The sequence below is a fragment of the Diorhabda sublineata genome, chromosome 5 (assembly GCF_026230105.1).
Source record: "Diorhabda sublineata isolate icDioSubl1.1 chromosome 5, icDioSubl1.1, whole genome shotgun sequence".
In the NCBI taxonomy this organism is placed as follows: Eukaryota; Metazoa; Arthropoda; class Insecta; order Coleoptera; family Chrysomelidae; genus Diorhabda; species Diorhabda sublineata.
Genome location: NC_079478.1, coordinates 14,901,275 through 15,119,339, shown reverse-complemented (window position 1 = coordinate 15,119,339; position 218,065 = coordinate 14,901,275). Strand labels below are relative to the sequence as shown.

Sequence of the window (218,065 nt, the reverse complement as noted above, 5' to 3'; positions counted from 1 at the left end):
TGTACCGTCAGTATCCCGATTAGTATGAACTACCTCAAGGTTGAATCTAGAATTTTTCGGTGTTTCCACTTCTTCCCTCACATTTTGGCCTCTGATCATAGTGATCATGACTTATTCATTGCTGATAATTCTGCAAGAAAATTATTTTTGCATTTTTTATATTGCTTTAAAAGAATTTACAATTTTTCATCTTCAATTCGGCAGAGACCACTAACCTAACCTCAACGATTTTCTTAATAATCATAAGTTGATCTTGCAGCACGAGATCATGGAGATGTAATGATTGCAAGTCCTCCTGCATGTTGTCTACCACATTTGCAGACGCCACACCACCTTCTCACTATGTCATTATATACTCTTGTTTCTACATCGCTATCCGGTTTTGTCCTTTGTCCTTTCTTTCTCTCTCGCTTCCTCCATTTGTGATCTCTTGGCAGACCTGTTTACATTCATTCTGTAAACATGACACAACTACTTGACTCTTTTAGCTCTGACTACTTGTGTTATATATTTTTTTTCCAGCTCACCCATACAGTACAGTCTGAGTAATCATTGTTTTGTACAATCTTATCTTTCTTGTTTACGAGATTGCTTTTGCTTTAAGAATATTATTCAAGAAACCCTTTATTCTACTAGTCTTTGGTATCTGATTTTCTATCTCTTCATTATTATTTTCTTATTCTTTCTTTGCCGTTGTATTTCCATGTATTTAGTCTTTTCGACATTCACCCGAAATCGTTTAGAAATCTTGTTGATTCCGTTTCCGATGTATATAAGTCCATAGCAAAAATTAAACTAGTATAGAATTAAATATTATTATTAGGGTATAAGTCGTTTACTGAGTAGAAGGCACTTTCCTGTAAATATGCCCTCAAATTATCGCGGAATGCGGGAAAAGATTATATCAATTTGATTTCAATTGGCAAGTGATTGTACATTTTTTTGCTTTGTAAAATATTGAGCCCTTAACTAATTCTGAACGTGACATAGGTAAGTAAAGTTCATGCTCCGCGTTTTTGGAATTGCACAAGCATGCTTACGAAATAGGCAAACGGATTCAAATATGAATAAGGAAGGAAGGAAGAGGCAGAATTGTCAATCACCTAAAGAAGTCTTGCTGTTTAGTCCGAGTAAGTATCTAACAGCTCTCTTTTGTAGTTTGAGAATTCGCACCACACGTACCTCAAAAGGGAAGGGCATATCGGAGACGCGACTCAATAAGGGCATAATAGACTGTTAAGGAGATGGATAAGTTCAGTTCTTTGGAACTGATCTCAGCGCAAAACAGGAGGAACTTAATTTTTTAGATAAGGCGGCATTTCTAGGAATAGTCCACAACAAGCCCTAAGAATTTTACAGATTCAACGACGTCAGTGGTGGTGTTTTTAATAAAAAAGGCTGCAATGGTCTTTTTATATGATAAAACTTTGGTTTTAGAGAAGATTAGAATCGCACCATGATTTAAGGATGATTAGGTCACTAGATATGGTCCTATGAAGTGCTATGAGATCCGGGTTGCTCCAAGAGAAACACGTGCCGTCTGCAGTGATGTATAGATAGGCGACAATCCTCTTTTTCTTTGAGAACTTTTGGAGGGTTAATTAGTTAATACTTTGTCTAATTTCCATTTAAAGCTAGATTCACCATATTTATTAGTTTCCTGAAGATATCTAAGAACTATGTTGGAATCTTACAAAAATTTAAATTTTCAAGGTTTTACAGAGATTCCTCATTCCTTTCGCAATTAATTTCTCCAGCATAAAGTGACTGAATCATTCTCCACAAAACCAATATGTTGCAATTATAAAGAAAAACTTTTATAGTTTTATATTTTGCAATCATGATTGGTGATGCAAATATTTTATTCACATCTAAATTCTATGCCATGTATTTTTCAAGTTAGAATGATATCTGAAGGCAAACTCTTTTCTTAGTATTTGCCATATTAATTGGATTAATGATGTCACAAATGGCAACAGGAACAATACAATTAATAATAATATTAATAATCATTTGAAATACAGCAACGATTTGTAGGAAAAACGAGTAATTATTCCATATTTTAGGAGTGATTCGGAGAACTTTGGAAAATTTGTTTTCTCTTTGCATGAAAAAGATTTTATCAATTATAATGTCACAGAAAAATATAATCAACATTAGGATTATGTTTTGAATAGTGTGCCAAACATATATTGCGCCCGTCTATATGTTTGCAATAAACTCAAAATTACTTAACGGATTTTCGTGCAGTTTTTTTCAACAATAGATAGGTTAACTAATCAGAAATGTTTTAATATATTATTTATAGAGTTTCATTGTTTTTCAAGGAATTTGACAGAAGAGAATGCTTAAACAACTGTTAATATTTTGTGAGTCGCTCATTTTACACGTATCATAGCAGTACATATTCTTGGCATGGTTCCAACCAAAAAATTCCGTGCGATTTCTGCTTTCAAAGATGTGGAAGAAGGTTTCTAAGCTAATGCATGGTTTCTAGTCATGAGATTTGATTGTAAATAGTTTCTGTAACTGATTTCAAGAAATTCGGATCGGGCAACTTGGGTGGAAGTTGCATATGAAGAAAACCTTGATCTTCTATTCCTTCCGAAATAACAGTATTGAAAATGAACTAGAGGCCTATAGACCATCTAATCCGATATACGTATCCTCTCATGTTTCTACACAATACAATTAACTACGGCTATATAAAGAAACAGCTCGATAAGGGCGAATTTTTTGGATAGGGCGTTTATGCAAGGGCGTCAATGGATTCATCCATATTTATTCTTGTTCATGGTCAATGCTACTCACTTTTAACTCTCGTTAATCTTAGATCATTATTACTCATTTTTGAGGTCGATACAGAAACACCTTTAGCATTGAAAAGTCTTTTTTCCAGGATTTTGCAGATATGACAAGAAATAAGTTGAGTCAAGATGGTTGCAAATGAAAAGTTATCATTGATAAATTCTTATGTATATTTATTTGAAATTTGTTTGTGGAATTCTTTTTAAATGAATACATTGCATTTACATAATATCGGACTCGATTCTTTGGGTTTTACAAATATTCTGGTTGACCTTAACACTAATATTTCGATTCCTGAAATTTTGTTAATAAAAGATCGAATCATCTCATTAAATATATTGATCAATAATTAATTTACATTTGTCTACATTTCTGATATATATTGTTTCAAATGAATTTTATTGGTTTCTACAAATAATAAAATTTGGAGAATATTAAAGGAGAGAAAGAAGGAATTTCTCATTAGACTTCATATCTTTCATCGAACAAAGTTTCATATTTCCTAGCGATTTCAATCAATGTGACAGATTATTCTTAATTTTAATACTTGATATTACATCTTCGTTACCTGCATTAGGTTTATATTGGTTATTGAAAATAGCAAGAAGTCTCATATTTGTACCTTTGTTGTTACTTTCTTGTCTTCCTAATATGAAGCAAATAAAATATAGTTTTATCTCAGAACACGCACGTGTTTATTTAACACAGCAAATTTTAACACACTTGGTGCAGACAAGATTTATGGCAATCCAAAACTTGCGATTAAAAAACGTGGCATGGAGTGTAGTGATGAAAATGAAGGCGCCTCTTTCTTCACACAACAATTCAATATCTTCTTGCGAACCATTGAGATAATATGCTTTTTAGAGCAAGGTGAGTTATTGATTTTCATTTGAATTTTTGTCTTAAGGTTACCAAGATTTCCATTTCCATTCAAATCTTATAGGCAAAGTATAAAATGCCGGCGTTCTATAGAATATTTAGGCATTTTATATAATGATGGACATTTTTAGGCAAGGTATGAAATATGAGAAGTATTACATCATTGTATAAAGAATAGCATAATAGAACAGTGACAATGTTAAAACCATTTGAGGCAATTTTGCACGCCATCTGGTAACTTTTACGCTCGTTCTTCATAAAAATGACCCGTAGGTTAGTGCCATCTGAAATAAACAGCACTATTTCAACAACTAAATATTTTTGGAAATATTCCAACTAAATGTGAAGTTTTCTTTTTCTTCGAAATTCGAACCGACAATACATTGTTGCCGATTTTACTTTTTATTACGAAAGTAACAAAAAATTACCTATTCGATAGGAATCTTTACAATAGATAGATAGGGCGTATTTTGAGATGTCATGTTTCTAATAATGTTATAGCATGTATTCATCTCGAACCGAAAATAAACTTAATCTCAGTACTAATTATTTGTCACCAATTTCAATGTATAAAAAAAAGATTTTTGTAATGAGTTCGTGTAGTACTAGCAAATGAAACAAATAATTTTTCATTAATCTGTTAATCACTTAAATTTGGGATAGAAAGAAGGTATATAAAATATATATACTTTCCTTTGGTGACAACTAATATGAATTTGTGATTTCAGAACCTCGGTCATGAATGTATTTTTGAAACATTCACATTTTGATGATATTTTGAAGAGGCGAAAAAATAAGTCCTGGCTATTTTGTATGTTTTTTTTAACTTTCAGATGATTTATGTGATTTATCCATTTCCCCCTTTCTTCCTGGGAAAAATATTTTTGATTTTGTTCCGCTTTCGTACTGTATTAATATATTTGATAAAATCAAAAACAATAACTTGTAAAAAGTTCTAACTATACTAATATTTTAAACGTAACGAGATGAAATATACTAAATGTATCATAATACAATATCGTACCAATAATTCAATTAATGACATTGTAGAATTCTTCCATTGTGCAATATGTCCTTTCTTGAAGAAATGCCGTCGTCGATATTCGGAACTCTTTAAGTCTATTTGTTATATCTTATAATTCTGAGGATACCTAGATGATAATTTTTTAGCATGAAGGTTCTAACAGGTCAGAGGTCGGTTGGGCAATAAACATCTTACGGCGTTACCTAATGCTTGGATTTCAGTTAAATTGTAAACAGATGGATTTCAATATAGAGTAGGATGAGTTAAAATTTTGTATCTTCAATACAATGTGAAGTTATCGAGTACATTACATACACAGATTTTTGCTCTGAGGTAATTGCATCCTTCATATCAGATAACTAAATAAAACACTCAACAAAATGAATTTATTAGAAAATATCGAACAGAAATATTAAATAAAGTAACAATAATAACTACACTTTTTATGAAATTGTTGATATAAAATTATAATAATTATAGACTGAGCGTTTGAAAAAAACTAGTAGTAGTAGTACGGTCCTGTATATATTCCTTGTGCATTTTACAGCTACAACATTGTTAGCGGGAAATTTGAATGGCCAACAAATTGAGTAAATTTATTGTAATTTTAAAACCTTTTCAGATTCTTAAAATGTTTGTTAAAAAGTATGATAGTGTTGCTTCTGAACATTGTTCACATTTTAATATTTTTGTTTTCTGGAAATTATTTTTTATTATATATTATTATAACCAGTATCCGGCCCATTTGGACTGTGTGCTATCAAGAAAATATATACAAAGTAGCTCTTAATTTTGACCACAGAAATAAATGGGCAAAATCCACAAAACAACCTGAATCTCCGTTAAGAAGACTGTAAATCCCCAAAAATGTAGTACATGTAGAATCTACTCTCGATGACCTCTAGATATTCTTGTGTCAAGTAATCACATTTACTATTGAAACACCTACTATAAATAAAAATGTTGATTATTATTGGTTATTAATTACTCTTTTTGTTGTTGGAAATCAAACCACAATCCACACAAATATTTCAATATTCATATTTTATCGAAAATATAATCTACTGTGAATGGACCTTGAAAAATATACGATAATTTATTGCATCAGTTTTAAACCATCTTATTATATATAATAATATATATTATTGATGTTCTAGTTTTCGAATTTTTTCATTAATGTCAGCTAGGGACCATCAATTTTATAAAACATTATTATTCATAACGGTGCTGTATCAACGCTACCGAAACGTTGACATAAAAAAGATTGTGTATTGATTTACCAAAAAAAAAAAACAGAAAGAATATACCATAAGAAACATACAAAATATATTGGTTGTTCAGTTATGCTTAGTTATTGATAATTTATCATTTTTTTTAGTTTGTCTAGTTTTTAATGAACTTAAAAACGTTTTACAATATTTGAAAATGACTACAACAGACTGCATTTGTTACATACCACTCGGGAAGAATTTTTCCTATTTTTCCAACAATTTTCTTTTTCAAATTTAATATTATTTTATTATCTGAAATTTTCCCTATATTTTTGTCGGAGTTATTAAGTACTATCATGGTGAAATTTTCCAATAATGTTGTTGGAGTTTTCAATGCACACTTATCATTTAAATAATAATTCTTATAGAATATAAGAAGCTCTTGTCCACTGTTTATGTCATCAGAAGCTTCTAAACTAACTCTACAGTCTTTGCAATTGAAGCGATCTAAACATTTTTTAATCAAATAAGCAAAAAAATATACTTCAGATCAATTTTCTAACGTCGCAATATCATTTGAATATACCTCGGAAGAAATTGAATTGGTGGATGAATCCGTTTGTTCGAATGATGATTTTTCTTCAAGATTTAATGAAGCAGTATATTATCATCGTCATCCAGTTGATTGCCTGCATTAGCACTTCTAGGTGGCCTCTTTAAATTGGCGACAATATTTATTTTAAATGCCGCTCAAAATGCTTTCACTGTTGGGTTTTTGTTATACCCTCCTCTTTGACGATAAACAGAAAATTGATTTTCAAGTGGATCTTGAATTAGTCTGCCTGTGAATAAATAATTGAAACCTTCATTTTTTATCACTTGCAAATTTTTTAACGGAGTTAATGGCGAGAAGAAAACCATCAAAGCTATCAGGTCTAGTCAAATTTCCCTTTTTTCCAACTTTGTATAGATTTTCCAATAAATCATATCCTGAGCTTAGAGCCGCTAGCACTTCTGAATTCGTATCGCTCAGAACAGGGTTTTGTTGAATGTAAACTTGTACTATTCAGGACATCAAATACATTGTTCATTGTTAGAACAAAGTTAGTCGTGTTTTTAGCTGTACTTGAAATAAGTTCACCGGTTTCCAAAGATGTCATTATGGCAGAATAAACACCATGACTTAACAATTGGACAGCTAATTTAACCTTCATTGTTTCGAAAGAATTCAGATTGATGTGACTATCAGTCAGTTTCAATAAAGCCTTTCCTGTTTTGCTCCTTTTATCAAGGTAATAAACTTTTCGAATGTCAAAACATATGAACCGCCCTTTAAATATGAAACTATTGTTCAAAAAATTGTTTCCAACGCATTTCAACAGATGGGGAGCATCAATAAAAGCATAATATTTGTTCTCATTATGAAAAAAATTAGGTTGGTTTTTGTTAATCCTCAAATGCTTTATGAGTTTCTGATTGGTAGTTGATAAATCACATACATAGTAATTATACACCATAAAGAAGCTTATGACACCCCACCATTCGATACAAAGTAGGCAACAGTAATTCTCCAGTTGCTATAGATTCCTCTGATCATGAGAACTAGAGCTTCACTGGCAGGGCAAGGCTTTCTTCCAAACTCGCCCAGATCTTCGAAACCCTCAATTAAATTTGTTTTCATGTTGTACTCAAGATTCCTCTTAATAGAAATTTCGTCGAACATCAGAATACATTTCTTCTCCTTTAAAGTAAGGTGCATAATTTTTTTGTATGGATTGAATTGAATGGTTTGCACGGAAATTGGCAACCCATGATTTCACTATTGATATTGCTGACAAAATAAACCCTTTTTGTCGCAAATATCTGTATGTCTTAGGTCCTTTATAAAATAATGACAGGGCAGTTTTCTTTTTAGATAGTAACCATGGGGATTTCATCTTAAGTCGTAATTGCATATTCACAAGAGATTTTGAAAAATTCGTGAGAGTTCCTTCTCCATGGAAAACGTTCGCAGAGAGTTGCGTTTTCATAATCCTTTTTTTTGTAGCTCTCAATTGAGTATTCAGGTTATCGACTTTTTTCCTAGCATTGGTTAGTTCCTTTCTCAACCGTTCATTTTCTTCTGCTTCCTACCTCCAATTCCCATAGAACAAGATGGAAGGTTCTGTAACTCTTTCAACCTCTCTTCATCTTCATGGTTACTGATAGAACTATCTGTCATGTCAATGTTTCTGGAATGAATCAAGGCAATAAAATCACTATTTGAATATGTTTGTGGATGTGAGGAAACATTCAATTGGATTATTTGTTCATCCAAATTTTCCCTATCCGATTCACTTTCTAAACCTTCATCATTTTTGTAGCGGAATGGTACAGCAGTAGTAGGCAATCTTTTAGATTGACTAATATTTTCACTGAAATGTTTGCTGCAGATCAGCTTATTTCTTAGTGATTTCTGGCTTAGGTTGGCCAAAACTGCATTACCTGAAATAAGGAACATCAATGTTAACATACATATTTATTGTAATGGTTATGGTAGTAGTATTTTTTTATGTTCAAAAACTTGAATTTATTTCATTTCAATAACGGCCATAAATGGAATAACGACTAGTAGTACCCTTATTTGGAATTTCCCTAATTGTATCCTATATCATCGTCGGAATGACAGAATTTTTCCGAATTGTGTTAAGATAATTCCATATCTGTGTATCATTCTCAAAAACAACTACACATCATTGAAATTTCTTGGTATGCTCACACATTCTGAAACTTATCTTATACATAATAAGGGTTTTTAATATCAAACAAAAAAGACCATTCAAAAGAATTGTAACAAAACCAGAAATAATATATATACAAATAAGAATATACGTACCAAAGATATTTAAATAATCATTTAAATTTTAATATAGATAAATATTATATTCATTGGCTTTGTATTGAAAGTTACGGATCAATGCGAAAATTTGGATAAGACCAATAAATAAAAAACTATTTCTAATAAAGAAAAAAAATTGTCCTATCAACTACTTCTAAAATACCTACTTATAATCGTTTTGTCAGTTTTATCATTAGGTAAAGATATTTATACAATGGCCTCATCCTTACCGATAAGTGTACCAACTAACCCAGGACCGGTCTTGGTTTCACATTGGAGAGCCAAAAGTTATAATAATCGAAAATAATATTTGTCATATTATCTATTTATACTTTATGGATTGACCACAAAATAATATAGAAATGTTACTGAGCTCATTGTTGAGTTAAATATATTTATATTACTACTGGTACTAATTTAACAAACTGATTTTATTCACTAATCTGTTATGGGTAAATCAAGCATGAGTCAGTCATATACTTTTGAAATTATAACCTATTAAAGTGCAATACAAAAAATATATACCATTAAAAAATATATCCAAGGCATCATATTTAATATAGTTATAACGTTACAAAAAAGACACCAACTACTTCAGTTGAAAATATAAATTGCTCTTCTCCAGGATTTTTTATATGTAACATTTTTTAAAAATAATTAATTTGTTCTATAGTTTTAAATAGGCTGTTTCTATTATCACTCTAGGAAGTTATGGATAGGTAAATCGTGAAATAAATAACTAACATCAATATTTGTTGAGATGATAAATTCATTCATAATGTGCGACTGGAAAAATGTACATGAGGAGCTTGTTGCTACCTTCAACTTTCAGAAATTATATTTTACAATGAGATCATAAATGCTTAAAAAACCATCTGTTTGTTTAATGGCATAATAAAAGCAGGCAAAAGGCCTACTTATCTCAACCAAGTATGTATGGTCATAAAAGCGGGTACTTACTAGCAAATAAAATTCTCTTGTTAAATGTGTTTTTTGCAATATATATAATGAAATTGAAACTAAAAATCATTTTTATTGAAAGTATTCAACAATCATAAGATGGTATATGGCATTACTATATTGTTACCCTTAATAGATAAGAGGACAAAAATGAACAATAGAAAAAAATGGTGATTATATTATGGAGGGACATTACATTGGTTAAAAAGTTCTTTTTTATATCTAAAACACCAGGTAATGTTTAAAGTAAAGCTCTCAGTACATTTTTTGACAAAATCAAAACGAGTATCTACGACAGAAACGTATTTAAGAATAATCATTAGTGATGTTAGTTATTCGAGATAAAAGTGTGCTATATCGCTTAAATTGACTAATAATTATAATAAATAAGCATATCCTTATTAAAAACCTATATGCTTGCCTCGTGAAGGTACGAAACGTCGTATCGAAGATTTGTTGGTACATGTCTATAATAAATTTGTATTCAAATAAAACTAGTATTTGATATTATTTCGTTCAAACATTCTATGCTGGATAAAACAAATGCATAATTTTAATGTATATGCTGAGAATGGAGGAAATCATAATTTTCTCCCTAATTGTTACTATTTTGTCAATCTGTTATGGTATAGAATATAATATTATAACTATATTATAATATGTGATAAGAAAACAGTCTATATTCATTTGAACAGGTGAAGTTTATTGCCTCATTGACAGGATAATTTCCAAATATAAACAAACAGACACACTACCTTATTTTTATGTGCTTAGTTCATATATATAAAAAAATAACAAAAAATACTATTTCAATTTTTGTGAAATATTAAAGTTCAGTTCTTTGTATTCGGTTAGTTGTGTTTATGTATAAGTTTGAAATATTTTCAAAAATGTTTAATTCTATTCTGTTTGTCTTTACTATAAAGGTGGCTTCTATTTTTAAATTTAGGTATGATTCAAGTACTTTTGATAAGTTTATAAGATTGAATGGATTTGGAATTTGTAGTAAATAATTGTACTTATATAATATGCAATGCGACCATAATACAAATGAACTCATTATCAGAAAAAACTATTGGACGAATTATCTTTTATTTGACGATAATTAAATACCTAATTATGTTTAGTATTGAATATTTGTAAACAGTCATTTATTCACATTCACTATTTTTTATTCCTTCATGAAAAATAATTGTCTTAAGAATAACTCACCCGAGGGTATGATCCATTTTTTACATCTGGTAGGGTCATTCACAGGAAATTTTAAATTTTAATTTTAATTGCAGGATCTGATCTCTTACTTAGTCCACACTTGAAATAAATACACTTATTTCCAGCCATTTCTAAAAAATTGAAAAGAAGAAGAGATTATTTGTTATATGAATACATTTTAGTAAGTAGTTCGCTAAATATACAGTTTTTTTTCGAAATTGTAAGCTGTAGCATTTATACATCTAGCGCCTCATATAATTTGTATATATTAACTAAGAGAGTAGTGATGTATATTAATTGTAATAATATCCACAAAATAAGAAACTTTACAACACAGCTTAAGGGTTGAATATAATATTTTAAATAATTTTTGCGCCATCTGTAATTGGGGTAATTCGGCAACCAAAACTAAGAAAACACGTAATTCAAGCTACGACGTACAGTAAGAAAAGACGTGCTGTGGACGCCAACATCTATTGGTGGCGTCCACCTCGTCAAATGATATTCTCCTAAGGTTAACCTACTATCCTATTCTTTATACAATGGTTACGTACTTTATCTAGACATTGTAAATAATACCTAGGCATTCTATAGAATGACAAATGTTATTTAGGCAGAGTATGAAAAAAACGTCCTGATGAGCTTTTTATTTTAATGATGTACAGTAGGGGGAAAACATAATCCGAGATATTTCATCAGCAGATTGTCGTAGAGAAATGCACCAAGTCTTCTTTATAGTTATACATCAAAAAACTGCTTAAGGGTTTGTCTTTACATCAAAATTTATACTATCTCAAAATTTTCCAAAACCAACGCCCAATTTTTATCCTATAAACCAATTTTTCAGACAATTTTAGACCTAGATTCTAAATTTAAAGTTATTCGGTAAGTGAGTTTAGGAATTACACAACTCAGCTTGTAATGCTAGAATTTTCAAAAATTGCAAAAATGCCTCAATTTGAAATTATACTAAATCGATTTATGTTAAAATTTTTTTAGGTTGTAATTTGTTGAATCATAATTTCTATATTTCGCATACAATTTAGTCAAAACAATTTAAATAGTGACCTACAAAAATCTCATAAATCCCATAAATAAAATACATATGAATACGAAATGTGGCAAAACTTTTTTTGCTGTTACCTTTTATTTCAAAGGAAATATGGTGTATTCTCGCGAAAAACTTTTCAAACTAGAGTTCAAGAAATTAACGCGCTCGGTTTATTCAAAATATGTTGATATCTTTATTCTCCTAACTTATTGGAAATAAGTTGATTAGAGTAAATTAAAAGAACAAATTTGATTTGTTAATAGTATATGAAGAAATTTTAAATTATATTATGGTTATTTAGACACATTTAACATGTTGATAGATAATATTTGACCTCACTTATATAACTTCGAAAATTAATGAATTTAAGAATTTCTGAAAGTTTATACATCATATTGTAAACAAAATACGCAATCAGTAAATCAATATAAGCATATATATTCAATCAATAAGCATAAAAATAGGAATTATTAACAACAAATTTAAGAAAAAATAGTCTTTCAACTAGTACTTAACGAGAAAGTGTGTTAAAGACCAATAAGTAGTTCTAGAAAAATAGATATGACTTATAAAAATGAATCAATTCATGTTTCGTGACATTTTATAATGAATTAACGAAAATGTGAAAGCAACGAAAATCAGAGGACCTTTGAGCACACAATTACTAAATTACTATGTCACTTCAATAATCAATTCTTTGGAAAACATATTTTATTCTTCCGATTAAGTCGAAAAATTCGAGAATATATTTATTTGCTTTCTTTTTATTTCTCAGACAGAATATGTGGAATTTCTTCTCGCCTTCTACTTTAAGTAACAATTCAAAAACATTCATCTTCTCGTACGATCTCTTATCGTGATCATGAAATATATGTTGTCTGGTCGAAAATGGAAACAAATTTCTAGCCCCGAGACTTGTAAAAGGTCGTGGTGATCAATATACCCCTTAAATTTGACGCATATTCGAACATTACGAAAGATAATGGCTTTTTTATTTACGATTTCTTCCTTAGTCATAGCGAGAAGGTAATAGAGAAATACCTTTCCAAACGAGAAGAAATGTTGTTATATAATTTCGTAGAAAGCTCAATTAATATAATTTGGTTAGGTACACGTTTTACTTGATATTGATTGATCGTTCTGTCTCCTATAGTTACTGTTTGAACTATTTGTTGTACGGGGCATCACAATTTTTGTATTGAAATCGAAGGAATCCTTTTATCTTTGGTGGAAATTTTTTAATAAATTGTAGAGAACTAGAAATTTCGATATGCGTTTAGTTACAATGGAATGTATTTAGGTTATTATTTAAGTTCTCCTTTACCATTAAGTATATGATTATTCAGGAGAGATAACTCTACTTTTTGCTTTTTTATTATAATTTTATTATACGAGGTCAATGAATTTTTATATTACGTTGTTTCTATTTGAACTAATATCTCTCATACTCCCATGTGTTAAGATAACCAGTGACAACTTTTAAAACCTTTCGGCTTGTTTATGTAGTCCGGTCAAAAGAGATTTCGAATGAATAAAGCCCCGACAGAGTTAAATTTTCGTAGACGCTTTGGGTATACCAGTAGAAATAAAGTTTATATTCAAAGTGAAAGCAAAAATTTTCGAATTTTTCTCGAAAACTTTTGTTTTATCGAAAGTATAGCACAGAACAAAATTGTAGATACATTATTCAAAAAACTGTCACGTGCTTCTTCTTGTGGTTCACAAGATACCGACGTTCTAAAAGTATTAAAATTCTACATGATATGCACAAACTGGATTTTCTGGAAGACCTATTCCACGATCTGTTGTAACGAAGATTCTAAGAAAGATATTGTTTTAGATGCATAATGTTAGTGATATTGATAGGTGATTATTTTGAATTTTAGTTCTAATATCTAATAACTTCTCCTCTTTTTTGATGAAAGTCCTTAAATTGTTCAACTTAAGATGAATCTTCTTCATATATAGTATACTTGAACTTATTTCTTCTTCCACGGATTTTCCACAAAAGTTAAATACCATTACTTGTCTTTTCATTCAATTTTATTTGGAGCTCTATAAAGAGCTAGGAGGAAGCGAATTTTCTTATTATTGTTTGGAGAGAGGAATCAATTTACGAGTATTGAAATATTTTAGAGCTATCAATTGAATCCTTTTTTGTTTCAAATAATTTCACTAATTCTTCATCCCTTCTGAATGTCCCTTATATAGTCCCTTATGTAGTAGCCGGTTATCACATATAAAAATAAAAAGGGCTGGGTATTTCGGATAGATAATCTTTTTGAAGAGTATATCTCTGTTTGTTGTTGAGACCAAGCATTACAAAGGCAATAAATTTATCATTTGGAATCCGTGCAGTAAGAGGTTCTAATAATTGTATTGTTTGAATGTAGAAGAAATATTCGTAGGCATTTTTACTTTTATTGAGTGCCTCGCTTACTGGAAATGTATGCGTATCATGTAGAATGCAATCTCCCCAACTTTTCTGGCATGGCGATTATTAGGGAAAAAATTAAGGTAATATTTTTGTAAGTTATATTCCATTTTTGGTCTGGGTTAGGAGAAATAGAGATTAATTTCTTAGAATCCATGCGATCGTTGAAGAATTTTGGGACTTAATTTCTTTTGTGTTGCCTCTATGATAATTAAGGTCTGTCAGAATTGTATGAAATTATATTATTTCAAGTCAAGTTTAAGAATTGTCTACAAATAGTATGAGCGATTTGAAAGTGAAAATGAGTCAATGATAAAGAGTAACGATCGTGTTCCAATTAGAGTGGATTTGAAAGTTTTCATTCATATCAGGATCTCATTGCCAAAAAAGTTACCGGAGATAAAAGTATGGCTACGACCCTACGACAACATTTCGAGCTCTCAATGCGACCACTTTGCCCTAAAAAGATCAGTAGAAGTAGTAAAAGAGTGAGTATCTTTCTATACGTAAAGAGGTTGGTCTATGACTTGTTTGATTTGATCAGAGGATCTCCAAGACGATCACCTCTAATTTTTTTTCCTTGTACTTCTCCACTCCACTATAAGCTTATCTCTATTGTCCTTCTTCTTATGTACCCAAAATATTGCAAATACTTTCTTCCAGCATAATGATAGTCAGGTAGGTTCAAACTCTTCCAGTATTAATTGATTAATTTACCTCAAAGTCCAAGGAGTTCTAAGAAATCTTCTGTAGCACCACATTTCAAATGAATCTATATAATGAGTGATTTTTTTGCTGGTATCTTTTTGACAACACTGTTTTTGACAAATCACGCGTGAATCGTGTCTTGTATCATTTTCAAACTTGTTCACTTTGGTCAATAATTTATTCATGAATAGACTTACGAATTTTACTATCAAAATGCAAGCTCGGTTAAGAATCGCGCACTTCTTCCAATTTATGGGCAGTTTGGTCGGCCTACTGAGGAAACTATTCGGAAGCTTGTGACTAAATGTCGAACCCAGTTTACACTATTAGACATTAAACCACTAACACGCAAACGTACAGTGAGGACCGAAGAAAATATTGCGGCTGTATCCGCCAGTGTTACTGAAAGACGATTCGCCACCGTTCGCAGCAATTGGGCCTCTGTTACTCCACTACGTGGAAAATTTTGCGAAAGGATTTGGGTATAAACTTTATAAGATAAGGCTGGTGCAAAATTGAAGCTACACGATCTCCCACAACGTCTAACATTTGGCGAATTGGCGTTGGCATTGGATGGAAATCCACTTTTTTATCGAAAAATTGTGTTCAGCGGCGAAACTCATTTCTGGTTGAAATGAGCTATCTAAAGTGGAGCCGCTGTGAACATTTGCATGAAATCATCTTCAAACATTAAATTATACTGATCGTTCTATCGATTCCAATAAAGATTTCATTAATTTTTTCAAAATCAAATCCTATACCTCTGATTATGATTCGGACCAGACTCATTTTAGTATTTTTGGTTATGTTTATTAGAACAAACTTTTCACTCTCCTGCTCTATTCTATTTAGGAGTGTTTGGGAGAACTGCCATTTTCTCCTCTGTTGCAGCCTATATGGTACCGTCATCAACATAGTTGGTTATTCGATATCCTTTGACAATAATTCATTCATTCAACATTCATTTGGAGAGTTCCTCATGATATCTAGATAAAATACACCCTCGTCTCACACATCTTTATGGGTGGAAGTCTCGACTCATCATATTTTCTATTTTGCTAATGATACTTTCCAAGTAAATTGGTTAAGTTGAATAAGTGATTGAGTTGATTAAGTGATCTGAGTACTTCCTTTGTCTAGCTGATAAACTTGAAAGCCTTGTTGTTGACAATATGATTTCGGGTGCCTCTACTTTTCATAGAATCTCTTGCAAATTCGTTGTACACGTAGTGCCTAAGTTGATTATTTATGATATTTATCTAGCGCACTTTGTTTGTATGTGATAGCAGCGAGAATGTGCGACAATTATGACATTTTCGAGTAAAGCCTCTCTTGTGTGGTGGAATCATAATGAATGTTGTCTAGTCTTTGAGCCAAAATCCGGTCTTCCATATTAGATTACATATTGTACGTATGATATTAATTTCCTACTCGCCTAATTTTTTACGAATACGGTTACTAGTTACTGATATTAATTCTGATACCCGCACTGTTTAATTTTTGTTAAAAGCGAATGAGTTAGGCAACATTTTCTCAAATGTAACGATTTATGATAATATCCAATAAATTCAAAAATATTACGACAAAAATGTGGATAAATCTTATTCTCATTTGATGAATGTTATATCAATAATTACGTATATTTGAATATATCTATAACCCAAGTTGTGGAATGTCACAATCGATAAAAAAGTTTGGTGGAATGGAGGTGGGTGTCAATTATGTTACAATATTTGTTATGAACATAACAAGAATTTCGGATCTGATAAGTGATTAAGATATGTATTGGAAAAGTCATTGTGAATGTACACCAACACCACAACGATTATATTCATTGTGTTTTTTTTGTTCAGAAACCTTAAACCGATTTGACGACGCATAGTGGTGCCAAGGGGGGGGGGGAATTCGATTTTTGAAAGCCCCGATTTCAATTATCTACTTTTATCTCACACTATATAAGCTACAGGATCTAGGAACAGTCCACTTTCAGTATAATAAAAGTTTGATCAAATTACACACTATTCTAAATGAGTGATATATAATTGTGAAAGAGGGAGAAAAAAATTATCAAATTTTTTCACTACTCTACAATGGTTAACTAAGCCACACATCGGTCCCGCTGGTCAACAAACAAGTTAAAGCGCTTTAAAACGTTATAAGTTAAGAATTTTAAATAAGCATTGAGAACAACTATGATTACAAAAAAATCTCCAGCTTTCTCCGAAATGTGGAAGGTCACTTTTCAAACTAGACGTATTAAATTAAAAATTAGAATTAAGATCATCAGCTTTTATCTGCCTATCCTACCATAACATCGCATAGAAAGGAAAGGATTAGAGTACGCTTTTGTTCGTCGCACTACCTTTTTCACCTTATTGGATTAGTACATTTCTACCATACTGGAATAGCAATGAAATAATCGACTTAAAAAAATTCCATCTTTTCTTAAAATAAACAACATAGGTGGCTATTGATAAATATTCATGCTACTACATGCCATTCACGGTGCATAAAATCTCTCTCCCAATCGGATTAATTTCTTATGTATCTACCAACGAAGACGTGTTCCACAAGCTACTGGAGACTTCAGATACTTTAATTAAGAATATGAGACCCGAACCAAAGATAAAGAACTTGGAAATCAGTGATGCAGCTAAGGAATTGTTAATCTAATCTCTTTAAATTTCAAATTTTTAAAATTCTACAACTTTCGACTGTGAATATCTTATTTTATTATTAACAAAATTCTCCAATTCTATATTCTCCCTCCTAAATAATATCTACTCTAGCCTAAACAACCATCACTCCACTGCAAGAACTTTTTGTGATTTTTCTAAAGCGATTGTGTTAATCAGGCTTTTCCAATTTCAGAAAGGACGTTGCCTTAGAAATGCGACGCATGAACTTTACTTACCTACTACACGTTCAGAATTAGTTAAATGCTTAATAGTTTACAACGCAAAAAAATGTACAATTACTTGCTAATTGAAATCAAATCTGGAAAGTGTCTTCTACTCTACTATTAGTAAACGTAATAATATTCAATTCCGGGCATGTTGCATACTGGTTTAATTTTCGCTTACTTACTGACTTATATACAAATTATTACCTATCACCATTACCTATAAATTTGTTATTAATTGTGGTTTAATTCTATATATTGAAATTTTATTTTATTTGTATCTTTATTTACTTATTTTTATATTTGTTTTTTATTTTTTACAAGCTTTTGTCCACAAAATGTAGCAATTTTTTGACAATAAACAGTTCTCTCTCTATATGTATAGTGTTAACCACGAGTGAATAACGAGCTTTATATTTTTATTATTTTCTTTGATTGACGAAATGTTTTTTAAATAAAACCATAACTTCTGTTATCTGCGGAGTAACTAGGTGATATTTTCAAGCATCATTTGACCTATTACTTAAATACGATATTTACTTATGTCCTCTGTATATAAAAATTCATTTTCATCAGAATGTGTGTGAATTATTGTTATTTCAAAAAGGAAACGATTCGTATGGAAAATTTGTGTAGCATTAATATCAAATTTCGCATCTATTCACCTCAATACATTAATTATTATAAGAAGATCGAAAAAAAATCAAGTGTCTAAATCGAAACAGTTTATTCTTCTTTTCGAGATTTGGAATTTTAACCTTTAACTCTTATTAAGTATTACGTAATATTTCTATCTTCTGCTTGGCTTGCAAAATATTCTTAATTTACTTTCTAATTGTCACTTGTTGGTCGCTTGTTAGTTCAGGGACCATTCTAACCAAGTTTTATTTTATATAAAAAAACTATGATATTCTTCTTGCAGTTATTGTTCGCTTATAACAGTGATTCCCAATGTGGTCTAGGTGCACCTCCAGGTGTCCACAGGAAGCGCTATAACAGGAGTGTACTTTCCATAGTTAGATCTGATTTTTTGACGAGTTGGTAATATGTGTAAATGTACCAACTAAAACTAAAACTAAAAGAGTTTTGAAACTGGTTTACGAGGGAAAAAAATTTGGGAACTTCTTATAGAAATGATTAAACAGCTTCTTAAGATACTCAAGCAATAATGAAATCATATAAATAAAATGACAATAGACATAAATATCCAAATGTTTATGACTATTATCATTTTGAATTTTCTTTTTTGAAGCAAATGAATTTAATATTCTATGAAAAATTTATTATACCGCAATTTTTGATCAATTAATATTTGATGATGAACACATAGGACTTTCCCAACAGCTATCGACATATTTAGATGGATATGAAATTAGTACCTATTATTCATAAAGGACATAATAATCTATCGAAATATTCCACTAAACTAAAAACACCTGAAAATAAAAGAAGTTATGTATCAAGGGTTTCAAGGTTGAAAGTTTGACAGTCATCTCATCATATTCCCGAAAGATCTTAGATAGTTATATCAAATTCGGAAGGGACACTGAAATAACAGTTTCCTTATTTTAATCAGCTATAGCTGCAAAAAGTGTTCCTCTCTACAATTTCTAAGAATACATTTAGTTGTCTAGTCTTTTAGTTTTGGTGTAATGACTATTAATCCTATTATTGTGAACGAATTCCAGCAGCTAAAGAAGACCGTAGGCATAATGTAAAAGCTGTACAAAGAGATTGCTCTTTTCAATTAGTTTAGCACGCCTGTACAGCGTTTTCAGAAATCGAATGAATGCGATATCTTCTAAAATATAGAAATGTACACGTAGATGAGTGAATAGTTAGAAATTAACTTCCGGCTGTTGGACCACTAGACACAAGGCCTGCATGTATTGCTGTGAAACAGAAATTTGTGTCTGTAGCCTGGTTGGTAGCTTTGAGGAACATAACAACTTTCTTGATCTCAGTGGGGCAGTTGAGTATTTCTTTAAGTTTAGATTTCAAATATAATTGCTGTTTTGTGGTAAAATATAGATTGTAATTGGTGAGAATGTACTTGACGGACACAGGGACGTGATACGTTAACACGGAGTGTTCTTCTCCAGTGATAACAGTGTGTGCTAGAGGTCATTTCAGAGAGACTGTGATACCATGAGTAATGAGAGGTTGGTAGATATCATGTATTTTCTTGACTATTGGGTAGTCAGTGAAAATGGTTTTAATTCACGAAAGAGATTCAAGTCATATGACGATATGTTTGTGGGGGTGAGATATATATTTGGACGTCCGAACAGATTAAGTCAAGTATTTTTCAGAATTTCTAGATACACTTTCTTAACAAGTAGGCTAAGAGAGGTTAGTATTTTTCAGTTAAGGTGCGACTAAGTTAGGAATAGAATTCAGAGTTAGTAGCGATGAAAGTGGTAAGAGCCGACTAAAGAGATAACTAGAATTTGAATATGATCAACTGACCTATAAACTTCAAATTCGGCTATCCAATCAAGACAAATATAACAACATACTCATAAGAATAGCTCTTGTTTGTTTTTTCTATCGCTGTCGATTTGAATTGCGTACCATTGTTGTAACATAAAAAACTATCGATGACGAAATTATAGATAAATTATGAAACAAACATTATCTTAATTTGGAATTTCCATTCGCTTATTACAAACAGCATAGTAAGGAACAAACTCGTATATCCTGTTTCCTATATTTCTTCTAAATATCTTCTTTAGGAAATGTTTGAGTCATTTAATAATTTTTTCAACTACTGAAATAGCCATTAGATTTCTTTACGCATAAATGTTTTTATTCTCAACAATTTGAATAAATTATTATTAGTAGTATGTCAATTTTTTATTGAAATGTTCAACTCATTATTCGTTTTCTTTGAAAAGAAACATCCTTGTGGTATTAATAAAAATATGAATATAATTCTAATTATTATAAAAATATATTCTGAAATAATTTTTGTATCCTGTTAGAACAATTTGTAATGATACATAGAATATCAGTTTGTTAGGCTTAAATTGTACTGACTATAATTTAAGGGTACATTGTAACCTGATTATTGATAAAGTATAACAGAAACTTTGATAACACAGGTTAATATTTGTTCTTCCAATAGGTATATTCCATAATTACATATCAACCGTATTCTTTTGATTGCCAGCTCGAGTTCCCGTTTCAGCGATATCTCTTGATTAATTAGCAGTACTAAACGTGCATGGAAACAACAGTTTCCTTCTTCTTTTAGCGGCATATTTTAAATTCAAATTTCAAATCTATCGTCCAGTTATTTTTCCAAGCAATTCAATGAAGTTGCATCAACCATAATGATCGTGATTGTTGGCATCCGTCATAGATCAACTACGCATTCACTATCTTATATCAAATCTCGATGCTTTTCTGTGATTGGCTGAACAACATAGCCCCTAGTATTACCTACTAATGAACCAACAGAGTGCGTTTCATTTCACCAGCGAGTTATACCCTGTCCATAAATATTCTAACGTTTCATTCAAGACCCGTGGGGGTAGTGAGCGAATGATCGACGTCATAGATGAAAACACCGCCTAACTCGTCCATTAAATATTCATGGATCATGGTGTTGATCGCATTGTGTTTATTTTTTATAAAAATGTTGCGGTAATTCAAACTATAGAGACTGAAAAAGAATCCGCTGTGGAAATCTGGTTAGTTCTGACAATAACTCAATCATACATCCACGGGATCCCATGCTGGATGAATTTCTAGCACAGTGCATATGAAATATTCATTAATAACTGCACGTTTTCACCACATCGCTATATTGTACATAGGTCTACGACGTTTAAGTTGTACGTTCCACTTATAACTTTCGTTTACAACGCCCACAGCATTTTTTTTACTTTAGATCAATGGTCTTGGTATTGGGAGATGTGGGTTTCAAGTGGAATGTACCAAAGTAAAAGTTTCGTAGCATAAATAGGCGCACAACGTCAGGCTTTTCAATTATTTAAGGCTACGCACACAAGGTACATGTTTTTTTTTTATAGTTTTCTGTTTCATTTGAATTCACATAGTCCATTTGAAATTTATTGCTACGCTTATTCTAATGTCTATCTAAATTTATATGGAGTCTTTTGGTTGAGATTTTCCTCAATAATACAGACGTAAACCTCAACTTCTAATCGTTAGCTAAAGCGATTAAAGTCTAACTAAGCATTTGCAAACAACTAATTCCAATTAGAAGTTTCCAAATTCTTATTGTCCAAAAGTAAATAAGCAGTCGATATAAAACGAAATTGAAAAACAAAAAGCATCTGCAAGGTTATAGCTGGCAAATGTTTGATTCACACATATTGACAAAGCTCTTCTAAAAATTGAGTCACTCGCACTATCCTCATATATATAACGTTATGTTACCCAACAACTGATTACGGAGAACCTTTAAATTAAATTAAAAAAGTATCTTGTAGGTGTTAATTTAGAATATTTATGTTTTTGATTGCATACAATCGTTTATGAAATGTTACGAAAAAAATTGAAGTTTATTAATTGATTCTGTGATAGAAAGACTAGCGGTATCGCCGTGTATACCCGGTACGTTATACCTCTCAGGAGATTCCAGCTTACATGTGCTGAAAGGAGGTGGTATCTACCCATGACTCAATCCGTACACACACTTAAAATATTAAAAGATGACCGACTATAAAGAAGATGGCAAATTTGCCAGCTTACCAGTTTAACAGCTAGGTGCATACAATCAAAATCGAAATTAACAGTGCACTTAAAAAATAAAAGTAAGTAAATTTGGGAATTAAGTGTCTCGCGTTTTTTATAATTTTACTGATTTTTTTTCAAATTTCGCGCCAAATAATTCAGATGTTGTGAGTTGTGATTGGTGGTGCTACATTATACAAAGGATTATTTTTTGCGTCCATGGATTTTGAGTTTGGTTTGTGATATTTGAAAGTGACAGATAATTGAGTAAGATTTTAATATAATTTTGAAAAGAACCGGCAGATTTTCCATAGAAATAAATCTGACTAAACGATTTCTTGAATTTTGGAAACTTTATAAATTAGAATCAATAACTGAGAAAACATCATGTATGAATATTTTAATCGTTAGATTTTATATGCTATTTTTGCTAAATCGTTTGGACTTTGTAGAATTTTTGACAAATCGTTGTTTTTAAAATATAATATTATTGATAATACTTGTGACTGAGCAATTTTGAAAATAATTTTTACCCAAATTTTGTCGAATTTAAACCATAGTTTTAAATAATATTAATTAAAATATTTCGGATAATGCTTCTAGTAAGGTGCAACGCGATAAGGACTTGCAAAATAAAATATAATTTAAATGAAAATATCTACCTAAGAGTTCAAGAAATTTCAATCAATATAAATATCGGCAATATTACGTGTTTTCATATTTATAACAAATTAAAATTTTTTTTACTTCACAAATTCGCTACATTACACCCAATACTGTACTGAAATGAGTTGAAAAAAATACAGGAAAGAATTGCTTATACTCGTTTAAAAATAGCCTTAGCAAATTGTTGGTTGATAGTATGACAAAAGTGATCAGTGTAATTGCTATTGTTGTTTGAATTTAGTGAACTAAACGTAATAATATCAGAAAAATGGTTCATTAAACAGAAATCCACAAAATAATCATTTTACAAATGATTGGTTATGGAGATTGCTCGCCCATTTCATGGACAATTTTCAAATGTACTCTCTATATTCTAAGGAACAATTCGCGGACTTGATCATATAAGACGGATAAAACAAGTAGCTGCCAATGCAGTTGGATATTATGCTCAAGAGTCTCAAGAAAACCCACATAATTCTGGTTAAAAAACATCAGGCCCCTGTTCAACTTCAGTCACACAATGATACCAATTCAGGAGCTCATAGAAGGCGATTTTGATACGAAAATTTATATTTGTGAGCAAATGAGGACAATAAGAGAACATTTACTCTACGCGGTCATATTATTCGCCAAGATTGCCGCTTGGTCTAACATACTCAATATCCTGAAAAAGTTGATGTTTGAACAGGAATTATTGGAAATCATATCGTTTTTTATTAATGGCAATTTAAGTGGAGATAAATATTGAGAACTCTTTCAAAATAATATCTTGACAGCTTTGAGTAACTTTTATCCAGATTCAGCAAACTCACAGATTCCTGCGAATATAATATTGTTTCAGCAAGGTGAAGCACCGCTCCATTATCTCCCAAATTCTCCCAAATCAGTAGAAACAGGAGATCGATAGAAGTACTGTCTCCTGATCTGTCAGTATTGTATACACAACTAAGATCCTCACATTGGATGACTTAAAAAAACAAAAGACGCTTACTATTAGATCATTTACGCCTGAGATGATGAATAATACTAGAAGACATTTCTACAGCAGAATAGCATGTTACTTAGACGTTCGCGGCGAACATTATGAACATATCCTACATGGAAATGTTTTTTTTTACATTATTAAGAAATAATTATCAGGTTTTTAGTGATATAGCGAATAATTATCTTTTTCTAATTGCTGAAAACACTCTATATTTCCGAAACAGTTGAAGAAGAATTTTTTGAAGAGTTCAAAAACTAATAATATACAGTGGGTGCATTTAAACTAATATAGCTTGTATTGGTCACTGTCATATGACACACCCTGTATAATTTGCCCATTTGAATATTTAAATCGACATATCCATTGGACAACAATTCAGGAATAAATTGACATTCAAATATCGAGGCTGAAGATTCACAAACAAATGCTAATATTATATTATTAATAAAGTTATTTGTTATTTGATAAACTGTCCATGTCCATTTAAAATAGTACTTAATTCATAAAAATGTTTTTTCCAAAAAAACTTGTTTACTATCAAAATTTAAGGTAGCCAAAGTTATAACTACAGTGGCAAACCATGTAATATGAAATAAGTCGAATAGTAAAATTTTACTTCAGTATTTTGAAGCATAATCCCATTAAACTATTGATATGTCCAAACAAATAAATTACGCAAGTATTTGAATATGTTATGTTAAGGATGATTTTAAGGAGTTACACTATGCGATAACTTGTGTGAAAAAATGATCAAACGTGATATTACTAATCTATTACTAATTTCCATCCTCATATAGCTCCCAGTAAAGCAAACCTGTCGGTGTTTCAGCAACTATGGTAAAACTATGTGGTTGCTATCCTCATAAGTCGTTTTGTGGATGTCGCCCAATTTTATCAACGAGGGCCGTTCATTTTCTACTGTTTTCAGTTATTTCTGTACCCTCTTCCCATGTTAACTTTATCTTTTGCAGCTCTTTCTCGATACTTCTCCTCCATATTCGAACAGCTCTACTTATTTTCTTTCTCCTGTTGTATTATAATTTCATATGCTTGTTTGTTTATATTTGCTGCTGGGTGATCTCCTCTTCTTCAATTATGTCTTTAAAAATATTTTACATAAGTCATAGTCCATATGTTAATGAACGATTAGAATTTCTAAAAATGGATATTAGAGCGTCAATCAATTCATAGAAAACATTTGATTTTTTCAAAAATCCTCTTAAAAGTGCTTTTTGTGTATGAAATCATTCTTATTGAATTATTTTTATTACAGTGTAAGCACCATTCAAAAATTTTAGCATGAAAAACACTATTTTTTAAATTATTAAGGGCTGAAACATCACGATTAAGTAAATTTTAACTTAGAATATAGAAGTATTTCTATTCCACATTTTAAAATATTATTTGGATTAATATGACGAATTTTTTATCGTAAGAGGTAAAATTAAAGTCATACCTCATGTAAATATAAACTTTAATGTACAAGAAAGAAACGGAATAAAAGAATTCAGATGTCATACTAATTTTTTTCTCTCCATACACTGTCCATCAAACGATTATAACAATAAGGTGTGAAAAGATAGCGCTTCTTGTTGAATTTATCAGCTTTTATGAAAGATCCGGGGCTGTTTACTCATTTTAGCTTTTGCTTTGATTGCTTAAGTTAGTTATTTCTTCATTTAATTTTGAGTTGTGATATCATCTGTTTATAAGACCACATTCTGACACTATATGTGACATTATACTACGTTAGACTTTTATAGTTGTTACTAATCTCAAATTTTTTCAATAACCAGTTTTAGTTGAAAAACAATAAAATTATAATTATTTCAGTCGATTACACAACAAGTTGAAGAAATATTGTAGAATTAATACTTTTATAAATATTTAATGTAGCTATTAAATATTCACAAAGTTACATAAAACTTATGGCAGTATTAAAATAAAGCCGTGAATAAACGTCCCATAATTCACACGAATCGTCTTGATTGAAACACACAAAAGTAAAAGTAGCAGAAGATAAAAATTTTAATAGTCCTAATGACTGCATTGAAATATTAAAAATGAGGATTTAGATTTTAATACATAACGTTGAATGAACTATTCAAGATATTCCTAATTCAATTCTTTGATCAATAACAAACAGAAGCGTGTTCAGAATATTCTCATTTTATTTTTCGAATCGAATTTTCAAGAGTAAATACCACATAAATGGGAGGTTATATTTATAGAGGCATTTGGATAATACTAATGTTTAGGAAAATGGTGCTAACGAAGTTATTGAAAATATAATATTTAATATAAATATTCGGAGCCATTATTAATATATAGACAAAATCATGTAGAGCACATCACAGGTGGAGATGAAAACTCATGATGTTTCTGCAGTAATAGGAACTGGAGAGGTTTAGATAATGTATGCTTAAGTGTTCAAATTTTTTCCCAGCATTGGTTATTTATAATCTTCTGATGCAAATTTGAGGGCATACTACTTACTTTCCAATTCACTTTCTGTAATATCCACTTTCTGCAGAATTAGAATGAGATTGATGATTAAATAATACTGTAGAATGCTTTGTAAATATTTTCTACTCTAATAAAGCTAGTATCAGAGGAAGGTATACATACTGAATGTACTATTTACGGCAACTGCCTTACACAAGATTTTATTGCCAAGTTGTCATGCCAAAAGGAAAACTTGATTTTATCAAAACTCGCATCAGACGATGGATTTTCTCTGGGAGTAATAAATAAATAAAAGTTTAAAAACTTGATACTCGATAAGGCTGAAAGCCACTTTTGAAACTGACCCTCACTACTTCATAGAACATTTGAAAAATGTACTAGATGAGGAGCAAGGTGAATGTTTGCAGCATAACATTGAAGTGATAGGAAAATCTTACCTGGGACACCAACATGATGGTGGACTACAGTTGGTCATTTAACCAAGAAGTTAAGCGAACAACTCGTTAAAGACAAGTTACACAAGGAGATTCAAAGGAAAAAAGAAAGATAAAAGTACCTACACATTTTATTGATTATACCTGTTGTTCAGCTCACAAAAATCTATATTGGCTAGTGAAGTGGAAAAAGTTTTCAAATACAATTTTTTTTGTTGGCCTCTGTTCTATAAAACGCATTAAGTTATGGAGGAGACTAATAACTTAAAATTATTCATATATTAGGGGAATTTTATAGATCAAAATATGAATTTTATGAATAATATATAAAATATGTATTTGTGTTTGAGAAATTTTCATATTTATGTGTGCATTTTGTTATCCAAATATATTACTGTTTATGAAATAAATATTTCCATTTCAAAATTTCAACAAAAAACTTGTTGAATTAGACAATTTTCTCTTACTAAGCAATTACATTTCTTTTTAAAATTTGTATTTTGTTTATATTTGTTGCAAAATGTTGATTTCTGCCTGTGTACTCACCAGATTCAGCATCATGCGACTTCTGGCATTTCTCGCAAATAAAAAAATATGTTTTTTTTGGAAAGTTTTGACACCATTACGAAAGAAACTGATCCAGCTGTGGATAAAACGCTCAGATATTATGCATTTTCTCATCTCATCATTTATAATGATGAATTAAAAGGCAATTATTTGTCAAATAAAAAAATGTATATATTTATGTGTAACTGTTTAGCACGTTTTCTGTAATTGTTTTAAAATTTCAATGCTCTACAACTTTCCCAAAATTCAGGAATATTCAACGTTTTAATCTGTAATTTCTAACAGAATCAACGACTCTTTATTACCAAATACGCTACCTCTTAGTAACTGATAGCGGATCAAATTGAGATTCCATATTATTTCTTATACTACTGAATTGGTTTCTAATAGTTTTCTGGCATTCTGTTCAATTTTCACCCTATAATCCAACAGCAATCGTTAACAATCTACGCTTTGCCTTATTTCATGGTAAACAACATCCAAGAAGCAAGTTGTGATTTATTCAAATCATTTAGAGCTTCGAAATTCATATCTTATATTCACAAAATACACCTTTCAATAAAAATATGTCATTACTTTTGAATTATTAGAGCCTTAATCCTGGCATATATTTCATTGTGTATTCTGATATTTGGACAAAATGATGATAACAAAAGAAATTAATAATCAACATAAGTATGATAATATTGAAACCTACTTGGACCGACTCTGTACCAACTGAGCTATTCAATGAATAATCCAAACGTGTCTAACAAACGAAACATGGAATATAAGAAGTTGTTACTCAATTGTTTCTTATAATTCTATTCCCAATTTATTATTATGAGATGAATAATTATCACACAATCCGAATGCAAGCTCATTAATATATTTTTTTGTTGAAATCAACATTCATCATTCAGTTTTATCTGGCAACCTGAATTTTTATCTTTACATATCTCATAATTGGTCTAAAAATTTGATTACTACACTTGAGGGAATCAAAATAATTAACAATAACCTTACAATTAGTGTCTATGCCAATACTACAAATTTCCTCACTCCTCTACCAATAATTTTGACAGCGAGAAAAAAAATCAACACTATGAATGAAATACGATGTCGATACTACGCTCTATTAGTACGAGTTATATCTTTTAGCATAGACTCAATATCTACTGTTCTTGGTATTTACAAAATGGTTCTGTCTTTCGGGGTAGATTATGCATTCCTTAGTACTGTTTCTTACGTATGCCGTTCCATTCGGTTCGTTTTCGATAGAAACCGTACCCTTAAATATCTTCTTTCAAGCTATGAACAAATTGATTAGGAAAAGGTGATAGGCTCCATAACTCTGTCATTAATACGTTCAAGGTGTATATGTGTATTAGTCGATGTGTTGCCTGAAGATTCAGGTTCCTGTTTGGATTCATTCACATGAAGTGATAACGATCCCCCAACAATATAAACAGTAAAAAATAGGTGAAAATGTTGAGAAGTTGTGTTTTTGGCCAAATTACCCGATTTTCATGTTTCTCGGACCTTTTTCTATGAAGATTTTAAAAGTTTTCAGTTATTTTCAAAAAACAATATGACAACAATACGAAGTTGTTAATTTTGTATCATATATCACAGATGTTGTATTATGGTACAACCGCGGAAAATTGGTTCAAATTAAAGTTTCGTCAACGTCAAGGCATTTTGAAAGATAAATTGAACATTAGCTACAACGTGACAGTTGTAGACAGACTTCAACAGTTCGTCTATCCAATTATTTTAACTGACTTTCTTAGAGAAGTTGACATCCAACTTCAATTTCAAAACGATGCGATGGTGAACTTCGTCAAAATGTGGCGGGAGTCACAAACTAGCTGTAGAATTAAAAATATAAAGAAAACTTGAAATGCGAAATATATACCTCATTCTTCAATTTAAGAAATGACATTCGTTCACTATGGGACTGAAAAAGTTTTTATTTTATCTACTTGTACATCCTGTATTCACGTCGATAATACAGATGTACGTGTAAATAATTATCATTAAGTTGGAAATTGTTGAATATTCAATACACGCATTTCTAGTAGTTTTCTGTGGAATTTCTAATGATATATAGTCGTTTTCTTTTGATAATAATTATTATTCACGTATATAAAAGAAGTATTTTAAGATATTTGAATGTATTGAAGTTGAATCATTTTTTAAAAACTTCCCTTAACGACAAAAGGCACATTAATGATGAGAGGTATCACAACCTGAGGCTAGACATTTAGTGACACTAGCTTTGTTTATTTCATTGTAGTTGTATAGTGATGAATTGAATCAGTGAAAATTAGACTTTAATAATGATTTTAATTAAAGAGCTTAGAGGTATACTTATGATAGTTGCTCACTTGAACACATTCCATTTTAAAACAAGAAGTTAAAGGCGGTTTTAGTGGTGTGAATATTCGGTTGAAAATACTGAAAAACAAAAAGTTTGGTTTCGGTGACCGAGCTGGCCATTCTCTTGAACTTCGTTGTCTAATATATATTATAAACAATATTCCTCAGTATCGTGTTACAATTTATCCAATTCATTTGTTTAATCATCAGAAATACCAAGGGTTGAGAGGTCTATTGCATTTTGCGCACCTCAAGATGCTTGCTACAAGCTAAATGGGTATTTACAAAAACCAAATCAACGATTTGTTTTCCCTCGGGTTACTAGCTCAAACCTTTGTGATCCCTGTGTATTTTTATACGTATCTTCCGTATTTTAATCACTGCAATACATCACATTTAGAGTAATTGCATTTCCATTGGGGTAGAACGTGCCTTCGTCAGTAAAAGAAAGTTTGATAGTCTGGATATTGGTATAAATCATCTTTCAAGACTTCGCAACCGTTTTCAATTCACATTCCTTCTTAAAATACCTAAAAGTGTGATTAACAGAATGTTCCATGGGTAAAAGTAGACAAATTTCATTTCATATTTTATGTTTGGTTAAAATGAACATAACAAACCGAATAAAGTAAATAGAAAAAAAGTGATCAGTTGATCACTGGAAATAATTATATTTTCTGCTGTCTTGTATTTGAAGCCTGATGGACAGATTGGTTCTTAAGTTAAAAGTAACTAGGTTAAATCCTAGAATTACAGATTGCACGCAATAAAAATGTCACCAAACCGATAATGTTGTATTTGCGAAGTCTTGCATGAAACAACTAGCTGAACTTTATCTGTGCATGCTTTTGATCAAGAAATATTTCGTTTTGCATTATATTATCGGTTGTCTTACATCATGTCAAACGCCTTAACGAAGAAATCTTGCCTATAGTTATTCCCATTTCTTGTATTTAATATAATTAATTTGGTGATACCAATGGGCGATTAGAACAGAAAACCGTATTAAAGCTTTTCTACTCAGTGTGGTCAGATTTGTGGTGTTTCTGGTGTACGTATATAGATTTATTGCCTAGTGCCATAGTGCTTCAGTTAACCTTTTCACTGCGACGCCCTCTTATAGTTCAGCCAGTTAGGCTTTCTCAACGAGCTACTCCCCATTTTAGTAGATCTAGACGAATGTTCCGTGATGCGGACTATGTCTAAAGTTAAGCACAAGATATTCAAAGTTCAAATGCTGCTACCGACGAAAATAGACCCTTAAAATTTCTCAAGTCAGCCCTTTAATAATTATAGAAATCCTCAGTAAAAGTCACAATTGGTTATATTACTTTTCTTTCATGAAATTTTCGAACTTTTATAATTGATTTGTTTCATAATATTTTTCAATCAAATTAACGCTAAATTAAATTATTCCCAATAAATGTGAAATATCAATAGAAACAATGATTGTTTGAATGGAAACCTAAACCTAGCAGATGTAGAAATACTCAGTACAAGAAGTTTAGGTGGCAGATGTAAACATATAGGTCACAATAGGCTCCACCTCATGAAGTAGTGAAAGGTTAACAATAAAGATGAGTAGGTATAACAGTAGATTGAAAAATAGTAGAAAAAAAAAATACAATACATGTTCTTCTATAAAATATATGTGGTTATTTTATCATACCTTAGCATTGTTGGTCATATTTTTTGCACTTCTATGAAACTTTTCTTCTCAAACATGAAAAATTAATACGATCATGATATTAGCCTCTCTAATTTCATTTTTAAATTATTTGCTATTTTTCTGAGCAAAAGCAGACTCACAAGTCAGATTTAAGTTGAATAATAAAGAACCTATAATAGAATTCTCAAGAATACGAGATGAAACTTTCACTTTCTTTAGATTCACTATATGACCTTGACCAAAAAATCACAGTTTTTTATCGCTCCAGTAGCAAGTATTTTGCTTACTAGCATGCCAATTAAGAAAAAAATGTTAACTTATAAGTAAAGAAAATATTGTAGCTTTAATTTATAGATACAATTCTTTTGTACAGCTCGTTATAGCAAAAAATTTGATTATTTGTATTCTATATAGGTAAAATTAATTTGACTGTAGTATTTTCCTTACTATTCCGTGAGATATTCGACAGGGGGTTCACCAGCAAGCAACGGAATTGGTTTTACTAAACTAAGCCACAATTCCAGAACATGTGATTTTAATAACCATATTATAATGATTAGGCATATTTGATTCGTTTTATTTCATTCAAATAATATTATACCCAAAAATTGTTTATAGTTTGTTCAAATTTCTATCGAACTGTTAAAAACTCAAGTATGCAGTATTTTTGGGAAATTATCTGTCACCTACTTTTTTATTTCATATTTTAGAGGTTATGGAGGATTTTTGTAAAACCAGCCTCCAAAGTCAAAAATATATTTGACCTGGCTTCGCATATTTCTAAATGTGGAATATTAAGGTGGAACATTTTTGAATTGACACTTGTATTGAACAAATTAGAAACACTCTCATGAAAACAGGTTGTTTGGTATGCACACTTATTCATATGATGATATCATCTCACAAATATTTTTATCTTAATATGGGAATAGCTTATTAATTACTTAATTTTTGATCTGCGGAAATAAGAAGGCATTATGGGGCTCCAAACAAAGATTGTACAGCGATTGACCCTTCATCTCCATGTTCTGACTGTTCTAAAATGTTTTTATTTGAACTGATCTGTGAGATCTCACATTGTTATGGTTGAAAATGATTCGTCTTCTGCGAATGATTTTTCTGATTTTTTTAAACATTTCTGGAAAACAAATGCTGGTGTACCATTCATAATTGATCATTCTACGTTGTTGTAATGGAACTAGTAGTGATTTGTTTAGTTATTCTCCAAAAACAGGCGACCATTAGCTTCGAAGTGCTTCGTGTGCGAACAACTTTTATTGGATTTGGCTCATCTTGAAAGATTCATACATTCGATTGTTGTTTAGTTTCGGGTTCAAATGCATATATCCATAATTTGGCGTCTGCTAAGATCTTATAGACGTCTCTTGAAGCACATCGAACTTTTTTTAGCATGTTTTTGCACCAATCGACATGATCATTTTTTGAGCGGTTTTCAAATTTTACGGCGTCCAACGCGAACAAATCTTTTAAACAGCCAAATGTTCATGCAATATTGAATATATGTAAGAGGAAATAATGCCCAAGTATGCCTCAATTCCATGGTATGTCACATGACTATATTGCAATATCGGTTTACTCATAGCATCGATGTTTTCTGGCACAACAGCCGATTTTGAACGACCTTCACAAAATCCATTAAGTATATTGAGTTCATGCTTCCTATCCAAAAGTCAAAGAGAGTTAATAGATACCATGCGGTTGGTTTAATCCACAACGAAAGTAATAGAGAACCCTTTTTTCCATTTTTCGATGAAGATGAATGTTTCAAGTATCTGTAAACACTCTCAAATGGTACTCGTATGACAACACATAAAAAATATCAAACTTTATGTAGTTAATTTCAGATTTGACATATTCACGTCAGTGTTGCCATATCTCAAAACTTAAGTAGCAGCCCTCGTATCATGTTATGGAACGTAACAAAATATTTTTGATTAAAATAAAATGAATAAATATGTTTCTCTTTCTTATTTAAAAAAACGTAAGGCGCTAAAATCTAGTATATTTCATTATGGTTAATACGGTCAATGTCATCTGCCCACATTCCTCAGCATCAGTATCATTTCTCTGAATACGAATCGTTGCTAAACTGGGGAACTCAATATGGAGATTATATGATAATAGAAAATTTTCTATGGATTTTATGGTACTCAATGGTAGTAAATAGATGCCTTATCAGAATATTATATAAGCAAATGTATGATTTAATATTCGAGACGAGAGAGATATTTGACAGGTTTTGAGTGACGTGGTTTATATCGGGTTTTCAGTGTTTTCTTGTGACCCTGATATAGGATCTACCGGGATATTCCGACCAGCACTAGATTTTAAATTCTCACTTTTATTACAAGAAGTACTTGAAAAACATTAATATATAGACGAAACAGTAATAATTATTAAAAACAAATTTGAAGAAACGAAGTTCATGTAAATGTGAAGTTATCATCAATCAACTTATTATGATCACATATTCATTTATTGGATAATTTTCAACAAAAGAAATATCTAAACATTATATACAGGTATTAAATACTAACAAATACAAAGATGAAAACCATTGAAAATGCAGTACTTGAATGAAATGAATATTGATCAACAGATAGATGGTTAGAGATATAACTCGAACTTTGTCTTGTGACATAATTATTGTTGTTACTTATAATTTTTTAATAAAGGTATTGTAAGTACATTATTTAAATACACACTCATGAAATAAGTGATTGGCTGAACTGCACCTGGCCGCTATATGCGTCATATAGTGCTTAATGGTAGAATTTGTTTTTAATCACCTTTTTAATCACCACCACGTACAGCTGATACGGTGCCGTGTGATTCCTACCTTCGAGAATTTTTAAAGGTTTTAGTGTATGTGCGTACCCTATCAACTGACTTTTCCCGAAATAAGTAATTAATGCTATAACTAATAGAGAGAGACTTATTAACATTTAGGAAGAGCTCTTGGATTTGTTTTTTCATTTGAAGTTTCTTCTTCTTCTCATGTCGTCTTCTCATTAAAGGTTGGCGACCACGTTTTTAAATGCGTCTCTGTCCCACGCAACAATTTTTCGACGCTGAGATTTGTCCATTCTCTCATGTTACGGAGCCAGGATTTCTTTATCCTGCCGATACCTTTCTTTTCCTCTACTCTGCCCTGTATTATGTTCTGTAGCAGTAGGTATTTGTCGTTGCGTAAGATGTTTTTCTTATCTTGCGTCTTAAATGTGTCTTAGTACTTTGTCGTTGGTGATTCTGTCAGTACAAGGTATCTTCAGGATGCGTTTATAGAGCCAAATGCCTCAAGTTTTTTGATCATTTGAGCTTTCAAGATCCAGGTTTCCACTCCGTAAACAGCAGTACTGGAGTATCATTTATCTATTATTTAGTTTATTTATCTATTATTTAGTTTATTGTAATAAATATTATCGTGGAAGCCCCGATCTTTTTGCACCCACAATTGCCTGGTACTTTAAAGAATGCAGGAGTGTTTGAAACCTATTTTAAGTGAAAGAAGCAAATACCAGGTTTACACATTTCAATTTAGAAAATATTAGGTATGATAATATGAACAAGTATGACGTAACAAAAATATTTGACTATATACCTTGATCAATTCATTTGATTAGATGTAAACAGCATCGTCATACCAATCCTATATAAACATTGTTCTTGCCATTACTGTACTAGGAACTAAATACTCTTGAGCTACCGCACTGAACGAGCCTGACTTGGATGCTGAGAATACCCGGCTGTTATTAAATAATTTAACAATGCTATCTCGGTACTTCTGTAGGTATTGTCTGTTCACAAAAAGCACAGCCCTTATACCATGAAATGAATACAAATCTAGAGCATATACCATACGAAATTATTCAATGTTAAGCGTAAAATTTCATTTGCATATTTTTGAAATGAATGCTAGATTTTGGGAAACAGTTAAATTAGTTAAATTCTTTGAAATGTATGTATAAAAAAAATCGAACTTTCACTTTTGATTTAGTATCGTAAAGAATGCTTACGTAAAAGTAGCATCTCCCACACATTTACTCATCACCAAAGATTGCAAAAACAGGAAAATTATGAATTGACATAATATGAAATGAGTATTCTCACCAATGTAACGACATAACAAACATCAACCAAATTTTTTTAAGAAATAGAAACATTTTGAAACAATAATTGCTAATTATATTTGAATAAAAACCTTCAGATTTACTTCTACGAATGTTTTGTTATCAAAAAATTAGAACAATAATTATATATAGATACAATTCACTTAGCTATCTTCAATATTATCTCGTTAGTTTTGTTGCTTGAGCAAAAACGCGTTGATAAATTTAAAGAGCGTTCACTCGTTTCTTCTCACCTCTAGATTAATTACTTATTTCTAATCTTCTCATCTTTCCAATTCCTATTGATTCTGTGACAATATCAATCTTGTTTCTTCCATAATTCTCACATATATCTATCTACTTAAAAATAAAAACTCTGTTGGAAATAATACAGTTTCTTCATTTTGTTGATAGAATAACCGTCATATTCAGTATCTTTGCTTGCATTATGATAAAATCAACTTAAATTTGGGTCATATAGAGCTCTTAACCAGCAAATTGTTTCCATAAAAACTATACTAGACTTGTATAATTTCCATAACCCAATAAATATTCTTAGCATTCGAGGTTATTTAAATCGGATAATAAGTTTAGTTTCATTATAGCCCTCCCACTAATAATCATGTTATTCTTCTTAATACCTACGCTGATTCTGAGAAGTTACCGAAAAAAATATATTTATCAGCTCTACAACTCTATATTCTGATAGTCATTTACGTTTGTAAACTATCTTGTAGAATTCCGAATATTTCATCAAAATTCTACCAGACTGAAACATCTTGTTTTTTAATTATCCTCATTCTATCAATTATGATTTTATGACGTATTTTTTGAATTCTACAACTTTTTTACGAATAGATTAAATGGGTATAGCCAAGAGGAGGTCGTCGTATTGTGCTGCATAATTTACACGATGACATAATTTAATGTTTGTATCGTTTTATGGTCGTTGTTTGAATAGTTTTTTTAGGTCCGGGTACAATATGTTAATATATTGCTAAAAATAAAATAATTAAGTATTAGATGATATGATATGAAAACACAAACCGATAAGTTAGTTTAAAAATTGAACAGAAGTTTAAAATGACAATAATATGAATACCAAATTAAATAGTACAGTACATTTTTCATTGCAACGTTGCGAAAATTGGGATATGCGTTTTTATTTATATGCTGCGAATAGGAAAAGCGAAAGAATGAATTTGATGGAAATTATTTCGATATTCCCGATTCTAATAAATAGTTGTGAGTTTCAAGCAAAGCACAGCAGTGGTATGGTACTTATGGGCGCTAGTCTTAGTATCGAGGATAGTGGAGAGGTAGCACAATAAACATATTTTGATAACTTACTATAATATATCAACAAAACTACATACTCAAAAATACATACATGGAAAAATTAAACGAGATGAGTCTCTGGAAACGGCGCAGCTTCACTGAAATCTCGGCTTTTGGATCTGATTTCGAGACAGGATGAATTTCTCCACGATTCCCAACGCCTCGCCTGGGCTCGTGTAAGTATGAAACAAAGCGCAGCTAGAAGGTTTTGGTTTGGAGGATTAATTTAATTATATGCTGTCTGCTCAATGAGAAGGTTACTTGGAATATCCTGGGTTAGGTATAGGTCAGTCAGGTGTGGATGGATTGTCGTTTTTATGAGGGAATTTGGATAATATCTACCTGTATTAAGTATTCTTAAATGCCACATACTTAAGTGAAAGCACTATGTAACAACACATCTCAAAGAATATACAGTAGTTTTACAAAAAAAAAAAGAAAAAGCTATGATTTGGGAAAGTTGCTAACTAAACATAAACGTATAATATCAAAAAAGGATTAAATCTAAAATTAATTTCCATCGAATCAATATGTAGTTGAATCTTGATAAAAGTTATATATTTCAATAAATATCTATTATTGGGCAATGCCCACGATTGTGTGAAAAATAAAACATTCCACCATTTATCTTCGTAATTTGCATCTCCCGTTTTATCTTTGCTCAACTATTAGTTTTATAGAAGATTCTGGCAGATCTTTTTCGAGGGAATAGCGCTAGGGGTTATACTCCCTTTTCCTTCCCAGTGGTTCTGTTGTCGAAGCAAGTGTATATTTTCGCTGTCTCTTCTCGTCTTCTTCTCTTTTTCTCTCCTCACTGAATAACTATTCACTTACCTATAGCGAAAGTGTGGAGTTACCGTCTTATAAGTTTTCTATTCTGATTTTCTTTTCATTCGTTGTTTTTCTATTCTTCTATCTATTTTCGTGCTCCTCCCTACTCCTTGTATTCGTATTTTTAGAGATTAGTCAGTTTTTTTATTTCTGTATTTTCAGTTGAATAAATTGTTAAACTCATTATCTCCAGTAGTTTTTCTATTCCTAGTTGATATCATTGTCTTCACATGTTGTATTTCATGGATATCATAGTTTCTTTCTGTTTGCATTCCCATGCTATCGAGACAAATATTATGATTTCCCATCGTGTCTTTATTCCATTCATTTCGTACATTGTTGGTGTTTATTTAGAGTAATGATTGGTTTTTTTACGGGTATATTTTTGTATCATCTTTCTTAAGACCTCAAAACGAAAATTGGTTAATTGATTGGTCACTCAGCATAAAAATCATATTTTTCATTAGATAAATTAAGTTAGGTCATATATTCAAAAGGTGAGATGATAATGTGAAATAGTTGGATGTGATGAATATATTAGCACTAAAATTGTGAAATTAATTATCTACTGTCCTTGACAAGTAAGATTTTATGATTATAGAGACACTGAACACAACTATGTTCAGCAAAAATAGATATTCATTAACGTTTATAAAGATATTTAGAATTGTAGTCATTAAATGTTGACATTTTCTTTTGACACCATTCAGATAATTCTAAATTTACTTTGTGCCTGTTTTTTCGAATAATTATTTGAATTTGAGAACATCCTGTTTTATACTCGTATATTTTCTTTTAATTCTAAATATTTTAATTCGAGCAGTGTGACTAGTTTTCATCAAGAACTTTTAGCTAAGAAATGAAGCTCAATACAGGCTAGAACTGTTCATTGTAGTTAACGACGATTGTTACTACTCAAGTTTTGAGATATGGCAAGTAAAAGTACTCGGAATGTATTGTCATACGAGTGCTATTTAAGTTGTTTACACATACCTGGAATATTCATCTTGGTCAAAAAATGGAATTAATCCGCAAAATTTTTCATGCGATGATTTTTATGACTTTCGATGTAGATTCAACCAACAGCACTGTGCCGATCAATTCACTTAAACTTTTGGTGAAGAAGCTCCATCTCGAACCACCGTGCTTTGCTGGTTTTCCGAATTCAATCGGGCTCGTACATCGACGCTGTTTGTAAACTGATATTTCAAGACCATCAAGTGACATACCGTGAGATTGAGGCATACTTGGGCATTAGTTTCATTCGCATACATTCAACATTGCATGAATATTTGGCTTTTAAAAAGATTTGTTCGCGTTGATGCGACGAAATGCTTAATAATTCTATCGCGGTGCTTCAAAAGACATCTATAAGATCGTGACAGGCGAAAAATCATGGTTCTATGCATATGAGTACAAAGCTGAACAGCAATCGAGTGTATGGGTCTTTCAAGGCGAGTCAAATCCAACAAAAGTTGGTCGTGCTCGAAGCACTTCGAAGCAAATGGTCGCCTGTTTTTTTGGAATAACTGGACATATCACCACCATTCTATTAGAACAACGTAGAACGATTAACTCTGAATTGTATAGCAGCATTTGTTTGCCAGAAGTGTCCGAAAAAATCAGAGAAATCAATCGCAGACGACGAATCATTCTCCGCCACGACAATGTGAGCTCTTTCACATTAGTTTAAACAAAAACGTTTTTGAACAATCAAAAAGTTTGACAATTGGTTCAAACGCATACAAAAGTGTATTGATCTTAAAGGAGGACATTTTGAAAAACAAGAAAGCCGTATTCAATTATAAATATCTGTTTTTAGTTGTCCATCTCAAAACGTAAGTAGTAACCCTCGTATATTTTAATTTTTTAAATGAATAGTCATGTTTTCGATGCTCAAATTTCCTGTATAATAAAGATAAATTAGCAGTTTATCGATAAGACTTCTCAATTTGTTAACTAATCCTTTTATTCGTTTGACGCGAAATTTATTGTTGTTCATAATAGAAAAATTATTAACAATACAATTACGAAATATAAGGTTATCAAATTGTGAATCTGTTAATTTTCTCACTCCTCTCTCTTATTTTGTACGTGTGAGAATTGATATTTGTGACATTTAAATAACAAATTAATCTCATCATTCAAGGATGTATCCTTATAAACACCGTTCTTGAGGCCACGTCTTAATTTATTGACTTACTATTTCACAGAACGTGGTGTTTATTGACGAAATCCTGCAGTAGTAATTAGTAAAAAATAAATATTGAGATTAGTTCAATGGCAATATAGATAATTGTAAGTAAATCCAGATGTCATCATGTAAAATAAATTATGTGCATCCGTGTATATAATTAATATTTTTATCTTGTTTCTTGAACGAACGAATCAACGAACCTTTGAAACTGTGTTCCAACCGGGCGGTTACCATTGTACGAACGATTTTGTTTTGCATTCCAACCGACCTAGGTATCGTTTGTGAACCGTTTCAGGGTCGATCTTTCCGATTCTTGGTTGACAGCAAATACTGTTATAAGAACCGTGCAGAGCCGGATATTGCGCAGAAAAATCTATAAACGCTTTCAATAACCGTCCCAAGAATGGTCCAGACTAGCAGATTGGAGCAAACCTAGTAAGTACTGTTACAAGAGCCATGCAGATCCGGATATTGTGCAGAAAATATCTATAAACGCTTCCAATAACCGTTCCAAGAACCGTCCAGACTAGCATGTTGGAACAAACCTGTTATTATATCGATGTTAATATACATAAATTTTTCTCTCGATGTGTAATAGAGTACGAAGTTGAAATGCAAAGAAATTAATAGATTAGCTATAAGCTATAGTTAGATTGCCTCGGGAATTTTTACAATATTAATAACAAGAAATGGTTACATCTGGTATAGTCAGAGCACATCTGAAAATTCTCAAGATCATTGATAAGACTAGGATAGTTGAATTATATGTGATTATCACAGATATGATAACCGCAACTGATTAGAAAAATGATTTTTGAATTTTGAAATGAGAAAAACTAAAATCCTAGGATTCTTTACTAAAAAAATGAACGTTTATTGATGTGTCATGTGCCCAAGTTTTTCCATTTTTGGTAATCTAGAAAATTACTTTTATTGCAGCTTTCTTCTTCTGCGATATCTACTTGGTAATAATTAGAGCTAATTCTGTATTTAGTCGCTGATCTTGATCAACTAATTCAAAATCACAGCTACATTCAAAGATTACATTTAGTTACTTTGTTTACGTAATAGTATCTCTTGTGTCATTACCTACAAAATCGACGTTTATACCTGAACAGGTGCATCATTCAAATCATCTAAATTTTCATAGTATCTATCATCTGACATTATCTTCTACAAGCATTGTTAATATTCGAAACACGAATTATTGAATGAATAAGAATACCAAAGTGGTTTTAACTAACAGATATAATAACAGCAAAATTATGAATAAATAATGCCGTCTCTAAGTGAAGACACGATATTTCGCAATAATGAATACGTGATTCAGTCCCTCCAGTATACCACGAAAGTGAAAATATTACGTAAATTATGTTGATACAATGTGTGATAAATCAGTTTCTGAGGCGGATATAAACCGTTATATACGAAAATGTTGGGTGGTCAGCAGAAAAATACGTTTCTGAATATGTGTAAATACGTAGTATACTAATTAAAATTAATATCAGATGTATTGAGAAAATAAGGTGAATAATTGAATCAAAAATTAAAATTGGTATTAATCTCCGTCATAGTACTGTCCTTGGCCAGCAATGCACTTATACCAATATTGAATCTATGACTGGAAGCATTTGTGAAAGACTTCTGTTTAAATTTTATTTATTTATATTATTTAATGTTATACTTTCGCGGTCCCCTCGTTTTTTAGCTCTAGAGAATCGAAAAATCATCCGATTCCCATAAATTTTTTCCAACAAAATATTCGTTTTTGCGGCGCTTTTATGGAAACAAAATATGGGAAATATCTGACCTGAAGATTTAATATAGTTATATGACTTTAAATGTGATCATAAACACACTTCTTCGCATATAATCATTTATATTTTAAAAAGCATCAAACGCAGTTAATATATATTTTGGTTAATCTACACAAAAAACCAATATTTGGGAGAAAAAAAATTGAAGAAAAATGTTTGTCTATTCATTTTTTACCTCTAACAGTCAAACCTTAGTAAGATACCATTTTTTTAATAGTAAAAATTTTCAATGTTTCAAAGTTAACTTGTAATTTTAATTAATTACAATAAGTGATTTTAAGAAAGTTTTTGTTCATATAAATTTAATGATTATTTAATAAAAAAAGTAGAAACGATTAAATGTGAGAAAAAGTCAATTTTACGAGAAATTATTAAATTATTTTTAATTATAAAAACATGATAAATTAACATTTTTGTATAAATTTGTTCCTTTTTTGTGTAGATTGTGAAAAAAATATATAACAACATCATTTGATTATTTGGAAAAAAGTTAACAACAATTAAACGGGAATTAGTGCATTTTCATGAATATCTGAAGCCCTAAAAACCAATATAAGTTTTGTTTCGGATGATTTTTCGATTTTCTAGAGCCAAAAAATGAGGGGACCGCGAAATATATCTAAAATTACCAAATGTCACTTTGTTATTGCGTTATCAATGTAAAAAGTGGCATCAAAACGTTTCGCCGTTAACCGTCAAGAAGACATTTAACGACCACAAACTTGCAATAGCGATTTCATTTTCTTGAAAAATCAAGCGCTGGTTACATAAGCAAGATTTTTCACTATTTTCACATTTTCATTGACTCCTTCTTCCTTAAGACATTTCCACTTTTAAACGCTGATACTATTTGTAAACAGGTTTAATAGTCCCTTTATCTATACCATTCATTGATATTAAATTTTGTGGGCTTCTTTTTGGCTCTTTTTGCAACTTAATGTTACACCACAGATTCTGCTAACATGATCTCACTAAGGCAACTATAGTGACAGCCTTACAAGTCAGGACAGGTTCAAATTTGCCAATTTTGTCCTTAACTGATAAAGGTATAAATTATATTAGTTAAAAAAGATGTAGCTCAGGTAATCTATGTTTTAAAAATTTATTCATCTTGTTTTTAGTATGTACCTAGAGGTGACGTTAAATACGAAAATGGCACCGTTGATGTTTGTATAAATAAATGTAATCACTTTAGCAGCCTCGTTGCATCTACTTGCGCTAAATGAATAATTCAATTTTGACATTGAATAATATTAATCCATAGAATTATTAATGTTATTCAATTCCAACAGTGAGAACTGTCATTTCTTGTCAATATTCTCTTAGTAATCCACACGTTATACGGTAGTTTAAGATAAAATATTCTATTACAATTTCTTTTGACGTCTAGTTACTTTATTTCTGTAATATGCTTTGTAAGACCTTGCGTCGTCTTGGTGGAGATCACTTACGAACAGTAACAATGAAATTCATTCACTTAAAATGACTTTTTACACAAATTCAAATAAAATCGGATTGGGTGAACCACTACCAATCATAACTTGCGTCTATAAAACATTATGAATCTCGCTTTCACGATTTTGTTTTTACAGATCACTAAAAATATGTCTCCACTACTTTTAGTGGGGATACTTATCTCCACTGCACTAGCTGATGTGATACACGTCAAAGGAAATGGAGGAGTAGCTATACCCAATCCCAGTGAAATTAATTCTCTAGTCAATAATAGGAAATCGAATCAACAGGAATATTGGTGGATGGGACCAGACAGTCCGATGAAAGCCGCCTACGATTATTATAAGAAATGTTCAAAAACCGGTAAGTTTAGTAGAATTACATCATATTGATACATACAATTAAAACTACGAATTGACTAGCTAACCTCCGGAATAATTAAAATCAATTTTTTTTTAAAATTCATACTATTTTGACTATTGTTATACAAAAATTCATAGTTTTTCTTAATATCATTGATTAACCTAATTAAGTGATTTCAAAATATAGAGAATTTTGCATCCTTTGAAATTACATATAATATTGCAAGGAGCAATTTGAAGTGATCATAAATTGTGTTTATTTTTTTAATTCAAATGTACTAGAGAAGAGAATCATAAATATTAATATTAGATCAATAACTAACTCTTTTTATTCTAAATCAAATAATTTCTGATGATATTCCCATCAAGTCTTCAAGAACATTCTTCTGGCTTCTTTATCGAATCATGCAGATTCAGATTTCAATTTCAAGTTTGTTTTGATTATGATCTTAAGACTAACAGAGAGTCTAATGGAAAACCAGTGCCTTACGTCGCTCTAATAGGTCTATAATTTAAAATAGAATATTAGGGTCGTTATCATTGTGTTCTCGATATTAGACAGCAAAGTGCGATGAAAATGTATCGTGAAATCCGATTTTATAAGGGAATACTGACCTGATAAATGGACCAATGGGTTTCTCCTTGATCATGGCAAGTTGCTTATATATCACGAGCTTATTGACGCTAAAAGTCTTCTTGTATATCCATATCCGCCTTAGTATTCAGATTTAGCATCATTAAATTTTGACTATACTACACAAAAACTTTGTTAAAAGAAAAACGTTTTGATACCAATCATGACATACAGTGCATTATGTCAACATAAAAAAAGTATTTTCTTCCAAAATATTGATCTAGGCAAACGATTCAGTTATCCTAACGTTAAATTTGTGGCAAATAATAAAACTGAAAGAATTATTTCGCCACAATAGATCATAATGAGCCCAATGCGAAATAATTCTTTCGGTTTTATTATTTGCCACAAATTCAACGTTAGGATAACTGAATTGTTTGCCTAGATCAATATTTTAGAAGAAAATACTTTTTTTATGTTGACATACATGCACTGTATTCGGTGTCACACCTATTATATCTTGAAAATATTGGCATCACTTCAGCCAAAAGGTATAATTAAAACAGAAATAATTTCTTCAAAATTAACACTTGACAATATATTTGGAGTCTAGAATTTCTACTAAACACTAAAGTCACTAATGTATTTGTATTTTTTTCATTGATTGTAGGTTCATTTGAATAAATTTCTATTTTAGTAAGTGATAAAAATATTCGCCGGAAGCGTAGCGTTGGTCTGATGCTAAAAAACGTGTGCGATAGACAAATATGCATGTATTTTCATTTCAACATTCTTCGATTATTACTAATAAATTAGAATTTTTAACTTGAAATGTTAAGGTGTGGCAAAAAATAAAAATATCCATATGTCCACTTCAGCATAGATATTGACAAGTACCTTAATGAAATATTTCTCACTAATGACTAATCTAAAAGCTTATGGCATACCTGAAGAAGACATTACAACTACACACAACTATATTATTACTGAGGAACGTAGCTTGAAATTTTCTCAATGTAAAAAAACACAATTAATATAGAAGATAGAAAGAGAGAGAGAGAGAGAGCTAAATGTGACCGAACTGCTGATAGAGAAAGAAAGGACATTGGTATACCACTCTCTACACTATCATGGATCGCTGGATCACTATGTCGATGGTTTAAGTTGTAGAAACGGCAAAGGAGGAGAATAACAAGTTTTGATTTTGATAGCGTGAAGAGAGAGTTACAGATACTATTTCAATAGTATCTGTATCTGTCGCTCTCTCTATTTTTAATAGTAATTATATAAAAAAAAAACAATTTTGTTTCTATTTTGGTAGCTATGACATGAATGTAGATATCCATTGAGGTTTTCCAATATAATTTATTTTCACACTTTTCTTCAACTTGGATTTGTTACAAAATAATGTCATTATAGTTGGATCCTGATTTGTGTTTTGATTTAATTGAGTCCAATAATAAGAATTGATCTATTCGCCAAGCTATTCCACTACAGTCTTTTCTATTGTTATAGGAAACTGTCTACCTCCTGTGAACCTTCTTAATGCTGGCGACTTCAATTTAGAATCAGTCGACCTTAAGAAAAATCCATTTTTGAATGGCGTATACGAAGCTGGAAGTTCAGCTGATTTCTCCACTTCTTCGTCTGAGACGAAGTCCACCGGAGTATCCGCTGATTCACACATTGAAATAAACAATAATCCTTTCTTAAAACGAGCTGCTTCAACTGGTAAGTTAAATAGAGTATCTATCATTATCTTTATTCCAGGCTTGTAGTGTACCTACCCGTCCTATATGTCCACATCACCACAACACCATAACTATTTTTTTAAATGGATCCTATATTTCAAATAACTTCTTTCGTAAGTATCGGTTTAGGGAAATTTGTGCTTTTGAAAGTAGCTATCTGAACACAGATGATGCTGAACTTTCCGGACGGTCTTTTACTAGAATTATTCCAGAAATAATTAATGAAATTCGTTCTCTCACACTTAGGGATCGTCGAGTATAAGCACCTGAGGTATTTGTTGAAGTAATTGAATAGTTATATGCAAGGTGGGTGACGCGATTGCTTAATACTGATCGAAAGCCAACTCGCATTAAGAATGGAGACAAATCTTAAAACGTTATCCAAATGAATTTTCCATCAATATGTCTTAGTAGATAAAGCTTTGGCATATCATTACATCGCAGAAACAAAACGTAAACCGAAACTTCATTTGGAGTTTATAATTAAAGGTGTAGTCTTAATTTATTGTTCAGAAGAAACTAGAGCAATAACTGATCAAGGTTAATCTCATCTGCCGGCATTCTTTGATGCCGAATTTAAGAGAAAAAGGCTGCATTTGTGGAGGAAAAAGCTTTGTACTGTTACGACAATGTTTCTGTTCATTCGTTCTCTATGATTGCGATAGAATTATCCAAAATTTGTTTTTTTTTTCACCATTTTTGATCTCTTCTGGCTACTAAAACTCATACACTCCTGGGCAAATTTACTTGTTATAAACATAACTATAACAGGAGTCCTATCGGGACCTCAAAAACACCTGTAGACGCTAGACAGATAATGCAGGGTATGGATTTTGTTGCACATTCTCTCGAAATACTAAGGAGCTATCCCAAAATCCATACATACATACTAGTTATGAAAACAGGCATTTTAATAAGTAAGTAAATTAATGCTTTTTTGAAAAAGTTTGAGCAGAAAGGTTTCTCCTTTTATTTCGATATTCTTGAAGACGTGACTTGTCCAAAAAAAGATTCAATAACGAAGAAAATATAAAATTATGTAATTTTTAATCCATGTACTGATTTCTCTGGAAAATAAATTGCATTTTCCAGGAAACGGTGACAAAATTACAGACTCAAACGGTTTTCTAGGAGTTCAACCTAAAAAGCCCGGATTCTCCACAACACATCCACTGGATAATAAGAAACCATTCGCTACTACTCACCCAGGTGAACCAAAACCATTCAATATTAATGTTATTGATGATGACAATGAAGTTTCACTTACAATACCATGTGAAGGACAAGGAAAAGTTTGCGTTCCAAAAGATGCTTGCGTTAATGGTTTTGTTAGCAAATATAGAGAAAATGTGTTACAGATCAAACAGAATGTAAGTAATCTATATATTTTTTCTTTAACCTAGTTCTAACTGGTATCTAATGTGGACAGGTTCTTGGAAATATTAAGAAAAACAAAGAACTGTCAAAATATTTCATCTTTTTCATCATTTTCATTGAATTATATATCACTTGGGGAGTATTTGCCTTGACATCAGAAATGCATTACTAACATGTAATTTTAGGATGTCTTCCCTGACATAAATATTGGTTCTCCACTCAGGATTATTGTATTATAATCATAATTATGTCAATGTATTTCATTACTAATTTGAACTACTACTCTATACAGACTGTTCCGGGACCTGATGCAAAATATCGGAAGTTAATAGATGACATAAAAATAATGCTGTGTCATAAATAAATTTCTCATACGACCCCTCTCATCTCAGTTATAGTCGTTTGAAGTTGCGAGACCAGAACTTATATTTGAATATATTCTCTAAATTATACATTCGAACATTATGAATTTTTAATGGATGACCATTCGCCATAAGGAGACGTTCTGATGAAAATTTATTTCATTATTTATGGAAAATCATTACAGGAGGTATTGTAACACATAAACATCCATCAAAAATCATAATGCTAGAATGTATAATTTAGAAAACATACTTAAATATAAGTTCTGATTTCGCAACTTTAAATGCTTATAACTCAGAAACGAGGGATCGTATGAGAGAAGTTTGTTAATTTCACAGAACGCTCTGTATATTGATCATATTTACTTGAATGATTGATCTTGATTTTAGATCTATTTTATTAAATAGATGTTTCTTATATGTCAGCAGATTTATAATTATTACAAAAAACCTCGTATATAATATTTTGTTATTGTTTCAAATTATTGACGACTATAATATTCTAATGATAATATTTCATGAGTCTAATTCTAATTTCATATTAATTGAATAAATTTGGAAACTATATAAAAAGGTTTTTAAATATATGGTAAAAAAGTATCCCTCATATTTTGATGATTAAGATCTGCCCAATTTTTAATAGATAATATTATTTTTTTATAAATAACAAAATAAATCAACAAAATCTTTCTGTAGTCTAAAATCTAATACACCACTTCCTTGTTGTAATTATGAGTCTGTTTACATAGGACAAATCTCCCAGTACTTCACAAAAAGATTGAGATCTCATATTTACGATGAACAACTAAAACTGTCTTAAAAGAGTATCAAATTGACCGTTGCTTCTTTTTCTTACATTAAAACTTGAATTTTGAATATCAATAAGAATAATTTCGTATGACTGAAACAAATAGTATTTTGACATTTATATGGTCTAATAATTCAGATAATAATCAGAGTTCTGTGTTCTAAGATTATATTTTGAAAGACCGGCATTAAGTCAAACATCAAAAATCTCTTCTTTAGAGTAATATATTATTTATTAAAATATACTAAATATCACAATTATCGATTATATAATTAATTATATATAATAAATCTAAATAATTTCAGCTTCAGAGTGTGAAAAGTTTACCAATTGAGAACTTTGTAGGCTTAAGTAGAATATGTTCCATATAAACAGGATCTTATATAACAGTACACACATTAGTTTTAAGATTTTTAACTACTTTTATTTAATAATTATGATATTGTAATTTAAATGAGAGTAACTTTTAAGAATGCGTGACAATTATTAGAAATTTATTTTAGTTAGGAAACTCGTCATATGAAATTAGTTTAGAAATCATTATGAACAACTTTACATAAGAAGTTTTATATTGGAGACGACAACATTAATAGTTTGTTCGTCAAGGTTTGTCCAAATATTTTGGATATTTCTCACATATTTCATAATATTACTTCTCATTGAAATCGATAAATGACATCACAATCAAACTTCAATGAAACCTTGAAACGAGAGAAATAATTTTTAATATTACCAGTGGGCGTATTTTTATAGGTATTTTAAAGATTAACATCATGACTTTGAAGAGTAACATCAATAAAATACAAGAGATAATTTTGTCTATTTCATATTTTAACTAAATCATGTAATTCAGCGATAGATTATCTGTGGTAAAATGAATTTCTGGAAGTATTTATGGTTAATGTCAATTGGAAATACACAAAAAACAGTAATACTTTTCCAGTTTTGTATGCATTGATTGTTATATCACAGAGGTAAAATTATATATTGTGAAAAACTCAATCCATTATGAGGAGTTAACTTTATGATGGAAACGTCATTTGATAATAATCCAAAAGTTTTTGAAAAATGATAACTTTTTTCATTTTAATTTCGTACTTAAACTCAAGAATTTTGCAGTTTTGGATATATTTTCTTTTCTTTTCTTATATCTTAGACAAAATATTTTGCACAAAAAATTAGGAAAAATATTCGGGATTGTTAAATATTTTTCTACTACCCTACATAATAATTTATATATCCAGTATATTGATATAAAAATAATAACTAAAATGAAAATTGATAATATCAAAACGTCGAGAAGAAAGTGCAAACTAAGTTTTGTTGAATATATCACCATGGACCTTTTAAAAAAAGGCTTTCTTGTAACTTGGAAATAGCATAAGAAAATAATTATAAAACAATACAATACAATTTTTTAACTAATACAGATGATTTTTGAATACAATTTGATGTTTGGGTAATAGAACCGTTTTGTGGTTGTTCCTGATGAAAGAATTGATAATAATGTCTAAAGTGTTGAGACTGTACAAAAAATATCAAGTTATTGAAAACCACGATATTGAGGTAACTATTGGTAATTTCAAGCAATTATTTGATCTTTTTATGGGTTATTCATGTCTGTTTGTAAAAGATGGGCCTTATTTATAGTGAAAAACGTGTACATATTAGAGCATTTCTGTATAAGAAATTTCTTTCCAAAACCTTCTAATTCCATGAACTCGTTTATCATACTACAATTCACTCCATTAATTTTCACCTATGAATAATCTGATATTATTAAATTGTACACAATCCTTTAACATCTTCGTTGTCCCACTTAACACTCGTCACCTTGTTTATCTTTAAAAATTCTATTACATAATATAATTTAAACAACTCGATTATTTTTATCTTGCGCCGTTTTAGTTGGTGATAATTGTAGAAACAAATTAACCTCTATTTTCAATTTAATCGATGAAACTTCTGTTTAAATTGCACAACCTTCTAGCGCATCTCCATCTCGCTCGTTAATGGGATACAGACAAATATGAGAATACTGCAAATTTCTCTTTGGAATTGAAAATTTGCGAATAATAACTTCACTTTAAATTGTTGAGCATTTCTTAATACTAAGAGATCATTCGATAATTTTTTTGCATTACAAATATTTTAGAAACTGAACTGACTCTTTAGTTATCTAATGTTTTCTCAAACATAATAGAAAGGTTATCAAAGAAATTGAGAACAAAAAAATAGAAATGGCAACTGAAAGTAAATAAATAATAAAATAATAAGAAAAGCTCATTAATTTCAAGGAATACAAAATTTTATACGTTTCGGAAAAATGGTCAGAAATAGAAAAAAAAAAAGATTAGCAAATAAAGAAACACGTCATGCCAATAAAGAGATGTTAAAAACATAACACTATCTTAAAAGACCAAAATCAATATTCACACTAATGTTTAACGTGGTAACAATGACAATCACGAAAACAGAAGAAGAGGGATTAAGAAAAGCAAAAAGAAATATAATCAAAGCAATATTAGATGAAAGTTAATGGAAATGAAACAGTGATTTAATTTTAAAACAAAAGAGGAATTTGAAGGAGAGGATATAGCTGGAAGAATATAAACCAGGCCTAGATCAAAACGGTTGCAAGAAGTAGACAGGAAATGGAGTAGAATGGGAAGCAAGTGATGGAAAAAGACCAAAAACAGGACCGTCTTAAGATCAATGAGTAATCTGCTACTCGATCTAATTAAAAGGATTTGCTTAGCATGAGGCCAACCCGAGTTTAAACTCTTGGTAACTTAATTGCATTAGCTGCTTTCTAATTTTATTTTGTCTAAATTACATAAACCAAATGAAAGGCATGGACGACCGTAGATAAAGTTTGCTAATGTCCGACCAATTAAATTCGATTCTACCATCATTAACTAGTTACCTAGAGACCACTTTCAACGAGTTTGCTGCTGGGATGGAAACATAAAAAGATGAAACACACATCTGCGCACTGCAAGTCTTATTTACCAATTTTGAGGTTATGAATAAGTTTTAAAGAAAACACATTGCATAGAAGTATTGCTTCTATTTTGTAAAGAACCTAAATGGTCTAGTCCTGCACAACCAAAAACGCGAACAAAAAACCTCTTCCAGCTTAATTTCACCTTGATGAACTTCTAAATAAATGTGATTAATTGGGTATGGACTCGGTTTACACTCTAGGTTTAGAATAAACACAAGTTCGTTCATCATGACTAGGGATAGAGTAGAATAAAATGTTAATGGGGATTGGTCCACCCCATAAAGAGTATCTAGCAAACTATTTGAGGTTATAAATAGCTTCATTATCTAGCTACTGAAAACAGTTTTTTAATACTGAGATATTCGCAAAGATTCATTCTTTCATCTAACGTAACTTGTAATAATGTGGATTCTTTTGTGTGAAGGTTGTTGTACTTTAATACTCTTAAAATCTATAATCTATGACAATCATCATAGAGATGGAAATTTGACAATGATTTTTAGTAATGTAACAAGACAGGTCGAACAGATATCTTCAGAGCTTCTCGAAATGTAACAGAAAGAGAGGATAGTGGAACGAAAAACAATTATAACAATTTAGTGCCAAGAAAAGTTTACAATAATGGATACAGGCATCGAAAAATGGATAATGAAAAGAGTAGAAATGCATGTACAATAAAAAAGCCTCAGCCATGTTTGTGGAACAGATAAGCGCAAAATCTTTCGTTGAATGCTGCACTCAGAATTAGAAGAAGAAAGATACCCAATTCTAAGTGGTTGGAAGAAGTATAGATGATTTAAAAATGATAAGATTCTTTAGATAGAAAGAAAAAACTAAAAACAGTAGCCGACTGAGTTTAAATCTTTTTAACATCCTCTCTAAATATCTGGATCATTTTTTTTATTTTGTCACCCTTACTCTACAAAATGTCAATTTCATATCACTTTGTTATCAATAGAGGCTGTAGACCTTGTTCCTATCACTTAAATAGGTTCTTTTCATACTCGATAGAATCCCAATTCAGCACATTTATATTTTATATATTATTATTGGAAACAAACAGTGAAACTTAATGCAAATCCATTTTAATCACCATGTATACTGAATTAATTCTATATGATAAAAAAAATTATGCCATGGCTTCAGTAAGTGGCATCGTGTATCTGACAATAGACAGTGCGTCCTTTGACTCTAGCCGTAGCAAATCTATTACGTAAAAAGTTGTATTAAAAGGTCAAAAACTTATTGCCAGTCATCACCATTTAACTTTCTTCAGATGCGCAAATTTAATTTAAAATTAAATACCGTTAGGTATTTTTTAATGTATGATTATTGTTGTTTGTAGATATTAATCATGAAAATAATGATAAATCAATGTTCAAACAGACCTATCAACATTATGTATAGTATTTTAGTATTGAATAATTACATTAAAATTCTGCACATGGTATATTAATGTTTCAACACGAAATATTCATAGAAATAAAATTGAGAGGAACACTTAAAACATTTATATATAAAGAATTAATTTAAAGCTAAATAATATGTAATGCTGTAATGGAGTAGTGTTTTAAGTAACGTGGAAGGGTGTGGTAGGGTCAAATATCCAAATTTATTTTTGTATAAAGCTCTAAAACGTTACTTAAGCCTAAGCATGAAAATATTGTTGATTCTTATTTGCAACCAATGAATATTGAAGTAACTATAACAATAATTGTTCCTTATGACTTACGACAAGACGACGTAAAAAAATAATAATGAAAAAATGAACATAAGATTTGGAAAAAATTATTGACCATTATTTAACAAGGTTATATATAACAATATCAGAAATTATTTAATACCAAAAGTGTGTTTTTCTTCTTTGAATAAACATTTTTCTCGGATTGAAATTCGCAACATAATGATTATACAAACAATACGAAGGCTGTCTGAATAGTTTTCCACCTTAAAATGAAGATGTCAGCACTTATTATAGGCTAGGAAATATATTTGCACGAGTGTTGAGAGCTTCTTAATCAAACTTCAGTTTGGACACTTAACTTCTGTTTGACAAGATTTTTCCGAAAATGGAGATCTTATTAATTATGTGCTTTTTAAATGGAAAAAGAGCTAGACACTGTGTAAGGAGATTGTACTATCATTTACGAGCATAAAATGTTTGCGCAACCGAATTCAAACGTAGCCGCTTCAGCTTGGCCGACGACCAACATTCGGGACGGTCAAAAACCGCGACAATCGTTCACCAATTGGTACTGGACTATCGTCGGATTTAAGGTTACAGAGATAAACATATTAAGGGAATGCATTTCCAATAAACTAACAGAAGACTTATGCACGTGTAAGCTATCCTCGTGTTTGATGTCGTTCACTTTAGAGCAAAAGCGCATTTGAATGTACATTTCCCAGTCCTTATCAATACGGTTTCATCTGCCGAAAAAGTGATGACAAAAATATGAAAACAGAAATAGGAGAGTATTGCGTGTCATTGCTTGATCAAATCAAGGTAGAAACTGCAAAAAGCTAATGCATTAAAAAAAGTGCTTTTCCATCAGGAACACGCATCTTATCCCATTTGTTGGTGGTGAACGTCATGGCTAAAATTCTTGAACTTCGAATTGGTTGACCACTTTTCTATTTCTTAACTTCAAAGTTTTACTTGCAGGAGATAGATTTTCACCAGACGAGGAGATTATCGCATATGTAAACTCCTATTTTGAGTAGATAGACTGCAACTATTATCGGGAATGGTTTAAAAGCTTAGAACATCGCTGGACTATGTATTCAGGCCCATAGCATGAAAGTGATTCCTTTCCACTCTTTCCTATTTTTTTTTCGTTTCCCAGTCCTGAATTCCTCTCTCTTTCTTAGGTCCTCCATCGCCTCTGCGTACCATATTTTCCTTTTTTTCTTGTTTTTCCTTGTTCTATGTCCACCTTTCGTCTCCGTAGCTCAATGTTGGTGTTATTATTGTTTTATATAGATGTAGCTTCGCCTTTCTGGAGATTTTTTGAGATCTTATTATCGCGTTCAGCGCTACCAATTGTTTACTTCCCTTCGTCATCCACGCTTCCAGATTATCTCCCTCGTCACCTTCGTCTTTGATAACCACCCCAAAATATACAGAACTTTGAACTTGTTCATGGCCTTTTCTTCGTTCAGTTTTATTGACAATTTTCTGAGTCTTTTATCTATGTCCTTAGTCAAAATTTTGTAGGTTATATCTATACCTATAGCTTCTGTATTCATTTCTTCTTCCTTTCTTGTGTATTGTTACCATTATTTCCATTTTCCACATTTCTGGTATGTATTATGTTTTGTACCCATATACTGGATATGGAACGATATATTCTCGTCTTCAGTGCAGTTCCCCATTTTGAGTAGATAGACTGCAACTATTATCGGGAACGGTTAAATATCTCTGGTCTATGTATATAGATGTAAAAAGAGATTATGCTGAAATATAAAAATGAGTACGGAAAAAATGCCGTGTTTCTTTGTTAGGTCGGAAACTTTTCAGATAAACCTCGTATATGGATCAATATGTATAAATAATTAGTAGGATAAAATTATTTTATTATCCAGTTACTTATCGTCCATTAACATATCGTTATGAATTAAGCATTCAATGATCAAATTGCATGATGATCTTCAAGGATATTTTCGATCATATTAACAGCACTTATCTTTCTTGAGACACATATTGATCAATCTGCACTTGTCAATATTTATTCCAGTAACTGAAACCTTGACATATTCGTATTTTTTTATTTATCCAAAGCAAACAAATAAAGCAGGAATCTACCTCATTAACTAAAATTTCGCTAATTATCAAACTATGTCAATATATAGGGTGTCCAAATGTCCAAATAATAAAAAAATGAAATTTAAAAATTCAAATTGTTATAATAAATGTTCAATCTATTATCGTTCGTATCAAGATTTTCGTCTTGGCTCCAATAAACATCAGATATTTATCTTTGATATACCCTGAGAAGGTATTTCTTTGTACGCAACGAAATAACAATTGACGACTCTAGGTAAAACTAAACCGAGAGGATGTAATAGATCGGAAGCAGTGAGGTATTTTTTCTTTTGCCTACTCGTTGTTAAGTTTTGTTTCCAAACGCATATTTTCCATGCATACGAGAGCCAATCAATATTTGTGATAAGTTTTCTAAATTGAACTCAATAATTTACGTTTTTCTATTTTATGATCAAGTGAACAAACACATCGATTCTCTTCAAAAAGATATTGTGGAATTTCACACCTCTTCATATAATCCAGAAACTGTATTACTAAATCCCTTGCAGATTTACCATGAAATTCTTCTGCTTTATTAGTATTTGTAACTTTTATACTGAACACACTGTTTACACTACCACTACACCCACACTCACAATTACACTATCTGACGCGCTTAAACAGTTTACCTTCAGTCTCTGAAGACGATAACTTGGTTATCGAAACATGCGTCAGACAGTGTAATTGTGAGTATTGGTTGTGGTAGTGGTGTAAACAGTGTGTTCACCATGAATATCACCAACCGTTCCAAAAATTCCAATTTATTTATTTGTAGCTTTTACTACAAAAATATTTTCTTTGCTTCATATTTCTTCCCAACAATCACGAAATGGATAGAATAGATAGAATAACATATAAAACTGAATATGTAGTGTTACTAAAATGAGCAATTAAAATCAAAATAGAATATTAGGAAGAGAGAATACATTAATTTTAAATAAATATTTCATGTTCTGAAAGGATTTAATCACCTCCAAATTCAAATCATAATTTTATTGCGATATTGTGGATTTAATCAGATACAAACAGCGAAGCAAAGTGATTCAATGAATGTAACGTGACGAGTTTTTTAATTCAGGACATCGATTCCTGTAGTCTTTCCAAGAACATATATTCATCACACCTAGTTTGAACCAATCGCAGATTTACCATAAATCATAAAATTGTTTTGGTTTAAAGTTTTCCAATCAATTATTATGCAACAAAGTTCAATTGTTGTTACTCTGCCAGATTCTCAGATTTCAGTAATTTTTGATATTTTGTAAGAACTATATATTTTACATTGAATGAAGAATACAAAAGTTTTTATTTGCTCCCGGGGCTCAAAAGTTATTCCATATTAGTTACCTCACCTTGTTTTTTGAAGTAGCCAGGAAAAACTGTACATCGTGATAGAGTTATGTCTTTGGAGGAAACGAGGGACTATAAATAGATTCTAATATTTCTCAATATCAACATGTTAGCAAATCTTTTTATTTCTGGTTTTCACAATAGACGAAAATTCATTTCAAATTGATTCACAATTATCGAATTTAATAGTTTTGGTAAAGTGATACAAGTTAAGATTTGATTAATTTCAAATCAAAATATTCATTATTCGATCTTTTTTCCGTCACTATGTTCTTAGTAATCTTTGTAAAAGCTGAATAAATAATTCTCAAATAAAGCCCGGAAAATATATAAGTTAGTCCACTTTGGTGTTTCATTGCCACGTTCCCAATAAGAAACCGCTCATAATATAGCTGGCAAAGAGTTCTTTAGAAATCACATACAAATTTGGGAAACTTCCACTACTTTTATTTGTATTAATAAAAAAGGATTCCTTTTGTTTGTTTTATTCAAGAGTTTAGGTCTTTTATTTATCGATTGAGCTAGTATGGGGTTTGCCGGGTCAGCTAGTATTCAATAAATAATCATATATTTTCACCATTCTCACTTTTTATTGGTCTACATATCTTGCATATTTAATACTATCGCAAAGACAAGGACAGCGAGAAATCCACCTCAAAAGAAAAACACGTCAATTCCAGCTGTGCTGGAGGCAAATATTCCTATACCAGGACCATTATCCTATAGTTTTGATCCCTTATGTTCAAAAAAAACTTAAAGCAACACAACAATATTCTCGAATGGAAAAATATGATTGTTCGATACAAGGAAAGTCAACGATCTTATCACCAACGTTGGTGTATAAATAATATTCATATTTTTATAGTAAAAAAAATTGGGATTCTTCAATTTCTTTCGGTGTTTTCTTAATAAAAGTTACATGATTCGCACAAAACCATCAAACTTCACAAAAATATAATTTACTAAGTATTCGTGTTGAGTTTCATCTTGCCCTGTAAATATATTTTATTATAGAAAGCTACAATACTTTTTACTTATTGTTTGAGTTCAGTTACCGTTTTCACTTGAAGAATTTTTAAAGGCTTGGCATTCTGTAGCATACCTACACCCCATAATATCAGAAATACATATTTCATAAAGGAACAATTAAAGCATCTGTTATCTCAGCACCTGTCACATAGATTTTGAATTATATTTATATTTTTCCATGAGGAGGTTCTTAGAAATGAAAGAAATACTTTTCACAATAAAATGAAATGATTCGATATTAGATTGTTTTATTAGCAATTTAGTTATTTTCTCGGACAACTCATGACTAATTACTACAAAATTAACCCCAAATCTCTCTGATTGAACTTGAGACTTTATATTTGAGATAACAACCGACAGACTCTGCTCATTATTTTTATTCCCAAGTTTTAATTCCTTAGGATTTGAAATCTTGTATTCCATTTGTGAAATCCATAGAAATAAATTAAACTCTTATTGCACCATGTACCATATAAATAATTTTTTTCAAGATGTAAGATTCTTAAATATAGAAGGTCCGGTTGTAAAAATGACTAACTGGTATAGCATATTCATTAAACGCCCTTCTTATAAATAGAACTCATATGTCGAATAGAAACAAACAAGTTGAGTTGCATAATACTCTTTATATTTATACAAGACATATAATAGTGAACAGAACTGTACTGGTAATTTTTTTTTATATAAAGACAACATCTATTTAAAATTTCAAATAGAATGTACACTAAAAAGTTTATTCAGAAACATTTTTCAACCACGACAACTAACGAATTTGTCATATTTCTGTTTTATTATACAGGGTTTCCAACAAACTCTTCAATTGTTCACTATCGTAGTCTTGAAACAAATAAATGAAAATATATATATATATATATATATATATATATATATATATATATATATATATATATGATTTTATAGATTTTAAATCAAAATGGATGGATAAGCTTATCAAAGAAAATTATGTACAGTTTCCAAATGACACAATATTGTAGAATTTCTTTTAGTGGTATTCAAATTATTGCTATCTCTTTGACATCTCTAAGTACATACAAAGTACTTTTTATCAAATTATCTTTCCCACTAGAAAGTCTTGAATTATGTTTTAGGATAGATTATCATAAATACTAACGCATAGAATTCTAACAATGCAATCCCTTGAAGAAATTATACATTCAATGATGCTACGAAAAACTCCTCGATTCATACGTAGAATCTACAAAAGCATCTTGTTTTCCTTTCTCCTCACAACACAATTGACATCAAACCCTTCACGAAATTCCACACAATACCCCTTAACATCTACCTTAGGTTTTAAGCTTTCTCAGTAAGGTTCCACTACCCCTTAATTCCAAGATGAGTGACAAATTTTAAAGACATTAAATGTTGGAGTTGTATGAACAAAGTATTATGAAACTTTGTTCAATGCTAATTCTTAAAACATCGATCTCTCAATTAAATACAATTTCCTTTTCACTTTCAGTTTTAAAATTTATAAATTTTTTTATTGGATACAAATTTCTTTCATGTTTGCTTCTATTTCTTATGAACAAGTTTATGGTAGAATGTCTTTTCACCGTTGGGATATTATGAAAATAATCGGTGAATGATTTCAATAAAAACAAAGCTGAATAAATCTTCTTCACAATTCTATTCTCAGCAATTCATTTATAACCACGGTCAATCCATGACTACAAGTAATTCTGAAAGGCTTATTACGAAACGGTCTCTATTTTTTCTGTTACGGCCCTAGCATAATCAGGAACAATGTTGAAATGTTTTCCACAATACTCGAGAAGAGCCAAAAGTCACATGGTGCTAAATTTGGTATTGCGGAGAAAAAAAAAACTTTAAGCGGCCCAAAATTCGCGAATGAAATGCGACTCATGATCAAAAAGATAGCCATTTGTATGAATCGGTATGAATTATGCTCTCCATTGAACTCTCGATTAGTTAACCTCTTAATAGAAAGAACAAGGTTATCTACTTTTTGCACATTTTCAATCGTTCTTGAGATCGAAGGACTCGCCGGTTATTTTTCGTCCTACGAGACTCATTTCTACACCATATATTTTCACATATCATGATTGTCTTTGACTTTTCTCTTGAATTTGGATGAAAAATATTTGTTAATACGTATTAAGTCTGTGGTTTTACTTCAGATACTGCAAATATGATCTCCTTGAAGTCAGAAGCATTGTGACAGTTATTGAACCAGAACTTAAAAAAACGTTAAAAAATAGTTAATTGTTAGCAAGAATAAATCAAAAACGTGTAATTCGAGTCGATTGACAAACTCTTACCTCTAGATACACGAAGCAACAATATAACAAACCTTGTATCTATAACGTTCACATTCTCATAACAGAATATTTTGTATAATTATTTTATTCAACATAATGAACAGGGGAGACAGTTGTATCGTTGTCAATCATACATAATACGGTCACCGACAAGTTGTCGGAGGTCAGTACCAACATATTAGATATTGTTCGTTGTTATTCAATGTGTAAGTTAAAAATATACAAGTGATTCTATTAATTTCCCACTGAGTTGTGGCCCCCCACCTTCAATCAAGACAGCGTTTCACACTTATCTCAACACATGAAAGTATGAAAGCTAATAGTTGAGAACAAATTACTACAAAAAATATTTATTGAATGGATTTTTTTCTTTCTTTCTCATTCAGTTAACTGAATATTTTCATAGCAGTCTTTCTATTTGTTCCTTATTCAATTGATTTATTAAGTATAAAAAAACTCAAGCCGTCTCTGAACAATTATTATTGTCGTCGATCGTATCAAGTTGGATAAGGTCGTGTCTTCGTATCTAGTAAAGAATAAACTAAATATTTATTTTTAAACATACTTTTAGTGTGGGTAGTATACAATGCTATGAACAAAACAATTACTAGAAATATTATATGGATATACAAAAAACTGTGTGGAATGTAAAGTTTAAGATGATATGAACTGTTTTCAAAATTTTCACTAATTTTCGATGCATCTGTTTTCGGATTTCTTGTTTATTCAAGCTAATTCTTTCCTGGTTTTCCTTTTCTCTATCACTGTATCAAAATATTTTTTGCGTTCTTCATACATTGCATAGTTGAATATGCCTAGTACTTTTAGTATAAATTATTCTTCTTCCATTTATGCGCTCTACCATGTATTTTTTATTACTCTTTTTGCTTGTTCCTAATTCATTTAAAGTTGTTGCAGGCTTTCCTTAATTCCCTAGCCGATTTGCATTTTATTCATTGTTTTATTATCTTTTCAGATTTCTCACTATTTTTACTCACTATTTGTGATTTCCCTGAATGAAACATTAGCAATCGATTCCTTTCAATCATGTTGCTCCTAATACTTTTGGTATACATTTTTACTCAAATTTTGATATTATATTACTTTCCTCTTATTCAACATGTTTCATAAAAAAATATTCTCAACAATCTTTAGAAAGTAAAACAGGATAATGTTTTCATTATAAGGTAGACTTCCAATCTTTTTACACAAATTTCGTGCCTCGCCAGACGTCGCGAGAACCTTTACAGTTTAATTAGGTAATGGTTCGAGTTACGAATATTATATAATCACTTTCTCCGAAGATGTGCAAAGTTGGATTCCCACACACACGTATTAGGATAAAGATTAAAAAAAAACATATTTATCATATTTATTGATAGAATTTATTGTCAATGAGATATAAATTATTTCTGAGACTTATGTTATTTATATAGTAGGAGAGCTCATCAAAAAGTGAGAAAATTTTGAGATTTAAGAAACTACAAAGCAAAAATGTATCAACTACATATAAAAAAGTGAATTAAATTCTACCTTTGTATAAAGTAACCAGCATATTAAGGCACTTATCGTGGCGCTGGACAAGCTCCAAATTGTTTCAGCATTAATTTATACCGCCTGCGATATCAGCCACGAAGTGAGGTATGTATGTACATACAAATTTGGGGTCTCGTATACACTGCGACGCAAATGATCTGATGTGTGCCCCTATCATGCTGCGGTACTATAGAGCCCAGTGTTTATAGCCGATTCATTAATCCCACTGCTTTTAAAAAGTCTAGAATGTGGGATGGCTTTAATTGCCAGAGATCTTCGTCTTATATTTCAAGCGCTCCCAGGTGTAGTGATCTGGAGTTCCTCAGTGTTTCACAATTCCAAAGAATGTGAATAGAGATTTCGTCCTCTATGCAACAAAATTTACACGCCGTAATATCGGCTAGGTCTAGCATACAGAGTTAGGCATACCCGCAGCTCTTCTTTGCCGTCAAAGCGCTGTATTGCTAGCCAATTCTTCATCCTTGGACACAAGAAATAAATTGCTAGCTACAAGTTCTGAACTATAGGGCAGATGGGTGAAAACCTCTTATTTGAATGAATAAAGATGTTATCGATTGCAACTTGTCAGGCTTAACAGTGCCCTTCTAGAATTGATCTGAGATTATTCAAATGTTACCGTTTCGTCACGTTTAAGGGAATTATAATCATCTTTGATGATAAGGTTTTTGAATATTTTTACATCGCATTTGACGGGACTTAGTCGGTTCTCGATACCAGGTATCCACTCAACATTACGGTGATCTGTGAGCTATTTTAGCACTCACCTTGCACATAATTTGTGGTAGACCAGCTTCTATTAGTCAATTTCAATAAATAAACTGGACAGCGTAGAAATGGATACCGGTTGTGGCGCTGAACACGCAGACAGATATACGCTTTCGTATTTTTTTAAGAAGAATTTTCTTTAAATTTCAAATTAGTTTTATTTTTTTGGGCACTTATAATAAATATCACAGATGAATTTTGCTATCACTTTTCAAGAAAAACCGCAAAGTATTTTGTGTATCGATGAAGAAGTACTCTCTTATTTAGCCAAATTCATTCCAGACTAGTGATAATATAATACTGAAATATAACTTTTTCCCAAATATCAACTATCACTTAGTGGTTTGTACAAATTCTTAGTTTCTAAGTATCAATTAACCTCATAATCTACTTGACAGAATCACATGTGGGCTTTAACACCAACAAGAAGATTGAAAATACTAATGTAAATCTGAAATAAAATCGTTGCAATTTTTTATATACATTACAATTCCATCATTTGACAGAATAATATATTAAAAAAATTTTTCAGATTAATAACTGTAACAAAAATACGGAAGCTTGTTGCAATTTATCTGGTGGTACCTCATTCCCAACTAGCATTAACGATTTGCTCGACAATCCGGCTAAAAACTACAAATTCAATAGCAACGCAAATCCTTCATCGGGGATAAAAATCATTAACGATTATTCAGGAGACTCAAAGTTTCAAGTTTCTCATAACAGTCAAAGTGGTTCAACAAATAAAGCGAATCCAGCGAAACCAGAAAGAGATATAAGTACCAGCGCCAATTCTGTCTTTTCATCCACACCTGACTATAGTGATGTACAGTTTGACAGTGACGTCAGATTTTCTAATCTTCTTCATGGACCGGCTTATCTTCCACCTGGTAAGTGAATTACCAATTGAACATTTTGAATAATTCATTTTGAAACTTGCTGTGAAACTTTCTTGATATAAAATGATAGACATAAAACCTATTTCTGAACTTTTTTCCAGAACCACCTAAACCACAACAATGTCCAGCTGGTACGTACTTGAATGTTGAAGGTAATTGTGAACCTGCAAGAAAACCCTGCCCCATAGGTACAGAAAGACAAAAAGATGGAAGATGTGTACCAGTAGAATCACCATCATGTCCCTTTGGAACATATATACAACCAGATGGAAGCTGTAAACGAACACCTTCACCAGCATCATGCCCTTTTGGTACTATTCAACAACCCGACGGAAGCTGTAGACGATTGGAACCACCAACACCAGTACCATGTCCATTTGGCACCAACAGACAACCTGATGGTAGTTGTAGGCGACCGGAGCCGCCTACACCAGCACCATGTCCATATGGTACGAATAGACAACCTGATGGAAGCTGTAAGCGACCTGAACCACCTACTCCAGCACCATGTCCATTTGGCACTAACAGACAACCTGATGGTAGTTGTAGGCGACCGGAGCCGCCAACGCCGGTACCATGTCCCTACGGAACAAATAGACAACCTGATGGAAGCTGTAAGCGACCAGAACCACCTACTCCAACACCATGTCCATTTGGCACGAACAGGCAACCTGATGGTAGTTGTAGGCGACCGGAGCCGCCTACGCCAGCACCATGTCCTTCTGGTACTATTCAACAGCCCGATGGAAGCTGTAGACGATTAGAACCCTCAACACCAGCACCATGCCCATTTGGCACAAACAGACAACCTGATGGTAGTTGTAGGCGACCGGAGCCGCCTACGCCGGTACCATGTCCCTACGGAACAAATAGACAACCTGATGGAAGCTGTAAGCGACCAGAACCACCTACTCCAGTACCATGTCCATTTGGCACGAACAGGCAACCTGATGGTAGTTGTAGGCGATCAGAACCGCCTACACCAGCACCATGTCCCTTTGGAACAAATAGACAACCTGATGGAAGCTGTAAGCGACCAGAGCCACCTACTCCAGCACCATGTCCATTTGGCACGAACAGACAACCTGATGGTAGTTGCAAACGACCGGAGCCGCCAACACCAGCACCATGTCCCTTCGGAACAAATAGACAACCTGATGGAAGCTGTAAGCGACCAGAGCCACCTACACCAGCACCATGTCCATTTGGCACAAACAGACAACCTGATGGTAGTTGTAGGCGACCAGAACCGCCTACACCAGCACCATGTCCCTACGGAACGAAAAAACAACCTGATGGAAGTTGTAAGCGACCTGAACCACCTACTCCAGCACCATGTCCATTTGGCACAAACAGACAGCCAGATGGTAGTTGTAGACGACCAGAGCCGCCAACACCAGCACCATGTCCCTACGGAACGAAAAGACAACCGGATGGAAGCTGTAAGCGACCAGAAGCATCTACGCCTGCACCATGTCCATTTGGCACAAACAGACAACCTGATGGTAGTTGCAAACGACCGGAGCCGCCAGCACCAGCACCATGTCCCTTCGGAACAAATAGACAACCTGATGGAAGCTGTAAGCGACCAGAGCCACCTACTCCAGCACCATGTCCATTTGGCACAAACAGACAACCTGATGGTAGTTGTAGGCGACCAGAACCGCCTACACCAGCACCATGTCCCTACGGAACGAAAAAACAACCTGATGGAAGTTGTAAGCGACCTGAACCACCTACTCCAGCACCATGTCCATTTGGCACAAACAGACAGCCAGATGGTAGTTGTAGACGACCAGAGCCGCCAACACCAGCACCATGTCCCTACGGAACGAAAAGACAACCGGATGGAAGCTGTAAGCGACCAGAGCCATCTACGCCTGCACCATGTCCATTTGGCACAAACAGACAGCCTGATGGTAGTTGTAGGCGACCGGAGCCGTCTACGCCGGTTCCATGTCCTTCTGGTACTATTCAACAGCCTGATGGAAGCTGTAGACGATTAGAACCATCAACGCCAGCACCATGTCCATTTGGTACGAACAGACAACCTGATGGTAGTTGTAGGCGTCCAGAACCGTCTACGCCTGCATCATGTCCACTTGGCACAAACAGACAACCTGATGGTAGTTGTAGACGACCGGAGCCGCCTACACCAGCACCATGTCCCTACGGAACGAAAAGACAACCGGATGGAAGCTGTAAGCGACCAGAACCATCTACGCCTGCACCATGTCCATTTGGCACGAACAGACAACCTGATGGTAGTTGTAGGCGACCGGAACCGCCTACACCAGCACCATGTCCCTTCGGAACAAATAGACAACCTGATGGAAGCTGTAAGCGACCAGAACCATCTACGCCTGCACCATGTCCATTTGGCATGAACAGGCAACCTGATGGTAGTTGTAGGCGACCGGAACCGCCTACACCAGCACCATGTCCCTTCGGAACAAATAGACAACCTGATGGAAGCTGTAAGCGACCAGAACCATCTACGCCTGCACCATGTCCATTTGGCACGAACAGGCAACCTGATGGTAGTTGTAGGCGACCAGAACCGCCCACACCAGCACCATGTCCCTTCGGAACAAATAGACAACCTGATGGAAACTGTAAGCGACCAGAACCATCTACGCCTGCACCATGTCCATTTGGCACGAACAGACAACCTGATGGTAGTTGTAGGCGACCGGAACCGCCTACACCAGTACCATGTCCCTTCGGAACAAATAGACAACCTGATGGAAGCTGTAAGCGACCAGTACCACCTACTCCAACACCATGTCCATTTGGCACGAACAGGCAACCTGATGGTAGTTGTAGGCGATCAGAACCGCCTACACCAGCACCATGCCCCTACGGAACAAATAGACAACCTGATGGAAGTTGTAAGCGATCAGAGCCATCTACGCCTGCACCATGTCCATTTGGCACGAACAGGCAACCTGATGGTAGTTGTAGGCGACCGGAGCCGCCTACGCCAGTACCATGTCCATTCGGCACAAACAGACAACCTGATGGTAGTTGTACGGGACCAGAAACACCGACATCATGTCCTAATGATTCTGTTAGACAGCCTGATGGATCTTGCCTGAAACCAACTGTTGAGCCATATTGTCCTTCTGGAACTGAAAGACAGCCTGATGGCTCATGTAAACGACCAAGGCCATTACCTTTACCTTGTCCATTTGGAACAGTAAGACAACCGGACGGAAGTTGTACACCAACAGAACCACCTACTCCAGTTCCATGTCAGCCAGGATCTATTAGAGAACGTGATGGAAGCTGTAGTCGGCCAGAGCTACCTACACCAATATCTTGTCCTTTTGGTACTATAAGATTACCTGATGGAAACTGTGAACGTCCAATTACCCCAGAACCATCATGTCCATTTGGAGTTAAAACAAAACCAGGCCAACCTTGTCAATGTCCTGCTGGAGAGACTAGACAACCTGATGGATCTTGTATAAAAACGATACTGTCACCGTATTGTCCTTCTGGAACAGAAAAACAGCCTGATGGCTCATGCAAACGACCAGAACCATTGCCTCTGCCATGTAAATTTGGAGAAATGAGACAATCTGATGGAAGTTGTAGGAGACCAGAGCCATCTACACCATTACCATGTCCTCCTGGATCAGTTAAATTACCTGATGGGAGTTGTGAGGGACCAGAGCCATCTACTCCAGTATCATGTCCTTTTGGAACTATTAGACAAGCCGATGGAACTTGCCTGAAGCCAAGTCAGCAGCCTTGCCCTTCAGGTTCATATAAACAGCCCGATGGTTCTTGTCTCCGCCCAACCCCAGTACCACAGCCACGCCCTTGCCCTTTTGGAACTGAGAGACAACCTGACGGAAGTTGTCAGAAATCTAAGCCAAAAACATGTCCTGAAGGTTACCATCTTACAACATCTGGCGAATGTATACCTGATATTAGCTATCTACCACCAACTACGCAGTATGTACCAACTGTCACTCAAATACCATATCAACCATTAGTAACAACACCTGGCAAACCATTCCAATATTCGGCCACGACACAAAAACCATCAGTCACACCTAATCCATATACAACTCCACTTACATCTAGCATAAGAACATATCAACCATCCATAACAACACAAAGGCCTTATCAATTTACTACTAAAAGTCCTTGTTCTCCAGGACAAATCTTGTCTGCTGTTGGTTCCTGTACTTATCCTCAACAACCTCGCCCTCAATGTGTACTTGGACAAGTACTGTCACCAAACGGCAGATGCGAATATCCGAAAACCCCTATCACAAAGTCTCCTCCCATTTCCACGAATAAACCGATATTGTGTCAACGTGGACAAATATTATCTTCGGATGGAATATGCATTTCTCCTCAAAAAACAACTACTAAGTCTTCTTGTAGCCCAGGTCAAGTATTAAATTCTTTGGGTGCTTGTGTTTACCCGGGCCAAACCTCTCCAAGACCATCTCTTGCCTGTATACCAGGACAAATATTGTCTTCATCGGGTAAATGCGTGTCACCACCACAACGGACAATATTTCCTAGCCGTAAGCCACAAATATCTTGTAAATTAGGTCAAAGTGTATCTCCATCCGGAACTTGTGAATATCCATCCTGTAGACGTGGCCAAATTCGAACGTCATTGGGTACCTGTGAATATCCAATGAAAAATTCTGTTGGCAATTTAACTGTTACTTCACCTCTACCAACTACAAAACGTCCTGAAAATTGCCCATCTGATACAAAATTATCACTAAAAAGTGGAAAATGTATACCAAAACAACAGTTTACTGGATATGCATATCCAAAACCAACAATTCCTTTTCCTACAGCTCAAACATGTCAACCTGGCCAAATTTTGTCCGAATCAGGAGTTTGCAAATACCCCTCAACACCAAGCAAATCAATTGAACCAAAATGCCCTCCAGGCCAAGTTCCCTCAACATCAGGTTCAGAATGTGAATTTCCAAAAACACCAAAGCCCATATTCCCTTCAATTACCACACAGCGACCGATTAGATGTTCCAATGGTACTCAATTATCCTTAGAATCAGGAAAATGTGAGCCTAAAGAACAGACTGTAGGATATATGTTTCCCAAACCAACTCCTACTTATCCAATTGTTAAACAACGACCAATTTGTCAATCCGGACAAAGTCTATCACCAATGGGAACTTGTGAGTATCCCAAGAAACCTATAAGTCGTTGTAGACCGGGTCAAGTATTGTCGCCAAGCGGAGTGTGTGAATATCCATCGTCGACTACTGCTAAGCCAACAGTCACTTGTCGACCAGGACAAATACTAACAAACATTGGAACTTGTGACTATCCTAAAAATATATCAACAACATGCAGACCTGGACAAATTCCTTCCTCATCAGGTTCAGGATGTGAGTATCCAAAAACAATAAAGCCCAGCCTCCCGTCTGTGACAACACAACGACCAAAAAGTTGTCCTACTGGTACCCAATTATCACTAGCAACAGGGCAATGTGAACCTAGCAAACAAACAACGGGATACGTGTATACAAAATCAACAACTGCTTCTCCAAAAACCGTAGGACCTTCTTGCAGACCTGGTCAAATTCTATCAGAAACTGGTATCTGTATATACTCACCAGCTCCCAAGCTAACGTGCCCTCCAGGCCAAGTTCCCTCGTCATCAGGTTCAGAATGTGAATTTCCTAAAACACCTAAACCCATATTCCCTTCGGTAACCACACAGCAACCAAAAAGTTGTCCTGCTGGTACTCAATTATCTTTGACAACAGCGAAATGCGAACCTAGTAAACAAACAACAGGATACGTATATCCCAAACCAAGCACTACTTTTCCAACTGTTGAGCCACGGCCAGTTTGTCAACCTGGACAAAGTCTATCACCAATGGGAACTTGTGAGTATCCCAAGAAACCTATAAGTCGTTGTAGACCGGGTCAAGTATTGTCGCCAAGCGGAGTGTGTGGATATCCATCGTCGACTACTGCTAAGCCAACAGTCACTTGTCGACCAGGACAAATACTAACAAACATTGGAACTTGTGACTATCCTAAAAATATATCAACAACATGCAGACCTGGACAAATTCCTTCCTCATCAGGTTCAGGATGTGAGTATCCAAAAACAATAAAGCCCAGCCTCCCGTCTGTGACAACACAACGACCAAAAAGTTGTCCTACTGGTACCCAATTATCACTAGCAACAGGTCAATGTGAACCTAGCAAACAAACAACGGGATACGTGTATACAAAACCAACAACTGCTTATCCAAATACCGTGAGACCTTCTTGCAGACCTGGTCAAATTTTATCTGCAGCTGGTACTTGTATATATACCCCAGCTTCCAAACCAACATGCCCTCCAGGCCAAGTTCCCTCATCATCAGGTTCAGAATGTGAATTTCCTAAAACATCTAAACCCATATTCCCTTCGGTAACCACACAGCGACCAAAAAGTTGTCCTGCTGGTACTCAATTATCTTTGACAACAGCGAAATGCGAACCTAGTAAACAAACAACAGGATACGTATATCCCAAACCAAGCACTACTTTTCCAACTGTTGAGCCACGGCCAGTTTGTCAACCTGGACAAAGTCTATCACCAATGGGAACTTGTGAGTATCCCAAGAAACCTATAAGTCGTTGTAGACCGGGTCAAGTATTGTCGCCAAGCGGAGTGTGTGGATATCCATCGTCGACTACTGCTAAGCCAACAGTCACTTGTCGACCAGGACAAATACTAACAAACATTGGAACTTGTGACTATCCTAAAAATATATCAACAACATGCAGACCTGGACAAATTCCTTCCTCATCAGGTTCAGGATGTGAGTATCCAAAAACAATAAAGCCCAGCCTCCCGTCTGTGACAACACAACGACCAAAAAGTTGTCCTACTGGTACCCAATTATCACTAGCAACAGGGCAATGTGAAACTAGCAAACAAACAACGGGATACGTGTATACAAAACCAACAACTGCTTATCCAAATACCGTGAGACCTTCTTGCAGACCTGGTCAAATTTTATCTGCAGCTGGTACTTGTATATATACCCCAGCTTCCAAACCAACATGCCCTCCAGGCCAAGTTCCCTCGTCATCAGGTTCAGAATGTGAATTTCCTAAAACACCTAAACCCATATTCCCTTCAGTAACCACACAGCAACCAAAAAGTTGTCCTGCTGGTACTCAATTGTCTTTGACAACAGCGAAATGCGAACCTAGTAAACAAACAACAGGATACGTATATCCCAAGCCAAGCACTACTTTTCCAACTGTTGAGCCACGGCCAGTTTGTCAACCTGGACAAAGTCTATCACCAATGGGAACTTGTGAGTATCCCAAGAAACCTATAAGTCGTTGTAGACCGGGTCAAGTATTGTCGCCAAGCGGAGTGTGTGGATATCCATCGTCGACTACTGCTAAGCCAACAGTCACTTGTCGACCAGGACAAATACTAACAAACATTGGAACTTGTGACTATCCTAAAAATATATCAACAACATGCAGACCTGGACAAATTCCTTCCTCATCAGGTTCAGGATGTGAGTATCCAAAAACAATAAAGCCCAGCCTCCCGTCTGTGACAACACAACGACCAAAGAGTTGTCCTACTGGTACCCAATTATCACTAGCAACAGGGCAATGTGAACCTAGCAAACAAACAACGGGATACGTGTATACAAAACCAACAACTGCTTATCCAAATACCGTGAGACCTTCTTGCAGACCTGGTCAAATTTTATCTGCAGCTGGTACTTGTATATATACCCCAGCTTCCAAACCAACATGCCCTCCAGGCCAAGTTCCCTCATCATCAGGTTCAGAATGTGAATTTCCTAAAACATCTAAACCCATATTCCCTTCGGTATCCACACAGCGACCAAAAAGTTGTCCTGCTGGTACTCAATTATCTTTGACAACAGCGAAATGCGAACCTACTAAACAAACAACAGGATACGTATATCCCAAACCAAGCACTACTTTTCCAACTGTTGAGCCACGGCCAGTTTGTCAACCTGGACAAAGTCTATCACCAATGGGAACTTGTGAGTATCCCAAGAAACCTATAAGTCGTTGTAGACCGGGTCAAGTATTGTCGCCAAGCGGAGTGTGTGGATATCCATCGTCGACTACTGCTAAGCCAACAGTCACTTGTCGACCAGGACAAATACTAACAAACATTGGAACTTGTGACTATCCTAAAAATATATCAACAACATGCAGACCTGGACAAATTCCTTCCTCATCAGGTTCAGGATGTGAGTATCCAAAAACAATAAAGCCTAGCCTCCCGTCTGTGACAACACAACGACCAAAAAGTTGTCCTACTGGTACCCAATTATCACTAGCAACAGGGCAATGTGAACCTAGCAAACAAACAACGGGATACGTGTATACAAAACCAACAACTGCTTATCCAAATACCGTGAGACCTTCTTGCAGACCTGGTCAAATTTTATCTGCAGCTGGTACTTGTATATATACCCCAGCTTCCAAACCAACATGCCCTCCAGGCCAAGTTCCCTCGTCATCAGGTTCAGAATGTGAATTTCCTAAAACACCTAAACCCATATTCCCTTCAGTAACCACACAGCAACCAAAAAGTTGTCCTGCTGGTACTCAATTATCTTTGACAACAGCGAAATGCGAACCTAGTAAACAAATAACAGGATACGTATATCCCAAGCCAAGCACTACTTTTCCAACTGTTGAGCCACGGCCAGTTTGTCAACCTGGACAAAGTCTATCACCAATGGGAACTTGTGAGTATCCCAAGAAACCTATAAGTCGTTGTAGACCGGGTCAAGTATTGTCGCCAAGCGGAGTGTGTGGATATCCACCGACGACTACTGCTAAGCCAACAGTCACTTGTCGACCAGGACAAATACTAACAAACATTGGAACTTGTGACTATCCTAAAAATATATCAACAATATGCAGACTTGGACAAATTCCTTCCTTATCAGGTTCAGGATGTGAGTATCCAAAAACAATAAAGCCCAGCCTCCCTTCTGTGACAACACAACGACCAAAAAGTTGTCCTACTGGTACCCAATTATCACTAGCAACAGGGCAATGTGAACCTAGCAAACAAACAACGGGATACGTGTATCCAAAATCAACAACTGCTTCTCCAAAAACCGTAGGACCTTCTTGCAGACCTGGTCAAATTCTCTCAGAAACTGGTATCTGTATATACTCGCCAGCTCCCACGCTAACGTGCCCTCCAGGCCAAGTTCCCTCAACATCAGGTTCAGAATGTGAATTTCCAAAAACACCTAAACCCATATTCCCTTCAGTAACACAGCGACCAAAAAGTTGCCCTATTGGTACCCAATTATCACTAGCAACAGGACAATGTGAACCTAGCAAACAAACAACGAGATACGTTTATGCAAAACCAACAACTGCTTATCCAAATACCGTAAGACCTTCTTGCAGACCTGGTCAAATTTTATCAGAAACTGGTAACTGCATATACTCACCAGCTTCCAAGCTAACGTGCCCTCCAGGCCAAGTTCCTTCCTCATCAGATTCAGGATGTGAGTATCCAAAAACAATAAAGCCCAGCCTCCCGTCTGTGACAACACAACGACCAAAAAGTTGTCCTACTGGTACCCAATTATCACTAGCAACAGGGCAATGTGAACCTAGCAAACAAACAACGGGATACGTGTATCCAAAACCAACAACTGCTTCTCCAAAAACCGTAGGACCCTCTTGCAGACCTGATCAAATTTTATCAGAAACTGGTACCTGTATATACTCACTAGCTCCAAAGCTAACGTGCCCTCCAGGCCAAGTTCCCTCGACATCAGGTTCAGAATGTGAATTTCCAAAAACACCCAAGCCCATATTCCCTTCAGTAACCACACAGAAACCAAAAAGTTGTCCTGCTGGTACTCGATTATCTTTGACAACAGCGAAATGCGAACCTAGTAAACAAACAACAGGATACGTATATCCCAAACCAAGCACTGCTTTTCCAACTGTTGAGCCACGGCCAGTTTGTCAACCTGGACAAAGTCTATCACCAATGGGAACTTGTGAGTATCCCAAGAAACCTATAAGTCGTTGTAGACCGGGTCAAGTATTGTCGCCAAGCGGAGTGTGTGGATATCCATCGACGACTACTTCTAAGCCAACAGTCACTTGTCGACCAGGACAAATATTAACAAACATTGGAACTTGTGACTATCCTAAAAATATATCAACAATATGCAGACCTGGACAAATTCCTTCCTCATCAGGTTCAGGATGTGAGTATCCAAAAACAATAAAGCCCAGCCTACCTTCTGTAACCACACAGCGACCAAAAAGTTGTCCTACTGGTACCCAATTATCACTAGCAACAGGGCAATGTGAACCTAGCAAACAAACAACGGGATACGTGTATCCAAAACCAACGACTGCTTATTCAAATACCGTGAGACCTTCTTGCAGACCTGGTCAAATTTTATCTGCAGCTGGTACTTGTATATATACCCCAGTTTCCAAACAAACATGCCCTCCAGGACAAGTTCCCTCGTCATCAGGTTCAGAATGTGAATATACAAAAACACCGATGCCTAAATTTCCATCTGTAACCCCTAAAGCTCCCACCACTGTGGGTGGTTATGTTTATCCCAAGCCTACAATTCCATTCGAACCCAGACCACAGTGCCCACTAGGTACACGTCTCACATCTTCTGGTCTTTGTCAGAAGGTATCTATAAATCAAAAAGAATGTCCTCAGGGCTATATCAAAAGCGTTGTGGGGGATTGCATACCTTCTTCTAGTTCCGAAAACAATCGTTGTCCTCTTGGCACATCCCCATCGTCATTTGGTGATTGTAGATCCCAACAATGTCCACCTGGTAGTTCTTTATCACCAAATGGTGAATGCACATTTCCCAAATCTTCAGGCCTACCTACAGACACAAACACCCATATTACTCCATCTTATCCCTCTGAAAAACCTTACAGGCCTTCCACCAGCGACGGTTACCATTATGAGAAACCTACCCCAGCATTTGAACTTCCCACCAGAAGTACCGGCTCTTCGGGAATTAATGGACCTACAACAGAACACGAAGGTAAGCAATGTTACATAGTAAACTAGGGTAAGTGGAGCAGTTCATTTACAAAAATTTGAAGGTATTTCAACTTACTCTAATCATTAAATGTAGGACAGAGTACTTAAGGAGCTTCATGCTTCGGCATTAGATTACACTTCAGTAGCAGAAATCTCAGCAAAAGTTATTTCTACAATTTGTAATTTCATTCAGTGTATTTGGTCACTTATTTATTTTTAACTATCAGTAAATAGCCCAATGTCCAATATCACTAAACTGGACTAAATATTACAGAACGTCATTCGATATTCGTCAAGAAAGAATTGGAACTATGGCAAACATGCGATTGTCTTTAATATGATGAGTACTTGTATATCTACAATTGTGCTACGGTTTCTGAAGACCTTAGATATTGAAACGCACATCAGACAGTGTCAGTATAAGTGTAGTGTTAGTAGTATGTTCACTATAAGTTTATGTTAAAAAGTAAAAAACAAGGAATTTAAAATTTTACTACATTTACAGGAATGGGATCTAATATAAACAGCGAGGTTCGGCAACCCGACAACAAAGGTGAATCAGCAAACAGTAATAACGTATTCGTTTCAACGAAAAGTCCCACAAAAGGTCCTGTTAGAACACCGCCACCATATAATCCTGACGAAGTTCAAGCTCCTGCAGGATGTGCTGCTGCTTTGAAATGCGTTCAAGAAATTTACTGCACAGTGGAAGGAGTTGTATCGCCAGTACCTGTAGTACTCACCAAAGAACAGGAATTGCTGAGAGTACCAACAACAGTAAGCGGTTTTTGATTTAAGGCTTTTGTTTATAAAATAATATAACATGCAGAAAAATTAATGTTAAAATGGGCGATAAAAGATTAATTCCATTACTTGGGTCATAAAGATACAACTATAAAGCATTTTGATAGTTATCATTTAAGAACAAAGACCTTTTAACAAGTGTTTCTTAACCGCGTAGACAAAAACGGAAGTCCAAGCACCACAAAATTTCAAGGCTATACCGAATATTAATTTCTATAGGACGATTTGACGAATAAATAAATACAAAAATGAACTTGAATGAAACAGAACAATCAGATTTTAATAAGATGCTGGATAGATAAAATATCCAAGCAGACGTAAATACAATAAGAGACGCGGTATATATTATAAGACGAGGAAACTTTTGGTCCTCAATCTATATTTCAAAATTCAAATGAACAAAGAGTCATGATCATTTTTAGCAATATCAACTAGAGACAGAAAATGACGTCTTGTAGAATGGTTGGAGATGTATGCGGCAAGATGTACTACAAATTTTGACATGTAATTGATTATAATTTGACGTATTGACTTATTAGACACTAAATAATTAATGTCTGAGGCTAGGTTAGCTTTTAATTAATGAAAATTGATAGACTGTATATTTGTTAGACATTTGGTTTTGTTTTTATATTGCAAAACTCACAAAGCTTTCACATGGAAATATGTTTTTGTTTCGAATTTTAGATTCTTCTTAGTATATGAAAAACATTTTTATAGAATTTTGGCATAATGAGTTGTTGAAAAAACTTCTTGTAGAAATATATAACTTTCCGTTTTTGAATTTTTTAAATGACAAAAGCAATAAAAAGGCTGGCAGTATAGTAATGAACGAACACCTAAATTAAATATATGAACAAAAGAAAAAGTTCATCGGCGTATTTATCATCAAGAACATATTTATAATATATTTTTACTACATTCAATATGCAATTCTATCCTCCCACATTATGCTTAATTGCATTATGTCATAATTAGATGAGCTAATGCTACTTCTCAATGCGAGTATACTTTTAACAAATTTCGACTCGAGGCTCTGGGAATAATTATAATTCTCTTAAAATTTCTTAACGTTTTATTATCTCAAAAACGTGAAAATGAATTCAGTCAATTAATTTCACCAAAACCTGATGGAGATATAACATAGATCAAGGAATAGTATCTATTCTTATCAACTTAATATCAATAAAAATCAAATCTCTTCTATGACTCCTAACCCTTCAATTTTTATCAAAGATGCCTGTATTTATCCGCAATATAGCTAAAATGCGACAAGCTAATGCACACATAATAAACCTGTCTGTCTTACCATTTATTTTCTTGACTTTCTCTATTAATCAAAAAAGAGTATCGGCTTTCTCTTATACTCTGCTAGTCTTTACGTTATGTGTCATATTTTTTATAAATTACTACTTCATGGAGTTTTTTTCATAAAATAAATACGTGAAATGAGAAACAATACAGTGGTAAGTGATTTTTAACAAATATACACTGTAACTGTAATTTTTATAATACCCAATTGCTTTGGCGATAAATATCACATTTGAATGAGTTTCTTAACAAACTTTCTACTCTGTTTAGGTTTGCAGAGACATCGAAACAGGAATTTTGGGTAAATGTTGTCGTGACCCCAATTATGTGGACCCCTGGCCGTCCGCAAACTTGGTAGACGGAGTCGACGATGGACAATATAAAGAAGATAACTTCTATGGTCAACATGATGTAGTCAACACTAATAGAATCACTAGAAGATCTAATAATACTAGAGCATCTATTGTTAGAAAGAGGCAAAGTATTAAAAGTACACAAAATGTAATTAAGGAATCCGAACCAACTTGTGGAGAACTAAATTTGGTAAGTTCTTTGAAATATTCTATCATTTTAATTATATCAATTAATCAGTTAAATCAAATTCGCTTGCTGGGTGCTAAGGTTAAAAGCATTATGTCCTGGTATAGTCAAGTGGCCGATTAGCCAAGGCAGCTTCACAAAAACTTCTCTTTAAAACCAAAAGCTATTTACTCCGCAATAGCTTCTAATCCTCTACAAGGCTAAGCTTCGTCCATCTTTGGAATATTACTCGCACATTTGGAGCTCGACCCCCACGCATACCCTGGAGATATTGGACTTAATACAGATGGACTTATAGGCGAGCCAGAGTTGAGCAGAAACTTGGACAGCTTAGGGCATAGAAAAAAGATCGTCGATCTGACTCTGTTTTACCGTAGACGACCAGAATTTCTACTATGTCCCTCAAGAGACCAGTTAGAGGATATAGCATTTTTTGCTAAGATCCAGATATTACCTATATCTCGCAGTACTTCAGTTTTCACTGAATTTTTTTTTATTAGTCTATTTTTGTATGTGCACTTTCCTGTATAACAGAAAGCTCCGGTCCTATGATACAGGCATATATTGGTCTCCTCATTACCCCTTGATTCCCAAATCCAAGAGATTATTCTCCCTAACGCATTGAGCTTCCTACAAAACTCCTAGATCAGGTTTAAGATGTGATTTGACGAGTATCAAACTATTCTGCTAATGTTCCACCGAATTTATCACGGTTAAATAATAGCAGAAAAGTTTTGCAAATATATTCAATTCGTATACGTCTTGGCCCGTACATTTAATAAAAAATACTGTTCATATCAGGATTTCAAAATTTTCAGAACTCAAGTCCCATTGGACCCGGTCCCTTAGATGCCAATTTCGCTCAATATCCATGGCAGGCTATGATTTTGAGAGATACCAATCGCAGTTTACTTTGTGGAGGTGCTATTATTGCTAAGGACGCCGTTCTTACTGCTGCCCATTGTATAGAAGGGTAAGTTAAACGTTCAATTATAACCTTTGATCAAAATCCTGGTTTAATTTCGATTACTAAAAGAGACGCTTGAAAAACGTTACATTTGAGAAATTTGTGGATGGATGGAAATTTTAATATGATGATACTCGCGAGTAGAATACAATTATCAAGAAAAAACATAGATTTTTTCACTTGTCATATTATAAGTTTTTTTATAATTTTCATTCCTCGTTCCAACTTGTTACTTATGTTTTCGTCGATTCAGCAATTGCATATCATTTACACCTTCTTGGTTTTTTTTGTCACCATCTCCTCTCACAGAAATTGATGACAATGAAGGAGGAAATTAATTACTCGTGTAAAGTTTGGGATCTTTTAGGTGTAGAAGCGAACAAACAATCTGTTTGTCTATAGCAGCTCACTTATTCATGCCCACTTTTGGTATTCTGTTAAATTGTACAAAGAGTTCGATGTGGGACGAGTTGGTCACAGTAAAATATCTTTTTTTTTTTCAAATTTGCGCACTTTTCGATGAAGGTGCAATTGCATAATGACATTTAACTTTGATTCCAGCATCAAACGGTACAAATTAGACGAGAGCATCTATAATACGACTACATTATCACACTTTTTAAAACACAAGCCAACAGCTGCAATCATAACCTTTTTTTCACTTCATGTGATTATTATTTATTCGATCATTCAAACTGATTTACTTTATTGATATTCGGTAAAAAATCTAAATTATGTTTAGCGTTAAAAATGCAATGTCATGCTAGTTCCAAGTTATTGAATCTCTCGCCAGACACTTAAATTTGTAATTTGGTATAATAATATAAAAGAATGAGTGCGTTTAGTATGAATATACGGTTCCATAAATTAAGATTAGAAAAATAATTATTGAAAATTTCAGAAAGTTTTGCAGTATTGAAACGAAGTTGAAAAAATATTCGAAAAGTCTGTTAGTGTTTTTTGTATAAACTGTAGATTTTCGAAGAGATTAAACTCAGTAATCTGCTTATCGTAGGGAATTCATTCACATTATCTTTATTTTTCATTAGACCTGTTGTTTACTTTCATTTTCTAGCGGTATGATTCTACTTGTTCAAGCAAGTCTAACTTTTCTGGTGCCTTTGAAATTTTATTCAGTGATACCCAATCAGTTATGTTAGTTTATAGTGTTTTTGTCTTTTATATGCATCCATATAATTTAATTATTTGCGCTTCGTAATATTTTGCTACATTTTCTCTTTTTAGTACCTCATCAATTTACTCGCTCATAAGTGGTATTATTTCCTTCTTCATTGGGTTCCTTTATTGTTATAATAATTCATCTTTAAAAACTTCTCAATAGTTTCTCTTTATGTATTAAATTCTTCAGTATTAGTTAGGTCGCATCAATGTTTATATATATATATATATATATATATATATATATATATATATATATATATATATATATATATATATATATATATATATTCCTGAGTTTTGTCTTAGTACGTTGAGCCCCGGTGTGGTCCATAAAACTTTTTCTACAGTCCGGAGCGGTCATATGGACTGCACGACATATTTTATGTCAAACCAAACATCAAACCTTCTCCTCGACACAAGGAACCGTACTTAAATATGTTTTATAGTTTAGTTAGACCGTCGTGGCTCGAAAAAAATTTTTTTTATTTGTACTACCTTCATGTTACCTTGATTTCATCTAATATTTCTCAAAATACATCGCACATTTTTGTAGCCTTTACATAAAAACATAACTCGTCGTTAAAAGGATAAAAAAGCGAAAAAATATCAAACAGAAGGTGCAAAATATGTGTACTGTCCATAAGACCGGGCACTTTAGTTTCAACTTTTTTTGGCATTTTTTATTTCAAATAAATTTATCCTTTAATGTCCTTGGATCCACATACCAAATAGAGAGTAAAACCCCAAAAAAATTTTTTTGGCCCCAAGGAAAAATTTATCAAGTTTGGTAGGGGCTCAACGTATTAATATTTTCATGGCCTCAAGCGCTTATTTGATGTATGCTTATTCTTTCGTTTATCTATTTATTATGATCACAAGTATCAATTCCTACTGTCAGCAGTTTTGTGTTCGGTTGCAATGCATGTAATTTGTTTTTTCAACTCATTTATTCCTAATCTTTTTACGTTTGACTGCTATTCTATTACTTTTCTATCCTTCAAATTCATCTCATCTTGTTGCCTTTAATGCTTTATATATGATATTACTTGAACTGGTATTCGATTGATTACCTCATCTTGTTTTGTTTTTGTAATACCATCTAACGAAGTCTTTGTAATGCGAATTAACTGAACAGTATTATAGCTTGCGATTCATTCGATATTATGTTTATGAAACGAAGCAATTTTTGTTTCTTTCAAATTTCTTACTATCATTGTTCTTATTATAAAATGTTTACAATCAATTTGATGGTTAAAAATCTGTATAATTTTAGATTGCAAACTTCCGACGTTCTTGTCAAAGGAGGAGAATGGAAATTGGGAATTGACGAAGAACCACTGCCATTCCAAATAGTTAAAGTTGCTGCAATTATTAGACATCCTCGATACAAAGAAGCCGGCTACGATTTGGCTATTTTGAAACTTACGGAGAAATTTAGATGGAGTAAAAATGTAGGAAGTATCTGCTTACCCGATCTCAAAACTTCTCTTGGTAGCTGTAAAGTTACAGGATGGGGAAAACGTATTTTGCAACGTAAGTGAAAGATATTTCAAAATTTGTTTATTACTTCAAAAGTATTAGTAACGTATTTGCTTTTTTAAAACTATTTCATTTTTATTTATGTTTCCATGTATTGAATTAGTTTGTCCACAACTGTTTAAAGTATATCAATAGCTATACGGTGCATTAGTGAGACTTTGAAAGTTAGGGTGGATCAGTGCACAACTGAGCAGAGTACTGCGCTAAAGTAACCATGAATATTTCAAACATTCGAATACTCTTATGAAAAGTACTTTCACAAATTTTAGGGACTGCACGAAATAACTTTAAGTTCGACATGTCTTGTTGGGTATTAACATTTTATGATTTAAAATTTAGGGTTTAAGTAATTTGGTTAGAATCTGTTATTTGATAATCTATGACTGCACTCTTCATACAAGACAAACGGGCTCTAGTAACAAGCTAAGAATTGTTGAGACGTCTTGTCTACTGCGTACTCCGGAATAAAAAATACTGAGTACTCAAGTACTATTTTGAGTACAATTTATTCGAGTACTGCCCTAATAATGACCGTCAGTGTCTGGGGTTCAGAAGAAAAACTTTTTCAAATAAGTATTAAAAATTTGAGATCAATATTTTATTTAAGAGGTTTAAGATAAATCCTCCAAGAGAGGCTATTTCTGAAGATTCACATTAAATTTTTTTTCAAGTTAAATAGGCCTACAAAACAATGTGACCATAATAAATATATTCACTTCTCGGAATTCATCTAGAGATCACCTGTATTTAGATGCATCACGATAACATTATTTGTTCTAACTAAATTGACGTCGACTGGGGGGTCTAGCTTGAACTACTAATATGACATCTTTCATAAAATACTGGCAAATTTGAATTTTATTCATGGCGCGTAATTTGAATTATTTGAAGGTATTTCATACTGCTATCTTAGAACTAATAAATATTCTATTTTTGTTAATATTTCTGAAAATAACATATTTTCAACATACAATATTACTATAATTTTCAAGATAAAATTTTGAAAACATTATGAAAAAAACTAAATTTGCAAATTTATTAGTTGTAATCTTCTTAGAAGGAAAATGTTTGTTTTTGCAAGAGCACTTATTTCGTTACTCAAGTAAAATGTAGTTTGTTAGTAGTTTGAAAGTAATCTGATAATCCTTCCATTATAATAATAATCTAAACTAACGTCTGTGTATTTATTGATAAGGTAAAAATAAAACTTGGAAGGAAATACATATATTTTTAAACAAAAGATTCCATACGAAGATTACAATTTTACATTTTAAGTAATTATACATAATTGTAATAAAATTCATCCCTTCAAGTTAATCTAATATTATTTATAGCCTGTAGCCATCTATTTAAACATTTTAAGACCTTATGAGTGTTTGGAAACAAATGCATCACATTAATAGATCCTTACAATAATACCCAGTCATCAAGAGAAACTGCACAATGTCTACCAACATAAAACTATGCAGTCTCAAATTCGTCAACTGGATATATAGTTATGCTAGCAGATCCATCTAGGGTTCTGAACTCGATTTACAAAAATCATTCAACCTTGGGCCATCTGTGTTAAACTTTTATAAAATAGGTGATTTGTGAATTCAAATATAAACGACGTTTGTTTTGTTCGTAGACAAGAGGTTTGTTCTTAGTAGCTGCACTGACAGAACTAGTTCAGGAAGTGCACACTAAAGCGTTCTTTGTAGCAGAACCAGCGCTAGTGTCGCTTAGTAGCAGTGCAAGAGAACTAGTTCACCCAGCTCCCTGTACTGCTTGCACAGTACAATAAGTGTAATCTGCAAACGGTGGCAATATGTCATCGGGCGAATGTAAAATATCAAAAAGTACTAAATCGTTTTCCATTATTGTTAATACTACAAGGCCTCAAGCACCTCAAATACAACAATCAACAAATGCTCCATTGCTCTCTGCATTATATCTTTCTTAGTATCCGATCAAACTAATTCTATACACTCATGAACTGACCTGTACTGGTCCAGTTCAGTACAGTTCCAGTGCAGCTACCAAAAGCAAACCTCAGATATTTAAGTAATTCACGTGCAGATTGCTTAATTATACACTGTCTTACATAACACTAAGGTCCTATATCTAAATTTAAGGATAAATAAAGATATGACGATAAATCCAGTCTTCACAATATAGTTTTATTATATGATATAATTCAATACCTACTCATTATTTTGCAGTAAAAAATACAAAATTTGAAAAGGTTCCTCATTGTAACAATAACAGTCTATAGTCCGAATAGGCTACATTTTACATAAAAGCAAGTTAAAGCACAAAATCTTGCTTCGAAACATTAAGTAATTTGGATGTTTAAAGTCATACTAGTGGGATAGCGAATATTTTTTTTTATTCAATAAAAACTTTCGTAAAAATTTTGAAGAAGCAAAATTATATAATAAATAATTTTATTAATTTCTTAATTCTTATTTCTTAGAGCTTTTGATATGTTTATGTTTCTAAACCTTCTTGATTTTCTCTTCTGTTTCAAAATCAAAATATTTTGATAAAGACTTGAAGAAAAGTCGAAATGCAATTTTATCTATTATTAAAAAAATTAATTTTGAAACAGAAAAGACCTAAAATCAAGAAGATTTAGAAACATAAATAATTTTACTTATCGCTATATGCACATTGAAAATAATTTACTATTTTGTAGTACACGCAAGAGGGGCCATTATGCACCATATAGATGTAAAATTGATGGAAGGTGAGAAATGTAAGAATAGCTTAAGTGAGAGGTTCCAAGAATCACTACCCAATTTCAAAGAACATACATTGTGCGCAACATCAGATATCGACCAATGTAAGGTATGTATGGAAACCATGTAACAAATCTTGAATTAAGGCACTACCAAAAATATGGCAACATAACAACAAAACGTTTCATTCATAAATTCTATTTAATAGTATCATTATTTTGGAATTATTAGCGGCTGGGATGAAGAAACAATTTTTTTTGTACATATTGGCTACTTCAGAGCGTAGAGTTTGAAACAATGTTATCAGACTATAGTAAAAATTAATATATTTTTTATAAAATGTTAATTTTTCTCTGATAATTTAGTTCTCACTTTTTATATTTATATATTCGGTATGAATGTTAACAATAAATCAAAATATGAAAATACGTACAAATAAAATTCAGATAATTGTATTATACAATATAATCGTTGTTCTGACAGAAGTCTCTAATTCCAGCTACACACTTTTGCACACGTTTGATAGTTTATAGTGAATTAGGTAACGAGGTAGATGAATTATTAAACACTATCACTATTAAAAAACAAATACATTTAGGACTAGTGAAATTTCTGAAAATTGGACTTAGCGACCAGAACAACGACGATATATTCTTTAAAGCTTTTGGTCTTAATTAGGTACTATAAATTATTTAATAATTACTTATTTGTATCACTTCAATACTTCTCAAGTGGTTCAAATTAAAAAAAATATATATCTCAACCTTAAAATACTCACCGATAAAAAGAAAAATCTGGATAAATTATAGAATCGTCTATCACCAATCCGCGAAAATTACAGTGAGCAACATCTGTTAATTTTCTTTAAAACTTCAATAGAGGTGAACAACAAAGCCAGAATACTAATTTTGTTGTTTTATAAACAATAGAAAATATTGTATGAAATTTTAGTATGAAAAATGAAAATAAAACAGAGCTAGAGGGTATTCAGAGGTTGACACGAGCAATGATGACGAAGAACAACAACCACCCCCCGAAGTCATCCACTATTAGAACATTACCCCGAAAAGAGGGTGGGAGAGGCTTGATCGATCTTATTAACCTGCACTCTCGATAGGTAATGAAACTACGTGAATTCTTTCATAAGAAATCAGAAACCTCAACTCTATACCGGATTATATCCAAGGCGGATAAGGATTACTCATCCCTCAACCTCGCATCGCCAGAATCTGGACTTGAATATAGTATTGGACACCAATAAACTGGAGCAGTGGTTACGAAAGGCACTACACGGTAGACATCATCACGACTTTAACCAGCCGCATGTTGACAAGAAAGCTTCAAACAAATGACTTACTAGCGGCAATCTCTTTCCATAGACCGAAGGTTTCATGATGACTATCCAGGATTCAAGTTATTAACACAAATAACTACAAGAAAAATGTTATTAAGGATCCGAATACTGAATCTGACAAACGCAGAAAATGCCAACAAACATCAGAAACAATTCAACATATAACATATGCTTGTAGTGTGTTAGCTAATACCGACTATCTACACGGGCATCACCAAGTGTGCAACATCATCCACCAGAAACTGGCCAACAAGTTCAGTCTTCCCAATACTTATACACCGTATTACATGTACCAGCCGCGGAAGGTGCTAAAGAATAACAATTTTAGACTCTATTATGATAGATCGATTATCACCGATAGACAGGTGACGAATAACAGATCTGACATCGTGGTGGTTGATAGAAGAGTCAATTCAGTCCTTCTTGTTTATGTAAATATAAAATGTGGAAATGATTCCAGTTATCATGTCAGCAACCGGCGTCGTGTCTAAGACCCTGCACGATAGTATCGCTAAACTAGGATTACCAAAAAAAAACACCTTCGCCGACATCCAGAAGGCTGTAATATTGAATACTTGCTACACACTGCGCAAGTTTATGATGTGAACCGAATCTAATCCTTTTGATACTTTGTATAGGTAAATAATTCTGGCTCTAAGCTGAGTAGTGCATAAGTCTTTTGTATAATAATACGAGGGCCGTTTTTTTCAACCTCCGATAGGTTAGAAATAAAAAACAAGTTCATATCAAACAAGAATTTTATTATCAAAAGATTGGCACACTTACGGTTACTTTTCGACATAATCACCGACGAGATTGAGACATTTGCCATATCTGTGGACAAGCTTTTCAATACCCTCTAGCCTTACCGTTCAGCAAACAGTACAAAACATACCTTGAAACTTCTGGAATTTCCGTAGACAAAGCAGTAACGATGAATTTGCGGTTTTGTTCAACCATTCTGTCAACTCGTTAAACCAGGTAATCTGAAACGACATATTTGCGTCCTAGACCCCCTTCATTATCCATATCATTACGGCCATCTTTAATCTTTCGACACCATTCGCATTTTATGCTTTATGAAATGTTTTTCGTATTCAACGAGCAAAATTGCCACTGATAATGTACGAGGTGCAAGTTTTACCATGCTGTATGTAGCTCTTAAATTATAAATGTTACGGGAAAAAGTTTCCAATAAAATTTATAGGAAATATCATGCTCTACAAATTCAGTTACCACCATTTTTAATTGATCATGAACCGTTAACTATAAATTTAGCAAAAACCGTATTGTAAAAAAGTTTAGAACGCTATAATTAAAAACCTGTGTTATACAAAAAAAAGTTTCAAATAAAGAATATCGCAAAAATTATTATCTAAATCATCTTCACTATTGTTGATATTCAATAAAACGTGTGTTTTAAGATGGCGACTGACGTGGGAGCCACCCCATGAAGCCCACTTGAATTTACATTCAGGGGTCACCCCCGAATATATAGCAAAAAAATACGTTTTCTAGAACACTGCAAAAAAACTTTGCTTGGCCTACAGCTACAGTTAAAAAAATAGATTGGATTGTATTCTACACTTATCACAATGATCACAACTTATTGCAAAATTGATATATTTTGTATTATATCGAATCATTCCTTTAAAATAATTCAAATTTCATAGGCAATAATAATATGTAGATTTTTTTGTTTCAGGTCGATTACGGTAGCGCTTTAGCTTGTACCAATGACCAAGGCAAGTATGTAGTAGCAGGTATATTCGCTTGGGATACGGGATGCAAACAAGAAGGTCAGATAGGTGGATACATCCCAACCGACTCCCCTTGGATAGAAGCCACTTTACAAAAATCATTAAAAGAACTAAGAAGGTTAGATAGAGAATATTTGCTCAACAGCAGAAAATAGAGTTACTGTAATCTTTAGTTAAAAACGAATTGTTTATATTGAAATAATCGTTTGTAGAATTATCAAAGTTTTTTTTAAAATAATATCGATTTTATTTCCCTGTAAATATACTGTTATAAATATGTGATAGATATGTAAAAATATCTTCAGTTTATTTATTTAAGAATTAAGATTGTCAGTAACAATTTTTGTATATTTTTTGTATTTAATTAAAAAACTGCCATATATCTATTTTATATATTATCTTGCGCTATTCCTACTCATATTACCTACCCAAGTTTATATAAAAATTATAAAAGTACATAAAATGTAATACTCATTTTTCTTAGTTTTAAATGTAAAACATTTTTAATTCAATTGTTGAAAAATAGATATATAGTTAATAAAGATATAAAAAACACTATTGGTTTTTCTATTATACCCTATAGGAAAATATTTAGAATAGATATCCAACTTGTAACCTACCAGTGTAAATTTGAAAAGACCATTGCAAATTTATTATAATAAACTTAAATGTCTTTACCAGAGTGTAGTGAGATGTGTTTTTATTTTCGATTTTGTTCATTCATTTGATGTGTGTATGAATATTCTCAATCCATTACTAGTTGGATTATTAAACAAATGAAAATGTGGTGGCCTTCTTAAACGGTCTGAAATGCAAAAACAGTGATCTACCAAGGGGAAAAAATTATGACTTCTGTTACCAAGCTGGAGTCTTCATAAAGCCGGTAGAGCTCGGTGTTTGTATCACTACGCCACACGCTTTTCTCGCACACTGGTCCATATATTCGGCGTAAGATCTTTCGCCCCCCCCCCTCCACTCAGATCTCACTAGCGTACATGACAAAAAAAATAACAAACATCGAAAATACAATAGACACAGTAATTGAGCAAGTTGATGAAGAGCATGCAAATAGTGTAGAACATCAGATTGATATTGATATCTAAACTAAAGATGAAGTCTGTAACAGTACTAATTTTATTCGTTTTTGCAGCAACACCGTACATATGCTTTAATTTGAATAATGTTTTACCTTTCTCATCATCCTGGGCATGTATCTTGGGTTAAATTTATATTAAAAAGAAATGGAACTTTTGCAAGTGTAATTAAAAACGACTACACATACAAATTGAACGTCAATGTCAAAACAGAATAAATAGATACAGAAACCTTCGTGAAATCAATATTCAAAAGGTGAGGTAAGTCCACTGTTGTTGTCTTGTGTTTGACCAAGTACGAGGTAGGTACCTCCAACAATGTATAATATTATTAATTATAGGTTTAAATCCATATTTTAGTATTTCTTTCATTGTTATAATTTTTTTTAAATTAAATTTTTGTTTTGATCCCACTATGTTCACCACCAGAAAGCTCACTTCGACAATACTGCCCCTTTAAACATTAGACGCTTTACAGATAAGAAACTGCTGTCATCACAATGAAAAATTGAAATGTATCAAATTTCACTATTTAAGTGTCCTTTATATTCGAAAATACAGAAACCCAGAAGTAAAAAAACAGATAATATCTCCATTAGGGGTTCTACTTCCTCATAAATTTCAACTACAGTGATAGTTGATCAATTCCCTTATTATAAAATCATAACAAACAATAAAACTTAATTTTTTTATTATATTAACAAGGAAACAAAATAGTGAGGGATTTAAAAACCAAAATTTTATTATACAATACTTACAACAATCAATAAAAACAAATTGATTATTATTCACTTCTAGGTCAATAATCTGATTTTAGTTTTCAAAATCAATTGAATCTCTTTATTGGAAATCGTATAACTGTGTAAAATTTTATCTGCGATATTTTCATTTAAATTTAAACTGAGGTATTTGAATTTCATATCTATATTTTCTGCCGGTACATTATCCGTCCAGTCTTGTAAAATATCACAAAAAGCGTTTAATTCAGTTTTCAATTTCTCCGATATTTTTTGCAAAAGTTCCTTGCCTTTTGGATCAGATACTTTCTTCTTTCCCTTTTTCACTTGCAAAGGCTTTATCAATTCATTGGACAGGGCACATATTACTGTTGATATGGTAATTATCTGAAACCAATTAGATTAACTACACATTTTAAATCTTCTGAAGATTTAATTATACAAATGGTTAATTTCTCTAAATCAGAGGTCTCTAAACTACGGTTCACGGGCTTAGGACTAATGCCATCAATCTTGCCTGCGACAGCCAATGTTTTACTGCTGTTAGAATGGCTGTGATGAGTTAAATGGAAGAAAATGAAAACACAGAATGATATTTACTAGCAAGGTAAAACTTTGATTAGGCAGAAACTCAACTAAAGTATCTAAGCTTAAGTATATTTATAACTAACAAATATGAAATTAATCCCAATAAAACAAAAAAAATTATGCAAATTCTCAATTGTACCAGTGGAAGACTTATAAAATATGATAATTTAACAATCATTTATGATCAAAACAAGGAGACATACTAAACTGAACTAAGTGTGTGTTAGGTTGAATTTAATTGCACATTCTGTATATTTATTCCAGATATTTGCGTTTCATAATTAAAAAATTACTAACCTCTACGCAATTGACTACGACTTCCATTGATTTTCGTTTATCGAAAAAATCATTGGATTTTTTTAAAGTATTCTCTTTTAAGACTTCAGTCAATTTTGTAATTTCGTCTATGACGGAATTCGTACATTTTTCTATCAATTTGTTGTCGTCACTAATAAGACTAAGAAACAATTCAAAGAATGAATTAAATACGATGAAATATGGAACTTCTAAAGCACCATGTAGCCTTGAAGGTAAAGGTAAAGGCAGCAGACCCTAAAAATGAAGTAATTTTTTATTAAAAGCTTTTAAGTAAAATAAAGTTTGATGAACAAGCTTTTTTCATATTATCGTTGTTTTGCATCCTTTGTCTTTTGCAACACCATTACTTACAGGTAGTTTAATGGGAATAAGTATTTTTAAGATTACCTACTGTAGCAGCTGTTTCTTATTTAAACCACTGTCTGAACAATGTTTCGATAACCAAGTTATCATCTTTTGCAACTAAAGGTGAAGTTTAGCTTCAGTAACTGATAAGTATCACGTCAGATATCCCATTATCTGACGTAATGTAATATGTAATAGTATTAATCCTTGTGTTGATTTTATATATTCTATTTATATGATAAAAATCAAAGGTTTTTGGTTCACGAACGGCAAATACTGATGGCTTTTCACAATGTTACTTGGATACCCAATAGACGATAATATGTTACAGAATTGTATTTATATATACTTACTTAATCCTGCACCTTTTCGGCATTGTATTTGTAACTAAGTTCATTCTCTTTGTATAAGTTTATTATTCTTTCAAAGTTCGTATTTTTTGTCTTTTCTCCTTAATTTCTCATTCACCATTCATATTTTACTATTAGCTCGGCTCCTGCTCCGCTCTGGAGAGTTTTTCTTTTGTTTTTATTAATCCTTTTTCGTTTTTGTTAATCTCAAATAATCTATATTTGTTCCTTCTATTAGTTCACTTCTTCAACTGTTATGGTTATCACGTCCCATGTTCCTACGGTGCTCCTTCTTGGTTTCCTTTTAACCCTTTTATTTCAATTTCTTTTCCTTTACTTCTCTTGCTTTTTAATTCACTTTCTGCTTCAATCTTTGGTCTCTTTTCCATGCTTTTGGTAAAATTTGTTTTTTCCTTTCTCAGTAGTTTATCCTGTTTATTTTTGTTGATCTTTTATGTTATGCTCTTGTTGTTATCCATTGCATGTTTCGTCAGCCTTAATACGTTCAATGTTTTGTCTGCCGTTTAGTTTTTCGGATTATTTGGCTTCGTAAGTATTTGTTTTGATTTATCTTCCATTTGCTCCTATATTTATCTTAATGTATCCGACTTTTACTTGCTGACCGTAATCTCTATCTTATGCTTTGTCTCTAATAATACTCTGTATTTCTCTTTCTTTTTTCTGACAAATTCAATATATATATATATATATATATATATATATATATATATATATATATATATATATATATATATATATATATATATATATATAATTGTGTTGTATTACATGCCCGAGTTTTTTTCCTGTTTTTACATCGATTTTACACTATATAACAGTACTTAGTTGCCAACCTTGGTCTCAAAAGCAAATATTACTTGGAACAGACATACACTTTGTGTACTCAGTAGAGCCCACTTCACTTTGACTTAATGACCCTTATTTATAACTTATCATTTATACTATTTCACTATTTCAAATTTTTAATCCATAACGTAAGATTCTAATAGCGAGTTAATGTCCACCTCTCTTTATGCAATTCAAAATTTAAGTCTATATAAATAAACAAAGAAAATTTAAAACTTTTAAGTATTAGAACAAAAAAACCAAATACTGTAAATATTCATTAAATTTACCTGTTTAATTGGAACGAATTTATCATTAATACTTTGATTATATAAACTTCCCCATTCGACTAATAATTTTTTTAAATCTTTTATATGTTGTTCCCTGGTCCCATCTAAAGATTTAACAATTTCTATGGCATGAGCTATAGCATATAAAATAAATGATCTAAGCTTGAGAAAACGAAGGTCTTGTTGAAAAAGTGCTTTTGTTTCAGACCAGTCTTCGGGTGGACCATACACCCTCTCGGGGTCCCAGGTAGTATATACACTGAGATCATGATTGTCACTAAAATAAAAAAAGAAAACTTCACAAACTCTCAAAAAGATAATAAATAATGCAAAAACAATAAATCAGAATTAACACTAATTCACGGAGATAATAAAAATATAGAAAAAATTGTGGTAACAGAACATGAAATAGTTTGTTTTTTGCAGCAGAAATAATACAGAAAATACTCTGATTAACTATTTGGAGGAAAGACAACTTTGCTCAATGAATAAAAAATGTTCACACCATAAACAAAATCAACAGGTCATTTGAATGTCTTTTTTATGTAAACAGCAAGCACAAGATGATAAACCCTATTACATTCTAGTAATTAAATTGGTGCCTACCTTGTGGAAATACCTATGGATCTTGAACTTCTGTAGGTTATAGTGTTCAGGAAAGACAGATGACTGCAATGGTGGTCATTATAATGCACCAATTATTGTTTGGTTATGCCTTTTAAATGGACGTTCCTTTAACTTTTAGTTTCAGTACTCAAAAAGTTTGGTTGGCATGTTTTAATCTCTACATAGGTAGAATATAGAAAAATATATGTCTTCCAAGAAATTGTGAAGGTGAACAAGAACTTATGTGTGTGTGTGTGAGTAGTAGTACATACACGATGTGTGCATGATTTAAAGAATTATTCTTGCTTCCTTAATGAAGTTTATTATAATATCTAAAATAGTTTTATTTGTGTTTGCCATGAGAGAGCTAATATTTATTGGAAGAGAAAGGTTACGACCAACTAGAGAAATGCATATATATATATATATATATATATATATATATATATATATATATATATATATATATTCATTTTTCTTTCACTCTAGAAAAATATGAATACTATCACCTATGGATACGTTGTCGCAGCTGCAAAATAATGACTGTAAAATACCCAAGTCGTATTATTGTTGCTGTGTATTTTTTACTATAATCAAAATTTGTTACATGTGGAGTGGAAGAATATAACAAAAAGAGAAGATGTGAATATTGTAAGAGTAGAACTATTTATAAAAGTCACACTTGTACTGCCTGTATTTTCAATGATTTTACCGTCAAAATAAATATGATATTGTATAAGATTCTTTCCAGTCCAATTAGTGCTCAGAATAGATCTGTCAAGTATTCTTGAATATTCTACTGAACATAACCTAAACCTGAATACAAAATAAGACTGGAGTTTTGCTGTTATGTTCTCAGAGACGTACAGAAAATTGACAACAAAATTTAAAATTGGAGTGTAGGCAGTGAAACATTGGTAATAAAACAATTTGCTAAGAACTTAGGACTAATTCTAGATGTGGATGAAAGAACATTTAAAGATACTTTTGCAGAAAAGCTAGGCTAAGATGAAGCTCTTGTATATGAATAGGTCTATTCTCAATTTTAAGATGAGGAAAAAACTTTGCGAATCTTTAGTATTGTCTAGTTTTACCTACTGTATTGTTGTTTACTACTTTTGTCTTGACATGGCATCAAAAAATCGTGTGCAATATGACAAAACATGTGTTATAGATTTATTTTCAAGCGAAGAAAGTATGACAATATTTTGTCCAAAATTATGATTTAAATTGGTTAAACATGTCTAATGTTGTGAACCTTCATTTTATGTATCTTCTTACGAAAGTGTTAAAGCATTCGACACCTGTTTATTTGAGAGAAAAACGAAAAACTAGTTTTTTCGTGATATTATACCTAAGGCATAAAAATCTGTTAACTATGCCTCAGCATAAAAAAGGTTATAATGCTCTCCACTTTAAATTGTGTGGTATAAATTCTTTTAAATCTAAGAACAGAGCAATTTTCTTTAATAAGCGAATAGGTAACTAACTTCATCTTTTTTGGGTTTTTATATTTATTTTAATAAGTTTAAAGTTGAGACTGTACAAAGTTCTTTTGCATAGATAAGCGGCTGGAAGAGGTTAGGTGAAAGAATAACAAATATGTCTGTATATTGTATACTCTGAAAATAGTATTGTGTACACGTATCAGACCAAAAAAGACGATTCATTATTATTATTATGCAAGACTTATGAAGTACTCAGCTTAGAGCCGGTATTATTTACCTATCCTGGATACAAAGTATCAAAAGGATTAGGATCGATTCACATAATGAACTTGTGAACTGTATGGCAAGTATTCAATATTACAGCATTCCCAATGTCGGCAAAAGTGTTTTTTGGTAATCCTAGTTTGGCTATTATATCGTGCAGGGCCTTAGGCACGACGCCGATGCTGAAATAATAACTGGGACTATTTCCACATCTTTGCTGTGCCACATCTGTTTAATCTCAATTGCGAGATCCGCGAATTTGGCCAGTTTCTCCTGATGTTTGTTGATAACGTTATGAGTGTTGGGTATAGCTACATCAACAAGGACTGAATTGACTCTTCTATCAACCACCACGATGTCAAGTCTGTTATTCGTCACCGGACTATCGGTGATAATGGACCTATCATAGTAGTCTAAAATTGACATTCTCAAACACCTTCTGTGGCTGGTATTTGTAATTTGGTGTATAAGTATTGGGAAGACTGAACTTATTGGCCATTTTCTAGTGGATGATGTTGCACAGTTGGTTATGCCGGTGTAGATAGTTAGTATTAACTAACAGTAAAAAATAGAAAAACAATGAAAGATTCGTGACGTTACAACTGTTGAATAAGGGAATTAATCATATAAGAAAGGAGAGGGAATAGAAACTAGTGATATGAAAGGAATAATCCAAATATCAAAAGAATACTGTAAAAAAAACATTTATAGTGAATGTAGTAAGCTATTCGTCATGTATATCTGAAGTTGAGGAAAATTTCTCTGAAATAAAGAACAACTTCCAAGAAAATATGAAGTCAGATTTATATTGCAGACATGTTCAAATATGCAAAGTATTTGTGATCATAAAGTTTAGTATTTACTCACATCAACATTTCCCATCTGATATCATCATCTTTAGGGGATATGTTCAGCGAATATAATGTTTCTAGTGACATACATTCCACTAAACTCAATACGATCCTATCTACAGCTACAGTGATATAATGTAAACTGTTGTTCAGTCTTTCTCTAAAATCCATAAATTCGTCGATTTTCATGAACGATCCAAATTTATACGAGAATGTAAGGTGATCTGAACTCTAAAAATTGAAGAAGGAACAAACTCATTAGTAATGACTAAAAAATCCAAGGGTTGTCGAACTCTGTTTTAAGAATTCAACAGCCCTTGCAATAACAAATATTTATCTCTTACGTCTTTGTAATTGCTAGAAAAAAATTTCAGAGTTGTATCAAAAAGATTCGTACATAATGTAAAGAGTCCAGTGGTGGATAATCTAGCACAATGTATGTATCCTAAAGAATCTAGTTGTAAATGTTTTATGTCCAAACTATTGTACATTTCATGAGCGCATGTTCCACCACCTAAAACACACAAAAAATGTAATGAACAGAAGAAAGTCCAGTAATAGAAGAATAGGAATCTACTGCAAAGTCTAAGAGGCCATCCCACGAGTTTGATATTGTTTGACATCAATATATTTAACAATTTTTAAGTAATACTGTTTACAAGCATTATTCTCCAACAGCTTTTTTCACACTTCATTTTCATTCTAAATAAAACATAAATGAGAATTCTGTGAGAACTGAAATCAATTTCTGAAAACAACTTTTTGATTAATTGTTTCTAGGGACCTGATTTGAAGGGAATATAACAAATGTGAATGAATAATACATATTAAAGCACACCAAGGCTTCTATACATTTATAAATAAATCTTAAGGATTATAGAAAATTCACAATTAACAGCTTTTTATTTAAAAATTTGACGTTTTTATAAAATGAATTCAACTAAAAACTCAAAAAATTCAGCTGCATAACCAAATAAGCAGATGTCAAGTTACAGGGGAAAGTAGAATAATCAATTAGCGTTTTTACAATATTATATTCCATTTATCAATTTTGTTATTTCTTGATATTATAGTTTCCTGTTGTAATATACTAGCTGAATTTGATCAAATATCTTATATACTATGGTTGACTAATTGAAATAACATAAGGATAGAATTAAAACTTACCCAAATCGTGATACATCCTAACAGCCAGAAGTTTAGCATGAAAATTACTAGGCGAATTCTTCAATAAACACTCTAACAACATTAAAGCCACTAATATACAATTTGAATCATTATCCATGTAAGCCAAATCATAAAGTAAATGCGCCGCTAATAGAGCATAAGGATCTGATGGACCTAAATCTGTTGAAAGTAGATCTTGTCCATAAGTTTGATAACCATGTTGATAATGTAATGACAGAGCAGTAACAAGAGCCTTTAAGTGCTCGGAAGACAAATTTCTATGATTTTCACAAAGCCTTGATAACTGTAAAGCACATATATGCCTCTGCATTTGGTCTTCCTAAAATGTAATAGAAATAGCTAAAGCTACTTTAAAAATTATTAAAATTTATGAATTACTATGAATTTACAAAATATAGAGGTATTGTATCCCTATCAGGCCTAGAGATATAACAAAACTTCAGTATCTGTACTTATTTCAGGGAAGATAAATCTTTACTACTACAGGTCTAAAGCTTTTTTTATATATCTAAAACTATAGTTTCATTCTCTTCCTTGCATGATTCACGTCTAATCTCATCAGTGTCCTATAAGGAAATCAGTGAGGAGGGTAGCTTGTTTTTGCTTAGATTCAAATACTCTTTGGATCTAACGTTTAAAATTCTCGAGGAACTTTTTGGGAGTGGTCTAGCCCAGAATGGCAATAGCAAATCCACAATTTCTAGAGACAGTCGACTTACCAGATAGTGGTGTAACTAAAATTGAGCCTCTATTCAAAAATACACTTTCTGTTAGTACATTGGTACAACATCTCTTACTAATCTTGATGCTGATTCTAATTAGGCAATTTAGGTCAACCATTGCAGGTGAATTATAATACCAATCAACATCCTTAGCAAACAATGATACTAGCGCAGATAATACCACAAAAGACGATTCTTCACAAGTTCAAAATAATAACCAATTAGTTCTTCTAATATATCTTCTCCAATTCCAAATTATCCAATACCCTCACCAACAAATACATGTAGAGGGCTAATACGAACAATGGAATTTAGTTAAACATTCTAAAAAGCGGAATAGATCTAGTCCTGAACGAAAACCAGTTAAGGGAATAAAAATTGACCTAATCACACAAAAGAATCCAGTGGTGATAAAGCAGAAAAAACTTTACTCCTAGACCCCCACAAATATTTATTGGAGGAGTTAAAAATATCTGTATAATCGTAACTATACTAAATGGAATAGCTAAAATCAGAAAATCAGAAGTAACAAAAGCACTAGAAGGAAAAAAGATCGAATTTTATACATATTAATTAAAAGATGAAAGAAACTTTAGAGTAATCCACAAAAACATTCACTTCTGAAGGAACTTTTTGGAGTAGTCTAGCCCAGAAAAGCATTTGCAAAATCCATAATTTTCAGATAGAGGACTTTCTGGATAGTAGGGTAATTAAAATTGAGCTTCTAAAAATACACACTTACTGTTTTTGGTACACTGGTACAAGTAATTCCGACATCTCTTACTAATCTTGATGCTAATTCTAATTGCTTTTCCAAATTCAATAATTTCAAATATCCCCTCAAATCACTAACACAACACTGTTTATGACCAAATTTTCTAAAATATTCAATAAATAGTTCTGTCACATCCCCCAAAATTTCTGTAGAGTTCATATTCTTCTCATGTAGTTTTGAACACAATTGAAATCTTGCTAAAAATGGAGCGCGGAGTTGATGTTCTAAAATATTCAATAAAATTCTTATATCATTATGTGTGTGCAAGAAATAGTTTATTATCACAAAGATAATTTTAATTGCATATTAATTTTTCAAGAATATATTCATCCTTCACCTATCAGTTAAGTACAATAAACTCTATTGTTTAAACAGTTCTTATAAAGCACTGCAAAAATTTTTACAGTAAACAGGAATGAACTATAATTAACTTAACTGGATTAATAATTTCAAAGTTAGAACCCATTAAGCTGAGATATAAAAAAATTTACAATAGACAAAAAATGACTACCATTACTCAGAGCACTAGTAACCCAAGGAATCGGAATAAAATTTCAAATAGCTGGATTTTTTGTGAAATTCTGATTCAATATCAAACTTTTTCGAAATTGTTGCTTATGGATTGATCTACGAGTCAAGCCAGATAATACATGATTGATCTCCAAATGATATTGTTTTTGCTTTAGAGACATTTAAAATCATATGTTTATTCAAAACTTTTTGACAAGTTAAATTATTTATGAAATGCTTCGTCATAAATAAGATTTTTAGTTCAATGGATTACTGTTTAGAAATTTTCATTTTTGTGGACTCGACGTACACCTCCCCATTTTTGTATTAATACTGATAGAAAATTGATACTAATAAAATAACAAAAAAGTATGATACTCATAGAGTGGAGTGATCTCTACTGGTTCTCGCAAAAGTACGAAAACTATTCTCCAGAATTGTATTATTAAACACTTTAATTACATAATTGACATGAATGATCAAATATTGAATATAAGTACATGGATTGCTTGAACGTTTTTTGAGCTTTTGGGACGTCGCGTCGTCGTCGAAAATGACTGAATCACAATCAGTCGGAGCAACAAGCATCTTTTGAAGATACCAATCGCACCAGTTACAGAAACATCAAGTAGCAGTAGTTATTTTCGATGACAAATTACTAGCCTAAGAAACATTCAAGCAATGGATAGCATGAAAGTGTTACACAATTAATAAGCACATTAAACCTGTAAAAATATGTAGATTTTTATACACTGAAAATATAATATTAATAGAAAATTCCAAAGATTAGAATCCAAAAACTAATGTGGTCCTCAGATGTGCACAAACTGATAATGCAAAATAAAAGAACTAAAACCAAATTAAATAAAAATGGGCTATTCAGTAAACAATTGAAAGATGAGAATAACGGGAAAATAAAGTAAAACAAAATGAAAATCGAAGACAGAAGAGACACCAAACAAGAGTCATAAGTAGAAAACACAAACATTAAAAACCTGAATTCATATGGGAATATGTTGAAATAATTAAACAAGAATAATGATAAATATGAAGAAATTAAGGGGGATGAGTCAATATGATGGAAGAAATAGGTACTACTACTACTACAAAAACCCACATCTGATACCTGAATAGGTAAGAGGAAAAGAGAAGAAATAGAATATCTATGAATTAGTCTAAGATAAACTTTTTTCATATGACTTACCATTTCCTGCTCCATTTTCAATAATGCTACAAATAAACTCATGAGCTTTCTCAGGTGTATCATCGGGATTATCTACATCATCCCCAGAAGTTTCGGTATTAGTAGACATTAGTTCAAACACTGAATTGATGTATTCTGTCCAGATATCCCACCGATCAATACTAAATTCAAACAAATGATTTTAACAAATAAATTTGTTGATGTGATAGAAGTCACCAAAATCCTTACCTGTAAGATAGAATCCCCTTACAAATGAGATTAACTTCTGACCATCTATTAAGTTTCCTAAGGTATTCCAATTTGGTCTGAGGTATATTAGTGCACTGTAACTTGGTAGCTAAAGGCCCATTTAATACATTCAATATATCTTCATATTTTTCCAATAAATTCAAAATGATAATATACAATTGAACTTCTTGTTCTGCATCCACTTTATTATCATTCAGCAACTTATTGAACATCCTTTCAGCCAGACTTAATAGAAGTTCACGTTTCTGAGGATCTCTTGTTCCTTCACCTCTTGTAGCTTGTAGTATGACGCTCATTATTGCCCAGCAATAATATGGATTTTTTGGTTTACTTTTGTATAAAGCCATTGCAGTTTGTTGTTGAGCTTTGAAAGCATATATTCTCACATAAGACATAAATAGATGTGTGTGGAGTTCTTCGTTGTTTGGATGGTGTTTTACTACTATTTCATACAGCTTACAAATTTTCTCTACTACAAATAAATGAATTATATCAAACAAACTAAGAAACATTGAAGTTACGATAATCATATTTAACTGCAACATGTAATATTTCCCTAGTAACACACAGCTTACTCATTACTATTGAAACATCTTTATTGTTGTTTTTTAAGAGCGTTTTTTAGAACGTTAAAGTCATCTAATAGGGCCACAAATACCCTTGTGCTCATAGTTTACACAGAAGCTGCTTTATGTTTGAGAAGTCTATAAGAAGTTTTATATTCAAATATTCTTATAGCATCAAAAGATTTGATGGGAAAATATCAATTAATGTAGTTATTAAAATTTCTACATATTCATTATATCTATCTAACTTATATTTACTTTATATGACATTTTCCATTTTCTTTGAAAACCAGTTGACCGAATCATAATACGACATATAGCAATAAAATGAACTGAATGTAATGTCATCGTAATATTTGCACTCATATTGATTATAGAATGACTGTATCGCAAAAAGAAGTTAGTGATAGTGTCATTTGAGTCTCCTTACCGAACTGTTAACTGAGAAAATTACTAAGTATAACATAACAATGAGCTTGCATTAGAATATTCACATTGTCTAAAGGTTATTCAGAGATATAGAACAAAACTTGTAACAATTTTGGTTGATTTTCATATTAATTTTATAATATTTTTTTTACTTGTTCAGAACTAGTCCATTTTAAGTAAATTTGTAATTGATGCTGATGAAAGTGGATTCTGTTGGTTAATTTTGGTGAAACAATTATCTTTAATAATATTTTATGATCAATAATATTTATTCTACAGACACCATGATAAACATGATCAAGAAAAGTTCTTGAATATTATATTATTCACCCGACACATACCTTATACAGATTTTAAACTGACAATTCTCTCAAATGATAAGTAAAAAGTGGTAAAATAGAATACTTTACTGAAATAATATAATTTCTAAGTAGTGGTTTGTGACAATAACAAAATAGTTGTTGTATAACAGTTAGAAAAGAGTTCTCTTATGGGTCAATCCATCTGAAGTGATCCAATAAAAATTTTTTTGGTTGCTTGACCATTTTTTATTTTGATAAATCTTATATGTTATCTTATAGTATAGAAATTATTAGCTTTAATTTCTTATTAGCTATGGTATTTGGTTCCTTCATTGTAAAACTAGGCCTTAAATATGGCACTTTGTTCAAATTTTTCTTCAAAATAGAATGACAATTTTAAGGCATTAGTGTTTGTTTTAGAGGAAATGTTGTAAGGACCTTACTTATAGAGGGGATTTCATAGAAAATAACGGTATAAGTCTCATTGTGTAGGTTTAATATGTACAAAAATATTCAATTTACTGCTGATGCCTGCAAAACCCTGCAAGGCTTGATAAAAATAAAAACATAAAATAATTGTCAAAATAAAAAATGGTCAGACAACCCTCATCGGATCACTTCAGATGGATTGACCCTTATGGTGCTATGGTAGCTCTATGTAATTGTTCTTATGTGAATGTTTTGACTACCTCAATAAAGCAGTCGAGTAAAATGGTCCTATTCAGATCAATAAGAGCTATTCAAATAATGTATAAACATGTTTCTAACTATTTTGAACATCATTCAGCTTTCAAAAATTGTTATGTAAGCAGTTATTTTTCATTAATAAAACTAGTTGTACTAATTGGGTTCATACTTACATTGTTGCATTTCTCTATAGCAAAGAGCCATAGCTTGCAAAGTAGCATCATCAGATGGTACCTCTTCAGTTAATAAATCCAAAATAGTATTGCATTCTGTCTCCTTACCTAGACGGTGAAGGGTAAGGGCTTTTAGTGCTTTTGCACATTGTAAGTTTGGAGTTTTCTTCAAAACCTTTTCACATTCTTGTAAAGCTTTTTTGTTATTTCCGATATCAAGCCAATCTAAAATGAAAATTCGTAAAGAGTAATAAACAGAGTACAAAACATTTTGAAGTTATTTCATCTATCACATTATTTTGTCAGCAAAAAAGAGCAAAATTAAAAATAAGCGGCTGAATGAATCAATTATTCTTCATCAAATAATCGCTGTTTATATCAAATGCTGTAGTTTTATAAGTTTTTCCTAAAGGAGAAAAGATGTCCATATCTGGTAATGGTAACCTTAAAAATTGATTTCGGCTTTGTAGTGTTAATTAAATAAATTATAATATATATTTTAAATTACCATAAACAGGTCTTAATCTTCGTTCCACTACGGAACTATCTTGATGCACGTGGGAATTTGCCTGAGACCTAGACATATTTCTTTGGAAGAAACTTAGGTTATGTTCAAAACCGGGAACGCTTGTTATATGAAATATTTAACAACTACTATGTTAATTACTCGTAAGGTTATTCATTAATTATACCAAAATCTAATAACTAAAAAGTTTTATCTTAACTTTTATTGTTTATAGAGAACTAACCGCCATGATTCTCTACAGAGTTAGAGATGGAACTTTGACGAGAAGCTGAAATCAGGATACTATTACATGTAATTGTAACAACTACTAGTATATAGGCAATATTTTATACAGGTCAAAAAAATGTAAGTTTTGTGTGCCACACAAAGGTTAAAGGAAAAATATTTATTTAAATATATATTCTTTGACTAACTACTAAATATAAAAAGAATATGAGAAAGGAAAGCGAAATAAAATTAATTTAAAGACAGTCTCCACCATTAGCATATTCAGTTGCTAAATTCTAGTAAATCTTACGTACTGGATATCTATTTCAACTTAATTGTATATTCTCAAAATTTTGTATACCTAAAATGGAGAACAAATTATTTCAGTGCTATGTAAGTCTACGAGTCTCAGACATCACTCGTTATTCTTTAAAAATATCCTAAATATGGTGGATGATGGAAAAGTATTCAATATCTTTTGTCAACATTTGGTAAATCACATTTTTTATTTGAAATTTGTCAAAAAACGATATTAAATCTTTAATGTGTGTAAAATAATTCATAAAAATTTAAATAGAAGATTCCAAGAGTTCATCTATTTGAAATAAATAAAAAATTTGCCGAAACCCGGGATCGAACCAGGGACCTTTAGATCTTCAGTCTAACGCTCTCCCAACTGAGCTATTTCGGCTTATATTTTAAATAGACCAAACATTCCCTCTGGTTGTGTAGTCATTCATTTTAGAAATAATTTAGAAATGTAGAGATATAAAAAGACCGGACACAAAGCTGAATTTGCATTTTTTCAATTACTTTCGATTTTAATTAATGAACTAAATGAAAAGTTGAATATAATACAAAATAATGAGTCTAGAGTATTATTTAGTTAGTTTGCCAATTTCTGAGAAGTGAGTAACTGGATAAAAAAAAATAAAATTACAATTTGATTGTACTTATTTAAAAATATTCTAATAAATAATGTGTAAATAATACATATACTGAAAACTATTAATTGATTAATTTCCTTTTTTTATTAATAGAATATAAACAGAGAATACTATTTCTCAACTTCCTAAAACTTCGAGGTTTTACATGCGTGTCAACCTGTAACCTAACTATTGGCATGTAAACTTCCTTCTTAGTTTACAGATCGTCGCACTCACGAAATGTAGGCTATATTCATTGTGAAGAATGAAAAAGAGGTGGTTGATTCCAAACAAGCTTTTCCTTAACGTTTTAACTGTCTACTCTCCATCAACTTTAACTGCACCGTCTCGCATTGATACTCGCTAGTCTTGCATGTCGTGCATCGTTCGCTGTTTGTTATCGTTAATTGTTTCTTAACAAATGCATCTTAATTGGGCTGACCAGTGCTGTATTTTGGATTATTCAGATTTATTCAATTTGTGCGTGTGACCTACAAGGTGCAATACTTTTTTCTACTAGTTCACTTTAGCAGATAATGAGCAGTCGGCTTTAGAACAGTAATAATTTCTTTGTTGTTTTAATTTTTTGATTGAGGTAAGTCTTTTCAAATTTTACATGAATTTGTAATAAATATCCGAGACTTATGCTTACGCACGTTCCACATCAAATAACAAAAAATGCATGTAAATCAAATTAATATCATAAATAGAATTGCAACAATCCAACATATACGAGTATACAGGGTATATATTTTATCTATATACGAGGGTTGTTACTTAAGTTTTGAGATAGACAAATAAAAACCAATATTTATAATTGAATATGGTTTTATTTTTTTCTATTACAAAATTTGTATCAATCTTATACTGGTTATTAGCGATTCAATTGTTTTAACCGTAGAAGTTAAGTATTAGTATTTTATCTACAGATATTTGTTAAATTGAATTGACGATCGAGATCTGTCTGGGGTAATTTTTGAGGTTAGTAATATAATTTTTGAGGTTAGTAATATTGTATTTAGGTCCTAAAAATTCTGATATTGTTCGTGGTAGATTTGATGAAGATCTTTCTGCGTTAAAAGATGATGATGAACACTGCGATTATATGTTTTATAGTCAATTTGCAATCGCAGTTATCACGTTTAGCATTAGGTTTAGCTACAATAAGTAGATATGGGTCAGTCGCGTTTGGTCTAGACGATTTTTCGGTAGCACAGACCATGGTTTCACGAAGTTCCATTCCTATTGAGGTACCTCACGTACGACATCCGAAAAAACAGGCCATTTCTCTGGAACTGCTTCAGGTGCGAACAACTTTTGTTGGATTTAGCTAGTTTGCGATTTAGTTCCATTTTTTGACCAAGATTAATGTTTCAAGTATCTGTAGACAACGCAAATAGCACTCGTATTACAACACGTTCAGAGTACGTGTACAATTAAAAATGTCAAACTTTATGTTGGCAATGTCATATTTACATTACCCTCGTATTATTTGTTTTTACTGAAATCACTGCACACCTCTTGTACAGATAAAATTTTTCAAAATAATTCACAAATTTTGTTATATTGTTGTTGGGAATTGTTAATTTTATCATGATATAACGATAACCACTCTGCTCATGAGTGATATTTCAATTTTGTTTTATTTTATTCGTTTCTAGTTTTATTAAGAAGTTGATTTGTGCTATGTTGGTATAGACGAGTTTTTATAAATCATTTCTACTATCACTTTCAAATTGATCGGTCACTTTGAATTAGAAGCAACTCAAGAAGTTATTAATTCAGAAAATGAGTCCATTTCGTTGGTCCTGTTTAAAAAACAGGCTAACTACTTCCTTCCTAAGTATTACAATTTGTCTATCATTTCGTAAATATCAGTGGTATAGGTATAGAAATCTTCAGAAAAGGTCGAACTAAAGATATTCTACTATAATCGTGAGGAAAAGTTGTATTTCAATCGGTATAAATAAACAATTTACCGTAACATGAATCGTATATTAATGGGTATGTATAAAAACTTTCCTTATCGTTTTCTCATATTATTTTGAACATTACGCGCTGATTCCACTGTTGTCATAATTTTGAACTTTAAATTTGAAGAAATCTTAATTTAGGTACGGAGAAATAATTTCTGATTTTTGTCAATTAAATTTGCTGCGTTTTTAACTGTCTATTTGACTATATTATTCAGTTATTGAGGCAAATTAGGCACATGGCAGTCGAATTTTTGCAGTTCATTTCTGTCCCTTAGGCTAGTATTGTAAAATTTTTGTGTGGCTTATTTCAGAAAAAGACAAAAATGAAAATTTGGGTGGCTAATATATTACGAATTACCACGTGCTATCAATCGGTTTAGTAATGAACGAGACTGGTCTTGATCTTGAAGAAAAAGTAAGACCAAGACTAGCTTAAGTCCGCAAGGCTGATACCAAGATCAAAAAGCACGGATTTATATAAGACCAAGATCTATTATTGCAATACTTACGCAAGACCGAAAGAGTCTTGCATACTCTTGTCCAACAATTTTTTTACGTTAAATAAAAAACATTCTCATTGAGTTCTTAAACAATACTCCAAACATTTTGGCCCTTCACCTTCTTGTAATGTATCAAAATTTCGGCTTTAAAGGTCTACTCTTGTTTGTATCGAGACTGATATAACGGTTTTGATTATTTCTAAAATAAGTTGTTCATTTCTATTTCTCTTTTGCACAGGATACATTTGTAGAAGGTGTTTTGAAATAGCCCGTGTTTCATTTAATATTTTCCCAAATACTCATTTGACCACAGTTCATACTATAATGATTTGAATACTTTTTTGAATATTCTACGAAACTGTATCATTGTCTTATGAGAGATGCATTATTTCAATTTTTCCAATCATATTTCATTTTTGAGGCAGTGTCATAAGGGACTGTCGGATAACCGGGTTCGGTTTCAGTTCATATAAGTGTATGGTGTAAGACTTAAATTTATTATGTCTTAATTTTTAGTTTGAGTAAATTTATAAATGACAAAAATTTTCGTTCACAGTCAAAATTGAACTGGCGCGACCATTGAAACCCAATCCGACACTGTTCAATGATGATTCACAATAAAGATGTATCGTATGTATTGTATCAATGTTAACGATAGTTTACATAAATTTAAAATGTTATTAAAATCCATCAAATGTTTGTAGCTTTAAATGTAATTCGGTTGTTTTGATGAACACATTGATTACTACTCGACCAAAAAAAAGTATTTTAGCTGAAGTAGAAAATCGGTTTTACATGTGGGATTCCAATATAAATGAATCATACTGTATACATATAATTTTCATTATATGTTACCAGTGATTAGAAATCAAAAGTTTTCACGTACAATTAATGATGTCAATTATTTTACAGTTATTATGACACACTTTTTGCAATTATTTTGTTATGTAATTGCATTTTTAATGTCCTCACATTATTTCATATAATAAAATAATAAAGCCGCTATATAGGCACCAGAAAAAAAGGAGCGAAACGAATGGCCGGTAAGTTACCTTGAGAGTTGAAAAAAAGCAACCAGGTACACAAAAGAATTCTTACACAATGGTATACGAAGAGTTATAGGTCACGGTTTACTGACGATATTTAAAAGTTTTCATTCAATAAAATATAATTGAAATAAAACTCGTTGTTTTAATTAGAGAAAATTATATGAAGAAAGATAATTAATCTTTTGACATTTCAAGATGTGTCTGTCGTACTCTCTCAGTGGTGTTCTTTTGTCAATAACACAGTACAGTTTATAAAGAGGCGAAGCACTGTGGACTAGATTTGTACCTTAGAGAAAACCCAAATTTAGAACTGTTTGTAGCTCATTTTTTGTTTTACTTTCTTGTGATTATTTAGATTCGTTCCAACCCATATGTAATACAGTTTCTATAAAGTGTTCCGACTAAGTGAAACAAATATTGTATCGTTCTCTCTTTCTCCTCCGAGCGCTTCAGTTAGTTCTGCGTATCTTTTGCGCGCATGAAGCATGCGCTGTATAGATAAAGCGTCTCGAACGAGAGAGAAGATAATTATTGTCGGCACCGTAACGTAGAGACGTTTTTTCCCATAAGAACTGTCCATATCATAGATAAAAGATATACAGATAGATAGGCCACTTGTTGTGTAAATTTCGCTTTTAGCGCTACTGCGAGCGGAGTCATTACTAATTGGGATTTGCCGGGATATTCAAAATATACCTCTGTTTTAAAACAAGATTTATCTCATACCTTCATTATTAAAATGAAACACCATATTATATAATTATTTAATAACCATATTGAGTTATGATATTGTGTTTCATTCAAATGATGAATAGTATTGAATCTTATATATTTGCATCATTAGCAATTGAAAAACATGAGATAGTTGAATCGACATGTATATGGGAAAGTACTGCGACTAGTGTTCTGAAAATTTGCTTGCATGGGTTTTCCGAAATGCTCGTTTCCGCTAAAATAATTTCAGTTTTCTGAAACTTTATATATATAACGGTTATACCAAAAGTGGATCCAAACTTCATTATTTTAAACGGAATGCTATGGTTTTTAATAAATTTTTGGAATCTATGCGAAATTTTAATATAACTTTATATAAGGCAAAAAAATTTAAATTTGATCCTCGTCTGCCTCTACCATCAGAAATTTTTGCAATATTTAAAACAATATCAGTGAAATATTAATGTTCAGCATAAACATTAAAGTTAAAAAACAAAAATTAGTTGGAGTTTCGACAAACACTTACCTCATCATCCAAAGGAAATCTATGCATTTTTGTAATTTTCCTATTATTTGTACACAATGGCACACAACAATAATTGACGATTTTAGCTTTTTCCTACACTAAACTAATAACTAAATTTAAACTAACTAACGGCCTATTTAATTAAACTTAAAGATTGGAAGTACCTAAACTAAATTTAAAGCTAACTTAGAATAAAAACAGAGGCAAATATACAGTATTAAAAGCAAAGCCTCAACAAACACCCAAGAGATTCAAAAGAAAAACTTAACAATCAGCGATCATCCTATTGCAAGTGATTGAAAAGCTTTGGGAGTGAGATAGACTGCATCTCTGTTTATTAACTGACTGTGGTCAATGTGGTAGTAGAAATTGCAAAGGTCAACATATAAAGTTTCCATGGCATGGTCCATATAGGAGTATTACATATATGTTCCAACCCATCAAAAAAATGTTCTTGGTACGGGGAAGATCCTGCGCAATAGAGATTACGTGTTCCAACCGGGCGGTTACCGTTATACGAACGATTCTGTTTTACTTTCCAATCGACTTAGGTATCATTTGGGATCTGTTTTGGGGACGGTCTTTTCGATACTTTGTTGATAGTGAGTACTGTTACAAGAATGGCGCAGAAAATATCTATAAACGCTTCCGATAACCGTTTCAAGTATGGTCCTCACTAGCAGATTGGAGCAAATCTTTTATCGTTGAAAACTTTCAATTGTATTGAAAACCGCCAAACTTTTGAAATGGAAAGGAATATATGATTCGTATGGTACTAAAGGTACTAGTGGACTCAGATCCACATCCTGTCATAATTTTATATTCTAAAAAAGCCTATGTCCAATTTAAACACTTGCATAAGTTGAGTGGATTATGATTTCGTAATAACAAAACAAAAAACTTCTTTAGAAGTATAATAATTTAGGGAAAATTCAGAAGACTGCAAGGAAATATTTCTTGGTCCTTGGTTTTAGAAATAATAAAGTCATTTACCTCACCCACTTTCATTTATCGAAATCAACCTTACCATTGTTGTTTTTTCTATTTCCTGTTTTGAGCAACATAACTTATATTTTTTTTATATGGAAACCTCAATTTTTTTTATAATCTCCGGATTTATCTTAATGAGCTGATTCCAAAATGTATAACACGTTGCTTAAAATTACTACAGGGCAACCATAAATACAAAAATGTTTTATAAATATTTTTTATGATGTAACAAACGTACTTGACGTACATCTAAGACAAAACAGTCTCGAGATTAGTCTCGGGACTTGAGTCCCAGATGTATATGGGGGCCGAGAGAAGTGTCGGAGACAAGTCCGGACAAGTCTCCGAGAGCGCACCGATAGACAGATGGACACGTATATCCCCACTCTCGAAACTTAAGCATGCAGTCTTCCGTTCATGTTGGAAAAGTTTCTCTCGAAGACAAGTGTTGTGATTTTAAAATTAAAATGAGTGTTAAAAGAAAATGGATGGACGATGAAGTCATGGAGTTGATTCATCTTTATGAGGAGCAGGAGTTTTTATGAAATGTACAACATATAATGTATAAAAATCGTCAAAACAAAATGCAAAAATTTAACGAAATCGCAAAAAAATTCCAAAATTATGACGGGAATGAAGTTAGTGAAAAATCCACAATTTATGAAACCAGGTATGTATCTACACATTAATCGTTAAATTATATTATTTTTAATTATATTAATAGATTCATTATTTTATCACTATAATGTACTGACTCTGAACTTTCTATCAGGTATCACACGAATTTAAAAAAAATGAAAAAACTGAAGAGTGGCGATGGCGAAGGAGAGAGATACTACTCGAAATGGAAGTTTTTCTCGGCAATAAAATTTATTGTACCAGGTTCGAAGTGTGACCATTAATCTGTCTTGAGGAGAAAATGCATTTGAATATTTCGTGTCTTCCGTTGCACTCCAGTGTTTAACTAAATCCAGAACGAGTTCAAATTACACTGCAGACATCCGGATAAAATTTATAAATTGTTGTGCATCTTCTACCATCAAATTATTTACGATTGTGGAACAAGCTCCTAATTCATTTCTTCTATCAACCCATTTCCTCATCCAAGAGTTCTTTCTTTTCACTCTCCGATTTATACTAAACTTGTCACTGTGAGTGGAGTCCCACACTTTCTGTCGACACTTAATCTCAGGTGGATATGAAATAATCGAGATCTTGAGACTGCAATGAACGTTAAGTATCCGGGAGCGTTCTCAAGACTGAAAGTCATCGCAGATAGACAATAGCCTGAGACTAGTCTTGAGACTTACTCACGAGACTTAGTCTCAGGTGGACACTTACCTTCAGTTATTAGTTATAGTTCCTGCATATAATAAACAAATTAAAGTTTATGTATCGAAGAGGAATAGCAAACAAAAACATATTCACAAATAGTTCTTGTGATCATTGAAAACGCTAAATCCGAGCATGTAACAGGACCGCACGCCGCCCTCCGTACTTAATAAATCATTTGCACTTTCATACTAATCATAATTATGCACAGTTGAAATAGATATAAAGTGAATGGTCAAAATATGGAACACATTCATTTAAAAATCAGGCATTATTAATAATGAAATTTTTAAATAAAATAAAATCTCTATTTTTCACCCCAATAAACACTTATTCCCCATCATATGAGCTTCCACTGTCGTCAACATTTAAAATAAGGGGCTCAACTAGCACATCAATGACAATGTTTATATTTCACATTTTAGTTTCAATCTTCTCCTGGACATGTTGAATACAGTTTTTCAACTTATAAAGTGTAATTCTTTAATAGCTTTTTGAAAAATATTTTTGAAGAAAGATTTGAAGAAGATACTCCCGAAATATTTGTCGTTCTGGAAGTTACGTTATCAACAGTCTTTTGATCATTTTCTTATATTTCTTTTTTATAAATATTTTTAGATGGAGTATAGCTAATGTCAATAAAATCATCTCTCTCTCTCCGTGTCAAACATATTTAAGAAAATTACGCGACAGACAAATATAAACAATTACGCTGCAGTACGATAATACGATGCCGTCCTTGTACTACACCTGATATTCAGGGATGCGGCGCTCGCCCTCCCACGCAGCTTTTTATTTGTGTTATATAATAACAATACCGCACCGCGTTTTGACCGGGGTATTCACGTGCTGATTACGCACTGATCATTGTTTTGGTTTACTATTTTTCTTTGATAAATAGACGTAATTACTGTGATATATCACCAAAAACAAACAATTAAATATACAAGAGATGTAAAAATTGTTCTTCATTGGCCTCTAGATAATAAAATAACTGAGCATTACATTCCCCTCTAACATTTTGTAAAATATCGAGTGTGATACTCTCCATTTTCTTGAATTCGTTCTTTTAGCTGACTGATAGATGCAGATGAGTCAATGTATACTTTAGCTTTTAAATAACCACATAAAAAGAAGTCAAATGGAAAGAGATCAGGTGATTTAGCGACCCATTCCACTGCCCCCTTGCCAACTGTTGAAAAATGGCTTACAGTAACAATGATTCTATGGTCTAACTAGTGGTAATTTTGATATCAGAAAAAATTAATGTATTTTGTAAAAAAATTCAGACATAACGCTCTTTCATCGTAATTGTTATAATATCATAATAACTTGATTTTTACGGTCTTTGCGCATGGTATTCATGCATTTAACAAGCATTTCCATTAGGACATTAACGGGTGTTCAAATATAAAAGGTTATCCGAAAATAATTGTCCACGAGCCGCCATACAAAAAAATGATCACAAGCAAACAAGCTGCAATTTTGGAAGCTGTTTGTGTACTGTGATAGTTGTGATTCATCTCTTGCCTAATCCGAAAACACGTCAATTAAACCAGCAATTATATTTTTTAATGAAAGATTATTTCATAGAAAATACGGGAAAATTTTTTACTGACGAAACTTCTAGGTATACTGATTTGTCCGACAGGCTAAACATATCGATTTTACGATAGCTGCGTTGGAGATAATCTCCAGTTTGCTTTTTATCGTATTGCTTATTTAAATCTTCAAAAGTGTATAGAAACATTGTCCAAAAATTAATTGGAGCTTTAGCAGTCCGACACCCCAAACTTGTTATTTCAACATATTTGGTGACTATCAGCAACTACATTTTGAGTTTTTCTCAAGATAAGGATACAGTTAAATAAATGTAACAAACTTGGGTATATCTTATATCTTGATTAGTTAATGAATGAACATACAAATAAGTACACTTTGGTACTTTATTGCCACAATACCACAACAATCTCATCATCATAACCAAGTTGGTAAAGACTTCGTTGGAATTTCGTTATTTAACTGTTACCTCGTATCATACTTCATGCAGTGTTTTTTCGAACTCTTCAGCAAACAAACAATTTTATAGTAATACAATGAAATTATTAAACAATTTGATTTAAATATTTGGACAAATTATTGAATTTTACTATCAAACTTTATGCTCACTCAAGAAAGTGTATCTTCTAATTTATGGACACTTTGGTCCCAGTGAGGGAACTATTCGGAAGCTTGTGATTAAATTTCGAACCCAGTTTACACTATTGGTCATTAAACCACTAACACGCAAATGTACAGTGAAGACCGAAGCAAAAATTACGGCTGTATCGGCCAGTGTGACCAATGGCCGTGAAATGTTGATTCGCTGCCGTTCTTAGCAATTGGGCCTCTGTTACTCCACCACGTGGAAATTTTTGCCAAAGGATTTTAGTGTAAAACCTTATAATATACGGCTGGTGCAAGAATTGAAGCTACACGATCTCCCACAACGTCTAACATTTGGTGAATGGGCGCTGGCAAAGTAGGAGTGAGATCCACTTTTTTATCGAAAAATTGAGTTCAGCAACGAAGCTCATTTCTGGTTGAATGGATACGTCAACAGGCAAAATTATCGCATCTGGAGTGAAGACCAGCCAGAAGCATCGCAAGAGCTATCAATGCATCAGAAAAAGTCACTGTTTGGTGTGGATTATAGGCCGTACTCCTACAAAAGCGACGATGGCCGGAATGGCGAGCACTACCGTGTGATGATTGACAATTTTTTTGCCCAAAATGGAAGAATTGGACATGCCTGACATGTGGTTTCAACAAGACGGTGCCAAATGCCACATGTCACACGACACGCAAAACAATGTCCAAATTGAAAGCCGCCTTCGGTGAACAGCTTATCTCACATTTGGGGCCCGTTAATTGGCCGCCTAGATTATGTGATTTAACGCCTTTGGACTATTTCTTGTGGAGCCATGTTAAGGCTATTGTCTACAAGGATAAACCAGTAACGATTGACGCACTGGAAGCCAATATTGAAGCATTGATTCGTGAAATACCGGCTGATATGTTGGAGAGAGGGTGCCAAAATTTAACCTTGCGCATGGGCTATTGAAAGCGGAGTTGCGGCCAACATTGGCATGAAATCATCTTCAAACAATGAATTATATTGATCGTTCTGTCGAATCCAATCAAGATTTCATCAATTTTTCTACAAAATTAAATCATATACCTCTTAAAAAATAACTGATAGTTGAAGAGCTTGATTCAAATATGAAACCTATTAGTGATAATATTAAAAATTATTCGGGGTGTTTTTCAATAGTTTATTAAAGTAGTTTTATTTATATCCAGCCTGTATCAATCAACCAATCAAAGGAAAACATGAAATTAAAAAAAGGTGTATATTAAATTATAATTCGAAAAACAGTAAATTAGATTGAAGTACCTGACTAATTGGGCAACTTCCAATATCATTGTTTATTCAGTCAATAATTAATGTATACGATACTTTATGTTCGCACTGTACATAAGATTAGATACTGTTAGCATTACATACTTTTTAACGCAAGTAATTTGAAAACTCCCATCTCTAACGTATTCAAAAATATGGATGATTATGCACAACACCATGTTGAATTTGAGTGGAAAATTACCTAAATAAAATCAATTGTCGAAAACGATTTTGTTAACCTAGAATCAACAAACATTAAACCATTTACAAGTTTATGTCTTTATTTGAATTTTTAATAGCCTTGAATGTATGAGGTTACGATTTAAAATAAAATAAAACAGTAGGAATATGATCTCGTGTTCGTGTTTCATGTGTACATTTAGATAAAACTACTTATTTCCATGTACTTTCTAATTTCTTTTATTGAAACGGATGGTAATGTAATACATTTCTTATGTTTTTAGAACAAACCTCAGCAGTCGAACGAACAAAAAAAGGTTTAATTTTAATAATTTGCTTTCTTAATTCTGTTACTTGAGTTTGAAAAAATAAGATTTCTCTTGGATCAAGAAAATCTGAATAATTGTCAGATCGGTTTGCTAGTTTTAGTGACGATATTCTTTTGAGATAAGGAGGAAACACTTTTATTTATTTAAAACAGAATATCAATTGAAATAGGCGTATTGTAAACTATGCAAGTCGTTTGGATGGACACTTTTTAACTTTGTATCTATAATTTATAATTACTCGGCTTCGTTCGGGATTGTATGGTGATTGGAAAAAAACTTAAACATCCAAATTTAAGTACAATTTGAGAACTTTTTCTACGGTACTACTCAAAATAATTATCACTCATTTAGTAAAAGGTGTACAAAATATTTATTTGTTGAATTGTAAACTAAAATTTTTAGTACTAAAGGTTTTAGATCATTTTTATACAAATTGCTAATATTTTACTTATCAATGGAAAGACTGTCCGATTAGTTGATCATAGACTTTCGTAAGAAATCATTAATTTGTCTTAATTAAAAACTCGCACTATAACCACCGACATCTTACTTAAACTTTTACAAAATTTGAAGGCACAAACGGCTGTTATTCTGTCTACTGATGAACCATATAACTTCAGCTATGAATTTACAAATTCCCCTAAGAAATACTTACCAGTGTAAGATCTATAATCGGTTAGAAATAGATTGAGAGAACATGAATTAAGGACAAAACCAGTATTGACCAATGAGGCAACATCGCGTTCACAGATTGGCATTCGCCAAGTCTGGAGAACTGGAAAGCAGCTGATTTGAGAAAAGTCTTGTTCACCGACGAGTTCAAACCTACTTTTCCAACAAATATATAATAAATGATAGTCGTGTATATGAATGTATTGAGTATAGAAGAAATAGATCCCGATTTGTATACATTTTTTTATGTAAGCAAGCACAATAGGGTAAAAACTTTTACACTCAAGTGATTCGAATGTTACCTACCGTATGGAGATGTCTGGGGATATTGATCTTAAATTTCTGTATGTTGTAGTATTCGGAAAAGACGTGATTAGTAGCCTTACACTTCTCCAAAGAAATGAGTCCCGATAAATTGAAATTCTGGGCATCTGCATGCGAACTCGGTGTCATCCTCTATTGTTAGCACTTTATTTTCATATATTTCAGATTTTTTTCTCTTTCTTCGTAAGACTACTACATAAACTGTTAACTGGGTTTTGGTATTCAAGTTCTTGTTTCTTTTGAATTAATAAATCCAGTATTATCTATTTCCATATTATGTTATTTTTTGCATTTGTAATGGTGCCAAAGTTGTAGAAGTTCTTCACTTTTTCAAAACTGTACTTCATATTTTTTGATAATCGTATTTATTTCTTTTCTTGTACTCAACATGCTGAATTTTCTTTTTATCGCTTCTTCTACTATCTCGAGTATCGTTTATTCTAGAACTTTTTCATTTTTTGCCATTACTGCTACATTACTTGCATATGACACTAACTGCATGTATATTTGTGCCAGGATAGTTTTGATTGCTTTTGCCCCCATGTATGCGATAATTACAAATGATTGGATGATAATGACCGTTTTGATGGGTCTTGCGGAATATCAACATTAGCCAACAAGGTCACCTTATCTGAATTCATTAGAACACATCTGGTATGCACATGTAAGACGGTTACAGGAAGATTAAATCCATTGTAAACTTTGGAAAAATTGATTGAAGCTCTTATAGAAGAATGGAATAGAATTTCCCAGCAGTATGTGTAAAATTTAAATCTTAAATATAGGGATACGTCACAGAACACAAATTAAATTTTGGCTTTTTCGTTATTATGAAATCTTAAAACTCCTTTGCACATAATAATACATAAATATATTAAAATCACCATTTAAGAAGATATAAGATAATTATTCTGAATATTGCACGATACTTCAAGTACTATTTGGGCTATAGTAGTATAATTTTTTCAAATTTCCTACTGAAGAGGAAATAACGTAATTGACCAAAAAAAAGTTTCTAGGCAGAATTTTTCTCATCCTTGCTTTTCGTAAAGTGACTGGGTGGTTTGTCTATACTTTTCTCAGTTTTTTTTATAAGTTAGAACAAATTCTTTAATTTTCAATTAGTCCTTTCGTGGTTTTTCGGCTTCTCTACTTCCCATGGTGGTCAATCTCATTCATTGGAAACGTACAAGTGCTTCTTTTTGTTCGTTTCAGTTTCGCCGTTTTGCCTAGAAGGGCATACTAGCAAGATCTCCTCCTCTTTAACGTTTAGGTATTAGACAAAGTAGAAATTGAATATTATTATGAATAACTGTATTACTTCGATAACTAAAATTCCACTATAAGAAACGCTTCGAATCGTAGGGAAAGTTCCAGAATATTCTGTAAGATTCGATGATAATTTGAAATAATCTACAATGATCTGGGTTTTCCCGGAAATTCAGAATGCTTTGGAATGTTGTTTCCTGAAATTTTTAGCTCTTATATCATTGGAAACTTCAACAGAAAAATATTCTAGGAAGTTCTCTAATGTTATGTAATGTACTCGAATGTTCTACTAACTTTTAAAGGTCGAAACTCCAGCCCTTTTCCCTCGAGTGTTTTCATATAACTTCTTTGATCGTATCATGTCTCAATTCTAAATTTTATCGAGACGTTTGTATAATACCACAATAAAATCACCTATACAGATGTATTGGTACATATTTTCACATTTGTTATTGAATTATCTTAATAATGTTTATTATTTCCCACGTGAAAAAGATCCTACATTTGAAATTCCATTCTCTATATACAAAAACAACAATCTTTACATCCTCAGCAATTTCCTTAAAAATTTCTGCTCCCAGTAAATATACACTTAATCAAAAGTTAAGGATATTTCTAAATAGTTTTGTATTTGAAACTTAATTTATTTGACATTATTTATTAAAAATTGTTATCGTTAGAGAAAAAATAAATTAATGCTGTTTTTTTGTAAATTTTTACATTGGATGTTTTGGATGTGTGATAATCAGACTGAATTCAGAATTGCTTATATTTGCACAAACGGCTATTAAAAATTTCTGAAGCGTTTCAATAATTTCAATAGAACTAAAAAAGAAATTAACTATCGATGAGTCTTCTCAAGCTATTGGATCACTTAAAGCCTAACACAAATGAAGAACTGGAAGACCCGCTATTGATGATCGTTGTCTCGCAGATGAGCATCTTTAATGATCGTTTTCAAACAGTACACAAGAACGAATATGGATAAATTCATTGACGCCCTTGCATCAAGCTCTGTCCAAGAAATCATCTTTTTCGAGAAGGTACAAATTACAGGCCTGTACAGGAAATTGTTTTAATGAGTTGATTGTATTGCATGCAAACCTGACGAGATAGGTATATAGGAATCAAGTGGTAGCCATCATACTGCCATAATTTCATGCCACTGTAGGCAATCTGTGCATTTTTATTGATGATAATGTGAGACCACAGACCACATAGGGCTGGGATGGTTTTAGAATGAAGGTTATCTTCATCATCCAATTCCATCCAAGTCAATTAATCGGAATCCCATGGAGCCTGCTAGTTATAAGAAGCAATTGACGACCACGATCAGTGACCAGATACCATGTAGAAGGTCAGAAATCTTCTTCCAGTTTATTGGACAACTTGGTTGCAAGCATGTCAAAGTCAAAGGGAAACCTAAAGGGGCACCACATATTTTGAGAGACTAACGATCAGTATTCATACGTCTCTTCAGCTGAAGAGAAACATTTTAATGAAACTTTTTCTGAAGTTCAATGGATGTTGATTCGTACAATCGATGACAAATAAATTATTGTTGCTACTTATTTTATTAAAATTGAAGTGGAAATAGAGTAAGGCCAAGTAATTTATTTGAAGGACGACATAAAACATTATACGACTAACAATTGTTTTACTGTCATTAATATTATCGTCAGTATAATTGCGTAGTGGGTGTACCATCACAACGTATAGAAATAAAATGTTTTATAAACGCCCAAACATGAATATTTTTAAATTTACCTGTTTGGTTATATTTGTTAATAGGAAAAAATTTATAAAAAGGTCGTTAAACTTTGGACTGTTATAACAAGAACTTGTTGGCCTTCTTCTACTTCCTTTCGAATAATCAGTGATCAAAAGCAAAGATTTTTATATAAAGTTTAGCACAAAATTTTATAATAAGCATTTAGGTGATTTTTAAAGAGAGATATGAAAAATAAAATTAACACAAGGTGTGTATTTATCTGTTACTTCTAAGCTGGCCACAAAAGTTCAATTTTAACTGTTCAGTTGAAGTAGTACACTGTGAAACACATACAAGAACAGTTTTCACAATGAAGTAAACTAAGTAGAATGATTCGCCCTTCTCATTTGATTTTGTGTAATTTTTCTAAGAAGTAATTCGGCAAAATGCTGCTTTCAGGGTATCTGTCCTGATATCTCCAGCTAGGATAAAATTGTTTCGCTTTAGTAAATGCTACTCGCTCACAATTCTGTGCAGTGGTGTCCATTTAATACAATATTCAAAGTATTTGAATGGACATTGGTATAAAAAATAATGGATTTGTTTATCAATCAAAGCTTTATTGGCCACTGCTATTTTCGCTTGTTTGAAACATATGGAAACAATCTCTGGTTAAAATGCTGATGCAAGATTTTTTGATGTTGAGATTTATACAGAGGTAAGCATAAATCATGTAATGCTCTTGAAAAATCGGCACAATTCCAGCAATGCTCATAAATCTGGCAACTCTGTCGAAAACGATTAAAACGAAGCATATTCGTGGTTCAGACAGTTCTGTCTGTGTCATGATAACACGTGCTTGTCGAGTAGACGCCAATGAATAACCAAACGCGGATTACGAAAGTATGTTTAACGAATTTCAACAATTTCCGCTTCCAAATCGTTCAACAGTGTGGAAGACGCACCAAAAATTTAAAACCTGGCTCGGTTGCCAACTCGCCGCGTTCTGGACGACAGGTAATTAAAGAAAATATGGCGCTGGCGTTAGTTGAGCGGCCAACCCAATTTGCAGTGCGGCTATCGAGAGAACTCCAAATATCCGATCGTTCTCTATGAAGAATGTTGAAGCGCATGTACTATCGAGTTTACAGTCCATGTTTCTCCACGCAATTTAGCATCGCAGTGATCGACCAAATGAGGTGACGACTCCAGAAAATCCACAAAGTGGTACTAGATGATCGTCGACTGAAAGTGCGCGAGCTAGCAGACTTAGTAGGCTTTTCACAAAGTGTGGTACATCGCATATTAACTGAAAATTTGGACATGCTGTGCGTCATGAATATATTTCCATCGAGTATTTGGCAATGTTTCACAGAAATAAAGCCAAAATTTTGCGTCGTTTCCTCTGCAGGCAAGGTCATGGTGTTGGTTTTGTGGGATGTACTTTTTTTGACTGTGCTTAAAAAGGAAAACCTATTAACGGCGAGTATTATGCGAACGTTTAAGTGAAGAAATCAAGCAAAAACAGCCGCTTTTAGAAAAGAAGAGAGTGTTTCATTAAGACAATGCACTATTTCACACATCCGTTATTATTAATGTTCAACATTATTGAATTAAAGTGTGAGCTGCTACCTCATGCACCCTCTTCGCCATATTTTGCCCCCTTGAATTATTTTCTGTGCACAAACTCGAAAAAATGACTCTATGGTCAAAGATTTTCCAATAATGAAAGGGTTAATATGTCGGCAGTTAACGGCTATTCAGAAGACCTTATTATTTTTATTATAAAAAGGGTATCCAACCTATTAAACCTCATTGGGAAAAGTGTATGGAGCTAAAATGAGATTACGCTGAAAAATAAATATATTTTTTCCAAAATTTTTATGTTTTCTTTATTGGGCCAGACACTTATTGGACCAATCCTCGTATAATACCTTAATATAATATATAATATAATAATAATATCTTAATGCATAGGAAATCTTTCATATCTACTTTCCTATTCAATTACTTATAATTCAATAGTTCATTATTTTTTGACCCCACCTTCTTTATGTCAACATTTCCTTTGTAGACAAATTTAAGACAATCACGGTTTTATTGTTGTGGTCAACAACTACCAAAAAAAAAAAAGAATTATGTTATGAGTCATGTTTCTATATTATGGAGAGCTCCTAAAAATGAACAAAAGTTCCTCGAAAGGAACTGACTAATATCGAATTTACCCGAATGGACCTGATATGACGTATTCCAATCAATAATTCACTGACCATTAACATTTTTCGGTAACTGTATACACAACCAAGTTTATATGGAGTCACCTATTATTTTACGAAGTGTGATCAAGTAAATTATTTTATCAACAACCAAAAGTCATGATGAAGAAGAAAGGGTTTCTAATAATTTTGTCCACTACTTTGGGATGTATATGGACACCATATTTCAATTATATCTTATCCAAAATGAAGTGTCTTTCTTTTTTTCAAAAGTCGTCTTATTTGCCAATCATCTGTTAAAATGTCTTTCACTTCTTTATTCTTTCAGTTTTCCTTCTAATTTTCACTTTTGAATTGCTCACACCTCTAGTAAATAGTCGTCGGATTTATTAAATTACCAGAACTTTTGAACCACCGAAACGTCCATAGTAATTATCCACAACACGATTTGCATTTTTGTGATGCGTTATAGGCTTTTCCATAGTTAAAAAGTATCACATAATGTATTTCTTTAAAAATACCACACATATTCGAACGTTTTTAATTGAAAATTAAAAACGTTCGAATATGTGTGTTCGAAACCTAACCTCAAATGCCATCTTTTAAACGTGCGTAAAGTTGGCTAAATAGGGCCATTGTTCTTGATATATCTACTGAAGGTTTGTTCAAGCAGCACATGAAGATATTATCTATTAGGAACAAGTACCTCAAGAAAATCATCATTTTTGTTTTTATATAGTTTGACTGGACCATTCATTTTTATTTCCACTACCGCCTGAATAGTCTATCTCCATTCAACAATAATGTACAACCTGATGAAGCAAGATACATAATATAAAATGTTTGTTGACAGTATGTTCTAAAATTTATTCAAAACATTTTTTCTGGTATCGAAATTTATTGAACAAGTCCAATTTGTTGCTGGATCGTAGAACCTTCGGTCAATCCTTGAACTTGATATTGTTGAAAAGCAATTTCTACTCGTATATCACAAATGATCAAGTTACAGACAGTCTGCTGGAACAAACCTTATAAGAATCGGAAGATACTTCTTAGTTTACCTATTAATTGCTGTTATAAAAAATTATTCTTCTTTTTTAATAACACTTCGTACATGATTTTTATACTATTTTTCAAATGTTCAATTGAAATTTAGTTTCTATAAAATATATATTATAAAAAACATTACGCACAATTTTGAAAAATGATATATTTTGATATATAATCAAACTTAATGATTTTTTTGTAATTTTTCAATGAGTACGATTAGTAGTTAATTTTGTGTCATTAAATTCGTGATTCATCGTAATGATATTTCAGATTTAATTCAACGAATTCCAGTAAATATTCATATATTTTTTCATTAGTCATTGTGAACAGCATAAAATGTAAATTATAATTTCTGTACAACTCTAATATTCTACGTCACTTCCAGGTGAGTTGAGTTCAAGGAAGTTCCTTCCCAAATTCTTACACACACCTATTTTTCTCCTTATCGTATTTCGAAATAATTTGAAATTTCTAAAAAACAAAATTTTCTATGGCCGAATAGAAAACACGATAATTTTGTATTTCAGTTTCTTAGAAATTATTAAAACTGTGTCTTAGCTATTCAAATCTATTGACCCCCGAAAAAATTAAAATCATTATAAAGTGATGTGGTTTTAAGAACAAAAAATGGTTTCCACAATTTTATACAAAATGTTAGGGAAGGTGAAAACTATTGAAAAAATGACTATGGAGTTTTGCAAACGAATCCAATGAGAAAATAACTCAAGTAAAGACTAAGTGATCGGTCATTTAGATGATATTTTTTTTAACTCAAAATCAAATCATCTAATCAGAATTTTGAGATATTTAAAGTGATATAGAACTATAAAATCAGGAAAATGACGAAGGTGTCTTCATGGACGTAAAATTAACGGTAGTGGTAAGCACTGGGACAAGAAAAAAATAATTACAAACGGGATAGTCTCCAGTAAACGAATAGATGAATACAAATCATATCATCTACATATTATGAGACCGCAAAGATTGGAAGATTTACATAACTAAGTCTTTGAAGAAATTTTTGACACATTAAATAAAGTGTGTAGGCAGGACTGTACTGAGGTTGTTCCTATTCTTAATACTGTTGGGTAAAATACACACGGAGCAACTGAGAAAAAACTCAACTCAAAAGTGACAGAAGTCACTAAATGGGTATCAAGTGATTAATGACAAGTCTTTGCACACACAGCAGACTCAATTATGACCAAAATCTGATTGACTTACCAGTGAACAATTAAAATTTTCAACAATATTGAACTTTCCAGATTCTTTAAGTAAATTTTGAAATGATTGTATTAGAGCAACATATTTATTTTAACAAAATGATGTGAGCTGATCTACATCCCTTTCCTAGTTCAACTACAAAAAAAAAATAAATTACCTCAGAGTCGAACCAAACAATTCAGTGCAAACTCCTTTTGCAAATGTACAAACTATCTATGCGTTTATCTTTGGAATATTGCTTGCACATTTGGTGCACGGCTACCTATTCGACAGACATACTTGCCTCACCAACACCGAGATCGTAGGCATATGCCCTGAACGTTAATTTATCGGGACTTCTTTCTTTGGACAAGTGCAAGTCTGTGGAATCAGCTACCAAAGCACGTCTTTTCCGAACACTGCAACCTACAAAAGTAGAAGAACAATATCCAAAGGCATATCCATACGGTAGGCACCACTTGAACTACTCGAATGTAATAGAGTTCACCAACTTGTGCTTGCTGTTTACATAAAAAAATGTTGAAGTGAAAAACTCGTGTTGACGTGATGAGATGGAAAACAAAATAACCTTCGTCCATTGAAACTTTTGAGAGGCGGTTGATTCCAATTGCCAGCGAATCAACAGGTCGAGTTTCTTTAAATCGGTTGCCAACGCATTGCCGACTGGTTGGTAACCATCTACCCCGCCTGTAGTTTTCCATTCAAATATAAAGGCTGTTACTCATTGCAAATTGGTTATTGATTACGGTACCTTTGAAGTTAATCCGTGTGTATTCGGCATTAGTCATGGACATAAAATACTATTGAGCTATGGAGCTAGACACTGGAAAGTGATCCATGAAAAACTTGGTTATGCTGGAAGATTATAGAGGTTTAATCAATACAGTAATAGTACAATACAATATCCGATCACAATGAAATGCAAAGATTGAAATATCTTTAAACAATGATGTCCGAGTGTGAACAATTACATAATGAAATCACAAAGAAAACGAAAAATGTTGGTAAACTTTTCAAAAGCACAATTTGCACCTATAAAACAAAGAAATTCAAGAAAAATCCCTGTGAAAATATTCGAAGCAACGGAAATACGATTCTCCTGCAGAAAAATTGAAGATGAAGCGAAAGAAACGTGGGTAACACTATAATAGAAATTATAGAAATAGAAAGTAAACAAAATTAATAAAGCTGTAGATTCTACAGTGTAGAACTTACTGCAAAGAAGCTTCTAAAAACAATTGAGTATAAAAACGTAAAAGAAAGTTGAAGAACAGGGGTCGAGTACATTAAGGATTTGAAGGTGATTCAAAATATCTGGAGTACTAAAATATGTTTTTTGCTTAAATATTACTTGGGCTATTAGGCTCTCGTCGATAGTAACTATTACTAGTTGACATTTTGTCAACTCGTATTGTTGGCATCTTCAGAATCAGTTGGAGCAGCAAGCAGCTTCTGAAGGTGCCAACCACACGAGTTGACGTAGAACGTCAAGTCGTGCTAGTTATTTTCGAAGACGCCCTAATTTCCCTAGAAACATTAGTCAATGGACGACAACCACGGAAGCCTTATCAAATAAATTATATCATATTTTGATAAAGATAAAGTCGGAACGTCAAATTTTATCTATCTTTTAAAAATTATTAAAAAAACTAATTTTGAAACAGAAGAAACCTAAAATCAAAAACATTTATAAACATATTAAAAAATCTAAGAAATAAGAAATTAAAGAAATAAATTATATCTGTACTACAAATTATTTTCTGTATTAGCAAAAACGTTTTTGGAGCCCAGAAGGGTTTCTTTAAGTTATTACTAATCTTGTTTAAGATAAAAATAACATAAATCCAATTAGCTTGGGATTATTGACATGTGAAAGAAATTACTTTAAAAATTATGATCAACTTTTAGAATGACCCCGTTTCAGCACACGTATCTGATTAATGAGAAAATCTTGGAAACTAACAAGATTATTAAAAACATATAAGTAACCAATTATTTTAAAACTTGTTAATCTAATATTCAATCGAACCTTGAGAAATGATGAAGGAAACTTTTATAGATCAAGATAGTTTAATATCAAAGGATGTTGCTCTCAGTGGATCTTTGAAAATTGTTGATTGCTATAATAACAACATGAACCTTTGCTAGCAAAGACAATATCAGTTTAGTAATCGGCTTTCTTTTAGATAACAAAGTAAAAACATTGACCCTTCTCACTTCACCATGAAACCGAAACATTTTATAAACAATTTAAATTGTTTCACGAATACAAATCTACTGACAGGTAAAACTTTCCCATTATTAGTTAGTTTGTATACTAAACGTAGTGTGATGTACCACTTTCACTCAATTGTTGCTAAAATTAACGTGATTACAACTATCAATTATGTCTAGCCACTGAATCTAATCGATTCCCAGGTACAGTACCTTTAATCACGGAAGGACAAGGCATAACAATTATTCAGTGAAAGTATACGGAAATTCACGGAACTTTGACTAACCTTTTTTCTATCTTTCTCTTGCTCTGCATATTACTCATAGATTTTTACTCAGTTTAAATTAGTGCTCATCTAATAACTATTATTTTACTGTTCTAAACTATATAATTCACTCCTTATATAGCTGTAGGTGGTTTCATTTCTTCTAATATTCGGAATATTTTGTTTTATATTTTGCCGTACGTTCATAGAGACTTTCCACCACATTGATCATTGTTTTGTCCACATATTTTTAATTCATCGAACGCACTTTTAAAACAAGATATTGATGTTCATTATTTAATTATTAGTTCAGTCATTTAAGGTAGTTCACCTGGGAAAATCGAGATATCCAGTTATAAAGTCGTTTAAACTTGTTCATTTGACATCCTAAAACTCCTCTCAAAACTCACATATAATTCGATGTGAGCAACTTTCAAAATCGAGTAAAAAAAAATCGATTTTTTTGCTCATTTTTTGCAAATAACTCGTTTCCTATAGGTTTTACGCTATTCGTATTTATTATCAATATTGTTGTAGAGTATTAAATTCTCTACAACTTTTGTTTCAAGTGCAGAACACGCGCGGTTATAATCCCGTTTGAAATCAACTGGTAGTCCCGATCAAAATAATCTCTTATAAAGTTTATAAATTATTGCTAAATATATAATAAATAATTTTCTTTTTTTATCAACAATTACATTATATTTGAATAGTTTTTGCTTAATTATTTATTTCCAATCAAGTATAAATTCATTTAATAGCACTTACCTGCCCGTTAGTTTCAAAATCGTAGAGAGAAAAGTTTTAATCATATTATAATTAAAATCTTATTTATAGTAATTATTCTCGATTAAATAAAAAATAATAGGAAAGAAATAAAAATGTAATTAATGTTTATTAAAAAATCGTCGTTCGATACATTTGTGACTGTTAAAATTAAAAAAAAACAAATGAAAAATAATTATAAGTACAATGAGTTTTAATTTCAATTTTCTTTTTCTTCATCGTCGTCGTCTTCCCGCAGCTCTCAAATTCCAAGGTCGTTATCGTCTTCATTATGGTCTTCGATGATATTTGTCTCTAATTCTTCCATGATTTTGGACCAGTTTCATATGGTACAGCATTAAGACAAGCTTGTCATTACACTGGTCACAAGCTAAAGAACATTGCAACCTCACTTTCCTGCATCCAAATCTTGAGCAATAGCCACTCTTGTAGTTTTACTATATAATATTTAGTAATTCATCTAGAGCAGGTAGTAAGATTGTCGTGACAGGTTCTAGGAACCCGTTACGCATTGTCCAACCCTATTCCTGGTGTTTCAAATCATGCCCTAACGAGAATACAATTAAAATGTAATAAAGTGTATGTCCCTTAGTGATTGTTGAATGACAGAAATAAATATAAAGAAATAAGTTTTTTTGAATTCATAGATACATTCATTACTGAGAAAAATATTTAAATATAATGTAATTGTTAATAAAAAATGAAAATTATTTCTAATTATATATTTAGCAATAATTTATAAACTTTATAAGAGATTATTTTGATCGGGACTACCAGTTGATTTCAAACGGGATTCTAGCCGCGCGCGCTCTGCCCTCTATCTCAGAAACGATTCACAGTATGAAAAAATTTTTGAAACAAAAGTTCTAGAGAATTTATTGCTGTACAATATTGATAATAAATACAAATAGCGTAAAACCCATAGGGAACCAGTTATTTGCAAAAAATGAGCAATGATCGATTTTTTTGACGTTTGACCCTCGATTTTTAAAGTTGCTCCCATCGAATTATATGTGAGTCTTGAGAAGAGTTTTAAGATATCAAATGAACAAGTGTAAACGACTTTATAGCTTGATATATTGATTTTCCGAAATTCTTGCCTAAATCTACCTAAAATGACTGAACAATATATTTACATAGTAGAATGCGGTGAGTAGTAAAGTAGTAGTATCTGAGTATTTGGTCTAACCAAAAAAGTTTTTATGCCGAAATAATACTCTTTATACCTGGGATATCTCCGACCATTTGTTTCTTTATAGACAACATTGCGAAGTTAACCTATTTTCACCCAATGAATTTCTAAGAGAAGTTTTTATTTATTTTAAACGTCTAACGCCAGATCTTGTCCATTTAATTGTTATTGTTTGAAGAAAGAGAAAATTCATTGATCTCAAATCTTGCATGCTAATTTGATCAAAATTCCCATTTCGATTTGGATTGTTACATTCCCAACCAACAATTGCACTGTATTTATGTGCACACGGACCAGTTAAAACTTCAAACGTTGCTCTAAACATGGCGGTGAGGGAGGCTGCGGATTAACCAATAAAATAAAATATTCTGATGTGCAGTGGTCGCAGTTAACGCGACTGGAGCCGAACAACGCAAATAATCACGCGTCTTGCGAATTATTTTACGGCATAGAATTCATTTAGATTTTTTTCTCAAGGGGAAAGATCAAATTTGTACATTTATTAAGGAATCGCCACTATTCTTTCAATCTTCCAAACTTGTGTGTTGACATGCCGGTTAAAACAGTTTTTGTTCATAATATTGACACCCTTTCAATTTTCAACAGTTTTCTCTGTGTTTGTTTGGATTTCATTCATAACAAAAAACTGGTTTGGAGACATTGTTTTAAATAGCAGCGAAAGAAAAGTCGTACTTGAGTGTACTACAAACCTAATATAACAGTTTTTAGTTGTATAGGGGCAAGTGGTGTATCAATAAAATATTTTCTTTTTAGAGTTGTTAAGAGTGATATATAATCAACACACTTAAAAGGCTCATTTTCTCATCTTTATATCCTTATAAGTACATTACCTAATTGCTTTAAACTAACATATCTCTATGTGTCAGCGATATGGTTTCTGCATAAAATTCAGTTTTCTGATCGTAATATTTTTCATTTCACACAATTAACATGATTCGAAGTTTCAATAGCTCTCTCTTAGAAGTTATGACGAATCGTTGATTGACAGAATCGACGAGAAATTGCGTGCTTAGGCATTCACGTCGCAAGTGTCGATGTCTGTAAATACGATCGAGTCTTTACTATGCACATGTTTAGAAATTCGAATATAGCTAATCAAACTACATAATATATGCTTTAAAACCAAACTATCGAGCTCAAAATATGTGCCATGACTGACCTGGGATTACAATCTTACCCAGGGCCCGTTTAAGCGTTAGTCGGCGGCTGTTTGGTACTAACAACAAATAAAGGAGATGCCTAATCTTTTCTTTTTCTACGTACCAGTCTTTGCAATTGTGGTATGTTATCATTTCCCATGTTTGCCAACAATATAATGTTCACTGATGATTCCAATGATCTTCTGGACTGAGAGTTTCTTAAATATTATTCTCTTTTTGGTTGTCTCTTCATTAATTCTGGGCTGAGTCACTCCTGTTTGACTATATATCCCGATGTTTGGCTATGATTTCTGTGTCAATTGCAACATTTGATTCATTGTTAGTAGCACTATAATTGTCTTTTCTGTATCTTCTCCCCTTATAACACTTTTGGCAAGCGTATCTGCTGCTGTACCACCTTCATACGGTCAAGGTACCTACCAGCAGTGGCTCACTTTAGTGTCACGAATACAGGAAGTTGAATTGCGACAGGTCGTTACCATTTTTGATTTTTTTGTTTTTAACGATATTGTTTTAAATATTGTGGTGTTGTATTTCTGCTTGATTGACCACTTTCATTTATCAGTCTGAAAGCGTAAATTTTTGCACATTTTTGCTGTACCACTTCTGGATGTTCATTTCTTCGAAAATATATTTGTTACCAACCCGTCTGTGTAAATATTGAAATTTCTTTATCTAAATTCTGAGTAAATATATCCTTTATTCTCTTTCCTCCCTGTTTTACACACTTTCCTCAGGATGGTTGTATGTTCATAATTATTTCGAATTCAAAGGTTCTCTTTTAACCATTCACGATTTCTTCTAACATAATTATTAATATTATTTTAGGTTGTTGAACTAAATCATATTCCGCTTTTGAATTAACTGTACCTTTTTAAGAATTTACTTTTTTACAATGCTAAATTCAAAAGAGATTTTGTGATTGATAAATATATAATGAAAAAACTCTGATATTTTTTTCCGTTTTCTTCATAATTTCTCACCGGAAGCAATGGTAGTCTTCCATATTCTTTACAGCAAATAATATTTTCAATCTGATAGAAGAGTAAATTTTTTACTGACGAAATTGACAGCAGATGTCATACTTTTTCAGAAGTGTGATAAAAAAAATTATCCAAAAAAACTAGTGTAAAATGGCGATAGATAAAATGGTTGCCCTTCTTACTCCCACAGTCATTCATAGAAAGTGAATGTATAAATCTTTTTATAATCACCGTTACTCAGTTTGAACAATTTATCACGTGTCATGATTCATTGAAGTTATATTAAACTGTTAATTGGAAAAGAAAACATGACATTGGTTTATTAATACGAATTGAAAATTATTATAATCAATTCTTTACTCGTTTTGTGAAATAGGATACTTTTCTGAATTTCGATTCACTTTTTTAATCGTTACTTTCCTATTTTTGTTTTACACAATTAGATCTTCTGAGCTCATTATAAAAACTCGTTTTATTTTTCAACCATAATGGCAAGTTTTAATGATCTTAAACTGTTTCAGAATGAATATCGGAGTCTTCGTTCTTCCGTCGTTAGTTGTCTATTGTTTCCTTTCTGTCGTAAACGGCCATGGTAGACTAATTGAACCACCCAGTCGAGCGTCTGCTTGGAGGTACGGTTTCGATACACCCCATAATTACAACGACCACGAATTATTTTGTGGGGGATTTACGAGACAATGGGTGAAAAACGAAGGAAAGTGTGGCGTTTGTGGAGATCCATGGGATTCCAAGTGAGTACATAACTATTATCAGCATAAAACCTTTATTTTCAAATTATGATTATCAAGATAGGTGACCAGGATAAGGTATAGGTTCTACACCTCTTTATATTGTTCAAGAATATTACGAGAATAGTGGAAATATTGAAAAAGGTCAATAGTTTTTACTGAATGAATGGTTTGGCAATAATCTGCCTATAAGGACTCGATTCACGATGTAAAATAATAATAATAATAACTATAGTCGACAAAGAAAGAACATATGAATAGTTAGCAAATGGAAAAGTCAAAGGAGAAACAGAAACACCTGTAATCGCAGCACACAGTGAACATCAGTTCTTACTAAATATTATACTAAATTTAAAAAAAAAAATTCTAAAACTGTGTACAATTATATTCACTGAGAATTGTGGAAAACATGTAACTTCATAACATCAGGTACAAATATATAACTAAGGCAGTAGTGGAGCAAATACACATAAACAGACCATAAATCAGCAGAATGTGAAATGTCAAATTGTTACTGGAAACCATCAGCAAAAACTACAAAAACCAGATACATTTTCTATATCAGTTCAAAGTACAAAACACAGCTATTTATAGAACGGGTTACATTTTAAAGAGAGATTGATTTACAAAGATCAAAAAAGCAAAATTAAACCTATTTAGCAGATTATACATAAAGGCAAACCTCTATTTGGAACTCAAAAGAAGAAGATAATAATAATAGGAACATTTGAATATCCAAATTCAGATAGATTACTTATTCTCAATCCACCTAAACTCTTGAATTGAAACTAAACAATGATGACGATGTGAAAGTTGAGGAGCCCAACATGCCTTCTATATCCTATGTTCTTGATTTTGAAGAAAAGCATTATTTACCGCACAAATTGTTATAAGAGAAGAGGGGATCAATGTTAGAGGGAAAGAAAGCTGAAATTTCTCGTGGACCTGGATCGGGACAGTATGCCATGGAATGAGAAACCTTTCTTAAGAAATATTGAACATAAATAAATATTTGGACAACACAATGAACTCCTACTATGAGTAGTCGAATTCAAACTAGATCTTTTTTGATCTGAACACTTATAGGAGAACATGTTCTACATGAGACACTTTGATTTCTTACAGAGTTTACCAGTCACACGTAAACTAGTAACATTCACTACCTATGTCGTGTGAATGGCGTTTCTTTAAAGTTCGCCCCACTACATCAGTTTGCGGTCGAAACTCTTAGATCAACAGTATGAATCAGGGTGTCTTACGTTTAAAAACGCACTAACATGAATGAAAAACATCACGTCGGTATTCCATATTAAGAATAGGCTTCTACAAGTCCTGATTTTTCATCAATAGAATCGTTGTAGTATGAATTTAAATAGTTACTTAGAAAATATCTCACAAGAGCAATACCCGAACTTAAACAAAAACTTTAAGTTGCTTGGAACTCGTTCACATCCGATTTTTTGCTCAGTTAATACCATGCCCACTCACCTATTTAAGAATAAACTAAAAAAATTGATTATTGTAAAATTGTAACTGTTATTTATACATATTAATTAACAAATAAACATTGAAAAGTCAATTCATTTTTCATATTTCCAAACTCTTAATGCGAATTTCCCAATACAATGTGAGCCAACTGATATGGGAAGGGGCCCGAAGAATAATTCATAATGATGAAAACGATAATTTCTTCTTTCATGTCTCGACTGTTGATTTCTTATTTGTATTCTGTATTCATCTAAAAACTGATTAATATTCCCTAATTGCAGAACTCCTCGAGCACACGAATATGGTGGTACTTATGGCAAAGGAATAATTGTAAGAAAATATGCCCCAGCCTCAATTATGACGATTCGAGTAGAAATAACTGCAAACCATTGGGGATATTTCGAATTTTCAATTTGTCCTAACTATATAAATCCTACGCAAGAGTGTCTGAATAAAAATATATTGAAAATCGTCAAGCCACAAGAAAATGTTGATCACCATGGGGTTAGGTACTTTCCTAAAGAGGGTAATAAGGTTTATGAAATGAAGTACAGATTACCGAAGAAGACTTGTGAACATTGTATTCTACAATGGAGATATATAGCAGGTAAGGTGCATTTATCTTGTGCATTTTGAAATAAATTTCTTAATTCGATTTAATTTCTTAGGTAACAATTGGGGCAATTGTCCTAATGGAACTGGTGCAGTTGGTTGCGGTCCTCAAGAAGAATTTCGCGCATGTGCGGATATCGTAATCGAAGGTAAAGCTGATCAATCATTGGTGCCCGAAATTGAGCAACCATCTATATCAACAACACTTCAACCAGAATCATCTAGTACTATCATTGTGCCAACAAGCTTACCAACTCCGGAAGAATCGTATAATCCATTGTCAGCTTTATTGATTTCATTTGTTTCTTTTTTAGTGGCATTTTCGATTTTATTCCTTCTTTATTTGCATTTCTACCACATTGGTAGCCATGTTAAAAGTTGGATAAAAGGTCCAAACAAAACTGCTGCTTTGGTGGTACCTCCTCGTCCACCTCCAAGAACTAAGAGAGCAATAAGCCCCACGAGAATAGTTAGTACTGATGGTATGCAGGAGATTGATTTGCGAAGTGAAAGTTTAGCATGATAATGTTTATTTGGGATGTACAAAATTGGTCAGATATTCAAAAGATGATGAATCTGTTTCATGGAGGACTTCCGAATATTTTACGCGAAATGATTTAGTTTTATAAATTTTCTTTGTACTATCTATCTAGTTACCTACAGTCTAACAAACGAAAAATGAATTAACGTCAATTATAGCTTGAAAATATTCGATATTTAAAATACGAGATAATGGAAAAAATAAATGTTAAAAATCAACAATAGGCAAAAATGAAAAAATGAGTATCTTACCCGCTAGATGTGCATCAGGTTATATACCTAACATTTTGCTCTTAATTAAATCTCAAATAATTAGGATGTGGCGTCTACATCAGAGACGTGGAGCGTTTGCTACGTACTGTAAGAAATAAATCTATAAGCCTGGAAAATGCTTAATTTTCTGTAGATAAACAGATAAATAGAATACAATATTTGTGTACAAAAAAAAAATAAATAAATAGTTAAAGTTTCTAAGAACACAATTACTATAAAAGAGGAAAATTTAACGACGAAATGCAAGACATATAGATAAATTCTAAAATAATATATTTCCACACAGAACAATTAATATTGAGAAACTGTACACTGTGCATACGAATTATATTTGAAAAAAATACGCCATTCGCAATGTAACATTTTATGTGAAACATAATTCATTATTACAATGTAATCTCTTAATTCCTTGAATAAGTTGTATAAAAGACAGATAAAGCAGATAAATGTCCTTATAGTGAAGTATCCACTTGGAAGAAAATTTCAAATATCCGCCAGGAAGATTTGTATAACAATCTGGATGTTAAGCGTCAGATGTTATTGGCCTAGAAATTAATTTTTTTGGTTATTTACCAGTTCAAATTACGAATAAATGTTTAAAATCAAGGGATTTGCATTGAAAGAATTGTTTCGCAATCTACTGACATCGATTATATTCTCGTTTTTTAAAAATGTAAATACAGTTTTGAAGTTAGAAATAAAATACACACCTGATACAATTGAAATTCAGAGAATATATTCGAATTTCTTTCAGAAAATGGGGGAAAACTATTAAAAAATTACTAGCATATCTAGCACGTATCGAGCGTGCATGTGATGATTTCCAAAGCTCTTTCAATTTGATTTTTTTTATGCGGATGCTTGGTGGCACATACATTTGTCTACTTCAAATTGTTTCAATGCGGCTGACCCAGGAATGTACTTTTTCGGTTTTTCAAGTTTGAGCTTTTAGTCGTCAGCTAAACATTTGAGAAACAAATTTCCTCCTAAAGAACTCATTCATGATCTTATCGATTGCCCCAATAATATTTCATTTAAAATTAATTATCAATTTGACTTATTTGTTTCTTTAGTAAACAATGCGCATTTATTTAACACGGTATGTAACGATTACAATGTATCTAGCATTTAATTGTAATCTCTTAACCAGAAAAGGTTAAAATCACCCTTCACTAAAATCACAATCATGAGCTAACTACAATAATGCTGAAGCTTTCAATGAACCTGTTACAGTTAAAACGCATTTTTAGAATTTAGAACTCGTTTTCCCTAGTTAAAACTAGTTTTTACTTAATGCCTATGTTAAAAGTAGAAATACCCAGTTAAAACTAGAATTTACCACTGATATATTTGATTTTCATATAAAACTAGTTAGTTAAACTGTAGTTAAAACTAGTAATAGAAAAACTAATGTGGGAATGAAAACAAGATATAGTTTTAAATATATTTATTGATAAGATCAAAGACTCTATGACACTGAGAACCAAATAATAATTAAACACTAATGGAACATTTTAGGAAATATCGGCTTGATTAATTGCCAAGATGACAATATTAATTATAAAATGTAAATAAAATAATCAAATGAATCAACAGAATACAACCATAAAATATCAAAAAGAAACATTGTTAAAGATCATTGATCAACACACAATAAAATCTTATCAGTCAAACTTAAATTTGAAAAAGGATGAGGATCTATTTGTTATTGAAAGAGAAACTATCGTGGCACTTTGAATTGAAGGATAAGCACTTTTCTTGCAGAGACACCTTTTTGAAATGCATCCTTTCTTGCATACGCAGCATATAAATCCTAGGCCTGTTTCTAAGGCTGCTTCCTTAGCAACAGTTCTCAGAGATAAATTTGTATTAGGTACATCATTTTCACACAAAAATGTTCCTTTGCACTTGTCAAATTCTAACCTGAAAAGCACATATAACTAATTAGAACAAAGGGATATAATTAAACTTGATAAAACAATGAACCAACACGTAGGTTCATACCTGCAATATAATTTGTCAAGCGTTCCATATTTCGTTTCTATCTTGTGAAAACCCTGATCATCCTTTTGAAGAACCACTCCGACTATAATACGTAGATTTGTTCGGTCAATATCAGGGATTTGTATAATCACCTATTTCTACTGGACCGTGTATTACATCTGATGTCAATGCATTCTCTTCGCCTGTATTTTTAAGTTTTAATGTGTAGTTTCTCTGGATGCCATTATTTGTCGATTCACATTGGTTACAATTTCGAGGTCTTTGTCATGTGGAGGTATTATATAAGGCTCTGCGGTCGTAGATGATTCACCTTCAATGCTATATTCACTTGTTTCTTCTACAATTGGCGATTTGTTTTGGACGAACTTTCTACGTTTTTTTTTGTGGGGCTCCAGTTATACTCAGGCTCAGATCATGCATTATCTGTATTATCCGTCATATTTAGGTGAAGTCGAAGTCATAAGCCCTACTCGTGGTTCTACATCAAACATTGCTTGGTATGGTGACTGTTTAACACCGCAATGAAGTGCCCTGTACAAACCGAATACCATTTGACCAATTTGTGGTATCGTTGTTTAGGATCCACGAAGCCAACATTTTCTCTACATCTTGGTAAGCCCTTTTAAAAAATCCTTAGCTCTGGCTGTGTCTTGGCTTTCCATGGACCAGTTTACCCTATGAACAAAATGTAACTAGCACATTTATGACAAAATTTACAAATTCTCTGCCGTTAACGGAGTGTAAAAGATGAAAGGAGCACCAAATGTCAGAAATATATCAGCCACCTCGATGACTCTCTTACTTTTCAGTGTACGTAATAAAATAAATTTTGTCAAACGGTCGTGATATGCTATTATAAACTTAAATCATCGATCTTCTTGTGTTTGCATGTCGATACGATTGACTTCATCATTTCTAAGATTATGTTTGTAAATTTTCCTGTAAAGTTTCATTTTTCAGTCTACCCCGACCACCATGTCCGACGGCCACATGCCGTCTTCAATTATATCAAAAATTTCATCCACATATACAGGTCCTGTACACACACAACTAATTGTGATCTTTTTTTCGTGATCATCGCTAATAACTGTAACATACCTACTAATTATCGGACACGATATTCACTCTTCAGTTTGGAATGGCAATGTATTTATAAGGGTCGAAACTACAAACAAATGCTTAGAGTCGGTATGACTTATAGTTACCATAAAATCCACCCACTTCAACATAAGTATCAACTATCTTTTTGCCACGAAAAAACACGATTATTTGTTCTTATATCTCTATTATTTGAGTGAAATATAAACTATTTCAATAAAAAGTTCAACCAAACACACATTAATAATTCCGATGCCTCCAGCTCTGTCACCTGAAATAGAATGTTTTTTTGTGTCGATAATTTGGCTGACTTATTTCATTTTATGTTTGTTAGACTTGTGGTGTATTCAGTAGATTACCTATATTAAATTGGCAGTGTTTCTAATACAATTATATTTATTATATTTTGTACATATTACTTCGATTATTTCTTGTACAGCATGGTATTTTTATAAATAAATTGTATACAATTTTGTGTTGTTTACTGTAGGGTAAATATAAACGGACTTGTTCATTTTATAGAAATTGGTTAGGTACGAGTGAACAGTTTAGAAACCGAGAAAATGAAATATTAAATATTCGTGATTGTGATCGTTAACAACATATTTTTTATTCAAATACAACTATGATAAATAGCCAAATTAATCGATAAGTTATTAACCATACAAATACATATGTACATATGTTACATGTAAATGATGGATTCAAAGGACTACATCGTATACTTTTGTAGATTGGTTTTAAAACGTTATGAATTAACAGTTTTTTTAAGTATTCGTTTTGTTCAATCAGTTACTTGCGTTTGATATTTTGTAATGCTATGAGAACTTCATCTTTATTTTTGGCAAAACAACTCACACCCATTAAATTATTGAATTAGATTCTCTAATTTTTTGGTAGGATAAGGGACATTTGTTATAGTAGGAAGGAAGTTGGCCCTGATATAGTAGTTGCACCTCTGGGGTTGTAAAGGTTATGTGGGGTTGTGTTTGATGTCCTGGCTGGAAAGGTGTAAAAGCGAACGACCATTGGCCAGAAGGTAATGAAAAGAGCTCTAGTAAATAAAAACGCCATTTTTCCCTATCGTCGGCCATTTGGCTAGTGAAACGGTTCACCAGTCTACAGAGAAACTGGAGAAAACCTGCAACATCGACGAAGTGATGAGGCAGGCTTTTTTCTATGGAAGAGTTGTCAAAGAAGTTGAGATAGATTTCAGGGAGATCTTCGTATGCTATTGCTAGAAGTCGGAGGGGAGGTTTGGGGAGTATTCTCTTGGGAATTGAGCCGAAGGGCCGCATATTGAGGAGCCAGGGGGTTAGAAGGGTTTATTTGACAGCGGAGTTGTTTGATTTGTTGGTACGAATCACATACTGGCTAGGAGATTATTTAGACGGCTTGAGAGGGGGGTTATGTCTGTACAGACATGTACGGTGTTACTGGGGCTGAATCTACACTTGTACCTGAGAATAGACTGCTCGCAGATCAGGTGTTTTTTAAGGAGATAGTTGGGTAAAGTGCTGTAAATGTCTTATATTCTATATTCAATTAGGGGGCGGATGTATTTTTTGTATGAATGAAGTAAAGTTCGTTCAAATTTTCTTCCGAATGTCTGAGACAGAATCGCCTCCTTATAAGAAGGGAAATCAATTGGCCTAACTTTTGATTGATGTTTATATACTACGACCTACCATTTTTTAGTACGGTTTTCGAAAAATAAAACTTGTTTGCACAGACTATGAAAAGTAGAGGAGGAGTATCTCTTGAGGTAGAAAAGTTGAATAAGTGTCCATCTGTAAAGAGCAAATTACTGTTGGAAGACTTAACCAAAATAGGGCCCGTGTAGCAAGAGTAAAGATATAAATTTAGCAATTAAAAACAGAGTAAAATGTGCTAAGGTGAAAATTAAATATTGACTGGTTGAAAAATATAGAGTATTTAAAATCTTAACTACTCGTAGCTAAAAATAATTAGGTAATTATAACCTATAAAATTCTTTGAAAAACATCAATAGTAATTTGATGTTAACACATTTTAATAAAAAACTGGGTTACTGTATTGTTGTAAATTTATTTACTTTATTGTTGTTGATAAGATCAGGAAATTATGAACAATGGGAAAGTTGTGCTCAGTGAAGGGTTGTCCAGTTGGACGATAATTAAAAAGTAAAGGATTTCATACGTCTTTTTTTTTCAACGTACAGAATGTATAGCAAAAATAATTATGACTTTCGGTTAATAATTTAATTTACTATTCTATTCTAATAATTTCCGGCGCTGCTTTTAAAATCTTTCCATTTGCTACTGAAGCACCAACTTAATTTGCTCCCTTTCAACGGATACTTTTTGAAACACTGAGATGGTTCTACTGTTACACTTCATACCACAGACGTACATTATTGTATTGGTCTTCTTCTAAAGCTTGGTTTATGCAGCCAAAATTAAAATTAACATTAAACTAAATTTTCTTGGTGGTTATTTTTTGGTATATGAATTAAATTCATGGGTCCTTTTTGTTATACAAATTTGGCTAGTTTCTGTCACTGTCTATTAATTCCATCGTCTAAAGGACATTGCCGACTTTCAGACATTGCTTTTTCCTATTTTTCCTATATCAGTTTTAGAAATATAACACCTCGGTGGAAATTGGCGCAATAACGCGAATAGTATATTGTTAACTAAAGAACCAAAGGATGTTGTAAACAAAAGAATACCGCCAAAACTGACTAACCTTACATATTCTGTGCTCTTAACCTCACAAAATTGAAGAATTGAACTAGGAAGTTAAAAGTTGGTAACCTAACGTTTTATTTTAATTAAAATTTACTGTTAATTTTCTGCCTGAACTATAAGTACCATTTCAGTATCTTTCAATTAGTAATTGAGTTTGATAATGAAACACTTAAAAGACAACAATACTAAATTTATTAAATATTTTCGTGTCAATCAAACTCAAACAAACACTCAAATATATCGTAGTACTTGTGCAGGAATATACAGTGCTTTTCAGATAAAAGTATCCACCTTTAATAACTTTTGTAATACTGGTATTTAGAAAAAATCCAAAAACACGTCAATTTATGTTGGAAGGGGCAAGCATTATGGCTTATTTAAACTTACTAGAAAAGCCACCCCCTCACCCCTAGCAGCATCCCCTTTATTTTTTTAAATTACTTTTCATATTTTTTATGTAAAATTTGGATACTCCTCTTTGAGCTGATTTCAAAAATGTATAATACTTGTAGGTTAAAGTGGTTAGTTTATGAGATAAACAATTTTTCTTTTAAGAGCACAAATTTTACTTATTATATTATTTACTTTCACCTTATTTGCCTGTACTAAAATGGGTTGTAGAACAGTTCAAACTCTTTAATCTTTTTAACTGTGCTATTTATTATGAAGTTACAATAAGTGTTCAAAATGAGTACCATTCACTTCCATACAATGGTATAATCTATTTTGAAATGCCTCTCTGACATTGCTTAATACGGCTGGATTTAATTGTCGACATTCATTTTCTATCCTCTCTCGTAAATCATCCAGAGATTCTGGTTGGGTAGCATAAACTTTTGTTTTTAAATACCCCCATAAAAAGAAGGGGTGTTAAATCCGATGACCTAGGTGGCCACTCCATCATCTGCCCCCTTCTACCTATCCAACGAGCGGGGAATGTTTCGTTTAAAAATTGTCGGACAGGCATAGCATAGTGTGGGGGAGCTCCGTCTTGTTGAAATACCAGTAAATCTTCGGAAAGGTTATCATCATTTTCTATTATTGTTGTAATACGTGGGTCAACCCCTTCCCTGAGTAACTCAAGATATGATTCACCATTTAAATTTCCATTGATGAAGAAAGGTCCGACAATGTGGTCACCTAGGATACCACACCAAACGCTTAACTTTTGGGGATGTTGTGTATGGAATTCACGCATAATATGTGGATCACTTTCAGCCCAATATCTACAATTATGCCTACTTACTAAGCCATTTAATGACCATGAGCATTCATCAGAAAAGCAAATATTGTTTAACAATTGTGGATTGTTATTGATAATTTGCGTCATTGATTCGCAAAACTCTAGACGACGATCAAAATCATCTTCATTCAACTCGTGCACCAACTTAACTTTGTATGGGTGGTACTTGAATTTATGTAGAACTCGGAAAACTGTAGAAGATGAAACACCGATCGCTCTACTTATTGTTGACAACGATTGGGGTTGTTGAGCCTCTAAGCTGACTTGTCCTAAAATTGCCACTTGGATTGCTTCGTTATTTACGAGTCCCTCTCGTTTATGCACTTTATTGCAAACAGACCCTGTTGTGGTAAATTTCTCCATCATTTGAATTACATACTTATGAGTTGCATGTCTTCCGTCATGTAATTCGTTAAATATTCTAGCAGCAGCTCTTGCACAATTATTATTTTGGTAGTATAAACCTACAATTTCAATTCTTTATTGCAAAGAGTAAACCATTTCAGAGAAACAAAATAAATAATGTATCAAATTACACTATCAATAGTGAGTACAAATTCTAGTTGACAATGTCAAACTTTAATAAAAAGTAGAGTTTTTTGTTGTTTGGATTTTTTAAGTAGAATAAATAGCACAGTTAAAAAGATTAAAAAGTTTGAACTGTTGTACAACCCATTTTAGTACAGGCAAATAAGGTGAAAGTAAATAATAAGTAAAATTTGTGCTCTTAAAAGAAATATTGTTTATCTCATAAACTAACCACTTTAACCTACAAGTATTATACATTTTTGAAATCAGCTCAAAGAGGAGTATCCAAATTTTACATAAAAAATATGACAAGTAATTTAAAAAATAAAGGGGATGCTGCTAGGGGTGAGGGGGTGGCTTTTCCAGTAAGTTTAAATAAGCCATAATGCTTGCCCCTTCCAACATAAATTGACGTGTTTTTGGATTTTTTCTAAATACCAGTATTACAAATGTTATTAAAGGTGGATACTTTTATCTGAAAAGCACTGTATACTAAATGAAAATTTTGCTTGTCACTTCTATGGTAAGATTCACAATAACATTGGACTGATTAAATCAATAACTTTTCTTCATCGAATTTCAACATTTCGTACAGACACCAGATACGTTTGTGCTGCAATGGTTCAAAATAAGGGACGTGGGGTAAATCGTTTGAATGGCGCCTACGGTGTCCACACACCAATGTCAGCGTGTGAAAGTACATTTCTAATTAGTGAAAAATTATTTGGGAGAAACTCGATTATATTATATCTCATGAGTTAGAAGCAAAAAATTGTTGTATGAGGTTTGTGCTATTGCTAAAATGGTTCCAACTGAACTACAGAATGTACAGTATACCCAAGTATTGTATATTCTTATTTAGGTATTAAAATAAACTAGGAGACTTAGAAATAAATATTATATTATCTTCAAGGCACCATACATTATGAACAGTATATACAGAGACAACAAGTACACAAATAGAGCTTATTTCTAATATTTTACTTCGTGTTCGATATTCTGGAAAAATTTCAATGAACAATTTATAGCAAATATTCATAATTATTATCCATATACAAAATTATTAGTAATTTTATACTTTCGCGGTCCCCTCGTTTTTTGGTTCTAGAAAATCGGAAAATCATCCGATTTCATTGAATTTTGTTTAAAATCTTAATTTTTACGGCGGATTTACGGAAAAAATTATAGGAATAAAATAAAAGAAAACTTCTATTGATTTCAGGGCTTTAAATGTTCATGAAAGTGAACTCATTCACGTATAATTGTTGATAACTTTTTTCCAAATAATCAAATGAAATTTTCATAATCTACACAAAAAATTATGAAAGTGAAAAAAAAATTATACAAAAATGTTGATTTATCATGTTTTTACAATTAAAAATAATAATAATTTCTCTTAAAATTGCCCTTCTCTCACATATAATAGTTTGTACCTTTTTTATTAAGTAATCATTAAAGATATATGAACAAAAACATTCTTAAAATCACTTATTGTAAGCGGGGGGAGTGTTGTTTGAAAAGCAAATCAAATGTGAACATCGTATCCTAACCAGTTTTTATTTTTTTTATTCCCATATTTTTTTCATAAATCCGCCGTTAAAACGAATATTAAAAAAGTTCACCGAAATCGGATGATTTTTCGATTTTCTAGAGCCAAAAATCGAGGAGAGCGAAAGTATAAAATTACCGAATTATTTCATGTAATAATTTGACAAATTGTTAGTTTAATAGTGTCATGTATTTAAAAGTTTCAGAAAAGAAATTATTATTCAGAATAATGAATAAAAGAAAGGTTCTACTCATAGCATTTGTAGATTTTCTTGAAAAATAGATAATAATCATTAATGATAAATATATACAATTATGTGTGTCTGAAATATAATACATATATCCTAAGTTCACTTTTAAATGTCAGACAAAATAGTAGTCAAACAAATTTTTTACTTATATGTTTATAAACTAAGAATAATCTCAATTATAATTATTTACTGTTTTCAAATGCAATTTGAAGGAAGTAACAGTTTTTTGTGATAATCAACTAACTGTGAAAATAGAGTTTAAAAATAAATTAGTAGATTATTAAATGAATTAGTAATTCGAAATAAATTAAAATGCGAAAATAAAAAATTACAGCTATAAATATAAATAAATCAGAATTATAATTGAAGTCAATGGGCCAAATTAAGTATAAATAGAAATAAGCTATTTTGTACAAACTTCATAGGCGGGGAGCCGATAACACTGAAAGTCGTGTCATAGCGGAATCAAAAACTTTTTATTTAAATAAATAGATCATAAGTATAGCAATAAATTAAGCTCGGAATGCGTGACAAAATGTTTTACCGTCATCGCGGATATATTTTTTAATGTATTCGACTGTAAACCACTTTTTTGCCTGCTAAATGTTCTCCATCATGCCGGAAACTTTTATTTCGTTTAGTTTCATGTCATTTTAAAAAATATCTTGGTATGCACGCTCAAAAGCTGCCGGAAAAATACGGCATACCATCTTGAAGTGCATAAAATATATTAGCATCTACTCCAAAATGTTCGATGTTCAATACATTTATTTTGGAGTAAATGCTTTTTCTCGAATTACCATTGTTACATAATTATTATGATTTCGTATTTTATGTCAATAATAATTATGTTTCTTGTAAAACCAGGACTGGATTAAGCTAGTGGCTTGGGGGGCTACAGCCCCAGGTCCAAGAAGGTCCCATTAATTGGAAAACATTCTGTATTTTGTTATGTGTTGATACCACAAATCTAACATATCGATATTATCTGTTCAATTTTTCCGGGTTTCCGAATTCCTTAAAGGGCCCCGTCATTATTTTAACCCCGGGCCTTATAAATCTTAATCAGGCCCTCTGTAAAACTACTCTTGTTGATTAATGTTTTTTACATACTAATATAGGTTAGTACAGAGTACTGTTCAAGAGGTGAATCGTAAGAGGTGGATTAGTTGCAATTGTTTCTATCATGGAGAATAGACTATATAGTCTGCATGGTCTCTATGTATATATTTATTACTTTTCTCTAGTTCAGATGAGGTTTTCTTTGGGTATTTTAGAAGGTAGAAGCTATTCTGTTCCTTCAGTCTGTTTCACCTTCAAGTGTCGAATGTTTCGTCATTCTGTTTTCTATTTTGGGAAGAAGTGTTGAATCTTTATATTTTTGAATATTATCAACTCATATTGTTTTTATCACGTTATTATACACGAAGAGGCTGATACAAGAATTTTCTTCCACTTGAAAAAATGTTCATCTCATAAAAAAATTCTCATTAAATCTGTAGATACTGACGTTTTAATCATTTGTCTATATAAGTTGTACAGATCTTGCACGAGAATAGGTCCATCACATTTTACGAGATCTTCCGGGCTTCCATGCCTTCACAGGTTCTGATTATACAGCAGCTTTTGTTCACAAAGGAAAAATCAAACCCTTCAACATTTTAATACAGAATGAAGAATACCAAAATATGTTTGAACATTTGACGGATCCGGAAGACATCAATGACGAAGAGAAAACAGATCTTATGCACTTAATACTTACCAACGAAATGTATAATATAGACAAAAATAATATTGATATTGCAGGATTTGAATTATTCTTTAAAATTTTTTGCAAGCACCAATGACAAAGAAGAATTTTACAAAGGTTTTACAAATTTCAATTCTAGCAATAGTCCTCCATGCTGGAAAAATCTGTCACAAAAAGTTGTAAGCACCATATTTATAAATGCAATGTGGCAAAATGCCACGGAGCCAATTTGTATTTTATTTGAACCAAGTGAATGTGGATGGCAACTAAATCAAGAAAATAAGTTGGAACCGTTGTGGTATAAAGGTCCAGCAGCACCTTCAAAAGTTGAAGAAATTCTCAGTGGCCAATTAAATGAAGAAGAAAGTGAAGAATATAGATGAGTTTGAGAATAAACTCCAGTCAATTATTTCAATATTATTCATTGTTTCAGTTATCTAAAATAAAAATTCTCCTATTATTCCTTGAATATATCCTCGATGACGGTTAAACATTTTGTCATTTTTTTAATATTTTTCAAAATTGTTTTGGCAATAGGAATCCACGCATACCTAGCTTAATTTATTCCTATACTTATGTTTTATTTATTTAAATAAAAATTTTTGATTCCGCTATGACGGATGACTAGTGTTACCGGCTCTGGACTATCAGTATCGATTGGAAATTTTTTAAGAGATGTGGCTCTGCATTTAGGCCATCTATCAACTCAATATGTCACAAATTCAATACGTCTAATATGTGGAATGTAGACAGTTAGAGTAGGTCAGTATTTGCATCCCAACTACTATATTGAGATTTCATTTAATTAATAAAATAATTGTTCAGGAATAAAATGATAACAAAATTATATCAGATACATTTGTAATAAGAAGAAAATATCTAAATTCAAAATGTCTCAGCTTCAAACTATTCATAGTAATTGGATTCCCATTCAACGTCCAAACGATGAGGAGATCAAAGGTACGTTTTTTTCAGCCTCGACATTTAAAAATGACGATGTGAAGTTAATACGTCGTATTCTACATATTTATATTAATTGGTAATTGGTAAATAGAAGCGCAGTTACCAAATATGGATTTTGGTTGATTTTCAATTATTATCTATTCTCTGACCCCTAAATATCAATGAGATTTACACTGATACTAACCAATTTATAAATAATAAAATCATCACAGCTCGTAAGGAAGTTAAACCATATTGGACTTAATCCAGTCTGAAAATTTAGCAACGTCACAGAATACTGAATATTTATTTGACAGATCGCAAATTCCGTTAGTAACGGAAATCGCCGATGCTACTCCTCGAAGATGATAAGCACCATCCATTAATATGAAGAAACCAGCGCCACTGTCTCCTATACAGGGTCCTGTTGGAGTATCACCACTCTCTGAAATAAAAATGTGGATGATAGATTAATTGAATTGTCCCTCGAAGGTAGCAGCTGATGAATTCCCGGTCTAATTGCTCTACAAATACAAAATTGATACTTTCCTTGTAAATAATAACCTCGAACAAAGAGTTGCCAAAGTTTTATAATATTCAGACATTCCATTAAAAATTTTTAGAGATTCTATATTTTCAAATAAATCATAAAAAACAATTGGGTTTCTTCTTCGTCATAATTTTTAGACCTGTATTTTTAAATTTAGCACTTTTAGGTTCATGATATCGTCGTCTCCGTGGTTTGACACCTCTAGAAACTATTTATGGTCCACATTTTTATACGTACCAAAATCACATTCGTGAGTGGTGGTATTACTGAGCACTCATCTTTTTTACTTGGAATATGCTTTCGTTTTATTGCTAGCAGCTCTTCTTTCTATAGCGTTTGTTAATAATCTACCATAGATTTCATTTATTCTTTTTACCTTTTATTCATTCTATTTTGACATGCGCTTAAATTCTGTTACTCAGGGCAAGTTGACATATCACTGATGCTTAAGAAATAGTAAGAGTTTTTCTTATCGATACTTGCATATTGAAAAATTTAGTTTTATGGTTGATATCTTCTATTATTTCATCCATTTTGACGAACAAGGTGTTTAAGAGCTCTCTTTTCATTTTTTTCCAATTTCCATTGGTGTTCTAATACTTGAGTTTCCACTACTCTACTTAATATGAAAATGGCATCTATACTTTGCCTTTTCTTTTTTTTCTTGTTGTTATCCTCTGTGAAAAGCTCTGGAGATTTATTGTGTTCCTGATTATACCTAAATTAGCAACTTATCAACCGATCGAATTTTAATGATGACTTACTTGTACAAAAAGTTCGGTCAGAAGTGACATCTTTGAATCCTAAAGGACTTGTCAGACATTCCGATTGAGAAACTATGGGCATATCTGCTCTTTTGGCTCTTAAAACGTGTGTCAAACCGTTGGCTTGGGAGTTTTCATCTTGACCAAATCCTGCTATCACTCCCATTTTGTTGGTTAAAGGATATAAGTCAGTATTACCCTTCCATAAACAGACTGGACTTAATACTTTTGAAAATTGAACACGACGATCTGAAAGAAAAATTTTATACAAAACCATAATTACAAGAAATACAATTTTTTTTCTATGTACCCATGGTAATGATAGCAAGATCTCCGTGAGCAGATTTGGAATTTTCTTTGAAAGCTGGATGTACTTTAACATCGATGGCTCTTCTTGTTATAGCTCCATTATTATTCCAATTTTCTAAACTATTTGTGCCCATTATTAAGAAAATTTGGTCAGTCTTCATTATTTGAATATTATAAAATTGAATACAACGAGCGGCTAAAAAAATAACACACAAATAAATATCCAAACATTCTTCTCTTTCAATACGTCAGATAAATGAATTTCATTACAATTTAAATTTAATCCTTATTATATGGTAGATATCAAGTGTAAAAGGCTTAATATCAAGTCTTAAAATTATGTATTTGTGCAAAAAATATTCAGTTAAATAACTTAATTCACAACTTTTTGTAAAAACTATTTCAATAATGTGACTACTGTACTCGCTGGTGAAGACTATTAAGTACACACTATGCTCTCTTAAATACTAATCCTATTGTATACAAAAGCTATAATTAATAATAATTATGTTATTAGAATCACATCAATATAAAAATAAGGGTAAGTAATTTGATAAGTTAATGGAACTTCAAGTATCTAAAGGACATGAAGAACGCTTCAGTAAGATGTTGGTTCCCGTCAGGGGACGGTCAGTTTACAATCAATTTTAACGAATACAATAGTAGCTAAAAATTTTTCACATTCACATATACACACAATATAAGACAAAAATTAGGTAATCTGAGACGATAGGTTAATGGAGCATAACATAAGAGATATATTGTATGACTCAATATTTGGTCAGATCTTAAATGGTTGCCATCAGGAAGACATAATTCATTGAAAGTATAGTGAACTTTTTAATCAAAATAGAATACTAGAAACAAAATATACATCTATTTTAAGTAACTAATTAGTTTGAAAATAATTTGGGGTGCAGTCATGGAAGTATAAATAAGCACTTGAAACGTAGAGAGAAGCCTAAAGTATGGTTAACTTATGTTAAGATATAACAGTGTTTTAGTCTTGATCAAGTGTTTGTACAGATCACATGTTGACATTTTACGTTCAGTATTCAACTAGGGTATATTAGAAATAGTGCATAATAGTGTATAATATTCTAAAGATGAGTTACTAAAATAATCACTCAATTCTTTGTATGTTGAAATTCAAAGCTCGGGAAAGTTACTGAATAGAATGTTTAATAATTGTGTTATGCTTACAAGAATTGCTATAATACTATAATAATTTTAGTATTATAAACATTGAAGTATCTGACTAATTTTTATCAAAAAGTTTTTATATCTCTTAAAGTTTTTTTTTTAAATTTTGTGAGTTTAACAATTGAAATGCAAACAGACGTGATACATGACAACTGCAATATTGAAAATTGTTAAAATAGTTGGTTATTCAAATTAAAATACAAAAATTAATAATAATCAGATTGTCAATCGTAACTGAGTGTGTCACAACTTTCAATTTTTATTTTTTTATAGTTTTTTGACACAAATCTATAGGCTAGTGGAAGATTTTTCAATATTTTGATTCCACAATCAAGTCCACAAAAATTTTTAATATTACGGAACGACCGTTTTGTTAAATAAATTGGTTACTCCTGCGTTTACAATCGTAACGGTAAATGTAGATATGGCTGCTTCAGAAATTCAAAGAAGATTTGAATAAATCGGCAACCAAACGTTTATTTAAATCCATTGATTATATTCATTACGTTGCGTCCACACTATGTCGATCGACACCATTCGACTTCTTTCGATGGACGGTGTCGAATAAGTGTGGACGTGTCGCCTGATTTTGTCGATCAAAAGCAATTGATTCGAAACTATAAATTCGAAATTATATTGATTAATAGAATCCCTTTAGCATGAATTTAAAAATAGAAATCTATTTGAACCACTATATATTATTTTCAGTGGTTATTTTTCAAAAATAAGTAAAATGGATGAATTTTGGTAGTTGCATTAATATTCGCGTTGGAAGTATTCTACTAAAGGCAGCTTGACATGGTGTAAGGCAAATTGCAAAAAATTGTACGCAATTTTTTCAAAAGTCAACATATTTCATAGATTAATATTGCACGTCGTTTGACACTACTACTCTTACCACTACCACAACTAACAAAAATTCCACGAGTAAATTAAACAAATTCCTAACGTCACATTTTATTTAATATTTTGTGACAGGTTTAAAAATGAAAATAACGAAGCTAAATGAAATGGTCAAGAAAAAGGTGGTCAGTGAACATTTGGTAATAATGATATCTACCGATGCCTCGCTTCTGCAGCCTGATGAACCTCAAGGTTGGTCGTTACGCGACTTCTTCCTAGAATTACAGCATGCACGCAATAATAATAGCATCAAATCGATAATGTTCCAAGTGCGAGATTTTGTATGAAACAATCAGGTGAACTTCATCTGTGCATGCTTTTGATCATATTGCATTGCATTGCACGCTTTATTGCATCATGTAAGGCAGCCTTAATCAATATAATTTTGCAAGTTGTCAGTGTCAAAGAATATTTTGATCGCAACAGGTCGAAAATTAAGATTTTTGTGAATATTTACTGATTGCTAATGGTAAAAAAGCGGATATTCTCTCCCGCAGAGAGTGTGACGCCTTTCTCACTTATTTCTTCTCTTTGCACTCATCCATTTCTTTCTTTTATCCAGTTCACACTTAGTTACTGGAAATATGTGGAATTTACTCTTGCTTTATGCACTCAACAACTATTATAAACCATGTTTCATTCCAATTTCACGTGTTTATTTATATTAAGAGCATTAAATGCCATTACACAGGGTTTATTATTCACAGAATATATTCATAGGTTATCGACTTGTTTGAAATAAATATTTCTTATTGTATACTAGAAATCGATATATGAGAAAGTTTTGCTTTTTATGAACACAATATATATAATAATCTAATCTGATTTCATTATTTAATCAAATATTTGTAAACGCTACCTGTTATTACATGTTTTTCCGAAATCAAATTAGCTGAGCACTTGTAATCATACTTGGATCCTGCATTCATAAATAAAGCCACTAACCAGGGAAACTGTCCAATTTTGCTGTCAGAAGCACCTAAAATTAGAGGCACTACAGCATTATTCGGTAATTGGTCGCCAAGTAATCCGCATTTATATCCATCGTCAGATATGATGTTAGGTGATGTAAACATAAACGCACTGTTCGTAGTAGATTCTGTTGGGTGAGTAAAGATGGCATCGAGAACACTACAAATAAAATGAAAATATTTAAGGCAATATGAGGAGAAATCAATTCTATTTACGAAAATGGAATATCAGTTATTAGTAAGGTAGGTCAAGTAGTACAGATATCTTCTCGAATTCCGGTCATATTTTATTTTCTAGTAATTCATTCGTTTGATTGATATTTTAATTGATCGATGACATAAATAGCACCATAATCAATTCTGTTAGACTGTATTCATTCTCCTGTGAGTATAATACGAACCTTCTCAGATCACGATAAAATAAAATTATGGTAATATTGTTTTTACCCACTTTATTCTAAGTTCTAATTAATTTCTCAATCATAAACAATTTTAATAATAATAAGTATGATTAGTAGATTATCTAATAAATTCATACTACCTGCATAGCACCAAGTTATCTACATTTATAGACACAAAGGAAAAGTTATATACTTGTAATCACACACATCTGCTACATATAGTACCCAGCCATACATACATCTATTATTATAAATAAAGCATATACGAAATGAGAATATTATTGTTAAAGTACAGGGCCCTTCACGACGAGCTGAATCGATATGTATATGGGAAAGTACTGCGACTAGTGGTCTGAAAATTTGCTTGCATGGGTTTTCCTAAATGCACGTACCTGCTAAAATAATTTCAGTTTTCTGAAACTTCCGGTTATATCGGAAGTGGACCCAAGCTTCTTTATTCTAAACAGAATGCTATGGCTTTTGTTAAATTTTTGGAATCTACACGAAATTTCAATATAACTTAATATTAGGCATAGTATGCCTCAAGCCCCCCAATTTTTTTATTATATCACATTTTCGAAATTTTTGGATACATGCAGCCCTCCACTAAAAAAATTAGATTTCTAAGCTTAAGTGAGTCAGGTCTAATATTTTTGGGATATGGACAAATAAAACTAACAGCTTTCAAAATCTGTCAAAAACTTGACAAAAATTTTTATAGGGTGTTCAGAAAATAGTGCCGAATTTCGCTATCTAAAAACTTTGAAAACTCAAATTTTTCGAAGAGCAACCCTCATTTTTCTCTTTACCATTGGATTCCACGCTTTAAATTAAGGGGACTTCGTTTGTGAATCCATATATCTCAAATTAACGGTTTTTGTAGAAACTTGAAAAAACTGAAATCTTCATGGTTTTTACAGATTTTGAAAGCTGTAAGTTTTATTTGTCCATATCCCAAAAATATTAGACCTGACTCACACCCACGGTATAACCGGAAGTTTCAGAGAACTGAAATTATTTTAACTGAAATGAGCATATTGGAAAACCCATGCAAGCAAAGTTTCAGAACACTAGTCGCAGTACTTTCCCATATACATATTGATTCAGCTCGTCGTGAAGGACGCTCTATATCAATTGAATATACCCTTGATCAATTGTGTCAGCTTCTGGTCGTGAATCCTTGGGCGGTGGTACTAGTGTATTTGGCCTTAACTCAGGCAAAGTTTGGTTATATCGCATTGGTTCTGGTGTTGTTAATTTCGGTCGCTCTTTTGGATCCTTTACAGGTATGTCAAGATCAGATTGATCTACCTCTACAGATGGTACTTTGTAGAATCTATTTGGTACTCTAACAAATCTGAAGATTACTGAATGCCAAACGTTAGTTATTCCGGGTGATCCAGGTATTACTAAAATATTATAATGAATAAAATAAAGTTATTATCATACAGTTTAACAAACTGACTTTTTCAATTATCAATATTTGAAACTTTTCGAGTTCGATACTCTCTATTTTATACCGAAAGACATAATTGTTTAGACTTTGAGCAATCCATTATTTAACTTCATACATCATATTTTCACTTTATTTAACTTACTCTGTTAGTGTGTCTGTTTAGAGGAAATGAGTGAATCAAATTAATCGATTTAAGTATCATATAAAAGAAAATGTTCGATATTGAATTTTTATCATCCTTTATTAATATTTTTAATCAAATAAATAATATTATTAGCAACAAGATTATGAATGAATAATAATTTTGGTAATGGGTTAGTGTCGTTGATTGTTCAAATCTCGAACAGTCAGTTATTAGGTGTTTTACAGTGAATTGTGTCTTAGATAAGTCAAAGTTTGGGAATTTATTCATGATTGAGTAACTGTGAATAAACTTAATATGATAATATTCGTAACCAAATCTATTAAACTTTGAGTGATTTTTCACTGATTGATTTCCAGTTTTACATCGCGTAGTTTCGAATGTGATATTTGCCACAATTTTTTTACTTCGAATTAAGTAGTTTCATTAATAACTGTTTGTCGTGCATTGTGGTCAGCTTCTTCGTTTCTTCACAGACTAGTGTCAAAAGGAACCCAAAGTATTGTTATTCATATATCGAATTTATGATAACTCAGGTTTGATTTTAAATTAACTTGATATGCGCCTTTATACAAATGAGATTCAAATCTAAAATAGCTTAAATATATCAATTGTTGTGAATGCAGCTTACAATCCCGTGGTTGGTAGATCGAATCTCATTAGAGATGTGAATAGAAAATCCTTTTTTTTTAATAAAGCTTGTAAATCTTCAGTATCAAACTATTTTCATTCTTATATAAAAGACTTTATCATAAACTTACAATTACTTTCCAATTATTTGCAGAAAAATCCACTATTAAATGAAGTTAAAATTCATTATCATGGATAATAAGTAAACTAATATCATAATACCATGAAGTGCAAGATCGGTAAGTTCGAAAGCAGCGGGATGAAATTTAAAACTCCCATACTTTATGGTTTTACTATTTTTAGGTTTACTTTAACTATAGTTTCTGATTCATATGAAAAGTCAGTTACATAACATACATTAAACTTATTTCACCCACTCCAATATCCAATTGGGAGAGCTGACTGAGAAAATAGCTGAGCCACGACCAGCATAGAAGATACGAAGAATCTGGTTATGAAGATTGTAAGGATGAGAAGGGTCTGCTTCATCAAAGAAGTATCTCTCGGGTTGGTTTTTGTCATAAAGAGTTGGCTAGATACGTCCATCTAGAGTAAAAAGTAATTTGCTTGGCACTGCTCTTAAGAAAAGAAAATATTTAGATTAAACCCGAAAAAAAGGAAGTGACAAAGCAGACTGACGACTCCATTGAATGAGAATGAGGTTGTTCTGTATTCTTCTGCATATTTCATGAATAGATACTACTGACAATTTATAAATATTGAGACCAAATATATAATTTTATCAAAACATACGAATTGTAAAGCTTCGATATATGAAAATATTTACAAAATATTGAATTTTGTTGTGCTAATCAATGGTAATAAACGTATCGTCAAAAAATTCCTCCTGGGTACTATTTAGCATATTTAGATGAAATGAGGTATGTCACTATTTAAAAACCATTATTTAATAAACCAATGAAATAATATTTTATCAAGACTATAAGACCTAAGCTTGAGCTTAATGTTGTTCAATTAACAAGGAACTTAACTGAAGGTTAAGAAAACGATTTATGGAATTAATTGACCAGCATCGATGTGGTTAGTCTTAGTATGCTATATTTAAGTATTCAAGTTTTTATGATAAGTCAAAATTATTTTCCCGTTTTTTTATAAACAACCAGCGGTGAAATGTGGTAGTTAATTGATATGTAGAACTTTATTCCGTTATAATGTAGAAATTTATTGCTTCCGGACGTAACTATTTTTTATCATGTCAAAAGTTTTGCGAAAAATGTACAGAGCATTTAATACACATTTTACGATTACAAACAAGAAAGAAATACAAGCAGTGATGAATTATGGTATAAATTATCAAACGAAGAAAATCGGGGAAATGCTATTATGTTAGAAATGATTATAGTATTAGTAACATATAAACGGGAGTAAAATATGACGTTAACCAATCTTTTTAATAGTATTTGCCCAATTTTTAGATAGAAAGAATGACAAAAATTCTCCTATATTTTTGTAATTTGTAGGTTTTGTGTTTTCTCTCATAATTTATGTCAATAAAAACTTCATAAAAATCCTCAGGTACTAGTTCTATTTCTTTTTAAAAATCTCATACAACTTTTTTTTGTAGTTACAGTCATCTTGACTTCAATATCACGTCACTTATCTAGATTTCGTCTATTTACTATTAATTTAGGACATTTTATTATCTTATCTATTTTCAGGAAGTTCAATCATTATATCGTCCTTTCCCTTCCAATATAGCACTTCTCGTACCTAATGTATGGCTTCAAATATTTATTACAGAAAATCAGAGATTTAACAGAGGATAACCTCGAATTGAACTTATCTAGCTTCTTCAGCGTATATTTTCCAGGCTCATAACATGGTATGGCTATCTGTCATAATTTACGCTAGCTCTGGATATGGATCTAGGTACTCATAAAAGTAACAAATCAATAATCAGCTTTTTTCCGTACTCAACTTATATTCTGTCTCTTCTTAACGGTAACACGAAATTAGAACCTCGGGTATAAAATTGTCATGAATCATTATATAGTTCCAAAAAGAATAATCTGATATTATATATTGATATGAGGTTACTTTTATATGAACGTTATTCATATCATTTACAGTTGCTCTCCTCAAGATACACTGCATATGTTTATCCAATACTCAAATTCGTTTGAAACTTCAGCTAACGTATCTTGAGTGATGGATTCGATGTCTGCCCTATTACGGTCCAACCAATGCTGGATAAGGAGGGATATTAACAGTGTTTCAAGTCTTCATTGGGTACACAGGAACACTCTACAGAGACAGCTTGTATCACTAAATTGCTTATACCATCTTCATCTGCTCTGGGCTCCAGGAGGATCAACAACATATTAGGTTCGGAATTCACGCTGTACGGATATCACACATTGGCATCTAATAAAGCCTATAACATAAAACGCTTTGTGTTTTTCAGGCGCCATTTTTGACAATTACTGAGCTGGGTGTCAACAGAAGCGCGCTATAGCTATCTAATGAAAATCACGTGAAACTTCGAGCTTACTCTTTAATTATTATTTAATAAATAATGTTGGAAGGGGAAGGATGTAAACATCAGTATACGTCTTCATTGGACATAAGGGGGCTGCATCTAGCCAAGCATATAACATAAAACGCTTTGAAAACTACTGCGATCTAAGGAAAACCACAGTCTTTTTCATACACCCCGTACATTTTTCATCAAAATGAGTATGGAATAATGTGTATAAATTTTTATTCTGAATTGAGGATTATTATTTGGTCATTAAAAAAAAATCCGGATACCGTGGATAAATGTGTACATTTAAAGTAAACAGAAATATTTATGTTCAATTAAAAGTGAATTTAATATTGTTTCTTATGTTTCTTGACAAGTTTTATAAATAGATATTGAGATATGGTTCGTGATAATTCCATCAACCTATTGTCATTACACATTAAACAACATGAGCTGTCGTATTAATGCAGGTAGTAAAACGGTTTCTAAATTGTTTCTTAAAACTTACCGGGCTCTCCAGGTCCCATACAGTACACTCGATTATTATAGGCAATCCTTGTAATTTTCGGTATTAGGTTCGTGAAAGGAAAGTAAATATTGTAAATAACATTTTTCACATAATTATTTAGTTCAGCAAGTTCTGTTACCAGCTCTAGTCTCAATTTCTAAAATGTCAAACACAATTTTTCTAAAATTTTGATGTGAACATGTGGTTTTAGAAACTACAAAAATATTTTTAAAGTACAAATGGATAATGAAATGAAGAAGATTCTAAGTGATGCGGATATAAAAATTTAAGATATATGAATAAAAATTCACAGAATGAAATAAATAATTAACAGAAAATATATCAAAAAATGTTTATGAATTACTACTGAATACGCAAAATGTACGAAAATGAGATGATGTAGAATCTAGAATATGCTGTGTAATAGGAGAAATTACTAAAATCATGAACTAATGGATAGTTTTGATTTTCTTAATATGTAACGTAAAGTAAGTTTCCATTTTTCAAAAGCTGTGCTAATTTAGCAGCGCTTGATAAACCAAGAAATTTTTGTACTTTTTGTTGTTTCGAATATTTTCTGTATAAATACAATCTTTTGAGACTTGGCATTGAGCTATTCACATTCGTCACTCAATATATATCATATAATTAGTTTTTAGTAAACAAGAAACAAAATATTTTTTCACATTGCATGAGCACGCACAGTTTACTTTTATAACCCACCTTGAAGGTACTCATCCACTCGAGGTACTTTGGCTTGATGCTTAACAAAAATGAATAGCGAAGCAGACTGATCATTTTTATAAAGAATGTGCAATTGAGTTGTATGTGATTACATACTTATTAATACTTATTACCTAATATTATAATTTTGATCGGAGATTAATTTCGAGTAATGAACTAAGAATTCAGAGTAATATTTGTCATTCTACCCCTATGAAAATAGTCAATGTAGATTATACTACATGTACCTCAAAATATTCGTTGAAATATGAGATCTGAGCTACTCTGTAAGCTCAATATAGCCCTCCAAAAATTAAACATTGTTTCACAAAAAAGGAATCATAAGGTTTGTTCAATTTTTGCGGGGATACTCAGCTTTTGAGTAAAATTATAGATTATTATAGTAGCAATAAATAATAGTTTTCGAGTTTAGCAAAGAATTAAATTTTCATGGTGGTTTTGTGCTGCAAAGTTACCACATATGTATAAACTGCAAACTTGGTTTTACGATATTTAGTGGTCATAAAACAAATTAAGAAATCAAATTTATCCGTCAAGATTTCTCATTTTTTTTTATTTTCTTATTTCTTATTCTCTCGTCTGGTTTTAGAGTCCATTCATTATTACAATAGGACTTACCAAATGTTCGTATTGTCCTTTGAATGATGCGTTTACACTGAATTCCATATATGTAGCATTATCATAGGGCAAAACGGCTTCTCCGTATATATTTCCTTGTGTATCTTTATAATATTGGAATACGTTGGGACAAGGATTTTGAGGAACCCTTACACATAATACTGTTGATATAAGTACTGTGAATAATGACCATTTATATTCCATCTTGAGGTTAATCTGAAAAATTAATTCAAGCTATGATTCTAATTAAGGATTTTATTTGTATAGATCCAAAACAAAATTAATAGAATCAAACGCACACTTAAAATTGGTTTAAGTTGAGAAAATGTCTTCCCAATTTTGTTTGACTAAGTTCCAAAATCATTATATGAGCCAGTTTTGTTCTTGACTTCAAAATTATGGATATCAGGCTCTGGAAATTTCTGATGTAGTTTTTTTTAACCCAATTCACTTTGCCCAATTGATTTTTTCATTCTCTTAATAAATAAGATTTATCGGGATCATTAGAATAGGTACTTGTTGCTATCAAACAATTAGGAACTTTATTCGAGGCTTTTTATCATGTAAACTGTACCCTTGGTTGTTCTGATACAAAATAATCTTTTTCTCAAATTTCAAATGCGATCGTTCCATTTTAAATTTTCATCAAATCGAAACAATGCTTCAGAGTAATATTCGTCATTTGACCCTGTTGAAGATAATCAATGTAGATTATACTACGTTCATTCCCAAAAAGTTCACAATGACTTTATTGATTGACAAATCCATCTCTTTTGATGCAGACTAACCCTGAGAAATGCACTGCTTAAGCACGGTGGTCAACAACTTACCCAACAACTAACTAAACTGATTAGAAATATTTTTACATACCACCAAAAATGCAATATTTTAGAGGCATAAGCCTACTGAGTACAACATTAAAACTAACAACAATAACAAATAAAATAAATAGTATTATATCCCTGTCGGATGAACAGCAACGATTTAGAACGGGAAGATCATGCATTGTTGCAGTGTTTGTTATAAAACAGATTGCAGAGAAGTCGATCGAATACAACAAACCAGCCTACATGTGTTTCATAGATCTGAAAAGCATTTGATCGGGTTCAATTAGAGGATGTTGTACAATTACTCTACGACAGACAAGTACTCCATACCTTAATCAAAATCATAGAGAATCTATACAGCGCGAACAAAATCCAGGCCAAGATCGACGGAGAGCTCACTGAACCAATCTCTGTGGAAAGAGGAATTCGACAGTCCATCCCTTTTCAACATATTATGGATGAAATTATAAAGTAAGTAAGCAGATTGAATGGATACAAAATGGGTGACCGCAATATTACAATCCTGTGCTATGCTGACGATGCTGTGCTGTTTGCTGAAATCGAAGAAGACCTCCAAACGCTTTGATTCCACAGCAAAATCTCTAAATATGATGGTTTCTGCCTTCAAAACAAAAAGCCTGTCAACATCAAAAATATCTCTTAGATGCAAGCTGGTCGTAGACGACAAAATAATCCAGCAAGAAATGAAATTCAAATATCTGGGAATAGAACTATCCGGATATGGTGATATTGAGACAGAGGTAAAGCAGCAAACAATAAAAGCAGCAAGAGCAGCCGGATATCTGAACGACACTATATGGAAGAACAAATACATAAGTATTGAGGCAAAGTCAAAACCTACAAAACTGTAATCAGACACATAATGACATAGACAGCAGAAATTCGGCCTGATACAGCAAAAACAAAAAGGTTCCTGGAAACAAGCGAAATGAAAGTCCTACGAAAAATTACTGGAAGAATGCTCCTAGACAGGGAACGTAGCGACGACATAAGGCAAAAATACAGAATGAAAAATATCAACGAATGGCTATTGAGCAGAAAGCGCGAATGGGACGAACACATAAGTAGAATGAGCGAAGAAAGAATGGTAAAGATAGCGAAATGCTTTGATCCGTCGATTAGTATTTCCAATCGCGTTTGATGTATAATGTATACAAGATGTTGCAATTCAGAGTAATGACGTGATCGTTGAATCTATTGAATAACAATAATGTTAATTTCTGAAAAGCCTCCGCGATCCTCCGATATTTCTAGTGTTTAAATTTCTTTTTAACACATTTTTATGAGTCTAGCTGAATGTTTGTACGTTTATACCTGACTTCTTAGTCTCGTTTTTTCCTACTTTGAGCAATCAGATTTAATTCAAACTTCGTAAACTTGACAAGGATTGACGAAAATGCAATAATTCGATCACAATATCTGATTATCTGATATATATATATATATATATATATATATATATATATATATATATATATATATATATATATATATATCTTTATATTCGCCAGTATTCATAAATTGCTTTCTATATCCTCTCCCGCAAATCTCGGTACTAACTCTAAATATATGGACCTCCCTTTGAGGTCGCTAAACAGACCACTCGAGCCGTTCGGACTTTCTCCTTTTATAGAAAATTCTTTTGTTGTGTTCGTAAGTCTAGTGAAGTCTGCATAGTTGCAGCTTCAGAGTTTACTACACGCGTTTACTAGGGGTCAAATAATCGAAAATAATCAATTAATCGAAAAATATCGATTAATCGGAAAATATAAAAATATCGATTAATCGGAAAATATAAAAATATCGATTAATCTAAAAAATAGAATATTCGGAAATAATCGGTAAATCGAAAATAATCGATTTTGGTACAGTTTAATTGAATTTATAAGAGAGTTTTTAAGTGGCTTTATTACAAAGTAAAAGACTGAAATAGTTATTTGTATGCTTAGGTCGCAAAATACCTTTGCCGAGACCGCTTGCGACCGAGGCAAGATAATCTTGAGGTCGTTAAAAAGTTTCGCGGCTATGGCATACACACTATTTTTCATACAATCGTTAAAATAATCAAATAATATAATAATCAATTTAACGATTGAAAAATTTATTTCCTAAATAATTATTTCAACATAATTCAATATCAGAATCTTACTTCCAAATATCTTTTGTAGGTTCTTTATTTGGTTTGTTTTTATTGGCAATTAAACCATAATGTCTTCTGTATGTTCCTAGTGGTATACTTGTTCTTTATCTTGTTTTTTGTAGGAATCAAACCACAATCGTTCTTTTGAAGTTTTATTTCCGATTTTCGAATAATCGAAAATTGATTATTTTCGATTATTCGAAAATGTCAAAAAGTTTAGTTTATTTGGAGGTATTGAAATTTTGATTATAAATTAAGTAAGCAAGCTAGAAAGTTCCAATACATATGTATAAAAATTACCTTCCTTGTTAAGGGTAAAGAAATATATGAAGACTTTTGTTATTAAAAAATCATGATCATAAGCAATATAGATCCGATGGAACTGTGTAATAAAAATAAACATTTTTGTTGCTATTGTGTATACAGGGTGCTCCGGAACTTGATACAAAAAATTCGGGAGTGAATAGATGACGTGAAAATAATGCTGCGATGAAAAAAAATTCTCATACGATTATTAGATGAATAATAATTATTTCTATTAAGTTTTTCCTCATGCCATTAATTTCATCTTCGATAGTATGTAGTACACATGTTGTTTTATTTAGTTCTACAAGAAATGTTTAATTGTGTTTTAATAATAATAAGTAATTTTCGACAGAATGTCTCTTTATGGCGAATGGTATTCTTGGCACGTACAACAATCTAAAAATCTATATATCTCCTAAACCATAAATTTTATCGAATTAAACAACAAGTACTTTTTTGTTGGAATATCGATTGTAATAATTATTTTTGCTATCTTTAGATGGTACAGGTTGTCCCTGTAAAAGTTGCGGATTGCTTATCATGATATATGAGCCGCCTTTGGCCTTCAGATAGTAGTCTAGAATTATTTATTTCGTCAATCAAACTACGTACATACGTAATCATCCATTAAAAGTTAATAGAATTTTTTTTAATGTCACAGCATATTTTCACGTAATCTACTAACTCCCGAATTTTTTGTATCAAGTCTTGGGACAATCTGAAGTTTATACTGTATTCGTTTTCTTTAAATAATTGATTTCCATTTTATTCGAGTATTTACAGTTTGAACAATAATAACTATGGTATTAGAAAAGTATTTTTGTTTCACTTACACTTTTTCTTGACATTTACGTACCTAATAAAAACAATAATATTTATGTTATCTTTGAATAAATGTTGTTTGTTATACCGTTCACTATTCTAATCGCGTACAACCGTTCATCTATTAATAACTATGGAGACCACGTAAGAAACCTTTAACCTCTACCGACTTCTCGATGTTCATGAAATTCGTACACTAGTCTGAATAGTCATAGACGGATCGAGGAACAGTTAACACTGGACTACCCAACTGAACTGAGGAGATGCTTTGGTATAGTAATTAAACAAATCAGGTTTTTCCGTTTTGCTGTAATACGAGAGATGGTTTATGAATTTATTGATTCTACCATTTCTTAAATGTTTTCTTAGAATAATGATTATAGGAGATAATCTCCATTGTATAGATACAACTTTACTAATGGCTACTTATTTATATAAGAGAGTATCATATTTTTCATATATTTGTTAATAATATTGGAAATTACTGAACGGTTTTCCCTAATTAATAATTTTCACTTCATTTGATATTTTTCATTATAAACAGTGAGCACAGTAGCCTGGTACTACTTTACACGTAACATATAGTTCACGCTATGATTATGTTCTTAGTTAGGCTAAAAAATACAGAAAACGCCTCAATTGTCTCGGATAGGGGTTGTACCATTTTTATAAATTTTTGTGCACAAAAGTCTTGTGATATGGCCGGTATTATGGTAGTACCTAGATTGTTGTCAGATCTTTTCTTTTTCTGGAAAAATAATGAACTTTGCTATTTCAAATAAATCACTCTATATAGTTTGTGTTTTTAGAAATCCTTAAGAAATACTGATAATTTTCCATGCAATATTCTCTATACCTAAATGCCATAATTGGATTCTTAGTCTATTTTCTAAATATTGAGATGTCTGCCCTATGTAGACAGCATTATAATTAGAATGAGGCATTTGATATATAACTTCTTTTGTTTTTTGATGTTTTAGTTTTTAATTTACTGAAATATTTGGATAATCTGTTATGTCCTTTATGACTAATATTAATATCATATTTATTGAAATAGAAGTAATATTATATATCAAGTACTTTGTATTAATTGCGACGCTGTCTACATAGGGCAGACATCTCAGTATTTAGAAAATAGATTAAGAGGTCATCAATACGATAAAAAAAATAGAACTGCATCAACGAATTAATGAAATATCAAAAAAACATAAATTCAATTATAAAGATAAAAAAATTCTTGAAACGCAATCTAATACACGAAAAAGGGAATTTTTAGAAATGGTTCACATTCATAACAACGAAAAGGCTATAAATGATTAAAAAGACCTAAATAATTTAAGTAAAATTTATAGCTCTATTTTGTAAATTCTAATAAAACTACAAAAAAATTAATATTTGAGATGTAAGGACTAAAGAGAAATTAATTTTTCTTATTAGAACAAAATTCTAGTTTTATTTTATTCTTATTTTGATATTCAAGATGAAGGTGATCTATTGATCAATATAAATACGCAAATTGTCAGTGTCAATATCATATTTTGATAAAGACTCAAAGAAAAGACGAAACGTCATTTTTTATATATCTTTTAAAAATTATTAAAAAAACTAATTTTGAAACAGAAAAGACTTAAAATGTAGAGCATCTAGAAACATGTATGAATTATAGATATAGCGTGAATTAAGTCGTACTTTTGCAAATAGAAATATTTCGTCTTCAGCGTCTTTTACAAATCTATCAACATTCTCCTTCGTCAAAATATCCGATTTTTTTGTATTGTATTCTATATTTTTCAAATCGCACTATTTTTCAAATTTTTGGTAGGCCAGGGCGTATATACTTCTTGATTTTCAGGTATAAAACTACTCAATGCACCATTTGCCGACCCTCTTACTTCAAATAGAATGTCTGATTCGCTAACTAAAGACATTTCAAGTAATTACTTCTACTTGTTTTGACTTATTTTGAAAAAAAGTTGCTTCCTTCAATAGTAACAATATCTTTAACACCATTTGATTCCGCATTATTATTTTTATTGTAATTGAAGATTCTATTAAATATATGAGAGCGTGGAATTAGATAAAATGTACGTAAACACGTTACGAAAAGAGTTATTGTTCAATTCGAGTAATTTACAAAGCTCGTTTTGGCAAATATTACTCTTGATGAACAATATCGTTCTTTTCAGAACTAGTTACGTAAATAACTAATTTGCGACAAATATGTCCAACGTAAAATCTATTTATTTTCAGCGTTTTTTTTTAAGTTAAGGTTGAACGGTTTTCCCGCAACAACTTTATCAATTTTTAAACAGTAATATCCTGATACAAGTCACTCTATAATGATTCTTAGTATTTTTATTAAGCACATACATTCTGAAGAAAAAAGTTACCAACTTATAACTTATAGTTGGAGTGGGATGAGTTTATTTGAGATTATTATCACATCCTTATTATTCGAATAAGTAATTTATCAACCTGACAAAGTTAATAGTTAAGTAATGATTTATTATTTTGTTAAGGTCAAGGATACGTCTAATTACGATATTATTTGTGGGGGAATTTCCAATAAGTAACATTCGTTTCTAGTATATAAAAAAATATTACAATAGATGGAATTATGTGTCTTTGAAATTATATGCTGGAGAGGTGTTTCAAAAACGCATTACGAGCATTGCAAAATAAATTTTTGAAATTACTTCTGAACAAGAAAAACAGGTATACCGCTGGAAAACTTTTCATCCAAGTTGAAGTATTAGATATCCGTCAAATATATTACTTATAAGTCAATTTAAGACATTACTTCTTCTTTCTCTTAGCGTGCCATATCAAATTCTCTTAACGTTGTCGATCAGCAGGGCAAAACACTTTCTATTTTGAGCTAGTCCAAATAACTGTCCTGCTTCTCCTTTACCAGTTCATTCTCTAATTTTCTTTAACCAAGAAGCTTGTTCCTTTGCAATTCCTCTAAGACCTTCAACTTCACCCATCATGATCAACTGGAGGACACTAAACCGGCTACCATTCATTATGTGTCCCAAATTAGCTATTTGCATTTGCTTTGTTAAGGACTGCATCGTTTGTTTGCTTGGCTGTCCACGGAATCTTGAGCTTGCTTCTATATAACCACATTTCAAAACCCTATAAGCGATTAATGGTAGATATTTTTAAAGTCCATGCTTCGACACCATATAAGAGAACTGGCCATACGTATCATTTGATCATCAGTTTCCGTTGAAATTTTAAATTATCATTAGAGAAGAGTGATCTCATTTTAAAAAATGTTGTACGAGCTACATCAATTCCACATTTTATTTTCTTATCGGGATCCAGTTATTCAGTAACGTAGCAAACAAGATATTTGAAATTGGACACTCTTTGAATCGTTTGTCCGTTTACCTGTAGCTGTGTGTCATGGCACAGCAAGCGAATAAATACCATATATTTTGTTTTAGAGCAGTTAATGTTTGGACCCATCTCTCTTCCCACTCTATCAACGGCGTTTAAAAGGCAACAGCAACAACTGTATCGTCTGCGTATCTGATTGTATTTGTAAGTTTATTTACTCCATATGATAAGTTGTGTCTAGTCTACTTGAAGATATTATCTGAATATAAATTAAACAGAAGTGGTGAGGGTATGCAACCCTGTTTCAACTCCATTTTTCCTTAATATATTTACTAACTTGTCGTATTGTACTCGATCGAATGCCTTTTCGTAATCGATAAAGACTGCAAATACATCTTTCGTCTGAGTTTCGTCTTGATCTTCTTCGCACTTATTTTTGATTGTAGCGTGGATGATTGTTAATAATATTTTTATAGTGTGACTCATAATACTTATCAGTCTATACTCTATAGTCGCTACAGTGCTTTGGATTGGAATAGTTACACAGGGATAAATTACAAGGTTGAACACATGACTATGAAACTAGGAATAAACAAAACTATGTTGCACCCCTTATGATCAAGAACATGGTATAGACAAGTTTTTTGTACTTAGTGAATGTATTATATAACAACCTACCAGATAATATGAAAAAATAAAATACACTGAAAAGATTCAAAACTGCACTAAAAAGTTATATTAGGAATAGACCAAGAAAAAATATACATGAAATAATTGACAGTTATTGATCTAAAAGAAACTGAAAACGTACATTGATTGTGATGCTATATTTATACAAAATTGATTTTATGTTATATAAAAAAATGTTTCTACTTCACTTTATGTTTTGTTTCATTTCTTATATGTAATAGTTACCTTAGATTAGTTTAGGAATATGTTCTTAATTGATTTTATATATTTATTTAGTTCTTATTTAATGAAATGTCCCACCACGTACACAAACTATTGTACAGGTAGTTCCTGTGGTTATTTATGTCTTCGTTGAAGTTTCAATATTTCAACTCAATGTGATAAATTATACCATATTATGTTTATGTGTGTTTTCGCTATATCCTTAGTTAATGTTTTATAATTATTGCCCACCAATATTTGTTCAATAGTGACTTTTTTCGAGATAATTATGAGATTTATGTAATGTAGTATTGGTTTATGTGACTTTCTCGCCGCTATATTTTCAGATTTGCATATGGTATTCGTTATTTTCATATTATAAAAAAACTCACTGAGTTTTTACGTTGTTGAGTAGGGATGGTTCGTCCATTCATTTCTAATATGAGCTAGGTTCTTTGCTTCTTTCCAGTTTAGTCATCGTTCATTTAGTATTCTTGTTACAACTTCACCACACTATTTTCTTGGTCTACCTCTCTTTCTGTTTTTTCCAATTTTCGCTTTATATACTCTTTTAACAGGTCATTCATTCGTTGTAAATGCCCTCACCATTTCTGTCGTCTTTTATCTATATAATCTAATGTAGGTTGTATATTTAGGTCTTTCCTCTTCCTTTTTCTTGGGGAATTTCATTTCTGTAGCTTGAAATTCAATTCTCTGTCGTTCTGACGATACTCAAGATTCACATCCGAATGTTAGAATTAGTCTCTATACATATATTGTTTTGAATATCGTTAGTTTTCGTGTTTCTGGATATTTCTTGTACTTGTATGGTGGTAACCCTATTGTATTGACATGGAGCTCTGCCTTCTGACTCGATCGATCCCGAAACACTCCCCGGTACGAACATCTAAAAATTGTTCGTCGTACCATCTGACGGAATGCCTCTCTACATAGACGAACCTAACGTTAAACTGTAGGTGAAATTAACAGAGAGACTAATACCAATCTGAACCTGAGGTATATCACACCCTTCATAAAATACCGATGAATTCAAATTTTCTTAATAGCGCGCAATTTAAATTAGTTCAAACTGCTATCTCAGAACTAATGATTTTTCAAATTTATGTTATTGTTTGTAATATTTCTAAAATGGCATATTTCAAGATACAATATCTCAAAAGATATTCAATTGAGATTTCAATAACTATTATGAAAAGAAAAATAAATTTGGAAATTTATTAGTTTTAATCTTATTATGATAAAAAGTTACTGTGAGAGCACTTACTTCCTCACTCAAAAGAAATATAGTAATATAATAATTTCTCAATTATAATAATAGCTCCAGGACTTTGATTGATTTCTGTCGGGCAGTCGAGGCTAGGTTTCATAATAAAATCATTGTATGCGGTAGAGTATTGTTTGCAGTAAGTGAGGATTCGTTTGACAGACATACGATCTTTTACAGACAGGACGCATCTTCTGAGTCTTCTAATTGTCACAGCTTCACTCCTACTTATAATATTTCGGGGGAGGTGAAAAGCAGATGGATAAAGTTGTGTAGTGCTGTCGTTATGTTGCTCCTTATATCGCGCCAAGATTCTTGGATGAAGTAAGTCTTGAGATCATTATTAGGCTGAACTAGGATTTCAGAAGATTTGTTGGATGCTTCTTTGGCATGCTGATCTGTAGATTTAGATGAAAGCCAGTTGAGAGAGACTGTATATCATGAGCACTGAGAATTTGGTAGTCATGAGGGATTTGGACTATTGGGTGGCAGGTGAATATCGTTTTAATTTTCTGCATTGACAAAAGATATTCAGTACATTTATTTATTTTATATTATTTATATTTATATATTTGAGAGCTTGAAGGATGCTGCATAGTTCACAAGTATAATCACTACCCCTCGAGGGTATGCGAAAGGAACTTATGAGTTCGTGGTTTGTAGTGACTGCACATCTGACACAGGAATCAGTTTTGGAGGAATCAATATAAAGGATTAGATTGTATTGTAAGTATTTTTTACGAAGAATAAGCTAACAGATTTATTGTAAATGTGAGTTGTGGACTATAGGAATATTTTTGATCCAAGGAGGAAGTAGGCAGGTCAAAGAAAGGTTGGTATATTTGAGTAGATATGTAAGAAATGGGGAATGGGGTGAGGGATAGAATTCATTATTTAATGAAAATAGCTCATTAAAATGTTACATATTAGATAATTAGACTTAGTTTTAATAAAATGTATTACTGGACCTTATGAGTATTCGGGAAAAAATGCATGACATTAGTAGCTTCGAACTTTAATAAGAAGCCTTGACTCATCTTTGTGAATTGTCTATAAAATAGGTGGTGTGTGAGGAGATATATCTAAAGTTGATGATACGACATAAAACGAAGAAGGATGTCAGACATAATTTCTAAAATTGCTAAGCGCACTGTATCTACAATGATTCTCCTTTACTCACCACCCCCGACTCATTTCTTTCTCCTGTGAAGAAAACCTCATAGCTCCTCGAGATTTCCATTGGATAAAATTTTACAACAAATATTGGAGCTTCTGTATAAACGGTCATTTTTATTTCAAGGTATCTATATAGATGCATATTCATAACCGGGACTTCAACCATTTAAAACCTTGAAGCCAGTCATCTTTTTAAATGCTATCAACGAATCTATGAATAGCTAAAGAGTAACAAGAAATGAAACATATCTAAATAAGGCTACAAGGGTGGATGCTCAATAACTACCTGAAAAGACTGAAGAACTGCATGTGAACATTTTCTCTTCTACCAGTTTGCTGTTATTGAACGTCGAACGAACTCAATAACGACCTTGCATAGGTGAAAAAGTTTCATTGTTCTAGAAAGTAATTATAGATACAAGACTACCAAAATATTTCACTTAAAACATTTTATTAATAACAAATGTTATTTAAGTCAAATTCATAAGATTGAAATTTTATACATCGCATTCATCATTTTCTTTATCTGACATTTCTCCAATATCTTGTATATGTTATATGTATTTGGAGAGAGATAAGGAGACACACAAGTTTGGAGGAGTTTTGTTTATTTTGAATTTGGTCTTGTTTGGTTTGGGATCTTCATGAATCGTGTATTTTCTTATGTGAATATGTGTACGATTCAGAACGTTTGGAATTAAATAGGTATGGTTATTGATGTGAGATTGTCTCTGGATTTCAGAAGCATCAAATTGGATTGAGCAGGAGAAGAGAGGGTTAAATTTGTAGCCTCTTCTTAGGCCACTTAATTTTTTAACAAGTTCAGCATGATTCAGAGAAACTTCAGAAAATCTACAACAACGAAGATACGTTTGGTAAACAACAAGTTCATATCATTGTGGTCACAATGGAATTATATTTATTTTGATACAATTCTAAAACAGTCTAAAGTTCATTTGGAAAGTACGTAGAGTAATAAATCACAATTACGAGGAAACTTTTATTATTATTTATATTATTTATTTATATTAAAATGATATAGTAAAAAAATTTTGCATTCAACGTCTATGACTATAGTTGAATTCAAGTTTAAAAATCGAGTATTATCAAGAATTCATTATAGTCCAATTTAAAATAGTTTACAATTTACATTTCCCGCGGTTGTTAATTCAACAACCAATTCTAGGATTTGGAATCTTATTTGGGTATCAATTTAAATAAATTAAGATTTATTCTCAGAAACATTTATTTATATATACAGAATCGTTGTCGATTGAATCGTCTGACTCATAAACGTTTAGGTAATATTTTTTTAGATAAGAATCGACCGTTATACCTTAAAAAATAGACGTTTTTTGGTTGGATTACTATTATGTTATAAAATAAAATACAACTCATCATAAATTCTAATTTTATTCAAGAAAGGTCAATAACCAATCTAAAAATTTACTAGCGTCGGTGAAAACAACATAATTTGATAGATCACAGCTTCTAGTATTCGTTTCCGAAATTGATAATGAGACGATTCCTCTCAATATCCATTTTCCATTCAATTTCATTATGAATCCTCCTCCACTGTCCCCATTACACGGACCGGTTCCATTTCGGAAACCTGGAATACATAAAAAAAATTACGTTTTCAAAGAGATTATTCTCTTCAACAAATAGTCTCTTCTAATGAATAGTTCGGAAACGAGGTGACACCTCCGTGTCGAATTCGAAGTGATAGAACATTTCGAATGATGGAATTTTGGCTAATCCGTGGACGTGTTTCTATAAAATAAATGTCCATAAAATCTCCACCATGATAATATTCGACAATTAGAGAGTCACAAGTAGTTCAATATTGTAATTAGAATCGTCGATAGGATCAAGAGCTTTTCACCATTCAAGAAGTCGACCAAGCTCTGATGAACTAAAAAACAGAAAATCCAGACCATCGAAAACATTATCAGAGAATCAAGTTCAGGCATGCATTAATGGTAAACAAACAAAACCCATACCAGTCAATAGCGGTATAAGACAAGAAGAGTCGCTTAAAGATTATTAAATATCTTGAATCTCACAGGAAAACAGTATAATATGACTATCTCGACTGAAAAACCCATATGCATGACAACATCAAAGAACCCATTAGATGGAAATTAGAACTAGAAAACAGAGAATGAACTACAAGTACATTGGAATTGACATAACCAGTTATGGAGACGTAGAATACGAGGTAAGAGGACAAGTAGCTAGAGAAAATAGGTCGCGGGATGTCTTCAGAACGTAGTATGGCGGAACAAACACCTAAGACAAGAATCGAAGGCACTCATTTACAGAGATATCAGAAACAAGACCATAAACATCAAAAATGAAAAAACTCTTGGAGACAACAGAAATGAAAATTCTCAGGCGGAAATCGGAAAAAACACTATCAGACCGAGAAAGAAGCTAAAGCATCAGATATAAGTCGAATAGCAGACGATAGACTGGTGAAAATAGCAAGGGATGAATTTCCAATTGCAACATGTAGTAGAGGTCTACCACAAAAGAGGTAGAGTGAGGGAAGATATCGATCAAAGAACAAACGTTAGACCTATTATGGAGGAAAGAATAAGGAGAAAGAAGATGTTAGGATGACTAAGGATAAGTAAGGACATACATTTTGAATACAATATGTTCAATGGCGGTTATGGATCCGCCAATAATTTTATGATACAAAAAATAAGAACCATCAAAAAGTATTCAAATCTCTTGGTTGATTATGTGAAAAACATCAAGGATAAACGTGAAATATTCTGTGAATTTGAAACTTCTCAAATATTAAGAGATCAAATTTCTAGACATAGAGAAAACTGTAGACAAAAAGACAGCACGATAGAAGAAGGTCTTGCACGGTTTGACTTGTTTCCTTTATTTGACATCTACAATAAAACTTACGTCAATAGAAAATTTCAAAATTTTTGATATATTTTAGATATAAGTTGATTTTGAATTCAAAATTCACTCAAATCAAATTTCTATATCATTTTACTTAATATATTAATATCAATACTAAACGTGAACGTATATCAAAATCAAATTTTATCAAAATAAAGCCTAGATAATTAGATAGCAGAAATACTAACCTGCACAAAATGTTCTATTGGATGTAATGTAATGAAATTGTAAATTACTAGCCAGGCATTTTTCTTGTGTCACTACTGGTAAGTCAGTCTGTTTTGGTTCTTCAGTCATTAAAACGCCGTGTTCGTCTTTTCCCCAACCAACTACTGTACCAAATTGCCCTAAAAAATGTTCCGTGTTTCAGAGAAGAAAAATAATTCATTTGGCGATACAATTGACATGTGGTTGCTGAGGATACTTATAATTTATAAAATATGTGATAGTAATGGTTATTTCATAACATTTCTTTCTTATTTCTCATTATAAAGTGAATTTGATCTACTTCCTTTCATCAGATTTATTGATCAAAATGGAAACCTATAGCTTCGATTTTTTTAATTACTCACCTGCAATATAGTCTAAATCTGTATCTCCCTTCCAGAGGCAAATAGGTCTTATATATTTTGTAAACTGCAGAGCTTCGTCAAGTATTAATACAGCGATATCGGCATCGCTGGTCAAACTCTCGTAATCAGGATGAATCGTTATAGACACAGGTTCCACTATTTTTTCTCCTTTTACGGGTATCCACTTATGGATATTCAGTTTACCCAGAATTAATAAAAGCTCTTGAGGTCTGAGCTTTTTTCTGTCACTTTCTACGCAATGTGCAGCTAAACAAAAAGAAATAAAACTATTAGTAAACTCTTGATATCATACTGTTGATTGAAATCTTTGCTCTATTCTTTGTTTTTAATAAAAAATGACGATGCTCGCATAACATGTCAAAATTCAGGAAATTTCTTAGTTGAATTTTATTAATTCGTTCAATATCCGAGATAATTAATGGAATTTTAGAATTTTTTTAAGTGAACAAAAATAGTGTGCCGCTTCTTATTTTTTAGGATTCATCATATTTTGGCGACAAATTCATTTCAAATTGGGAAAAAATTCATTTTCAATTGAACTAAATAATAAGAGGTTATGATATTTCTATTATATTTTGATTTCAGTGCACAAATCATAGAAAGTTTTTATTTTGAAGATAAATGATATTGATCTCGCTCGAGCACCTAATTTTCGAGATGCTGGAAGAATAACTAATAATAGTGCTTGGTACACGTACGTGACAGCCTTTTTGATTTATATATTTCAGCAAAAAATAACGAATGAATCTTGAATTTATAATGAAGTTTGGAATCATACTATTTGATTAAAAAACGATAATAAACGTCAGTGCATTGTTTCTATGCACGTACAAAACGTTCTCAAGGAATATAAAACAAAATGACACAACTTTATAGGAAGAAACGTTCCAACAATATAGAGAGGGGTTATAAGATTCTAAATTACGGATTATAAAAAAACTTAAACTACAAATGAAGTTTGCCCCTGAGAAGCGTTACAATTGTCACTGAACACTTGTTAAATTGAAATAGTTCCAGTGTCGCGTCAAATATTTGTCCAAAAAACTATACGAATCAGATAAAAAAAATGTGAATATTATTCTAGAAGTACCTGGTCTGACTTAGAGATGCCAGTAGTTGCTTGAAAATTACACTGTATTAGAAAGTACACTGTCTATACAGCAAATGTTTAAAGTTTGAATACGCCACGTTATTTAGTATTTGTTTGGCAGCCATTAATAATGAAAGTTTTCAGTGAATTTGTAAACATGGAAAAAACTGATCATCGTTATGTGATACAATACTTTTATTTGAAAGCCCTCAACCCAACCTATACAAAAGATGGGTGAGACTGCTCCTTCTTTATCAACAGTGAAATATTGGGTAGCAGAGTTTAAACGAGGCCGTACGACCTGCAAAGACCAGCATCACAGTGGTCGCCTAAATGAGGTGACGATTTCAGATATGTTGAAGAACATCAGCAAAGCGGTACTGGAAGATCGTCGACTGAATGTGTGTAAGCTAGCAGACATAGTGTTTGGCAATGTTACACAGAAGTAAATCTAAATTTTTGCTCCGTTTCATAGCTATGGATGAAACGTGAGTTCATACCACCCGAAACAATGGATTGAAAGGGGAAGAGGGCCGGCTCTAAAGAGCCGTTCCTCCTACAGGCAAAGTCATGACGGCAGTTTTTTGAGATGCGCGTGGAATAATGTTCATTGATTATTTAAAAAAAAAGGCGAGTACTATGCGAACTTATCGCAACGTTTGATCGGAGAAATTAGATAAAAAGCCCGATTTTGTCTAAGAACAAAGTGTTGTTTCATCAAAACAATGCACCAGCTCACACATCCGTTATTGTAATGGTCAAAATTAATAAATTAAAGTTTGAATTGCTACCTCATTCACCAAATTGTGCCCCCTCGGATTATTCTTGTTTCCAGAATTGAAAAACTAACTCGGTTATCAAAGGTTTTCCAACAATGAAGACGCGATGTCGGCAGTTAATGGGTATTTTGAAGAGCTTGACGGGTCTTTTTATAAAATGGGTATTGAACGAACTTATTGAACATTGTGGTGTTTGTAGCTAAGAGGAAATAACGTTGAAAATGAATATATTTTTTCCAAATTTTTTGTGTTTTCTTTGTATATACCTAACCAATAATAAATCTACGGTACCGGAAAATGATTAGTATGTGGACAATTTTTTAGCAGAACTTGTATGTTTGAAAGATCCGAGATCACATTTTGACGAAATGAATTTGAAACTACAAGGATACTGCAGAATATTGTTGGTTTTTCATATTTTTATTAAAAAAATATGATTTAAATAACAATGTTTGAAGGAATGCTGGATTTTGGAAAAGTTTCCCTCATATCACATCATAAATATTACGAGAGGGAATCAGTATTTTATTCACAGAAAGCTTCTTTGTTTTCTAGTTGAAATATATATGTTACGTTTTGGAACTTGATACTGATTTTTTTGTAAATGAAACGAAAATTAAAATTGAAAGAGATTTTAGTTTTTATCGAGTCACTTACAATTTCATCTCATTATATGAACAGAACACACCTTCAATTAGAATTGGGGATATGGGATATATACTAGATTCTTTTCACCTAGGAAAAACTGAAACTGAATTGGACTTCTTCAAGTTGTTAACAGAAGAACGACACCGCAGCCGAAGAGCTATGCTGTGCTTAATGTTATAAACAGAAAGTAGCTTTTCCAACATGGCAAAGTAAAAATACGGATATTCCCTTTCTTTTAGGTTACTTATCATCGATAAAAAAACAAATATTAAAGTTGTTATTGACATAGTAGTTAGTGAAAACATCCTAAAAGATCCCATTAATTTTTTTGTGAATGAAGACGAGTTTTTCAAGTGCTATAATAATTGAATCTCTATTTTCAATTAAACACTGTTGCACTTGATTGTAAATAGCTATGATGTAGCTATAAAACAAAAACAGTGTAATAAATAATAAGTGAAATGAGGCGGCATTGTTAATCTGATAATTTTTCGTGAAAAATATTTTGCTTTACTTACCTGTTACAATGTGCTTGTTAGAAATCAGAGACCCACTGCAAATATAATTCAATCCAGTGGTTTTAACCTGGAATACTGCCACTAACCACGGATACGCACCTCTGGGAACGGCGCGTCCATTGAAAATTAAATGATTTGTGCTTATTGATTGTCCACAAACATCATCGAAAGGTCTAGTAGATTGTTTACCGTTCTTTAAAGCTAAATCAAAATCTTCTGGAAAATCGACATCAGTGTCAGAAGATTCGAAGCTAGAAGACTCGGTTGGGGTATTTTGAGTGGGATGCAATGGTGATATGTTAGAAGGTCTAGAACCTGAAAATGTCATTAGATTGTTTTAAGTTAGCAGCAATTGAAATTGAATCTCTAAAAATGAAGTCTTTCCTTAGCCACATATATATTGTGTTTTTCTAATTTTTATCTATAGCGGCGTTAGGAAAATAAAAAGAACACAAGATCAAGAATTCATATTTACATAGATGATAGAGAAAAAACTGAGAACAATTCAAAAAGTACACCTCGGTTTTATTGACATGTAAAAAGAAATTGACAGCGTCAGAGGAAACCAAATATGGATTTGTTTACAACAAAGATGAGCTGGAGTCAAATTGAGAAACCATGTCATAAATATATATTAAACAACAAGGAATCGGACGAGGAGAAACCAAGAACAATTTGAGGATTTGTTAACTAAAGAAGGATTAAGTCTGGTGTATTCATGATGACAATGGATGTTGTATTGAAAAAAGTAGAAAGAAAAGTGAAACAGATACAAGTAGGTTACAGGAATATGAAAATAATTGGAATCTCTGAGTGTGTTTTTTAATATTTTTCGCCAAAAATGAAGAGAAATTGAAACATAATTTATTAACATGTAAACGGATATAAAAATTGAGCAACATGAATATCAATATGAGAAAGACAAAAATGATGGTAGTGAAGAAGACCTGAAAATGGAACAATGGAAATTAGGAACCAGAGGTGAATTAAAGAATTAGCGTGGTAATCAAACGTTATTAGAATTTTCTGAGAAGAAAAGAAATAACAAAAACACCACAAAAAACGTTTATAAATCAATATTTCGACCTATCCCCATACATGGTACCAAAAGACGGGTACTTACAAACTCACTAAAAAACAAAATTGAAGCACTTGAAATAATGTACCTACGCAGAATTAGAGGTGACATCAGAAGAGATAGAATAAGAAACGAAACGACAAGAGAAGACTTGAATGTCGAACCTGTGGTCAAAATAGTTTGAACACAACAGCTTAGATGGTTTGGACACCTTTGTAGAATGGAAAGCAATAGACCGGCAAAAAAGATTTGGCAAGCTAGACAAATGGAAAAGAGAAAAGAGAACGCTCAAGTAATCATGAGAAAACACAATTGTCGTAGTTTTAGGAGAAAAAAATATCATGGAAAGTCTATGAAAAAAGTTAGAAATAGATAAAGTGGAAAATTGTTGTAGCATGCTCAAAATTGGCATACGTTTTCATAATTATTCTTCCTTTTTCAATAGGACCTTGTCCTGTTCAATTCTGAGAAGCTGAGCTACAGCTCTCGTACCACTTCTTTGGTGATCTGCCTACAGGTTTGCGTATGTTCAGTCTCTGAGTTTTAGCCCACTTTGCCCATCTGTCTTCTGGCATTTTTTCTACGTGATCCCTCATAATAATAAGAAAAAAAGGTTCACCAAAAAATTGGAGGTGTAAAGCGAAAATATGTGAATCATTTTTGAATACTTTGAATATAAAAGCTATTCTTATATCTATAAACTTTCTTACAAACACAGTAAACACAGTTTATATCCCAATAAAAGTTTTGCCTTCTTAAAATTGATGAAATTCTTAATCAAGTTATATTTACAACTGATGAAAACTATATCATTCTTCGGGATGTTATTAACAAATTGAGCGCGATAGTAACTTACCGGAGAAATAAAAAATTGAGTTTTACGAATCCCTATTTTCTTAAGTTGAACAAATTTCCCGTAGTTCCGCAGTAAAATAGAAATATTTTTCAGTATACGTTTTACATGAGAAGTAACGGTATCAATATAAACCTCTGGGTATAAGCTTTCTGATAGCGTGATTAAAAATAAAGTAGTTGGAATGCAGCTATAATTTTATCAACTAAGGTATGTTTTTGTTGCGTAATTCAAAATTTTGTCCGAAAGTACATGAATTATCTTTCGGGATTAAAGATGAATACAATTATTTTGGACCTATTTCTTAGTCCCATACATATTTAAAACTAATAAAATACTTTTCTACGGTGGCGTTTTCAAAAAACTTTGATGCTTGTCTACGATGATATTCAACAAAGTTATGTGTTTTCTTGTACAACAGTAATCTCCAACTGGCGAGAGAGAGTTTGGTGAGAAATGATATGCAAAAAGGGCAAGAGATCATTGAATCAACTTTCATTTCATAAGAACAGTTTCTTTCCGTGTTTTGGTTTCCAAAGTATAATAAAAAATGCATTTTCTTATTTACGAATCTCAATTTTTCCTTCCGCCACCCTATTTTTGATAAGCAATTTTTTTCTCAAAATGCATCTTATCAAGAAACTGTGCAGCATAATTTTCACATACCTTTGCGAATAAACGTAAACATAGCAAAGCGATTTTGGTCAATTTACTACCTTCTTGAAACTTTGCTGAGTAGTTGTGTATAATCGAGAATGTTTGAATTTTGTTGTGAATATTTATATTATGTAGTTGCCTAATTATTCAGTTACATGGTTCAATAACATAGAAATGCATTATAATAATAAATATACTTTTTCAGTTTAGTCTCGTTATTTTTGTTAAATAATCGAAAAAAAATTTTAATGGATAATTTAACACGCAAAATATATGAGGTTGGTCTCAGAAGTACCTGGCCCCCCAAAGAAAACACAAAAATTTGGGATACAAATAAATTTATTTTTCAATATAATCTCCTTTTAGTTTCTTCTCCCAGCGATGATAAATACCCTCTATATAATAAGAATCATCAAGTTCCTCAAAATAGTTATTAACTGCCGACATCACCTCTTCATGTTTGAAAATCGTTGACCACCGAGCCATTTCTCAAATCTAGGAATAGAAAATAATTCATGGGTCCTAAATCTGGTAAAGAGTATGAGGTAGCAGTTCAAACTTTAATTCATTAAATTTAGTACTTTCCATAACGGATGTGTGAGCTGATGCATTGTCTTCATGAAGCAACACTTTCTTCGTAGCCAAATGCGGCCGTTTTTGCTTGATTTCTTTGCTCAAACGTTGCAATAAGTTCGCATAAAACTTGCCGTTGACAGTTTTTCATTTTTCAAAATAGTCAATGAAAATGATCCCAATTATCTTAGCCTTCTTTGGAGCCGGTTCTCTTTTTCCAGTCCATTGTTTTAATTATTCTTCTATTTCTAGTGTGAAATGATGGATCCACTTTAATCCATGGGGTTATGAAACGGTGCAAAAATTTAGCTTTATTTCTGTGTAATATTGCCAAATACTCGATGGTAACATTTTCAAGCTTATTTTGTTGCATTGTGAGCAAACGCAGCACCTATCTAGCGTACAGCTTTCTAATGTCCAAATTTTCAGTTAATATGGGATATATAACACTTTTAGAAATGCCTACTATGTTTGCTAGCTCGCACACTTTCAGTCGACGTTCATTCAGTACCGCTTTGTGGATTTTCTCCAACATTTCTGGAGTCTTCACCTCATTTGGTCGACCACTACGATGTTGGTCTTTGCAGGTCTCACGGCTTCATTTAAACTTATTTTACTGTTGATAACGAAGTCTCGACCAGAGTAGAATTTAGGTTATCTTTTTTTTTTGGGTTGGTCTACGACTTTTCACATAAAAGTATATTGTTACATAACGATGGACAAATTCACTAAAACAAATATTAAACAACATGGCGTTTCAAACATGAAACATATGATGTATATATTATTTTCTTTTCTCTAATACAGTGATATCTTTCCAGCAACTACCGCCATCTCTAGCTCAGGCTAGGTACATCTTGGACCATCCTCGTATGTTCCCAATCTAAATGAGTTCCACTATTTGAATTATCTCAGTCGTTCTGTCTGTTATTATTAATTTCATCTATCAATAGGTTTGTGAACGAATATATTTATTATTGAATCATCATCTCGTGTTAATTTCATGAAATAAAAAGAATGTAGGTCAAATTTTGCCGCTATAATATAATGTTCATTCTTCTATTGAATTTATTTATATTGATACAACCCATTGATTAACTCGTCAACTAATAGAACTACTTTGATTTGTTTACAGTTTTGATAATATTTATTTGAGAATTTATCAGATTGTATGTCTAGAGATCACGTTTCTATTTTATTGCAGTCGATAGAATTGAAGAAATATAGGTCATATTTATTATTTTATGTAACTGTTTTAGTACATAATTTCAAAATGTATGACAGGAAAACATATTGCCGTTATTATATAATATTGATTAAGAGAAAATTCTGTAGTCTGATTTATAATAAAAGAGATGAAAGTTCAAATTGGATTTCATTCAGATTCCTATCTGATAAAAGTATGTATAATTTAATGTAACGGTCATAATTCGAAAATATCTTTATGAGGATAACGTTTACCGTTTCCACACACACTATAATTATAGTGATTTATTATAAAAAAAGTCCTGTTAAAAGTAATGTATTGATTTTTTCTGTCAGGAACATCCTAGAACTATATAGAGTTGTTAATTTTATCAAGATAAAGTTTTGATAATACTGATAAATAAACGATAGTTTATATAATCCGAAATCACGTTTTTTCTCACTATATTGTAACAAATTATAGTGATTGCATTACCCAAAGTCGTATCAGATTAATACTAAAGATGAGGAGATATTGATTTAGATAATATTTTTTGTTTCCTAACACTTATTCAATCTATATTATTAATATAACTGTGCAATAAAATTGTTAGAGTAATTTCAAAAACAAAATGCTGCTCTTTTAACTCCTAGGGTTAATGTGAATCAATATTCTTGTATAGTCTTCTATAGTCTTTCACTATAAATAAGTATTTTTAAAACTACAGCATTCTAAATAAAAATGTGTAATACAAAAAATGTGATAACATTTAAAGATTGTGGCTAAATTCTTGATAAAATTCATAACTGAACAAACAATTTACACTCTACAATAATTCTGAAATGTTTAATTTCAAATATCGATTGTTTTTTTTTAAATTAAAATGCGTGTCTTGTGATACTTCATTCAAAAGGTCTCTTAATACTCTAATCAGTATTAGCAAAATTAGTCAATTATGCTTTACACGGACTAATGAAAATATTTATTCTAATTTCTCAGTTTGAGAATTTGTTACTAAAAATATGAAATGGGGTTCTGATAAAGTAAGGAGTAAAATTCACAAAACTTATAATGTTAATATTTGGAAAAAAATACTTCGAACAGTTTAATTACGTGAATTTTGATATAAATCAAATGCATAAAAAGTCCAAGTTACGAAGTAATTAATATTTTTTTATATAGGTGGCTAGTCTACAAATCATTTCATATATAATTCGTTCTAAATTGTCTGCTTGGTTAACGTCGACCCGACTCTGAAAATGTCTCCACAGTAAAAATCAAGTGGTGTGAGATCAGGTGACATTAATGGCCACTCCATTAATCTACGTCCTGCAATCCACCTCCTATATAGTTATCGAGCAATCTTTAAAAATTAAGGTGCAGGTGCACTATTTCTGGAACCAAATACTAGAATCAAAGTTTTCCTTATTACTTAGATCCGCAATTAGGATTTTCTCACAGTTTTTTCATGTTTTTCCAAAATTGAATGTACGTTTTATAAATTTTGTGCATTACTGTATGATAAATTTCAATTTACGAAATAGTTGCAAATCAGTAAGTCCAATTTTAATTGCAGAATATTTGTTCCAAGCAGAAATCATATTAATACCCAGTGGAACATTTTTGTACCAACCTCTAGAATTTTTGTTTTTCCAAAAGGGATTTGGAGTTGAAGAAAGTCGTTAAAATGTTATGTTTTCATTTCTTATTTGTAACAGTAATTTTAACAATGCAACGGGATAAATACCTCCATTTAATTTTTTTGTCTCCCAATTTTTTCGACCCACCATGTGTTGTCTTTGGAAATATTGTAATGTATTCAAATCTTCTCGATGAAGTTCAATCTTGACTTTTTTTACAGTTTACAGCTTCTTCCTCCCTCCAAGCTAATGCATAAGAAGTTCTATGAAATAATCTTTTTTGTAATCCCTCTGGGTTGTCATTATTTTGTCATTTTTACTATATCTTTCTTGTTCAATGCTACAGAACTTACTTTTCTTTTCTTTGGAATAACTTGTAATTCTTTCCGTTTACTATTCTTTAAAAGTTACGTCGGTAAAATGATGAAATTTAATATTGTATTCATTGAAATATTTTCCTTGAATCATCCTCGCAGTGGAATTCCAAATTGATTTAACTGCATATTCTGTATAATCTTCTCCATTCATCTTTTTCATAATATAGGCCCAATCTTTCAATATATCTGCTACTTTTTGTAACGGAATTATTTTCGACAGTAATTTCGTACTTGAGAAAACTACATGAATTGTCTCCATATTGACGCTTTAGTATTTTTTGTGGATTTTAGGATTGTATTTTCTATATTTTTTGTTATTTGTCGAGTCGAAAGTTTCCCAAAACTAATGTTTCAGTATCAATTATCAACACACACAATACTTAAATAACTGACGTTAAAATGACAAAACAATCATATTTAAATGACACATTTTATATAGGAGTTAATTTATCGTGAATAAACAAGCTTTATTTCGATAAAAATTGGGTAAATGTTTCGTCAAATACAGCGTATTTCAAGAAAAAATAGTTTTATTTGATTACATGCAGTGTAATTCAACGCACAAAAATTTTATTTTTCATGGGATGAGAAGATGAAACGAAATTTCTCCAAAGATATTCGATTTGTTTAATGCAAAGAACACAGACCTAGGTAGCAGCCAAACAACAATCAGTCAAATTGGGAATAAATTTAAAGCAACTTGCTGAAAATATTGCTTTTTGTTTCTTTGAGGATCATTTGTTTATGAATTCATTACGAGCACTTTTGAACTGTAGAGATAAGGTTGATTTGCATTGCCATGTTCGACAACCAAAGTTCTTAACAAGACTTAACAAAGCCAAAATGGAAAATCTGCGAATAAAACTTGTAATGCAAGTTTGATATGTACCGACATTCAATTAACTATCTTTATTTAGTATTAAGTAATGTGATATTGGCACTCTAATTTTGGATGAGATTTACTCAATAATATTTGTAGTTGCACTCCCCAGCAAAGTCTAAACCAAAAAAAAAAAGAAAAGTATAGAAGAAAAAAATGATCTTAAGGAACAGATTATATCGATTAATTATATGAAGCATATTAACATCAAATTATCATTATTTCAAACTTTTTGTTAAATAAAACTCACCTCCAATGTTTCCATTATTGAAAAATGGATTTTCCTTGTATATTTCTGAAGGATTTAGTCGGGGTCCAGTTACAGAAGGCTCAGATACCGGTGCGGGGGGTTGTGGTATTGATTCCGATTGTGGTGGTGATGGACGCGGTCCATGAACCGGAGGTGGGGGAGGTGATCGAGATGGTCCATGCGGTGGAGGGGGTGGATGCGATTCTGGGGGGCCATATGGTGGAGGTCGGAGTGGTCGTCCAGGTGGTCCATATTCCGGAGGTGGTGGATGCACTTCAGGTGGTCCATAAGGTGAAGGTGGTCGAAGTGGCCTTGATGGACCAGGCGGAGGAGGTGGTGGAGGTTGGTTAGATGATTCAGATGGTGGAGATCTGGCTCCAGGTGGATCCGGTATTGGCCTGAAATCTTGACGATTCGGTGGTAGTGTAGGATTGAAATTAAATTTATTTTTATTTGGCTCCTTAACAGGTGGTTTGGGTCTTCCATATTCATCTAACTGGTAATAGTGAACTGAAAAATGATTAATGTCTCATCAGATCACAACAGAAATATATTGCTGATGTCATTCATAAAATGCAATGGAAAAAGTTATTCGGAAAAAAGGTTTGGAAAGTGAAATATTCAATATATAAATTAAATACCAATTATTGATAAATGTGCCGTTCTGATAAATGATCTTTTGCTACCTTTCAGGTAAAATCTCGACGCTGAGGTTTCTGAGCTAAAAAATTTTGTAAGCTTTTTTTAAAGCCAACTTTACAGGATTAAGAGAAATTAGCAAAGGACCAGACGGGGGCAAAGTCTGAGCTATATGTTGAATGCACCAAACTTGATTGATTGATTAGTTCTGGCTGCTCTGATGTTGATCTAAATGAAGAAACTCATGGCAATAATACTTTTAAACTGCCATCAAACGCGAGGCACCCACTTCCTCGCGTCAATAGGAAAACAACAAACCAATCAATGCAGAGTAATTTCTGATAGAGTAGACCAATGAAGCATCATATTCTGACGGGAGATTACAAGATGTTCTGTAATTTTGTACCATTTGATTTTTAAATGGAATTACATGACTTTATCTCAAAATTATGTAAGATACAATTCACTATCTAACACTTAATAAATAACTACCCAAGAAGAAACCTTAATAATAATAATCTAGAATAAGTACTTCGCATATTACAATCTTCTGTACAATTTCATTTAATTTAATTTTTCTATGAACTTAAAAGATTTGTTTCTAAATTATGTAAGACACAACTCAATTTAAAACATGTATTAATCGTTTGACAGAGAAAAAACTTTTACATGTTAACCACATGTTAATGGATGATTAAAAAAAATGTAACTTACCGTCAGTAGGTTCATTCGAATTCATATTGGAATTATCCCTCACTGGGATTAAATTATTTTCGGGCGGCATATTCGATGTAGATAAAGGCTGTACATTGATCTTCAACGTATGCTGTAAATTCACCGTTGTTATAATCGGCACTGAATTCACTAAAAAGAAAATTACACAAAAATTCACCATCTTCGTAAAGAGTAATGTATGGTGTTAGTACAATGTTGTACTTTGGCTTCCTCAATTGATACTGTACAGACTATTAAAAATTAATAACCAGAATTGTTAATATAAATAACATACGTACAAGTATAATTTCTAACGAACAAATAAAAAACTTGACCGGCCTGAAGGTGAATTTTAAGTAGGTGCTATTTTAGAAGAATAACGTCGAAAATAGGATGTCAACTGCACTGGTTATTTTAGAAATATATCGTATTATAACCGAAGATCAAATGATTCGAAATAATATTGATGAAATAATCATACTACATTTTACATCATAGTGATAAATGGATCCATAAAAATACTCATTATGAAATACTTGATACGATGAATAACGTGGCGTTAAATACTGAACACACTGCATACACTACCACTACACCAAACAATTGAACTGTGTGACAAAAAGTTGACCTTCAGTCTCTGAAGACGATAACTTGGTAATCAAAACGCGCGTCAGACAGTGTAATCGTGAGTGTTGGTGTAGTGGAGGTGTCAACAGTGTGTTCGGTATGAATATCACCAACGATACTAAAAATTCTAACTTCCAACTTCCAACTAACAATGGCGTTAAATGCAGTAGATGCTATGTGGTTGATTATGTTATTATTTTGCTGAACAGACTTATGTAGTAACATTTACAATCATCAGGTGATATACGAATTGAAGAAATTGATTGCTGATAATTGATTAGCAATGTACTATAAAACGATGGGGCATTAGATGAAATATTGCGAAATAATACAAAAGACTACTTGATATTATAATTATATATGATTTAATAAATAAATTATTGTTGACAACACGCAAACTAAAAAGTAATCCTTAGAATTAGAATAAAATTACTGACGAGAAAAATAATATCCCCTTGAATCTTTTGTACATTTTTCTTTTAAAAACTAATTCTATATTTTGAATTAACAAGTAAGAAATTATAATAGTTTATATTAAGTTCCTTCGGGAACATTGACTAATAAAGCGTGTTTTCTTGTTATTTATAAACCATAATGAATTTTTTTTCTTTCGACACATTATTTACTTTATTTAACAGACACTGTTGATCTATTTGAATGGAAATTTGTAATAAAATTTCCACAAACTTTTAATCGACATATTTACATAAAATTTTGCATACAGTTTTAAAAACAATACATATTGCAAAGAAAAAATATTTAATAATAGTTACTTATGAAGGAATAGTTGACGGCTTGTAATAAAAATGATTCTTCCGTGGAAATAAGGAAGGTAATAGAAACCTATAATTCTTTTGAGATTCATTCTTTGTTCTAAAGTCGTCACTAATTAGAGAGCTTATAAGTTCACGAGGCGCACTAGAAATGTAGAAACTAAAATTTTCACTTCCGAAACTAGTCATGTATTGAAATTCCGAATTCCTATTTCTAGAAACAAAATTACAGTTACAAATACATTAATTTCACCAAAAAACGATAAGAAAAAGAATGATTACTAAAGGAATTACAGATTCTTCTTATCTTTCATGTTTCTACAGAGTCATCAAGCCGTTCCTTCATACGTAAATCTCGTAAATTAATGATCATCATTTTAATGTGAAACAAAATGTTGTTTAACTTCTAATAATAATTTTCTCGCTTACGATTTATAATAAAAATAAGCTTACGGTCTTGTGGTTAGGTCGTTGCCTTGCAGTGGAATGGTTCAAATTCAGCTGAGAAATATGCAATTTCATATTTGTCACTACGCTATTGTATTTTCAATTAAAATAACTTTTTTAAAATGAAGTTTCAAATATAAAATAGCTCCAACTCCAATGTAGATAAATAAGTCAACCTTTTTTGAAAACCCTAAATTCTACTCATAAAGTATTTTAAGTCTTATATATGTGAAAATTCATTGTATATAAAATTATTTAAATAATTTTAATTTTATTATATTCTATGTTAATAGCCATTACAATGAATCTCGTTTATTTTGGTACCTTTATCTACACAATATACTTTTCCAATGTTACCATAATCAGCATTTATTATTCAAATCACTCTCAAAGATCAGATGTACCTAGATTCATGCCATAATTCCATTTAATAGTGGATTTTGGATCAAGTGTGGTTTCTTTCTAATTTCAAATTGAATTATTTAAACCAGCACTAGTGCAGTTGAGCAGATTCCAAATATGGAAGAGATTTGAATATAATGGTAATGACAACATATTTACTTGGAATTTTAGGTCCGCTACAAATTAAATTCCCATTAACCAGGATCTGTGTAATTTTTGGCGCTATATGGTACCATACGGGAAAATATAGGTAATAGAGAAGTGGTTGACCGTTGGCTATAGTTGCTGCTGCCGTTTTATAATTCGCCAATTCCAATTTACCATTGTAGCTCTGAAATGAGGATATATATGTCGTTATTTAATAACAATAATATATGACGTGAGCTAATGTTTCAAATTGAATATATATGTAAAATACCTAGCGGATTTGTTATAGCTCAAATCAATTACATTAGAATTTGTAATCGTTTTCTGGAAGTAGGTGCTTTCGACTTTTTAGAGAGTAGATTTTTCAAATTCAAAATGTTAGTTGTAAAAATGAGTATGTACAATGATAGCCACTTATATATTCTACAAGGCCGTTTTTGTCATTATTGTACACTTACAAGTGTTAGTTTTCACTAGTAAGCTTTTGAGGGCTGTTTGAGCAGTTGTTTTACTGCAAATCATTCCAGGTGAACTCGGGTTATATGTGTTATCGCAAATTAGTTTATTTTGGACAGGAAAATGCGTTCTTCCATTATTTTTGTATGTATTTTTTTTGGGCTTATATCAATTTAAGCTAACGAATTATTTGATTTTGAAAATGTGTTTTTTTATTATTCTTGTATTTCGATGATCTTTCAGTATTACCATGGAGTATTTTTCGTGTTTATTACTCATACTCATATTTAGAGGTTTCCATTTCATTCAAAGATAATCTCGCTATATAGTTTTGGTATTCTTTAATGAAGTCACAGACTTACTGTGAACTGAAGTGTTCCAGATATACAAGCTTTACATTTGACCATGGCAAAAGATCTCATTACTCTCAAATCATGGTCTGGCACGAACTGTCTCTGTTTAAACACTTTAAACGCTGAGAAAAATTTAGTTTGACAACCTCTAAACTCAAAAATGACTTGACATATTGACGGTGCTCTTCAATGGTCTGTACACGTAGGGATCTTGGCGAAAAAATTATCCTCAGCTTGTTTTGTCATTAAATCGCTATGGTTTGCCTTTCTACGGGCTAGTAGTTTACATCTGTTCGAATCTAAGTTCAAATTACAAAGAAGAGCTATTCGTTACATTTATGGTTTAAGTAGTAGAACGTATTGTGAATTCTGTTTTAAAAAATACAAAATTTCAACTCTCCCCGCTCTTTTCATTTTAAAATTTCCTAGAAGGAAAAATTTGGACATTTACTCAACAATACCCACTTCTGATCTGGTGAAAAACTCCATCATCTTCTATGCAAAATATTTTTCAATTAGCTACCTCCAGAATTAGAAGTGGCAAATACATTTGATAAGTTCCGGAGCTGGATAAAGGCATTTCTGCTTGAAAGACATCATTATTTTGTGGTACAATTCTACAATCTACTATAGACTGGCATAATTTAAATGGGAAGAAGTAAGATATTATATGTATTATAATTATTATTCAGCCAAATTGTTATTTTATATTATCTGATATAAAATTATGTCGCTCTGTCCATAAAATTGTCTTATGACAATGAAGCTTATCTATCTCTTTCTCTCAGCATTTTCTTCAGTCCCTTTAGTACCCGGATGTAAGTAGTACTTGGGTGCCATATTCCGAGATTTTATCACCGATTTATATCGTGAATTTTCTATCCATATGAAAAATATATTATCTAGTCACTCTACAGTTCAACACAAATGAAATCTTGATATAGATATCTGGTTTCAGTTCGGCTCCGAGTAACTAATCAAATGTGACATTTTGTAAATACTTTAAATTTGAAACTTCTTCCTCTATATAGTATTCTTCGGAGTTACTTGAAATGTGTAAATCATTAGTTATTGGAAGATCATTTCATTATGGCCCTGTTTTGTATCCTTAAAATACCTCTATAATAGGCAAACAAAAGTAGCAAGGGTTCACATGATCCTTTGATTCATGCCATATTATAAAACGACGAAGAGGCATTACGTCATATATTCTTCTAAATCAATACTTTTTTACTTTTTTTTGTATATAATCCACACTATAGCAAAAGGAAATTTGTCTTGACGGGAACTTCAGTTTGTTTAACTATTAGTGCAAAAAAGGTAAACGTAAATTTAGTTCAAAGAGATGGATCCTTCTAAGTTTTCAAGTTAGTTATAGACGTAATAAAACAAAATTATTAATTCTAGAGCGATTGAACGTTTTCTAGTATTGACTAGTATTATTTGTTCAAAATACTATCAAGATTGGCCTGAACTATATTGATTCAAATATCTGAAGACAGAAATTCTCTTACCTTGACAGAATTTCCTATAGACATCTGCAGATTTAACTGTAAATAGTTTGTAGGTTCTGTAATTATTTGTAATTCTCCATAAAGTCCTACTTGTTCGTTGAATCTATATTGGAACACATCTGGACAAGGACTTTGTAAGTTTTGAGATCTGATAAGTCTAATTATAGTTATATATACAAACGAAGTGAAAATTAATTCTGATTTTAAATGCATTTTTATGCGTAATGTAACGATTATATCACATATAAATATAAATAAATAAATAATTATATTATAAAAAGTACTTTTTTGAAAAGCCTAATAATAGGGAGATCTTGGTTATTAGCTTGTCCTTCTTCTTTTCCACAATTTGAGGTAGATTAAGGTCTGTAACAAATCGTAAAAAAATTATTTAATGATTAAGTAAAAATATATAGACATTTGGAATACCTGGAATAATCAGAAAAACTATATTAAATACAGTTCATGGAGTGTGAAATGGGAGTAAATCGATATTCGGAGTAATTGATTACAAAAAATTCAATTAAATAAGTGACAAATTCTACATAGACATGTTGCAAAGCTATGATGCAGTTTAGTATTTCAATCTCATTTTTTCGCAATAAATTCTGGAACCTAGAATCGCACGAAAATTTGAAAAATGCAACTTAATCAACATGTACGCTGTAATTTCTAAAAGATTTTGCCTATTACCACGACACCTAAGGCCTTTGAAGACAATCAGTGTTTGTGTGATGGGAATGAGCAGTGTGTTCAATACTCAACATTTTGTACTATAAACTGTGTTAACCAAACTGAGAAAGGAATACTATCAAATCTAAATATCGAATAGGAGACCAAACCAAATCAGATAAGTTATTGGCGGTTGTGAATCTGGTTCTTTCCACCTCTTACACCGCGTTCTGGTCTCTACATCATAATTATGGACATATTAGGCCGAGTGGTGCAAGATTTGTTCTAGTCTTTGAAATAACTTCAGACCCTCCTACCACAAGTGAATGTTTATAACTGTTAATTTCGATGTTTTGTGCACATATTAGGCAGAGTTGTGCAGGATTTGTTCAAGCCTCATACCACATTTGAATGTAGATGACTGTTTTTTTAGGTGTTGTGGGCATATATCCAAGGCTTGTTCAATTTACACTTAGTATAGCTTACATGATTTTGTGTTTGTGGATGATAATTACATAACAATATTTCAGTTACTAAATAGTATGGTTGGTTAGGTATCAAGAATACATACGAGAATGTGATTCTCGTATTGCATTAATCGAGACGAATTTTTGTTTTAACTTTTTATATTGATTTTTCACAAGAAATCTAGTCATAAACAGTTTGTGCGAGCACTGTGATTTCACTTCTGCAAATATACATTATTTTGATATAATCAATATATCCTTGAAACAAATTAAAAAAAAGTGAACAACAATTTGATGAATTGAGGTAAGTGTGATTGAAGAAGATACAAATATATCAAACGCGATGGAACGTTATAAAATGCTAGACAAATGTTTTCTGAAATAGGTGTAATTTTCTTTTCAAAAATTGGACAACAGTTAACGGTTATTCTTAACCATTACGATTACAAATGGATTATGGAAACTGAATATGTTTTCTATAACAATCCTATATAACGAAATACTGAATCGAATTGGCATTTTATCCTTCTATAAATCAAGACTAACTTAGAACGACACCATTGATCTGGCTACTAAATAGGTTTATAGAAAAAAATGGACTTGAAACTTGAAAAATATAACAATATCAATTCTGAAAAACATGACTAAAATTGAGATTTTTATGTTGTTATAAGATAAAAAATAGTAAAGAGAAAATTTACTATTTAGCATTGGCGTAATTTCTGGATTCAAAGAATCATACTAACCACAATGTAGCAGATGCTACATTTACTGAACTTTTACACTACCTTACACAATGATGAGAATACAAAATTCCAAACATATACAATATACGAGGTATGATTAATGAATAAGTCAAACCCTAAAAGGTTTGAGAGAAGCAGTGACAAGCTTGTGCCGTGTCCAAATTCTCAGTCTGCAAGTATAGCTGCTTTAAGGACATCTTGATTTCAATATCTGACGTGGAGCAATGATCTTGAATAACATATTTGCTTCAATAATGTCGATAAAAGCATTAACAAGGTTACAAAATGTGTCTATGGCAGTGTTTCCTAATCTTTTTTGTTGAATGCCCTATCCAAACCCTTCGAAAATTCTTATGACTCCCTATATATCATATACATAACTTATAAAACATTGATTTGTTCAATTGAGAAACTTGGAGATAGAGATAATTTTAATAAGGATTTTTTCTGTAATAATCTATCCTGGTTCTGTTATATCCGAGGGAAGTAATAATTTACAGCACAGCACTAAATCCACATCAGTTTAGTTTTCTTGTACATTTGGTCAAATTTGGGTATCTGCTTCCTCAAAAAGTCATATCATTTTTACATTAAATACAGTTTTAACTGTCTCATCATTTAGAATTTCTGAGAGTTCTTGATACTCAGATTTAATTGCAATCAGCTGCTTTGTTTAGTCTAGTTAACTTGACGACGGAGTTTATATTTTGGTTTCGTCGAACAAATTTATAATATTCAAGGCCGCAATTATTTGATAATTTAATTTTTTCATTCAGTTTTGGCACCGAAATGCAGCATTGCATTGAAATGGCTCTGGGCAAAAGGGTTAAACACGTGTGGAGTCCATTTTCAATTGCTCTCCTTTCAATCAAATTGCCCCCCCCCCTGGGGTGTCGGCTCCAAGTTGAGAAACAGGAGCCAAATTTAATCCGATACTTGAATGACAAACAAAAAACGCGTTTAGACTTAAATGGAATTGGAAGATCATCTTCTATAGGTCTAGATTTCATTAATAAAATTTTTATTGTAGTTGCACGTTTAGTCCATGTACTTGACAAAAAAATTTCTCAATGGAATACCAATGACTCACATCGGTGTACAAAAGACAGAAAATTGTATTGTATGATAATGAGTAATCCTTTGTATCTTATTGTGAAGATTATCCACCTTGTCCTCTAAAAGTGATTCATAGTTCTTGATCTGTTTCATACATTTTACGAAAAAAATGTGTTTCGGAAAATATATTATGCATTAAAAATTGAGTTATTACTTTTCACATGTGTATGAAAGGGAAAACTTTAGATTCCTCTACTCAATATTAATAAAATATGCGAAAAAATATTTGTTTATAGGTGCAATTCTCCTACGTAAATAATTTTTCAAAATAGTATCATTGGGTATTTCATAGATTAAATTCACTTGGAACAATTTACAGTAGCAAATATTTTTGAAAATAAATGTTGAGTTGTGAAGCGAAAGTATCGAATGAAAAAGTAGTTACTCTAGGCTAGAGTTTCCGAATACGGATAACAGTTTTTTGAGTAGCGACTAGGCTATGTTGCTGGAAAAACTAGATATAAAGCGATAATTCTGTTTTGCTTAGGGTTTCTAGTGTGTTCAACAAAATTTATTCCAAAAATCTTGGCAAAACTTTGTCCAAAAATTATTGATTCAATAATTTTTTTATAGGTATATTTAACATTAAGAAATATTTTCGGTCAATGACTTTTTCTTTGTTTGTTTTTAAATATACCTAATATTGGTTTTATTTGTTTATGTTCGTATTAATGACACCGGTTGTCTAGTTTCTGAATCTATTACTAACACAAAATTCAAAACCCGTTTTAATTTGGTTTTCGTGCATAAGGAAATGAGGTTACTTTTTATAGCATTCAGCAGCTGATTCCTGTCTAAACTTTGTTTATTATATTTTCGAAGAAATGTATGCGAAGTGAAATATTTTATAAATGTTATTGAATGAAATTAACAATTTTATTAATTCAATTTTCGTTTAAAATTAGTATTTTTTAAATTTATCAATGTTCTATTTTTTGTGTATTAGATTCGGTTTCAAGAATTTTTGATTCTTTATTATTGAATTAATGTTTTTTTGATATTCCATGGATCGTTAATACAGCTTTATTTTTTTAATCGTATTGATGATATTTTAGTCTTTTTTATAAATACTGAGATGTTTGCCCTATGTAGATAGCGTCAAAATTAGTACAAGGATTATGAACAAAAGAGCTAGGTTTACGGGTTGAACCGCGTTGGAATTTTGAAAATTCTCGACGTTTCGGTTCCCCGCTTTGGAGACATTGTCAAGTGAAGGATGGGGATGGAGTGATTATTTGATTATTGATAAGAAGTGATCCAATTCCGTGGTCAATTTGCCTACTCCACGCAATTAATCACCCCTTTTTTTGTTTGATTCCAAGACCTGAATCTGTCCACTTCTTGGAATTTCACCGAGGAAATCAAAAGCTGGAGCAAAAACAAAAAATTAAAATGATTAAAACAAGAAATAAAAATGATACGCTCACCATCGAGAGATTGAGTTAGCTCAAGACCAGCATTGAGTGTGTTTTTGTCAACAGTGTTCTCGCTGGTAAGTATATCAATTTTATTTCCTATTTTAATCATTTCATATTTTTTTGTTTCAGCTTATCATTTCATTTGTGAAATTCCAAGGAGTGGGTAGATTGAGGCCTTGGAATCGGATCGCGGAATCAAGTTGTAGGAAAAAATGCAAACGAAGCTAGCGTATTAAAAAATCACACAGAAAAATATGGACATTAACAACTTATAGGAAAACATCGTAGATTTTTTAAAAAAAGGACATCTTCATTATTTTGAGTTTCCTATTGCGAACTAAGATGAAAAGTGAATACAACATGTAATGTTTGATTAAATGACTAGCCAGAGATAAAGTAAAACTTCTCTTTGGTTCACCAATGTTATGGAGAGAACTTAGTAATCATGAAAATAACTCTGACTTTTAGTGTTTAGACGACAGTAGTATACAATACAAAAAATAACGCAATTATTCTATGTGCCGATGTTCCGTTTGTTACCAAGCCAATTTTAAATTCGAAAGATCTTCTATATCCAATTTGACCCGGTCATTCCAGTCCAAATGTGTAAGAAGATAACAAGGAAGTAATGCTTAAGTTAAGTCTATATCTAATGATTTCGACGATTTATCTCGTCATGAAAATAATCCACGTTTAATTGATCAAGCTTAATTAAGTTATCCTATAAAATATTCACAACTTTCAAGATTTAATACAGAAGTTCTTGGATTTCGCTTACAACAGTGGAATTTGTTAAGACCAGAAACAAAAGTAAGGTTTACTAAAAGTTTTTATAAGAGAACGAAAAAACTGTTATTGTACTGAAAGTTGGAACTTATTGAGGTAATGAATTAAAACTATAATGAAACAGAATGCCGTTTATTCGTAGATTCTTTGAAATACGCCGTTTGTACGAATAGTAATTTGTGAAAAGAACTATGAATCAATGTGCACATTAATGAAAATAATAAAGTATGAAGAACGGCAATGAAATTAGGCAGTGACCTCAAACTCATCGGATTGTTTTTTGGTTTACAAGGTGGAGTTACCAAATAATAACCTATTTGAATCGAGAATACTCCGAGAAAATGAACATAAAATAAGTTGATGGTAAATCTCAAAAACATTATACCTCATTTATTCGTTTAACTAGGACTACAGAAAAACTTTCTGGATCTAACAAGAATAGTGAAGCATTTCGGTTTTTGCAAACATTATTTCCAAATAGTACAAAAGATGTCACTGAGGATTTCATTCATATACTCACATCTGAATTTTTTATCAGAAAGTATAAATAACAAAAAGTGGGACCATTTTCGTGGGATTGAAATATTTTTAAAAAGCTTCAACAAAAATTTTAGAATAAAAGTATATAGAGGGATTGTGGCTAATCTATCATAAGAGATATTGACCAAAAAGGTATAGGATCGAAGCCAAAATTTATGATTTTCAATTATTTTGTTAAGTTAAGATTGATGAGTAATAAAGGATATCGAGGAGCAAATCTGAGTAACATTTTTATTATTCTTTCTGGGTAACTGTAACTAACACAAATAAATAATGATTGATAACTTTCAGATGGGTGTAATCTAGTGGTAATTTTAATATATCTGAATTTTTCAGCTTTGGATTAAAGTAAATGTCAAATTCTTAATAGTCGAGAGTCATGTAACTTCAGATAATTTCTAATCATCTAATCTTCTATACCTAAAGATTTTTAATAGATATAATAAATAGCTTCTGAGCTATTGATTGCAAATGATTTTGCGAGACAACAAATTGAGAAGACAGATGATTTTTTCACACTGAGAAGATCCAAGAAGTGCTAAATTGATAGCTGCTTATAGTTTCAAAATAAAAGACGACAACGAACGAAATTCGATATAATTCGTTATAAACATATCTAATGATTGGAGGTCCCGATAACCGTTCAATAAATTCTCTTCTCTACCCATCCACCGGCCTGTAAATAGATCATGGTTCAGATGTTTGTATTTTAGATACAATCGTGGCACTAACAACCGTTTTTGCAAGAATTCCAAATATCGTATTCCATTGAGAATTTCTTCAAAGAATATTAGTTCTATGATCTCTTATAATTCATGCTCAAACACTCTTTTTTTCAGACTTCTCTCATCAACGTGATAATTCTGTCGATTTACTATTCAATATGAACATATATTCTACCTTGATACTCAATAATTTCTCCAGAAAACTGGAGTTAACAAGTAATTCTTGAATCATTGTAAGATTGTAGTTTGTATTCATTTATCTAGTAGAAATATTGGGATTGTTTCGAACTGATATCATCATATTTCATTTGCATTTGATAACTTCACTAAGGGTAGTTTAAACATTACTTCCTACGGAGGCGGTTGTATTTTCAATGGTTTGTGTTGTTATCCCAATAAAACATTGTTTTGAGGCACATTTTTTTACTTGATAATTTACAAAATAGATGACTATAATCCAGAAAATTATCAGGATTTGCGGATTAATTACAAAAATTAGTACGTTATTATGATCAAACAGGATAGTATTCATTGAAATCAGTTATAGAGTATGGATTGTTTTAGATTTCTTTAAATTTGAAAGTTGACACGTTCTAAAATTTTCTTACTCCAACAATTTTATTCTATAAGTGGTTTCCACTTGGTATGCATATTTATAAATATGATGATTTGTTCAATAACAATAATTTCCTTAACTTTTCCCCACAATTTTATTCAATTAAGTATTTTATGGAATCACAAAATTTCATAAAAATTTTTTACTAAAGTAACATTCGAGTATAAATATGATCACTTTCATTGAGAGTAAATGAAAATTATCTTACCTTTTTTATCCAAGCTGCTGTATTTGTATCACAGAATAAACGATTGTTGTTTGAAGTGTGCTAACGTATTTAAAAATATCACATAATAATGATAAAAATTCATCAGAATAATCTCAGTTCACTCAATTTGAGATAATTATTTATATTTACACTAAAAATTGACACTGCTTATTATTCCTAAGAAATATCACCACAACCACAACAGAATTACATGAAAATTATACTGGAAATTCAGTCTTTTTATTTCGTTTTTCAAATTCAATTTTTAATTTAAGTTCAAAAATAATTGTTATTGCAGTGGAGCCACTCGCCGTTTAGTGACCTAAAGAAGTCGAGATGGTAGCTCGCTTTTTTAAGAATGGGAGTAATATACAATAGTATGTCTCATTTTGCATTCCGGGTCTGGGAAATTCTGTGAAGCACGCCCACTGATTTTATTGGAAGGGATAAGCGTGATCAAGGAAGAGTTCACATAGGCGTAACTCCAATTAAATAATAGGATGCGCGTAATATGTTGAACGTTTTTGTTTATTACAAAACAATCGATAACGGCATATTTTTTTGGTCATTGGTCAATTATCATTACTTTCAATCGATGATGTTTTTCCATTAAATTTAATCACAATAATGATTGTGCCTAATCAGTCATTCATATTAAGTTTCCAGTCGTCATTTTCTCTTGAAAGCATGCGGTAACAGAATTATTGAGGCGGTAGATTTGATAATAAGGCTTAAAGATCCAAAAGAAATCATGAGGACAACAGAACTATCCAGCTCACACCAGCTCAAATTGCTACGTCAAGTATGAAACAGAAAAACGGAAATAAAGACATCCCACTAAAAATAAAGAGACTTTATTTTTATTGTAGCAGAAACGATTCAGGCTCGAGAGGATAGTAAAGGAGACACATTCTTACAGACAAAACAAATTATAAGTACTTGGTAACAAATTGTAGAAAAAACTCAAATAAATACGAGATGCACTATTTGAGAAATACGTATCTATACAAGATCATCTTTTGGAAGCCTATAAAGAATTTAGAAAAACTCCTCCTGTATGAAAAACGAACATGGTCTAGAAGCAATAAAGAAAAAGCTGATTTACTATTATTCCACACTACCATCAACTGCTGAAATCTTACTTAACCAAAACAATCTTCAAATCGGAAGTTAACAAAGAAAAGAACGAACTTTCAATTATTACAATAGGGGTGCAATCGGGTAGCGTACTTGGCCCACTCCTTTACAAACTGAACAAATCAGATATACAACAACAAAAACTTTTACCACAAACATCAACAAGAAATGCTGATACCCATGTTAACGAATTACAAGAGTGGTTATGAATAAGGAGGATAAAATTAAATAAGAGCAATTCAACACATGTTATAGTTATGTTACGTAAAGTTACATGTCCTTTAGTAAAACTGAATAATGCAAAAATACCATAAGCAGATATTTGAATCCATCAAGACAAAAAACTTGAATAGAAATATCACAAAAAAAGATAACAGCATGACATATAAATGAGAAAACTACAGGAAAGGAAAAATTTGAAGTCTCACTAGAATACGAAGCCTTTATCTGTCATTAAGCATAGATTTGGACTGTGTCTATTCCAGGCTATGAATTTCGAACTCTATTTTTTCCGCATTCAAAGTACAAAGACTGATTCCAAGCAGATTTGCCTCGTCTTTAACGGAGTATAGACAAGACAAAAAAATGACTTCGAAGTAGAAATCAAAATTAATGTAAGGATTGAATACATCGACGAATAACCGAAAAAATTGAAAAAAAGGCAGGTTTGAAATGGGTTGAGAATCTATCGTATTCTCCAGGCTTCGGTCCTAATGAGTACTGGCGGTTTCAGTGGCATGCAGAGGATCAATAATCTTCATGTCAACACGCTTTTGAAATGTAAGAACATCCATGGGAAAAATGGAGACTATATTGAACAATATTTTTGGGAAGCTTTTATTTTGAGTGAGTCAGGGCCGCACCAAAGGGATCAGCCGTCGTAATAAAATATTTTAAAAATAAAAATATTGGTACAATTGCGCAAGATATGCACGTATCTTTCATATTCACATTCACGTAAGATATAATTATATCTGATGTATTCAAAAAATGATTTGTGAAAGGAAATTGTAAATGGAAGAAAGAAATTTTTCTAATAACAAATTATTTCCAAATAAATAGTCCAAGAAACTTAGATAGCAACTTAAGGTTTAGTGCCTTGGGTGTCGTAAAATACCCAAAAAGTGTGAAGAGCTATATGAATATTAAGAGATTAGTATCCATTCACAAAAAGTACAAAATTGTGAATTTTGAAGATTTTCATGATAAGAATTGAATTTTTTACTTATGTTTCCAATTTGATTCTTTGGTACAGCAGTAATGCAATCATCTACATATCAGAAGAATAATGGAATATCAATTATATCAAGTTTACTTAGGACAGTTCTCAAGATCTTCCATTACCAATTGTGCTATAACACTTGAAATGGAAGCTCCCATAGCATAACTATCAATTTGTTTGTATATTTCATTTTCATATTTGAAATATGTAGTGTGTAAGTGTGAGTCTATAGCTTTTATAAATTCATTTTGAGGTATTTCTGTATATTCTTTAATTTTGTCCTATTTTTTCATTAATATATTTTTCATAATGGTAATAGGAATATTTGTATATAAAGAAACCACATCTAACGAAATAAATATATAATCATTAGGAATTTCGACACTTTTAATTTTTTCTTTGAAATTCCATGTGTTTTTGATATAAATTTTTTTTTCAAAATATTTTTCAAATAATTAGATAATGGGGTGAGAGGAGTTGGAATACTTGAAATAATCGGTGGAACGAGAATGTCAGGTTTGTGGAGTTTTGGTAAACCATATATTTTAGGGGGCAAGGCATTGTGAATTTTCAATTTTTTTGCGCCTGATGGCGAAATAAAAAGTTGTTCTTCCCAAGACTGGATTAGATCATTATTTTGTTTTTGATAAGAATTCGTAGGGTCTTGTTTATTTTTTTTTTGTTGTCTTTCTGATTTCACGATAACAGTTTTATTAGATTTATCTGCTTTCAAAATTTTGAGATTTCTATTTTTATTTATGAATTCTTTGGTTCTAGTTTTATTTTGAGACTTGATATTGTTTTGTTGTCTTTTGTTTTTCAATTTATTTTTGAAATTAGAGATAATATTACAATTATCAGATCTTATTTTATATTGAATTTCGGTATTTAGATGATTGGTGTTGCATTCAATATTACATAAGATATTTGTCACAGGAAGAAATAGAAATATTTTGTGCAAAATTGGGATCTAAAGTAATCTTTTACTTTAGGTCCCAATTTTAGATATTAGTATAAGTCATAGAGGACATAATACATAAATAATAATTCAATTATAAAGATTTAAAAATTCTTGAAACGGAATCTAATACACAAAAAAGAGAATTTTTAAAAATGGTGCACATTCATAAGAACGAAAAAGCTATAAATGATAAAAAAAGATCTAAATAATTTAAGTGAAATTTATAGCTCTATTTTGTAAATTCTATTAGATTTAATATATTTGAGATGTAGAAACCAAGGAAAAATTAAATTTTTTTATTGGAACAAAGTTGATTTTATCCTTATTTTGATATTCATGATGAAGGTGATCTATAGATCAATATAATTTTGATAAAGATTTGAAGAAAAGTCGAAACGACAAAATTTATCTTTCTTTTAAAAACTATCAAAAAAAAACTAATTTTGAAATAGAAGAGACCTAAAATCAAGAACATTTAGATGCATTAATATATCAAAAGGTCTAGGAAATAAGAAATTGAAGAAATTCTTGAGTTAATTATATAAACGTCTCTGATTTGTCCAAGTTACATCAAGATGTTCATCGACCTCGTCAAATTGTTGTACAGTAATGTCTTCGAGTATGTACTTTTTCTTGAATTGTTTGTACATAAACCTGAATGCTGTTTTGGTAATTTCTCTTATATGTGTAAATATACAATCAAAAGGAGACACCAGTATTGAATATTCGAAAATATCAATGAATTGAGGCACTAAATAACGACAATTGTTCGCTCTCGCCACATTTTTGTAAATATTGAATGAAGGTGGAAAAATTAAATTCCAATAGACTTTCATCGATAGCTTTGATTATTTTGATAAACTATGAAACATAATAATTGAATGATTTATTAAGCAATATATAAATACTTTTACAATTTCAAGGTTAGGATAAGAAAGTACTTGCGCTTTTATTATGCACCAATCGAAAGTATTAGAAGTAATGACTGATTTAGCAGTGGTTAAGAACACTTAATGATATTCTAAAGAATTGCTTATACTGTACTCTTCTGGTTTTATTTCCATTTCTTCAACGATTAGTAAATATGATTGTTTCCTTAGAATGTTGCCTTTCGAAAACTGTGTCAATAAATTAACAATACAATAAAATGTGCCACCTTGGAGATTTTAACTCTTAGTAATGTGCCAAGTCGCATCAAAATTTCCAGAAATATATATTAAATACTTGATCCTCTATTATAATAGTACTTTAGAAAAACTCAAGTCAAACCTACAACTCATTTAATGTATAAAATTTTTATCTTTAACACTTAAAAAGTAACTTATTCCTGAAATTCCAAATAATCACTATAATTTTTAAAATTCAATATTTTAAAAAGATAATAATGTGGTACTCCATCTTGCTGTATATGAATAACATCTAATTAAATCATTTCGCTAGACCCATAAATCTAATTTTCCCAAATTTTCTAAAATAATTACTTAAGGGTCTAATATTTATTGATGCATACTTAAGTTTAGATTACTAGCTAGATTTTTTTAATTAATGAAGATCTAAAAATACTATTTAGTCTGGACAAATTCCCACCAAGCTGAAAATCAGTGAAATTGTTTAAAATATAATTAAAAATAAAATTTGAGTTCCCATCATTCCCGTTTATGGAAAAACTTCGAGGTTAAATGCCAATAAATGGGTTTTTCGCGGTTTTCAACAAAATCGTAAATTCTATCATAAAAATATTTCTAACAAAAATTGTAGCACATCAAATTATCTACAAAAAACGTATTAATACTTTTTTTCCTACGAGACATCGTTTCTGAGATATAACGAATCAAAAAGGTGTAAAGGTTGTGATTGTCATAATATGCAGAGTACGCAACGTATATTTCTAGAGTAGTAATATATATTAAAATATTTTTCTATCGCTCATTGTAACTTACAAAATATAAAATATACATAAGTTATAACTATGAGAATATCAGGGAAAATGAAGTCCGACATCTATCTCCTATTTAATTGTCTGCGTGGCTAGGGTCTTATACCTGCTGTAATAAATGAAATACTGTTAGTCTTCAGCGCCAATTGGTTGTGAAAATATTTGTTTAACTCAACCTATATCGTGTTGTTTTGCGTTTTATAGCAAAAATGTCAGAATATTGTGTTATTGTTAAACGTGGTATGAAGACTTTAATCGATGTACGTATCGAGAGAGCAGTTGAAGTTTAGGACTATCTTACAAATCGAAAATCAGTGAAAATTGTCGCAAACATGTCGAAAACTGCAGCTAATGAAAGACAACGTGAAGAAGCCAGCACATCCTCAATTCAAACCGCTTTTATCTTTCCAATCTCTGATTTCCATTATTTTGCAATAGTTTCAAATTGAACATGGTCTCAACAGATCCGTGGAATAGGCTACTGGAGAAACCATGTTAAAAAAACGCGCTAAGTACACTACCTCATAGGTGGCGTGGAAACGTGTGCATATTATGACGTAGCAACTTTTACAAACAATTGTTTGAATCATTATATCTCTTTAACACGTTTATATCAGCTTCACCTGTATGTGGGTTTATTTGTAACTCGCCTTTGCGGCTTATTATTGTTAGTACATCCCAGTCCTTTAATTGTGTTCGTTAGCCGAGCGAGCTAAGACGTCTACCTCCGGATTCCCCGGTCGTGGGTTCAACTCCCGTTCACGCTATAAAAAAATTATCACAGTAAATTTTCTTATTACATAGAGAGAATGAATGCTCTCTCTGTGTGCTAGATTAACTTCATCTGCATCAGTATTACTTTTTATTTTATTTTTGATAATAAATCGAGCTTAACTAAAAAATATATATAGTTCAAAAAAACTAAAAAACACGCTTTTAAGCAAATCAATTTTAACAGTTTTTCATAATTTATATATTTTGAAATAAGCTTAAAACAATAATTAAGTAAGATCGATGTACGAGAAATATGGAACAAAGCGGCCTACGCATTTTCAGAATAATATTAGTTTATTCATTCATTATTGTCTTAAGCTTATTTTAAGCATTGTTTTCATTTCTTTAGTTTGATGTGCTCTAAATGCGTGTTTGTCAGTTTTTTTCAACTATATTCATTTTCCACTTTTTTATTTATGTTCTATCACTACAATGAGCCGGAAAAACGAACGCACGTCGAAGGACCTGTTAGTGTTAAAGAGGACTGTCACAAATACAATACACTGTCTGAGTCCACTGAGTGTTTTTTCGTTTCAGGTGTATAATGGTGGTAATTATATTTCATTTAAATTTATGAATAGACGGAAAAAATCTGCTTGACCAGCGTAAATAAGGACTGGGAAATGTACATTCGAATGCGCTTTTGGTCCAAAGCTAGCAAATTCGGCACCCAGCACTTAACGATGCTTAAATTTTCAGTCAGTATATGGCAAATGCATTCTTTTGATATGCCCATTAACTCTATCTCCAATTTTAATCTGGCGGTTGTCTAGTACCATTTTTTCGATGATATCGCAGTCCACCTGATACGGCCACGCTTAAATTCAACTGCCCAAAATTTTACGGTCGTAAAATATATTTTTTTTTTCGAGTACTATTTCAGAGTTATTGTTCACATCTCAATCTTCGATCGTATTGAGATCAAATAAGTTATATTATTTGTGTCTGTTAGAATTTCATTCATACTCAATACCTACCTAGTATCCATCGCATAAATTGTACCATTACGAAAAAGAAAAATGGAACATTTTAAAAAGTATCGCAATATATTCTGGTTATAACGAAATTAACAATTAACGCGTGTATAGAACAACAAAAAAACACTTGTCACAAATAACGTAACGGATCACTAGAGCTCAACAGCCAATACGCTCAAGTGTGAGATAGCTAGGAAAACGATAACCTTAGTTTTTGTGGATGACGTCAGTGATGGATATATTTCAAGCTTTCTCAAAAGAGCGTTGGAACCTGGAAAGATGCATTTATCAAATAAACCAGTAAACATTATCGAAATATCGAGCTTTGATAAATAATTTACATGCTTTTTAATGCTAAAAATCGTTCTTATTTATTATTTTTTACCTTAACACAATTTGATTCAACTGACTGTAACATTGAATACACCATTTTTTCAAGCATTAGAACAATTTTCTATTGTTCTTCACTTTATCATAATAATGAATTTTGAGTTTATTTAATAGCGGATGCTTCGATAAATTAGATTAGAGTAGCAGTGAGCATCTATTATTTACACCAAGATATACGCCAATAATTTGATTTTTTATTTTATAGTACATTTTTAATAAAGTATGGCTTTTGTGAATACAATTTTTACTTAATTTTCTTTATAAGTTTCAGTTTTCACCACATTTCTCTCGAACTATTGAAGACTCATTTAATCTAAATAGATAATCAGCCTACAAATTGCATCTTTGAAAAATTAATGCCTGTGCATATTTTTTAATTTATTATGAGCGCCCAGAAGATGTGCGTTTTCAAATGACACCTACTAATTAGTCGCACAAGCCGTGACTTCCATGATAATACCCATTAAATGTCCATTTAATTTTGATAAAACAATCCACATAGTGTTTATTTTTAGTATGTTGCTTTAATCTACACATAATCGCTCAAAATTATTAACTCTATGATTAACTAATTTTCGTGATGTGGGGTTCGATAAAGCACTTAAAATAACAATGCTCAGTCATATGGTGGACAGAAAAAATAGGAATAAAATAAAACTTACTGATTTCTTCACACACAAAGCTCTGTTAACTGCAAGATTTAAGATATTTTCGAATCCGTTTACGACCTTTTTCAAAACACACACACACACACAGAACGTTTAACCCTTAAACCGGGACACCCCCGCTATCTCTTACAAAAAACAGGTCTGAGAAACCGATCGTTTTATTTTTAATCAAAACTCTACACTATTGTCAATGATTTCTTCTTTGACAGCAATATTATCATAATTCATAAATTTTGAGCGACTTTTAAATTTAATATTTTTTATATTATGAAAATGTTTTTTTATTATACTTTCACAATAGTACATTAAATAATTAGGTGCCATTAGTTTTATTTCGTCTTCAAATATCTGAAAAAAGCTAAAAAGAAGATAACTAACAACTAAAACTGGTAAAAAGGTTACTAAAAAATAAAAAACATAAAAAAATAAAACAATATAGTTATCGTAAAATACAAACTGTACGTATTTAGAAAATTTAGGAGTCAGGTATAGCATCCTATGCCCATATATTTGAACAATCGATATCATAGAATGATAGAAACACCATATATGAAGATAAGAACCAATTATCAACGATTATAATTCTATTGGAACCATATAGAGGTTTTGATAGACGCACCACAGCTTTAGTTGGTTTCTTCAATCTCCTATCTGCAGATATCAATCCACGGACATCACTATATTTCCTAAGTAGCTATACGCGTTCAAAAGAAAACTTTCTAGCATCATCCAATCACATTATTTTGATATCATACTTAGTCGGTTTCTTTGGCATGTACATTCTGAAATTGCAATGTCCTCTAAATTTGACAAGTGTCTCATCGACACAAGTGTACATTCCTATTTCATAGTTTTTACTGAAATTTTCAATAAATTTATCGAATATTTCAGAAATGGCTGCAGCAGGGTCTACCAAAATTCTTGAAGGGCGTGTTGAGAGTCATCAAAACGCAACGACCGTGTCAAAATGTTGCATCTCTTTTCCCAGATAACTGGCTTGTATATAGGTCTGCCATTGGGATGAGTTGAAAACAGGGATTCTAGAGATTCTCTGGACAACTTGTATAAGCCTGAAAGAATTAATAAGTCAAAAAGAGCTATTATCTCGTCTCTATTAGTTTCTTAGTACGAGTAATCACTTATATTGGTCAACTTTTGTCTAGTCAGAGACACCGGAATAATCACTTACCTTAACCAAAATACAGGTTTGTGAGACTTTATGTATCTTTAATTATCGTGCACTATGATCGCGGAGGTTGGTGAATTCGAGAACTTATACACTCTCTACTACTTCGACTGGAAACACAATAAGACTCTTCTAGAACCTCAAGCCCAAAAGTGAAACAGTGCGAGCTCTACTGGAGTGCAAAGAAATCAATCGTGCCTAATAGTCCTGAGTTCCTGTTTAAGGGTTAATACCTATCCAAGTTTGTACTTACCAGATTTTGGGACCCGCAACTAAACTGAAACGAATCACTATTCTATTATTGTTTTATTATTGTTATCTTGAACTTTTGTTGATTTATCATTAATATTTTCACTTTTTAACCAAAATAAACTCGCTATTAAACTAAGATGTCAATGAAATATTCAACGTTATGAAACAGTAGTTCCCATTTAAATTAGAATTGATCTCACGTTTAACTTGTTGAAACCTCGAAGACATATAGCCACATTTAGCATACTAAATATGAACAAACAATAACATATGTGTATAACATGATAATATTGTTTATAAATACAAATACTATGATACTACTTATATTTATACTATCTCCATCAATATAGTTGAATTGTTTGAATGTCGTTTGTATTTTGTCCAATCGCAACTAATCCTACATAGCAGTCGTCAATTTTTAATTGATCAGTTTTTTAATTTTAATTGTTATATGAGAAATACACCAGACTAGTTTTCAATCTAGGATAGCACGCTACAAATTGTAGCGTACTAGAAGAGAAACATCCTAGAGACAATTACTTTTACGCTAGGCTTTTGCTTAATTTCAGCCGTTGTAGCATTATAGGATTTAGGTGACAGCAGATCCATTGCGCAAATGATAATATGTCTCCTACATCAGGCATAGTATACTAGATACTTTGTACTGCTTATAAATAAATGATTGCAATCCACTCACGTTGTTTTCCTTTTCACAAAACTATTTTCTGGAACTAATCGAAGATGCGTTTCTATTTCTTTTGAGAACCTGCTTTAGACTAAATTTATCAATTTTTGACTATTCTTGACAATGAGTACAGTATAATCTGACTAATCCGGCAGTATTAGAAACCGGAGGGTAACGGATTATTGGAATGTACGGATTACTGGATTGAAGTGAAAAAGTCGTAAAATAAAGCATTTCGTAAAGGGAATAAATCTATGTAATGTATTAAATTAACATGTATATATGTATGTAATTACATAGTTTTAAAATAATCCTTGATTTAGGTATGCTTTTTTGCAACTTGTAGTCCATCTTAAAAACCTTTTCTCACATGTTGCGCGCAATTATAATATCTTTGGCAGATATACCCATGTTATGCAGGTGTTGAAACAAATCAAAGCATTATCTGGTTTAACTCTTACTGGTGTAGTAGTTGGTGGCTCCAATATCCTGAGATATAATGAGGATCAACAATTTATTTTTATACAAAGACTCTACTATTTGAATTTTGATCCATCGGCTGTAAGGTAAAGGTAAGGTAAAAGTGTGCAGTTTGGTGGTACGAAGATGGTTTGGATACTCCCATCACTTGATTTAATTTCATTTGGTTGGCCTGGAACCTGGAGATCTATTGGAGTGCCGGATTAGTGAGATTATGCTGTATTTTCAATTTTAATTGTTTTGTGTATTTGAAATTATTTGTAACCTCGTTTTTATTATTTGCTACATATTTTCAGTAGTGTTACACCAGATCACTAGATTTATTTTTATAAGATGGAATAGTGGTGTTCCATAGACATTTCATCTTACGATACCATTTTATACACTTCAGATTTATATTGACAGAAAGTTTGGGAATTTTTTCCCTTTCAAAATACCAGAAGAGCCAATTTTAACGGTTTACCAGCCAATCAGCAAGGCGAAGGTAGTATCTAAGCGACGATCATCAAATCAGTAGTGAAAGCGATCTTAAGAATAGATCGTAGCTTGAGAGGCTAACTTTCTAAAGTAAGGAAAAAGCTAGTTCTATATACTCGAAACCAAGTAATATGTTTGTTAGATTACTTACTTTAGCTTGCTATCATAGTTGGAGAAACTAACGTCATCCCCCGAGGACATTATTCAAACAAAGAGGGATGATTAACAGTATTTTTCGTGATTTCACTTAATATACTAAATGTGCTTAAAGGATTCGCTCTTTTTGAGCTCATGGTGCTTTGTTGTCCTGCTATTTGTATTCAAAACTCTCTATGGACAACAGTATAATTTTGTATGGTTTTTATTTGGTAATAGAACGTTCTTACACTTGTCGAAATTAAATCATTACATGAAGTTAACAAAAAACTTTTGTTGTAATATTTCGGCTTTCGCTTCAGCAATACCTTCTTGAAGATAGATAGAGGCGGAGGAAATTCTTATACCAAATGATGGAGCCGTTTCTTTATCATTTAACTCCATCATTTACACGTAACAATGTACCATAATAGTAATAATTGTTGGTTGTTTCTTCATTTTTCAAATCATCCAAGAACAATATATCCAGAAATATAGAGGCCTTGCCAGTCGATTGTTGCATTTTTTCTTTCTTTGGACGGTTATCGCCGGTTGTAGTCTACTCAGATGACTGCCTTTTTGTTCTTTTCAACCATAATCAAATATATAAATCACAAATTTATTTCATTTTACTTAAACTATTTCAAAATACGCTTTGAATCTTCAGTTTGTTATTTTTGCTCTATTGTTAGGGAACGCAGCATCCATTTGAAAAGAATTTTTTTCATTTCAAATAATCTCACAAGATGGTGTAAACATTTCTATATGATACCTTTTAAACAATGTGAATAGCATAAGTTATATATCTTTACCATGGAGAATTATGGGTGCTTGTACGTCACATTTAGATTGGATACCAGTCGATAATGGTTAATTTCCCCTAATTTTCCTAGATTTTTAAAACTGTAGAGAATGAGAATAGAATTAGGCAGTTTTGGTTTGAAATATAGTGGAAAAACGAATGAAAGATATAACAATGTCATTTGTAGTCGTTATATTCGAACATGGATTAATTGATCCATGATATATGTGGTGGAACGAAAAAATTTTAATCCTATAATAGATACGGAAAGATACGATTCTACCCTTAACGTTGTCCAAAAGAAGAAATACTTATCTCAACGGAACCGAGTACAAGTTTTCAAATTAGGTCGAGAAAACTACAGACATTATGTTTATAGGAATATCCGTCATATCCTCTTCCATTAGATCTCTTATGAGATATAATAGACAACAGTTTTCATTGATTTTTAACCCAAATGAAGTTGTAGTAAATGTATAGTACCTTTTCTATTGAATTTATTTGTGTGGCAATGATTGCTTTTCATTAGCATCGTAAAATGACTCAACAATTAATTATAGACGGATACGTAACAACTATTGTATTATTTTTTGTTGAGAAAACTAATAATATAAAAACACAACAGGAATTTATCGGATGATTTGAAGCGACCGTTGTCTAAAAACGTTACCAGCAAATGTTTATTCCGAATTATTTCGTTGAAATTTAATTGTGGTTTTAGTAACAATTTTAGAGGTTGATATAAGTTGTTTAGATACATTAGATTGATGCTGCGATTCTTTCCAAGAAGTATTCTATTTAACAGTATTACTAGTTCAGATAGTCATGCTTCTCTGTACTTTACAGTTTACGCCAATCTTGTGTCAAATTTACTCTTTATTATTGTAATTTATGTAAACATACGTAAACAAAACGATGGGACGAACTTACACAGACGGTGTATTTATTAATATACTAACTATTACTAATATTTAGCTTAACATCCACTTATCAGCTATCCCAATGTAATCACTAAGACATCAAATTGTTGACTGTTAAACTGTCCGATTTATATATCAAAATCACTTTCTAGACACTTGGGATTCTAGAGATCTCTAGAATACCGTAAACGAACATAAAGATCTTCTTAGAAATTGTTTCTATGAAAATGGTCACAAAAAAGGTACACGGATGCTACAAAAATAAAAAGGATCCGGTGCATACCACAAATTTTAGGTTCCATAACTTAAAAGGCAAGGACCGAATTCATTAAAAATAAGCAAGATTTAATCATATTTATAAATTCTGGATTGTGTTTTTGATCTCATTCTTTTATTTAATAGCTTAAAATTATAACCAATGTAAAAATAAATTCCATCTATAAGTGATTTTGTGATTCTTCATACTTTTTTGTCGTTATTTGAGTATTATTTTAATTAGATGTATGTTTATTTACGCTTTAATAGTTTATTAACAGAGTTTTATTTTTTATGGTATCAATGAATTCTCAATTTGTGTTCTAAAAATTAAAATGTCTGTCCTATGTAAGTAGTGATTACAAGGAACTTCATATGTAACTTATTTTATCTTTTGATGTAAAATATAAACTCCAGTTTATATTCTTCTGCTATTGGTCCAGATTTATTATAATTAATCATCCTATTGGTTGTACTCCATCTGAAATTAGATCAAAGACCGAAGAATTGGAACTATTGCTTCCTAAATTAGAGGTATTATATTAAAAAGATTGTAAATAAAAAATTGTTACACAAGAAAAATAGATTGAAGACGTCAAAAAATGTATTGCTAGTCATCTTATAAGACCTAACTAATATGAAGGCTTCAAATGTATTCTTTATAAATATTCAATGAGGGTATAGGTATTTAACATTTTAAAAAATAATATTCCAATTATTTTAATGTGTCTAATGTGAGAAGGATACAGTTGAATCGTGTTGATAAAATAATAATCTATATTATTAGTTCAGAAATATCTTGTGTAATTGCAGGTTATCACATATTACTGGTAAGTAATTCCGCAACATTAATATAAGAGGAAAACTAGACATAAAACAAGTCAGAATTATTAATACCGATAATCCAAATAGTGATATATATCAACAAAAAAGCGATAAACAAATATTCTAAAAACAATCAAAAATATAAATCCAAATTGATAAAAATACAGACCCGGACTGAATCCAAATCGAATAACCAAATTTAACCCACAATAACATAGCTAGACGAGTTTTGTCAGTCCGGGTATGTGTTGGGGGCTGATTTGAGTAGATGCCTAACGAAACTGAACAGGACGCAAAACTCGCAAAATAAAAGAAAATGAATGATAAAAATGAAAAGGACGATATGGAAACAATAAAAGGAATGTTCTTACAGTTACAAGATAGTCTAAAGGGCAAGGAAAAAAAATAGACAGAAATGCATATATTATAGATGAATTAAAACAAGAAAATCAAAGGCTTGATCAAATAATAGCCGAACAAGAAGAAAGACTGGAAAATAATATATATAAAAATAATATCAATGGAAGTATCACTAATAAATCAATACAAATTATAGTATATGCTGATTATTTAACTCTATTATCAAGAGATCGAAAGAGTCTATAGAACACATTAGAGAAAATTGTAAGAGAGGCAGGAAAAAGAGGATTGAAAATAAATCACAAAAAGACAAAATATATATGGAAATTGGAAGAAAGAAGGAATTTCGCAAACAAGAAACAGTGAATATAAATGACCTCATCTTCGAAGTAGTCGATACCTTAAGTACTTAGGAATAATGATAAGCAACAACACGAGAAAACGAGACAAAACACAGAATAAGGCATGTAATAAGTACAAAACTATAATGTAGAGCAAAATAATTAGCAGAGAAACCAAATATAGATTCTACAAGACTGCGATAAAACATACGAGGCTGAATTTGTTTTTTCAAAATCTAAGAGATACACATAAATCACACTAATAAATTGTCTGACAAAGTATATGAAATACCTTATTTAAATTGTGACGAAAAGTACGTTGGTCAGTCGAAAAGGTCACTAATCAGTCGGATAACTTCCCACAAGAGTGATAGCAGATTATATCCTGATAGATGTTCATTAGCGACTCATGTTTAACATGAAAGACACAATATGAATTATGAATCTGCTAAAGTTTTGACTACTGAAAAAAACTACAAGAAACCTTTATTTTTAGAAACAACATATATTGCCCAAAATTATCAATGCATTAATAAGAAAACTGATTTAAATAACCTTAGTGTAATTTATACATATCTTTTAGATTTTGAAAAAACAAATTCTATATAAATTTAACGCTATTAACAACCAACTAACCTCACCTAACCTATAAATTTTACTTATAACGACCTAACCTATAAAATTTATTGTACATTTATACTTTAACCAACGTATTCAACTACTTTCACAACCTATTGATATTAAAGGCTATTCATAAATTTACTAATCAATATTGAACATCATTCACTAAAACTTATCCGTATCTAACCTATAAAAATTTAACGTCATTCATAATCTAACCAATTAAAAATTAATGAAAATTCTTATAGTAACCAGAATCAATATTTCAAATAATCAATATTTCTATTAACGTCAATTTGAATATTGAGTTTGAAAATTTATACAGGCATTAATACCATAAAAACTCACCGGAAATCTTACTTAATTATTGTAAGTGACATTGTGTTAATGTTATACATTTATACATATTTCTTATATTGTATTTGACCATAATTTCAGTCCCAGACAATGAATACATAAGAATTCGAATATTTGGATAATATATTAAAGTTAGTCCACTTTGGTGTTCAACTGCTCTTACTCGTATATCCGAGTATATATATATATATATATATATATATATATATACATATATATAATTATTTTAAATTTGAATTATTTTTAATGGAGGAAATTTTTGGTATCCCAAAAAAGTATATATTTTTTTGATAGATAACATAACGAAATCCAATTTGTAAGTACCAAATAAATTCTGTCAAGTGGATTAGTTGTTTGTAGTTTTAATAATTAATATTTTAATAATAATAACTTTTCCAATTCAACAATAATAATAACTCACTTGAAGAAGTGGTCCCTTTCAGTCACTAGTTGCGTGATAGCGATTTCATCAATATTCACTTCATATTTTGATAACTTATTCAACTAGAAATTCGATTAAAAATTGATACATTACAGTTTTATTTTGAATCATATACATACCTTCTCTTATAAGTTATAATATAATGTATATTGACAGTGAATATCTGTTATGTTTTCTCAATTTTTCATTTTTTGATTGAATTTCCAGATAATTACCTCCAAATTAAACTCCATACGCTCATCCGTATTTTGTTTTCCGCGTATATTGCCATATAGATGCTTTGGTGCTTTGAACGCAGGGGAAATTGTGGGTTAAGAACAAAGAGAAATTTTAAAAATTCGTTTTATTGTCTAATGCTATACTACGTTCACTACAATAATTGTTATAAATATATTAAACAGTCTTATCTACAATGAACAATACAAGTCATAATTTTTCAAAAAGGGGGTTAAATTTTTTCCAGTTAGTACATTTACTCGTATAATATGTCTTTCTAGCCTCTCTAGCCACCGTTGCAAAAAAAATTTGCACAATGACACACATGTTGAATTAAAAATTAGTAAAAAATAAAAAAAAACTAATATTGGGTCTAAATGTGGTTAATTTCATATTTGATCCTAACTCTCATTTCTGTTCACCTTTTTTACTATTATTTCAGTTGTTAAACACGAGGGCGGTTTGACAAAGATTGGTAACACCATAAATCTTTGTCATTAATTAATACTAGTGTGGGGGTGTAATCAAACACTAGCTAATAATAACAAAGTAACTGAACGCATAGCAAAAGAATAGTGTCTTACTGTAGAAACATTCCAGGCCTAAGACAATCCAAAAGATTTAAAACCATATCAGCTAAGAAGTCTGAAGAACTTCTCATGATGACCATAAACGACATGTGACAGAAAGATTATAGTCCGGGAGCGGTCAATGCTACTTTGTGCAATCATAGGGCCAAGGATAAAACAGTGGTATTTTTATGTATTATGTATTATGAACAAATGGCTTATACGCTTCTGACAATTTTTTTATGCAAATATGGCCCATTATAAGAAGATAAGGTCTATCGACCATTTTTACTAACTTCCGATACTAATAACTTTTGGCCAACTGAATATTTTGTAAAATTGAAAAATCTTATTCTACAAATAGGTATACTTCGATAGTAATGCAGGTCCGGTGTTTGGCACTTATCACGATTTACAATAGTGCTTTCTCAACGTTGAAGCGCGTGGCGACAAGCCTCGATCACCGCGCGCCGAATTCAGGTGGCTCTGTTTTGGCGCGCATTTTATGTTGCTAATTTACTATCTGCCGTAAAAAAAGATCAACAACAGAATTTTCGCATTAACATTAACAATATCATTCCATTATATGAGCTCTCTAATTACACGAACAAATAAATTACAACCTGAATTATTGTAACTGAACGCATTTAAACGAAATTTAATGGTTTTCTACATAAAAAAGTACTAGTGTCATATTCATTTTTTAATAACTTCTAGTTGTTACATTACAAGTTGATTTGATACCTTATGTGAAAGTTTTGACCAGCTTCGTTATTGGTGTTATCACGACAAAAAATGTGATGTCACTGAATGACCTTTTACTTCAGCAACTATCAAATTACATATACTTAGAGTTTTCTACGTAACATATCGATAAATAACAGCATATCAAAGTTGGATCCACTTTTGTACGGATACTAAGTTCAACAGGATTTATTAATTCCAAAGAGAGTACCAAGTTGTCGATGTAAAGCTTTCATTTCCGAAGAATCTTGCTGTTACGTCAAAGCTGGCATTAAATGTTATTGCTATGTTCTTGTTATATAATAAAAACAAAAATAACGTGTAAAAATAAATTAAACAATACTGAAGCATTGGACAACATGTACGTATAATGTACATTAAAAATTTATTCAAAAAGATAAATTATTCGAAAACATTTCGAAAAACATATTCTTTTCCATGATTTGAGTACGTTTGGTGCGTGGTGTTTTAATTGTCAATCGTGATAAGTGTGTGATAACTCCGAACCTGCACTAATATCGAAGTATACAAATTTGTAGAGTAAGGTTCAAAGAACAAGTACGATTTTTCAATTTTACAAAATGTTTAGTTGGTCAAAAGTTATTAACATCGAAAGTTAGTAAAAATCGTCGATTTTTTGACTTTTGAATTTATAAATTTTTAAATATGCATCATACGGAGAAATTGGCCATATTTGCTCCGAACCTAAAAAACCATGTATTCATAACTTATTTGAGCAGTTGCGATTTAAACAAAACGTACCAGTTTTTAGCAAAAACGCCGGGTATATTTGGATTCGGCGGCTAAAAATACATAAGAATACCACTATGGTGTACGCCCTATAATTGCATACGGCAGCATTGACCGCTCCCGGACTATTAGTGCTCCCGTACCTAACTTTCGTCGAAAAATAAAGTGGGTGAGAGAGCTAGTGTAGCTGGTGAATTTTTTCATCGATATATTAAATTAAATTTAACTTGGGGGTAGCATTCCTAGAACAAAACTATAAGTATAAGAGCGCTTGTAGACATCCGTTTTTTCACCGGACAACGAACCGTCAATAAAGGGCTATCTTTATATAAATATATTTTTTTACCAGATAATGTTACGAATGAAAAAAGAAACCTTTCAACTTTTATTGCCATATATAATAAAATAATACAATACGTCCGGCAGCGTCAGCAAGCACCGATACACTGGCGTGGATGACCGCACTTTCTTACACTGGAACGGTGTCCGTCGCGCCGAAGGGAAGCGGTGGTGGATCCGGTGTATATTGTTCGCCGGACCGATATCCGATGAACGCACACACATCCATTATAAATTATACACCATCGCGAATCCGGCAAAAAACACGGTCTATTGTCCAGTGAAAAAAACGGACGTCTCCAAGTGCTTTAACAATGGATTTTATCCGAGGAACGTGCTCGTACATCGTACCAATAATAGACCGATTTTGTGTGACAATTTAATAGCCAGCATTTGTTGAAAAAATAAGTTTAATTCCTTCACAACAATACGCCTGCCGAACAGCGTCAAGATTTGTTGCGTTTTTATTTATTTATTTATTCATCTATTTACACCATCTCACAGCACAAGTGACAAGAGACAGGTGGAAAAAACATATATAAGAGTTGAACATTAAAGTGGGATGATACAAATAAACAATGGTACATTTAGACTGAATGTTAAAAATATAGTATACAGAAAGATTTAGAAAAAGTGAGCAGTTGTATATAATTCCATGATCATTAGAATAATCCGAAATTATATATGAGAGTGTACGAAAGAACGAAAATTAGTTTTAGCAACTGGAAATTAGAATAAAGAGTGGGAGCGAATGGCAAACTTAGAGATATAAATTCTTAGAAGACCTAGCAATCCTCGACAGTTGATTATATTCGTAATGATTTTATGGAGGAATATCAAAGTGAGAGAACATTTGTCTAGTCTCTAGATCGTTTAGGTTAAAGCGTTCTAACAGTGTATTTCTAGGTTTTCTTTATGGTGGGTGAATATTGTCAGATTAGAACCCTATATTCAGGATACTATTAATGAAAATATTTTCTTCCGGTGAAATCCATTGAAACCAATTAATTTGAAGTCATCTGATTGAAAAAAAAGCCAATCATTACAACATTATACTGAAAACAGGTCCCATGGGACATATTTCTATTTTGACGTTACAAATGTTTAATTTTCAAAATATAGAAAATACTGGCGAGAACATCATTAAAATTATAGAATTAAAGATAACGTTTATAGTAAGAAATTTGGGAGGAAAGCATTTATGGACTTTTGCAATGATAGAAAGTATCGATTAAATAGAAATCGGACCACGGAGAATTGGGCTGTGAACATAAGAAGAAAAGATAGAACAGAGTTTAAATAAACTACGGTCAAAACCATATGGAACCTAACAAGAGAGCTATTACAAGGAAAATATTATAAGGAAATGAATTATTAACTCATTCAAAAGCGCGAACCGCTCGCGATTCTGTACCAAGAAAATTGTGAAAAGTTCGAGGATTAAGTTCGACGTAGAAAATAATAAAGTTATGAAATGAAGGGCTGCAACGGAAATTCTATCAGATACCCGCTGTAGAATTAGCTTCTGTAACAAATCGAGTTGAATATAATCCTGTGTTCAGCAAGACTTGCCAAGGTGGATCAAGAATGTATATTGAAAGCAAATTTTGAATAGAAAACAACGACAGCAACGTTTCTCCTGTCAGATTATTTGAAAAACTGATGTCAAAAAGGGGCCCAAATATTAAAATCAACAGATTATTCATAAGAATAGATAGTCACTGAAAATCCGCCCACAGCGTCGGTCTGTTTTCAAGCAACAAGTAGCTTTTGAAATCTGTTGTAAAATTACTACTTAATATTATATATTTTGTTGATATGAGTTTGGTAAACCTCATATAAAAGAGGCGGATTCTAGTTTCAGAAGAACGAATGTATTAAAATGTGAAGATACAGTTTTAACAGTTTAACAGTTCTGTAAACTGCCTACAGTTTCTCAGTACGAAACCATGGGTTTCTAAATGCATCACCAAAGATAGTATTGATATGAACATTTAATTTACTAATGTAACAACAACTTAAAACAGCTATATTCTCCTAATCTGGCTCTAACCGTTTATTACATTTTCCGAAATTCCGTGGTGGAAAGTGATTACATATAAATGTGTAGTGACCATGCCAATTGACCTTGCCCTTAAAAATACTCAAAATAGGTAGACATTTATACCAACAAATTCCCTCGATATAATGATAATCCACCCATACATGATTGACAGATACCCGACCCAGGAAATTCCACGTAACCTTATTAATGTCCAAATAGCCTACAATTAAATTATTCCTCCCCAATATACCTAGCTTTGGGAAAAACCGAAAATCTTCTACCTGAATTTTAATCCATACTTACACGAACCCAGACGAGGCGTTTGGAATCGTGGAGAAATTCATTATGTATCGAAACAGCGAAGTGATTAGATCTCGAACGCCGAGATCTCAGAGAAGCTGCGCCATTTCCAGAGACGTAGTTTTATCTGTCGATGTCTATGTTTTGTGCAAATAGTTTATAGTAAGTTCAAGTTTAGGTTATTGAATTTTGTTATTGTGTTACCTGTCCACTAGCGCCCATTAATGGAGTATAATGGAGATAAACGTGTGTTTTGTGGAAAGATGATTTTTATAGTGTGTTAAAGAATTGTCTTGTTAATTAAATACTTTTTTACAGTAGAGTAACCTTTTCGTTCAAAGTTCAATCTTTTCTATTCAACAAACCGAATCACGAATAGAAAAATCTCGTTGATGTGTAACATTTGGAAGCATGTTGAACTTTTAACCGGTCATGTTTCCAACTGAGGAAAGCAATTTTTTATATACAGGGTTAGTATAAAAGGGCGCAAAAGAATATGAACAAGATTTAAACAAAATTACTTTATGAGCATTTTTCAGAGAAATTCATATAGGATGGTATTCAGAACGTAGAACGTAGTAATATAGAGCAGAGAACACCATAACTAAGCGGCTTTTAAGAACTACTGAAATGAGAAAGCTTAGATCTATAGCGGAACACACATTGTTTGACCACAAGAGAAATGACGAAATAAGGGATATATGTGACATCCAGGATGTAGTGAGATGGACGAGAAATCGGAGAAGGAAATGAAGAGACGACGACAGAATGTCATGATCGGTTGACAAAGATTGCAAAGGAAGAAAAACCGAATAAATCCCGACCACCAGGACGACCACCAACAAGATGGTATGAAAACTGGTCTTCATCATCCCAGCTACAGCTAGGCAACCATTAATGTAAACACTAAGTCTTAACTTACGATGAAGAAGAAGAAGAAGAAGAAGAAGAAGAAGATTCTCTTTATGTCTAAATTAATTTCACACGTATCACAATGTAGCTACGGATAATGAAATACGCGAAGAGGTAATGAAAAGTTCAGCGATAATAGTTATGTGTATGTCAAGGACTGAAAGTGCTACTTTGTTGGACGAATCTGAAAATTGCAAGTCGAGCGATGCGAGGCGAGCAACAGACGAGTCCAACAAAGTAGTATTTTAGCCGCGGCGTACACAACATTTTTTAGACGACGCATAAGATCCAAAACTTTTTCAATGATACTGAGGAAAGAAAATAAATAATAAAGAATTATGAACATTTTATTTATTGAACATTATAATATACTTAATGATATTTGCAAAGTCAATATTAATTTATTAATTATTTGCAACAAGAATTGTTGATTGTACCTCCAGGACAATTATTAATATTTATTGGATTGGATGGAATATGTCTATCTCTACTAGATATTGATGGAATCTCTGTAGATGTGTTTGGTTTTCGATGGAATTTGTTGATTGATTCATATTTGTGGTGGGAGAAAGTTATGCAAAATCATCGAAGTGAAACTGTCAACATTGAAGTGGCTAGAGTCACATTTGAACTGTAACTTTCTCTACATAGAACACTCAAAACGTAACTTTCGGTATGGAAATGAATACAGAACGAACAACTTTCAGATGGCGTTGTCTAAAAAACATTTTTATTTTACTAATATCGTTGGAATTCCCAAAACAGTAATAATTATTTCGCAAACATTCTTTTGGATTTTTTATTAATTGATGTTTATTGTTATTAGATACAAGAATTAAAGTTATAACATCGATATAATAACAAGAGGCTTAGTCTTTGCACTTCTTGCTACCATTCCATTTCACTTTGCATAGCAAACCCACGTGACTAAAATAATTCTTCATGTTTGCCTTTCATTAGATCTTCGTAACCATTTTGATATTATGCTCTGAATTGCCATGGAATTTAGACTATAACAAAATTTATTTAGAGGCCCGAAGAATGAAACTGTTATAATATAAAGCGTATTCCATTTAAGTATCTTTTTATACGAGTACATAAAA

The 218,065-nt window shown here is 31.9% G+C and overlaps 5 protein-coding genes and 1 non-coding gene across 7 annotated transcripts; 2 read left to right on the top strand and 4 right to left on the bottom strand.

Moving 5' to 3' along the window:
• Positions 1 to 22,784: 22,784 nt before the first annotated feature.
• LOC130444288 (mucin-2-like) lies at positions 22,785 to 87,507 on the top strand. Its single transcript, XM_056779360.1, has 13 exons — positions 22,785 to 22,854; positions 43,828 to 44,053; positions 46,142 to 46,357; positions 47,509 to 47,747; positions 63,273 to 63,630; positions 63,741 to 67,602; positions 74,605 to 74,714; positions 75,219 to 75,490; positions 77,099 to 77,371; positions 78,187 to 78,341; positions 80,791 to 81,050; positions 83,737 to 83,888; positions 86,839 to 87,507. Exons 2-13 carry the CDS (start codon positions 43,840 to 43,842, stop codon positions 87,046 to 87,048), a joined length of 6,321 nt encoding a protein of 2,106 aa, XP_056635338.1. The 5' UTR covers positions 22,785 to 22,854; positions 43,828 to 43,839; the 3' UTR covers positions 87,049 to 87,507.
• Positions 87,508 to 88,661: 1,154 nt separating this feature from the next.
• On the bottom strand, positions 88,662 to 102,275 carry LOC130444131 (phagocyte signaling-impaired protein). The gene is made up of 11 exons (XM_056779159.1): positions 101,944 to 102,275; positions 101,436 to 101,660; positions 99,258 to 99,750; positions 99,030 to 99,190; positions 97,283 to 97,539; positions 95,798 to 96,137; positions 94,975 to 95,144; positions 94,647 to 94,861; positions 91,462 to 91,738; positions 89,610 to 89,864; positions 88,662 to 89,111 (listed from the first exon to the last, which is right to left on the bottom strand). Exons 1-11 carry the CDS (start codon positions 102,017 to 102,019, stop codon positions 88,782 to 88,784), a joined length of 2,799 nt encoding a protein of 932 aa, XP_056635137.1. The 5' UTR covers positions 102,020 to 102,275; the 3' UTR covers positions 88,662 to 88,781.
• A 511-nt stretch (positions 102,276 to 102,786) lies between these two features.
• Positions 102,787 to 102,859, bottom strand: Trnaf-gaa (transfer RNA phenylalanine (anticodon GAA)). The gene has a single exon. It is a non-coding gene; the product is annotated as a tRNA-Phe (tRNA).
• Positions 102,860 to 103,308: 449 nt separating this feature from the next.
• LOC130444268 (uncharacterized) lies at positions 103,309 to 136,454 on the top strand. The gene is made up of 4 exons (XM_056779338.1): positions 103,309 to 103,689; positions 129,742 to 129,972; positions 131,739 to 132,064; positions 132,126 to 136,454. Exons 2-4 carry the CDS (start codon positions 129,743 to 129,745, stop codon positions 132,590 to 132,592), a joined length of 1,023 nt encoding a protein of 340 aa, XP_056635316.1. The 5' UTR covers positions 103,309 to 103,689; position 129,742; the 3' UTR covers positions 132,593 to 136,454.
• Positions 136,455 to 141,368: 4,914 nt separating this feature from the next.
• Positions 141,369 to 161,014, bottom strand: LOC130444267 (serine protease gd-like). Of its 2 annotated transcripts, none has more exons than XM_056779336.1 (8): positions 160,787 to 161,014; positions 156,660 to 156,875; positions 155,298 to 155,454; positions 151,221 to 151,485; positions 149,564 to 149,835; positions 146,600 to 146,794; positions 146,290 to 146,538; positions 141,369 to 145,420 (listed from the first exon to the last, which is right to left on the bottom strand). In XM_056779336.1, exons 1-8 carry the CDS (start codon positions 160,799 to 160,801, stop codon positions 145,221 to 145,223), a joined length of 1,569 nt encoding a protein of 522 aa, XP_056635314.1. In that variant the 5' UTR covers positions 160,802 to 161,014; the 3' UTR covers positions 141,369 to 145,220. The 2 variants fall into 2 exon arrangements, with proteins under 2 accessions (XP_056635314.1, XP_056635315.1); XM_056779337.1 differs by having other exon boundaries at positions 160,810 to 160,984.
• A 7,852-nt stretch (positions 161,015 to 168,866) lies between these two features.
• Positions 168,867 to 187,833, bottom strand: LOC130444219 (serine protease gd-like). The gene is made up of 8 exons (XM_056779277.1): positions 187,592 to 187,833; positions 185,281 to 185,452; positions 182,873 to 183,022; positions 181,520 to 182,029; positions 174,026 to 174,340; positions 170,970 to 171,236; positions 170,586 to 170,744; positions 168,867 to 169,084 (listed from the first exon to the last, which is right to left on the bottom strand). The coding sequence occupies exons 1-8, from the start codon at positions 187,802 to 187,804 to the stop codon at positions 168,885 to 168,887; spliced, it is 1,986 nt and encodes a 661-aa protein (XP_056635255.1). The 5' UTR covers positions 187,805 to 187,833; the 3' UTR covers positions 168,867 to 168,884.
• Positions 187,834 to 218,065: the final 30,232 nt, after the last annotated feature.

Excerpts from the sequence above, each read along its gene's own strand:
- LOC130444288 (XM_056779360.1), top strand. The coding sequence starts at position 43,840 with ATGTCTCCACTACTTTTAGTGGGGATACTTATCTCCACTGCACTAGCT. Across the intron at positions 74,715-75,218 it reads ACCTACAACAGAACACGAAG|GAATGGGATCTAATATAAAC; the intron begins GTAAGCAATGTT and ends CTACATTTACAG. Across the intron at positions 83,889-86,838 it reads CAGATATCGACCAATGTAAG|GTCGATTACGGTAGCGCTTT; the intron begins GTATGTATGGAA and ends TTTTTGTTTCAG.
- LOC130444131 (XM_056779159.1), bottom strand. The coding sequence starts at position 102,019 with ATGTCTAGGTCTCAGGCAAATTCCCACGTGCATCAAGATAGTTCCGTA. Across the intron at positions 96,138-97,282 it reads GTACCAGTGTACCAAAAACA|GAAGACCAAATGCAGAGGCA; the intron begins GTAAGTGTGTAT and ends ATTACATTTTAG. Across the intron at positions 94,862-94,974 it reads TTTCTAGCAATTACAAAGAC|AGTTCAGATCACCTTACATT; the intron begins GTAAGAGATAAA and ends TTCAATTTTTAG.
- LOC130444219 (XM_056779277.1), bottom strand. The coding sequence starts at position 187,804 with ATGCATTTAAAATCAGAATTAATTTTCACTTCGTTTGTATATATAACT. Across the intron at positions 185,453-187,591 it reads CTATAGGAAATTCTGTCAAG|AGCTACAATGGTAAATTGGA; the intron begins GTAAGAGAATTT and ends TCCTCATTTCAG. Across the intron at positions 174,341-181,519 it reads CAATAATGGAAACATTGGAG|GTTCTAGACCTTCTAACATA; the intron begins GTGAGTTTTATT and ends TGACATTTTCAG.
- LOC130444268 (XM_056779338.1), top strand. The coding sequence starts at position 129,743 with ATGAATATCGGAGTCTTCGTTCTTCCGTCGTTAGTTGTCTATTGTTTC. Across the intron at positions 129,973-131,738 it reads GGAGATCCATGGGATTCCAA|AACTCCTCGAGCACACGAAT; the intron begins GTGAGTACATAA and ends CCCTAATTGCAG. Across the intron at positions 132,065-132,125 it reads ACAATGGAGATATATAGCAG|GTAACAATTGGGGCAATTGT; the intron begins GTAAGGTGCATT and ends TTAATTTCTTAG.
- LOC130444267 (XM_056779336.1), bottom strand. Across the intron at positions 146,539-146,599 it reads TCTTGCTATCATTACCATGG|ATCGTCGTGTTCAATTTTCA; the intron begins GTACATAGAAAA and ends TTTTTCTTTCAG. Across the intron at positions 145,421-146,289 it reads TGACCGAACTTTTTGTACAA|AGAGTGGTGATACTCCAACA; the intron begins GTAAGTCATCAT and ends TTTTTATTTCAG.